At 38.9% G+C, this 255276-nt stretch overlaps 15 protein-coding genes across 18 annotated transcripts; 10 read left to right on the top strand and 5 right to left on the bottom strand.

Moving 5' to 3' along the window:
• Nucleotides 1–13203: 13203 nt before the first annotated feature.
• On the top strand, nucleotides 13204–23964 carry ttll6 (tubulin tyrosine ligase-like family, member 6; the record flags this gene model as incomplete). The annotated part of the gene is made up of 15 exons (XM_079261179.1): nucleotides 13204–13355; nucleotides 13567–13604; nucleotides 14769–14887; nucleotides 15266–15396; nucleotides 15501–15657; nucleotides 15735–15878; nucleotides 15959–16044; nucleotides 17885–18110; nucleotides 18842–19020; nucleotides 19133–19321; nucleotides 21526–21661; nucleotides 21979–22248; nucleotides 22345–22407; nucleotides 23189–23345; nucleotides 23717–23964. The coding sequence occupies 15 exons, from the start codon at nucleotides 13204–13206 to the stop codon at nucleotides 23962–23964; spliced, it is 2295 nt and encodes a 764-aa protein (XP_079117305.1).
• A 4654-nt stretch (nucleotides 23965–28618) lies between these two features.
• hoxb6b (homeobox B6b) lies at nucleotides 28619–30192 on the top strand (the record flags this gene model as incomplete). Its single annotated transcript, XM_079260519.1, has 2 exons — nucleotides 28619–29069; nucleotides 29936–30192. 2 exons carry the CDS (start codon nucleotides 28619–28621, stop codon nucleotides 30190–30192), a joined length of 708 nt encoding a protein of 235 aa, XP_079116645.1.
• A 1210-nt stretch (nucleotides 30193–31402) lies between these two features.
• hoxb5b (homeobox B5b) lies at nucleotides 31403–32828 on the top strand (the record flags this gene model as incomplete). Its single annotated transcript, XM_079260282.1, is given in 3 exon segments — nucleotides 31403–31471; nucleotides 31473–32103; nucleotides 32581–32828. Coding segments are annotated over 3 exon segments (948 nt in total).
• An 8311-nt stretch (nucleotides 32829–41139) lies between these two features.
• On the top strand, nucleotides 41140–43683 carry LOC306771856 (homeobox protein Hox-D3-like; the record flags this gene model as incomplete). Its single annotated transcript, XM_079261178.1, has 3 exons — nucleotides 41140–41154; nucleotides 41926–42265; nucleotides 43091–43683. The coding sequence occupies 3 exons, from the start codon at nucleotides 41140–41142 to the stop codon at nucleotides 43681–43683; spliced, it is 948 nt and encodes a 315-aa protein (XP_079117304.1).
• A 1176-nt stretch (nucleotides 43684–44859) lies between these two features.
• hoxb1b (homeobox B1b) lies at nucleotides 44860–47544 on the top strand (the record flags this gene model as incomplete). Its single annotated transcript, XM_079261177.1, has 3 exons — nucleotides 44860–45412; nucleotides 45661–45890; nucleotides 47413–47544. The coding sequence occupies 3 exons, from the start codon at nucleotides 44860–44862 to the stop codon at nucleotides 47542–47544; spliced, it is 915 nt and encodes a 304-aa protein (XP_079117303.1).
• A 9805-nt stretch (nucleotides 47545–57349) lies between these two features.
• skap1 (src kinase associated phosphoprotein 1) lies at nucleotides 57350–85131 on the top strand (the record flags this gene model as incomplete). Its single annotated transcript, XM_079261175.1, has 12 exons — nucleotides 57350–57389; nucleotides 58383–58488; nucleotides 58952–58977; nucleotides 59125–59232; nucleotides 70912–70992; nucleotides 71079–71162; nucleotides 71254–71378; nucleotides 72761–72824; nucleotides 74823–75026; nucleotides 77149–77199; nucleotides 77320–77417; nucleotides 85039–85131. The coding sequence occupies 12 exons, from the start codon at nucleotides 57350–57352 to the stop codon at nucleotides 85129–85131; spliced, it is 1080 nt and encodes a 359-aa protein (XP_079117301.1).
• Nucleotides 85132–86196: 1065 nt separating this feature from the next.
• snx11 (sorting nexin 11) lies at nucleotides 86197–94861 on the bottom strand. Its single transcript, XM_079260758.1, has 7 exons — nucleotides 94721–94861; nucleotides 93266–93305; nucleotides 92884–92970; nucleotides 89895–89995; nucleotides 89608–89703; nucleotides 89278–89502; nucleotides 86197–89181 (listed from the first exon to the last, which is right to left on the bottom strand). The coding sequence occupies exons 2-7, from the start codon at nucleotides 93287–93289 to the stop codon at nucleotides 87966–87968; spliced, it is 1749 nt and encodes a 582-aa protein (XP_079116884.1). The 5' UTR covers nucleotides 93290–93305; nucleotides 94721–94861; the 3' UTR covers nucleotides 86197–87965.
• Nucleotides 94862–98157: 3296 nt separating this feature from the next.
• On the top strand, nucleotides 98158–104673 carry cbx1b (chromobox homolog 1b (HP1 beta homolog Drosophila)). Its single transcript, XM_079261409.1, has 6 exons — nucleotides 98158–98306; nucleotides 100316–100397; nucleotides 100683–100848; nucleotides 100995–101148; nucleotides 104251–104345; nucleotides 104474–104673. The coding sequence occupies exons 2-6, from the start codon at nucleotides 100343–100345 to the stop codon at nucleotides 104613–104615; spliced, it is 612 nt and encodes a 203-aa protein (XP_079117535.1). The 5' UTR covers nucleotides 98158–98306; nucleotides 100316–100342; the 3' UTR covers nucleotides 104616–104673.
• Nucleotides 104674–106946: 2273 nt separating this feature from the next.
• Nucleotides 106947–115081, bottom strand: nfe2l1b (nfe2 like bZIP transcription factor 1b). 2 transcript variants are annotated; one of them, XM_079261301.1, is made up of 6 exons: nucleotides 114920–115081; nucleotides 113147–113958; nucleotides 112357–112578; nucleotides 110809–110898; nucleotides 110537–110695; nucleotides 106947–110424 (listed from the first exon to the last, which is right to left on the bottom strand). In XM_079261301.1, the coding sequence occupies exons 2-6, from the start codon at nucleotides 113702–113704 to the stop codon at nucleotides 109045–109047; spliced, it is 2409 nt and encodes an 802-aa protein (XP_079117427.1). In that variant the 5' UTR covers nucleotides 113705–113958; nucleotides 114920–115081; the 3' UTR covers nucleotides 106947–109044. The 2 variants fall into 2 exon arrangements, with proteins under 2 accessions (XP_079117427.1, XP_079117428.1); XM_079261302.1 differs by having other exon boundaries at nucleotides 110809–110859.
• Nucleotides 115082–115732: 651 nt separating this feature from the next.
• Nucleotides 115733–123974, bottom strand: cdk5rap3 (CDK5 regulatory subunit associated protein 3). The gene is made up of 14 exons (XM_079260274.1): nucleotides 123853–123974; nucleotides 123591–123636; nucleotides 123291–123422; nucleotides 122424–122524; nucleotides 122276–122324; nucleotides 121607–121785; nucleotides 121312–121448; nucleotides 119881–120025; nucleotides 119641–119748; nucleotides 119017–119098; nucleotides 118836–118924; nucleotides 117159–117364; nucleotides 116119–116290; nucleotides 115733–115865 (listed from the first exon to the last, which is right to left on the bottom strand). The coding sequence occupies exons 1-14, from the start codon at nucleotides 123856–123858 to the stop codon at nucleotides 115800–115802; spliced, it is 1518 nt and encodes a 505-aa protein (XP_079116400.1). The 5' UTR covers nucleotides 123859–123974; the 3' UTR covers nucleotides 115733–115799.
• An 8684-nt stretch (nucleotides 123975–132658) lies between these two features.
• On the top strand, nucleotides 132659–132982 carry prr15lb (proline rich 15 like b; the record flags this gene model as incomplete). The annotated part of the gene is made up of 1 exon (XM_079261174.1): nucleotides 132659–132982. The coding sequence occupies one exon, from the start codon at nucleotides 132659–132661 to the stop codon at nucleotides 132980–132982; it is 324 nt and encodes a 107-aa protein (XP_079117300.1).
• A 1656-nt stretch (nucleotides 132983–134638) lies between these two features.
• On the bottom strand, nucleotides 134639–138708 carry pnpo (pyridoxamine 5'-phosphate oxidase). Of its 3 annotated transcripts, none has more exons than XR_013771764.1 (8): nucleotides 138304–138625; nucleotides 137888–138012; nucleotides 137705–137804; nucleotides 136736–136789; nucleotides 136506–136634; nucleotides 136359–136429; nucleotides 135529–135743; nucleotides 134639–135431 (listed from the first exon to the last, which is right to left on the bottom strand). XR_013771764.1 is itself a non-coding variant. In XM_079260878.1 (8 exons), the coding sequence occupies exons 2-8, from the start codon at nucleotides 138346–138348 to the stop codon at nucleotides 135581–135583; spliced, it is 687 nt and encodes a 228-aa protein (XP_079117004.1). In that variant the 5' UTR covers nucleotides 138349–138376; nucleotides 138638–138708; the 3' UTR covers nucleotides 134639–135580. The 3 variants fall into 3 exon arrangements, 2 of the variants coding, with proteins under 2 accessions (XP_079117004.1, XP_079117003.1); XM_079260878.1 differs by adding an exon at nucleotides 138638–138708 and having other exon boundaries at nucleotides 134639–135743; nucleotides 138304–138376; XM_079260877.1 differs by having other exon boundaries at nucleotides 134639–135743.
• A 272-nt stretch (nucleotides 138709–138980) lies between these two features.
• Nucleotides 138981–146804, top strand: mrpl10 (mitochondrial ribosomal protein L10). Its single transcript, XM_079260442.1, has 5 exons — nucleotides 138981–139043; nucleotides 139546–139712; nucleotides 140872–141036; nucleotides 141323–141467; nucleotides 146271–146804. The coding sequence occupies exons 1-5, from the start codon at nucleotides 139001–139003 to the stop codon at nucleotides 146504–146506; spliced, it is 756 nt and encodes a 251-aa protein (XP_079116568.1). The 5' UTR covers nucleotides 138981–139000; the 3' UTR covers nucleotides 146507–146804.
• A 7689-nt stretch (nucleotides 146805–154493) lies between these two features.
• Nucleotides 154494–172161, top strand: osbpl7 (oxysterol binding protein-like 7; the record flags this gene model as incomplete). The annotated part of the gene is made up of 22 exons (XM_079260526.1): nucleotides 154494–154625; nucleotides 156547–156690; nucleotides 156785–156838; nucleotides 157461–157574; nucleotides 157666–157818; nucleotides 157909–158032; nucleotides 158146–158264; nucleotides 158352–158441; nucleotides 158670–158693; nucleotides 162966–163116; nucleotides 163283–163389; nucleotides 163466–163622; nucleotides 164112–164258; nucleotides 164360–164496; nucleotides 165012–165149; nucleotides 165744–165807; nucleotides 165933–166011; nucleotides 169164–169308; nucleotides 169387–169537; nucleotides 169731–169857; nucleotides 170037–170159; nucleotides 172053–172161. 22 exons carry the CDS (start codon nucleotides 154494–154496, stop codon nucleotides 172159–172161), a joined length of 2589 nt encoding a protein of 862 aa, XP_079116652.1.
• A 1565-nt stretch (nucleotides 172162–173726) lies between these two features.
• Nucleotides 173727–197398, bottom strand: tbx21 (T-box transcription factor 21). The gene is made up of 6 exons (XM_079261099.1): nucleotides 196534–197398; nucleotides 185446–185600; nucleotides 181463–181584; nucleotides 180488–180643; nucleotides 179784–179845; nucleotides 173727–179451 (listed from the first exon to the last, which is right to left on the bottom strand). The coding sequence occupies exons 1-6, from the start codon at nucleotides 197079–197081 to the stop codon at nucleotides 178635–178637; spliced, it is 1860 nt and encodes a 619-aa protein (XP_079117225.1). The 5' UTR covers nucleotides 197082–197398; the 3' UTR covers nucleotides 173727–178634.
• Between the last annotated feature and the right edge of the window lie 57878 nt (nucleotides 197399–255276).

Genomic DNA, 255276 nt, shown 5'->3' with positions numbered 1-255276 from the left:
CTTAAGCAGTGGTAGTAATGTTGGGGGTGTTCCACATGACTTCCCGCACACTCAAACCTCACAGGGTGGGGCTGCGTCAGGCAATAATTTGCTTGATATAGCCACGCAGATTGGACTCTCAATAGGTGACACCATTGCCTCCTGCATTGAGTCTCGGTTAGGCAGCAGGATGGGATTATGTTCAGCTGGGTCTGCGAGCAATGTAATGACAGATCCTTCGCAGTTAAATGTTGTGATCAGTCCTGAAATTAAAGAGCCTGTTAGTTTTAAAGGGGACGGGCGTGACATACACACGGTTCAGGAGTGGGAAGGAGTGATGGGGACTTACCTACGGAAGAAGGAGATTCAGTTAGGGGAACAGGCTGATGAAGTGCTGAGTAAGCTTTGTGGGAGGGCACGGGAAGTGGTGAGAGTGGGTTTACGTAGCAATCCCTCCCTGGCCCTGTCTGGTGGCCCAGCCCCCATTTTTGAAATACTGAAACAGCATTTCAGTGACACAGTCTCATCCAACATGCCTCTAGCTGACTTTTATGCTACCTTGCCTAAGCCAGGTGAGAAGCCCTTTGACTACTGGCTTAGGTTGAATAGAGCCATGGAAGTGACAGAAGACTGTCTGAAGAGACAGAATAAGACATTTGATCACCTGTCTCGTGACTTGACTGCTATGTTCATACGTCACTGCCCGGACCCTGAACTTTCACTGATATTCAAATGTAAACCCATGACTCAGTGGTCCGTTACTGAGGTGCATGAGAAACTAGTGGAACATAGCAGGGACCATGAACGGATGTCACAGATCGGACTGGCCCTTTCTTTAACCTCAAATCAACAGGAGGTTAACACCTGTGTACAGCATGTGACGCCACCCATTGTTTCCGTACTGGCACCAGATGTAGGAAAGGCTGGTGAGTCCACTGATCGCCTTGATCGTATCATTAGTATGTTGGAGCGCGTGCTTGAACAACAACCACAACGAAGCGGGATGCGTGATGGAGCTGAGGGTCGTTCACGCCAGAATCAGACATCAAAACTTAAATCTAATGTACCTTGTGCTGTTTGTGGGGATGGGAGCCACACAACTCATTATCACTGTAGAGCCAATCATTTGTGTTTCGTTTGCTTTTCACCTGATCACACGCGCACAGACTGCCCCGGAGCTCTAGCTACCAAGTCTAAGATCACCTCACCATCGGCGCGGCGGGGGGAAAACTAGCTGGCCTGCATTTGGAGGGGGTGGATGTTGGGCCTAAATGTGATCCCCCAGTGATTGATGTTGGTGATTTAGAATCTGTCTACCAGAGTTTATGTGAGGAGAGAGACTGTGGACGCAGACCGGTCTTCCAAAACACTCAGAGACTGAAATCTCATGATGACCTTTTCTACGAAGATGTGATACTCGGTGGCAGAACAGTAGTCAAAGCCATGATTGATAGTGAGTCAATGGCTTGCACACTGAGTTCCGCTGTTGTTCCTCAGTTACTACAACAATCTATTTTGAGAAGCCGGATTTTGGAACCTACTGATATAGTTTTAGTCGGTTGTGGTGGCTCTAAGACGACTCCGTCAGGCTTGTGTGATCTGGAAATGGAGATCTATAACTGTAAAGTGATTGTTCCAACACTAGTGGTTGATGGCCAGAGTGACGATCTTATTCTCGGCAGCAATTTGCTGAGATATTTGGTTCATCAACTTAGAATGAAGCGGGGTGTGCAAGATTGTGGTGCTCCCACACTTGTTGATGGAAGCGAGCCCAGGGATAGGTTGTTCAGCTTGATGGCTGAGGTGGAGAACTGTACGGAGAGTCTACCTGATAAAATCGGAGTCATCACTTTAAAAAAGGCTATTACACTGGAACCAATGACTGAACATCTAGTCTGGGGCAAGCTGAAGCAAACCAGTGACGTGTCATCTGGTAGTACGGTTGTGGTGGAACCAACAAGTGCCAAGTCAAGACCAAGATCAGTCATAGTAGGCAGAACAGTGGCATTGTTGAGAGATGATGGGTGGCTACCTGTTAAAATGATAAACCCATTTGACAAGCCTATCATTGTAAAGAGAAATGCTAAGCTTGCTGACGTGCATGTTTGTATGGCATTGGAAAGTTTCAGTGACGGCAAGCGCACCTTTGACCCTCAGTCCCCCGTTCAGCAAAATGTGCAAGTGTCAACCACAGGGCCAAACTGTGGCCATGATGACCACAGCTTGGTAACAGAGAGCTCTAGCCTTCCTGATTGCCATCAGTCAGGGGAGTTGGACAGTCAGGCTGACCCACTACACTCCGCACTGTATGACTTGGGGCTGTCTGACATAGATATTGATTCATGTGAAGTGTCCCTGGCTGGCAAGGAAAGCCTTGTCAACCTCATTGCTAAATTTCAGTCCATCTTCTCGAGGGATAGGTTGGATTGTGGAAAGGCTTCGGGCTGTCTCCATCGAATAAGGGTTGTTGATGAGTCTATTCCGACTGCCATGCAGATGTGTACCGCCCTCACAATATGAAAAGCTGCGACATGCCTTGGACGAAATGGAGGAGCGTGAAATCATAAGAAAATCAAGCAGTGAGTTTGCATCTCCTTTGGTGCTAGTCTGGAAGAAGTCAGGAGATTTGAGGATCTGTAATGATTTCCGCTGGCTTAATGCACGGACTGTGAAAGATGCTCACCCACTCCCACATCCATCTGACGCTCTAGCCGCGTTGGGTGGCAATGCTTTCTTTTCCACCATGGACCTCACCTCAGATTACTATAACGTAGAGATGCATGAGGAAGATAGGAAGTATACAGCTTTTACGTCGCCATTTGGACTCTACGAATATAATCGGATGCCTCAAGGGCTGTGCAATAGTCCAGCGACATTTATGAGAATGATGCTGAGTGTATTTGGAGACCAGAACTTCCTCAGCATGCTCTGTTACTTGGATGACGTCTTGGTGTTCGCCCCCACAGAGGCTTTAGCCTTAGAACGCCTGGAGCTTGTATTTCAGCGACTACAAGCTCATAATCTGAAGCTGGCACCGAAGAAATGCTATTTCTTACGGAAGTCAGTCAAGTTCTTGGGGCATATTGTGACTGCAGATGGAATCAGTTCTGACCCGGAAAAGGTCGCTGCCATTACATCATTGACAGAGTCTGACCTTATGGAAAACAATACAAATGTGCCCTCACAACGGAAGATACGCTCATTTTTGGGCATGGTAGTATTTTACCAACAGTTCATTGAAGGTTGTTCTTCAATAGCGAAACCACTGTTCGGGCTCACATCAGGCAAAAAGGGCCCCCGTGGATCAGCAAAGAATCATCGCCAGAGGAAGCTTACAGCTTGTGACTGGACAGATGAGTGTAAGGAGGCTTTTTGTCGACTGAAGCAGGCTTTGTTGGACCATGTTCTTCTGGCCCACCCAGACTTTAGTAAGCCCTTTCTGCTATCAGTGGATGCTTCCACTAATGGATTGGGTGCGGTTCTGTCGCAGGTTCCTGAAAATGGGTCGGCTGCCAGACCGATTGCCTTTGCGAGTAAGTCCCTTACCTATGCACAGTCCAAGTACCCAGCCCACAGGTTAGAATTCTTTGCGTTAAAATGGGCTGTGTGCGACAAGTTCCATCATTGGCTGAGGGGCCACCAGTTTACTGTCTGGACGGACAATAATCCCCTGACGTACGTACTGTCCAAGGCTCGCCTTGATGCTTGTGAACAAAGATGGATTGCAAAGTTGGCACCCTTTCATTCTACATCAGATATATACCGGGACCTAAAAACGTAGTGGCTGATGCTCTGAGCCGAGAGCCATTTGTGGAGCGCAGCACATCCCATCGTTTGACCAGGGTGGCTTATGTGGATCTTCTGGCAGAAGCTACTGCAGTTTGTACACATGGGGTGCAGGAGGCATTCCGCTGTTCTGCTCATTTGGGTGACACAGCTCTAGCTTCGGGACAGTCTGTGACCTCTCATTGTGCTAATGTTGTTAAAGTGGAGACTTTGACCGTGGATGAGGTCGCTGCCGTTCTTTGTGCACATGAGCAGGTTGAATCCAGGATCTGTCCTCAGGCACTTCTGCTGCTGCATTGTCCACAGACTGTACAGTCCCCTGACTGCACTGGTTTGAAGGTACTCTCACACGATGTGCTGTTGGACGAACAGCGCAGTGACGATGTTCTGAGCAGGGTCATTTTTTATGTGGAAAGAGGACGAAGGCCGTCGAGGAGGGAACGTGGGAAGGAACCGGAGGGGGTCGACAGGTTGCTAAGACACTGGTCTAAGTTGGTAATGAAGGGCAGTGTACTATACCGCGTGACACAGAATGTTGTGACCAAAAAGAAATCCTTCCTCTATGTGGTCCCATCTTCGCTGCGTGCCAAAGTACTGAAGGGGGTTCATGATGAGGCTGGTCATCAGGGACAACAGCGGACTTTGTACCTGGCTCGGCAAAGATTCCACTGGCTGGGGTTGGCTAGGGATGTAGTGGAGTATGTGAAACGCTGCCGACGGTGTGTGGTGAGCAAGTCACCAGAGCCAGAAGCCAGAGCCCCTCTGGAGAATATCAGAACGTCGGAGCCTCTTGAGCTGGTGTGTATTGACTTTTGGACCGCTGAGGATTCAGCCAATAAGTCCTTAAATGTCCTTGTGGTCACCGACCACTTTACGAAGATGGCTCACGCCTTTTTGTGCCCTAACCAATCAGCGAAGGCAGTTGCACATCAGCTCTGGCATCATTACTTCAGCATTTATGGGTTCCCCAGACGATTGCACACAGACCAAGGGGCAAATTTTGAGAGCGCTTTGATCGGTGAGTTGCTGGCTGTGGCTGGGGTTCAAAAGTCTCACACGACGCCCTATCAATGGGTCCTGTGAAAGGATGAACAGAACTCTTGGAAATATGATTCGTGCTTTGCCACCTAAGGCTAAGCACAGATGGCCTGCAGCTTTGCAGTCACTCACCTTCGCTTATAACTGTACGGTTCATGAAACAACTGGCTATGCACCGTTTCTACTTATGTTTGGACGAGTGCCAAGGTTGCCCATTGATTTCATCTTCGGATCTGTTCTGGACATCCCTGATGTCACGGACTACAGTCAGTATGTTCAGTCGTTGAGAAGGACTTTGAAAGAGGCCATTGCTGTTGCCCAAACTGTGGCGTCCAGGCAGTTGCAGCGTCACACTGATCTCTATAACAGAAAGGTGCGTGGGGCACCGGTGGAAGTGGGTGACCGGGTGTTGCTGGCCATTAAGGGGGAGCGTTGCAAGAAAAAGCTCGCTGACCGGTGGGAAAATGTCATCTATGTGGTGGTGGAGTTGAACGAAGGAAGCCACACTTTCAGGATTCGGAATGCTGCCAATGGTCAGGAGAGGGTGGTCCATCGTAACCTCATTATGCCAGTGAACTACCTTCCCTTATGGGTCCCTACCTCTGAGGATGGACTGGACAAGTTTTCCAGGTCCAGTTCTATGGCTGGTGATGCTGACAAGGTGTCAGTGGGTGTTTCTGTGGAGTCTGTGGAGTACAGGACCTTGGCTTGGGTATCGGAGCTGCCATCTGTGTCATCCAGTGATGGCAACTTGGGGATTGCTGGACAGCTAAACAGGGGAGATGTTGAAGGAATGCATGGATCCGACTGTGCCCAAGCTTCTGGCATCGTTCCATTCGCGCCACATCTTGGTCGAGGGTCTGGTGTTTCATCCCGATCCAATCCTCCAACCTCCATGGCTGGCACACCGCATGTCGGTGACTTCAATCTTGCTAGCAGCACAACTGCTGTTGATGATGGACATGTCGGTTCTGTAGGTGTGGGGGACTCAGTCTCTTCTGGGACCGCTGCGCATGATTGTGTGGCATTGGGGGATACCATGGCGGTCAGGGGCCAGGTTAGGTCCAGGGCTGGGAGACTGTTGAAGCCTGTTACAAGACTTATTGAGTTGATGCATCAGAAAACAGGGTTAGCATCATTGTCGTAAAAAAAATAAAAAAAAATTTTTAAAAAAGGAAAAGAAAGAAAAAAAAAAAATTTAGTGACACATAGGTACGATATTTTTTGTATGTGTTTGATTACATCCAGCATTACAGTTAATGCTGTTGTATACTGTTTCCGTTCTAGTTCATGCTTTTGAAACCTGATGTATTTTTTTTTTTCCGTGTATGCGTGAGCCCTGGGTTATCCTTTTTGCCACACTGAGGTGATTTACAGTGCACAGTGTTTGTGATATGTAACAGGCATATTTCGCTCTGTGCATGGGTATGGGGTCTGGCCAACCTCTTCCATGCTGACCCTTTTTGGGTAGTCTCTTGGCTGAGATTTTGTGACTATAGTGGAGAATTAATCAGTGTTGTGCAAGTAAGCAACGTGGGCTAAGATGGGACTGAACTTTGTTTTTCCTCCTTCATTGTTCATGTTGCTATTTTGTTTTTCTAGATTCTTTGCCCAATGTGGTTTGTGCCTACGGATGCTTAAGTGGCTGGTCTCTCTCTTTTTTTTTTTTTTTTTTTCTTGGCTTATCTGTCCGTGATCAAGTGGAATTCAGCAGGGGGGTATGTAACAGAATAAATAGTGTATTCCACTTGTCACGGTATTGGGCTGCATAATGCACTGTGTGGTGACTTGTGGGCGTTCCTCCTGAATACTGGCGTACTTGCGTCATCAACTACGCTTGATTGTTGCCAGTATTGGGACGGATGTGTCCGAGGTAAGTCGGTTCTAGTTAGCACTCTATGCACAGGAATATTTTTCCATGGTCTAAGTCTTTTCATTTCCTTACAGTGTCATGTAAACCAACTGCATGTTAACTGTGCCTGACCAGCACTCTGTATCCTATGCAGGTAATTGTGTATTTTGTTCATTTTGATTGTTGCCAGTATTGGGACGGATGCGTCCGAGTGTCATGTAAACCAACTGCATGTTAACTGTGCCTGACCAGCACTCTGTATCCTATGCAGTATTGTGACGGAGGCGTCCGAGAATAAATGGCCGGTGCAGGCGAGACCAGACCACTGTTTCAGCGCCTTTATTAAACACAACGCAGAGTACTTTCACCAAGAGAGAGCTGAACCAGTCAGTACCAGGACTGGCTTGGTTACATATACAGTTGTGCTCATATGTATAGTTGTGCTATATATATATATATATATATATATATATATATATACACACACATATATATATATATATATATATATATATGTGTGTGTGTGTGTGTGTGTGTGTGTGTGTGTGTGTGTGTGTCCGCACTTTTTTCCGCCTGGGTTACAGAGCGGCAAGCTGGGTGGGCGGAGTTATTTATCGGTCATCACCCGTATTACCTGGGCAGATCTGACAGCTTCAACGCCCCTTTTAAACAAATGGATGGATGGTTGTAGCCAACCATTCTGAATGGTGTTGCAGATCAACTTTGAAAAATGTTCCAACATGACAATCTGAAGCATGGCTTTTATTTAAGTTCAGAAGATAACCGGGCAATAAAATGATTCCACACACAACTTCTGCCCATATTGTGATACTGTTCAGCTGCTCCAAGAAAGATCCTCGCCTCGTGTGTTTTGGTAAACCCTCATTTCAACTGGAAGAACGCTTACCCCTTTAGTTAAGTGACAAACTCCCCCCTCCTCCCGCCCTTCCTCGCTTCTCCCCGGTTCATCACCCGGCTGGAGGAAAAGGAGCGGACCCACTGTAAACGTGAGCGTGTAGAGTTCATACATATTTACATTTGGAGGTTAGTTCTCTTTCCGTCCAGCCAACAGTGCGTCTTAAACATCTTCAACTGCTCGGACGCTCAACAGGATAGAAGAGGACATTATTCCCTAACGGTATTTTCATTTTGTTAACCTTTATAAGCGTTTTCAGCTAAGGGTTTAGAGCCGGTTGCCAACAACCGTTTGTGTAAAAGTGCTCTGGTTGGGAGAGGTCAGCATTCTGTTGCCATAGTAACAGCGCAGCGCATAGACTAAGCGGTGAGCTTATGTTTTACGTTTTCATGCTTCTTTGCGAAAGTTTCTTCGACGTTGCTTAACTTTTTAACCCCCAAACCCGTTTGTTTCTTGTAAAACAAATCATTGAAGGTCATCATGGATACAATCCATCCATTTTCAGTCGATTTCACCCTTGTTAAAAACTCCTGTAAGCTTCGTATAACCGCATACATATACAGTCTACAGCCTAAATTAACTCAACACTTGCAGATCTGAATGTAGGAGCACGTTTTTAGCTCCACATCACTCAGTTTGCACTTAATACTTTAGCTACATTTCCTGGCTACAAACTGTTGAGTTTAAATTTCACGTTAAAAGCTGTGATGTGCACACAAAGCCAGACTTATTTATTTAAAGCAAATCAGGTTTTATTCTTTTGTGTCGCCAAGGTTTGCATTAAAATATATATTAGTCATTCAAATAAATTACCAGAGTTCCATGGCCTAAGTCTGGAGAGATTGCCAATATTTATTATCATTTTAACACAATCAGAGGAAACACAAGTTCCAACACAATATGAGGCTCAAACAACCACAAGAGCGAGATTTTAGCACACAAATAAAAAACATGAGAAATAGAAAAAAAACAAATAAAAGTAAAAGTAAAGTAAGGTTTTAAAAAAAGGCCAGGGAGATTTAGAGATTAATGTCAAGAAAGATCCATTTAAATACAGGGTATCTAAAAATAACATTAATACATGAAAAATGACGACAAAATACTTTGTACAAATTACTATGTACAAATTACTATACAGGGACAGAATTACTGCAAAAGGGCTAAACAAATGAAAAGGTCCCTGAGTCTATTGCTACATGAATAGAGATGCTAAACAAAGAGAATAAATTAAGAAAAAGCTGCAGAATGATAATAAACTGATTGAACAGCAATACAAATACACCACTAAATGACAGAAACCGACTGAAGAGCTGACGTGACATGAGTAGCAAGTGACGCAAAGGCACGTGACGAACCAAAACAATAAACACAAATATATGAAAACTGAATACAGAGAACCTTAACCCAGCAAAAGAAAGGTACTAAAATACCACAAGAAAACAGAAGTGATTAAAATAGTCATGACTTTTCATTAAGACACACATGCAGCAGAGTCCAAAGCTTTTATTTAAAAAATTATTACAAAAATGCAAATAAATGCATAAACACATATCTTAAACCACACACTCTCATGGCTCTTCAGTAACGTTCACGCTGAAGCTCAGTGGATTATCCTTAAAGCATCATAACAAAGACGTGACACAGATGAGTAAGTGTAGAAGGGTGTAAGATGGCAGCTGATGATTAATTAATGTAGATCGATTGATTAATCAAGGACTCGGATCACCTAACCAGATTTTGTCCTACTCTGTCGCCTAATTGTCATTCATTCTGTTCAACCTGACTGATATCTGGTCAGCTGCCAGGACAGTGGAAGACAAAACAAACAGCATCTTGTGTGTCAACTTTCTACTCTCCTTTGTCTGCAGTTTGACCAGCATTGCCCCTTCCGCCTGTGCTCTATTTTTAATGTCTTCAGCTGAAGGATCTTTATTTCAGCTTGGCTAAGACGAAAGACGTCCAGCTCGTTCACTCACACCACTGCAGCACTTTTCAGCACAGATTTAAATTTAACAACTTGAGGTGCTGAAAAGCTCTTCTCCTATTTCACTGGACAAATATCAGGGATTATCCCTCTCTACTTACTCCCTGCTAAGGTCTCCCGCTCTTTTTCTCTCCATCATGTCATGACATATCAGGTTTTTTCTAATTGGTCACCAGATCCACTGCTTGAGTGTGTAAGTCAATCTGAACTAAGCCACCCTTGTGATGATACAAATCTGCTCTGCTTTTTCCAGACTCAAGAAGAAGACAGTGGATGGAGGCGATATGTGGCTCGTTGGTTTGTCAACGGAGGAGCATGATGGTGTCTTAAAAGGTTCCTGAAAACAAAAGTGCGAAGCGTGGTAACAGACTGACAAGTGCAGCGTCTTCCAGTATCACTGTCCTCCCTAATGTAGCAGTAACGTTAAAGGTGAGTCAGACTTTTCTACAAAGAAAATGAGACGTGACAGTGATGAAGTGACTCGGTTAATGCGGTTAAATCCAGCAGTCCTGCTTTAGTGGGAAGGTCTCGTTTTGTTTAGAGATCTGTAGATATTACTTCTCATCCCAGCAAGTGCTGACTTCATGCAAAATTTGCTTCAACAGCGACTGCAACTCTGGAAAGTTCTGCGTAATGAAATGTGTCACAACTTTTAAAGCAAATTAATCTAGTTGATTGACTTGATTAGTTAACATTTAACAGGTTATGATTGCAATTAGTTCCTGAATGTGATAACAGGATGTGAATACATGTTGACGACATCTAAATACGCACAGATTTGCTTTCTTTCTTTTTTATGTATTTAAATATATAATTTTAAACAGAATAGCTGAGTTTTTTTTGACTCCTCTGACAAATTAATCCTTTACTTGCCTGCTACTGTTTGATTGAGCAAAACATTTCAGTGACAATAATGATGCTTGGTTAACCCTTTCATGCATGATGGCCATATAGCGGACACCTATTTACAAGTTTTTTTCTTGCATATTCATTAATGAGGATGGTATTTTTTTGTAAATAAACCACTTCAATGGATGTTAGTTAGTCATTCAATACGTTTCCACTCACTGGAGAATAAATAAATATATGATGTAGTTGAACATCATGTAATAACACAAGTTGCCTCCACAATAAATAGGAAAAGAAAATTATGCGGCTATATTTTATAGAAGATTTATGTAAAATAATTAGAATTATATATTTTATAACATTTTATAAATCATAATAAATTCTAAATATTACCAATAAACAAAAAAGCATCATTGCATATGTCTGTAGAGGTGAAATACTGTATTTTTTTACTGTAATTTTTAAATGGCATTTATTATTGAAAGGAAAAGAAAAAAATACAAAGAAACAACTTCTCAGTGTCACGTATAAAAATAACAAAGGCTGACCGAAGTGATTCACATCAAATCAAAACATACTGGGCAGCAGCTTTTATAAAATAAAATAAGAAATAAACATTTAAAACAGAAGTACAAAGTGACACATTTTAACTTGAACTAAAAGACAATGAATAATAAGTAATTGTGTCCCTCTAGGGTCACCGTACTTCAGTCTGAAAACATTTCCCTGCTTTTCTGACTATAAAGAATGAGTTATGGCTTGCACAGAATTTGACAAGATGCCGTTGGGGAGATTTATTCGATGTGAATCAGGCGATCTGGAGCACACATCTACACACATCTACCTACAAGACAGAAGCCCTAAAGGACTGAAACTGGACATTCCTGTGTTAAGCAGGTGGAAGAGCTGCCTTTGGAAACTTGAACTGATCAAACTGAGCAGACACACACACACACACACACACACACACACACACACACACACAACCACACACACACACATATATATATATATATATATATATATATATATATATATATATATATATATATACATACATATGGTCATATGGTGTTTAAATGTGGGCAAATAAGCTGAACTAAGTTATTTTATTTATAATTTTCCATTAGGTTATTGCTGTATTTTACAAGTGCATCCTGTCTACACTAACGGTGTATTACAGTGTGCTGGAGATGCTGAATGTTGTGCAGTTAAAGTCATTAATCCTGGGAGCAGGCGTGTCGTGAGGACAACTAATACAAAGGTGTAACTTATGTAGCTGTTGTTGTTGCTCACTGAGGGTGCCGTCTCGGAGAAATCGATTGCAGGGCCGTAACTGTATCTGGCCTGAGGTCAGTGGGGCGTCTCGGCCCGGTGTAAAGCTCACAGTTCAAGGCCAGGATTATCCAGATCATTGGATCAGAATACTGTCACCCTGCACCACAACCTCCCACTGTGTACCTGGGATGTCCCTCTTTACCTCCACCAGCAAACCCAGTCTCCTACCATAACCATTGCCAGGGATGAACTCGACCTCAGACGTACCTTATAAGACACCGGAGAGGACATGGAGGCAAACAGCTGAGCTGCAGCAGTTACTACCCAGTGCACTTAAATCAGAGTACAGATATTTACTAAAACACTGGACACCATTCTTGAACATTTACATTTTCACTGTTTTTACTAGCAAAGCGTGATGTGGACCATCAGTATGGTTCATAGTCAAATACTTCAACAGTTAACTGGATAATCATCTCATTTCAATAATCAACCAACTGATCAACTAAACATATGTCCAAAACAACATCGACCAGATATTTGACAGCTGGCATGTTAGAGTATGATTTGAAACATTTTTTTGTTAGCACACCGCAGCTGAGTGGACCAGAGAAACCATCATGAGCCATGCATTCCCTCAAACACACAATAAATAGTTCGATGAGAATAATTAATTATATCTTTCTTTACAGATATATATATATATATATATATATATATATATATATATATATACAAACACACAAGAAGACGACTGTATCACTGCTTTTATTATATATTAATGAATACTGAATAGTTAGTTCCAAAATAGTTCTTTTTTTTTTTAAATGGGGGCGATAGCTAAATATAAACATTACATTTCTCAAAGCAGTCTAAAAAGCAGCCACAAACATTGTATTTGCACTGCAACATTTCAATTTCTACACTAACCTCATGGCATCATTATTATAAACTACATGAAGTCTCTGTAGACTAGAAATGATTTAATTTACCCAAGTCTAAACAAAACCAACATTCCTCCATACATTATGCAGCATTGCTTATGTCCGAGATATTTAACCTAATTGCAGATTGTTGAATAATTATTTGAGACTTCTAGTTGTGCACACAGCAAATAATGGTAAGCTAAAAGCTAATGGTAACATGTTTGAAGGAACATAAGCTGAAGGAGTTTGTTGCATATAAAACTCACTACTATCCATCAATCCATCGCTGTTGTTGTAGTATTAGCCTCTCTTTGTATGCCATCCTGCCACAATACCTCTTAAATGCCAGTGTGTGACTATGTGCTGACAGCCAGAGCACTCACCTGATGAGAGCAATGGAAACGGAAACATGATTCCAGGCCCTCTCCTACAGCATGTTCTTGGTTCTGTTTGATTGAGTTTCAATGTCAGGCTGTTCAACATGTAGCATTAGAGAAGAACCATGTAAATAAGTTCTGGAAAATGGGATGGTGTCATTACGCCGTTTGCTCACGCAGCAAGCAATGTCCTCTGTTTTGGTTTGTTCTCAGTCAGGATGGGTCTAAAGGTGGACAGTCCGGACAGAAGTGATGATGCTCATAAATATGAGCAACAAGAAGAGGGCGAGGGGAACGAAAGCCAAGCCCAGGCCTTCACTCGCACCCTGCCGCCACCCACCAGCAAGAAGAGGAGGAAAACCAAGAGGAGGTACTTTACTCCTAGAGCTCCTCTGTTTGCAGTTCTTCAGTTATAAACCACTGATGAATACAAACCTACTGGCAGCTCTCATTCTGGTCCTGGAGGCTCTCATTTTGTTCTAATCATGGTGGACAGGATGGGCAGTGTACAGAGGCACTCGTAGGACCACATAGCAAAGCAGGTTTCTGTCCCTCTCTCTCTGTTTCTTGTTTTTCAGATGACTGTGGATCAACCTCACAAACTGCAAATATGAAAGTGGTAAGCTTGATTTTTAAAAAGTCTAGTATCCTGTCTTGTAAAAATAGTGATTTAATCATTTCTTGCTCAAAAACGTGATCCAGGAAATCCTGTATATTATCTGTTTTGATTGTGTAAAGCCTTTTATTTCCATTGAAGGAAACTCCTGCTGTTATGTATGGTATCATAGATATTAGCATGTGTCATCTTGGAGGAAACGGTGGAGGTTTGGCCCTTCACTGTTGTAACATGACACTATTGCAATCACAGACACAGTTATGCTAAATGTTGTCTTATAATATCAATGTGAATTTAACTGGCTTGCAGGTAGATCCAGTTTAACCCTATTCAATACCTCTGATCATTTTAAACGGCTTCAGAGAACCACATTTAAACACCCCACTTTATTAATTTAAACAAGCTTTAGCCACAGTTCTGGATAAAAGACAATAAATCTAAACAAAAATGACCAAAAACAACCAGTAAAACATTTTGACAGTAATGTAATATTATCAACACAAAGACCAGTGGTGTAGTGGTCCCTCATGAAGTGGGTATACGCTCAATTTTTCAGTTTTTTTTTTTTTTAAGAAACAGAATAAAAGTAGCCCAAAAAAGACATTGTTTCAGAAAAAGTTAATCCAAAAATCCATTGGTGTATTTACTCATTGTCACATAATTTGGGCTTTTCAGGTTTCAGAGAAGAAGGGTGGTGAAATGACTAAACCAGTAGCATACTGGCACAAAGACCAGTGAGAGACAGGGCAATAGACATATATACATATAACTTTATTATGTCCAAAGTTAATGCAGCTAATGGCTAACTGTGCCAGTGTAGCACAGGTAACCTTAGCCCAGCTGCTGGTGCACGTAGGTAGTAGTATCTGTGTAGGGATGTTTGTAATTGTAAAAGTTGTCACAAAGGGGGTTAGAAGTGAGTATACTCAAAGCTGACTGAAAAAGAAGTGGGTATACTCCGTACACCCGCGTATTCCCTGGACTACGCCTCTGACAAAGACCAATAAAACTAAAGTTCAGAGGCAGCTATAAGTTTTAGGGTCAGCGTTTCATGTCTTCAGTATAAAGAACACTGTAGTGTGGTAAACACAGAAAACTGGCTCAACAGACTGGCTGTGAAAACCATTTGGAACATCTTGTAGATATTAAATGTCTGATTTGTGTCAGTGCGGCGAGCTGCTCGTAGATACGGCCTCAGGGAGGCGATGGAGGATGAAGATTGGACACTGTTTTGGACCGACTGCTCCGTGTCTCTGGACCGTGTTAAAGACATGAAGCGTTACCAGGTATTTGAGCCAGTTTGTTCACACTAACGCGCGTATTACTGCCATCATCGCTGAAAATGAAGCCACTTCTACAAATTAGCTGTGTAATTGTATTTGTGCAGCAGAAAATGAGCAGGAGAGAAGACCTTTTTGTTTTAATAGAGTTACTTTTTCAGGGCACGGTATTCATACCTCAACATTTCTTTCAGCTCAGGCATTTAATTTGTAATTTACTTTAATGGCGTAATTCAACTCAGTTACTGTTCAGCGGCTCGTGACCAATGCACCTAATTCCCCTCTGTGAAGATGAATACAATCTGGATACAATTCCATCTGTAAAGTATGTGGCATTAGTGGCGACAGTCTTCTCACGCCGCGTAAACACACTTGTCTTTGCAGAAAATAAACCATTTCCCAGGGATGAGTGAGATCTGCCGCAAAGATCTACTGGCAAGAAACCTAAACCGGATGCTGAAACTCTTTCCTAAAGACTACAATATCTTCCCCAGAACATGGTGCCTTCCTGCAGAGTCAGTTTGCACTTAATTTGACTATTTTAATCTGTGTTTTGCAGTTAATCTGTTTATTTTCCCTGTTTAAGTGTGTTCACTCCTTATCTGATGGTGCTTTGCAGCTACAGTGACTTCCAAGCTTATACCAGGGCCAAAAAAAGCAAGACGTACATCTGTAAGCCAGATACGGGTTGCCAAGGTAAAGGCATCTTCATCACTAAGTCCAGTAAAGACATCCCACCTGGAGAACACATGATCTGCCAGGTTTACATCTCCAGGGTGAGTCTGTGATAAAAAAGTAAACCAAAACAAAAACACAAAAAGCAGTTTAGTTATCTCATTTACTGCCTCATCAGCCTTTTATAATCGACGGATACAAGTTCGACTTGCGGATCTACGTGCTGGTGACGTCATGTGACCCGTTCAGCATATTCATGTTTAAGGAGGGACTTGCTCGCTTCTGCACAGCGAAGTACAACGAGCCCACACACCATAATGTGGTGAGAACAGTCAACAGAAATAACCAGCTGTGGTCACTTTAATGTGAAATAAACTAAGCTTTTTTTTTCTCTAATGTTAGGAAGAAGTGTGCATGCACCTCACCAACTATTCCATTAACAAGAACAGCGAGAACTTTCTGCGCGATGAAGACGTTGGCAGCAAGCGGTGACTAAATGTTGCATATGATGTGTATTGTGTTATTAAAGACATATTAGCAAACTAAAAAGAATAAAACTGGATGACAGTGACATCATCCAAAGATAAACATATAGCTTCTAATAAATGAAATCATGTTTTTAGATTAATTGTTTTAAATCATCTTTGGTTTAACAGAACCTCTGTGCTGAAAAGATTACTTATTTAGTGAATAAAGTTATGGAAATAATTAAAATCTAAATAAAATGCTTCAATTTGGAGTGAAGGAATTATGTTGACGGAATGAAGTGGTGAGTTTATTGAGATTGGGTCTTGTTAGTTACCTAATACGGTTTAGTCCAACTAGATTTGTAGCATATGAATTAAGGATGTGACTTGCACCATTTACACTTGTATGATAAGAGAACTTGATTTCGTAGCGCAGTTACAACTACCTTTTAAAATAGTACAAATACATAAATTATTTGTACTGATCAGATTAAATTTTCTCCCGGTTTGTGTCAAGTTTGAAAAAAAAAAAACTGTATTTGTTGGAACAAAAATGTAAATTAAAAAAAAAAAAAAAAAGAATAAAACAGTTAAACTTTGTAAACAAATAAAATCAGAAAATAATGGTAACACAATATTAATAATATATTACAATAATTTCCTTTTAATTATTATATGTACATATATAAATATATATATATATATATATATATATATATATATATATATATATATATATATATATATATTTATTATATGTTATTATATTATTAAACATTTTATATATACTTATATAATAATTTACTTTAAATGTTTTATTTCAGCTTTTTAAAGGTTCCATGTTATACATCTTTTCAAGAATTTCATCAGGGTGTCAGAGGTCCAACAACATTGTTTTCAAAGTGTTTTACCCCTAATTTCGACTTTCCAAAAGAGTCTCTGGTGAGTTTTACTGAGAACAGGCCGTTTTTGTGTCCACGCCCACTCTACGGTCCTTTCAGGGAGAAGATGACGCTTCTGGTGGCTTCCACTTAGTGATTTTAGAGGGCAGGCTCAGCTTGCCGGGGGGCAGGGCAGAGTCAATGGCACTATCCACTACTGGAGGGAGTGGTTATTTCCCTTGGTGAGGTGACAAAGGTAAAGATCTCAGACTCACCCGTTTAAGCACTCATTTGCTAAAAAGTAGAGAAAATGAGAGAGCTACAAGAATTTCTATTGTTTATGCCTCATACAGAAGATATGGAGACACATATGACTTTAAAAACACCTTTAGAAAGTGAATAATGTATAATATGGGATCTTTAATGTCTAGTGGATGACGACAGATGCTTTTAGTGGTACTTTCAACTTACATTAAACATTCTACCTCAGTTGATTTATCTGTGTTCTTATTATCATGGTTTTCACATTTTAGCATCATCAGGCCAGAACGACATTAACTTAAGCATCGTATTCATGATATAACATCAGTGAAACATAAACTTTTCACATTTTCTGTGAATGTAAACAGTAAGTTAAATATCCTTGACTTTTAGTGAGATGCCTGAAAAGCTTAGTGTGGAAGGCATCCAGCATCCATATGGGAGATCCAAGGTTGAATCTGCAATAAGGGACTGGATCTGCTGGTTCTTACAGAAGACCCAGACCTCCTCTAGTCAGATCCTTGGTTAATGTTTATTTACCCTTACAAATGTTGTGGGACTGAACCAGCGTATTTACATTTACTTCAGTCAGCACAACTTTTTTTTTTTTTTTTAATACAAAATGTAAGTTTTGGATTGAGGTGGAAATTATTTACAGAGTTTTGTTTTGTCATTTGTTATCCAACAAAGTTTTTTTTGTTGTGAATTCTTTCCCCCAGGAAGTTGTCCAGCCTCAACAAGCTCCTGGAGTCCATCAACTGCAACACAGAGAAGATGTGGAATGACATTGAGGACATCATTGTAAAGACTCTGATCTCTGCTCACCCCATCCTTAAGCATAACTACCACACGTGTTTCCCCAACCACACCTCCGCCAGCGCCTGCTTTGAGATCCTGGGCTTTGATGTGCTGCTGGATCACCGGCTGAAACCCTGGGTGCTGGAGGTGAAATATCATCATGCCACATTTAGAAGCCAAACACAAACATGCAGTTTCAGGTTTTCACGCTGATTCGACAGCTTTCTCTCTTACCCAGCAGATTACAGTCATTTGCAAAAATCTCCATCTTGAATTTTGTCAATTCTTCTAAAATGGGTCAGGTGCAAGAACTGAACTGGAAATGAGTGATAAAAGATGCAAATGTCTCATGTTTAACACTGAAAGACTTAAAAAAAACCTGAACAAAAAACAAAACAACAGCAACAAATAAATGACAAGACAGTTCAGCTCAGTGGGAAAAACAAGCTGAAGACTTTTGAACAAAACTTTTCTTGAATCCTGTGACGTTTTAAATGTTTTTTTAAGACCTGGATTTTATAAACTTTGACAAATATAATCACTTCATTTAATCTAAATATTATTTATGTAATGTGAAACTTTTTTTTGATCCCATAATGAAAGTGCTGAATGCTGTTGGAGCATTTTGGTTCTCTGTAATCTTGGGTTCTAGTTTTTTTGGTGTTCCATGTCTTTGGTTTGATTCTCCATGCTGTGAATTCGGGGGGAAGATGAGAACACGGTAAAGTGTTGGCATCTTTAAATGCACAAGTCATCATGATGCAAGTTTGGAGGCTTTGAATGAGTCAGTAATCAGGCTCAAGGAGTTAAAATCTTATTTACATTTTTAAAATCTTGTTTTTAACTGTAATAAAATCAGTGTATCTGTTTTTGTGCAGGTGAATCACTCCCCGAGTTTTACTACTGACTCCCAGTTGGACCGCGAGGTGAAGGATGCATTGCTGTACGACACCCTGGTCCTCATTAACCTGGGCGCCTGTGACCGTCGCAAGATTACCAAAGAGGAGAGGCGCAGGGTGAAGGACAGGCTGCAGCAAAACCGCTCCAAAGAGGCCAGGTAGGCAAATGATGTGTGACACTTCTGCCCCAAGGTCACAGCGAAAAGCTTTCCTGGATGGCTTGCAGTTTGCAGATTAGTGTGGCTGTATGTGTTTGTGTTTCACCACCAGGTCAGAGGAGCTGCGGCAGAGCCAGGCTGCCACAGTGGAGCAGATGGAGAAGTACGAGGCCAAACACCTGGGGGGCTTCAAGAGGATCTATCCCAGAGAGGGAGGGGAGAAATACGACAAGTACTTCAAACACAGCAGTTCACTCTTCCAGGAGACTGCAGCATCTAAGGCCAGAGAGGAGTGTGCCAGGTGAACGCATCACACTGCCAACACACCTGCTCTGAAGAGGCCTGAGGCGATGCTGACAAAGATCTTTTTCTACACAAGGTCGCTCACTAACACCGAGAAAAGTCTTTAAAAGAAGATGGTCAGAAGAAAAAGAGAAAATAGTTGGTGCAAGATAAAAGTACTGCGTTATCGCTGTGTGTCTGAGCTGAAACAGAGGAGAGCAGTTGTCGTTTTCTGTTCTCGTTCGGTTCCAGACGCAGTGCCACATGCAGAATGTGGTTTTTCTTAAAGCCTTCAAGTCAAGTGATTTTATTCCAAAAGGGTAATTTATTGGTCGCTCACTCATATCTATATCACAGATAAATAATCAGCCGTCAGAACAAGAAACAAGAGTTTTTTCAGCACCAGCAGCGCAACGCACAAAATGATCTAAAGTCCTGAATAAGAAAAAAAAAAAAACTAAATCAGCTAAACTGAAATAATAAAATACATACAAGAAAAATGAATAAAAGTGAATTCAAATAAAAGTTTAAATATAAAATAGTAAAAAGACGACTCAGTATTCAGTAACCTGATGGATAAACGAATAAAAGGTCTGCAGAAACTGTTTTTACATTACACAACTTTTCTTAAACTGGAGCATTAATATGAAAAACAGGCTAATATTAAATTTGACAAACTAAGAGCACAGCAATCATTCAGTTTTAAACAACTTGTATATACGGTACGACACCATCTCACGGAAAAGGAACAGTACAGAGAGACCGTCATGCCAAATCTGTTGGGAATATTCTAAAACTTTCGCCAATCAGCTGAATAATGGAGCTCTGATGAACATCAGTGTAAGAAAATACATATTTTAGGTTGAATAAGTAAATAAACATAGCGCCACAAGCTTATTAGATTTCATTTGTTTCTTGATGGTTTTTCATGAATAATTTCTTTTTTTGTTGTTGATTAATTTTTTATTTATTTGTGTACTTTTATCTAATATTTCACAAAACTAATCCCTTATATGACACAACATTAAAAGCTATGGTCAATTTTAATTATAAAGCAAGATTAGTGGAGGACAAGCCAGCTGTGATCCATTTCAGGATTCATCAAAGTGACTTTTTATTTTAGGTTTTGCTGTTGAAATTGTTCTTTTCCAGGAAAAAGATGATAATTAATGAAACATTATAGCATTCCCCCCACAGGGAAGCATAATTCTATCTGGGATTAATAAAGAATTTCCATTCATTGGTTTTATATAAGTCACGTTCCTTTTTTCTTTTTTTTTTTTTTTTCCACAGAAATCTGGAGGGGATCATTTAATAGCTGAAACTACTTTCTTTTGCTTGAACTAAAACTCTACTAGACATGCAGAAGGTTTCTTAAATTTAGCTAAAACATGTTCATGTTCTTGAAAAATTTAGCTAAAACATGTTCATGTTCTTGAACAAATTAAGTGATTTAATTAAAAGCTGAAACATCAGTCAGTGGTGTGTAATGTTGCCGTACAGTTTGGGGCCAAATTAAATCCAGCCGTGGAATTAATTTCCACTGAGTTATAGCCCTGAGTTGGATGGGCATGTATCTCAAATTATTAGATTAGAAACATGGATGTCAACTGTGTGGAAAACTGATCCACAACTTAATTCAATAAAACTGAGCTGATGGCTGTTAAACAGCTTTAAACACCCATTCCCCTCCATTTTCTTTGGTGTTTTTGTAAGCTGCAGATCATATTTAGAGCATTTAATACATTTTAAGAACATTTTTAATGTTTATTAGGAGGTTTTGTTGTTCAGACATAGCTTTATAAGAGCAGTATTAAACGGTTCATGTGTTGTCACATGCAAGGCCAGATTATCCAATGGGCATTATGGGCACAGGCCCAGGGGCCCACGCTCACTTGGGGCCCATGTGGGGCAAACACCAGCATTTTGGACATGAAACAAAATGTACATAACAGCCAGATAGTTACACCACAGTGTCTAGTGTATTGCTACTGGTACCATTGGCTGAGAGACGTTAGAAATTAAGTTTCACAGTGTATCATTCCCACTTTTCACAATTTTGCAGTGGGGAAGGGGGCCCCGGGAACATTCTAGGCCCAGGGGCCTGTGCACTTTTAATCCGGCCCTGGTCACATGTAGGATTTTCTACTTGTGTTGAAGATGTTTATTCAGGTGTAAATGATGTAATATCCGCTAAGTGCTAAAGTTTTCTTTTGTTTTCAGGCAGCAGCTGCAGAAACTGCGTCTGAAGCAGGAGCAGGAGCGGGGCCAGATGGGAGGCCGGAGGAGAGACTTGCAGGGGGAGACAGCAGGAGAGCAAGCTAAACCACAGAGACAGGCGCCTCCTGAGCTGCAGCCGGTGAGGCTGTCCTTCACTGTTGCTGCTCAGGTGCAGTGTCCACATGAATCCACAGGAGGGAGTCGCACAGCTTCATCCTGAGATGAATGCTTCATCTTCTGGCTGACCCCTTAGAGTCCATTTACCCACTTTCAAATACATAGAGTAATTTTCCTGCAGATATTTGTTATTAGATATCCCTCATTTCATATTAAAATATCTGTTACTGTCAAGGCAGGATAAAAAGGTTATTGGATGACACTAACTGCTGAAACAAACGCTACAAACAGAGCGAGGCAATAAAAAAAATTGAATCAAATGTTTCTGCGTCTCTGCAGTCCCCTCTGTCTGGACTCTTAGTGGATCCAGAATCTGCAGAAGTTCAAGAGGAGGAGGAGCAACAGGAGAGGGAGGAGGAGGAGGAGGAGAAGGAGGCTGACATGGAGGAGCAGGAGCGGATCAACTCAATGCTCCAGAGGAAGAAACTGCTGGAGGAACTGGGGGTTGTGGACCAGATCCAGCAGCTGCTGCAGGGCCGGACAGAAGGAGGTGGAGTCCTGCAGAAAACCTGCAGCCATAAGCAGAGTCAGAAACAAGAGCAGACAAAGGTCGGGACATGACCACAGGTCCACAAGACCCTGCTCAGAGTAAACTCAGCAAAACTGCTCTTGTTTTATTGTGTTTTTTTCATTTATTTATCACAGCTGGAGTCGCTGTTTTCAGAACGGACAAAGCAGCAGCAGTCCTGCCACCAGAACCCACGGCAGGTAAGCAGGAATAAGACGGGCAAAACTCAGCTGAAAAAATGCACTATTCTGTTTTTATAAAAGTAAAGTATACAAACCTCTGATGTTTTACAAAATACTTAGTTTGCTCAGATATATCCGGTTATTACTGCCTTAATTTTTATTATTAAACTGTATTTTTTCAGCCATTTTGAGAGAAATCTGCTCACATTTTACAATTGTAATAAAGTAAATCAAAACTATCTTGCACAAAAATTATTACATTATTATTTGATTAAATATTTTTAAAAATTAAAAGAATTATTTAAAAGTAAAAAGGAAAAAAAAAATCATAATTTCTGAAATATTCCATGGCTTCTCTATATATTATTAAAAAAAACAAAAAAAAACAAACACAAAAAAGCAGCATTAACCAGTTTGTTTTTATTTATTTGTTTTTGTTTTGTTTTAATTTGTTTTTCTTTTTTTTTTATTTTGCTTGAACAAAAAATTATTTGGATTAACTTCCTGATTATGACTTCATATCTTATTAATATAAATTTATTGGACAAACATTTGACTGTGCAGGACATAAAAGGCCTGTTCAGTTGGTTCTGAACAGAAAATGTTATGCTTTTAGTTGTTTAGATGTAAAAAATAAATAATAAATACATAACTTTCCCTGGATCTTTAAATGTTGAAAAAGAAATGAAAATCAACACAAAATTTTTCTCCTAACCTGCTGGCACTTCAATGATAATTTGGACTGAATAATAAATATAACAGTAAATTAAAATGACATGATTTTATTTCCATGTTGCAGCAGCTCCACTCTCACATGACTCAGCAGTGTTTGCTCAGGCCCCCAGTCAACCAGAAGCGCCTGACTGAGTTCGCTTGTTTGCATCTGGATTCAGAGAGGCTTAGCAGGCAGGAAGAAATCTGCAGGACCATCAGCGCCCAGCGGATGCCCTGGCCAGGTAAGCACATCTGCTTTACAGTACGAACTGCAACACATCGAGATGATACATGTTTATGTTGCATTCCCTTTGGGTTTTTTTTGCCTTAATAATCAGCAAACTGTGGCGTTTCCTGTTTTTTTATTTCCAGAATTTCCTCCATGTTTGTTTCTGTTCTGCTGTTTTAAAAATAAAAATAACACCAAGAAAATATGTTTAAAATAAGATTTGAGTTGTTTATTATTTAAATTGTTTGCTGCATTCATTGTCATTATTCACATGGTTCCTGAGACCCACAATAATAAAAAAATATTGTTAAGATAACAAACTGTTTATTTTGTTTGTTTATTGCTAATGAGACTTCTCTCTCTTCTATTTTCTCCTCTTTTTAGCAACTAGCTCTCATATTGTGAGGCAGGACAGTCGGAGCAGCTCCTACATGGAGACCAGATCCCGTCCCAGCATCCCCATCATAAACCAGGTCCATAAAGGGGGCTGCCCCTACTTGCCCCACGACCCTGCAGACCTGAAGAGCCTGCTTGTCATCTCCACATGCGCCCCACTGGTCAGGAAGCCTGGCTTCTCTCACATCGTGCGCAACTCCTCCCGCAGAGCCCCCCAGCACGGCAAAGGCTACTGAGGAACCGGAAAGACCTCCTGAAGTCGGTCTAACAGGAGCTGAGGGCCCAAAACCTGCCGTAGATCTCTCAGCTGGATATTTTGTTTTATTTTATATTTTCTTTTTAGACAAACAGCATCTGTGGAGAGATGGAGCTTGAAGTGAACTGTGAAAATGTAGTAAAAGACACTGTGCCTGTAGAGAAAATCTGGTGTTTGTAAAAGATTTTATATGTTTACACCTGCTGTGTTCGCTGTGTGCCACTGAAGCTGCAGAAATAACTTTTCTACTGTGTGCAGATAAGTCTGACAGGGGAGTTAAAGTGCCAAAATGATAAAACATCTGCAAATCACCTTTGAAAATAAATCTGAAACTCAGAAATTTGCTGATATTTGTACTTTTACATGAACATAAAAAGTCTAAAATGGTGAATCTCATCATGTTTTAGGACTGTTAAATTAATAATTACCTCATTTAGAGTAAGTTTTAAATTAATCCTTTTACATAGACAATAAAAACTTGCTGCTTCTTATCTCATTAAAAAAATGGTTCCATAGTAGAAAATAACTTTATTTGCTATGAAAATGAATAAAATGTGTAATGTTCATTATCTTGACTGAATTCTCCCATTTCACACAAATATTTAAAAAATAGTGTTTTTCACCCTTTGTGGTTATGTGTTAGATATACACGTGATTTTTTTTATTTATTTATTCTATCTTCAGTGTTTGCGTGGTTTCATCGATGCTTTTCAGTCCGAACTCTGAGGCCATAAAATTTTACAACTGCTTCCGGTTTCTTTGTTTGGGTGAACAACTGAAGGCGAAAGAAAAAAAAAGAAAAGGTTTTTAAGAAGGGAAAAAAGTAAACAGTTTGAAATGAAATTCTCTGACTTCTTTCGTTTTGTAAAAATACATCGAGAAAAATGATTTAATCAACCAGGAGTTGTTTGTAAATAGTTAAAAATGTAAAGAAACACAACTAAACAATTATTATACTGCTATTCTGTGGAAATCTGTTTTTTCTTTCACTAAAACGAACGAAAACATAATTACATTATAATCTCTATTCATTCGTTTTAAACATATAAAACTTAAACAACACCAGTAGTTTGTGGGAAAATGCTGCATCTTATTTAACTAAAACTAGATACATTTAAATATTTGTCATATAAGTCTACCGATAATTTTAATTATAATTTGCTAATAAATCAGAAAATATAGGCCTATGTGTGACAAAATGTGCTAATTTAATCTTTTATTTGTTAGCTTTTAATCGACCCTAATTGTTAAAATATATTTATTTATCTTTAACTTTTTGTTGGGTTTAGGAAACGACATTAGCTGCTGAGTTTTGGTCTCTGAAGAGGAAAAATCAAAGCGGTCATTGGTGTGTTTATCTGGAATTTATGGTTTTATTGCGTCTATAAATGTCGGAAATCCTCCCTGGTAAGGGGAAATACCATCAGAAAAACAGAACAGATCAATTTTAATTAAGATAATGGATAAAAGACCTAAATGAAATAATAAGAGGAAGGAGGAATACGGTTTAAAATAATTAATTTCAGTATGAGGGAATGTGAAATTGTTGTTTAATCTTAAAATCTCCTTCAGGAGTTTAATCAGTCATTTTTGGTTGAAATTTGATCTACAATGGCTGAAGGAATTTGTTCATTTAGAGAGATTAAAACGTGATTTAATACAAAAATATTTACTTTTTTTTTTTTAACTGAATTATTTTCAAGAAAAACACCTCCGTCATCAGCGTTTGAGTTTCTTGATTATTATGTTAAATTTGTGAGAAAATCTATGAAAAGCGGGGTTTTATGAGCTCTGGAGGCCTATTGAAATACTCATTAAATGAAGTGAGGTTTTAAATAAACAAATAAGGCTTCAATTGGGATTACAGAGCAATAAGAAGGTGGACGAACCAATAACAAACCAGCGGCTGCACCACAACCAAGAGCGCATCCTGTGTCACGTCTGCATCACAGAAATACCTTCACACTTCCACCTGCGCACACTTCCTTCTTCATCCAATATGAATTTCACACATTTCAGGCTTTGTTGAAAATAAAAATGGCGTAGAGAAAGCCCCTCTAAAGCACAAAAACCTCTGCGGTTTTATGAAAATTTACAACTTTGCCACGGAAGTTTACGACTCGCCGAGCTCTGCGATTGGCTGCTGGCGGTCACGTGAGCAGCAGCAATGGGACCTTATTTCCCATGAGGTTATATTGCAGCTGCTGTTTTCCACTGCTCATTCACTTAACAGAAGTAACACAACCTTTTTCTTTGGCTTTCGTATTGGCAACATGCGCGTGGAGTGTTGTTTGGACAAACTGGGCTGCTGTGTGTTGATTTCCCCCCCTGAAAGTGGAAGATGGAGCCTCTGCACGACTCCTCGGCGTGTGCGCCATGTTCATGTGCTTGTGTACTTGTGTGGCTTTATGTTCGTGAAAATGAGGGATCATCACTCTCACAGGATGAAGGGACTATACTTTCAGAATATCACTTAAACAAAGTGGGAATTTTGGGGCGACAGGGACTGTCAGGAAGCGGGATTAGCTCCAGCGGAGTGATACCAACACATGGAAATGATGGATTATCAACAAAGGTAAGGGCACCATGTTTCTAATATGCCAGCAATTAACTCAGCACCAGCGTTCTGCTGATGCTGCTGTGTTGTTGTGGCTGAACTGTCACTGTATGGGCCTGGTGTTTATATAACTGGAAAAGAGGAAATCTGTCTTTAGGAAGCGGTGATTACAAGTCCAAAGTGGCGTGCGTCTTTTTCCTTGCACTGTTTGTCTTGTTCTCAGCCAGCTGCTGTCTGGTTAACCCATGAGATGCTGCAGCAAAGAGAAAAAAAAATAGATGAAAAATTATCTGCTATTAAAAAGCACCTGAAATGGGCGCATTTTTGTTTGAGGGCCTTTGGTAAAAAGGGACGTCATGGCGGCTGCAGGCCAGACAAGCTTGACTTTGATGATGACTACATTGGCGACGATGAGGGTCACACGAGGCCTGCGCCATCAATGAGGCATGTTTTTCTTTAAAAAAAAAAAAAAAATTACAAAAAAGCTTCAACTGCCCACAATTTCTCCCCTGCAGATTTGATCATATAATTTTTTATGTTATTTCATGTGATTTGTTGTTTTTGGAAGCTGGAATAAAACATTCCAGATGTCATTTTATGGATATTGCGCAGCGCTTTTCTTTGATTGCGCCTTTTCGTCTGTTTTTTAACACATTTCTTTCCCAATTCTGCACAAACGTTTGGACTGATGCTTCTTTTTTCTGATTCTCGGGGAAATGCGGAGTCAATATTCTCCGTTTTGTGTCGTTTTGTTTATTTATTTTGTTTTTATGGCCACTCTGCGGCTATTTTCGCTTTTATTTGTTCTTGTCCCCTTTTAGAGCCTTAATCTGGCATAAAATGTTGGGATTGTCACTTCCTGCTGTTTTATAAAGTTTTTTTTTAATCCAAACCCTTTAAATGAAGGTGCTTTCATGAAGTTCTGATATTTTTATTATTAGTTTGTTTGTGGATTTTTCAAGAAAAATTACTATTTGCCATGTTTGAACATTTTATTTCTAAGTGGATAAATGTGAAATATTGCCTCAAACTGAATAAATGTTAGATTTTTTTTGCGCGGAAATCCTGGAATATCATTTCATGATGTATAGAGAATGAATTTAAGTGCAGAAGCAAACTTAATTTGAGTTAATCAATTGTAAAAATCGATAACTAAATCTATAAGTGTACAAATATTACTGAACGACTATAGTAATACTAGGCTAATAATTTACCTGCTTAATATGAATAAAATCAGTGAAATAAAACTAAAAGGAAAGATGACTTTTGTGTGTATTTCACTTTTACTTTACTTACCTGCTTATCTGCAAGTGAAACGATCATACTAAGGTGATGAGGATGATAATTATGGGTGTTTGTGCACGCGTGCGTCCCGTCTGCCACTTCCCTCCACGTCTGCGTGGGCTTGATCAGGACTCAGGATGAGCTCACACCTTTGAAGAGTGAAAATTTTGTCGTTATTTGCGCAGCGTTTATGCTTCCAGTTAACCTTTTCTTCTCCAGTTTCCCGTCAACTTTAGTGTGAGACTGCATTTATTTGTTTGTGATCTGGCATTTATGAATTAAGGCTTAATTAAGGATGGAAGTGAGAACATGGAGGCACAGGGAAGCTGAGAAGGTGACGCACTTCGGTTCTGCTATTTTCGTCCCGAAGTGCGTGTCTGTGTTTTGGAGGGCGAGTTTGTGCGTGTTTGTTTGATTGTACCATATTTGCATCCAGCAAAGGCACGCACAGTATTTTAGTTTATCAGGATGTATTTCTCTGAGTCGTAGCATCTCTGTGAGAGAGAGCGCGTGAGCGTGCGTAAAGACCGACAGGCTCTAGGCTCATTTCGATTCACCGGGGACTCCTGCGCGCAACAAGAGCCCCCCATGGGTGCAATAGTGGAAGCACAGAAGGCGGTGATTGGCCAGAGGTTGATCAGATGGTACACTTCCCCTCTGTATTCAGTGGCACCTCACAACCCCCCCTTTCAGCAAAAACCAAATCTCCGATAAAGTAATGGCAAAACCACTTGGACTATAAAAGACAACAAATCATATTCCTCCGGAGTATATACACCCCGTTGTCCACCCAATGAGTTCCTATTTCGTTAACTCAACTTTTCCTGTGTCTCTGCCGGGAGGACAGGACTCTCTCCTGGGTCAGATACCGCTATATTCCTCAGGATACACCGATCCGTTAAGACACTACTCCAACGCGGCCACATATGGAGCGGCCAACATGCAGGAGAAGGTTTACCCGGCGTCCTACTACCAGCAGACGGGCGCAGCGGCCGCAGCCATTTACGGCCGAGCCAGCAGCGCCGCGTCCTGCGACTACAACCCGGTCGGGACTTTCTACAAGGACGCGGAGGGCTCGTGCGCTTTCTCGAGCCGCGAGGACCAGCCGCTGTTTGTCAGTCAGGAGCATCAGCAGCGCAAAGCGGAGTGCGCGGAGCAAACTGTCAGCATGAGCAGCAGCATCGACGACAAGTCGTCCACGCTGATCTATCCGTGGATGCAGAGGATGAACGCCTGCTCCGCCGGTGAGTACAAACCATTCCCCCCCCCTTTTTATCTTTTTTTTCCCCACTCAAAACTGTCGTTGTCACGCGTGAAGAGAGCCTCCTCGACACGAGACGTTCTGTCAGATCCACGCACACACACATAAACCACTCATTAAATAATTAGATGGTCGCAGAGTTGAAACTTGTGGTGATTGCGCGCGGATCTTCGTGCGCCTTCAGGGCTTTGGATGCCACATCCTCGTCACATACAGGGGTTACACAAACCGCACGCGCGCACTCAGCGGCGCACGCACAGATACGGGCCTTCATCACCCGAGCTTTTTACTGAGAGCTCGCGCCACAACGGCCATTTTAAAAGGATTTAGTTGATCAAACATTGAAAAGATACCAAATAAAATAGCTGAATTGAGGATGTCAACAACAGACATGTTCACCACGGTAGCGTGGGTAGTGGCCACAGGAGATGATGGACACGCCATACAGTGGGACCATTTAGCCGTTTTAGCGCAATTTAATAAATAACATGCATGTAAACTCTGTAAGATGCGTCATTTGCATAATAAATAGGTGTAATTTTAAGTTTTAGTTGTATGTTTTCATGACCTCTTTAAAAAAATGTGTAAAAGCTTCAAACTGACACATTGAAATACCAATAAGAGGGTTGTTAAATGAATAGTATTGGACACAATCTTCAAATTAAGCATAAATATAATATTAAAGTCAATTATTTGCAACTTTTCGCTCAAAAAGTGCATTTTTTATGCTAAAAACGAGGCAGATTATACTTACAGTGTATTGCATGTAAAACAAACCTCAAAGCAGTTTACAAATTCATTTAAATGCAACTTTTTAATCATTGACTGACGACTTCGTTTTTATTGCAGGCCCATTTGGCAGCAGTGGCCGTAGGGGCCGCCAGACCTACACCCGCTACCAGACCCTGGAGCTGGAGAAGGAGTTCCACTTTAACCGCTACCTGACCAGGAGGCGCCGGATAGAAATCTCCCACGCCCTGTGCCTCACGGAGAGACAGATCAAAATCTGGTTTCAGAACCGCAGGATGAAGTGGAAAAAGGAGAACAAACTCCTGAATCCCTCAAAAACACCCGAGGAGGAGGAACAGGCGGAGAAAAAGAGCTAAAGGGACATTTGAAACATGGAAAAAAAAGCATGTGTGCGCGTGTGTGTGTTGATTTGCACACTCTCCAACCCCCCCTAAATAAAACCCCCCCTCCCCCTCCTAAATAAAATGATGTATAATTTCTTTGTAGATATGAAGTGCTGCAAAAATCCAACGTTAGAGACGTGTAGAGTGACTTAATTCAGTATCTGCACGGTAACTCTGTCCGCATTAATCACGTCCTGTCACGTCCACTGTTTGTCCTCGTGCTCGTCTGTTTATCCAGGGGACTATGCAAAAAAAAAAAAAAAAAAAAAAAAAAAATTAGAAAAAGAGAAAAAATTTGCCAAATGTAAATAAATTTCTGTGTTCCAGTTTTGACAATGTTGTTACCTCATTCCTGCAGCCCTGTTGTTTTTTTTGTTTTTTTTTTTTAAATATGATCATTATTTTAATTTAATCCTTGAGGTTTAAGGAGGTTTTTTTTTGTCTTTCATTGTGTAGTTGCTCTGTGACTGTGGTAGTCTATAGGCTTGTTGTTTACAGCTACGCCTTCAACACTTACATTTGTACAGATAAGAAATGCTACATGTTATTTATTGTTGTTCATGTGATTAATGCACATGTGGATTATTGTGTGCAATATTTTGTTTAGGAAATTGTACATAAAATAAAGGCTTTTTGATGTACATTGGAAATGTCTGTTTTTATTTCTCTCTTTTTTACATTATTATTATTATTATTATTATTAAAACTGCCCCTGCTACACCACCTTTAGTCACAATGCGGTTATAAATTGATATAAAACAGGTGTAAAGACTAAAATAATTTCCAGTTTGACATGATGTAGCACAACATGACAACATTGCTCCTGATAAGTCTCTGTTATGTGTTACCTGAGCCTTTTGTGGCCTGTATTATCAGCGTGTTACATAAATGATGGATGGACTGTGGCGGCCTGACAGCGCGTCCCAGCGGCGCAGTACCGCCTCTGTCCGGAAGATGGCGCTCTCTGCCTGCGCGGCCGTCGGGGCGCAGCGGGGAGGCACCATTGACTGGAGCCTAACGACCATTATTTCGTCATCATTTGTAACCATGGAGCATGAATTACCTCTTGAAGTCATCAGTGAGGATTTACGACTGGTCAACAAAGGCACGTGATTCCCGAACGCTCTCCCATATTTGGCCGCATACCTGGCAAAGTACAGTAGGGCTTCATTGCTTATAATTCATGATTGCATCCATAAATCGTGCAAGCACACAGGATTATAGCGACAAAGATCTACAAATCGAGGCTTTAAAAATCCAAGCAAATGAGCTCGTACTTTGTAAACTCGTTCTCAGGGCGCTATCCAAATGGCTCCGACTATCAGTTACTAAATTATGGGACTAACGGCGCTGTGAGCGGTTCCTTCAGAGACCCTGGCACCATGCACTCCGGGTCTTTCGGCTACAACTACAATGGCATGGACCTAACCGTGAACCGCACCAACACCGGCGGCCACTTCGGGGCTGTGAGAGAGGATGCCCGGGGATTCGGGCCGGACGCCCGCTACAGACAGACGCCCAACTGCTCTCTCTCCTCTCCGGATCCGGTGCCGCCGTCGTGCGCCACAGCCAGCCGGGAGCCACTGGAGCTAAAGAGCCCCTCTCCTCCCTCAGACCGGAGCGCCACCTCAGTCGGCAACAATCTCAACAAAAGCAACAGCGCTCATTTCACGGAGATAGAGGACGCCACCGTGGCCACTGAGGGCGAGGAAGGCGCACACAGCAGCGGCGGCTCCAGCTCGGCGTCTCGGGCGCAGCAGCAGCAGCAGCAGCAGCAGCAGCAGCACCACCAGGAACCCAACGCCACCTCATCTACTCCCACACCAAATGATTGCCAAACGCCACAAATATTCCCCTGGATGCGGAAACTGCACATAAGCCATGGTATATTTACACATCTAATAATATTTTGTTTGGAAGGATGTCACGCAGCCGCTCGTGCCATTAATCTGTCAAGTGTTGCATGAGTGAGCAGGCTGGTGTGGATGGAGAAAAAAAAAAAAAAAGGCAGCATTTGTAAAGTCTTTATGGGCTTTGTTGATGTTGGAAAGGTCCGGCGTTTAATTGGCGCTGGAGAGTTTGTGACATGCAGATTTTGAGCATTTAAATGTGCGCAAAATGCGCAGACAGGCTGTCGGCGAGGCTTGCTGATAAGAAAGGCAATAATAACCGTGGCGTCTGAGTGTTATGTGTCGTGTTGATTGCATGCTTCCCCCTTTGCATCAGCTCATTTCATGCTGTGACCCCTCAGTCCATTACACACACTCCTCATGTTGAAGCCAGAAAAGTAACAGAAAAGAAAAAAAAACCCTGTTGTTACAGTGCGGTTGTTAATTGTTTGGGTTTTCTGTAAAATTGTAGATATGACTGGACCTGATGGGAAAAGGGCCCGAACTGCGTACACCCGCTACCAGACGCTAGAGCTGGAGAAAGAGTTTCACTTCAATAGGTACCTAACCAGACGGCGGAGGATAGAGATAGCCCACGCCTTGTGTCTTTCCGAAAGACAGATCAAAATCTGGTTTCAGAACCGCAGGATGAAGTGGAAGAAGGACAATAAACTGAAAAGCATGAGTCTTGTAACAGGAGGCAGCGCCTTCCACAACTGATTCACTTTTTGGTGGAGAGTAAAAATGACAATAAAACTTAAAAAAAAAAAAAAAAAAAGAAAGAAAGAAAGTGAGGAAAAAAGCAACCATGAGTACTGTAAAGCTATTGAAAGCGCAGCACCTTCCAGCATGCCATTGTGATAGAAAAACAAGTATGATGTGGTCTTAAAATGCCATTTTTAGTTTACTGTTGTACTATAGCTTAGATGTCCTGTTTGGAAAAGATAAAAAAAAAAGAAAAAAAAAGTGTAAATATCATTGGGGTATTTGTCCATTTTCTCTCTATCTCTGTCCTTTTTCTCTCTTGAAGGTGTTTCAACTTGAGCTCTTTATCGTAACTTGACGGTCTAACAGGAGTAAATTCATTGTACAGTTCAGATTAAAAAAAAAAAAGAAAAAAGTTTCCCAAACCATATGCTGCTCTTCATTGAATGTAATGTATAATGTAAGATTTTGGGGCCATTCAAAAGCGCTTTAGTGTAACTTTCACGGCTATTTTTGATGGTTAACTTGTGTCCAGGATCCATAAACTTTCATAAACAAGCCAGTGTGTAGCTCTAGGATATTTTGTGCATTGTGCATCTACTATTATTATTATAATAATTATTATTATTGTTTAGAACTAATTATGAGCAATGCAAGTGTATTCAACCTGTCAATGTGATAAATTTTTAGTGCAAAGGGTGACTCTGTGGATAGGCAGTGATGTAAGCTTTTTTCGCCAATAAGCTTTTTGTATTTGTAAGTGAACTCATAGCGCTTGAAAAATAAAGTTTCCCTCGATTGCTTTGAACGCGTCTCGACTGAATTATCAATTAAAATAAACACAAATAAAACGGAAAGTTACTTTTTAAAGTGTTTTTTACGCATCAAGCTGGAACTGCAGAACAACTGGGATCTTTTTTTTGGGGGGGAAAACCTAAATTAATGATTAACCCCTAAGAGTTTTTGAAACGACAAACCTTTAAGATGATGATGATGATGCTTTTTTTTGGCTTGCAGACAGAGTGAAAGAGAAGACTTTTGCAGACTTACCTCTTCTGACCTCCTAGCAGCAAGATTTGCATTTTCCATGTGAGAAATTATTTTAAAAAATCACCCCCAAAAAGAGTTGCTTTGGCTTTACAGGTATATGCAAGGCTGAGGTTGGTTAAAAAATACTCCCTTACCAAAGATTGTATAGGCCTATATTACTTACAGACTGTGAAAAGTCACGTGAGGTCCATAAAGTTGGTTTTATGGTTTTGGGGAGTAGACAATGTACTATATAATTCACAACCTTGAATGAAAGTGACGGCTTAACTGCATAGATGGGACTAGAAAAGGCTGGACAGGAGCAGGAAGCGGTGTCCAGTCATGTTTAGTTAGTTTAAGAAGGTGCAGAACTTGGAATAGTTGTAAATATTACATTACATTTTAATATTAATTTGCAGTCTAAACAGGCTTTAAGTTTTAGTACTTTTGTATGGATTTAAAAAAAAAAAAAAAAGTTGTTTACACTCCTAAAATTTCATATCAAAATCACATTTATTGGCTATTTTAGACACACAGTATTTATCACGTTATTATCGGGTTTAAACTTTTTGCAGATTAAAAATGACTTCAAGTGTAAATATTTCTGATCAATAGGAGTAAATACGGTTAAACTCTAGTATTTTTAAAATAGTTTTCTTTTATAATTTTTTTTTCTTCTTAGCATGCAGTGATTTGGAGGAAAAACTAAATCTCTGTGAGGCCAATCTGAGGCTTTCTGCCACGGAGCGAACTTGAGCGAGGTCCTGCTGTGATTTATCCCGATGTGTCGAGTCACCGAGCGGCCAAAGGTGAAGTCTCGGACAACCCGCGCTGGACACTGGCTTCACTGGTTTTCCATAAAGAGATCCCAGCCTCCACGGCCTATGGCGCTTTGTCCACCGGCCACTAATAAAACATAATGATGTTACGTGCAGGAAAGACTTCTGCAATGTTATCAAAGTCCTTCCAAGCTCATTACAGGTAGAAAAAAAAAAAAAAGTTAAAAGCAGTGGTGTGTTATATGGGTCCCAGACATTTCCCACAAATTCATAACTATTAAGTGGCAATTTAAAGAGCGTAATGAGTATTGCATATTGATAGGGGTAATCTGTACCCGGATCTCATGCATAATTCATGGCGGCGGGGGATCATCGCTGGGTCAGGAGACAGAGACTGCAGCCGCAGATGCGTCAGGGCCAAGACTTTGCACTGTCACCGCCGGCCTGAGCAACACGAGCCTGCATTTGCACGGGAAAAATACTTAAAATTTTTAAAAAAAAAATTCATATCTGCACATGTATAACCCTTTCATTTGGATTAAAATCATAACAAGCAGCGTTAATTTGCTCCAAATGCAACTATAGTTCTGCACAATAGAAAAACCTCTCAAACATTAAGATTTTAAACCCTCTTCTTTAATTCAGGCTAATTATAGAAACAACTAATATCGATATTAAAAACGTTAAATCATTATAAATATAATAAACAATGCGCGCGACAGTAGTTTTCCCTCTTAAATGTAGAGAATTGTCAGTAAGCATTTCTTTCTACATCTTTCACGTGAGATTTGGGGAAGTCTCTTTTATTTCGTGATAATAATAAAGTAGACGAGACAAGCGTCACCCTGAGTGGATTTTGACCTAGGTGAGGTTGGTTTTTATGCTCTCATGGAGGCTGAACATCTGTATGAGCTCGCTGCTGCTTCTTGTAATGCAGCGGCTCTGCCAGCAGAGGGCGCCTCAGACCGGTCCGGTGGATGATGGATGACTCCCCCCCCCCCCCCCCCCCCCCCCCCCCTTCAGCGCGAGCTCTTATCATTGAGGGCATGTAGGTTACTGAGTTGAACACAGAAAAAACACGAGCTTGTTTTGTTGGTTATCTCTAAGGCTGAGTGTGGGAAATGATGCTGTAATCTCAGACTGAGTGGAGAATGAACCAGATGTGAAGCTGCTTCTTTTAAAACCTGGTTTTGTTTTATAAGGCAGTTTAAGACAAAATAATAAGAAAAAAATGCTTCTCCCCACTTTACTTATTTATTTTATTGTATGCACAATCCTCCTGATGTTAAGACTTTTTTAAAAATTATTATTATTGAAATATGTTGTTTTGCAATCTGAAAATAATTAATTATACAATATTTCATGAAAAATAATCCCAAACGCAGGATGATCTCTCTCCACTTCACATCTGTTGTGACCCCCTTGGAGTGAGAACTTTGCCTGTCATGTTTTATTTATTTATTAGTATTTTGCTTGAAAACAAACCTGAAGCCCTGAAACTGGCTTACTGAATATATTCTCCAGCTGATGACAGTGACATAAACAGCCACATCAATTCTCTAAGTACTCATAATATGCTACTATTATGTTAATGGATTTTTAGATAAGCTGGTACAAATGAAAATCAGAACATGGACTCCTCCCTCCGACATAAAGCAACTCCTCAAACACTTCTGATGTGCCCAGTTCATGCTTACTTTGGACCTGCTTGTACTTGCAATAATTTCAGTACACAACATTTTTACCAATTTATCTTACATAAAAGCATTATTTCTTTCATTCAACTTTTGCAGAACCAAGTAAATCATAACTGTTTTACATAAGTGTTGTGTTAGCACTTTTTATAGCACAACACACACACACACACACACACACTGGCTAAAAATATCAAGTGAGGTCATTATCTGTGGCTGTGGTTCAAATCAGAGCTGTAGCTGTTGTATTTAGAGTCACATGTTTCTTTGAATTTGTTAAATGAAACCAACACACTCATTCCTGCAGGATATTTTAACACCCTTTTTTCTTTTATTCAGGCTTTAAAGATGTAAGGATGGTTACAGTTTAAATGTTTCACTTTTAAGCTGGATCCAAATCTCTGCTGAACAGCTGAGTCGTAACATGATGACTTATTGCATGATCATGTTTCATACATGTTTTATATGTGACTCTGTAAGCTGTAGAGCACTGAGACTGCTGATGCGTTTTGTGGTTAGTCATAAGATCTGGGAAATTTGTAGAAAAAAGGACTAGATAATAAATCCATAATAAAAAATGTCTGTATGTATATATGCATATTGCAATCTACTAATGCTTTATAAACAACTGCTAAACAAATTATTAAACTAACTGAGCAGAGAGGAAATAAGAAAAAAGCTCAAGTTCACAACATTGTTGTGAATCTCAATTTAATTACTTATTAATATGAATAAATACCACTTTTTGAGCTGATATACACACTTTAATTACTGACTTACTAACATTTATTACTGTTTCAATAAGTATAAGACGCCTTATTAATGCCTAAGTAGCATTTCTAAACAGATATTTAGGGATTATAGCTGATTTTTATTTATAACAGAAGATTCTGAGTGAAAGCATTTTATTATTATTTTTCTCTTTATCTCGTTTATATGACTTTACTAACATGCAAATCACTTATTAACAGAAAGTAATAAAGGTTTTTGTGATTAAGCCACTTTATTAACCATTACTCACATTTTTACCTGCAGATTTTATGTATTAAACATTTATTGGACATTTTATGAACATTTTAAGATAGAAAAGCTTATTTGACACGTTTAACCATAAAGTTGATGTATTAAATTTTTTAAAGGACTGAATTGTTAATATTTGTGTATTAGACACCTAATCAATGAGTTTGAAGATTTATAGCAGCATGTAGTAAGTTATTTGTAAATGCTTAATTAACATTAACTTATTTAATATTTTTTACCTTAAAACTTTATTAAACTTTAGCATCTCAAACTGCATATGTCCTGTATTATTAGACACATTTATGTCATTTATGTTCGTATGTTTTGTTGAAATTGGATTAAAAGCCAGAAATACACAAGCAAGAGAATTTTATTGCATTTTCTTTGTTTTATAAATTAATTATGCGGATCTAAATAATAATAATTAAAAAAAAGAATTTCACTTATGAATGTATCATAAATCAGCATCAGGCTTTTTTATTTCATTACAAAAAGCTGTTTTATTCTCTCTGAACATCTGAAACAACCAGCGTGAATGTCAAAAGGAACCAGAAGTCATGTCAGTTTGTACACAAGATACTTATTTTGGACTCAGCTGATTAGATGATTTAAATCTTCCAGGATTTTTTTCAGGAACCCTGCTGAGACGGGTTACATGTCACCTATATATACCCTGTAGATCCGAATTTGTGTAAATACAACAGCAGCCACAAATTTGCATCTTGGGGAGTATGTAGGCGATGACACTTCGACTCCAGCAGAAGAAAAACAAGCTGCTCTCCATATGTCCGGCTGAGAGTTAGCAGCTTTTCTGGTGTGGTGTGTTGACAGAAATCTGTGTGGAGTTTTTACTCACTGAGCTGCAGGCCTTCAGCAGACTTTCAGTGTCCCCCCCCCCCTTTTCCCTTCTCTCCCCCTCTTTGCGCCACATTGTTGGAGAATATGACATCTGGGAGAGTTTCGGGACGAGCCGTGAATGTGAGCATTGTTTGGCCCGTCATTTGTCACGTCTTCTTTTCACAGCCACTGTCTGTGGTCGAGGAGGAGTTTTAGTTTGCCAGGGAAATGTGAGGAGGAACTCAACAAACAGCTATGACACACTGGACTGGAAGGAGAATCCGTCTTGAGGAGAAGATGGGATTTGCAAAGAGAAAAGTGAGTTTGCTAAAGTTTTATTTTATTAAGAGAAGATGCAAAGTCCGAGGGTGAGTTTGAGGAGGAGAAGCATATATTCAGCATAAAGAACCAGTAAAGGCTGCCATACAATGCAGGTATAAGTACATTTTAGGTGTTTATTAATGTCAAAAGAGAACATATTTTCTCTCATTTGTGCTTAGGGATTGTCAACAATTACTCAAACACTTACATCTGTTGTTTATCTGCCTATCTACTGATTATAAATGCTTTGAACATGCTATACTTATCAATCTATGTTGTTTGCTTATTAGTGCATTCGTTTATTTATGGCCTTGGTTATGTTGTCAGTGGGAAATCAAGTTGCTGCCACTGTTGATTCCACTGTCCCTGAATTAATTCGGAGCAATAAATTGCCTCTGCCTGCGGACACGTGGTTCCTGCAGCTAATTGACAGGAGAGGTTGCAGAGAGCTGCATTTGTCAGCAGGCCTGCACACTGAATGGAGGGTGGTGGAGGGGAGAAGCGTGTGTGTGTGTGTGTGTGTGTGTGTGTGTGTGTGTGGGAGGGGTGGGGGGTGCATGTCCATCACACATCAGACAGGCAGCCTGAAGACACCCCAGTGATGAGAGTGCAGCTCAGGCACGTTGTCATATATATGAGTGATATCTACAGTCCACAAAGATCAAATCTGTATTTATATTTACAGTGTATGTCTTTATTCAGTACTTGTACACCTCCACCCTCACCCATCCAACCTCCACCTCCTCTCTCATACATCAGAGGATGGGTTATTTCACAAACAGAGCACTTATTGCTGATTTTCTTTGTGTTTTTATGGCACTTTTTATAGGCTATAACCAAGATTTATGGCTTATTGACCACCTTATGCTGTAGGTACACCTGTATCATAGAGTGCTGTTCTTGAATACAATGAAGAGGAACTACATTTTCATTTTACACTCCTCCCTCCCCCTTTACATTTCCAAAGGCAAATATGATGTTTGATTGAAATTAGTCAACAGATTAATGTTATTGGACATGATCAACCCATTCATTTTAAGGCTTATTACATCTTAAACTACAACACAATGGACCCTGCTGATCTAATGAATGAAAACATGAATAGTTGTCTGGAGGAATAACAGCTTTAAATTTCTATGGCAAACATTTTTGTGTCATTTTATTGTTAAAGAAATTACATAAAAGTGGTAATATGAGCAGAAATTACATTAAAGTGGCTTTTTATACACATTGCAATGAGCAAGCTCAGCAAGTAATTAGTATCACACACAAGAAGCCAAATTTATTCAGTGTGCAAGCATTTAAATGTTGCTAATAGGATTAATAGGCTGCTCATAACCCTTTATTTTTTCTTTAAAGTGAGACATTCTGCAAAATAAGGGTTTTTGGTGCGTTTAGTCTTAAGAGCAAGAATTTTTCTTGTTACAACATATTTTTATTTTCTAGATCAGGCCAATATTAATCCTTTACTTTAAAATATCGCAGTATAATTCCCTTTGAGTTGAAATGTCCTAAATGTTGTCGTATAATTAATCAGAAAAGCTCCGGTATCAGCTGTCTGTTTTCACGTGGGACACCTCAGAAGGTGTGCCATTTCTTCACATGACAGATCAAAGGTATCAGTTTGCATGAATGAGTTAAATATTACCTTTAAGATCCAATCAAATCGACGGAGCTAAACGTGAAGATGAGAGATCAAAGCCCCGCCAATCGATCTGCTGCGGCATCTGATCGTCACCATGCAGAGCCACATCAGCAACCTCATTACAGCATCCATTCCTGCGTGCAGACTTTCTAATGGACGCTGCTGTGCTGACCGCTGTCTGTCTCCACTTTAGTGCCTTGAAATGAGTCAGTCCGATCGCTTATTTAAATTAGGGAGAAAGAAAAGAAAGAACTCATTACATAAAGGCGACTTAATGCATGGCTGTGTGGAAACTCAACACTCAGTTTTCTCTCTCTGAGGGATTTATGGCCTCTTTGGCATCGCCTCATCAATAGTTTCGCTTTGTTTTGGTTTTTCGTTGCAGCATTTGGATGAGTTCCAGGGCTTGTTTAAAAAAAAAAAAAAAAGATGTGAACGATTGTATTTTCACATAAGTGCCCTGAACGCATAATGGTAACGCTTAAAATTACGTTTTGTGTTATTCTAACACATATGGGTGATTATATCAGGCTGTTTCCTTTGTTGAATATTTAAAATAGAGATAGGAGCTAAAAATATTGAAGCGCTTCCTTTTCTCGTTTTTTAAAATTTCCATTCATTTCTAATTGCCATAAAGATGTTAAAGGAAGTCAATTTCCCTGACATAAAAGCATTTAAAAAAAAAAAAACCTTCCTTAATTTTATCGCAGGGCCATTACCATATGTGAAACTGGGCTTGCACGATCAGCAGAAAAGGCTTCTTTTTGCACACACACACACACATACACACACTTGCACACTAAGAGTGCAGAAATGCAACGCATGCAGGGCGGTGTGAGCTGCAGAAACACTGTCCAGTCCGCTTCACCTCAAAGCTCACATCACATCACCTCAAAGCCACACACCATTTCTCTGCGCGGATTATCCTAATCTGGGGGATTTTTTTTTCCTGAAGAGGAAAGGTGAGAGGAGCGTGGTGTGTTTGTTTCAGCGCGGAATGAATGTGGGTCGCGAAGGTAAGGCAGCGCGAGCGGTTGCGCCGCGCGCGGACTGGGTTATGTGTCTTTATGATTTACGAGCCTGACTCCAGCTTCGGTTCAACCAGAGTTCATAAAGCTGCATGCCTCCAGACTTTTTCTTTTCTCTGACTCTGTTTATCTCCCTGTCTGTTTTTTAATTGTTTATTTTCAGGATAATTTTATTTAACTGAAATACATGTTTGGAAAAAACAACAACAACAACAACAATGCAGCTGAATGAACAATAGACTTTTTGTCTAATTCTGCTTTTGATTGATGGGTTTTTCAGTATGTTGTGATGAAACATTTCATTCTTTAGCTGAATAAAGGCTGTTATGTATAAACTGAAAAAGACCTAATGTAATTTCAGGAAACACCACAACGACACTCTGTTTCTTTTTGTATTTGGTCGGATTTATTAATTTATTTATCTTGCTCAGCTTGTAGCTCTCATTTTATCATTTTGCTTAATTTTTAATCGTTTTAAAGCAAACAAAAGACTGCTCTCAGCTCCATTTTTCAGAAAATAAAATGTTCGTGTGTAGCCTAAAAAAAAAAAAAAGTCAAAACAAGTACAATAAAAATATTTTCTGTAGATTTTCTGGATTATTTTATGTGGATTTTCCTCACTAATTCCCTCATTTTGCCTCTCAAGCCCAGAGAGGCTTGCTATTCATGTCAGGATACTATTGAGTTGATAAGATGGATCATTTAGTCTCCTCCCTGATTCTGTCTCCGTCTCTTTTCTTTTTCCCTTTTTCCTCTCAGGCCAGAAGCCTTCAGCTCTCTGGAAACCTGCCATGTGACATTTGGCTGCCAGCGCTTTGCCAGAAGGTCAAAAGGGGCCCCGGTGCACATTTCCAAATGCAGAAAAGCAGCGCCACTCATAGCATGCACCAACCCCACCGCCACGGCTTCCTCAGCCAGTCCGTGGATGCTGTCTCTGGGTTTGGATGCACTAATCCAGCACCGACACAGCAGCTGCGCGTGGAGACGTTTCCCCGGAGGTCAAAACCGCAAAGCACCAAGTTTACAATGAGCAGAAACATTTTTCCCTGGATGAAAGAGTCCAGACATTCACATCAGAAACCTGACAGGAGAATCACAGGTCTGTATGACATTTAGAAAAAAGGAAACATTTGGCTAAAAATGGATTTCTTTCATTTAGTTTGTCTTTGATGAGCTTAGAGATCATTTCAGTTCTTAAATTTACTCCAAAGTTCAAAAGGTCAGCTGGTTTTTAACAAGCGGCAAAGGCATGAAGGAGAAAGCCTCCAGGTTTTAACATAAACGGGATTCTGTGTCATTTAAAATAATATCATACATGAATTAATTTAAAAATAAAAAACAGGAAGTAAATATTCAGTTTAATGCATAAATGCAGCGATAAACAGCTAATAAAACAGGAATATTTGGAAGCTCGTAATTCCTCCCTCTCTAAAACAATCAGTCTATTTACTTTAAGTTTATCTACAACTGCAACTGCGTTTGTTTAAGATGGGTTAACATGTGCAAAGATTAAGCTAAAACATGATTTATGGTATGAAAAAAATTAAATCGTGATTAAATAATAAAATAATGAGCAGTGATGGACTTTATTTATCAAACCACTCCGACATAACTATAATAATCACATAGACAGGCTTCTCTTTAGACTAATAAACCCATAAGAGAAATCTCTCGTCACCTCCTGTTTCTTATTGGTTTGTTTTTCTTTGCTTTGCCATTTTCCCTTTTTCTTTTAGTTTTTTAAGTAAGTTTTACGTAAAAAAAAAAAAATTCTGCTTATTTGTTGTTTTTTATGTTCCTTTGTCAGTCAGCGTCCTGTGAAACGACACGAACAGATGCAACCAATAAAACGCAGCGGAGACTCACTGGGAGAAAATGTCATGTATCTCTTCGACACCTCATTTCCCCACATTTGTCTCCCCAGACTGCACCATCAACGAGAAGTGCCCAAGCGCGACTTCGGCCTCCAAGCGCACGCGCACCGCCTACACGAGCGCGCAACTGGTGGAGCTGGAGAAGGAGTTCCACTTCAGCCGCTACCTGTGCAGGCCGCGGCGGGTGGAGATGGCCAGCCTGCTCAACCTCAACGAGAGGCAGATTAAGATCTGGTTCCAGAACCGCAGGATGAAGCAAAAGAAGGACCAAAAGGTGCAGGGCCTCTCAGCTCCAACCACCTCCTCCTGCTCACCCCCGTCCTCCCCCTCCGCTCCGGGCAGCCCCACTCTCGCCAGCCTGGGTTATGTCCATCTGGGTGGTGACTACCAGCCAGCCTCTCCTCCCCTTAAGTCCCAGCAGCAGCAGCAGCATTCCCAGCCGGTGTACCCGGCAGAATACTCCAAATATCCAGCTCCGGGTTTCACGCAGGGCCCGCAGTTTGACGTGCAATTCCACGCGCACAACCCCGCGCACACAACAAACCCAAACCTGAGAGGCGACGACCTGAGTGGGTCATACTTCTCATCGAGCTGCACTCCTCAGGACAGAATCATGCAAGCTCCAAAACTTACACATCTGTAGCACCCGAGACGCAGAGGAGGAGAAGCACACTTTGTTTTAGTTATTTATCAGATCAATCCAGATTTGAACCCGAAAGTTTATTTATTGGTATCTGACATATTTATACTGTTTTTGTGGTTACATTTAGGCATGGACCCAGCTCTAAGTTTAATTTAAAACAGCTGTAATTCAGTGAAATAGCATGTTAACTGGATGAGATTTCCAGATTCAAACCTAATTTTTGAGCCAAAAACGCTGCTGAAAATAGCAAAATCTCCATTTCCTTTAGTTTCAGTAAAAACTGAATTATCACTTGAGGATTATGGCAACACATTAACTCTCACTTAGCGTGTTACGTTGAGGGTTTGGAGGATTTTTACATGGCAGGCCTTTCTGTTGTTAATTCACAAGTGGGAAGAAAAAGAAGCCTATTTGGCTCTTAAAGGTGTCTTTGTTCTTTTATGGGCAAAATGGGTCAAACTTGCTGTCAGTCTCTAAAAAAAGAGGCATGATGGATCACTGAATTCACTGCGCTGACTTTTTCTGCAACACTGTCTGAATCAGAGTCTCTTTGCAGCATGTTGTCCAAAAGCTGAGGGAATATTCTGGCAATAAGCCCAACGCAGCTTTGGACCGAAGTTTTATTTAATATGCAGTTTGAATGTAACTTAATATTTTATCTATTTTAGAAAAGCAGAATTAATGCACAACAAACAAATAATGACAAAACCTCAAGAGCAGACAGGACATAAATTAGATCAATTAATGAAGACTATTATGACATTAAAACAACAATAGTGACATTCTATTATTATTATTATTATTATTATTATTATTGTTTTGTTGTTATTATCAATATTATTATTGTTGTTATCATTTTTTGGCTTCTCTGACACTGCAGTCTGCCTGTTTGTCCTGATATTTCTCTTCTTATCAGATGGATGAGCGAGTTTGATTGAAGCATTTGTCATGTAAATGCGACCCGTTTGATGGACGAGCCTGCAGACTTGACAGAGTGCTGTAGGTCTTTTGCCATTGGCGTTTAGCAGGTCACATGGTGTGTCAGGAAGGTGATATGAGGGTGGAAGGCAGTTTTACAGCTTTGACATACTTACCTAAGGTTAGGGCAAAGCGAGCACCGATTAATGACTGCTCGGTTTTGATCAGTTCTGAACCAGTCCAAGGCCTAGATTCAGGATGAACTCCTACTTAGATTATCCTGTGTACAACCGGGGAGCAAACATTTTCAGCACCAAAGCCGGATACCCAAATATAAACCATGGATACGTGTCGTCCACCTCTTGCGCAACAAGTGATAGTTACGCACCGGACGGTCGTTTAGTGGCTGCAGCTTCTGCGCCCCACCAGACTCCTGGCCTCCCTCTACACCACCAGACCCACGTCAACTTGGATCTGCAGTTTTCAGCGCCGGGGAACCCCATGTATGGGTCACCTCTGGAGTACGGACAGTACGGCCTCGCCCCGGACCAGGACCGGAGCTTTATTCACGCACAGGCTTCACCCATCGGCACAAACATGGCTCCTTACGCAGGAGACAGCTGCGGGCCTGGGGTTGCCTCCAGTAGCCACTATCTGCATTTTAGCAACGGGGATCAGAGGCAGCAGGAATATCCAGAAAGTATTTACGCGAGGTTACCCCCTCAGTGCCAGGAGAAGGATTTGGAGCACGTTGAAGAAACTTCTAAAACTTTCGACTGGATGAAAGTGAAGAGGAATCCTCCTAAAACAGGTTTGTAGGGCGAAATGTTCCGATTAGAGGAGCCACAGATGTGCGTAAACATTGCCTGAACCTCAATGTTGCTGACAAAGAGGCCCAATTATTCTCAACTGTTCACCAAATAACTCTTCTACTAATGTTTCTCTGTTCGTTCTCACATTTCCCCCCTCATATTTGTCATTCTTCAGCTTCATGAGTGCCATTTTTCTTTCTTTTATTTTTTTTCCCTCCACCATCTATTCACCCATTTGTCCCCACAGCGGTCCAGTCGGAGTTCGGCGTTCCCGGCCAGCACAACGTGATCCGCACCAACTTCACCACCAAACAACTGACTGAACTGGAGAAAGAGTTCCACTTCAACAAATACCTGACCCGGGCCCGACGGGTGGAGGTCGCGGCCAGTCTGGAACTGAACGAGACGCAGGTGAAAATCTGGTTTCAGAACCGCAGGATGAAGCAGAAGAAACGGGAGAAGCTCGGCTGCGCTTTGGTCAGCTCCCCGTCACCTGTGGACAAACTTTCCAGCTCTGACACCCCCTCCAAAACAAGCAAAGGGGGGAAAACTGTGAACGCTGACTTATAAAAATGACTGTGGAGGCCTGAGCAGTTTTCCACAGCAGAGTTGCACCATTCCAGAAAACAGATAAGCTGTGAAGATTGCTTGTGGTCTTGTGAAGTATGCAGGGTTTGACTGTCTGCTAATGTGCATTGACTTCTGAACTGAATGTGAGGAACCATTTAAAAAAAGTGTTTTCATCCATTCTTGTACTTCAATCTTTTAATCATAAGCCTATGTTGTGTTTTTGTGTTGGAGTACCTCACTGTGACTGTTTGCACTATTTATTTACAGGGTATTTCCCAACAATTGTTCAGATGATTTAGCTTAATAAAGTCTATAAAACCAAAAGGTTTTGTGGTTGTGCATGGAAAAAAAAAGTGATGATCTGTGTTCAGGCACATATTGAAATGTAAAGACTAAACCTCCTGCCTCTGATGAGAAAATGATTCTTTTTGTGTGTGTGTGTGTGTTTAATTAAAAACTTATTTTTTCTATATTCGCTTGCATCGTCCCACCACGTCCCCTTGCATAATGTGACAAGTGGAATCTTTCACAGCACATGGGGTGGTTCAGAGTGACCTTTTCACCTCAAAATACCTCCAGGGGCTCTAAACATGACAACAAACTCCAGGAAGCAAAGTCTCACCACTTGATTTGTTAGAAGAATTCTGCTTAGATACAGCTGACACAGGTTGTCACAGAGATCCACGTGTAGATTGAAAAAAAATCATTAAGTTGGATATTTTGGTGCCTATTTTGGCTTCATCTTTTGCTTAACAGGACCTGACCACCTTGTTTCCTCTGGTGGCGAGGGGGCAGCAGTTTCAATATTTGCTCTGGGTGTTGGGTTTGCACACACAGTTTCTGCCCCAACAGCTCTGGCCTGTTGATGCCCCTCTTTGGAAAGCTGAGGTTCACGCAGAGTTCAGGCACAAATGAATGCAGAGTCAATCTGTCAAGACACCAGATTGGCTCAGGGAGGTAAACTCTTGGGCTCCTGTGCTTTAGATTTTTGCAGGTATTACTTTTAATATTGAGATTAATCAGAATGTGGGACATTTATGCTATGCTGACGATGGCGTGAAACCTCATCTCTATAAAGCCTCTGAAAATCACGTTTTTAGGAAATGAAAATCAGCAGTCATTTAAAATACATCCAGAAGTATGCAATTCTTTCACAACTATATTAAAAATTAATACAGCTCCCTGAATAGAAGTTAGAGCTGAAATACCATACGTCCCATTACTTTAAATTAGAAAGAAGGTGTCGGAGATTTGATGTCACGCATTTCCTTACAAGCCCAAATCCTCCTCAGATGAGTCACAAGGCCTTAGCTTGGGAAGCGACAGTGAACACGGTGAATAGTGGCAGATTCAACAACAGAAAAGGGGACGGTGTGGAAAACAAGCGTGGGACTTCATTCCAGGGGTGTGATCCCTGCCATCTCTGTAGGTAATACCTCAGCGCTTCCCAGCAGGCTCTCCATCTGGAGGTGTCAGAGTCGGTGCTGCAGCCAACACCGCGGAGACAGATGTTCAGCTGGGGGAGAGGAGGAGGATGTTTTTCACCTTTCGATCAGCGTAGCCCTACATTTTCCAGCAGAAGGCAAGGAGAGGAACACAGGATAGTTTATGAGCACAAAGGCATGAAAAGAAAATCCCTAGCCGCATCTAAAACCGCAAACACTTGACTGTGCAAGAATGACAATTAAGAAATCCAGCAAAACCAATTAATTTCACTTTGGCTATCTTGCACATCTTTAGCCCCCCCTTTTTCACTTTGTTTGAGGTCAGCCTGGTGCTGTTTGTACCACATGCTGCTTGCAGTTGTTGCAGGCTCTTTTACAAGTCTATTGCCAGGCTCACTTCCTTGGTTTTTTTACCAGTTTCTCTTTTACATGTCACTCTGTGGGGTCCCCAGGCTTCAAAGGGAAAACTAGATACAGTATTCATGACATAACAGGGGGTTGGTCATCTAAGAGACACCACAAAGGAGTTAATTTTATTGCCAAGTATCAAACATGTCTTTTTTTTTTTTTTTGTTGCATGAAAGCATTTGTTTCTCTGGATATGATAGAAACATTTCCAAAAAAGCAGTGTTAAATAATGATTCATGATGGCAGCCTAAAGTATTTATAAAAACCTAGCAGTATAATTGATAAAATAATTAATTCTGGTGGTTATTTCCATGTTGTTTTTTTTTTTAATTTTCTATTGGTGCATTCAGTGGACAAAGGAAAAGAAGAATTAAAAATAGGTGAATTGAATCAGGAGAAGAAGTTGAAACAATGAATCGATCTGCATAAAAATTATTGGAGACATTGAAAAAAAAAAAAAAAAATCCAAGCTATATTCAGGGTTTCATATTAATGCCTTTCTTTGTGAGTCCTGAGATTAAAGTGAGTGTCTTGTGTTTCTTGCTGGTTGGACAAAGCGAGGCATCTGATGACATCATCTTATGTGGGAAACGATAAAGCTTTCTCTGCGATTATGACATCTCCTGCAGGAAGGGTCTACCTTCTCTCGCACTCTCAGAGAGCTTTTCTATCTTTTTTTTTTTTTTTACATTAAAAGCATTTCTGGTAAAGTTTTTTCTTATTTCATTTAGACTTTTTTTTTTTTTTATTAACCTTTTTTAAATAAAGAGAAACGTACCAACATATTAATTGAGAGTAAAATATATGTTTACGGATATTTAAAAGTAAAAATAAATTTAAAACAAGACTGCATCAAACACATCTTAATTCAGTAAATTAACATTATTCAAATAAAAAACAAATGTTGAGGTCACTAGACAGTTAGATGCCTGTATGCTTTATAATAATAGTAAGAAGAAAATAACTTAATGACAGAGTTATAATATGTTCAAACATAAATAAATAATAAAAAGTACACGTTGATTTTCTTTCTGTGGATGTTTATGAACATTAAACATATTTCTATGACTGCTGCTCTGTGAGGCTTTCTGAAGAGATGCTGTCTTTGTATAAATGGCACACTTTCATCTTCCTTTGTTTTGGCACTGAGCCTCTTTATAGCCATGCCTGGGAGGCTCTTGACAACCATCCCCCATCTGAGTCAGGCTCTATTGGATCTGGAAGCGCCAGCTGACCTGAAGCTCCTGTCTCAAGGGTCCCCCTTGCGACTGGATCCGTTCTCCACTCCATCAGCATAGTAACTGAGAGAGACAAGTGACTTGGCCAGGGTTAACGTCTTAATACTCCCTGGGATTGCTTCCAGGATCCAAATGGCTACCCCTAATAGTTTTCCTCCTCTGTGTGCCTGTCAGACCGCCACGACTATATGCCGTAAGAAAAACAAGACTAGCTGAGAGGCAGAGTAACGAAGCAGCGCGATGAAATAATGAGGGGTGGTGAGGAAGAATAGAACCCCCATGAAAGGTTTGGAAGTAGGATACGTGGATTTGAAGTGATGTCTGCTGCTCAGACACTGGCTGATACTTTGCATGGAGAGCCTGCACTCCTGAAATTAAACCTTCTTCTTCCTTTAGAGGCCAGTTGGGGAAAACCAGAACTCAATCAGTGTCACGTCACATGGTTCAAAGCGGCCAATTCGATGCTGCCAGGATGTTGAGAAATGCAAGGTGACAGTTCATTTTACCAGTGACAGTGTGTCGGTCTCGCTTGCTGGTTCCCCAGTCAATTCCCAGCCAGCAGTGAAGGTTGCTGGAGACAGACAGCAGCTACCACCCTCCCTCCACCTCATCCTCACCCACCGCCGCTCTCTCATCGACCCTGCTCTGCTTTGTATTCCAATTAACTGGACAGGGGGAGAGGCGGCAGCGTGCAGGATCACAAGCAAAGGCAGACACATTCTTCTGGCATCTTCCCACTCTCTCAATCCCAATAGTGCTGTTCCTCTCTTTTCCCTTCTTTTCCCTCTCTTTTCGGCTTATGACAAGGGCCAGTTGTTTCAGGCGGATAATTTATAGATTCTTCTTTAACAACTCCCTCTAGGGACAGTGTCTCGGTAATGAAAAATAGGTCCCTCTCACACATTCATATATCACATGTAATAGAGGTGTGTAATCACTCAGTCGAGTCAACGCACTGCGAGCTGTAACAGCTATCCTTAACAGACACCTCAAATAATGCTGAATTAATATTTTGAAATGGCTCATATATTCTAACATAATACAATTTGAATGATTTTCCATTCAATGCTTTCAGGGCTAACATTGATTTCAGTACAAGCTGAGGTAACTCTCTGAGTCAGTCAATGTAAGGCTGACTGAAGGCTGTGGATTTAGCGCGACACATTTGCTCTTCTGTCTTCTGTGTCCTCAATCTATCATCACTTTTTTTTTACCTTGCTGCCACCAAAAGCCCCCCTACACTGACACATGTTTGAGCAATGGGTGGGTTGGGAATACAATGATTGTGAGGAAATCCAAAAGGTAAACTGAACTCTTTTTATCTCCTGGAGCAACACAAACATTTACGACAAACCCTTAAGAATCAAGCCAAACATCTTTCTTTTTTTTAAATCAAAGACTTGATTATGCTGTGACATGTTTAAATCAGGGTCAGATTTTTGCGGTCCTTTATGTTTCACACTGATTTATGTGAATAGTTTTACACATTTTGTATGAGTATAATACCTGTCTTGAGTTATCAGGCCATTTTTTAAAATAAATTTAAAACAATTTCACTGAATTTCAGCCACAAATTCCTGCAGTTCCTTTTCTTATAATAAAGACAAACAGAGCTTGAAAGACAGGCATAGGCGCTTTATTATTTGTCCCTCTGGACTGCAAAAGGGTCCCTGCCTATCTTGAGAATGCAGTCTGGTGTGTGTGTGTTTGCAGGACAGGATGCACACACATTCAAACACACAGCCTTCATGGCCTGAGGATCCTTCTGACTCTCTCTCCTGGTGCTATCAGATCAGAGAGACCCGCTGTCCCTCCCCACACTGCAATGCAAATGAAAAGGAATGCGCTGATAAAAAGCCAGATCCAAGAGATGAGAGGCCAGAAGGAGGACAGAGGCAGCAAATGCTAAAGGGGGAGAGGCTCTTGTGGAGATGAGGAGTCAGTGTTGGTAGTAGAGGGAGATCATAGCCATGCTCCCCCTCAGCGGCGTTTGATACAGGGCTTTTGTCGCTCTTTCAGTGGTGCATTGTTGGGTGGTGTAATCCCCGTCAGATTACAAAGGGCTTCTCTTTTCATATGGGGCTGACCCAGCAGGCAGGTGGTTGGGGCTCTGTGGACCTGTCAAGGGGAGGGAACCTTTTTCCAGGGGAGGGGACCCCAGTTCCTCTTACCTTCACAGGAGTTTTTTTTTTCTTTTTTTGCTTGGAGGCCAGTCAGGCGCAGGTCAACGTGGGGACAATCCTGACATGGGGCTCAACTTAACCTGACCCCATGGCTTCCTTTAGGGGAAGTAACAAGGAAGGACACCACCATGAAGCATCATTAAGTTCTGAAAATACGTAGAATACCTAAAATATTGCTTAAGTAAGGGTTATGTTTCTGCTACTCCTGTAATAGTGTCATAAAACACAGCATACAGGTTATTATCTATGCTAACATAAGAAGTTATTATGGAATTATTATCAGTTGTACATGTGTATCAAATTAGCAAATGATCAAGTAAAAAAAAAATCTAAATGTTAAAATTAGACACATTTCTATTGGAATATCTAAGTTTACAGTTGTGCTCATATGTATTCATCCACTTTCATTAAAGAAAATGCTGAGTTTACAACAGTCACTCAAATAACTGGAGACTTAAAAAAGGAACAATAACTAAAAATGAGCAAAAATATAATTTAGTAATATAAGACACTGTTTTTTTTTTATTTAATTGAGTTTAAGAAAGAAAAAAAACCAAAACCAACAAATTGGTCCTGGACAAATTAGAGCACTTTTCTGTTGAACAGTGGGACAAAATATCTGTTAACAAGTGCAGAAGTCTGACTGAGAGGAGCAGCAAACACCTGACTGTAGCAGAAACATTAAAGGATTGTATATATATATATATATATATATATATATATATATATATATATATTATAAGACACTGTTTTTTCATTTAATTGAGTTGAAGAAAGAAAAATAAACAAATTGGTCCTGGACAAATTTTTCAACAAAATATTAGTTTATGAGTGATGTAATATGTAATAAATTATCTGATTTGTTTGCTTTAAAAAATATTTCTATTGAACCAGAGTTAGAAAATAATGTAATGATTTTCATAAAATTTTTATTTGTTACGTTAGTCAAATTCAGCTTATTTTACAGGCAGCTGTTTTTTTTCCTTCTTTAATGAAAGGGTAGGAATAAGTATGAGCATAACTGTATGTGATGCTGCCAAAAATAAAACACTTTATTTTCAAAAATAAAAGAATTAGCCAACCCAACCTGGCTTCACTGCATGCTCAGCAATGTCAGATTGAGCATGTTACTCGATTACTTTCTTTGTGGTGTTTTAATAAAACAGGATCAATAAGACAATAGTGAGGCCCACCACTATATCTATTAGTACCACCACTGCCCCTGCTTCTTCTGAACATATCAGCTGTGTGGATAAAACCCAGTCCAGTTTTTCCTGCTGCCGTTTCCCCTCTACTGGTAATCTAAAGCATTCATCCGTGCCCTGTCAGATATGGTGAAAGAGCAGCTCCATGGCGCTGAATTTGTGTGTCGTCTGAAACATCCTTGTTAGTTTTTAAAGCATGAATCCTAAATCCATGGATGAGGAAGCTTTAAACTGTGAGACAGGATATCAGATTATACGATTACCATTGCTTGCGTTCAACTTTCAGATTTATCAGTTTTACTTTAAATAATCTTAAAATGAATGCCTGAGCAAAAATGTTAATTTCATCTATGGTCATTGTGTATTTTTATTTATAGATACACGTTGATCATCTGAAATACCACTATAATAAAGCATTAAATGTTGTTTTTAATTATTTGCAGCGCTTTGGTTGGGTTACTTTGAAATTTAGTCATATGCAGAATGGCAGTTTTTGCATTATTAATATTATCCACTGATACAACAGCTATAATATAATCAGAATATTTATTGAATACTTCTAATGAGTAACATCTAATAGCATATTGTATATTTAAAAAGGTATTAAAAGCATTGCATGCTTGCATCTCCATACCAGACTTTCTTTAATTTACAACTGCTTGGAGTAAATAGTATTTATCATGTTGGAAAATCTTAATCATATTAATTTTAAATCCAAATTATGCTATATAGAAAAATACACCATACTAATGTTTTACATCGCAGTAACTTTTTTGTTTTTATTCTGACTGTGTAATCCTGATTGTATAATACTTTAACCCAATAATAATGCGCCAAATAGTTAATTTACAATTTCATGCTCTTAAGATCTGATATACTTGAAGGCAACATATTATCAAAAACAAAATGGCATAAACTAAAAAACTACATTTTACTACCTTAGGTGTCAACAAAGGGTGAATATATATGTAGCAAAATAAATCAGTTAAAAATTTTTAGAAAAGTTTGTTTGATAACAATTTTGTGACTTAATTAGTTACCGAGGTTCAAGGTACCTGTATGCAGCACACCATTAACATGTGAAACACAGGTCCTGTAAATTTAAACAAAACACTTTTAAAGGTAGTTCACATCTTCAGTATATTTTGAGATGGGAAACATTTTATTTTACAGAAATTTTTATAAGATCTCAAAAGTTGCCTAGAGTCACATTACAGTTCGCTAACTTTGAAGAAGCAAAAAGGTAGCTAACAGATAAAGAAGCTAAAGTTAGCTAACTTTAAAGTGAAGTGGCTAAAGTTAACTAACTTCAAAGCAAGCAGCAACCTCTAGCGGTTAAAAGTGAATGCAGAAGTGCATAACCTGCAGTTCCCCCTTCATCCGCTAGGGGCTGGCTCCAAAACAGAGCAAATACCCATAGACTCCGATGTTAAAAAGGCCAACTTCACAGCAGAAATAAACATGTTTATATCCTGGTTCAAAAGTCCATTTTCGGTTTATAGGTCAGGTTTACCTTCATGACAACTGTGGAGGGAGTGAATTTTTTTCTAACTCGCCCATTTAAAAGTAATTTAATCTCAAAGTTTGGCATATTTGGGGGCGTGTCCTTTTGATTGACATGTACCAATCTCCGGCTTCAAGTAAGAAGAACGTAGAACAACCGCAGTTTTAAGACGGTTAACAACATGACTTAGCTTTAGCCCGCTTACCTCCGTTAGCTGGTTAGCTCCTGTTATCTCCGGGTTAGCTCGGTTAGCTTTTAGCTACAGAAAGCTCGGAGTTCGCTCGATGTCAATCATCCACCATGACGTTCACAGACCCCCTCTCAGCTCCACCTCTTTGCCCATATTTGTATTTTCCGGGCAGGACAACACGCTTGACGCTGCCAAGATGGCGATGGTAGGAACTGCCCACCAAGCTTCAATTCAGCTCTTCAGAAACCTATGGGTGACATCATGGAGGCTCCGTCCATCTCTTTATATTCAGTCTATGCTTTAAAGTGAAGTGGCTAAAGTTGGGTAACTTCAAAATGAAAAAGCTAAAGTTAGTTAACTTTAAAGTGAAGAGGCTAATGTTAGATAACTTTAAAGTGAAGTAACTAAAGTTAGCTAACTTTAAAGTAAAGACTAAAGATAGCTAATTTTAAGGTGAAAAAGCTGAAGTTAGCTCATTTTAAAGTGTAAAAGCTAAAGTTAGCTAATTTTAAAGTTAAAAAGCTGAAGTTAGCTCATTTTAAAGTGAAAAAGCTAAAGTTAGCTAACTTTGAAGTGAAAAGGCTAAAGTTAGCTAACTTTAAAGTTGTTTTTGTTTTTAAGTTACTTTTAAAGTGAAAAGGCTTTTTTCCCCTGTCTGTAAAGCGTCTTGAGATGGTATTTCCATGATTTGACGCTATATAAATAAAGTTGAATTGAATTGAATTAGCTAACTTTAAAGAGAAGAGGCTAAAGTTAGCTAACTTTAAAGTTATTTTTTTAAAAAGCTAACTTTAAAGTGAAGAGGCTTTTTTCCCCTGTCTGTAAAGTGCCTTGAGATGGTATTGCAGTGATTTGACGCTATATAAATAAAGTTGAATTGAATTAGCTAACTTTAAAGAGAAGAGGCTAAAGTTAGCTAACTTTGAATTAGCTAAAATTAGCTAACTGTCGTCTTCCTCTTCATTGATAAGAGCAGCCTACTAAACACTGAAATGCAAAGTGCAGACATTTGCGTGTTGTCTTAGCTGTAAAACTAATTAATTGGTCATTAAACCGACTGAAATATAAGTATACCAAGTTGGATCTTAATCAGCCATTTCCGGTATAACTATAATAGCAGGTAAGCATTTTTTGAGCAGTTAAATGTGTAGTAGCCTAGCCATGCTAGCTAGGTTAGGATTAAAATCATAGACTGTATATAAAGAAAGATTAAAATAGAAAAACTTTAACCTACATTTGGCTCATATGTATTCATATCCTTTCATTAAAGAAGGGAAATACCAGCTAAGTGTAAAATAAGCTGAAATTGACTAAAGTAATAAAAAAAAAAATCAAAATTTTATGAAAATCATTCCATTATTTTCTAATTCTGGTTCAATATATATTTTTTTGTTTGTTTAAAAACAAACAAATAAGATAATTTATTTCATATTCCATTACTCATAAACTAATATTTTGTTGAACAATTTGTCCAGGACCAATTTGTTTTTTTTCTTTCTTCAACTCAATTAAATGAAAAAACAGTGTCTTATATTACTAGATTATATTTTTGCACATTTTTAGTTATTGTTCCTTTTTTAGGTCTCCAGTTATTTGAGTGACTGTTGTAAATTCAGCCTTTTTTTTTTTAATGAAAGGAGATGAATACATTTGAGCACAACTGTATTTCTAAAATATTTGCGCCAATAATTGTGAAAGTATCGTTGTTATTTGATAACTGTTTTGACCATACATCGAAATTGAGATAATTAATCAAATATTGAAACGAATACTCTATGAAATGTATTGGCTTCTTGTTGAGTTTATTTAAAAAAGTAAAGAATAAAAGCTGAAAAACCAATAGTGTAGAACTAATCACTGATGTGATAAAAAGGCAACAGGGCAGTAACATGATAGTTTAAAAAAATAAACCTCTGTGAAGCCATGTTTGGCAGATAATTTAACAATTTAATTATCACTAGTTGCCTTTATAATGTTGAAGGATGACATGCTGTGCTGAAATCTCTGTACGCAAGCGACAGAGACAAAAACCAATATTAACAGATAATTGTGATGTTCAGGCTTTCTTGTTCCACCTGATTAAAGCAGGGACAATTCTGTATTGGGAAAACATAATGGACTTGGAAACACTCCTGAATATCCTTTAAGTAAAATGTATTAAAAAAGAGTTTGTAAATCTCATGGAACTATGGAGTCTGTACATGTCATCAATTAACAAATAAAACAAAATTAGCCTAAAATTCAGCCTGAATATTAGGCTTATTCAGCCATAAGCCTAAAATTCAGACTCATTAAATATTCATATTATGCAAGGATGTGAAAACATTTTTATCCCCCACAATCCAGTTGTTTTTATGTTTCCACTGGAGACGTGTCTGTATGCAGGGAGATCAGGCTACAGAGGAACACTGACTTGGTAAAGTATAAGAAGCTGATTGGAATTCTATATGTTGTTAAAAGACTCAAGAGCCCCGATGCTGGAGGTCATTGGTTGGAGCTATGATGGTATAATTAATTTAGCATGACTTACATAATATTTAATGTTAAACAAACATTGAAAAGTAGATCACTGTAAAATCACTATTTTAATTTATACCTCTTTAATTAGTGAATATAAAGCTTTGTAAAAAAAAAAAAAAAGAGATGAAAACTTTCTATTTTCTCTTAGAGAAAAAAAGAAAATTGAGATTATAAAAGAGACTTTTTCGAGTGTCTCAAATTATTCATTGTGTCTTTCATTAAACCTAAACATATAAGAGATTATGATTAGGTATAAACATGTAAATCACATGTTTTGTTGGACTTTGGCAGCTTTTATCATGGCACACTCAGGCTAGCTTTGCATAAGTCAGAGATGTTTTTTCATTATCAGTCAAGTCTTCATCACCCACAACTCACAGAGTAGACTGCAAAGGAAGTTGTTTGTGCATCTGCTCCACCCCATTCTGTGCAAATCTAGATGCATGCACGGAAGTACAGTTTCAGTGCAAAAGGATACAGGGGGCTACTAGCTGTGCTGGTTGATCTGTGAGTGAGTGTAGGTGGTTACCAAGCTTCTTTTGTAGTGTTATGGAGTAGCCTGATAAAAGCTGTATGTGGATAAACTTCAGTTTGGGGTAAAAATTAAGTGTGGTAGGGCGGGAAGAAGACAAGTCAATTAGAGTATTTTGTGTTGGGCAGGTGAGATCCACATATGGGGACAATCCCGCACGACGTCAGGAGACTCTTGGATGGTAATATCACTAGCTTTTGCTTTTAAAATGTTATTTTCAAATTGCAAAGCATGTTTTTTAATTCCGGTTTTATTTTTATGTTTTTCAGAAGATCAGAATGACTTTGACCTTGTGTCAGGAGACAAACTTCATTTAGTGAAATGTTTAAAAATCACTAGATGTACCGTTATTATTTGATAGTTTGTTTACAAAATATTTCTGAGGCACTTTAACAAGAACAAACACATAAAGTTTTATATGTGACCTCCTCATTTATGTTGTCATAAACAAGAAACGGGTTCCAACCTGGTGGAAGGACATTTGCATGGATAACCATACCAGCAAACATAGCCGTTGGAACAACATTTGCATGTGTTAGTTTTTTACATAATATGGTATTGAGGTCATAAAGAAATTGAATCAGATAAGTGATGTTGGCCAACCTGTTTTGTCTTCAACCTGTTGTGTCTTTATTATCACAAAGATCAAGCTCTGTGGTTTTACCGTAACTTGAAATTAGGTTTCCACTAAAATTCATCACTGATCAAGATACATGAATAAATAGCTTTATATATTCATGGCAACATGGTAAATAAGACAAGAGTAGAGATAAGACACCAGACAACATCATAAGGGAGCAAATTATTTGAAGCTGGGAACTTTTGAACTTTGCTGTCGTTTGAATTTTTTTTTATTGAATTATGTATAAAGTACAGATGCTTGAACACTAAAGCAAACTCTGAAAAGGATAAATCTTTTTCTAAAACCTGTGGCAGGTGGACCAGATTCAAATGTACATCCAAGTTGTGTTGGGGGTGGTTTCATCTTGTCATTTGGCATAGATATGTGTGTGTCTTCAAACACTACACAGTAGTGTCTAGCTACTTTTCTTTGCGCTGTCATTTTGGGATGGTGTCTGTGTTTGCGTCCTGCAATGTTAAACTAAAATGTGAATGACCCGAGAAAGTCATCAAGTCATTAACATAGTGCTTATTATGTTCTTGTACTCACCAGATTGTGAGTTGTTTGTAGCAGAAATCCTTCAAGATGAGAACCTGAGTGAGAATGCAGAAGAAACAAGGCAGGTTCTGCTGAATAACTTCAGATTCGTCCATTCAAGGTCAGTTTTTACTTAAACGACGTGTAAAAATGTAGCTTCAAGACACCATTATCAAACGTTTGCTCTGCACCTGCAGTTTGCTAACTTAACCTTGGAAAAAGCTTATGGTCTTATATTTTGCCTTTATTAACTTTTAACTCATGGAATAATCTTTTGTTGATGCAAATAATTTAATGTCAATGTGATTTGATTACTAAATATGGGGAAGAGTTAATAAAAAAGTAAAGCAAACCCTTGCATAGAGAGTGTTAGTTGACTCCGGAAGCTGTTGTTGCTAGCAGTGCATGATGAAACACTTGAAATCCATCACAGATAACTAGTGGTTTTGTGGTCTTTTGCACAGGAAGCAGGTGCTGTTTTTTCAGAAACAAAGCTGGAGCTGAGTTGTCTGAAAAATGAAAGTTTAGGTAATGACGCAGTTCAGTGCAAAAGATTTTGATCTCTGCTAATTGTGATTTTACAGGAATCCTCAGGAATTCCCCTTAAAATGTAAGTAAAATGTCTGTATCTATTTGAAAGTATCATGTTGTATCTGCACTGTGTTGTTTAGTCTGTGATGGGTTCATCAAAGGATTGTGTTTTTCAGCTGCTGACTTTTGGTGTTTCTCTGTCACATACTTTCACGCACTTTCCCAGTGGACTTAAAGGAAGAAGATGGTTCTGATGACAATCGCAGTTCCAGTCTGGGTCGCTCGGATGACGCCTCAGTAGCCTCTGATTACCAGGATGAAGGAGGCCTTGAGTGTAAGTTCACAAGAGTTGTGATTCAGTGTGTCTCTTTATTCAATTGTGTATGCTTTAATGTGGTCATTTGCAAAGTGCAGGGATCTGAGGTGAACGATCTGTCTTAGTATCAACACATATTTCTACTGAATAGTTTAATTCTGCATTGCCATCAAAGAAAATGCCGCCAACACAGCGTCCTTATTGATGAGCGTACACCTCACCACAGGAAGTGCAGGTGGGATATTAGCTGTGTGTTGTTGCAGACCTTCTTTTTATAAAAAATGGGCTCTTTTGCTGGTGACATCAGAGGCTCCTCCTCCCTTTCCTCTCCCTCCTGGCCAGTGTGCAGGTGTCATGATTCTGGAGAGATAAGGCTGCCTGAATCGTGACCTAGAGCTCCCTCCAGTGGCAGCTTCAACCTGATCTTTCTGTTTGAGTTGCCTGCACGTGGACAGAGGGAGACGAGGAGGCAGCCCACACAGAGAGGAGGCTTTGTAGCTGCAGGCTAACGCAGTGATTTATTGACCCAGAGCCCCTCTATTCTTTCACAACCGGGTTTGAAATACAACACTGTACCTGAGGGGCCATGTGTGTTCCGTCCCTCTCTACCTTTATCAATCTTTCTTTCTATCTTCCTTTCTCCCTCTTGCCTCCCTCCCATTCAGAGTTTTTAGTATTTTCTGACTCTATGTGCCAGCTAATAGTCCTTGACATGACATGCCGCAGGTGGGCATTAAGACTCTGCTACCTCAGGTTCCCATCTCTGCTGCTTTTCCAGCCCCAGAATGCATGTTGAATTTCTCATTAAGAAAACTGAGTGTTTTTACTGGTTTTAAGAAGCCACTGGTTAAACACCAGCTGGATGGAATCAAGCTTGATCCCTTATTTGAAATGACTTAATGAGCTCCTCTGCTCCGAGACGAGAAACTTCTGCAAGTTTGGAAAAATAAATAAACAAATCATGGCAGATGGTGTGAAGACAGACTACAGTCAGACAAGATGGTTATAACCAATATATATTTTTAATTTCAGTGTAAATAAGAGGAAATTTCCTTTGGGAAACAAACAAAATGATTACATGAAATGCTTAAAAAATTTCCCTTAAGGCTATGTTGATAACACTCAACTACAAATTACACCGTCTGCTGTGGTAAGCGCTACTTGTTTAAGCTCACACACGTTGTCATGCTATTGTCTGTGCTAAATGTGAGAAATGACCAATTAGGAAGCACTACCTTCTGCTTGTAATTTCCTTTGAATATCAAGAGCTAATCCTCTTTGAAACTAAATAACTACGCTTTAAAAAGCAGCACGCATTTCACTGTCGGATCAATAATCGTAACATTTTAAGAAAAATGTAAAGCCCGCAGCCCTACATCTGTTATTGCTTCAGGATTGCAAGCGCGTTAGCATAGTGAATGGTTTGTGTCCTCAGTGAAAAGGGCACACGGAGTTCATAGTTCATTCTCTGTTCACTGCCAGTTGAAAGAAATGGCTCACACTTTTTCTACTGGGCGGTCTGTTTCTGGGGAAGAGTGAGTGTTGGTGGAAAAAAATGGCATGAGCGCTTAATGAAATCACTGACATTTTTGGAGGAATAGTTTCCATGATGGCAGTGTATATTTCATTTTATTAAATCCCTACAATGGGGAAAAAAATAGCTGATTTTTAAAAAAAATGAAGGATATGATGAATGGAGTGAGTGAGGGGTGATTTTGTGATTACAAAAATCTAGGGTTTGGGTAAGAAGAAGGTGGAAAAGTGACTATTTTCAGTTTAATTGTGTGGCTTTATTTGATCCTACTGTACACAATAGAGACTTTGTGACTTGGAGAATGTATGACCCATGGTAATGGACTGCCTGCCTTCGCCGCTCTGTGTTCCCTAACCAGAGAGTGAGTGAGTGTGAAGTCGATGGCTGCTTTTACACGCAGGAGGAGCCTACGCCGTTTGATTAGATGCGGTGGCCTGTTGTCTTCAGCGGACTGGGTGACACCAGATTTGTAATCGCTGACAGGAACAGATGGAGCCTCCATTGTTAACCCGGGTGTCTGCATGGTAATGTGAACTGAGTTTCACCCGTCGACCGCACCGGTGACCTGAAGCCTCGCCCTAGCTTCGTCTGCCCCCTGTAGCACCCTCCACCTCTCACTCTCCGTGCTATTTGAGGCTGGCGCACATTTTTAGGAATTTTCCTCCCCTCCCATCATCCCATGATGATGCCATTCCAGCACATTATGCATACATAAACAAATATAGTTGTAAATTTCTCCCTCTGGCGTGCAAAACCTCTTTAACACACACACACACATGCCCCTCACACAGATACAAATAGACCCCAGGAGACAGCTGGAAATGTGGGGCATTTAGCCCTGTCATGCTGTTTGCAGGTCAAGTTTACGAAGTCAAAATGGCCTGTTTGTTTTTCTTTGATTGGGGAGCTCTGTTGGGCGCTCGGGGATGTTTGCTGGGAAGCCACAGCGATGACAGAGCACTGCAGGAAGAGCTTTGTTTCAGGAGGCGTGCAAAAAAAGATGGCGCCTTCGATAAGTCTCCTTTTTCTTCCTTGTGATGGAAATGACTCCAGCATGACCGTACATCCTGTATTTACTCAGGTGTGGCTGTAGACGTTATGAAAATGATTTTCAAGCTTGTCTAAGCCATAGATGATCAGATTTTTATTTATTTTCTATTCATTTAACAAATGTTATTCTATTGAGCGTTTTAATAATTAAATTTATTAAAATCGAGATGTATGCATGAAAGACTGGAGCATTTTTGCTTAATTTTGAAAATTGTTATGATGTTTTACTCCAAGGTTTATGGAAAATGGGGAAAAAATAGTTGTAAATCAGAAGAGCTCAGGCTCAACAAAAATGTCACGGTTAGTGTTTCATTAGAAAAAAACAACAGATCCATTAACAAAAACAAAAAAGTTTGTAACTTTGACTTAAAAATATTTGAGATTTATTTCCTTTTTAATTAACTAATACTTTTAGCTCTAAAGGGAGGTTTGTTTTTATGTGTAGGCCAGTAATGTGACTCCTGTCAGGGCTCACTTCGTCGGCCCAATTTCTTAAAGCAATTACTGGCACCCGAACGCAGTAGGACAACCAATTTGAAGTAATGTCACGCTGTTGCCTATTTCTCATCTGAATATGAGGAGCCAATGCACAGTAACAACATTATTACACAGTGCTTGTAAATAGAATATTAAATCTGAATTTTGTCATTTTGGCTGAAGCTTGAAAAAGTCATTTAAAGTGAATGTTTTTTTTTGGGGGGGGGTGCATACTTGGGTCTCTTGGCTGGTGACTGGAAAAAAACCACTGATGCCAGCTGACAGATTGAAACTCCATTACAGGGTTAATCAGCAGTGTTTAATGTGCCAACTGGCCTTTTTGTGTGTGTTGACGTCTCGGTTATAGAGAAAGAGGAGGCTGAAGCAGACCGCTTTAGAGCAATTTTCCCAATTTTTCGTTCCTGCTCCTGGGTCGTTTTCTTCTTCTATGGTTTTGCTGCAGCTTTTCTTGTTCACGGTGTCTGCTCACTTACTGAACTTTTGACCTTCGGCCTTTTGCTTGGCCAACCCGCGACCTGTCTGCAGTCAGTCCTGTGAACGATTGGCTGTCACAGAACACCCATCAGTCTTGAAGTTTCTTTGGACTTGCCGAGAGCCGCCTACTGTATCTGTTCGTCAGAATATCTGCCTGGAGATTCATTTTTCACCGCGTTCGCCGCTGTATGGATTTTGTGACATTTGGATTGCGGCTGCTCGTTTGCAAGCAAGCGAGGAATATGCTAATGATCTCCCCTCTTCCTCTTTCTCCTTCGCTCTCCTTCACTTTCCTACTCCGGTTGCTATCAGTGAGCTTTTTTAGAAAGATGCTCATGCATTACGAGGCAGGAGCAGGATCTGTAGATTGCTGCGACTGCTCGCCATCAGGGTTCAAAAGTTCACCCTATTCCCTTAGGGCTACTGTGCTGCTGCAGATGCTGATAGTCTTTTCTTTCTCCCTCTCTCCTGGCTGCCTTTCTTTTCCTCTCTCCCTCGCTGTTTACACTATTAATCTTGTACACTCTCTCTCACACACTCACTCACGCGGCCTGGCAAGAAGAGAGCGGCTTGAAGGGGGGATTTGGACGTATTTAACCGAAGGGCATCCATCACTCTCATCTCCGGCTTCACCCCCACCGAAAAGCCACACCATGTAGTTTTTGCGCCCTCCTTGTTTGTTAGCCCTCTGATGCAGCTTTCCCCTCATTTGCTTTGTTTTATTGTTGCACTGCATAATTACATCCCTCTGTTGCCTCTGGTGCAGCGCCGCGTTGAAACTCGGGGAAAAACAGACGAAGGTAAATGTGCAGCCGTCCATCTGTAAGCAGGCACATAGGCAGAATGCAAAGTGGGAAGCTGGGGCAGGGTGGCTCCTAATCTCCCCCAGAGCTGTCAATGTCACAGACAAATAGCAAAACTATCAGATGCGGCGGGTTCACCCAGAGGTTAGCGTTCCCAGGTACCTCCTGCATTCACTCCCTCTCTTTCTCCCCCTGCCTTGCAAATGAGAATTTGATTTTGCCCTCCACTGGAATCCATTTCTGGAGATGAATGAAGTTTCAATGCCAAGCCCAGGTGGCCCTGCTGATTTCTTAGGGAAATAAATGAAGATAGGAGAGATGTGTGAGCTTGTTCACAGACAGTGACATGGCGGCTTCCAGTGCCTCTGGGATGCCTGTGTTTAATTGTTGCTGTAATGTTGCACTTTAAGGTCATTAACATACCCTTGTGGAGTTATTCCAGGATGTCCAGGATGTTCAGGATGCATCCCTCTTTTCACTGGGATCTCCACACAAGGAGTCACCACTCTGTGTGTGCTAAGTGGGACAGGGCTTCTTGGGGTTTGTATGCTGCTGGAAGATTGCTTATCTACAATGGTAATTTTTACCATTGATTTATTACGGCCTTTGCTGCAAGTTAGCTTATGTGAAAGAAATCAGAAGCCGGCCAACTGGGAACACATTTTTATTTTAAAGCAAGTTTGTCCTATTTGTCAGAAGAAAAAGTGTAGTTTCATTGAAAAAAAATGCATTTAGATCATTAATTTTTGTCTATAAATTCCTCACAGTCCTAATAACAATTGAATTAACTGTGTTTTTTTTTAATGAAATATCAGGCTTAAATTAAGATAACTTAATCGTTTGTATTTTTTCAGAATGAAATATATTTATGCATGCCATGCTATTTAGCTTAATTTAATGACTTTATTGCTTGTAATTTTAGTTTTCTTCTCATAAAGTAGTGAAAAAATTAAATAAAGATATCGTTATTAAATTTTGACAAATTTTGAGGAAGACATTAAATGAACAAATATTATTTAATTAATATAATTATTAATTTGTATTATGAGGGAAAAATGGAGTGAACAATTTCTTTGACAATAACTGTCATCGAGGTTGATTTGCAAAACCAAATGCCCGTAAAATGGACACGATTCAATTTTTAAAATGCCTCATTTACTTTTTAATTCAAATTCAAACAAAATTTTAAATAAAAAGCAAATTAATTAAAATGTGTATTTTTTCAACAAATGCTGAAACCTGTTTTAGTTCTTTTTTTTTTTTTTTTTTCAATTCTTTAAGATTATATACCAAAGTTTATTTTATTTCTAAATTTGCTGGCTTGATAGTTAAAATGATTTATTTTGTTGCATCTACTTCAGAATTAGGCTTATTTTTGTTGATTAAAAAACAATGAAAAGAAAACAAAGAATATAAAAAAAGGCCTTTTCTTTTGAAATTTAATCAGGAATTTCCAAGAGAAAAGCCATGTAATTACTAGCTGAGTCACGCTTGCAGATTGGACATGCTCGTGAATGTTTTAAAAACATAAAAGTAATAATTATCTTTACATTTTTGTACAAATTTTATTGAAAATTGAAGATGGATAAAAAGTGCTTTAGGCTTTTAATTGGACATATTAATGATAATTTTGAAAAGATTCATTAATCAAAAAATACTTATATAAATACAAAAAATGCTTATATAAATCCAGTGAAATAAAAGAAATCTATAAATTTCACCATTAAATTAATCAAATAATAAAAGAAACAAAAGACTATTAAAAAAAACTAAAATCTGTTTTCAGTGAACAACTGACCTTAATTTTCTTGACTGATAGCCTTTTCTTTTTGGCGACACCTGTTGCCTGTGGACTTGCAGGTGATTTACTGTGGAGGTCAAAGAAAGATACCATCTTACAATTATTTATTAGCATAATATGTAACAGCACTGGCAATAAAATAAGAGCAATTTGTATGTAGTTATCGATGTGAGATATTGCTCGACGGCTTAGCAGAACACAGTGGTCCTTATTTAGATGATATTTAAAGCATTTAAGTGGAAATAAAAGGAGCATTTTAAAGGTGCAGTAACTGTATTTCAGAAGGCAAGTGTGATTTTTTTGGTGAGTGTTTTCCCCTCCAGGCTCTGTCTGCGACTGCGTTATATCGCATTTTCATCACAGATATGTAGACTCCTCTGTGGGCCTGAACTCCTCCATTTGCTGGTATTTATATTCTTACTACGGTGTTTTCTTTTCTTTTTTTTCTGTCTTTGTCAGTGAAGCAGCTGAAAACCATCCCCAGCGATTAGAGGATCATTGTATCTGCAGTTAAGCATTTGAATAGTGGTAGTAAATCTAGAAAAAGGAAATTCAGGGTCGCTGTAGACGCTGCTTATGGCTGCCCAGGGGGAAGCCGATGTCACATTGTAAATTTAGCCCCTTAGTGTCTTTACAGTGGCCGGCCGGTGACGCTTGAATGTAGGAATAGAGGAAAACAGCGGATAGAATTATTTGGTGTTTGGTATTATTTTTTTTGAGAAAAAAAAAAAAAAATGTGTCCTTTTTTTCATATTGCCATATATATAATATAATAATAAAACAACTGTAAATCCCACTCTGTAAAAGCAACACTAAATATTTGTTAAAGATGCATCTCACTGAAACTTGTAAATCCAAGAAGACCAAAGAAGTGTGATCAAATTTTTATTTAAAGTTTTTTATTTTGCCTCCATCTCCGTTCTGATTGTCATTTAATCAGGTTGACAGTCTTGATCTTAAAAGCAAGAAAAGAATCACAATCACTTCTGCATAAATCCCTTCTCCCACTAAGTATTATTAGACGGTGACACAGTCATCATGCAGCCTGATATAATGCACTGCATGTTTTTTTTGCTTCAAACACATGCATTAGGAGGTTCTAAACATGGTTTATGTATCGATGACTGAAGTCCTAATCAAATTAGGGGAAGGGAAGGAGGGCTGAGAAGACATTCTGCCCTTAACCTCAGTGCCTCTCAGTCTCTCTCCTCCTTTCTGACGGCCGCCTCGCTGGAGGGACACGTAGCAAAGGCCTCCCACTGTAATGAGGAAAAATGTATCAATTTAGCTTGGCCTGTGCACAGATTGAGCGCCGGGTGGGTGAAGGTGCACTGAGTGAATCCTTTTTCCTAATCAAGGACAGTATCGAAGAAGATTGCGGTCTCTAGAATCAGCAACATTCCTCCCTGCAGCCCCCTCAGGGCCGGGGAGCCTCTCTCTGCCTTCTGTTTCACCTCATCAGCAGAGTTCACACGGGGGTCAGGTCCTGCCCCCTGATGCTGCATTCAATGCAATACCTCCTGCATCGAAAGGCACTGTGAAAGCCCCTGACTCAAGGACTAAGCAAAGGAGAAAGAAAACATATGATAACTTTCAGATCATACTTATAGCGTGTGCTTTGTGGGGTCAGTACCAGACACAAATGTATTGATCGCAGTTATAGTTTTGTCTGATATTTCACTTCATAGCAACAGCTGAATACTTTACAAAAGATATATATTTTTTTGCTGTATTATGGTATTCATGTTATTTCATTTGTTTGGGAAATAATATATTAAATGACATCAGTTTAATTTTTATTCTGAGGCTGTCAACATTTTGTTGTTTAGAATGAAAAGAAACAGATAAACAAGCGAGGAAAAAAAAACAGACGTCCATTTCTTTAATGTCATTTTTTTATTGTAGAAATGCCAGCTGGTTTTTCAAGTCTTCTATAATAGAAAAATTGAATATCCTCCGAGTCTCGGTCGGGGAAAATAAGCACTCTGAATCTGTCAACGATGCGGTTGGAATTTCATTCTGGTTTTGCCATTTTGTGACATGTTATATAGGCCAAGGGAAGGATTTATGACTACATTAATTGATAATAACAGTAGTCATGAAATTAAAGAAACATAAGAGCTTAACCAGTTAATTAGAGTAAAATCTAATGAATAAAAGAGGTCTGATAAGCTGTTATTTACCTGGGAAAAGCTCCAATCCTGCACAGGAGAAAGCATGCATGGGAAATGAATTAACTCATGTCTCTCCAAACTTTTGACCATCACAGACAACATTACAGATCCTGCTTCCATGTGAAATCAAGACATCAAGATCGCTTTAGTGATTTAGGCCACTAATGTTTATGTATTGAGTTTTTAGCTTAAAACAGGAACTTAAAATAACATTTTCCTTGCATCTGACCGTGAGTCTCCACATGTGTCTGGCCGATGGAAATGTTTTTTCCTCGTTCATGCCATAGTTTTTAACACCCCTTGTTTCCCTGCTGTGACTGAATCCCGCCTGCACTTTCACCCCTCTCCAGCTCAAAGACAAGATGCTAACAGGGACCACTCATTTCCGTAGCAACATCATCCTACTGCGTTTTTGTGTTTTCATACCATCTTTGTTGGGTTATGACCACCGTTAGATCTAATGTAACATATCAGTCCTCCCACCCGACCATTTCCCTTCATTTTGATTCACTCTCTATCCAGCCTTTGATTGACTTTCAGCCTAACTAAAGTGGATTTTAATGAGAGAATACATTAACTCCCTCTGGTCATGCGAACATAAATCAGCCTTTTCTTGTGGGATCAACTGCTGAGCTCATAACACCATGCTGAGGGAGTGTGAACAACCAAATGAGAGATTGCGGCTGCGGCAAACCGCTGGCAGCTCAGATGCATCGTTGTGTTTCCCTTCCGAGTTTTACACAAGTTCAGGTCGGCAAAAGAACGGCGTGCTCGCCGTCACACAGGTTAGCTTGCTGACGGAAACACTCTTCTGTCAGAATCGATTCAACACAAATTTCTGGTCAGTTTCTATATTGATCACTTCTTTCATTTGGAAATGGCAAGACTGCAATTCAGTTAGCTGACGAGCACGTCGAAGCCGTTAGATTCAGTTAGCTGGGCCTGTAGCAACTCCTCACCTTGATTTACGAAACACTGGATGCGACTCCAACATGGCATCTATCTGCTTCTCTTTGCTGGTAATTGCACTCAGCTAAATAGGTTATGCTGAAATATCAATAAATTGCCATCAAATTAATGTCAATACCAAAGCTGTGGATGGTGCTAATTAAAACGCAAAAGAGATGAAAATGAAGTCATGGCATTGCCCTGAATAATTGATAATGCAATTTATGATTTTTATGAAAGAGTGCCGTCTGTCTGCGATTTTGATGAGGCCTTAATTAGATGCATTAATGTGTCTCTCTGTGCCTGTACTCAAACTCAAAACTCAAACACCATGATGGTTTTGGGTTTTTTTAACACTAAATTACACATTTTCAAATAACATTACCTCTAAATATCCACTTAAGACTGCATTGGTCCCAAGGAGGTGTTAGTGAGTGATTTTCATCAAAGGGGGCATTGTTAACTCAGGACCAATTGGATTCTGCTTTTGTTTAGGGTTGGATCAAGAACTTGTAAAAGCAGCATTAACCAGCGAGGTGCTTTTAGCCTGTGCTGCTACCGTGTGGAAGAATCCAGAACTATTATGTGCATTTTAGCCCTACAGTCAGTGTTTGCACCCACTCTGTTTAAGATTCATACAAAGGACAGTCAAGTGAGGTCAGGTCACCTCGCGATAAAGCGTTAAGCACACATGAATGTGTAATGTTTATTGACTCAAGCAGATCTGAGTGATCCTGTGTTGATTTTGTACCTCCTCATCTATTATCCGAGCTCGACCTTTGAGATAAATGAAGAGCGAGGGAAGCAGACAGATGAAGGGATTAGAAGTGGGCCGCAACAAGGAAGCAGGCCCCAGAAGAAGAAAAAAACTTGACAGACTGCTGGCGGATAAATGAGGTGGAGGAGCATAATGACTGCTGTTTGTTATGATGTACTGAATCAGGTGCTCTTTGACAAAACAGTCCTTAGCACCTCTGTATTTATAGTGTCACCGCTCAGTCCATCCACAAAGGCAGGCTGATGATATGTGAGTGTGTTAGTGCTGTGAGGTGTCTGAGGCTCTGCTCTGGGATGACCCGCTCATCTGTCAGGACAGCAAAGCTAAGCGTGCGGGGTTATCGGATCACACGCCAGTTTGTTGTAAACTTAAATCTCTGGGATGTTAGCCAAGCGGAAAACCAATATCAGCCCTACTATTTTATGAATCAGACACAAGTTCCTCTTACTCCAGTGTCGAGGAGGGGGGGGGGGGGGGGGGGGGGGGGGGGGGGGGGTTGCCCTTTGTTTAAGCCAGAGGAGCCAGTTGTGGGATGACATGTTTGGTTTTTCCCAGCAGTTAAACAGATCTTTTCTGAGAAGGATGGACTCCAGGCATTCCCGCTGTCATCTGTGGCCTGAATGGGGGGGTGTCACACTGACTTATGTAAATGGCTTTTGAAGTGTTCCTGTGTTTCAGACTAAAAAGGGAACCACTATTTGTAGGTGTTTCTCACCCCCTGTCGGACCAAAACCTGTTGACTAATGAATTCAGAGGAAGTTAAGCTTTGTTTTTTACACTTAGAAAATCCAGGTGGTCCTGTTAAAACACAGACGGACCTTGAGCCAACCAGGTTCGAGTTACCTTGTAATGTTTCTTATTTTGTTCAGATTGTAACATTCATTCATTTGTTCATTCATTCATTATCCTAACCGCTTAGTCCGGTGAAGGGTCGCAGGGAAGCTGGAGCCTATCCCAGCAGTCTTTGGCTGAAAGGCGGGGTAAACCCTGGACAGCTTGCCAGTCTATCGCAGCAGATTGTAACATAGAATATGGATATGTTGCAACAGCGCAGTGCAAAGCAAAATGCATCTCATGTGATTACAACATCTCATACATAAGCAGAGAATTATAAGTGCTATTGCAAAGTAAGACGGTGCATTATGCATCATCTGACTACAAAAGTAATCAACTTAAGAGTTTCAAGTTGGCCTATCATGTTTAAAATTTGACTTTGCAGAATGAAGAGTTGTTGGACTCCCGCAGGAAGGTTGTTGTCATTAAATTGTTATGTGAGCAGATGAATGGACTGCAGTGCTCAGCAGCACTGTAGATGTATTGATCCAAGTTTCTTGAAGCCTGGTAGGAATGCATTTGATCCACAAGGCTGGAGAATTTATATTCACACGTGTGTTTATGTGTGTGTGTATGCCGCGTTGGGAATACAGAAAGTTGAAGTGCAGCTTATTAGGCGTCAACCATGAAACAAATTATTGATTAAAGAATTAGATGACTGGTAGGAGGAGTCCTGCTTACAAAATAATGGTTTTGACATTTATTAAGAAAAATTTAGTGCTTCTTTGCTCTCTTTCTTTGTTCTGGTTATGATTTTAATATTTCTAGATTTTAAGTCTGAATAATTTATTTTGTACTCACAGATTTTGGTGACATCCCACCAGTAGCAGCTCAGGATCTCAGTAACATCTTAAAGCAAGGCTACCTGGAAAAGAAACGAAAAGGTATTACAACATGTTTATCCCGTATCATTGAAATTGGATTTTTGATTTTCCCCACTTGCATACTGTATTTTATTTATTTTTTTTAGATCACAGCTTCTTTGGCTCAGAGTGGCAAAAGAGATGGTGCGTCCTGAACAACTCAATATTTTACTACTTCGGTAGTGAAAAAGGTTTGTAAATAATGCTGCAATACAAAAACCATTCGAGCTAGAGAAAGCTGAGCCAGATAAATGTGTTCGTCTCATGTGTTCATCTCTACAGATAAACAGCAGAAAGGGTCATTTTACATTGCTGAGTACAGCGTGCAGCTGGTCACCAACCTGAGGAAAGACTCCAAAAAAAATGCCTGTTTCGAGCTCATTGCTCCTGGACGACGGGTCTTCCAGGTCTGTATTACCTCAACAGATTGCTGATCATAAATGTGAATCAGAGTCCATAAGATGAAATCAGATTATGTCCTGCAGCTTGATAGATGCCGTTTGAGTCATATTTGAAAATGAAACACTTTTATCTAAATTAAAACAAGAAAACAGCATGTTTTTGCTGCAAATATCAGAGTAATTGCTGGACTAAAATAAACAAAAGTTACTTTAAAAAGCATGCAGGTTTGCTTTTGTCATGTGACAGATTTAATTTCATATCTATTGATATGAATACATAAAACAGCCTGACAAATTTAATAGAAATAATGTATGTTCTGCTATGTTCCAATTTTCATTAGACAGAGATTAACTGATGAGGCTGCAGCACTTTTGTTATTTTGGTTTCACCTCTTTCTTGTTTGACGTGATGGTGCATCTGCACATGTGGAGTTTTTGTTAAGAAAGCCTAAAACCTTTTTTTTTTTGTTTGTTTTTAAATTTAGCCGTTGTTTTTTTTTTTGTTTTTTTTTCATTGGTTTTGTGTTATCAGGTCTATATAAGTGTGATCAAAAAGACAAAGAAAGAGGAAAATTAGTAATTAAAATTATCTATGTGATTAAAATGTCCTCTCGCTACTTGTAGAGGTTGAAAACAATCACAAAGACAAGCAAAAAATGAATAAATAAAAAAACATTTAGAATATTTTGTCAATTGATTAATTAATCTCAATTCATGAAAATATTAATTAACAGTTCTTTTAAACTGTCATGTGATTGCTTAAACCACTCTAATAGCTTTTTTTAAATTTTAAATTATTTTAATGGATAATAATAATAATAATAATTAAAAAAAAAAAAAAAATTATATTATTATTATTATTTATTTATTTTTTTTAAATTTTAAACCTCTCTAATAGAATTAAGTAGACTTTGGTAAAATAAAGACATTTGAGTGTATCAGCTAGTTTTTTTTTATTTTTATATGCCAAAAGTTAAATTATTTTATCAATCAAGACATTCAATTAAAATAAGAATAAGTAGAAAAAATTTACATTTTATTATTGCATATGATTTAAATATATGTATCTATATACCTTTTTTTTTTCTTCTTTAAATACTGTCACAAGTTTATCAGCATGTATCTACAGAGCTCCAGTATCAGTCAAGGTTTCATCAAATCCGGTCGACAACATTTTATTAAATTTTCTAAATGACTCATGGGCATACATGGTCACCCTGCTACGATATGTCCTTATAAAATATTCAAAAGCCAGATACTTATACTTATAATAAAAAGATGACAATTTCTTTTCTCTTAATATGTAGGGATTTGATCAAAAGCTGGAAATACAAAAGTAATCCTTAACTGTGATGATAATGAAAGTATTATTGCCACTTTCCCTGCAGTTTGCTGCCAGCAGTGCACAAGAGGCCAAAGAATGGGTGGACCAAATCAATTTTGTTCTCAGAGGTGAGCCACTTTGTCTCTGCGCTTTTCTTTCATGCTATTATTTCAAGTGAAGTGTTTTGGGAAAGCATCCCTGCTCTGTTTCTTCTCACTTCTTTTTAAAGTTTGTTCTTTCATACAGTATTTCTTTTAGCTTGTTAGATCCTGTAAAGATATAAGTATAAATAAGTATCAATATTTTTGTCATGTTGGCTTGACAACATTTAGCTGTTTTATGTATCTCTTTTTTATTTTATTCTTTTTTTCTTATTTGCGCTGTTTTTATTCATTTGTTGTTATTGCACAGCACTTTGGTCAGCAGTTTGTTGTTTTTAAAGTGCTTTAGAATTAAAAAAGCATGACATGGCATGGCATGGCGGGGTATGGTTTGGTATGGTATAAAATAAGAATAACATGATTAAAAAAATAAATAATACTAACAATAACTACTATATATAAGCAATATGGACTTGAATGGAGTTTTTGAAAGCTACCCAGACTTGTCAGAAGAGACATTTAAAGTCATATAAACCTCTTTTTTTTTCTTTTCTGTTTTCCACTTTTTTCTGTGTGTGTGTTTTTTGTGGTGCAGAAAGGTCAGAAGTGCAGGGGAGCTCTTTATCACATCTGACTCATATAAAACCCCCCCGATCCATCACTAACTACACAACCAAGCACCAGAGTCCCGAATCTCCTCATTTGATGTGTCACCCACCATGTCATGTGCACCATCATGTAGCCCTAGTTTCCTTCCTCCCCCTCCATCTATCCCTCCTGTAACCCTCCTACCAAATTCCAACTTACAGGAAATTGATTGCTAGATGTTCTGGTTATCCTCCAGCAGCATTGATCTCTGCTTGGTACGGCAGAGGACCTGATACCCCATGTTGCAGCGGCCAGTCGCTTGCAATGAAACAGCTCCTCCATCTGAGCGAGCGCTCGTGCAGCGTCTTCTCTAAAATGGGCTCAGGCTGGGCCACCGGTTGGCGGGAAGTAACGGACACTCTGCAGTTTGTCTTACACCCTCCAAGCACAGCTTTGCTCCAAAAAGTCTGACACAACATGTGGATGATAGGTTATTCTTTTCGTCTTTCATAGTATTTGTAAAAATTTTTTTTTTTTTTTTTTCTTTTGCCAGTTCACTTGGACTTTTAGGTCTGTTATAAGTCCTGCATTTAAATAATTATGCTGATAAACTTACATTACTGTCATATTTAACTGAAGATGTGGAGGAAACAGGGGAGATGTGAGACGATAGCTGATCCAAAAAATAAGAACGTGAACAGGGGTTAAAAATTTACCAACAGGAAGTAAATATTCAAGTAAAATTAATGAAGGTAATGAGTTTATGTAGCACTGTTTTTCATCACATACTAATGACAGAGTAAATAAAAACACAGGACAAAATAAGCCAAAATAAAAATGCAGAATAACTAAAAAATAACCAGAAAAAAAAAAATTATCAGAAAAACAAGTTGGGAATAATAGCAGAATATTTAGAAAAAAAAATTAAAACCAATTTAGAGTTACATTTAGTTAAGATTATAAATATGTTCTGTTGCAGATGTAAGTTTTAAGCATTGTCTCAAAGAGCTAGACTAGTAGCTGGTTCCACGGGAATGAAATCTCTGCCTTGCCTTCTGGACCTGGACATCCTAGTAACAAGAAGTAAACTGGAAGAAAAGCTCTCATGGGATTGTAATGAACCAGAAGATCTTTAATATAAAAGAGACTAATGCCATTTAGGGCTTAATATGTAATACAGAAGAGTTAAAACTACATTTTATCTCTTCTCTTCTGACGCTTTCAGGCTTTATTTAATTGTAAATAACACTTTGTGTAGATTTAAAGTACACAAATGAAAAAATGGTCTTTATTTTATTTTTTCAGTATTTCTCGCTCCTCGTCTCTACTGATATTTGACTCGTCTCTGAAATTTCTCTTATTTTACCCTTTTGTGCCACGCTGTGCTCCATCCTGACGCTAACCCGCATAATCGCATTGTCTCTCCTTCCCTCATAGATCTCAGCTCCAACATCATCCCTGTCGATGAGGATGAAGATGAGGAAGAGGAGGAGACCTATGATGACATTGAAGGGTTGATCAACACTCCCCCGCCGCGGCTGGCGCAGGCCTCCCATAGCAGCCAGAGCAGCAAACAGGGAGGAGGACAGAAGGTGGAGGAGGACGAGGATGAGGACGAGGATATCTATGAGAGCCTGCCAGGTATGAGGATGTGGGAACCACACATGCTGAGACGCACCGCTCTAAAGGGATAGACAATAAGGTTCTGCCCTCAAATTCTCATGATTCTCAGTCAGACCAAACAGTTGCTGTGACACATACTCACACCCTGAGGGAACTTTGTAACAAGAAATATCTGTGAGTCTCCTGGCTGGGAAATTTGTGTTGCCAGGTGCGTCCTCATCACCGCAGCACACAGGACCATAACTCATTTTAAATCAAGCAACACTAATAAGCTTGTCAGTGCCGGTGTGGCTGCTGCACAGAGCAAGAAGGGAAGATTCACTTACAATGGCTCAAAATATGCCTCCTCTGCTCCCCCCTCCTTATCTCTCTGAGCAGCTATGTTGTTGAAATCAGTGAGAGCTGGGCAGTTTTGAAATGCTCTGTCATAGAACGTCCAATTAGCTAATGTTGCCAGGCAACAAATAGCCTACAATTCAATCCACTAAGCAGAGTTTTGGCTAAAATTGCCTAGCAACAGCAATTTAGCTGAAAGGAAGTCAAAACTGCATCTCTCAGAGCTTAAAATAGTTCTGAGCTCTTAATGTCTCATCTTTAATAGAAATTAGAGTTTGACTGACGAGACTTCAGAAAAGTGCGTGCGAGTTCCTGCTGGGGTGGGGGGGGTAGGAGGGGGGGCAGTCCTGTGTGTCAGGGCGGCTACAAGATCCCAAGAAGGACAAAAGAGGTGATCTGATCTTCTCAGGGCCGTCGTCCATCACTGTTTCTATTAAATAAGATACATCAAGATTCAGTTTCACTCACTGAGTACATTACCTTTGCCAAAATCACTGGTGAAAGGCAAATCAGTCTTCAGACTGTCACACCGCCGCTCAAAGCCATCTGGGAAGAGGTACAGACCCTGACCACAGATGGCATATCGAATGACGGGCTCTTTCGTTCACTTTCTCACCCCTTCCCTTATCAATCACCGTGCATCTCTCTGTGCCCACTAACCGCTTTTACACAGCGATTATTGACTTTTAAATTATTACATTATCTCAGTCATTTCCACCGATAGAGTTTTGAAAAGAAAGAAAATAAAAGGTGCTGTTATGACAATCTTTATATTTGTGGTACTTTTTTAACATATGAGAATTTTCCTGGTTCATTCCTTTTAGGATTTTATGCTTTTTTTTTTAAATTTGGAGCTGCCTTTATTGTTCATAGAAATGTACAGAATTAGTAAATTTGCATCCCTATCTGCAGCGTCGTATTTTAGATGATGAGACCACTTTGTCAACGGAACATGGCTCAGTTGCAGCCACATTGCGGAGCAATGGTGGCATTGGCTCTGCTGCTGATGACTGATTTTATTGACTGGAAAATTAAATCACTTTGATACAGAAACCATCAGGCCATAGCAGTGGCCCCTTGATGAAATGATGTTCCTCTCTACGGCAGTCGACGAGAACTGAACAAATGTTTAGACCCGCTGCAAACAAAATTAAAATCAGACAAGGTAACAGGGCGCGTCAGCTTCACGTTCTCTTTAGAGAAGTTATTATCTGAGTTTTCGGAGTGGACAAAGACACGTCGTCACTTTTTACATTCAAACTCAAACCATATGCACCCCCATAAATATGCATGTGGACATGTAATTTGTGTGTATTTGTGTGTGTGCGCTGTCCTTCCTGCTCTTCCTGGAAGGAGAGGTGCAGGTTGTGCTGGAAGGTGGATAGTGTTGCTGAGTTGTGGCATTGCTGTCAGCCTGCTTCTGCTCAGGATGGATGTGGGACACAGAGGAAGGCATATCACTGTGTCACCCGACAGACCACCGGGTGCCACGCCCCGCTGTCAATGACACGTCCTAAAGACGGCTTCTGCTTCTTGAACTTTTCCCGGCGGGTACTCTGGTTTATGTGAACTTACTGATCCTCATCGAGGACTGCAGCCTAGTTAAAAAAAAAAAAAAAAAAAAAGCACAAAACACATTTTAATAGTTTTTTTTCTTTGTTCTGTGTGTTGTGATCATTTTCTTTTAAAACACTTACTTGTTCTTACATGTTTTCATCCTCATAAATAAAGCTTCCCTTCATTAATTTGCAGAAAAACATTCATTTTTAACATTTTTTGGTGGTAAAACATTTGTCTGTTGTAGATGAGGATTTTCCAGAAGCACCAGATGAAAGTGTTGAGAACAACAAATCAGGTCAGAACCTAAGTTCTAATGATGCACATTTTTCCACTTTAACATAAAGAGAAAAACCTTGTCGAGTTTTTTTTTTTCCTTATATTTGATTTTTTTCTTTATTTTCTGCTTGCTCATCAGATTTTTCCAACTACTACCAGTGTTTATGGGATTGCCAGGCCGATGAACCAGATGAGCTGGGCTTTCAAAGAGGAGACGTCATTTACATCGTTAGCAAGGTCAGCATCCACAATCAGCAAAAAAACATCATCTAAGAGGTTATTTAAACGTCTCCCTGAATTTTGTGGTTTCTGGACCCACTTCTACTAGTCTGTTAGATGGAAATAACAGTTTATTTCTAATGGAAACCCATTCCTGACTGCACCCTTGACTCGCTGATATAATTACAGAAGCAGTTAGGGTAATTTCAGATCAGTAAAATGAGATAGAGACATGTACAATGTGTAATTATTTAAGGGTTAAACAACATCAGCTCCAGTAATTGTGCCATCCTCATTTGATTTCTGAACATGCTGATATCCCCAACATCTAAATTCCTCCGTCAGAGAGCGCTTGTGTCTCGCTGCAGTGGAGAAGCGCCAACAGTGGCATTGTCTATTCCAGGGCCACTAGGGTGAAGTGCCATTTGAGTGCTGCGTAATGGTGCTGTTGTTCATTATGGAGCCTCTATCGCAGGGGTTAATTGAGTAGGCAGCCATGTGAAGCTCTTAGTTTCTGTTTGACGTAAACTGCAGGTGAAGCCATCCTGCATCTCAGCTCTTTTCTCTCGATCTATTTCCTTGTGTTTTATGGCCATCTTGTAGTTACATGCAGAGTATCTACCAGTGAAAAGACACCCTACTGGAAATCAATGGCTTGTAATTTGGGCACTTCTACTCTGCTGCGCATAGGGACTTGTTCCTAGACTGTTGCTGCTGGTCGATTTCAAATTGAATCATCATGTTCTGTGTTTGGTCCAAATCATGAGAGGAGAAGAGGCAGGGAAGAAGGAAGAAGGAAGCTTATTTGTTGTGTTAGGAGATTTAATCCTCAGAAAAATTTTATATCCAGCTGAAGCCACTGGACTATAAATATTTGGGGCATTTTCAGAACAGAAACAACAACGTTCACACCTCCATTTTGAATTTTAAAGTCAGGTTTTAAGGTTTAGACAGATAAACGGCATCGGTTTTGTTTAGAACAGATAAAGGACAGGTGAAGTATGCGCTTCACAGAAGATGGACTTTTAATTGAGGTTTTCTTGGCAGTGCCAGATTAATGAGAGGCCAGCCATCTCCATCTGTGGGTACTGGTTGATAGGGGAAAATGTCAAAACAGCCACCTCCATTTTTCACTCAACGATGACAAAAGCATTGTGAGTGTTGGAGAAACAAAGGGGAGACCTGGCTCTGTGCTACAGATGCACCTCTTACAGCGTCAGTTCTGCTTGGCAGGTTACTTTTCACTGTATAGATCAGATTACTACTTCACTGAAGAGCTTGAAAGCGAGCTACATCCAAGTTGGAAGCAAGAGCTGGTTGCTGTATCTCAGAATCTTAATGACACAGATTACTCTTGTTTTGTCAGGCCGTACGTTGAAGTCATAACATAGTGACAGACTACGAGAGCAGTCTAACTATCTTCTAATGGATTTAAAGTGAGGACCAGGTTGTAAATTATTTAGCGGTGATCTCAGAACCGCCGAATGTTTGGTTTTCTATGACGACAAGACTCAACCCGTGGCCTACTTTGTGTCCTAACAGCTTTACATTTCCCCCGTGAATGGCATTATTTGGATTATAGCCTGTAATCGGCTATTTGTTTTAATGAGCCCTTGGGGAGGGCTTCCCCGTGCCTTCTGTGTATACACGCAGGCCTGGGTGCTGTTCAGTTTTACGGGGGATTCCTGAGAACCCTGACCTCGATGAGTGAAATACGGGCCCTTGGCTAGAACTCAAGTCTGTCGCTTAGCTGGGGACCCAGACACATGAAATGGCCATAATAAAACCAGGGCCCATAAATTCTCTTAGAGGGTGGGAGGCCTAGTTGTCTGTACTGTTATGTCAACACTGACCATAATTACAAGGTAATAAGGACACGCTCTAAGTGCTAAATCAATGGTGCTAACAAACTGTTATTTTTAAAGCTAGCATGTGATTGACTGCTGAAGTGCAGAATGGGATAGCCACAGGCGTGGTGTCATATGGCTGTGAACTGAGGAGAACATGCCGATTGTATAAAAGGCCCTCATCCATCATTATTGATCCCTCACTTACTGTAAAGTGGGGGCATTTTTACTGTATTTGTGTTCTTTCTCCCTTGTGTGTTGCCGTGTGTGCGCCCATATCAGTGCAACATCGGCAAAGTAAATAAATTAGGAACCTCGCAACTCATATGAATGCCATTAGTTCAAGAGAATTAATCTGACAGGTTGGCTGCGCAGCTGCTTGCAGCGATGCTTAACTTGCCTTCGATGGCAGCGCTCAGCTCACTGATACATGAGGTAGAAACACATCCTGAAATCCATCTTTTTTACCCTGTTTTACTTTGCTGTAGCGTTTCATTTTCAAAGCATTTGCAGTTTTCTAATGTACAAAATGGCTTTAGGCTCAGATTTTAGGTCTGAGGTTCGCTCTGACTTTAAATTGAGATGTTTCTTTCGTATTTGCAGTGCAAATTTCCAGAGTAGCTAAAATGCATCCTAGCCTGGGGATGCAAGGGGATTTACAACGTGTATCAGATTCATTCATCGCAGCAGCTAAAATCTATTGTTCCACTTATCCCGGACATGTGTTAATGCCTGTGTGCTCTGTCGGCCCTGTCCCACACTAAACCATAAGGTTGTCCCGCATTCTTGCTTCCTAATTTATGTATCCACAATCAAAAGACACGGGCTCTACAGGTCAGCTGTCACATTCCTGTATTCCCACAGGCACTCATGGAGAACGGCAGGATGGAGTGGGAAGAGATTTATGGCACAAACCCATCCAGGGTCCTTAAAACTCTGGCAAGTGCTGCTGCCACCTCTCCCTCTTTCTTTCCACCGCCCTGCTCACTTCCTTTCCTCCATCTGCCATCCAACCAAAACCCAGAGAGAGGGAGCCAGGCCAGCCAATCCAATGCATCTCCCAAAGCAGGGCATCAGCCCACATTTGTCCAAAGTTGTTTGATGACACGCATGAGAACATGGACACCACTGACACCTTGTGGTGATTCTTGGTAGAGTTTAGTTGTATATAAAAGCTGCTTTAGAGTCTTGGAGATTTACTAGTTAGGATCTATAATCTCCAAAAGATTAAAAGTCCTGAAATTAAAGGTTAAAAGAAGAAATTTAGGGTATTTAGTGAAAGAAAATGACTCAGATTCAGTTTGTGCTGCCAGGACGGGCTTCCTTGGGAATCATAACAGGCCTCTTTTCTGTTTTACAAGCCAGTTTGGCCTACTGCCCATAGGTCACTCCATCTGAAACCAGAAGAAGAAAAGGAAAAGTGGGCAAACAATCAGTTGGGAAAAGTCAAGCAAGAGAGACAAAGAATGGGGATCCCTTTATTCTTTCGAGTGAACCCTGTCCCCCTCTCTTTCTCCTTTTCTCTGTCACACACCAATTTAAAGACCCCTAGCTGCTATTGTGGCCATAGACACCAAGACACTATAGACAGGCAAGACATCCTATTTACCACCCAAAGTAGCAGGGGGTGAGTCTGGGGTTTGGGGTCAGGCAGGAGGCAGCGGTCATCCCTCGGTCAACTACAGTAGGTCATTATTCAGCCCAAGCCAATCGCCCAGAACTGCGTCCGAGCGACCCACCCCCAATCCATTCCGCTTAATTATTATAAATGAGGGGCGGCATAAACAGCCATCATTACAGACACTCAGTGGCATACACAAATCCACTTTAAATTGCTATTAAGTTAAGGAGCTATCTGTAATCCCAGGCGTGCATTAGAAACTACCAAGTAGGTTTTCTTTTTATTAAATCTCATCGTCCCTGAGATATTTGCAAACGTTCTCATGCTCTGTCATGTTTCCAATTTGAAGCCAATTCACTGATTTAATTAAAAGCCCACTTGGAAAAGAATGGACACTAAGTAGCCATTTTGATCTCCAGTTATGCAGAAATATACTCCATATTTTTAGATGGATTTCAACACGATTGTTTTGGCACAAAATCTGTAGAATCCTCCCAAAGAACTAATTTCATCCCCACTCTTTCTGGTTCTATCACTCATGAAATGTACCTGTGTGAGCAGTGAGGAGGACTCGCTAACCTGATAGCAGGTTACAGATCATGGGCTTGTGCCATATTTCTTTATTAGGCTGACCAGTGATGGAGGAACTGCAGGGAGCTGCAGTGCATCTGATGACTCTGCGCAGGAAAGAAACAGGAATAAAAACAGAGGGGACGCAAGCGGAAAGGCTGCAACGGGAGAGATGGGAAGAGAGGAATGGCAGGAAAATATGGAGGGGGTTGGAAATGTGGAAGGAGGGAGGGAGAGATTGTAACAACCAGGCGGTGGGTTCAGCGGCAGGGCAATGAGAGACTTCCTGCGCTCCATCACGCCCAAGGCCTGCCTCAGTCAGCTGGTGGCCGAGGAGAGATGCCTCATGTGTCAGGCTTATTAGCGCTCCCCCTAGTTTGTATGCATTTGGGATTGTGTGTGAGCGTGTGTTTGTGTTTTATCAGGAAAAGTGTGTGTGAAAGGAAAAAGAGGAAAAGGAAGAGGATACGTAGTCGGGATCTGTTCATGACTTCAACCTTTAAAAAAAAGGTTAAATTTCACAAAAAAAAAACAAAACAGTAAAGATGCATTTTGTTTAGATGCACAATGGCAGCGTGACGCGACACCTGCTTCACTCATCTCCTTCCACCGCGCCCAACCATCCTCGACTCACCTTCTCCCCGCTTCAGGCTCGGGTAGCTGTCAGTCTGTCCTCCGGTCGTGCAACATGAGCGATGGGCCTATCAGAACGCGACCATTAGCCAGCCCCCTGAGTGGTAAATAAACGATCGCGCCGGTACACTGCAGGTGTTGTCATAGCAACCCAGTCTCAGTGCCAGCCCCACCCACACTCATTCCAAGCTCTCTCGGTGGAGGAGTCACCGGGAGGTCAACGTACCGCAGTCGCCACGACACGGCGCTGCCTCCCCCCCCTCCCTTCAATCTGATCTGTTACCAGGTTGCAGCAAACTGGCCTGACATGTATCACCGCTCACACTCTTCACACCCAGCCTGTCCTCCTGCATCCTCTTATTGTCAGACACAGGGCAGGATTAAAAGTACAGAGGCCCATGGGCCTAGAGTGTTCCAGGGACCCCTTCCCCACCGCAACATTGTGAAAATTACGAATGATACACTGTGAAACGACATTTCTAACATCTCTCAGCCAATGGTACCAATAGGAACACACTAGACACTGTGGTGTAACTGTCTGTCTTTTCAGACATCTTCTTTTCTCCCACTCAACAGCACCTTCTGTTTTACCCCAAAACGCTCTTCTGTGAACCCAAACTGGTTGAAGTCAAACGTTTCAGAACTTTAGCAGCAGGAAAAAACCAAAACAAACCCACATATGTGCAGCAGGAAGAGAAGTTAACATAGTTTTTGTCATTTGGATAATTTACTCTTCACGCCTCTTGGAATGTCCCTATTACAGCAGGTGTACTCTGGATGAACCCATTTCAAGTATGAGGAAGATGGACTCTGCACGCCTGACAGACTTCCACCGCCATTGGCACCCTCTCTGTGATGTAGCAGTTGTATTAAAATGGCGGCGCTGATAATCCAAAAGACCTTTCTCAGGGAGAATTTGAGACCGACTGCACAGATGGGCCGCGGAGATAAATAAAACTCTCTGTCACTACGGTTGGTGGAATAGTGCTGCGACGCCCCCGAGGGAGAGGAGAAGTGTTTTGCTCCCTCTCTCCCCCCCTCATCCGTATGCTTCTCCTCTCCAGTTCCTCTGTTTCAAATGGAAAGCAGAGCCAGCTTTCCGCAGCCGGGCTTTTCCCTCTCTCCAGTCATACGGGGAGCATAAAAACACCATTTCAGATCCGACTTTCCCCCTTCCTTATCAGACGCACGGTGAATTGTCGGTTTGTAAGCCAGACATGCTGGAACAAGCCAGTCAGAGCTGACAGTGATGCTGGGATACGATGACGTCCGGCTGCTTGTCTGTTTGTGCTGCAAAGACTCCTGAGTTTTGTGGTTTATGGCCGCGTAAGCGATTCATTTGTCCTCGCTGTCCAAAAAGCGCTCATTAGCTGCAGGCCTCATTCCTCTGGCTGCAGAGAGGTGTCAGGTGTGGCGGATCGGCTGAACCTTTGACACCACATTTCATCATGTTGGAGTGTGTGAGTGTGCTTTTAAAACTTCAAGCAGGATCACCAAATGTTCACACACATGTGCTTGGACGCATGTAATATGTTTCATCTTCTCCTGAGTGGCGAGATGAACTGTTCACGCAGCCATTTTCAATCTGCTGGGGAACAGAGGGGAGATGAGGGGGCCACGCTCCATCAGGGCAGGGAAACGACGGCCGGCTGGTGCCTCTGGTCTCTGGCCAAATATTGATCCAAGCAGAGCCTAACTGCTGTGATCAGATAATCATGTGGTTGTTGATATGACGCAACTTCACGCAGTGTGAAAGATTTTGGTTTAATATGAAAACACTGAAACAGGTAAAAGCACATTAAACAAGCAAAACTGATTTTTTTTTAGATGTGAAAAGTGATGGAAACTGTGTTTTACCTTTCTTACCTTTTTTTTTTTTAAGGAGTGCAGCACTGGAATATTCTCATCTCTGGATAATATTTTGACCTATTTTATAAATTAAATCTGATTGATAATGGATATTTTTATTTTGACATCATTTTAGTTGATTCTTAAAACAGTAAAAGGTAAACTAAAATCAATGAGATTAGTTTTCAAAAGTTTTAAAATTGCTTTACATATTGTAAAATATTTAAATCCATCATTAAGTTTCTGTTTAAATAATAAAAAAAATCTTTAAACCACAGAACTAAAGATAAAAACTGCTTCTAAATGTTATTATTCAGTGAATCAAAACATTTTGTGTCTTCATAAAGTCAGACATTATACCCCTTGATTTGATTCTTATTTATTGGCTTTATTTTATCATTCAATTTTTTAAAAACCTATTTTGTACTTTGATGAGTAACTGCATATAAAAGCTTTATTAAAAGATTTCTTAAAAATACTTATTGTGTTTTACAAAAAACAAGACAAAACCCAAAACAAACAAAAAAATACACAGAAACAAATCCCCTTAAATTATTCGGTTCATACAAGATTTTGATTTTTATCACACATACAAAAAGTTGTTTTTTTTTTTTTTTTTTTAAACTTTTCGGTCTTTTCAGCCACCGTACAAAACAAAGAAGTCTTAATTAGACTGAGGGAAAAAGGCCAGCTGTGCTGATGGCTCGTGAGCGGTTAAAAAAAGCTGTTTTATTTTAGACGCTCGCCGTCTTGATTGCCTTGTTTACCGGTTTCCACATTTTTAATGAAAACCCTTGAGGCTAATGAGCCCAAATGTCTATTAGAATATTGTAAATGGCTGTTTTTTTTGGGATCGGATCTAAACTCTCCTGAATGTCCTTTTCTAAAATAGCCTTCACTCAGAGTACAAGAACATTTTTCAAAGTTTTCAGTTCAGTATTGTTTTGGGCGTGAAAGCAACCGAGGCCTGATGCCAGCAGTTGTTTTTATGTTAATGATATAGGATAAACAGTACTCTAAAATCAAATAAAAATGCTAGATTGGTGCTTGATTCTGTTTCGTTTACTTGTTCTTTGCCCCCTGAGAGACTTAGTTCTGTATTTGTTAATTTTGGGTGCAGGAGTACAACATTCACGGCTGGTGGGTCGGTGAGCTGAACGGCACCTTGGGTATTGTCCCCAAGGACTTCCTGCAACCTGCCTATATCCTCTGAGCTTGAACAGGTACTGAGGCACTCTCTTATCATGAGCATTATGAACCATTACTGTGGCCTAATACACAGAAGCAGTCCCCCTGGTACTCATCCAGATTACCACTGTGGTACATTCAGTTGTTGACCTGCCGTTTATGGCATCTGCTGGCTGAAAGAAGTACTACATAAAGCTATCAGTGGTACAACGGCTAAGATGATATACATACTACATACTACAAACACTTGATTACAGCATCATTTGTATGATTAAAGAAAACAAATCTGTAATACTGTAATAGGCACAGTTTGAAATGAACTCTGAATTATTGATGAATGTTCCTCTAATAAGTTTTTTTTTTTTTGCAGGTTTGCTGCCGCTGACACATCCGGATATAATTTCACTGAAGTACGTCAGATAATCTTTAGTGATCTGAAAAGCTACCTGCAGTTATTTCTGTATATCATCAACCACTTATTAATGTGTTTTCTTCTCTAGGAAATGCAAACTAGAGCTGGAAAAGTTAGCTGATCAACCTTTTGGGAAAAATATTTGTCTATTAATTAGTTAAAGCTTAAAAATTGTAGGAAGATTTATTTGGAGAATTTAATCTGCAGGTTTTTTTTTTTTTTTTTTTAATAGATGTTTTTAATCAGTAAAAATGTCTGTATTCATAATAATTTAAGCATCCATTAACCAATCATACGTTAGTGCTTTAAAGATGACAATTTGCTTATTTAAATGTAATAAAACTTTTTTTTTTTTCAGTTGTAAGCTTTAACCCCTTAACATCTGAACTGATTCACAATTGCATAAAAATAAAAAATAAAGGGAAAGGACTGGAATAAAATAAATTGAACATATTAGTAGTTAATAAGAAAAATAAAAATATAGACGTGAGTCAATAATGGCAAATAAATGGGAAAAAGAAAAAAAAAAAGAACAAAATGAACAAAAGCCAGAAGTGCTTTGTTACAAATGTACAACAGGCATCAAGGGGTTAAATAGTCATTTTGTACATATATTTTAGGCTGTAGGTGGCAGGATTGCTCTGATATGGTAAATAAATGGGACATCACTGTGGAAGAAAACTGTTTATTTCAAAATGTGATTATTATTAACAAACGTACACGGATTTAGCCACTGATGTTAACATCACCCTTGTACATCCAAGTTCCAAACATTTATTTTTCACGTCATTTTAAAAAGAAACTATATATGTATGTGTGTGTGTGTGTACATAGAAAAAAAAATTGTAAAGTAGCATCATATTCTTGGGGTCCCTTTGAAATGCATCTAAATCAGTAGAAGGAGTAGCACACAGCACGTTTCAATAGGATTGACTCACTCAAAAAGATTTTTTTTAAAGCAAATTATACTTATCATGAAGAAAAGAGGCAGCGCCGTTATAAAAACTATAGTGTATGTAAACCAACGTGTCGCAGTACAGGTGTGGTCATTCAAGTGTTTCTCTGGGAAGCTGCGATCAAGCCCAAAATGTATTTTTAGAAAATTCTGTCAAGAAATAAACGGTTTGATCAGATTTAATGATAAGATGTCAACATCTATTGCACGTGTTTTCCTGGTAATATATAATATCTAGTTATGTTCAGAGCTGCTATGCAAAGAGGTGAGCTTCACGTTCTCACGGCCTCAATCTGGATATTTTGCAGGTTTAATTTAATTCACATTATCTTGTAAAAGCTTGCCGGTCTGTCAACAACAGTAAACAACATTAAAAACTATCATGAAGTCAGATCAAAGTTTCATTTGGATGTAGATGCTGACAGAAATGACGGCGATTCACACAAACAAGAAGAGCACTGTGGGAGATTTTAAAGCTTTTTTTCCTTGAAACAAACATGTCCTAACATACTCTGTATTTGTTATTGGTCCTCCTGTCCATTTTAAACATTCAGAAATCTGTTCTTGAAGTAAAAATAAAATTAATCTGAAGGTTATTATTTTAGTAGTTGTCCTATGTGTCAGATTTGATCCACTGCAGCTCAGTTAAAATAAACAGAAGATATTAATATGTCCTCCTAATGTGACATCTACCAGAGATTCATTGTAGCTTCAGCCCTTCTTCAGAAATTATGTGCATGTAAATTTTTTTTATCATCTAAATCACTTCAGGGAGGTTGTTTAAGTCATCAGATTTGCTGTAAACAAAGGAATTTCTTTTTAAGTGGAGTGTATGTCTGAATAATTTCTTCCTCCAGTGTTTTAATTGTGAAATCACTCTGCAAACTGCAATCTTGTGTGAACTTGAGCACCATCTGCTGGTCCAACAAAGCCAATCAGGCTGGTGGGAAGGAAAGCAATGCAAGCGCTTAATTTTCTAATGTTAATAACAAAACATGTTAAAAAAAATTGTGTTTCACAGCTGAATTATGGTAGGAATCCACAATCCTGGTCCGCGAGGACCGGCGATCTGCAGGTTTTCCCAAGTGTCCCTGCTGGAACACGCCTGACTCAGACAAGCTCTGCAAACCTCTGAATCAGGTGTAGCAGGGACACTTGGAAAACCTGTAGGACACCCTGGCTCTCAAACTCCAGGACTGAGGATCCCCAACTTACGGTTTGAGATAGATATTAAATATGCTTTTCTTAAACTGGTAATTTCCCTTGATCGTTGGCTGACTGGAACAATGCTGATCGTGCATGTTGTGAAAACATTAACTCTTAAGTTTTAGTTGGAACAGAACACAGCTCCTTTTATGTAGCTTCCTAATGTGCATGGGACTTCATGTGTCTTTGGCAGAGGACAGCTCTCAAGACTCACTGCTCTGCCTCAGTGAGGATGCAACAACCCTTATGAATGCAAATTAAGTTTAGATGCAGCTCACTGGTTTCACTAATGCATCTCCTCTTCCCGAATCTCCTCTGATCCGTCCAAAGACAGCGAGGACAGGACTTCCTGCTCTGCGCATTCGTTACCGGCTAATCCAGGCACACAGCTGGTCTCCAAGATGCTGAAGTCGCTGTTTTCATTCAGATCTCCATCAGCTATAGTCAGGTTAACATCTGTAGATTTACTCGCATCACTAATATATTGCACGTCGTCATCTGCTGTGGTAGACGTTTCCCCGTTCCCCAGAAGACATCCATTCATATGCAGGTCTAAAATACTTCCATTGGGAGTCTCTTTTGTCCAGTGAGTGACATCCTCAGGAGATTTCTTCAGGTAAACGTCAGCAGTTTGCTCCTCGCAAAGGCTTTCCTCCTCGCTGCACTTGATGATGCTCTCGTTGGAATATGAAAGCGAGTTCAGGCTGAGCCCAATACTCTTGTCTTTGGTCCCAACCAGCACTTCTTCCTGTTTGACTTCCTCTACGTGCGCTTCATCAGCTGAATCTACCACATCGGCGTCCACCTGTAGCGCACCATTCACACAGCCAGAAACCCCAACGATTTGAACATCTATGCCTGATTTACTGCTTTTTCTGTCGTCTGGCTCCGTTTCTTTATCCGAGTTGCTATCGGTAACGTAGCCTTCATGATGCCCGTTGGTCAAAACCTGTTTTTCACAGCAGGCATCGTCCAGAACTTCCTCCTCCCGAGATCCAGCTTCACTCTCCATAATTTGTTGGTTATTCTTGTCATCCTTCAGGATTAAAACTGCTTCTGAATGTGCATTTTCTCCAGGTTCAGAATTGAATATTTCTATTTTTCTGTCTTCAGAGTCTGCACAAGCATCAGGTGTTTCTGTTGTATCTGTAGTAAGAACATTCTCACAGTCTTTCTCACAATCCACCACCATGGGCGAGTGCACCTCCACCGGTGTTTGTATAAGGCAGCCCCCCCGCTCTGGTGGGCTGAGGCTTTCTGTGTCATCCTGTGTCTCACCCAGATAAAACGTGGCCTCTCTGAAACCACACTCATCAACAACAGCTTCTAGATGGTTACTGGTCTGCGAGATTCTTATTGAGGGTTTGTCCTTGTCTCGCATGTCCTCTGAGCTCTGCTCACTGAGCTCCAGTATATCTTCCAGAGGGTCGGAGTCTGCACATGGGAGGAAGCCAGAGTTGAAGGTGGCAGGAGTTTGTAGGCAAGGTTGATGAGGAGCTGGACTGTGGAGAGGGAAATAAAAAAACATTTGCTTTAAATAGCAAAATATATTTACATACCGGTGTGAAAACAGAATTCTACACATCCATGCTTCTTACCTCTCCATGGACTCGTAAGAAATGTTCAAACTCGGCTCGTTGACGGACTCTTCCTCCTGAGCCTGAACTAGTCCCCGATTGGACGAGGCGTAGGTAAGTATGGCGTCAGTCACGGAGAACGGTGTGAGGCCCTGAACGCAGTCCTGGATGTGGCCGACAGGCAGCTGGGTCTGCACGAAGAGGTGGAGCTGGCTGTCTGACAGACATACCGTTGTGTGGACAACTCTGAGGGGAAAATAAGCAAACATATTTGTTTACCGACATGCAGACGAGATTACAAAACAGAAACTGTCCATCAGATATGGTTTGTGTAGATAGGCGTGAGCTGACTTGTCTAAGAAGGACTGAAGTCCTTTCCTTCGGTTCTCCAGAAAGTCATCGTTGCTGAAGGAGAAGAAGGATTTCCCTGGAAGGTCTGGGACTGGCCTGGAATGAAAACAATGACAATAATGTCTTCATTTTCCATGTTTGTTACACTAATATGATATAATATAGAGCAGATATAGCAAGCATCTTAGCAAGGCATCATCTGACAAACCCAGTAAATCTGAAGCCATGATGATTTAAATAGCAAGTAAACAGACTTGTTTTGGAGAATGTTTTACCAGCTGACTTACACCAAGCCTGCATTCTTCTGCAGCTTCTTCTTGAGCCACACAAACTCGCTGTAGCGCCGCCGCACACAGGACGTCTTAGCTGTGAAGGCTTTACTGTTGGTCTGAGGATGGAAAAAAGCGTATTATGACATGGAGCTAATTACTGATACTCTGTAAAATCACATAATACTGGAGACATTTTTTTTTCCATGTCTTGTTCAGCATTTAAGCAAGCAGAATAATGGTCTGGATGCTGTGTTCTGTCAAGGGAAGCTTTAGAGATATAATGATTGCTTTGACTTTCTGAATTCTTATTTTATTTCTCCATTCATTTTGCACTATAGTTTGTATTACAGAGTTTGCACTACTGGATCAGAACGGAGAGGATAGAAGAGACACAGAAAGAGAAAGGGAAAGAAGAGAAAACACCTCATAGAGAAAGTGAAAGAGAGAGAGAGAGAGAGAGAAACAAACCATACATATGCATATATATATATATATATATTATATATATATATATATATATATATATATATATATATATACACACACGCACTACTGGTAACATTTAATGTTTAATGCAATTACCAATAAAGCTAACTGACCCTAAAACACGAAGGTTGGGCAATTTTCACTCATGATACTTTAATATAGGATGACTAGCCATTCAAAATCAGTGTTCTAGGGTAAAAAAAAAAAAGAAAAAAAAGAAAGACTGTGCTCCAACCTTGAGGTACTCCTCTTTCAAAAAAATGCTAACAAATAAAGAAATTGCTATGAAGCATCTGCATTATTCATCACAGTTTTGAGTCCTCTTAGAATCTCGTAGAGGGATCCTTCTCCAGGCTTCTTTCAGAGCTCTTCTTCTGATGTTGACTGCGTTTTGATCTATTCTGTCAGGATGATCCCACACTGCTTCACTGATGTTCATGTCCAGGTTCTCGGGAGGATTTGTAGCCTCTGTTTTTCAGCCCAATTCTTGTGTCATTTGGCAAACTTCAGCCTTTTTTCCCCCCATTTCCGTCATCTGCCATGGAGACTGGTTCTGATCAGGCTTCAGCCAAAAGTATGTGGATCAACTGAAGGTTCAGATGCATCCATCAGGTCTCGTGTCAGGTCTTTGCTGGATTTGTTTTTCCTTTTTCCAAAAGACCTCACTTTCAGATTCTGCTCATTATTTGCTGTAGATACTTTTCTTTTAGGCCTGCCACTTCTTCTTTTGTTTGCCACTTCCTTCTTTTTTTGATGATACACTGCACATTATTCTCTCTCTGGGTACTCTGGCTTCCGCAAAGAGCCCAGAAACATGCATGTTACATTACTGGTGAGTGCAAGTGTGCATGTTGTTTGTTCAGTTTGTCTCTGTGCTGCCCTTTTAATGAACTGGTGACTCATCCAGGGTGAATGTACTCTTCCTTAATGGTACCCCCGACCCCCATGGATGGATGCAGGACATGCTTAAATGTGCCAAAATTGAGTGGCTTGTCACCTTATTGGCTCAAAAATTGTTTTCTGTCTGTCAAAGTCTTTGACTTGGGAACAGATTATACATCTCTGCAACAGCAGAGGAAAAAAGCATTCCTCTGAAATGATCAGGTACTGAAGCTGAATGAGTGAAAAACCAGCCAATGTCTAAAGACAACCTCTGAAAAACTTTCATAAAGCTGGAAAAACTGTAGATTTTATAGATTTTAGGAAAGTCTGGCTGAAGAAATGATGGATGTCGTGAAGGATTTTGTACAATACTGCAAGAAACAGCAACAACTTGGTAGTACAAAAGCAAGGAAGCAAATAAAGTATAAAGTAACGTAATTTTCCTCCTTGACATTTCCAGCTTGTGACTGGAACGACACACATTCACGCTTCCCAAACTGTAGCTGAACTTCTAGCGGAACAGAAGCATGATCACATGTCAGATTTGTTCCAGTAACGTGTGATACACACACAGACCATCAATACATGCATCACAAGCTAACCTCTGACAGGCCATAATCAATTCAAACCATGTCGTCCAACCATTTCAAAAGAAAGCTCCTCAGTGGGACAATTTCTTCATTATTCTTCCTTATCCTTAATTTGACACATCCAGCTACAATTATCAGATAGTTGACCTAGAGAAGACATGTGTCATAATTTTTAGGCATTCCATGACATTGCCTGCTTATTTTTTTCTTTTGAATCTGATACTTTTTTGTTGTGAACTGAACTTATCTTGATTCTGAACTGTTGTTTGGATAAAAAAAAAAAACCCTCAAACCCTTTTTACTCTGGGTACCGAGCAGATAAAATAAAACATTTTTCACAAACTAATGCTAGCTGCAGTGACACCAGCTGGTCTGTGAACATACGGAGAACTACGTCACCAGAAGGTCTCTGTGGAGGGGAGCTGAAATAAATACAAAACCTGCAAGTTCAGAACAGATGGATCAAACATTGTGTGCGTTTGAACAAACAAACTGATGTAAGATCATGTGAAGTCACATGGCCTGAGTCAATTTCATGAGTCAACACCCACACAACACATCCATCTGGGCATGGAGCCGTAGTGCTGACAAAGCATTACTCTACAACAGCCAATGGCTTGACAACTTCATCAACTCCTGTCAAAACAAAGGAAATCCGTCTGCTTCTGGTCTGCCATGCGGAAGCTGGTTGAGAGAAAACGTCATCAAATTGCTGAGATACATGGCAAAAACTGGAAAAAGATATTCATCCATTATCTGAACCACTTAATCCGATCAATGGTCGCGGGGGGAGCTGTAGCCTATCCCAGCAGCCTTCAGGCGAGAGGCGGCGCACACCCTGGACAGGTCGCCAGTCCATCGCAGGGTCGAAAAAGATAGACTTCAAATCTTTTTTTTTTTTTTTGGTCTCATCACAACTCTAAAACTTTCTGATAAAACTAATCTAGCAGCCATTCTGTTTCAAAAAACATGGTCAAGGGAGCTTCATCTTAAACTTTAAGTACTTAACACCCCTTATTAGATGCGGTTTTAGTGCAAGTACTCACATGCAGAAATATCTTATAATCGACATATGAATTCCAAGAACCCTCGTTCTGAATGCGGGGATCTTGGACCCGCACTGCAACAAACTCCTGGAAGAAAAACAGAAAAGACCACTGTGACATTTGCATGTCTGTTTCCCCGAATCCAAGACAAAACCAAGAGATTTAATCTTGAAAGAGCACATGCCTCTAACATCAAAAATAAAATTCCCCTAATTCTTCAAACCATTTTAGCACATGAGGACTTTTGTTCTTTGGTGTGCAAGCAGAGGTTTACTTAGCAAGGGTGGTGTATCGCTGCAGAAATGTCACCAAAAGCAGAACTTTGTGGTAAAATTAATTTAGTTACAAAGTGTTTTACAAGACAGAATAGGAAGTTACTCACATCTTCTTCGTGATTCCTGATCATCCTATCGAGAACAACACTGCAAAGAGAGGAACAATTCATTTTGACAGTTTCAATAATTAAATAGCCTGGATGAAAAGAGGTTGCAAGTTGGGTAACTTTTCTATTTGATCGGAAAAGCTGATGAATCATCTCCAAAAGAGAAGCTCCTCAGCTATACTTAGTCATTCTTATGGGTACTTGTCTTAATTATTCACATGCTTATTTATAATCAGTCTGCAATTCTGGGTTGAAGCTTTATTTTTCTTTTTTAAATGAAGTATGTTTACTGCATCCCTTGCAGATTATGTACACAAACTGTGCAGCTGATAACCAATATCTCCTTAACCACTGTCAGTCACTGACCGTTCTCTTTTTTATTTTTTTTTTTATTAGAGAAGAATACATTAAATTATTTTTGTTATTTCTGAGACATTCTCACAGCAAACAAGTGTGAATTTTATGGTGATAAACAGCAGTGGACAAACAAAAATGTGTACTTCAGATGGACTTAAGCGACAAAAATTGACTTTTAACACTTTCTAATGCAATAGCTCATACATGTATACTCAAAATGGACACAAAGGTGTATGAATTTTTCAACTATTTAAAGTCACAGGAGCTTGATATCAAAAGGGGACTTATAAATTAATTTGATGCTAACTGTGGCCATTATATCATACATTTGGTGATCCTTTCATTTGAATGTTCTTGGGTCTAAATAACTTTAATACTAAATATAAAGTTATTTCATGCACGTAAATGTGCATCCTGTTGATATATTTCTGTTTTGGTATTGCTGATATAAATAGACCTCTGGAGCCCTCATACAAATACAATAAGCAAAACTTCATCCACTCTTGCATGATACATTTGACTGTGGCTTGACTTCTTATTTCCTAAATAAAGCAGCTTTAAAACGATTATAATGACAAAAGACAATGGAAGGAATTAAAAGACGTGAGAATGAAATCTTCCCTGAAATGTCAAATGATAAATTATATGGGAACACAGTAATTGCATATTCATTTTACTTTTTAGATGTGGCTGACAACCCCAAAAGCTAACTGAATTACATTTTAGTCTAATTCAATCGGAAAAACTACCCACAATTATCAATCAGTTCTAATTTCCACTATCTCTGATTATTTAAACATATTTTCCTCTACTTTTAAAGACTAAAATAGCCATGTTTAGACATCGTTTGCTGGAATAAAGTTTTCAATTAACTACAATTGTGAATAGTGTGTTTGTATTTGACTTCCCCTGTGTTGTACAGCAATATTAAACAAAAAGAGCTTCCATGTAGTTTATTAAGAGATGTTTAAAGACGAACTGAATGCTAAAGACTTTATGAAAGCCAGTTCAATGTTCTGGCCTCAATGGTTAGACTTGTAAACAAGCTGGCTGGAGGAAAAATAAGCTAAAAGCTAATCCCAACCGAGAGCTACTTACTTTCATGAAACGTGCGCCGGGTTCTGTTTTAGTGACCAGTTGGCTGTTGTCAAAGTTCACAGCTTGTCGACTTTCTCACGCGACAGACCAACAAAATCTCGAAAATCATCTGTAAAGGCTTGTTTTCGAGGACAGGTCCTATCCCCATTTTGCAAGTCACAGGAACGTCTTTACGTCACGTCTGTGCGTCACACCGTGGTGGAGCTTGCGGAAGTACGTACCTAAAAAAGCATGTGCGTCGAAAGCACTTTATGCTGCTTTCGTGAACAAGCAAGAACTCGGAATTTCTTAACTTTATACCGAAAAATCTAATTACATACCAAGATAAGTGAGTTCAGTTTTCTTTTTGGCAACTCGGATAAGATTCATTAGTGTATATAAGGATATATTCCTTAGTGTATATATGAAAATGAATGAATGAATGATTTTTGTGTAATTTTGTTGTCAGCGCATTTAACTATAGAAAGAACAAAGTATTTAATAAAAAAATTTCATTCATTCAGATATACAACGTGTTACTTTGGTGTTCGCTTTATTTTTGTTTTTATTTTGTGTGTGTGTGTGTGTGTGTGTGTGTGTGTATATATATATATATATATATATATATATATATATATATATATATATATACTCTTACTTTCACAAAGTTGGCCATTGCAAAAAGTAACCTTAGCAAACTTCATAAGTTTGCCAAGTTTGTCAATTTTGGGAAATGGCATTTAACAAATTAACTGAGGAACAGGCGTGTCAACCCCTATCACATTGTGGGAATTGGAGATGTTTTCCACTGTTAATGGATAATTATTTCCAAATAACTGGGCAAAATTATAAGAATTTTCCTAAGATGAGAAAAGCAACCTCTTTCATACTGAGACATAATAGTCTCCAATTCTTTAAAATCAGAGGAATTATTTAATATTTGCTTTCATCCAGACATCACTTATTCAGTACCAACATGAATACTAGGCAGATAGCATCGCATTGTTAGAAAATACGTGTTTTAAAACCAATCTTCATACATTAGGTTAAACTGTGATATTTTTAATTGATAAACCAATCAAACACTTCAGTACAACATAATTTTTTTTTTTATTCTTGCAGAGACTTCGTAGTCCACTAGATGGCAGTGTGGCCACGTGACAAAGAAAAATGAGTTAGGGAAATTAAATATCAGCATATGTTATGTTGTATATGGACTTTCTATAAAGTGCTGAATCCGAGTTTTATACATCTCATATTATACAGGCGTGTCATTCAGATTAAAGTCAGCATTATGTTGGGGAAACCCTTGTTTTCATTTCAATCTGTTACCATAGCGAGTAAGAAAGAGCAATGAGAAGGTGAATAGGTGTGTGTATACTTTGTTTTGACTGTTATACTGTTTATATATACTGATATAGCATGAATGAATGCAAAAAATATAATTTATATTTTAACTCCCCTTTTCCTCTTCATGTAATCAATATGATCCAGAAAAATCAGCCGCCAGCCTGCATGTTATTTAAATATAGTACCAAGTAAAGAATCCTGTCTGAGTTTCAGATGTGTGGTTTTTATCTTTTCAGTGTTTATTTTTACAATTTGACATAAGTTAAATGGCACAGTATAAGTGAAGTGCCACTCACACTGTGCATTCTCTGTCTTTTATTCAGGAAACAAGCACAAAGGAAAAAAGAAATTATTTAAAAACAAAGAACTTTTGCTCAGCTTAAAGCTGCATTTAGTATCGACGACAAAGTCTTGTCTTGAAGTATGTACAAATAAGGTTGCAACCATAGACTGTATATAAAGAGAGGTTGAAACTCAGCAAATATTTTGGATAAGCTGTAGTCATACCCTGACTAACAGACGAGAACATATTTTACTCCCATTTGACTGCACAATACAGTTATAACTGACAGCAGGAGAAATCCTCATATTGTGTGGTAATTCAGTAAAATAAAAGGATTTTGGGTGTACTCTTCACAAAAGTTCACAAAAAGAATCTTACATCTGGATTTTTGACAGCTAAAAGATTTGTGGCAACGGACTGGTGGGATAGATCAACTGAAAGACAGACTGTGGTTGCATTCTTAGAAATGATGTCCATGGAAGGGACTAAATCCCATGTAACTAAACATTATAATAAGGAACAACAGGTGTGGAAAACTATCATGTCTATTTTTTTTCAGAATTTTGAAACTGAAATCTGTGGCAATGTAAACTGGTCAATGTCTTTATTTTTCTATTTCTTTGGCCAAGCAGGAGGAATAAGCTCCCAGTTAGTGTTAGGGAAGCAGACACCCTCCCCACCTTTAAGACTAGGCTGAAGACTTATCTTTTTGATAAGTCCTATAGCTAGGGATGGTTAGCATCCCTTAGTAATGCTGCTATAGGTTTAGACTGCTGAGGGACATTTCCTGATACGCTCAGCTTCTTTCTCTTTATCTCTTTCTTTTATCCCCCCCAATAATAGTGTTGCATCATTAACATGTATGTCTCCTGTCTCAGCAGGTCTCCCTGGCCAGGATTAGCAGTTCCTGTTGTCTATTGTCTTTCTGTCCTCTTCCCCCCACACAGCAGAGGCAGATGGCTGCCTGTCCTTAAGCTGGGTTCTACCGGAGGTTTCCTTCCTGTTAAAAAGGAGTTTTTTCCTTCCCACTGTTGCCAGTGTGCTTGCTCAGGATAGGAGATTGAGTTGGACCCTCCAACTCAATCTGTTGGTTTCCTTATATAGGCTATTATGAATTGGCTTCCATTATGTTTTCTTCTCTGTCTGTGAAGCATCATGAGATGGCATTGCCGTGATTTGACGCTATATAAATAAAGTTGAATTGAATTGAATTGGCTCCAGATATTCATATTTACATTATACATGCAGATTTTTGTCATCACATTTAGCTCATCCTCTGAACTGTCATCTCACCCCTATTTTTTATTTTTTAACTTTCCTTTTCTAAAGCCTCTAAATAAATCAAAGTCCTGTATTTTAAATTTCCGGAATTTAATTAAATGCAAAGTATAACATTCTGTTTTACGTAAATAAATGCAGAAATAATTTGTAAGAAAACAAAGGGACAACATAAACACTTAACCTTCAGTAGGCGACCTCTGTGTGGATTTTTTAGAATTTTTTTTATTTAATACATTATGCTGGATCTTGGCCCCTGAGTGTTTAGCCCCTACCCATCTTTGCCCTTTGTTTACCCAACCGTGAGCCATACCCATGAGGATTTCTCAAGTAGTCGTTGCAGAGAAAACCGCTCCGTTGATCCAGTCCGCCGCTTGCGCTTACGCTGCGCTAATAGATCTATAGATCATCTACATAGAAGAGAGAAATGGTTGTTAGCCCAGCGTGTACATCCATACGCTTTATAGTCTGTGAAAATGAAACGGCGTTGCGCGCGACCGGACGCTTTTTCTTCTTCTCTCATAGCTAGACGAAGGGGCGGAAACGACACATTTCGACGTAGTCAAGCTAGCGGCTGTGCATTTCGACAACAAATAAACAAACCGCGACGTTATTACTGTATTATTGTGACAGTCGAGTGGTTTGATTTTGGTGTGTGTGGAACTTTAAAATAACCATTTAGAATTTATATAATCGGTGAGTTTTTTTTCCCACTCTTTCTTCCAAACGTGTTTCATTTTTTTGTGCACGAGCTGCTTAGATTAATGCATATTTAGATTACTGATATAACCTCATGCATTTAACCACTGGTTGAGTAACACGTTTCACTGTATGTATAACCACAAATAAGCGTTAAAATCGACAGAAATCAGTGATGAATGTCACTGTAGTTGATTCCGCCGAAGCAATATGGAGGAGCTGTAAAGTGTGGGTCCCTTCTTCGGGCTTTGTCGTGCGATTCCTCTGATTAGCTGATTAATGTCAGGAACACACCAGCTGCACTCTGAAATTTAGTATATATTTCTTGGTTAAGAGTTAATGCAGAGTAAGAACAGTTAAATGCTTGGCTTGTTTTACTTGTGGTCCATTGTGTCCACTGTAGCGTGACATGCTGCTAAGTCGCTGCCGCCAGGTGTGAAAAACCTCCTGGTGTTGGCAGTAACCATAAGGTGGTCTCATCTGCCTGTGGGTCATTTTTAATTACCCAGAATTAATAACAACTAGTTATCTTTTATACAGTTGAGCTCATATGTATCCATCCCCTTTCATTAAAGAAAAGGCTGAATTTACAACAGTCACTGAAATAACTGGAGACTTAAAAAAGGAACAATAACTAAAAATTTGCAAAAATATAATTTAGTAATATAAGACACTTTTTCCCCCCATTTAATTGAGTTGAAGAAAGAAAAACAAATAAATTGGTCCTGAACAAATTAGAGCACTTTTCAGTTGAACAGTGGGACAAAATACCTGTCAACAGGTGCAGAAGTCTGACTGAGAGGAATAGAAAACATCTGACTGGAGCGGAAACATTAAAAGATTGTTCAACAAAATATTAGTTTATGAGTGATGTAATATTTAATAAATTATCTTATTTGTTTGCTTTTAAAAAAATATTTCTATTGAACCAGAATTAGAAAATAATGTAATGATTTTCATAAAATTTTTATTTATTATTACCTTCGTCAATTTCAGCTTATTTTACAGGCAGCTGTTTTTTTCCTTCTTTAATGAAAGGGTATGAATAAGTATGAGCACAACTGTAGTTAACCAAATATGGATTAATGTGAGACACTACAGGGGTAGCAGTTTCTGACTATCCGTATGAAACAGCTTCAACAGGTTACTGATACTAAGATACTTTTCACTACTGGAATACAGAGTCTCTGAAATCCCTAAAAATTTTTTGTAAATGGTCTTTACAAAGGAGAATTTAGTATTTCTGTCTTATCCACAGTAAATGATATAAAGGTCAACAACAAGAAAAAAACGATTAAACTTGATTTGTGTCAAGAAAAACTTCCATCCTAAAATGATATGAACAATCCTCTATGTTTTACATTACGTAGGATAAAACTGAAATGTTTTGTGTGTTGTGTTTTGGCACAGAATATGAGAATTTTGATAAATGAAACATTTTTACATGTAGAAATGTCCATGTAGATAAAAAAATGACATTGCATCACCATCAAATGTTTTTAATTGTCTTTAACCAATATTTTAAAATAAATATGCACTGTTTTGCACAATTAATAGGAAGTTATGGAAGTTAATTAAAAAATAATTTTAAAAAAAGACTTTCATATTTCACACCCTCGAAGAAAGTTATGCCTGGTTATAGTTGCTGACAACAGATCACACTAAATGTTAAACACTGGATCTTTAAGGCTATATTTTTGCACACAAACTTGGATCTGCATCCCACTCTCTTGAAAAATTCAGTGAGTTTATGTGATGAGATAAATAGTACATGCGTAACAAAAGGCAATGCAGACAAACTCATCTGGTTTTGAATTTGATAATCCAAATGTGAGACATAATTTGTACACCGTTTTTAAAATATCACATAGTAAACCAATTATACATGGATATCCATCTGCAGTGCCTTACACTGTAACCCATGTACATCTTTGTTAAATCCTACTTTTCAATTCTGTTTTCTCCTCTCCACCTCATTGAATCCAACACGCAACACTCTCGGCCAGGAACCTGCTGGTCCACAGGTCTACCTGATGAGCATGAGCCAGACTACAGAACCCACTAACGATGGTCCCACTGTTACAGAAGGTTTTATGCATCCTTACTTTCTAATATCAGTTTTTTATTTATTCCCTTGTCATTGTGTGGAAAGGTGTGTCAAGGAGTGATTAATATATGTGGACACTGTAAATGTTTGTGATCTGTGTGAATGAACCTGAACTGAATCACTGTGACTATCTTAAACTCTGCTTATCAGTCTGAATGCTTGCAGGAATCAAGAGTTTCAGGTTTTCATGGCTGCAAAGCTGTTGAAAGGTGTGCTTTCAGGAACCGTAACCATGCTGTCAATGGCCTTTATTTGTAACCCGGCAGAGACCAAAATGACCACAGTTGAGAAGAAGGAGAAGAAGCCAGATGATGTGGTGGCGGCGGCGGAGGAGGAGGAGGAAGAGGAAGAGTATGTGGTGGAAAAGGTCCTGAATCGGCGGGTGGTGAAAGGAAGGGTAGAGTATCTTCTCAAATGGAAAGGCTTCTCTGAGTAAGTATTTTTGGACATTATTTTGTACTCATTTGTGCACTTTATTTGCACTTAAATTCCATTAGCAGGATACAATCGAGGGATGGCTTTATCATGTGACAAATTACTTAATTAAATTTGAGTTCTTTATGTGCTTAAATCTGCAGTGAAGACAACACATGGGAGCCAGAAGACAACCTAGACTGTCCAGATTTGATTGCTGAATTTTTGCAGTCCCAGAAGTTAGCGCATGACGGAAAGAGGAAGGCGGCTGGAGATGCTGAAGGAGATGAAAGTAAATCAAAGAAGAAAAAGGATGATGTAAGTCTTTTACAAGGATGCTAGTTTGGTGATTGAAAACATGAATGTGAAAATAATTTTGGGTAGAGGTGTCCAAAGTCTGTCCTCGAAAGCCACTGTCCTGCAGGTTTTTGATGTATTCCTGCTTCAACTCAACTCAAACTTAACTTTATTTATATAGCACTTTCACACAATGCCAGCAGCAACAAAGTGCTGAACAGTAAAGAGTGAGATTATAACAATACAAGTTAAGGGAATAAAAGATAAAACAATAAAAGCAATCAATAGTAAAAGAAATTAAAACCTTAAAACAAAAACAATAAAGCAGTACATAAGAGAGAATAAAAAAGCAGAGTCTCAAACTGGATAAAGTGCCAGATCATAAAAATAGGTCTTTTAGGTGTGTTTTAAAAGTTGGCAGCGATATGGCTTCTCTAATTTTTAGCGGCAGAGAATTCCACAGTTTTGGAGCAGCAACTGCAAACGCTCTGTTCCTTCTGAGCTTCTGCCGAGATCTCGGTACCTCCAGGAGGAGCTGATCAGCTGATCTGAGGCACCAGGCTGGCAAGTATGGGGTGAACAGCTCCGAGAGGTACGGAGGGGCCAGACCATGTAGGGACTTAAAAACAAATAAAAGAACTTTAAAATTAACTCTAAAATGTACGGGGAGCCAGTAAAGTGATGCTAAAATAGGTGTAATGTGTTTCCTCTTACGTGCTCCAACCAAGAGTCGAGTAGCGGCATTTTGGACCAGTTGGAGACGAGAGAGAGATGACTGGCTGACCCCCAGATAAAGTGCATTACAGTAATCCAGCCGCAAAGTGATGAAGGCATGAATTTCTGTCTCAAAATGTGGAGCGGTTATAAATGACTTTATTTTTGCACGTTGTTGAAGGTTAAAAAAGCTTGACTTTACCACTGATTTAATTTGCCTATCCAGTTTAAAATCGCTGTCCAATTTAAAACCCAGGTCAGTGATGGCAAGTTTTAAAAAGCTGGACAAGGGACCCAGATCAACTGGGAAGGGGCCACTAGAGCCATTTGGCCCAAACACCACGACTTCTGTCTTATTCTCATTAAAACTTAAGAAGCTCAAAGCCATCCACTCCTTGATGTCATGGAGGCATGAAAGTAGTGGTATGAGAGAGAAAACATCCTTCTTTTTAAGGGTAAATATATCTGGCTGTCATCAGCATATAGGTGGAAAGAGATGCCATGTTGTCGCAGGATGGACCCTAATGGTAACAAATACAGCGAAAACAGGAGAGACCCTAAAACTGATCCTTGTGGAACCCCGTAGGACACCGGAGCAGATTCAAAGCCACAGATGCTCACACACATGGTTCTACCTGCCAAGTTTACCTGAACCAGTCTAATGCCGTACCCTGAATCGCTACCAGGTTCTGGAGCCGATGCAAGAGGATCCCGTGGTCAACACACTTCAACACAACACACTTGACTCAAAAGAAATAGATCTAACAGCCTGTAAGCTTCAGCACAAGGACTCAGCAACTCGAGTCAGGTGTGTTTTAGCAGAGATACATTGAAAACCTGCAGAATTGTGGCCCTTAAGGACCGGAGCTGGACACCCCTGATTTAGAGGAAGAGTGACACCAACATTTTTCCTTTCAGTACGATAACAGTAGTTTCTCATACTTTTTGCACCCTAAAGGAAAATTTCATGAAGGGTCACATAAATTATGAATAAATCTCATAAATACCCAAAAGAAAGGTTTATTAAATGTATCATTATGTAAATGAAATAAAAAGTAGGATTAAAATAAATCTTTTAAATAATAAAAATAATTAGACCAGAGTAATATAAAATGAATCAAATTTCTGAAACGAAAAGAACACAATGATGAAGAACCTGCATTAAACCAGTGAAATATTAAACACGCAATCGTTATTAATACCAGCATCATCCTGAAATCTGATAGGCTACCATAATCATGTGACACCAAATACACCAGAGCAGGTTTTTGTTCATAACTTTTTGTCTAAAATTTGCAGAAATTAAAACGAAATTGCATGTTTTATATTCACACAGTGGTATCCTGATATTTAAAAAGTATCATATCAAATACTGTGACTGCCAGATGATGAGAATATCTGGAACATGTACATAAAGAACATCAATATGACAATCCCTATCATTTCCAGGCTGTTCATGTTGGTCTTGCATTTTGCATATTCTTCAACATGCATGATTTTCGCTGGATACCTGCAAGTTGTTTGTGTTTAAATCAGGGGTTACCAGCTCTGGTCCTTGAAGGCCGCGTGTCCTACAGGAAGGGAATGTTTCCCTGCAGCAACACACCTGAGTCAAATGGCCGAGGTCATTAAGAGACTTGTGCAGAACTTGACAAGAAGCTGTTGAAGATCCATTTTATTAGAATCAGGTGTGTTGCAGTAGGAAAACATTCAGTACTGTCAAGAGTTGTTGTTGAAGCTAAATTCACCCAGTTTTCACTGTGACAAAGTTCTGCTTTGTTTTTGCTTTTAATCTATAAATACAGCCAAATACACACATTTAAAGCATCAAAGCTGGGGTATGTAATGTAGGGAGCTAGCATTATGTGAAAGTGGCGCCCTGTTTTGGCTCCTCCCCCTCTGCTTTTACTCCTTGGGTGATCCAAGGCTTTTTTATAAGAAATGAACAACTCCATTTGGGTCCGAACGTTTTGTTTGGGCAGAGTTTTTACAGATTTACAGTAAACTGAGGGGTCTAACTATATTTCTTATTGTTCATGATTACAAAATGTATATTCTACTATCAGGACGAGGAACCACTCCACCCAGAGTTAAAGAAAAAAAAAAAGTTTCCCAGCTTTAAGAATATATTTAAAGTTGCAACTCATCACAAAGCTGCAAATTCCCAGCTGACCAATAACTTGTGCACGTGTTTTACTCCTGCATGAGAATACAACTGATTACTGGTAAAAAAAAAAATGACAACAAAACCAAACCAGCTTTGTTGAGTTGGTAATATAAAGACTCATAACAGGCAGGTGTTGATTGTAGTCATGCTGGAAAAAAAACCCTGTTACTTCCTGTTAGTGATTTTTAAACTGGAAATGTGTGGAGATAACATTTTGTCCATGACTGATGTTTGATCCTCAGACTGAGAAGCTCCGTGGCTTCGCTCGAGGTCTTGAGCCAGAAAGAATTATCGGAGCTACAGATTCCACAGGAGAACTCATGTTCCTCATGAAATGGTTTGTCTGCACCGTTAAGTCAAACTTGGACTTTAAACAAGAATAAAAAACAAAAAATTCTCCCATTTGTTTGGGAACGAAGGTTTCACTAAAGGCAGGTTGATGAGGTTTATTTGTCGTTTGTGCAGGAAAAATTCTGACGAAGCTGACCTGGTTCCTGCAAAGGAGGCCAATGTGAAGTGTCCGCAGGTGGTCATCTCCTTCTACGAAGAGAGGCTCACTTGGCACTCGTATCCGTCTGAAGACGAGAAAAAGGATGACAAAAACTAACACAGGGTGAGGCAAAGGGTCAGGGGAAGACAGAGAAACTAGTTTCAAGCTTCACTGTACGCTCCAAGGCGGGTGGGGTGGGGGGGTTAGGAGAGGTGGGCAGGCAGCGACCAGCAAGATATCATCCGACTCATTTGTCTTTTGGTTTAGTTTCACTCATTGGATTTGACATTTCTGTGGATATAATCTAAATATATCTATATATGTATATATGCTTCTGATTTGCTCAGCAAAAAACAGTTGAAATGAAAGAAAGCGTTCACGCAGCGTTTATATTCAGCAACCATTACAATCACTTCACTTTCAGTGTTACATCCAGTCCATCATACGATCCTTTCCCTGTGCTCGTTGACAGTGAGTTACGCTGATGGCCTGACTTGGTGTTTTTGTTATAATTAATCAACAGTATTAAACCATTGTTTAATGCTGGAGGAGTTTCTGTGGCAGGAATAGAAACACTTCAGAACTTGACAATGTCGAGTTTTTAAGATTTGTTTTTCCTAACGCTCAAAGAAATACGGTTGTTGGCACATTCATTAGACTGCAGAAAACAAGGAACCGATGCTAAATAATTTGGTTAATTATGCTTTACATAATGTATGCAGATACAAAATGGGGCTGCCTCCTCTATAATTCACTGTTTCCGCGGCCAAAAGAATGACTGATACATTTTCTGAAGTACACGTCAGCCAAAGTCAGATTAAAGCTATCAACTATGATTAGTTGTTCTTTATTTTTATTAAGTTTTTTTTTTTAATTGAGCATAAAATAAAAATATGAAAATAGACCCAAAACATCTTTTTTTTTAAATTTAAATTTAAGCCCAAAATGTTTAAATTTTGGTTCTAAAATGAAAATATGCTGATGATTATGCTGATTGCTTATCAGTGAGGTCTTCTCACTGCTTTGGTGTGCCATTTGTTTTAAAAACTCAGTTTATTGGTGCTTTTGGGAGCGAAACTGAGTTCATCTTAGCTGTTTCCAACTTGTTTGGTGTACGCTTACAAACCAGACTGTGATTAATTTAGTCATTGTAGTGTCTTGTTTTTTTTTTTGCCTTGCTCGATGCTTTTGGAGAATAAACCACTTTTTTGTTACAATATTGTCTTAAAGTCATTTTTAACAGGGTTATGAGTCAAAATATATTGTTTAGTTTCATTATGGATTAATCTTAAATGTAGACTCTGTGTGCCAGTATGAAAAGCGTCAAGTTGTCGCATATAGAAATGACAAGTTGCATCCGTTGCCTGACACTTTGAAGACTAGAGGACTAAAAAAAAACGTAATGGCTTTATCAGTCCTGTAAATGTATGGCTGCTTGAAGCCCATGCTGTTCTGGTCCAGTCTTATTGTAACATAAACAGTCAGCTTAGCATACTAAATCAATGGGAAGTTAATTTTATTGATCACTCAGAGGTAGTGCTTTTTGTCTGTAAATCCAGAAATAAAATCTTGACACCTGTTGACAGCATAGTTCCCATGGTAATGACTCACACACACACTATCTATCCATCTATCTTTTTTTGCTCCAGTGTCATTGGTGGTAAAAATATTACTTAACATACACGTTGACACAAATTATTATACAAATATAGAAGATTCATTCATAAATAACCAAGTTATAGTCCGAAGGATTGACTTTAAGTTCAGGTTTAATTTAATGAACACTGATGGTTAAATTTATCATTTTAAATGACTGAAGATCCTTTTTTGTGCACTAATTGGTGATTTTAGTTTCATTTGAATATGTTTGCTGCATGTAGAGATTTGTAGCACCAGTTGCATTTAGCAGCGTTATTCTGTCCGGTGAAGGCCGATCCATTAGCAGCATCCAGAGGGAAAGATGGTGCTCTTCTGCAGAATGTGTTCTCTACACATGAATGAGGAAGAACGGGGTAATTTTGACCCAACTGAAGGACAGAATGAGGAAAAACAACCCTGGATAAGGAGTTTATTTTCAGACATTCCCAGCAGCAGCACACACTACCTCACCCAAGGACAAAGCACAGAGAAAATCGTGCTTTCATTTCAACAGGGACAATAAAACACTTCCAACTCGATTCAGCTATTTGGAATCTTTTCAGAAAAACAAAAGAATGGAATATTTTATGTTTTATGAATCTTATACTGCTCCAGAGATTGTGTGTTCTTTAGTTGGTTACCATGGTGATCTCAACATGTTAAAAGACAACCATCTGTATTAAACAGAAAACTTTCAACATACTCTACTTTGCTAAGGTATTAATCTTTCTTTGCAGCACAACCCGCCGATTTTCTGTTACATCCTAACAGGGGAGCCCTCTCATAAAGCACAGACAACCAACACAAGAGTCACAGGTGAAAATAAAAACACTTTATTGATCAATAAAAACGATTCTTGATTGCCAGCAAATACCTCAAAACAGGAAACTACATCCAAACTCAAAGCAGAGGGTGAGATTCTTATGGAGACATTTGACAAACTACATAAATCGTAAACACAAACGTAAAAATATTTACATAACCAGACAGACAAAAAAAGTGCACTAAGTAGTAGCAGTGCTTAATAACTGGTGTCGCACTGGGTTACATTGAAGTGAATGTTAACCAGTTTCATGCCTGAATATATTTAATGAGGACATTTCTTCTTTCAAAACAGTCTCTTTTTTTTTTGGACATTGTCTAATGTTGCGTGTTCTGTTTAGCCTCTTGTATTTATTCTAGCCTAACTTCTATCTCAGCTGCAACAACAGACCTATTTTTATTTATTTTTCTTTTAAATAGGGTGATACAACACACGCAGGGACGTACTTCATTCAAATCGACGAGTAATAGCACTTCTACTTCGAGAACACTCCTCCTCGGTTCTCAAAACCCTTGAAAGTGAAGATAATGAGATTTTACATAAAGGCAATTAAGTTAAAGTGGCCACTACACACACTGCCATTTCACATTCGCAAACTTTTGACTCATAACAACGTGGCTCACTTTGCCAACACAAACACTTAGGAAAAAAAAAAAAAAAAAATAGGATTTTTTAACATTTAAGCCAACAGCTCAGCTTTACAGCAGTTTAAAAATTACTTCAAGTGGCTTCGTGCCCAGTAAAGTTGGCAAGGTTATTTAAAAAAGGGATACCGTTGCCATCACCGTAGCATCAACTGAACCTGCTTTGCGTTAATGCTTAAAGTAGGGTATCCGAGAGGAAAAACAAACTCAAAATAACCCATAAACGTGATGTGTGATAGCTGGACTTAGTTTAAATAATACAGTACTCTCTGGAGCTTCTGGCACATCACAGTATGTTCAATTCCTCTGGTAATTACAGGCTCCGTGCAAAGTTTTTATATCAACAAAGAAAGGCGAAGACTTTTACATAAAGATGATGTGGCTAGACCTATAACCTTGCTTATACTACAGATTATGAACAGTTAACAAGAGCTCGCCTAAACGCAGCCCCTGCATTTAAACCTGCAGCGAAGGAATAGCGACAGACACGGCAAAATGCAAAACAGCCAAGCCTTTAAAGACAAATTACAGAGCTATGTATAATTTATAAGGAAGTTGATACATTTTGCAATGCAGTGCGCCTCCTCCCAATAAAAAAATCCTGCTGCTTTTCCTGTTGGACTTCATCTCCACGCCTCTTAGCGACGGCCAGCCCGTGTCCACTCAGCCTCTCACTCCTTACATCCCAGCCTATCCGCACAGGGCCTTCGAAACAAACTGACTCAAAAACATGACAAACCTACAGAACAAGATTGCAGTGTTTGAGCATTTTGGATGTACACAGATCATGTAACGTGCACCATACAACCTTTGGTTAGTATAGGCGTTAATGGCATCCTAAAACGACGGACTTCCTTTAGCCTTTGGTATCTAAACTCTCACAACCATAGATGCTTTTCTTTGCCTGAAGATTTTTTTTTTTTATAACTTAAAAGCCTCAGCGACCAATAAGAATTAATAAAAATCACTTAAGTCTCCAGGTCGGGGTGTTAAGCTTGATAGTCCTTTAAAACCTTCGGTGCATAGGTATTCCAGCCCATCCTTGTCGCCAACGTTTGTTTACCTCATCTTCTTGACACCAGTCTCTGCTTTTGCTCTAAAAATCTCCATCCTTAGTGGTTTGGTGCAAAAGGATCAAGAGCGGCTAATTTTTTTTCTCCCAATAGCTCATTTTTTTTAATGTCCTTTTAAATCCCCTTTCTTGTCGTCTAAATAATGAAACACCGATACTCAAAGGATGAGCTACTTCTGCTTCAGAGTTGTTTCAAGGGAAAAAGAAGAACGAAAAGGGAGAAAACTAATGCAGAAGAAGAAGTCAATGCCAGTTTTCTACTCACCAGAATCTTCTTAAAGGAAAAAAAAAGGACATCTCTTTTGCATCTGCAGAAATCTTTCTTATAGATTTAGCAAAGTAATAGAATAAACTGCAGTTTGTCCACCCTCATTTCTTTTTGTCTTTTTGTTTTTTTTCTGGCTTACGGTTCTGCTCAGCGGTGGTCATGCTGCGGGGCATGATCAGCACGCTGCCGTCAGCGCCGTACTGCAGCGAGTACTCGCTGGGAGCGTAGGGCCGGCCCTCCTCGTCCCGTAGCTGAGTGAACACCTCCTGGTACAGACTTTGCATCTTCTGCTTCATCTGCCGGATGGAGCGTATGAACTCCATCTTCTCTTTCAGCAGACGGGCCTTGTCGCGCCTCAGGTCTTGGACGCCCTGCTCCAGGTTTATGATAGCGTCCAGCTTGCGCTTGCGGCAGTTTTGAGCTGCCATCTTGTTTTTGCCACGCCTGCGGATGTCGCGGATGAGGGCTAGCTGGGCTTCGCTCAGGTGGTGCTTGGCAAGGAGCTCGTTGAACTCCTCAACTGGCAGGTTGATGATCTTTTCGTTGGAGAAGGGGATTTTCATGGCCCTGGCTCGGCGCTCGTCGCGACTCGAGTGCTTGTCGAGCAAGTCCTGAGCAGGCTGGAGCTTTGAGCTGTGTTTGTCGCGAATGCTCTTCTTCCCCGCTGGAATGGGGAGCTCTGAAGGCTCAGAGAAGGCAGAGGAGAGCGGCAGGTTGTAAGTATGATTGTGGCTGATGCTGTCAAGCTGAGGGAGGTTGTGGAATTGAGAGGGGTCCTGATAGCTCATCCGGCAGAGCTTACTATATTCAGGCTGATAACCCCCAACAGCACCCTCTTCAGGCTCCACAGTGGCCACCTCAGAGTCGGTGCTGTAGCCCACAGCTCCTTCCTCTGAGAAGGTGGCAGAAGTTGAGGAGGAAGAAGCTGCAGATGAGCAGGATGTCTCGGAGCTGCTTGGAGAGGCTGGGCTGTGGCTGGAGTCTAGTGACAGACCAGAATCCGAATCAAGCTCATCCTCCAACTGGGAAGCTTGGGCTTGGCTGAAGCCCTCCTCCATGGCGAGGTCCAGCAGGCTGATTTCATCAAGCATGGACTCCTCCAGGAGAGTGGCGAATGGATCTGGCAGGACAAGCGTGTTCGTAACGTTGTTACTGGAACTGTTTATTTGTGGTGGGAGAAAGATCCCCGTCAAGTTAGTGGCTCCAAATGTGGAGTTGATGTTGGTGGAGTTGCTGGAGGAAAGGGTGAGCACGCTGGTTCTTGGGGTGGTTCTTACAGAGTCCAGCTGTGGGTTGAAAATCTGGGGGAAGTCTTGGCTGCAGCTGGGGAGGGAGGCCTGGTGAAGGCTGACATCCTGGTTTATTGGAGTTGTTGGTGTGGAAAGTCCAAAGTTTCCCACTGTGTTAGACTCAACTGTCCCATTTGTGGCACGCGCACTGCTGGAGTTAGTGGGAAGTGCTGTGGTGTTTACTTCCATAGCCTGTGAACAGAGTTCATTGGAAAATTACATAATTATAATTATTGTTTTAGCTGTTTGTGTTATTTATGGGGGATCTATATATTCCCAAACCTAAAGGACAAATATATCTTACCTGTAGCTCCATGATGGCCATAATATCTTGCCACTGCTGCTCCAGGTCTAACTGAGGCTCTGCTGCAGGCAGCGGTGGAGCCAGAGGAAGACCCTGAGATGTGGAAGGAACTTCTTCATTGGCAATTTGTATTTCCGGCGTAACAATAGGGGCTGGAAACTAAATGAAAACATGTAAAAATGTCACCAAAAACTTGAACTTCATAGTGCTTCTCCTGCACTTCTCCTGCAGAAAGCACTATTAAACAGTTCCATGTTTTTTTTTATTCTTACCTCAGCCTCTTCTCCAAAGGGGAATGTGGCCTCCAACAGCCTCAAGCATTCCTGTAGTGACAGTGAAGTCTGTGAGCCAAGAGTTTGCAGCTGGTAAAAAAAACAAAACAAAAAACAGATAAATAAGGGGCCTACATCTTCAACTAAAATAAATAAAAATAAATCTTGCTTTTGCATGGGTAAGACACCCATATTAGATATTAATTTACACATTATTCAGGGATGTTGGGCAAAACGAATGGCTAGATCACCTCGATGTCTTGATCCGTCCCTGCATAATGAAGTTGTAGGGAAAACAATTGGGATTGAGCCTAAACTGTGTCTGTGTTGATAATCATTCATCTTTTTAATGATTTGGTACAAATTCATTATAAGCATTTTTAAAAACATACCAAATTAAGCATTTTCTAGCACCCTATTTCAGCTCATTTACATTATTTTACAAAATAGAGTGCTGTGGTGCACAGCTCAGCGTTTCTGGTTTGATTCTTATCCTAACTTCATCAATGATAAAATAAAGCAGCAATCCAAAATGAAGTGCCGAAATACAGGATAGACGTTGCAAATGCAGATTAAGATATTAATTACTCTTTGAACAGTGCATGACCAGATGCCTACTCATGTTGTTTTACACAAATCAAACTCTGTTTGGAACAAGACTGAAATCCGCCCAGAGTCTCTAGCTAGCCTGTTGTTTAGTGGCTGTATGCCTTTAGTCTCACCCAAATCAACTCCTTTGAGAGAATGTCATAGTCCATTTTAACTCGGTAGGAAAAATTTAGCCTTGACAGTCCCTTTTGCCGAGTACAACTCCCTTTCATTTAGTTTGTGACTGGGTTGAAAACTACTTTGTCTTAGAGCATTAAAAAGAGACGTGACTAATATTTCTCACTGTATTGGGGATCTCTCTGAAGGACAGATTTCTTTCAACAAGTCCAACTAGCTGTCTTTTCTGCAGTAAAAGCACCAAAATGAAGGTGGTACTGGTTTACCTTTGTAATATGTGATTTAAAAGAACATAGAAAACTACTCCAGTTCTGTTAGATACAATACAAACAAGATCTAGTGAAAATCAGCTTTTCTCACCAAGCATTTGATTTTAGAGAGATTATCCTTCTTTCTCTTCACCTGCAAGTGGTTTAGACAAGCCTAAAGTGATGCTGATCCACTGGACAATTCTTATAGTTTTGAAGCCATGGGAATGTGATGCAACAGTGTGATTTGTAACAGTGAGCTCATGTCCACATGTGACTACACACGTTGAACTGAATTCAACAACTGCTGTGACTCAACACCCAGATGACATTGTTATAAAAAGAGAGTAATTTTAAAGATGAGCACAAATTTTCCTCTCGCAACTGTTATAAAAGAAACTACAAATGTCTCCACACTTATAAAAACAGATATTCAGCAGACAAAAAGGTTCTCATCGACCGTGTGCAGCTTCCAAGTTTTAATGTCTTTTTGAGGAGATATAAAGCAGTTAAATGTACCATCTTCTTCTAGACAAAAGAATAGCACCTTATGGACCACTTAGTCTGAACAAACCTGCTCTGGAATGCTCTCTCCAGTCTCCCCATCCACTGGCTGAGCCACTTGCAAGTTTACGCCATTTCTCCAGCTCTCTTGTTCTTCGTTCCCATCTTTGTTCTCCTGGGGGTTGGGCTTCTCTTCCTCACTTTCCTTCTGACGATTACTGTAGTTGAACACTTCTCTTCCAGCACCAAGGTCGATGTCCTGTCGCCACAGGATGTCAATCAGGTCAATGTCCTGGAAAAAACATACAGCAACCACTGAAAAATGGCCCCATAAATGAATAAGTTAGTTAAAATCCAGGTACAGTACGGTAACAGGGTACTCAACAAATTTGGGTGTTACATGAATAAAAGTATTAATGTTTAATAATGAATTGAGATTTGATCTACAGCTTTGGACTTTTTATGCAAGCAGTTTTCTTTCATTGCAATGAATCTTCAAAGGGCAGATCATGTAACACAAATCAGATGATACAACCATGGCATAAACACTTTGATATGGTGGTTATCATGTGATCAGGAAAAAAAAAGCTAAGTCTATCACTTTACGTGATCCCCAACTCAACTGGATCAATTTGTGTGGGTCTCAAATATGATTGACAATAAAACAACCAACCAACCAACAAAAATAAAGAAAAAAACATTATTACCATTTTCTTTAAACAATTTTAAGGGGTTAAATAAAAGGACACTTTATTTCTTAATGGCTGGATCTATTATGACAACAAGCATCTGTCAAGTTGCTTCTTATGCTGTGGATGTGTTCAGTGATTTTGCTGAGAAAGACAGACATGCTGTGGTACCTCTTTGGTGAGGTCATCATTGCCATTTCTGGTGTCCTGCTCCTGGTTGCCCTCTGAGGCTACAGCTCCCAGGCTGCTATCCGCTGCATTCAAGCTGTATGTGGATTCAGGTGCTCCACCTCCTCCCCTCATGGCCGGGGTAGCGTCAATGTTGTTAGCGTCCTCTAAGCTGGCCCCATTGTCCAGGGTTATGCTGGGGCTGGACTGGCTGCTGGCAGATACCACAGTCTCAGAGTCACGATGCACTAGCCAGGTGTTAAGCTCGGTACTGGGCACGAAGAGGCGATCCAGCTGGCGCACCTGATTTAGTAGCCGCCGAGTGGTGAAAAAATGGTCGAGGTCCACACTCTTTGGATGGATTCCATAGCCGTCCAGCGTGTTGCGGAGATTGTGAAACTGTGTCTGGGTGTAGGCTGAGCTAGGCCCCAGGATGATCTCTCTTAATGGGGGCAACTGATTGCTTAAATAGGTGTCAACGTCCACCCGCACCCCAATGAGACTCAGAAGGATGGTGAACTGAATCAGGCCCTCTGTGAAGTACTTTTTCAGGTAAAGCATTTCTTTACAAAAGGAACAAAAAGTAAAAGTAAAAGATAAAAACAAAAATGGGGCCAATTTTCTTTGATCACTAATTCTGAGCTAGCACTAAAAGACAGAAACAAATACATAAACATAAAAGTGGTTAAAGAGGGGAAGGGTTCTCAACAGGATAAGGTATGTTTAAAAGGTGTATAAGATCCAAGCTGAGGTTTCCACTTCTCAGAGTCCAGTCTGTAGGGTTTGTTCTTCATAAGGTTTTCATCTTCCCATTCCTGACAAAATAAGGAATAACACTCAGTTTAACTGTTGCAAACTGCATCACTTCACATAGTCACAATGCTTTCAGCCTATGACTCCCAAGTCTTACCTACCAGCATTAATATTAAACACATTTTAAAGAAAAAAGATGGACTTGCTAACCCCCTGCAACCACTTCATCCTCCCAAGACTGAAGAAGTGATGTCGGTTCACACCGCGCTGTGCCTTTTCATTCTTGGATTTTCAGCAAAGCAGAGAGGATGGACACACAAAGCTTTGGACATCACCCCACCCTTGAGAGGACAACTACTTCTGGTGGGTGCCGCTGAAGGTGAATGAGAGTCGAGAAAACTGGCTGGACTGGCTCGGTACTGGCTCCTGGAGGTCCCTCCCTCCTCCAGCACAGCTGCACCTATCTTTGTCCTTATAACGATAGCTGTAAGCTACTTTGGGCTTTGCGAACCAACTACTACAATTATACATGTATAATCACCTTACCACACATAATAAAGCCACTATTACAGGACATTTCTCAACATTAAGAGGTTAAATAGCGTCTCTATTTACGCCCCAAAAATGACAGGTGCTAGTATTTACTTCCGCTGTAGCTAGCATCAAACAATCTCCCTAGCAACAAGTGGTGAAAAGATGAGTGACGGACTGTACAGCCAATCACGGGTCTAAACAGTAGTGACGACACATGAGTCCAGCAACTACTAACCAATAGGAAAAGAGAATAGGCGGTGTTAAAAAGAAGTCAAGCCCTACACTGTTAGCTTTAAAAGCTAGTTTGCTGCTAACTACCTTACCCGTTTAACTACTTTAAAAAGTAACTTATACATTAAACAAGATGCATAACTGTGTTCAATCATTCACTCAAAATAATATTTTATTAATCTGTTGACGCTTATCCGTACCAAAATAAGACTGCAATTCATATCTCGACGCACTGAAACGTGTTAATTTAATACTTACGCATGAAGATATTTCAACCGTGTCTTCATGCCCACAAGTCCACTTTCATCTAAGACCAGAAGCTTAGTCCGGTTTCATTAAAAGTTTCGAAGTATTACTCGATATAACAATCTCCAGTCTAGTCTCACTGAATGGCCCACCATGACTTGCAGAATTGCTAGCTGGCTCGGCTAGCCTAGCACCAAAACATGCGTACACACGGAGCATGCGTAGAACATTCTAGTGGTAAGCTTTCATCAGCCGACGGAAAATCCCCCCACTGTTTGGTGATGATTTAAATATCTAAAATATAACCTGATAAATGTCTTTAAAATATATATATTTTTAAAAATCATACATATTTTTCTTTGCTTTAAGTTTGTATTAATTATATAAAGTTAAAACTTAATGCAAATCTCATTTTCTGACAATGGCCACTATTTATTCAATAAAAAAAACAAAAATCATGAAAATATAAGATTCCCCATCTCTTTTAAATTGTTAGATATTTTGGATGAAAATGATAATGTATCTATTGACAAAAAAGAACTCATAACAGAATTATTCTACACAGTATGAAGTGGAAAAACTTTGCAATTTAATGGCACCCAAATCTATTTTTCCATATTGTCTTATACCAGTTTTTTCACCCTCCGCAACTTTGCTTTTTTAAACATACCAAATTAAGTTTTTCTGTTTTGTAAACATTTTTAGTCATTTATTGGCTAAAAGGATTCTGCAAGATATGTTTTAATAATTAATAACACAGCAAAACATTCTCATTTATGCTTGCTTTCAATAATTCTTCAAAGAACAAACACCTCCACAAAAGTTTGAATTAAATACCAATTTATTTTTCATTCTTCCATCATGAAGAAATATTTTGAAAAAGATCTGTTAACTAAATATTAACTCCCATCAGGTTGACAGGTCTGTTGTGGTATCTCTTTGAAATGTCTGCTTCAATCTGTGAAAACAAATAACAATTAGCAGTCATGAAAAATGGAAAAAACACTTTTTATTGCTGAAAAGCTCCAAACACTTGATAATGTCCTTCTCTTACACTGATAGTATGTCACTTTCTTTTTAACCCTGTAATTTATTTCAACACAGATCTTTTGACAGGGGTTTAGGTTTTCAGTATTTGATGCTTTTTGCTGCCTCCTCATTCGGAAAGTACCAACCCATGAACAGAAATAAATGGAAAAGTAATCCAATACCAGTTTCTGGAGTTCCCGGGTGCGTCCTGCCAGCAGGTCAACAAGAGGCTCCAGCCTGGACTGCTCCTGTAAAGCTTCCTGCCGCTTCTCAGCCATCGTCGCGGCTTTCAACACCAGAATGTCTGCCTGCTTCAGCTTCTGTCTCAACATCTCTGACACTCGCTCAACATACCTAAACACATGCAGATTTAACATAAAAATGATTTGGCATTGTGCAAGAATCTAAGAGGTGAAAAGGTTTTCTTTTTACTTTCACAGCAGGTGCTGCACTTAGAAAAGATTATTTGCATCACAAGTGTGCATGTCAACAAGATTATTTATGATTAATTAAATTAATTGCTCAAAGAGAGTGCACAGTATTTCATATCCTAGAAACTTCAATGGAAAGCACAAAGAACGGTTTATTATTAGTGAAAAATAACATGCGTTAAATGAATAATTATAAACAGCTGTTTAAAAGGACGAACAATAAATATGTAAATCAATCCCAATGTTGACTAAATCTTAAAAAAGCAAAGCATAAGAGTGGGGCCTAACATGGAATTTGTTGCAAATTTGCTGATGCAAAAATACTGAAATAAATTTAAGTGACCAGCTGTGCTAGCACACTAATAAAAAGACAAACAAATGTGTGGAAAACATATTTCATTCTTGCATTTTGCAAAGCCTGGATTTCATTTGTCAAGCTCAAACAGTCAATACAGAAGATTTGAGTTAAAAATTACCTTTAAATTATTTTATAAATGAGGGATGGAACTAAGCTAACAACAAAATGATATTATGTGAATTATTTTAATGTTTTAAACTGCAATCCAAATAGTGTAAGTGGGAGTCAGAGGATTTCCCCTTCATTTCCAATATATACTGTGAAAACCAACATGCGAATATTATAATTATTTCTTGCAGAAAATCTGCATTTTAAGATTTGCAGTCAGTAAAACAGTCCTTTGTAAAATGTTTCAAATGCTACATCTTCTGGTTTCTTAACATTATCTGTCATGTCCTGCAGACGTCAAAGTGATTTATGGTGGTCGGCATACCGTGGTGAGGCCTGGATCATGAACAGATGCTGCATCCTCAGAGAGGTGAGTCGGCCCAGGAGGTCCTGCACCTCAGAGAGCATCTTCCGGATATGTTCACACGTTTGCTTCTGGATGATGGAGGGTGCTAGCTGGAACTGGCTCATGGCCACCACATCAGCCTCTTCTCCCATCTCAGTGATGCGCTGAGTTAAGAACACCTCCAGCTGCACCAACAGCAAAAAAAAAAATCCCAAAACAAACCATTTCACGATCAATTCAAACTGTCCATCAAATATTATTAAAATAGGCTGAATGCCACAGAAAACATTTTAATTGCTGCACGCTCAGCCCTACATATCAGTTATCAATAGTATATAAAGGTGGAGCCTGGTGATCCACACTGTCTGCTTTCCTTTCAGTTAAAAAGAGAGCTGGATTATGGAAAGCTTTCTTAACCTCAGCCACAATTTAAAAAAAAAAAAAAAAAAAAGTGAGCTTCTAATTTGTAAACATTTTGTAAAAAGAAAAATGGCAAAAACCCATTCAATCATCTTAAAACCCAGCGTGAACATCAACTTCTTCCGTCTTAGATTGGCATTTGGATGCTTTTCTTTCCTCTCCCTTCCATACAGTCTGCTTCATCTCTCCTGCAGCTGGTTTAAATGCTTGCAGGGGTCCAATTCTTTCAACCCATACGTTATATCAACTGATTAAAATTAGAAAACTATTCTGTTTGATATCAGGGAATCTAAATTAAGCTGCATGAGGAGTCTCTCTTAACTGGTTACCAGTGAAATACCAGGACTTTCTGAAGTGACGTTCTTTCAAACTGCAATGAGTTGAACAATTCTCATTAAGTTGTTTGAGTTAATGTCTCAGGTTTAAGAAGACCATCTCCAGCTCTAACCTGAGATGTAAATTTGGATACCAAGCAGGACTCGTAAGCCATTCTTTGTTACCTTGTCGATGGAGCAGTAAGACTCAGTTCTCAACCCTCCAGAGCACTTTGATAAATCTGATTTTGCTGCATCCTGAACAGATTCAAACCTGGACTGATTGTGTTTTAAGTTACACAAGAGCGTTATTTTCACAAATTCCATTTAAAACTCAGAGGAAAAGATTCTGTTTTTTGTTTTTATGCAGGTTTTATTATTATTTTTGCTTTTAAGCACTTTTGATCCTCTTGTGTTTGAAAGGTACTGTATAAATAAAGCTGATTTGATGTGAAAAAGTAAAACTCAGTCATGGAAAGCGCAGAAAGTGGTGCATCTGGACACTGTTGTGTTAATGTTTTTGTGAGGTATTCTTATATTTGCTGGGAACCTTTTAAACTACTCTGCCATCGTTTAAGAAGTCCATGTGTTCAGTCTCATGTCGGCGTTCCTCTCTCGATCTTTAACTTCTGTCTGGAGAGTTTGGCTGAATATTCATTCTATCCGGAGATGAAATCACAGCAACATCAGGATGCTTGTAGCCTTTATATCGACCACATCTGCCATCTATGACCTTCATTGCAGCGTTTAGTTTATATAATTGTGAATTATAATTATTATAAATTAGAAGGTTTTGCTTTGTACAACATTTTTAAGTGTGTGTTTCACAGAAAGGATCTCAGACAACTTTAAACTCTATGAAACAGAAATCCTGAATAGATTTATGGCCATAACCACGGTACACTGGATGATCAGTCTTTACCTCCATTAGCTCATCAATGAACTGGTTGCGTGAATGTGAGTTTTCCAGTATACTTAGAGCATCTTCACCCTTTGCGACACCCTCAGGACCTACAAGATGATGTTTGTTGTCAGTGTAAAGAAATGTCACATGCAGTGCACTTGCCTGGATGTGTCATTCTTATTCTTTCAAAATGACTTACAATCTGTGCCTGCGTTCACAATTTCAATTTCAATGGGAGCTGTCTCGCTGTCACCCCAGTCGATACCGCCTGCATCCGTGTCCTGACCAGAAAAAAAAAAAAGAAAAAGAAAATGGTTAATTTCATCTTTAAGAGATACTGACAGGCCCTCACAGATGGACTAAACCACGCATCAGGAGCTAAATGAATTCAATTGAATTTATCAATGTGGATAAAGCCAATGACTGCAAATATGTAACTAAACTGTCAGTGCTAATGCCTATTTGTAGCTGTAGAAGTCACATGCCAAAACATAGGAAAGATTCTTCATCACTGCAACTACATTTCTTTAGATAAGATGTATTTCGTTACCTCTCTCCCATCTGACTTTTTGCCATGAAATGTACCCGTTTTGACTAACTTTACAGCCAAACAGAAAGCATTGCGCCTTCCAAGAAGTCATTCATCAATCCAAAAATCTGCAAAGCTGCGTCTCACATCACATTCTTTACTAGGAAGGGATGAAATGCAGCATGTCTGACCAATCTAAGTAATTGTTCTTCAATTCTTTGAACATCAGGATGGTCAAATAAAGTAGCATAATTGACCAAAAGCCCCACATGTAGGGATGTTCAGGTGTTTTACCTCAGACGTGGGCTCTAGACTGATACCCCAGTCTATGCCATCCTCAACTGTGATGCCTGCATTTACAGCAACAGTGTCTGTTTCTTTGCCAAAGTCCCCCCAGTTGATCTAAAGAGGATTCCGAAACACAAATAATTCAAAATTTTGTGAATTAACAAAGATGTGCAAATTCATTAATTTGTAGTAAAATAATTAACTATTTGACCATGATCAGTCTAGGCAGGAGATAGGAATACCGACCGTGTCCTCTGCAACTTCTTCGGGAAGGGCTTCTTCCACGATTGGCCTCTCGACAACAGATGGGATTTTTCCCGTTTTCCACTCATAAAATGTTGCGTTCCCTCTCTTCTGAGCAAACGTCAACATGGGCAGGACTGGTTCAGACCTACAAATAACATCTAAGCTCATGAGAACAAACCCATAAAATTCTGCATGGCTTATGAATTGCAATAGAACAGATACAATTACGAAGTTTTACTGCAAGACTCGAGGACAAAGAGCTGTCGACCAATGAAAAAATTTGTGGTTTAAGCTGGGCAATGTTATGGCAAGGCAAGTTTATTTTCACATCACATTTCATGCCCAAGACAGCTCAAAGCGCTCTACATAAAACATTAAAAGCAAGGTAGAAAAGAACTCCACATTGCTCCTGATGTGCAATTTGGTTTTGAGGAGTGTATATAACACATACATGTGTTTAATGTAAAGGCCAAACAGCGCAGCATGAAAGTGGAAAGGGTTTTTAGTAGGAGAAAACACATTTTTCTATATCAGGACATAAGTTAAAAAAAAACAAACAAAAAAACCAAAAAACAAATCTGCTCCCTGCCTGTTCTTGGAGCAATACTGACATTAGTTTCTGATCTGCCAGGGGGTCACCATCTCTGGTCCTACAGAGCTTCCATCCTGCAGGTTTTAGTGTTTCCCTGCTACAACACACTCGATTCAAATGAAAAGGTTCTCCAACAACTTTGCTGTCATCTTCTGCACCTGCCTGGTAATGAGTCATCGATCTGGGTCAGGTGTGTTGCATCAGGGAAACTCTAAAACCGGCAGGATGGCAGCTCTTGCAGACCAGAGTTGGTGATGCCTTGTCCTGACGCTGAGAAACCACGCTTCAGAACTTTTTCTTTCCTCTTTAGGTTGGGGCATCACGTAACAACTGAGTTTTGCTTTACGCACTGCGTCGCACACCAACAAGTAGATAAAAACACACTGCCTGTTTTGACTGGCACTGTTGCTGATTCAGCAGAACTTATGGAGGACATTGTCTGAGGAAGCGAGGAAGAAAAACGGAAGCAAGAAAAAACAAGTCAGCACTCGACTGACTTTTACTGGCTGGAATGAGCTAAAAGAAAAGACAGGATGCACATGGATTATCCCATGTTGGCGCTAAAGTGAGAAAATCTGTTCAAGTTCAGAACGGCCACTTCAAAATTACAAATCTTTTTTTTTTTTTTTTTTTTTTAAATATAAATGTGTTTAGTTGAATCAATACTGTCACACTACTGAACATAAGGCGTCATTGTTTATTTACTCAATTCTAACGCTTGGTGAAGATTAGATTGAATCTTTTTATAGTGCTCCGATATGTAAAACTATAGAAATGATTGACAGTTTTTATGACACTGACAGTGAAGTAGAAAGACGGTATCTTCATGACATACTCACCAATTACATACAAAGTCTGTGAAAGCAGCATAAAGCTGAATTTGCTCCTCTAGCTTTGCTGCATCCTTCCCAACTTCCTCAAGGACTGCTGGTAAATCTTTCACCAGAGCTTGAAGCTCTCGTGGCACATTTTCACCCTGTCATGAAAAACAGAATGAAATAGTAGGAAAGTATTTTGCCTGTGTGTAAAAAAAAAAAAAAAAAAAAAAGAAAAGAAAAAGAGGGCATAATTTTTTAAACTGCAGGTACAATTTATGACTAATTACCCCCTCTATGTGTGTGCTTTTGCACTCACCTTGATGCCGTACTGTTTGCAGGCAGAATAATAGCGTTCCCTTAGTTCTGCTGCTGAGCTCTGGCACTCCACCTCCCGCCTGCTGAGTTCCTGCTGCAGCTGCTGAGCTTTGGCAAGCTGCTTCCTCAGAGCTGGTCCTTCATAGCTGACATTACGACTCAGCAAGCTGGCCACCTCCACTGGGACACAAACGCAGTTTTTTTATTAAGTAATTCTACATGTGCAATCGTTTTCTTCTACGGAATAATGTATCCTGAGCTAATGATGCAGGACAACAAATCAGCAGCAACAAATTCTGCTTTTGTCCTCAGTGTAAAAACAACAACCCGACTTTCACAACCACAACAATGACAACGACCAAAATTACAACTGATTCTGACAGAGGTGGCAATTCTTGGTCCAGAAAGTAAAAGTCCTGCCATGTTTTTGGATCTACCTGTACATTTAGAACAGATGTTTTAACTAACAGGCTTGTTTACCTGGCAAATAAACTCTGCTCATTGAATTCAGCTTGTTTGGTGACTGGTTGGAACAAACAGGACTTTTACTTTCTGGACCAGGAATTGCCACCTCTGGATTCTGATCAGCGTAACCTTGCTCATGCATGTGGTCCGACCAGGATGAATACGTAGCAATATGGGCTCTCCCTGGTTGATCTGTAAAACTTACCCAAATAGACATTATCTACTTCATAAAGGGACACAATCTCTTGCCAGTCCTGCGAAAACAAGAACAGAAATGGCTCAAGAAAACTCCTTGCAGCCTTGTCCTTTGAAGAAACAGAACACAAAACAGCAGCTTCTTTGAATCCACTCACCTTCATCCTCTGAGATGAATATCTGCCAAAGATGTTCTTTGATGAAGCTTCAGTTCCCTTCAGTATCTCCACTATTCTCAAGCAGTGAAAGTAGTGAATGTCTGTCAGTTAAAACACAACATAGGAATGCTAAGTAATAAGTATACACAAAGAGAAAACTTATACATGAACCCTTTATGGGGCAAGTGACTATTTTTGATCACTCTGTTTTCTTTCATATTAAGCATGAAACTATTTTGTTTGTTAATGTAACAACAGAATGGAGGTCTTGGTACATACCAGAAGGACTCAGGTTAAAATTTCTAAATTCAAGGTATTTCATTGAGTGCCCTATAAATGATTAAATAATAACACACTGAATAATCCTTTAAATCCACTGACCAACCAAATACACAACGGATCCACTGCAAGAGAAACATTTCTAAACAGTTTTCTCATCAACTAAAAATGGAAAACTGGAAGTAACACACCTTCTTTCCTCTTTATTTTCACATAAGATAGCACAAAACGCATAATTTATAATCTAAATTCAATCCTTCTTTCAGAAAAGAGTCAGCTATCAAAACAGAATACAATGATTTGCACGTTGAAGAAGCAAATTTGAACATCGAAAAGCTTCTTTGTTCTGTGAAAAGAAATATTCCCCTTTGAATGTCAGTGAGAAAAAAAAAAGTTAGAAAAGGGGCAACAAAAAGATAGTTTGTGCAGTGCAGAAAAATATGCCGCGGAGCAAATTACAACTAGTTAAATGAACAATAACAAGGCAGTAAATGTCTGATCTGCAGAAGATCCTGCTTGGTTATATGTAAAAGTAGCTGCTTGAGTTTTACACTTGGAGGGACATGGACGGTGCCATGAAGGACCTACAGGAGCCGGAAAGGAGCTGCTTGATCTCGTTGTTTTCTGGCATGTCCTGGATGGCAGCATTGATCTTCTCTCTGATTACCTTCACTGCACTTTGCCATTTCACATTACAGTGACGTCGATCCAGAAGCCAATCTGCAGTCACACAGAATAATATCAATAATATCTGTGCATCAGGCAACATCTGAGCCAGCTGTTGCAGACAGAACATCAGACTTAGACAGGATAAAAACAAGTGGTAATATTTCTGCTAGAGGATACATACTAATTATTAACAATTTTAACATTTGCATTTCGTCTTACCTAATAGTTTGCTTGTCTGGATATCGATGGGAATATTCTGAATATTCTGTTAACGGAAGACAATAGTCAAATCATGCGTAATTTTCACTTTTACCTTGAGTTTAGTAGAAAAGAAAACACTCACAAAACTTTCCGAAACCAAACAAATAAATTTAAACTCAGTGGTTACACTATATGATGCCATTTCCTCACTAATATGGACTTTGACTGTGTCACAGCAAGCTAAATTAGCTCATAGACTTAGTAGTGTGTTTCAGCTCACCTCCATTGTTTCTTCACCTTTACAAACCAAGATTTAACTGTTTCATTTGTGTAAAGTGTCAATGTCCACGATTTTTTAATGTCACCATCCGGATTTCGGTGTTTATGACACGTTGAAAGAAACAGAACCAATGAAAGTAGGCGGTGTTTCTTCTACCAAAGCCGTTGACCAATGACATTAGTCTATACTCAATTCAGGATCTGATTGGTGAATGCGTTGACTCGATTTGTTGCAGTGAATAAAATATACCGCTAGAGGGAGACATTTAACAGTCAAGCTGTGAATGAAAGCCTTTGGAAAGACGTAAATAATTTTCTCATTGACCTGTTTATCAAACTAGATATCAATCAAAACTCTGTCCGGTGATATTGATATATCTGATAGGAACAAATAATAATATATAGTATTGATTGTGTCTTATCACAAAAAGAAGCCCCCTTTAGTTTATAAATATTACAATTGTTTCTTCTCCAAATATATTTTTCTTTGTCAATTATGCTTAATATATATTATTCTTTAAAGTTTTAAAATGTATGTCTGTAAACTCCATAAGGAAAAAAAAAAACAGAAAATAAATACTTGATGACAAATAAAGTCAAATGCAGCAAGTGAAATGAGACATGTAAAAAGAGGCAACTGGCCTAATTATATTTTGAAACCTTTTCTAACCATCAGTCTTTCTAGTTGTATCCTCTTCTAAAGCCAATGGTATCACAATGACTTTTTTCCTGTGTGTGGTTTTTTTTATTTTTATTTTACTTCATGGCTAACGTAAGTGATCAACCATGATAAGATGACCACCTTAATAAGAAGTACGTGTTCCTTTGTCCACTAGAAGCACAAATCAGTCAGGATGTGGACTGAAAACATCAGAGGGTGTTCTGAAGTATGCCAGGATGCTACCAATGCATCTTCTTAAGATTTATATCTGAGCCTTTAGATTTCTTCTAAGTTTTTTGCTCAGCCCACTGCTGTCCTGCTGCAAAACATTACATTCTAACTAGATACCTGCTGATTCTCACTTTACCTGACCTGGTTTCAGTCCAGAGGCTGTGCATCAAACAAATTCTATTTTAAATTATGCAGCCACACTTGTAGTCCAAAAATAGACAAATAAATACAAACTGTTGTGTGCAAACTGTTTTGTTCTTGTCCTCTGAACTTTTTATGAAAATGCTTTTATTATATATCTAAACATATGACACTTTAAATTTTCATATTTCAACACAGGATCTGTTAATAACTATATAGCCTCATCTTAGACATGTTTCTGAGAAGAGGAGATATTATTTCAGTTGTGTTTAGTTAAGATAGTAAAAATAACAGTTTGGTTATACAGTTCTGGGTTTTTTCATATATATTTAGGGGCTTTAAGGCCTTTAAGTCTGATAAAAACACTAATTAACATCTAATTGAAACACTGTGAGTCTTTTTCTCAAAATAAAGCAAGACAGCTCTTTGTAGCATCTTATGAAGTCCAGGCCAGACAGAAATGAAAAAAAAAATGACTGAATTGCTGCAACAGGAGCATGTTCTCTCAGCCAGATGGCCTAATTTTAGGTCATTTGAATAGTGACCAAAACTTACAAAGTAAGCATCCATTCACTGTCTGTGATTTTTACACAGCTTCATGCAAAACAGTTGCATGAAGCTCTTCAGCTTAAAGTCATAGTGTAAGCCATGTCAAATTCAGACCCAAAGGGACTTTATTCTGCATCCAAGTTTCACATTTGAAAGCGATTAAAATGATTTATATGCAGTCATCAATGCTCACCTCTCAAAGCCCGAGGAGAGATCACATTTAACCACACAGTTGCAACGTTTTGTGCACTCAGCTGGGCGGGCTTTAGGTGTGTGTGTGTGTGTGTGTGTGTGTGTGTGTGTGTTTTGGGGAGGGTGTGTTCTAAAGTGCAATACAGTGAGACAATGCAGGAGGGAGAGGCAGAGGGAGAGAGATGCTGCACCTGTGAACAATCACCTGAGTAGAGGAAGCAGAACTTTTAAAGAACAACACAACGAGGAGGGAAAGAGCTGGCATGGGGGGACATTTTCATATCTGAGAGAATCTCCTCCAGGCAGCTCGTTGTCAACAAGGTAAGAGAAAAAATGCATGATTTAATCTCTAATTTAACACATTTTTAATTAAGGTTTATGAGCTTGGAAAGAAAATGGCCATTCATCTGTTTTCAAAGCAACATATCAGTCCATCAGTTTTATCCTACATGGGCAAGTGGTATTTTGTCAGAAGAAGCAATAAATTAACAAAAATACCAAAAAACTTGATCATGTTAGCCTCTAAGAATGGACTTAACTCATTTTGTAACAAAGTGAATTGAATATTTGACATTAGCTTTGACAACTTGTTGCATAATAACATATTTCAGCAAATTCAATGTAAACTGGATGGTCTTAGTGTCTCAAACATGACTGCGGCATTTCGGTCTTTAAATGTAGTAAAATTCTCAATTAAGCTGGAAGCAATATTTATAGATATTACAGTAAGTATTCAAACAATCATCTTACAGTCATATTGTGGCCTTTTATTCCCTTTTCTCCCCATTTTATACAAATAAGTTTTTGAATCAGAATATAAAACATCAGTTTAAGTGCAGAGGACAGCACACAATACGAAACACATGCTGTAAAAATGTTTTATGTTTTTGTATTTTTTACTTCAGGACGAAACGGAGTGAGAATAATTCTCATTTAATTCAAGCTCAGTCATATAAGTCACAACATGCCATTGCTGGACTTTGTTGCGATTCAAAACAACAACCTCCTGTGACTAATGCCAGAAATGACAATCACTAAGAGTTACTGATAATTCTGCTCATGCAGTTAGCATTAACATACAGTGAACAGCAGATAAAGGTGAGTCTGACTCGATGGACGAAACCTGAGAATCTCCTGAACCTCCGGCTTCATTATGAAGGCACCAAAAGCCTCGGTGCCCTTGGAGCCTCCTCTCTTTCTCTGCCTCTGCAGCTCAGACATCGAGCAGCTGGTTAGTAATTTCCAAACGTGGCCACGACATTTCCCTTCGCCTCAGATCTTGTGAGACTTTGCTTAGCGGCTCACCCCCCCCTGCATAACAGAATACATGGTAACTTATTAAAAAGCGCTATGGAGGGGCCTCCTTTGTGTCAACAGGAGTTTTTGTCTCAAAGGTCACATCCAAGTCAAACATTCTTCACTAAAAGAAATATGTGCATATTGTACTTCTATCATTTGTTACTTAAAAAGGTGTAAAAATCCTACTACTTACTACTTACTTTGTTCTACAGAGGCAAGTTTGATGGACTGTCAACAAAAATGATGCAAATGCTCTTCAGATGTTTGCAATACATTCCCGCTTTGAATCACAATTCATGGAAAAATAATCTGAAGATGGGTTTTTATATGGATATAACAATGTGGTTATGAGTTAATACTTGTGAGATGGTCGCTGCAGTTGCTCATAAAAGCTCTTACTGGTCAGCAACTATCTGTTACCTGAGTGTCTGTACACAATCAGGTCAAAAATACCTGCAATTATGCAACAGGTCTTGCTGTAACGTTAAACTAAGAGCACAAAAACACAAGAACTGTTAAGTAAAAAATGTGTTTTATGTCTTTAAATAGCAAGTTTCAAACTGCAATGCAACATTAAATCAAAACCTTTTTGGTCCTGAACTTTTGCATTGTATTTGGCAGGTGCCAAATATCACGTGGTTCAGATAAGAGTCTGATGAGAGTTTCTGTGAAGAGCACAGACTCAGTATTTGCATAGGTGCCGCGTGATAAAAAATGGCCACACCAAAGGGACATTTGTATGCCTCTCTGCCTTCCTGTCAGGCCTCATAAAAGCGACATTGGAGTGTTTATGAAACTCATAAAGTTCAGTTTATAAGCTACAATTTATTCAAATATTTATTTAGATGTCAAGCTTTGAGTTAGTTTTCAGACACGAGATATTAAGAACATAAAGAGGATTATAATAATATGAGTATAATACTGTATAATAATTCTGATCTACTTTGCACAATGAAGCTGTTTTTGTTTGATCACTTAGAGTCAGAAAGGAAGTTTTCTTCTGCAGTTTTAATTGCAAACAATAAATTTCTGTTAAATGAGTCTGATTAAATGTAAACACACAAACTTTACAAACATTTTTATCCTCTCTTTTTAAACAATGAGGCAAAAACTGCTTTACAAAGTACGACCTTCCATCCAAAACTTGTCTTTTAATGTCTCTGTTATACCAAAGAAAAAGCCTTTTAGGGAATGAACAAATGAAATTTCACCGTAACAGAGCATGAAAGGGAAGTGTTCATATTTTTGGACTTATTTTAGATTTAAATTAATTTATTCAACAGTAAGCAAAGTTAGTAGATAATGCGGTTACCATGTTAGGTATTAATGTTTTAGTGTTCTCAGAATTTCGTAAAACGGTCAAACACGTCCTTTATGAAAAACGTAAAGCCGAAAACAGAAAAGCAATAAATGTTCAAAGTTAACTTCATCTAATTGTATTTATGTATTTTTAAATAAACTGAGAAAATTGTGAGACAATTATTTCTTTATAAAAGTATTGTTATTATCACTTATCAACAAACCATTTGCAACTCACTTTTGTACATTTATCTCTAAGTCCAAGGGTTTTTAATTTTATTTCCTCTGTAGAAGTTCCTCAGATTGAGTCATTAATTATGAGCATCATAACTGCAATAACTCCCCCGTGACTTCAGGCTTATCTCTAAATTATCTCTTAACCAAAGTTCTCAAGAATCTTGTCAATGAACAACTCAAACAGTTTATAAAGGCTAATGGTTCTTCTTGTTTACGTTGGTCTGTATTTAGAAAACAGCACAATAACTGCTGTTAAGGTTGTAAATGATTTTATTGAGGTACTGGACTGCAGGAAATATTTCTATTGATTTGGTTAAAGTCACAGGAGAGCATGAAGGACTGAAATACTGGTGTATCTGAACATGGGCAGGCCTGGTTTTGAAACGACACTTCCCCTACCGTCCTCCCTGTGAGCGGGAGGGATTCCCCAAGGCACTCGTTTAAGGCCACTGTTGTTTCCAATGTAAATACACAATCTTTGTCTATCCAATGCAATCTATAGTCTTTATGCAGATGATACAGTCACTTTTCTTTTTTTCCCCACAAATTTCAAAACAATGAAATATCTCCAGTTTGCATTTGAGGTTATTTAGATCTATTTAGACTGGTGCAAAATGCAGCAAAATCCCAAAATATGTTGTGTTCCAAATCGCAAAAGGAGACCATCTTAACTTACGCTTTCAATAGTTCAGGGGTTGAACTTGAACTAGCTACATCTTACAAGTGTTGAGATCAAGATTTTTCATTTAAGAAGCACACTGGAAATCTTATCTAAGCTAAAAGTCAACCTTAATTCCTTTTTTAAGAACACAATTGTGTGTAGCCGTTCTCATGGGCTTATTTTCATATTATACAAATGGCGATCCCAAGAGTGAGAACAGCTTGGAGGAGAAAATAAAACTCTTATAGATGTGCTGCACCTTGGAATGTATACACACAAATAATTAAGGCTTTTCACAAAGAAATCTGTAAAATATTCTATTTCTGAGACCAAATGGGATGTAGAGGAAATGAAGAAAAACAATGCTACGATATTTTTTCTGAACATGCAATCGACCACATAATAATAATAATAATAATAAACATAGGCATCCACAAGAAAAACACTTTAAGTTAACAAAAATGCAATTCACAGTACACAAATGAGAAATGAATCTCTAAAAAGAGAAAAAAATACAAAGAAAAGAAACAAAGTGAGGCTTTTCTGTATGTTCTGAGTGGGTGGATGTATCTGGGTCATTTTCTAAACAATGTATCACAAACCTGTTTATGATCCATGTGGTCAGATTACTAAGTTAATAATTGTTTCATAAGGAAGTTATTTGCTTTAGCAGAATGGTTGCCAGGCAACCGAGGTTTACAGACACTATTGTTGTTTTCTTTATGTATCCATACAATAGAATAATAGAAGCAGCTGAAATCCTCCTAAAAGACAAACTAGCAGCTTTCTGTAATGTTCCAGCATTAACTTTGTGGTTACATAATGAGTTTCTGGGTTCCAGGTTTACCACAAAGACAACAGCTTGCTTCCTGATCAGTGAGAAGCCGTTCCATATCACATCGCACGGGAATGACAAAGGATCCAGTTCAGATAATCATTAATTCAACAGCTTTGAGCAGAGAGTCAGGTGTTATTCCCCGTTTGGTTACGTCTCTTAATCATGTAGATGTGCCACAAGTGAACGAAGGGTTTCAAAGAACGAATCTGCACAAACTGTGTAGGTGCTGAAGTACATTTTATTTGCACTTTTCAACAATTAGAGTGACAGAAAAATCCCATGTGGAAGCAGAGATGCAATTAAGTATTATTAAAAAAAAAAAAGCTACATACAGGCATTTTTATTAAAAATAACATTTTCTCCACACATGAAGTCATCTCTGTTAAAGTTTAAAACCTTCAAAAAGTCTTAAATGTTTTATAAAACATATGTTGAGTATAGATTTATAAGCAATTAATATGATTTCAGCTTTGAATTTTAAACTGATGGTGTAGAAAAGGAAGGTTGGAAAGAAGATGACTTGATGGAGCTGATAACATAAAATGCAGGCAGACTAGGAAGGATTAACTGAAAACTGAGACTTGGACTTGGATCCAGGCTGGGGAGTCAAGTGGAAAAGCTACTAACAAACTTATTCTATTTCACTAGCTTGTTATTTTGACAGGGCTAGCTTAGCATATCAACACATCCCCATTTTGTAAATGAGGAAAATGCATAAAATGAAGCGTCTCAACACACTTTTGGTAAAACATACCTTTTACATTGAGGCAAATACTCATCTACATAACATGTTTTGCTGCCACAAATGTAAATATATGGAGCTATCTGAGCTAGCTGTGGGTGTTGCTGCTTTTTTTTTCAAGAATGGAGGTGGAGGTGTGGACCCAAATGCAGGAGAAGGGAGCCAGAGATGCAGAACTTAGAGGTTTTAATCACAGAATAAACTGAAGGCAGAACTCACCAGGGAAACATGGTCTAACACACACAATGATTCAGCAACGAAAAAAACAGAAACCAAGCCGTATATACATGCACAAACAGAACGAGACACAGGTGGAATGACTCAACTAATGAGTCCAGGTGAGCTAATGAACAGAAAAGCAAACTGGATACTAAACATCAGGGAACTAAACCAGGAAACCAGGAACTAAAGAGAACACGAAACATCACATCTTGACAGCTTTAGCTTTACTCTGTTGTGAAAAGTACAGTTCAACATGAACAAAGATCTGCTTTGTGGTGGACAGAAACTACAGTAATGGGCGAAGGAAGATTGTTTGATGCAGCTTTTGTTTGAGCTTTTCATCTAAGCTCGTTTGTAGCTTTTGACATTTTGTCAAAGCGTGCTAGCTTTCAGCTAGTGAGCTCATTACATTTTACACAGAGTTATAAGGAAGTTTATATGGTGAAATTTCAACAAACTAAGAACAATGACATAATAATCTATAAATAAGTCCAGAAAAATGCAACAAAACATTTAAAAAGAAAAGATAGATGAGCACAGTGGTTCTCAAACTCTTGGGCAGATGGATCCAAACATCGATACTACCGATTGCAAGACGAGTATCGGAAATAATATTGATATTTTTTTTGCAGAGGACTCTGGGGTTAAAGACAGTGAACGAGAGCCACCTGACAGCAGACTTTGCTTTTGTTAAGCTAATTTGCACTGTTACCTTTTACCTTTTATTATTATCAAACAATTGTGTGTGTGTGTGTGTGGAAAAAAAAAGGGAAAAAGTTATTTTGTTACATTGTTTACAAACAAAAAATGTAAATTTTCATGTCTCTCCCTCAAATTGGTAATAAAAAATGTTTTATTTGACAAATCTGTATAATAATAATAATAATAATGCCGATAATAATTAATAAAAGAAAATAATTATTAAATGACAGTTAAATTTAAAGCAGAAGATATTTGTATCAGCAGTGCTGACCCTGGATTTACTTGGTAACCCCCCCCCCCCCCCCACAGTCTGAGACTGTACTACAATAAATCACATTTGAGAAAACCAGTGATATCAAGCTTCAAATCAAATGACAATGAAAAAACATATATTAACTCAGTTATTTGTCAATACTTCTTTTAATTTTATCAAAATGTTTTATGAATATATTAGCTTGAGAAAAAAAAGGAACTTTGATGAAATTTTTATCATGCCATTTGACATAATGACCCAAGCAGGTGCTTAGCATTTGTCCACTCACATCTATTTGCTCAATCTCTTGTTTTGGACTTTTTCATTTGAGTGATCATGTAAGTTTCTTATGTTTTGGGCTTTTTCTCTGGTAAACACTGTTTCTGGTGACCATTACTAGTTTGTTGTCCAGAATGCCAGACGTTACGTATTTTCGTGTTTGTCCTTTTCTCAATAGCTTCTATATAGATCTTCACAGCTCATTAAGTAAAACTAAGCATCTTATGTTCGGTTATTCATTACACTGGACTTCCACTGCACTCGTCCTCGTTGGATCAACATTTTCATCCCTCCTGTGTTTTTAAACATTGAATGGAAGATTTTACAATGCACTCAGAAACAGAGTTAACTACTTTCATTTCATGAGTTGTTTTTTTATTTTTTTATTTTTGCAGTATTAGTTATGTTTCTCAGTTGGTTTTTCCTCTGCAGTTCTAACTGGTGTGCTCTGGTACCTGCAGGTCAGTCCTCCCAGCACCCCACCCAGTCTGTCTTGGTGCCATGGCTGACCCCAGCTGGTGGAAGCTGACCTTCTTGCGCAAGAAGAAGTCTGAATCTAAGGTTCTGTATGAGATTCCAGCAGAGCATGGCAGCAACAACGGGAAGAAGGAGCACTCGAGCACCCCTCCTGAACACATGGACAGCCAGTTCAATGCCAGACTGGAGAAGATTGTAGATAAATCTGCCACCAAGGGCCGCCACGTCAAGGTCTCCCACTCCGGTCGCTTCAAGGAGAAGAAGAAAGTCCGAGCCACGCTGGCCGAGAACCCAACTCTATTTGCGGAGCACAGTGACGAGAATCATAAAAAGAAGACTGACATTTAACAAAGTGATCATGAATGTGTCATAAATCAGGGTCTCACTTAGAAAAGCTTGGCAAAGGGGTTCAGAAACACACAAATGCCACAACCAAGCAGATCCTGTGACCAATGGACTCACTCCTAAACAAACAACTCATTCCAGAAAACAAACCTTTAGATGTTCACTGGGACCAGTTTTGACAGCGATGCTTTCTGATTTAAAAGATTTTAATCCAGTATCGACGTCATATCAGATGAAAAGTCAAACTCAACCTCATTCATCTGCATAATTTTACAGTAACATTGTTGTAATTTTGTATTTGTGTTATTATTAATATATAAGCGGCATTTGTGATTTTTATGCTTTGCAAAATCAAGTGAATGTGCCTTAAACTCAACAAAGGTCAGTTTTTATTCAAACTTCATGACCAAAGGAAATAAAAGCTTGATTATAAAGTCTGTGTGAGACATTGTGGTGGAATCTCCACATGAAGTGGCCCCAGGAAGTATTAAGTTTTGTGGTTTCACAAGAAAAAAATCATTTTATAACAAAAGAAAACTGCATACTTAAAAAATAAAAAAATACATGAAAACAAAGAGTAAGCATTTGCATCACATTCATGAGGAAGCAGCGCACATTTTTGCTGCCACTCTTACGGTGCATTGATGCGTTCTCAAATTACATCTTAGTTTTCGTACAATTTAAAAAAAAAAAAAAAAAGAAAAAAAAAAAACTAGACTGAATTATTTAATCTCGTTAATCAAACATTTTATGAATGAACACTTTACATTTTTGATAGTTAAGTTACCCATTAGGTTTCTGTGGCCATGTTATATATAAGAAAAAAATCAAGCTCATAAAATGCTGTTTATAAAGTTTTTGTGGAATTCTGTTTTAAATAAATTTAATATATTAATAAAAAGGTCTATGTGTATGCAGGAACTGCTTGTTGGATCATTTAAGGTAATTCTGGGTAAAACCTCTTAATGATCAAGCTGTTTGTTTCACCTGAACTGTTGTTGTCAGGTTTTGTTGACATGGTGACGGTAAACCGATACTGATATGTGAAACCCAGCAGAGCTTTTACATGCTGAGACGCACACTTTCTGTTGTTCACATACTATTAACAGATATCATAAAAAACATAGAAAAAAAAAAAAGAACCATTTTCAGCTGTAAGTACAAAAAAGTACCTTTCTTCTGAGTTTTCTTGCCGTTGAGCTGTGATTATTATGGGCTGTTAATGACACCTGTTGATCACATACCTTTGTTAATTATTAACTTTATTTTGTTATAAAAAAAACAAACAGGTAATTCAAGTAAAAAACATAGCTACATACACAATAGCTTTTTTTTTTATTTTACAATACACATATTAGTTGGCACAATGGAGAAAATCAGCTCTTTTAATCTCATTGTTAAAAGGCAGGTTGGGTTCACCGTAACGAATTAAAGGTGCATCGATAATCAGCTTGTATTGAATTTCACTCACTGAATTACTTTACAGGTCACACGCTTTAATTTAATTTCCTGATTTTAAAAAAAAAACAAAAACAAAAAACATAAAAAAATATATAAATTCACAGGAATATTCCTGGAAACTGCAGCAGCATCACATAATTCAATTTAAAAAAAAAAAAAAAAAAAAAAAAAAAAAAAAAAAAAAAGAGTTTAGCTGTTCAAAACATTTCAGACTCATTCATTATATAGTATAGTTATGTTATATTATAGTTTCCAGTAAAAAATAATAATCAAGAACTTCTGGCTACTTTTAGATGTAGTTCAATATTCTGTAATCATTGAAATTTTAGGATTTTGTTGACACAGTTGGAAACTGATTGCTTTGCCCCCCAGTTTATACACACAACTGTTACAACAGTACAGTAAAACACCTTTAACTATGAACTGGGTGCTAAAACGTGTCTGAACATTTAAGAACATTTAAGCATTTTAAAGACAGCCCAAAGCAGGTAAAAGAATGATTTTTTTTTTTTTTTTACCTACTACCTTATTTAGAATATATTTGGAGTTGAATGGATCCCTGTTACAACAGAAATCTATTGAAAATAAACAAAAAAAAAACGGTATTTTCTGTAAATTTAGCAAATCCTTGCTTTAGAATAATAAAACAGACAAGATGAAGCTACAGAGAGAAGCCGCAAGTCTGCTTCTCAGTACAGATTGTGCTTCTTTTTTGCCTTTTTGGTGAGAAATAAGACGCAGTCTGTCCTTATGGTCCACCAAGATACAATTAAACAACCACACTGTCAATCATTATCCGGTGGGAGCGGGTGGAGTTTACCTTCCTGTGTGGGTCAGTGGACTCTCCTTGTTTCCTGTCATAATATACTGAGACGATAAAGCTGCACGGCACAGTCAGGTTGTGTTACACTGCTTCACTCACACACATGGTTTGCTTGAAAGACATGACAGCGACGTCTGGCATGTTGATAAGTCCTACACACTCTTCCACCTATTACACAAACACCAAATGGATTCCAGCAGGATATTCAGATAGTGGTTATTTTAAATGAGGTAAAGATGGCGATGTTTCTAGATCGAATGATAACCTGGTTAAAACGAACATCCTCTTCCTCACATGACAGCCTGTGGAGGTAGCTCTCAGGGGGACAGCCGCTGGTACACCCAGCCTCCCTCTGCTTCGTGCTGAAACTCCCCCAGCTTCTCTCCGGCTTTCATCTTGGTGAAAACGATGCGGTCGTGAAGCCTGTTGGTCTGACCCTGCCAGAACTCGATCAGATAAGGCTTGACGATGTAGCCGCCCCTGTTGGCACAACGTGGACGGCAGCACAGACGGAAGAATTTTTAAATCACATGCACATGGCTGAGCTGAAGGAGAAGATGCAAATACAGCTGTGGTCCAGCTGGAAAACTGCTTAGCCTTCAATCTACAAATGGTAAACATGGCTAGTTGCTATAGCAACCACGGGAATTAAAGGTGGCGACTGTTATCAGAGCTACTCTGAGTTCATTTCACATTTCTTTTAGGTTTGACTTTTAAAAACAACTTGAGTTTTGAATTAGATTTTATAATTACGTGCCATCACTGTCACTGGTTGTGTCATTAAAAAAATAAAAACTGATACTGATAATTTCCGATATAACATTTTAATGCTGATAATAACAACATCTCTGCTTGTCATTCTAATAAATTTTGAGATACAACATTAAATTAGATCTCTTTCACTGAGTTTTGCAGGCAGGTGTCGTTACCTTTGAACATGGTCTTCATCCTCATTTTTCTAAGCTGCGCTAACGTGTCATAGCTATCAGTGTTAAATTAATCTTCTCATCTAACTCTGTACAAGACATGAAATTCTGGACTAAAGATATTCAGCATCATTTGAAGGTGTGTATGAAGAAACAACGCGATGCTTACCAGTAGTCCGGCATGGGAACCTCTGTGTTCTCGTACTTCTCCAGCAGTTCTGCATTTTTTTGCCTTAAATACTGAAAGAATTTGACAAAGTCAAGTCTTCATTGTTACATTAAATGACCTAAAACACAGCTATGTTTTTGTTCTTACGTCTCTATTGGGAACAGGAGTGCTTTGTCGGCTCACAACAGCCCCGATCTGGCTGCTCTTTGGTCGCGAGTGGAAATAATCACAAGAGCTCTGATAGGGGATCCGCTCCACCGAGCCTTCAATACGAATCTACAGATCAAAAAGATCATATACGGACCTTTATTATGGGAAAGAATGTTTAAATATTATCATTAAAAGAGAAATGTAGAGTTGTACTGAAATTGCTTTACCTGTCTGTTAATAGGTTCCCAGTAGAAGACCAGGCATGCGTATGGATTACTCTCCTGTGGACATGAAACCGATCAGAGGAGCCGACATCAAAATACAACAACAGAATACAAGGTAGTAAACTTGCACATTAAGTCAACATGATGTGTAGAGGAAAAATAATTAATCATTCATGAGAATTAATATCAAAATTTATACATTTATAACTGATTAGCATGTTGCAGGAGATACGTGAAGGGATTGCATCACCCAGTGCATTCCATTTGCTAAAGAAAAAAATCAAAAACTATGTAAAAATGAAATAATTAATAAGGAACAACATAAGTAACCTACATAAGTAACCTGACATCCAATAATATTCTTCCACTGAGTGAATTACAGAAAAACCTTGAGAAATACATCCCACAAGTTTTTTCTGAACCAATGCTGACACCTTCAGATTGGTTCTTTGGTCTGAATATTTGACTCAAATTAATGCGTTTTAAATTAAGTAATTAAATGATCATTAGCTGAGAAGCAGTTCGTCCAATCTCCTCTGACATCAATGAGGCATTTCGGTTCAGACAACTGCTGCTTCCTGGATATTTTCTCTTCCTCAGACCCTTCTTGTAAACTTCAGAGATGGTTGTGTGTGAAAATACCAGCAGATCAGCAGTTTATGAAATACTCAGACCAACCAGTCAGATACAAACCACCACGCCACCTTTAAAGTCACAATAAATCTCCTTTCTTTCTCATTCTGACTCTCAGGTTGAACTTTACCAGATTGTCTTGACCAATGTAAACATGACTAAATGAACTGAAATTATGCCATCAGATTGGCTGTTTGGATATCTGCATTGACAAGCCATCACACACACACACCTTATTAAGCGGTCTGTAAGGGTATTTTTTGTTTAGAAGGGGGAACTCCTTTGGGATTAAATGCAAATCTTATAAAATCCAATTTTATAAAATAATTCAATACTTACGATCTCACAACCTTTTCTGCTCTCATAGTTGGTGAAAAAACGAAAACCTTCGTTGCTGTACCCCTTCAAGAGAACCATACGAGCTGAAGGACGCCCCTCCCTGAACACACAGTAAGGCCAGTTAAGAGAAAATGTGACAGTAAATCTCAAAGCTTTTTGACCTCAGGTGGAGGCATTACTTACTTGGTGGCAGTTGCAATGCACATAGCATTGGCCTCTCCAATTTCAGGACACTTTGTGGCTTCATCGAACCAGTTCCCAAATTGCTTGATGGGGTCCAGAGACACAAGCTGACTCTCCTCGAAGCACTGTGATAACAAAACAAACACACAAAAGACATATTTCTGCATAAACTGCATGCAGACCTAATTAGTAATTTTCCTTTGAGCCAATGAATGAAGGATACAAGCAACAAACTGCACTTTAAATACACAATTAAGGTGTTATTAATCATTTCAGGCTGTATTGAACAGGTATCAAGGTCAAGGCACATGCAATGCAACAAAGGCTGCAGGTTTAATATGCTTGACCTTGCAGGTAAATAGTATGTTTAAATCATTCAGTAAATTGTGCTTCCACACAGTTCTGATGATACTCACGTCTTCATCTCCTTTGTACTTTTTCCTCATGTTACTCAGGTCCATGCTGGTGGTGCTGTCTGTCGACGATTTCCTGCAGAAAGCCAAAGAAAAAAACCTGTGTTCCCCCACTGCTAGGGAGACCGGAGAGGGGAGATTTCTACCAAGTAGGCTCAAATGCCTTAATAAATTCGTACTGAGTATGCGCCACATGCTTGTCAAAATGTCTCTGACGTAACCATGCCTTGCGTAAACGATGATGAAAACGTGAGGCTTTTGTAAGCAAATGGAACTTACATGGATGTTTAATCCTCAATCAGACATTTTTTTTTAAAAATGATATATTTACACTTACCGTTAGAAGACGACAAAAATAGGGTTATATGTGCAGCAAATCTGATTTAAATACATACAGCGGCAACTTTACATAAATACATAAAAACACGTTGATCAGTGACGTAGTTGCGTCGCGATGCGTTCAATAATGTCTGTAACAATTTATTCAGACTTTCAATGTATATCTCATAGGTTGTTCATCTTACTTCACACCACGTTTTTGTCTATATAAATAGTTTAGTGTTTTATCTTTGTGTGTATATGTTTTATACATCAAATAAGCCAAAGGCACAATCCAGGACTGAGTTTTATACTGGGATGTCATATTTCAGGTACGTACGTGAATGCAGCATTGTTCCAACGTCACGTTTCCCCGTAAAAGATGGCGGCGGCGACCTTGTGTGGAAACTTGTTACCCAAACCGGGTAATATACTCTGAATACTGTGTTTCTTAAGACTACTTTCCCCCATATTAAGCTTATTATTAATATAATGTATACATATGTAGAGCCGGCTGTCATGCTGTGTTTGCAGCGCTTCTGTTAAACTGCGTTTCTTTTCGCTGGTGTTAGCCATACAGTCTATGGTGTTAGCCCAGCCAGGGCCGGAATAAAAGTTCACAGGCCCCTGAGCCCAGAGTGTTCCAGGGGCCCCCCTTCCCCACCACAACATTTTGAACGATACACTGAAATGACATTTTTAACATCTCTCAGCCAATGGTACCAGTAGCAAAACACTAGACACTGTAGTGTAACTATATGGCTTTTATGTACATTTTCTTTCATGTCCAAACTGCTGGTGTTTGCCCCAAGGGGCTGTGGGCCCCTGGGCATGTGCCCATAATGTCCATTGGATAATCCAGCCTTGAGCCCAGCAGTCAGCCATTCAAAGCGAGCGGTGCAACTAACAAGACTTTGTGGCTTTCAGGATGGCTGCCTCTGATACAAAGTGTGCGGCACGGGTCCAAGGCTGTGACCCGACACAGGAAACCCCTTCACATCCTGAAACAGAAGCTCCTGGCTGTCACTCAGTACGTTCCTCCACCACGGGGGCCTCCTCCAGGCGCCTACCCCTCTCAAAGACAAGCCCTGAAGGTAACCAGCTGATGTCTATCCTTATCCTGTAATTGGAAATACACTAGTTTCAACGTTTAAACAGATATTTGCACGATAAACATAAAAATGTTTATTGTTCCCTGCAGAGGCGCCATATGGGAGGGGGTGGGGGGTTAGGAAGATTCTTCATGGGGCCCAAAAAGATGTACAAACTATCTAAGAAAATCATTAAACCTTCATTAAAAATGGTAAATATTTTTATAAATATATATATATATATATATATATATATATATATATATATATATATATATATATATATATATATATAAATAAAATATAAACTGAAACCATTTTAGTTAGATGTATGCACTGTGATTTAACTCTTTATAGGGTACTCAAAGAAATACCTTCAAATTAGAAATTTTAACCTAAAATAGTCCTTTTGTTATGAACTAAGACCTCCATTCTGTTGTTACATTAACAACAACAAAAAATGGTTTCATACTGAATATGAAAGGAAACAAAGTGATCAAAAATAGTCACTTGCCCCATAAAAGGTTAAACACAGCCCTAGATTGTTATTATTCCCATGAAAACCTTTTTTATTTTTTAAATTTTTTTTATCAGCTTGAGGCAATTGAAGCAAAAACAAAAATCTAGAATTTGCGAAGTGGTAGGGTCTATGCCATTGTCGTTCAAAGGACCCAAAATTCCTGGTGACGCCCCTGGTTCCCAGGTTAGATCTCTACATCATGTAACAATAACTTGTAACCCAACACTATTTTCAAACACAATATGGGTTCCTATATATCATGTACCTTTTTAATCCTGAATCCATAATTGGAATTACTTGTTTCCGTATGTACGTTTACCTGGGACGTAATATGAATATGATATGAATATGCAATTATTCTCATGTAAACTATTTACAGAACTGTAATGAAAAATAATATAATTTTGTTCTCCATTGAGAAAAGTCTGATCCATGGAAAACTCTTACATTTTCAATGTTTTTTTTTTTTTTTTAAGTTATCCTTGTGTATTTCCGCTCACATGTGACGTAATTACTATATTTGCTTGGATAAGGAATGTGAGTGGCCTTTGATTATGTAATTGTGTGCAAAATAAACATGGAAGTTTCTGATTTGCAAGACGGGGTTAGTGTAACACTATTTTTTTTTTTTCCCTCCACCAGGAGAGTGAGTTTGTGTTACTCCTGAAAAAGGATTTGATTAAGGTTTTCCAGGACTATAAAATGATTGCTGTTGTCCAGAATAGCAGCAGCAGTGCAGAGGACATGATGATTCTCAAGCATAGGCTTCATAAACACGGCATCAGTGTCAAGTTCTTCCCCAACCAGGTAAAACTGATATAACTGAACATGAATTTGTTTATTTAGCAGCTCAGCCCAGAAGGCATTTCATTTAAATCCAAAAGTACATGCAGTTTTTCCTGCTTACATTATTATTCTTTTATATAATTCACTAATGGTAAAAGGAATATTTAGCCCTATTTGAAAATTCTGTGGCAGTCATTTAGATATGTATTATTATTTGAAACTTTTTTCCACTCTTGCAAAATGCACATTGTCTCTCCTTTTTTTATAAATTGAAATTTTAATCTGCTGTTAATATTTTTATTTTCAGGTGATGCGGTCGTTCCTGAGTGACTCTGTTTACTCCAACATGACCCCTCTGCTCATCGGTCCAACCGTTCTGTTTGTCAGTAAAGAGCCGAAGGTGAAGGAGATGCTGTCCACTCTGAGAGCCAGCCCACAGATGACTCTGCTAGGTATGTTTGCAAAGGGGAACTCTCTAATACTGTATTATTTGATGAATGCGATGATGCTTCAAAAACAATGAACCGTGTAGAAAACTGGCTGATGTTGCAGCTATTGAGCAACTTTACCAGCAGTGGGGCTGAATGTGTGATGTGACTCTGGAACAGACGAATACCAAGCCAGTGAATATATTCTGTGAGTTGGAATAACTTAAAAATTTGTGAAAATGGCTCATGACATCAGGCTGTGGTCAGTTTGACACGTTTACAATGGGGTACAACATTTTTAAAGCCAGTAGGCAGAAAAACCAGTCAAACATTAGCAGGTTTCTTATGATCAGTTAACGGGTTGATTTGTTTTGACCCTAATCCATAGTTAAGACAAAACTTTAGGGCCTACTTTTACATCCTGCTGAAATCATGTGGTCTAAGACCCTGTTTACATGGCGATGCCGAGACAAGTTTTTTTTTTAGATGCACTCACACACTCAGGCCCTGTTGACACTTGTGGACAGCACAACAATGCGCAGACCTGTGTGTTCTGTTTGTGCTTCTGAAGCTTTAACGTTCGATCTCTTAAAGTAAAACCTGCTTATACGTATGTATTAGAGCAAGGGTGTCAGAATCCAGTCCTCGAGGGCCGGACTCCGGCAGGTTTTTGTTGTTTCCCTCCACCAACACACCGCTGATTCAAATCAAATGGATCCAGCAGCTTCTTGTCAACCTGTTTTGTTGTCGGTCAGGTGTGTGTTGGAGCATGGAGACAATAAAAACCTGCAGGATACCGGCCCTCCAGGACTGCAGTTTGACACCCCTGTATTAGAGCAATCAACATCACTCTGAACAGGTGGAGGGTTAGTAACAGATAAAACCTGGAAGAACAGTGTTGTCTTCAGAGGGCTGTACTACAAAGCTGGATTTTATCTCATTGAGGTATCTGCCGGGTTAACCCTGGGTTTGTCGTATTACAACTAGGGCTGGGCAATATGGCCAAAAAAATAAAATCTCCGATTTTTTTAAACCAAATCCGATTTTAATAGATTTTTTCCCTTTACTGTAAAGAAAAAGAAAAAAAATGATAAATGTCAAAAATTATTCTTTTTCAAAAATGCTTTTATTGCAATCAGCCTAAAAGTTTACCTAAATTTAAAGTGCAACTAAACAAGCCGTTAAACAAGATTGTAAAAAGAGATGGCAGGCGCTGCCACTGTAAACATTATAAGAAACAACATGTTTGTACTTAGTGTGTTTCCACTGTGGGATAGTTTTTAAGTTTTGATCATACATTTAAGAATAGGCCTCACTTCACTTGTGTAATTTTATTCAAAAATAAAAAACTGATAAATAAAAATGCCTCCTCTTGGAAGAAAAATAGTGATTCCTTTTAGAGTATTTTGACATTAAATAACCAAAACAATTTCCCACATTGGTAATGAGGTAAGAAAAATTAATGTTTCTTTACACTTAACATGTGTTTCGAGAAAATTGACCTCTTTGATACAAAATACTATTTTAAAAAAATTCCTGAATGTTAATTAAAGCTATATTTCTAACATACATGTATTATTACCTTCTTGCTGTTTTTTGTTTAATTTACACATTTTTGGCAAGAAAGACGAGCCTGTCAGCTGCATCTGGCTTCAGACCCCTGAGGCATGTAACAATGCCCCCTCCCACTCTGAAAACCCTGTGTTTCCATGACACCTAGAAACTTTGCAAAAACTAAATGTCGCCATAAAAACTGCTGCTATAAAAGTTTTTACGATCTCAAGAGGAGATTTTTCAGACATTTCAATACTGAACTATATTGCAAAAGTGTAATGGAAACACTTTCATTGCGTTTACATGTCCCCAGACATGACGTGGGGGTCGTGACCAGGTAATTCCCGGTAAAGATGGCGCGGTGTGGAATAAACAACAGCGAATTTCAGAGTTTTAGAAGGAAAGTGAGGGAGAAAAGCTTTGAAAATCCGAAGCAAATTCTCCACAGCAAGTAGAAAAGCATAAAATAACGCTACGTGCCCACTTTGCATTAACCGCAATTACAAAACGTGATGCTAATGTGCTCAACATTTTTCAATGGAAACACCCGCAAATCACAACTGTTGTTTGTCGAAATGTACAAATATTGTTTTTAGTTTGCAACAAAATGTAATGGAAACACAGAGAGGGCACTTCTTGTACGTTTCTAGCTGCCATGTTGTGTTTATGCGTTTCTGTGGGAAACCTCCACTATAAGGTACGGAAGCCCAAAAGGTGATGGCGGGGCAAAAAAAAAAAAAAAAAAAAAGAGATTTTCATAAAAATAAATCGTCATAAACAGCAAATTCTAATTAATCGATTAAATCGATTAATCGCCCAGCCCTAACTACAACGCCGGTTCACTTCTGACTGGGGTAAATCACCATTGTAACAGATGCTGAATATAACCTGCTCCAGAGTAGGTTAACCCAGGTGACAGAAATAACTGAGGTTTGTTAATCACGATTCGTAGAACAGAGGTCTGGTCTGATGAGGATGTAGAGCAAACATGAGGTGTGTTGTTGTAAAGTCTCACCATCCCATACAGACCTGGCATGCACACTACATTGTTTCCAGTCCTACTTGTGTTTTTTCTGTCTGGACTTAAATGGCTTTTATTCTACTGCAAAACTTTATTTTTTTTCTAATAGCAAAAGATTTGGGATGAGTCTGGAAATGGTGTGTAAACAGGGCTTCAAAACATAGCTTCAATGCTTGGTATTCATATCCAAATCATAAGAGGTGAGAAGCTGGAATTAGTCACAGACTTTCCCTACCATGGTATCACTTAGACTCTTCCAGTACCATAAACACACACACACACACACACACACACACACACACACACACACACACACACACACACACACACACACACACACACACACACACACACACACACACACACACACACACACACACAAATCTCATCACCTGCCAGAATGTTTTTGTGTATTGTGATTTTCTCTCATATTGATGATTGTTTCACAAACTGGTCACTTGCGGCTATAACTGCTGTAAAGCATGTCAAATCATTATGTAAAAAGGAAAAATCTGACAGGATAAGTTATTTGTAGCACTGCTGTCATATGACTTTTTATCTTTTGACAGCTGTAAAACTTGTTATCTGCTTGTTCCATATTTAAAATATGGGAAAAACTCGCAGCGCTGCCAAAAAAAAAAATATGTTAAACTAAAATCACTAACTGGAAGAGCCACAAAAGGAAACTGTGAGGTCCTCTGAAGGATTGTAACAAATGATAACATGATATCACCTGTAATAAGAGAACACACCACATACACCATCATTCCCATCCTAAAAACAGGCTTATAACCAAACAACTTGCTCTTGCATGCAGATATGTCTGTATGCATCGCTGCACATTTATGCATACTTTGCTTTTGTGTTGTGTTTTAGTCTTGCTATATTTGTAATATACAGTACATGTTTACATATATGCTAGAGGGGGATCAATTCACGATTCAATCGTTTCATGTCGATGTAACGTGCCGATTCAGTTACAATTTGCAAATGTTCAAAAGTGATTATTTCTCATAGTAAATTAATGACAGAAATGCAGCTGTAAAGTCTGGAAGCTAAAAGTTACACTGTGGCCTGGAGACTATAGGGAGACAAATTGGTCTGTTCCCCAAAAGCAGAGGTTTCAAACTTCGGCCTGCCGGCCAATTTAGGCCCACAGTGTAATTATATTTGGCCCACGAAGCAATACCAAATAACTACTAGAGCTATTACAGACCCCAGAATGCTCTGGTGGTGGTTTAGTGCTTCAATTAGGAGAGGACCTTCTCCTTTTTTGACAGTAGTCATAGCAACTTATGGCAAAATAAGCCAAGTGGCTTCAATGAGAGCGTGTTTGTGAAAAAGTCCACAATGAAAGTTTGAGCTCATGTGCCCAGAAAAAAAACAATCTTTTTCTAACTGTACAGTAGCTAAATGTGTGATTTTTGGCACCAATCTATAAGGTTCATTGTCATATGTAGAAGGTTTTTTTTTTTAAAAATATCAACGTTGGCCACGAGTTGTCAAGTTTAAAAGTTTGGTCCACTATATATTTGAGTTTGATACCCCTGCTCTAAAATGTGCAGGCGGGACACAGTAAATAACATAGATTGCAGGAAGCTAGCAGCTAGCCTTGTAGCTACTGTTGCTAAGTGTGAAATTTACTCATCTAGTTTAAAGACAACAGGAAAAATATGTTTGAAATTTGTTGAATTTATTTATGATTCCACATTAAGAAAATATTGTGAGACAGTTTTGTTTGGTTACTTTATTTAATGGATTGTGAATGGAGTATAAAGTAGGATAAAGGATCCACAGATTGAGGACAAAAACTTTATTGTGAAAAAAGAAGATAAATTCGAAGCATCCTGCATTGAAATCTAATTGATTTATTAACTAAATATTGCACTTCTGTAATACATGCATGTACATGTGCCATACTGTCACACTGTGAGAGTGAAGGGTTGTCGTTTTTGTGTTTTACTTTTTATTAACTACACTCCAACTCCATGCACATAAAACATGCACTTTACTGCATTTTAAAGTCTCCACTTTCTGCTATATTTACTACCGCTGGTTCACACTTTACTTTTTATTGTCCGTGCCGTTCTGTAATAAATATGTGTTGTAGTTTGTCTGTGACCTGCTCAGGGACCACCGATGCAAAACATCTGCTAGGCTAACTGTTCATGTTCAACAATGTGCAATATTTACTTATTCAAATAAAGAAACAAAACCCCTTTAACTGTAGCGCGATGCTCGTCTCTCCACAGGAGCCTGCATAGACAACACATTGCTGAGCACACAGGGCATTGTGAACTACTCCAAACTGCCATCAGTGAGCGTGATGCAGGGCGAGTTGGTCAGCGGGCTGACGATGATGACCTCCCGCACAGCCTCCATGCTGCAGCATCACCCGGCCCACCTGTCCGCCCTGCTCCAGCAGTACATCAAACAGCAGAGTCCAGACGATGCCACACGGGCAGCACCAGAGGGAGAGACCACGTAAACAGTCGGGGGAGCATACTGGGACTGTCATGTGGCAGATGGGACTACAGAAGAGCTGAAAGCACCGTTTGATATGCGTTTTACATTGATGTCAAACAGGTTTTAGACTGGAAATTCGTCCTGTGAGTGAAGCAGTAAATTTGCTGCTGAATCGCAGTGTGGATCTTCCATCCGTGCACTTCATCCTAATGGTGGAACTGGGGGACAATGCAACAGAAATGTCCATTCCACTTGTTAATTAAAGATACTGTTGTATACTAATAAATTACATCAAGTCTGTCTGTTCATGCTGCTATAACTGTCCATTAAAAGCATTTGTTTGTATATATATTATTAATTTTCTTTTGGTTATGGTTTGCGGAACAGTAATATATCTTTTAGCACAATGTTAAACCTGCATTAAAGTTCTGATCTGCAGGTCTATAAAAATGTTAAGTGGCTTCATAAAAAAAACAGCTTCAACCAAAATAAACATGTGGTCACAGATCTAGTTAGCTAATCTGCAGATTACAGCATGGTAATCTGGGTCAATTAGACTATTATGGCCTGCTTTTTTGGAGAAAGAGACAGCGGGGCATTACTCAGGGACTCATTATACTGCATCACACCTTTGGTGGAATTACAGGATTTACACCAGAATAACCTGCACTGCAGACCAGTAGGGGTCCCCTGCATCCTTTACAAGCTATTTATAATGTCAGATTAGGAGTCAATTATAATCCACAGGGAGTTCTATGTAATGAGACGTCATTGTGAGCAGATTATTTCTTGATAAAGAGTATTTTAAACTCATTTCTGTATGATTCATGTTGAAGTAACTGGGTGTGCCGAGTGAGAGGAGCCAAGCTAGATTTACCCTCCACTACATCCCTGCTAGACTGTCGGTATAATTCCAGCTAATGCGGATAATGCTCAGGACACATTGCGCAGCGTGTGCGCGCCACGCGCAGCCCTCCTTGGATTTGGAGGGAGCTCACAGCCGGCAGAGAGGGCACGGCCTGTCAGATTATGTGGTCAGAATTAGTGATTGTCTGTGGATATAACATGTATTCTGACTACTTTATTTGAGTGTGTGTGGACAGGAGAGATTTGTGTTGTGTTGAAGCGATGGTTTAGGACATTTTCCTGATTGGCACATGAAACTTCTGTTGGACTGATCTGACACGGAGGACGGTGGCGGATGATGAGAGTCGCAGGTGAAATTCAGGTGAGAGATTTTCCACAATGCATTTAAAACAAGTCCAGAACAGGAATGAAAATATCAGATGAAATAATGTTTTAGCTTCTATATGTGAATATGTCATGGAAACATGTTTATAGTGTTAAAATGCCACCAAAGTTGGACTGAAATGTCCAAAACTCACACCCCTCCCTACGCTTACAGCCCATAAAACCTCCCGGACAACGGTAACTTTCATCATTTATGCATCCTAAAGGTCTAGATCAATATTTAAGAATATTACTACAACATAAATCTATCAGGATAAGTCCTAAACTGTTCTTAGCTTCTTCAGACTTGTCAGGATTTAGACTATTTATAATGTTTATAATGCAAAATCAGCAAGTTTGAATGTTCTTAAACATAGAAAAACTGTCTCATTAAGCGTTCTTTGTTGCTTGAGTTTTTATTCCAAAGAAGAGATTATAACCGTCATAATCGGTGCATCTTCAACCCTCCCTCCTGCACCATGTCGTCTTCACCTTGTCTTATTTGTTAACAACAATAATGAAAGAAGCTAATTATGTGAGTCATCTGCATAAGTGCTCATCTGCTCCGTGGTTTTAGTAAAGTTATTACTCAAGATCTTAAATTCTACGAAAGAAGCGAAACCAAACAAAAATGTTTTTGTTTATTAAAGCTTTGGATCTGAAGGGAGAGTTTTGCAAACTTCGTTAAGAAATGCTGAAAACATTGCAATAATTGCTGCCATTAGATGACAGTCAGCTCTTACAGGTGTGTTTTTGTGCTCCATCTTCAGCGAGCAAGCTCAGGATCCTTCAAATCCTTTCATCCTGTTTCCACCACATCATGCTTTCATTACTGAGGTCAGTTACTCTCATCATCCTCTGCCCTTACGTAACACCAAGGCAAGCTGAGCTGGCTTATACTACCCATTTCACATATTGGGGGGGAAAAGCTGGAAATGAAATGCTGTATTCTGAGATTTCTGCTGTGACAAACAAACAATGAACTCTGAAGAACTGAACACAGTAGCTTCCCTCTTGTAAAGTTTAAACAGTCAAATTAAATGCAAATCCACAAATAAACTCTTTCTATTTTTACTGAAAAATAGCTATTTTTTATATAATATTTAAGTCTTTAACTTACAAAAACTGTAGTTCCTTTTACAAATGTTAATGAATTATACATTGCAGAGTTTCTGCGTATTTTGGTAAAAAAAATTGCTGAAACTGTTTTTCTAGGAGTCAAGCAGTTACGACACCTTCCTAACGTTGTCAGTGCTCTCTGCATTGAGATCGTGTAACTTCTCATCCAAACCGCTCCTGGAAGCTAAAAATATCTCATGAAAAACCAATTAAGCAGAGGTTAATCCTCTCCACGCAGGCAGTCTTGGCCGTGGTGTTGCATTCAAGGCTGGATTACCAACCAGCCAACCAACCGGGTGGGGTCCGAAAGCCACGCTTTATCTATTCAAATTGGTTTTTAATTCAATAACAAGGTTTATAAATCATAGCACAGGAGAGCCTAAATGACTTATTGTATTAGCAGATTTTGGACTGGAATGTAAAGCAGCATTTACTGCAGAACAAACAGCAGAGAGCCAACAGGAAACTTTTACCCAGAGGCCTTTAAACGGTTTGATCCGGCCATGAAAGTTAGGATTATTCAAAATAATTAATCAAAATCAAATTTATGTAACTATGAATTAGACATAAATGATGCTGTTATCAATTTAAATCTTTAAACAGGATTTTTTTTTTTCCTTTCAGGTTGTTTAAAGTTTTATGTAAAAAAATAAAGATTTAAATGATTTGTAGCTATTTAGCCTGTTTCTGCAGAACTGATATTCAGGTAAAATCTGACAGACAGGTCCCACTTTAAGCAGAGTCATTCAGCGTACCTGTACCTCGGTAAACCTCAGCTGTCCAAGTGCAAGTGAACGCAGCATGTAATGAATTTCTTTATGTTGTTCTAAACAACGCTGTTCTTGATCGTAATGCAACATTTATACATGTTGTCCCACCAGCTGTCAATGCAGGTGATGATGATATTATTAATGTTATATGTTATACAATGATATAATGTTATACTATTGGTGTTTTATGATGAGGATGTAGAAGTCACAAGTCTTCCACATGTAAAAACTGTAAAGTTGAACAGCCAGAAATGCAGAAACGGTGACAAAACGGGTCTAAAAGCAAGTTTTTTGGACTGGGATCCAAGCCGTGCAAAGCAGAAACATTTTCAGTGAGAAATTATTGATTTTTACTTTTTTTTTTTTTTTTTTTTTACATCAGATGACCACTTTGATTGTAATGATCTGTTTATTATTTCCTAGTTTCCTTTCTTCTTTTGTTATATTTTTATTTCATTTATCTATTTATCTAAAAAAAAAAAAAAGAAAGCCACATTTAAATGCACCACCTTTTTCCCCCACTGTGTACCCCTGCTCCTCCCTCCATCAAGATGTTCCAGACTCACCCCAATATCAAGATAAACAAGTTGTTTATCATAGAAATAAACATACCTATTGTGCTTATTCTAATGCAACATTATTGTTTCCATATTAACTACACACATGCTGTATTATTGTAAAGATGTTGTAAGATCCACAGTTATACATACATTTATGTCCATTAAAAGTAATTTAAACTATCTATTTAGTCATCAAGAAGTAATTTACAAACAACTCAACAAGAAAAAGTACAAATACCATTTCGTTCATCACCATCTTTTTGTTAATAGAATTTAATTTAATTTTCAAAATTAATCAAATTTTTTACACAAAAAAATCCTATTTTAAACTCATTTATTTGTAAATGTGGTAGAAACATTGCTTTTAGTTTAATTGTATTTCTACTAAAAGTTATCAAGCAGTAAATAAAAACCACAAAGAACAACAAAAACACCCCTAACCATAAAAGTGGTAGAAATAGACCCAAAACAGCCGCTTCATGACATGTGCTTATCTTGACAACTCTTCTCGTATAATCCTTAAGGAGAAACTTAATGGTCCAAATTATGTACAATCATTCTTCACATGCAGTGCTTTTTTCCGCTACAGTTGCAATGAGCATTTCGGAGGGAGCTTGAACATATAGAGGGGCAGGAGACTGAACCGCTGATGTTCTGACTGTGTCTCCATCTGAGTCATGGCCACCCCACAATAAAAGAAAAAGTCACAGTGAGAGTACTTGTGGCAGGGCTGCAGCTTCCTAAAGTGTGTTAATGTTGTAACCATCTCCGCTCTGAAGCTTTAAGATTAACAGATTATTTACATGGCACAGAAACCGCAGGGATGACTCCACATCTTTGTAAGCTGGTGTTGCTCTAATATATTCAAAGAAAAGCTGAGCAGCTGTACTTTAATGCACTTAAAAATTCTCATTAATATAGACAGTTTGGAGGCTAGAATTTAAGGAGAAAATGCAAACAAAGTTGAGTTGCTGATGTGATGAACTGGAAAACACATTAAGTCACAAAATGTTTGAATTTAGCTGAGAGAAGACTGTAATCAGCAAAAGCTCTGAGTGTTTCTTTAAAACTCAGAATGATCTGAGGATGCAGGATCTACTGTGCCCAGGTGGTACTGATGATATTACTGAAGGCTCAGCTCTCACCTGTGTTAGGTAACTGGATTACACAGAGCCCTATCTCGTATCCTACACTGCCAAGTCCATTTAACACTTTCTTAGGAGTGTTGGTCATAAAGGACACATTTTAATTAACCGTTTAAGGTCCTTGTCTACCATTTGGTAGAGGTAATTGCAGTGATTTTGATTAATTTAGTGAAAATAAACCTACCTGAGCATCTCTACCAGGTGGTTTTTTTTGAGATGTAAAACCCAAACTATGTGTTTTGTTATAAAACTACTGTTTCAAATCTCAACCATTTCTCTGTTGTTACTTTATTATAAACCTTTTAAGATTTCAAGCATTTGATAAAACATATTTATTCTGTTTATTCTTGTCCAAAACAAACGAAAAAACACAAACATTTTTCTCTGGTCTTTTTGTTGTGTGAAAGTTAAACTTTCATTCAATATAACAAGATGCCTTTGTTCATAAAACAACTCCTTTGACATTTTGATTGCGTTAATCAAACACAAAATTAAAAAGATTAAGAGAGGAAATAGCACACAATATATGTCTAAGCAGTAAACTACTTTGGTAAATTGTTAATAATATTTCAAATTTGATCTTCTGTTTCTCACAAATTGTTTAGAAACGTTTTTTTTTAAATTAACAAATCATTGACATGAAACATTTTTTTTTTTTTTTTTTTTTTTTAGCAAGAATTACCTTAATGCGGATATTTAAGAGCAAAAGAAGCATCAAAGGTGTATATCCATTGCTGTTCTTTATGCTTAACTGTAATTTCAACATATGAGCTGCGATAAGCTTTAAAATGTCTGAAATGCTTTTCTAATTTTTTGTAAACTTGGTTCTTTGAGACCCTAGATAGTTTCTTGAAACCAAAAGTATTAAAAAATCTCAAGATTTAATTTTCAAATCTGTTAAATTAAATTTCTGTACATCTGCTGTACATCATAGCGCCACAGAAATACTTTTTGGTGTAACATTTTAGTTACTCCTTTTTTTTTTTTACTTCTATCTAATGAAAATTTCACAGTGAAAAATAGATGAATAATAATTCAGTTTCGTGATCAAAAACCTTTGAAAATTGTACTGATTTGCATGTGCCTGCACGTGCTTCAGGCTGTCAGAAGTAGTTTTCCAGCAGAGGGCGCTCTGATCTCAACATGCATTTCCTGGTAACCGCTCAGTAAAATAAGCTAATGCTGTGTTTGCTGTGCTGCTATGAAAACTGAAGAAACTAGCAAGCATTCAGAGCATTCTTGGAAAGTTGAGGCTGGTATAAACAAACAAACAAAAAGACATAAAAACCTTCCCACTTCATCCTCTCACTTGAGTATTCTCCTTTCAGTGCACCATCCTACAGGGACATTTTTTTTTTTTCTTTTACAAGCAGACGGCATTTCTGTCAAACCGCCTATGACAGATTTTCTGAGTGTTTTTAGCCTATAAGAGAGAATTTTGCTATGAAAAGGAGAAATATGCAGTGGTAAGGTTGTAAAACTCTCAGAATCTTCATAACTGAGGAGGATAAAGTGGTTTTTTGGTGCATTCGGTACACCTCTGTGAAAAAGCACCTACATGCCCAAAATCCTCTTCTCTTACCAAAATAATGCCAAATTCAGACTTTTAATCTGGCTCGTGTACTAGCTTAGTTGTTGATGCTTTTTGTTTTAAAATACTTAACAAGTTTTTCTCTGAATTAATGGTTTAATTTTGACATCAGTAATAAAAATTCCAAATTTATTTGATAAACGCAGGCTATCAATTTTTTTTTAACAATCTGGTGACTCCCTAACCTCATTTTGTGAACTCCGTAGGGGCCCCCAGTTTGAGAACCACTGATAAGCTACAAGGTGGACAGCTTAAATTAACTCAGTGTGAAAACCAGTCCCTCTTACTGGTTTAACGCAACAGTGCATAAGACATGTAAAATGTTGGCTAAGCTTTGTCAGTAGTATTTTTTATGGTACACTGCCAATTTGGACACACTTCCCCATTAAAATCAACAGCAAAGTGTGTCCAAACCTTTGACTGGTAGTGTACCTAATGTTGACCAGTTCTAATGACACACAATTCCTAAACCTAACCAAAAGCTTTAAATATCTAATGAGGGTGTTTCTTATTGTAAATGAGCAAAGCAAACAATAATAAGGGCTTGAAGAAAAAGATAAAGACAAAAACAGGATGAAAAAAATCCAGATTATGTTTCTTATTCTTAAACGAGAACTTTAATCAGTAAAAAAGAATTTTCATATAAAGAGAAAAAAGAAAGACCAAACAGCACTCAACGTACTTGAACATAGGTTTGGTGTTTGAAGTGCCTACCCTTCAAACTTCATGTGTTGGTTGTGTGATTAGTTGATAACTCAGCACCCCGAAAGCCTTTTTCTTATTATGACTATTAGCGCAACTCCAAATCACTTCCTGCTGCAGAATAATAAATGATAATGTAAAGTTGCTGAACAGTTCCGTGTGCATCAGATATTGACTCTAAAGGGGATGAAAACTGATGCAACATGTTTCCTGATGTTAGAGATCAGATGTGACATGGCTGAGAAACAAACTGCTGGGAATATTTAACTAATTTTCAATTGCAAAGCCTCTGATAAAATTAAGGGTGGATTGAAGAAAGGACCCTCCAAAACATCTTAGACATGCAGCTGATGGCAGCTGCTGAAATGTGTTGTGCCCTGCTCATCTAAAAGTTACTCTGAAGAGGGACCCTGTGTCTTTAAATGCAACGTTACGGCTCTTAAGCAAGTGTCAATCTGGATTTAGTGCAACTACTATGCAACATCGATGTACTTGCATCAGAAGAGCCACAGTGGCCAAGTTTTGGATCAGTTTTCTTCTCTGTTGTGCTTAAATGTTTTCCATTATTATCTGTCAGCTTCAAAATTGTGAGGAATTAAAGTTGATTTTTGGAGTGGAATAAAAACAAACAAACAAAAACACCAGGGTTTACCAACTGATCTGAAATTTCAGTAGAAAACCTAAATAATCTTACACTGCTGACATCTCAGAAGCCTAAAGATGTTTATTCTATTAATAAAAATCCACCCAGAAAGCTGATTTATTGTTGATTCATCATCTAATTGACCAACCTGCTGATTTTAATAACCTCTGTCGACTTTTGACAGATTGGATCTTCTTTAAGAAACAGCTAATCACTTCAGCGAGAGGACTCTGAGGTCTGCGTTGTGACATGGACTCAAATGGGTCTTTACTCAATCGCAGCCAATCCCTGGCGAGTGGTCTGGAGAAGACTTCTCCAGCGTGGAACAAGCCAGCTCTCTCTCAGAGCAGCAGCACTCTCTCATCTCGCCACTCCAGACAGGTGAGTCGCAGGTCAGTCCGTTGCTGATGCAATCTTACTCCACAAGGAGATTATCCCACTTCATGAATTATTGTATTAAAAGGGAAGTTTAAAATCCAGCTCTTATCAGATAAAGTTTCCTCTTGCTATCAGGCCGCTGTGTTTCCTAATCAAAATAACTGTCAACAACTTGTCTTAATCTGAGGCATAAACATAAAAAGTCTGGCGTCAGTGTCATTTTTGAGGTTTACTTCAAGAGGTTATGCTTTCTGATGGAAAGATGAAGAGCATTTGCAAACATTTAAATGTGAAACTACATAAAATACTGTAAAAAATGTAAAATATTTAAGAGGACGTTTCACAAAGACAGTAGAAACACTTGAGGTCCCCTATGAATGATCATAAATCTGATCTATGAGATAAATAAACAGAATGTAAGAGTGATCAGGCCTTTGTAAATGAGACAAAACTGTAATTTTGACAGACAGAAGGCTTGTGCTACAAGCATTAAAGTTGAACATACAACAGAACATTTTCAGAAGCACATCTGAATAATTTTATTGCTTTTTAAAAACACATTTACTTCTTTGTTTCTCCTTGAAGGCAAATCATCGGCACATATTTAATAAATTGCATGGGCCTAATAATAAAAAACATTTTTGTGCAACCAGGACAGAAGTTATAAAGGAGATTTGCCAATTTTCATTGTTTTTCCTTTTTTTTTTAAATTACAAATTTGCAATAAAATGCACTGTAAAATTAATCATGTATTGTCCAACTATAACCACATGCAATATAAAATCACTTTACCAAGATTAATTTATACTGTTCACATGTTGCAAATGTACATAATAGTCTATCATCTTGTATTTTGTACGTTTCCATTCTCCTGCTGTTTTTTATCTATACATCACAACACTGGAATTTCCCCACTGTGGGAAAATAAAAGCTTATCTTATCTTGTCCTTAAAATACAAACATATTTAGAATAAAACCAGGCATGTTGAACAAAAGGCAAACTTATATCCTGCAGGCCAAATAGGGACTGCTGTCGGTCTGCTGTAAGAAGAAACCAAATAAAAACTTAAATAGAACATACAAATTTAAAAGCGATTTAAAATATATTTCTCATGTTTGATAAAATTCAGCCAAACTTTCTATAACAAAGAGGACAAGGACATTTCTTCAAAGCTTCTCTCCTTCAGATCAGTGCTTAGTTTATCTATTTATCAGATTATTAAGACTTAAATTCAGCTCTGCTCCAGCTTTTCATTAAGTTTTATGAAAATTATGTAAAGTAGTCAATCCATTATTTCTGTATTACTGGTGATTAAACCCAATAAATGTTGAATAAATATTTAAAGTTGAACCATCTCATGTTAATAACCGTTCAGTGTTCATGTTTATCATGAATAATTATTTTAGGAGGGCTGAAGCTGTTATTTTATTATCTGCTAATAATGATGTTGGTAATTTTTCTAAATGTATTTAGCTGATATTCACTTATTTCTCTTTACATCTAAGAAAACCAAACAAACAAAAAAACCCACCTCAGTCATCACAGATAAACCTTTTAATTTTAAATCAATCTTTAACATATATATTAATACAAAATTAATATAAAACAGGAAAAATGTTTATTTTTTTATTAACATCAACCTTAATCATCTCCAGAAGTATTTAAGGGAATAATTACTTTCAGAGGAGATTACATGACCGCTAAAGCTTCATATGAGAATCAAACCTCCCTTTTGCAAAGACTGGCACCAACTTAACTCCTGCAGAAGGGTTTTATTTATTTATTTAGAAACGGTTGAATAGATAGTTTGAGAAAAAGCTTAACCATAGAAACAACTGGGTTTCTGTGAGCATGTCCCACAAAAGGATAAAAACCTGAATAAAACGCCAGCTCAGCTGTTGCTCTGGTTCGTCCTCTCCACAGATTATCAAAGACTGGGAAGTGATTGATGACCTTCACACAGAAATGCAAACAGGAAATGAGATTTCTAAAGATATGACCGCTCCAGGAATCTGTGAAGGATATCTTCTGAAGAGGAGAAAGTGGCCACTTAAAGGATGGCACAAGGTGAGATTTGTCTGCATTCATCCATTATTTGTCCAGAAAGTTACACTGAATATTCAAAAAGGAGTCTGAAGAAGGCAGCAAATCTCTTTTTCAGCGATACTTCATCCTGGAAACGGGAGTCCTACGTTACTCCAAAAATCAACAAGATGTAAGTTAAGATTAAATCTTTAAATATGCTTTTCTACATACTGTTAGCTGGCAAGACAAACGCTAGAATTCTTTAATCTTAATCATTAACTTTAAATGATCATATATTAAACCTTTTTTTAAAAATTTAAATAACTTACGATGATGAAAAAATTTATAAACTTTATTCGTATTTTTATACTAAACTCTAAAATCCAAATCAATTTGAATTGTTTATGCAGTGAAAATTCATAAACATACAAACTGGGTATAAATATTTATTTTTGAAAGAAGGGTAACATGATTCTGAGATAATATATATGAACATTTGTCTTATATTCAGGCAGAAAGTGTAAAATGTGGAAATCAGCTTTTTCTTTGGAAAACTGCTGCATGCATCATTTTCAACAATGAAATGTGGTTATGTGTGCAAATTAAGTCTGCAGTTTTCATGCTTTCTTACATAATATATGCTTTCATAGATAATATATTTATTGACAGTTCTCAGATAATGTTAATATCTGAAACTAAATATATAATGTATGATTTCATATATATATATATATATATATATATATATATATATATATATATATATATATATATATATATATATATATAAACACTTAAATCTCTCACTTAAGGTCTCCAAAGGACGAGTCCAAGGCTCTCTGGACGTTAGCCTTGCTGTTATGTCAATAAACAAAAAATCCAACCGAATTGATTTGGATGCAGGTGACATCCTCTATCACATGAAGGTAAATAGGCGTAACATTCTGTTGATTTGCTCAATAAATACAGTGTGGCATCAAATGAAAGAGCTGAATATGAACATTTTTCCTCACTAAGGCAAAGAGCCATGATCTCTTCTACATTTGGGTGACCAAGCTGCAAGCGCACCGCCTGTATAAGAAGAATGAGGCAGCTCATGTTCATGGTGGCCTCCAGCAGACGCTGCCCCACACCACTGCAGCCGGACAAGCTCAGAGAAATGGAGATTTGGTGAATACAAAGAACAAAAGTCAAATCTTACAACACACGACAACTTAAAAGGTGATTTATTATGAAAAACTGCTTGCTTCTGTTTTCAAGGGCTCTGCAGGAGCGGCAGATTCAGCTGGAGCATCAGGGGTGCTACCCTCAGTCAACACTGCTGTGAACACTAAGGTGTCTGCATGGCTGCAGCAGAGCCACTACCCGGACACATGTGTTCAAGGTATTTATCATGCTAACAGCTGCAAGAACAAAGAATGCATTGATTCATTCATTTCTGTTATTTCACTTCAAATGCAGTAAAATATGGAACAAACCTTACATGCTTTTCTCCAGAGTTGAACCGCTGTAATTTGGATCTTTCTGAGCTAAACCGCTTAATCCAGAGTCTTCAGGCACTGGAGGTGGGCCAGAGTTTCACTAACGGAGACCTGCAGCGCATCATCAGTGTACAGGTACGCACAGCCTAATAACTTGTTACACAGTCCATGTAACAGAGTTTTACTCTAAAATGAAATCAAGTAAATCTTATTTTGGACTAGAACCTCTCACTCGAGAAGCCAAAGAAGTCAAAGTCAGGAAAAATATGGGGTCACTCTCGCACACTGTCCAGAGTGGAGGCACTTGGAATGGTAAGAGTGGTCTGGAACATGTTTTCTCTACGAAAGATGTCACTGTTTTACAAGAATCTGATGTTTCATGATGTTTTAAGTAGCTTAGCTTTGATTAAATCCGTAGATGGACTCTTTTCTTTTTAGTGTTTACTGTTATTGGTTACGACTAGAACATGTTGGGTTAATGTATATGACATCCCGACTATCCAGTAACATTTTGGGGCCTTTCTCTAATCTAATCCAAAGCCTATTCGTGGGATTGCCAAATCGGTGAGTTGCCTATAGGCAGAACATGAAGTAAGCTGATGCATAAAATCTCCACCCTGCAGCAAACTGGTGTTTTGAAATCTCTGCCTGTACTGAAAAAGGGGAAAAAAAAGCAATTAATTTCTTTGTTTCAAATGAGGCTGTTCTGAGTGCATGGTGTTCATAGATGATAAACTTACTGTGATGATTTCATGTTCCAAAAAGTGCAAATCTATTATTTTTATGCCAAAAATCAGTTTGAATGGATTAATGGATCAGTCAAGTAAACCTGCTTGTACTGTGGATGTTAAACCCTTTCAGCTCTGTTCCCTTCCCGTAGTCTTGTGGGACAATGACGATAGATGGCTGATTGTCTCTTGCTTTAAGAAGCCAAATTCTACAGCAGGCCTATTCAGTTTGGTCGCACAAGAGCTGCAGTCCTACAGGTTTTCACTGTTTCCCTGCTTCAGCTCAAATTAAATCTAACAAACTATGAAGTTCTGCCCCATGACTCATCAATTTGGGTCAGGTGTGTGCTGGAGCAGGGAAACATTGAAAACCTGGGCAGCTGCGGCCATTGTACGACTGAATCAAATAGTTCAACAGTTCTGATGGTTTTCTTTCTTTCTTAGCCAGAAAACTAGATTTGATTGAATGAAAAGAACAACAAGTTTAGCTAACAGGACAGACATCTTGAAAGTCGTAAATTTTGGATAAGAAGACATTTATTCTGGGAATTTAGTGACATCACTTCCACTCAATTTCGATTGGCAGGGAAGGTACAGGTGTAGCTTAAAAAGCACCAATCATGGCGCTTTTAGCAACTGAATTTCTAAGTAAAAAAAACAAAACACAGAAAAAAGAAATAAAGAACAAATACAAGTTTATATTTAATGAAAAATTCTCTAAAATGAGAGATCCAATAGAAATGTGAAGTTGTTGTCACACATTAGTTCTTATTTCTGCTTCCACTGCGGACGTCTTTTGTATGCATAGACACTGGCTATCCAACTTCAGGATAGTGTGTTTCTACAATCAGAATATGCTATTAAAGTCATATCCAAGACTATATATGCATCAGTGGCATTATTTAGGCCCTGTTTACACCACAAAGACAGTAAAACGGAAAAATTTGTTGTCTTGTTTACATGGTAACAGAGTTTTGGTTGGACAAAACTGCAAACGTGGCAATATCCTCCAGAGGGAAATCTTTCTGCAATGCAAGACGAATCTTTTAAACTTGAATAGGAATCTTTGGGCATTCAGACCCTGCAAAAAAAACAAAAACAATTGCGGATCTATTGTATGTGTCATACTTGTGCTGCTGCATCTTTTTAATTTAATTGGTCTGTTGAAGCAAAACCTAGTTTTTGTCAAACATTTATGCCGTTAGTGAGGATGCAGAGCTTACATGCACCAGATAATTAGTGGTTAGCAAGCAACACTTCTGTTGTGTTTATGAGGATAAGGCACACACTTGTGTGCGTCGCTAGAGTTTTACTGCCTACTAGAGGCCTGGTCTGTTTTGTACATGGTATTTGGTACAATTTACATTTTTTTCTGCACAGAGATAGTTGTAATTCTGCTTGTGTGAAATTTTTTTTTTTCAAAAATTTTTTTTCTTCAAATACGCAATTTTTTTTTTTTCAAATACGCAAAAGAAAAAGTTTTGCAAGGAAACTTGGTGGTGTAAACGGAGCCTTAATTTGTCCTAATTTGTCCAGCTTAAGTTTTTTTTTTTTTTTTAGAGAAAACAACTAACCAAAGAGAAATTATACCAAGAAAAGGTAAATGGAAAACCACATATTCCAGTGCCAACATGCAACATGGTGTGACTCACCTTCATGTTTTCTATTAGCCATATGAAGGTACTACCTAAGCTACATTCACATTGCAGGTCCTAATGTTTAAGTTACATTTTTTCTGATATCTGACTGTTTTGTTTTGTTTTTCTTCTACATAGTTGTTCACATTATAATTTAAATAGGAATGGTCTGTGTCCCTTGCTTGCATATAAGAACATGCAACCTACATAGCATGCTATCTTCATGTCATGTAACAGTGTTTCTCCTACCACTTAATATGTCACATCAACCACCTGTAAAGCAGACAATATTTACATATTTTTAATGATCGTACAGTGGTAAAAGATGGCAACTTTGCTGTCATGTGAGTAGCAACTTGTATACTGTTCCAGGTCCATTTCCAGAAAAAGAGCCCAAATGCCAGGTCCACAACAAACAGAAGTGTTCAGATTGAATTTGCTTTGAAATCATCATCAACATATTCCAGTGGCCTGGATCTGATTTGAAAAAATTTTAAATTTGACCTTTCGGTTCCCTTTTCCTGCAGTGTGAATTTGGCCTGAGTTACAGTTCAGTTTTTCAATTAATTTTTAAAAGACATGCCTCGCTTCTTGTCCAGTAGCTCCATGTGCTTTGTGTTAAAGGAATAGTTTGTGGACAATTTTTTAATTTATTTTGTGACTGAAAAATGAGAAGAGTATTCAAACAGGAACCTAACCTAGCTTATTTCAGCATATAACACCTGCTAACAACAGTTGTTTCAACAAATAACAAAAGCAGGTCCATCAACATGCTTTATATACAATGGCAATTGTGAAACCTAAAATTTGTGGTTTGAGTCCAGGACATATATCAACAAGCGTAGAAAGTTCCCCATGAACTCTGAAGTGGATGTTATCTTGCTAATATGATGCTAGCATGTCAATGTTAGCATTTAGCTTAAAATTCTAATTTCAATGCTGCGCCATCAAACTGCGGCTAGAGTAGTCTGGACAGTCTGCCTGTTTCTAGTATTTTTGCTACCAGATTTTCACTGAACCGGTCTACTTCGGGTAGATGTGGAAGGCATTCTACACTAGAAGACAAAGTACGTTCAGAAAAGCATCTAGTTGTATCAGATGTAGATGTATTTAGTAAACTCAGTAAGACAATCTTGGAAATAGGTTTCTTGCTGTTTCAATGATCATTGCCAGTTGTGGATTATAACTAAATAGGCCACTGTTTACTTCTTCTCCAGGAAAAATCCCTATATAATGCCAGGAAAATGCTATTTTTGTATAAGCACTAAAAAAGAAGTTGGTTTTTAAAGCACAGTATCTGAGTAATTCTACTTTACGGACACAAATTTTTCATCTGTTTTTGGACATCAAAGCACATAAATGATGCATGCAATGGAAAGACAAACTATTCTTTTAACATTTCTTGTTTTTCATTCTGTGGTCCATGCGACAATTTGCAATTGAGGTCTTCACCTGTTAAAACATATAACCAGTTAATGGTTTCTGTGTCTACTAGTTTGCAAAGCTGTGTGGCATTAATTTAATAATCTGTACCAGTCTGCTAATCCCTTCCGATGCAGTCTGTGTGTAATTTAAGAATGTTATATTATCCATGTCATCTGCAAGCTTGCTGCTTAGCCATGCGTCTAGATCAGCCTCCAATAAAACAAGGTGGTGCACACAGAAGATGAGCCTTAGCAGAACATCATGGATGCTTGTTTTGAGATGAGACCCTTTATGGAAGAAAGCCTCATGCATGTCCACAAAGGTTTGCATGTAGGGATGTTGAAACTATCCTTTATTGTTCAATAACTATTTGTAACAGTCAGACTTGTTCCAAATAGTTTGCAAAGATAATCAGACCTGCTGTGTGGTCCAAATAAAAAAAACGACCATTGGGTACCACACTGCAACAGTAATTCCTTACTAGCAGCTTCAGTGGAAGTAATAATAACAATAACAATAACAATAATAATAGCCCTGTGATGGACTGGCGAGCTGTCCAGGGTGTACCCTGCCTTTCGCCCTAAGACAGCTGGGATAGGTTCCAGCTTCCCCGTGACCCTGAATTGAATTAAGTGGTTAGGGTAATAATAATAATAATAATAATAATAATAATAATAATAAATTAATTGTACATGAAAAAGTCATCTGTCTTATATCTAATACCATACAATCCAACACATGTCACTGAATATACAGTTATAATACATCCGTTAGACAAGTAGCATTTGATCTGGTGTGCCTCAGGCAAGCAATTTGTGAAGACCTCTATATGCTGGATGTTTCTTGCATTTACAGCAAGAAACATTCTTTGTGAACTACAAAAAACTGCTGCTTCCTTCCAGAGTGCTTGTGAGCAGGTTGACACCTTCTGTGCTGGACAACATATCACAACAATAACACCTGCACTCAGACTGACAGATAACAAGGGGGATGTTAAATTAACCAGTGGATCAAGCTTCCTTCTTCCTCTCCTGTTCACCTCACAGCTGTCTTCCAGTCACCTGAGCAGCTCGTCCCACCTCGGAGCATCAGTGCCCTCTATTCCCGACTATGTCTACTCTCAGCTGTCCCCTGCCACTGTTGTTTCACCCGAGGGCAAGAAAATCCAGCAAGACATCTGCGCCATGTCACTTCGAGGTCAGATAAACAAAACACATATCCATTACCATTAAGAGATAAATAACCAAACTGTGATTGACAAAATGAACTGGAACATGAGCTCAGAGAGGAGCTGGATGTAAATATTGGTATCAGCTCCAAAACAGCTCAAAATGAAACGTCTTTGTATTGTGTGTTGTATTAGTGCTTGCCTCTTTGAAGTCGGTGCACGAAACTCTGTCTCTGGAGAGGCAGAAGCTGCAGGAAGTGTGGGAAACCAACAACATCCACCAGTCTAACACATTAGCTGTGGTAAGATGAATTTTATGGGACTTTTTTCCTTATGTTTTTTCAATGTTCCTCAACGTTTTGTTTCCTTCATCAACAGCCTGCAACTTCCCACGGGCCGCCTTCAGTGGCAGATTCAGCAGCAGAGTATTTCGACGCAAGCGACGACGTCCTTTGCGGTAGCTCCTCTGAGGTGTCTGATGAATCTGGACTTAGTGATGGAAGCACCACCAACTCAGAGCCAGAGGAAGGACATGGTGGGTTCAACTTTGGGCATTCTTTGCCAACTTATAAGGTGCTGCTTTAAACATACTGAGGCATTAAATTACAGTTATTCTAATACCTTTACATTTTTTTTTTACCACTAGTTATGTGACTTTCCAGTTTCAAGCTGAAATTTAAAGATACTATGAACATAAAAGTTATTTGAATTTTGTCAAAAGATCTGTAACTCGGTCCAGCTCCATTTGGTTTCAGAACAGCTCTTAAGTAATTCTGTCTGTGCCATTTAAGGAAAATTTTAGGCAAATCTTCCCAGAATAGAAACTGGTAATGTTTTCTTTTATTGTCATGTTTCTGAGAATGTCAGCTTATTGATGTCAGGATTTAACTTTAAGCTATGCAGTGCTAAAATTCTGCTTCGAGCCACCAACATGGCTACAGATTCATCTTTTTTATTGATTTACAGATTTATTTCCAGCCTTTATTACCTACATGATTTAAATTTTACTTTACCAACACTGCAGCATCAGCAACCCGGAAATATCGTGCAAGCATTTCAAGGGCTCCCAACAGTGTTGTTCCCAAGAGCACCGGCCGTCGAACAACCCTGCCTGCTCACTGTCCTGACAACAGCCACGTGGGCCTCATGGCTATCCTCTACAACAACATAGGCAAAGACATTACATTGACATTCACAAAGCGAGACAAGTCTTTTTTTTCCTTTAAAAAAAACGTCGTAATGGCAGATTTGCTGCGTGCCGTTTCTCCTCAGGTAAAGACTTGGCTCGGGTGTCCATGCCAGCTGCTCTAAATGAACCCATTAACCTGCTGCAAAGGTTGTGTGAAGAGCTGGAGTACAGTGAGCTGCTGGATACAGCCAACAACACAACAGACCCCTACCAGAGGATGGTAAGACTGCCCCAAAATTAGAGGTGTTTAATCCAGGTGCCATGAAGTGAAAGTCCTGCCATGTTTTTGGATCTACCTGTGCATTTAGAACAGGTGTTTTCACTAACAGGCTCATCTACCTGCAGTGGAGCTGAGCTAAATAAGTTCAGAGGGTTTAGTGACTGGTTGGAACAGCTGCTGGAGAGAACTTTTACTTTATGGCACCTGGATTATACTCCTCTGCCCAACATACAGGATGTTTGTCATAGAGATTCAGAACATTTCTGTTGATGGTGATCAGTAAAAATGATGCTAAACCTAAATTATTTCTGTCCCATATCAATAATGAGACGAATGCTTTGACTTTAACTTAACAAAAATTAAGATATTTAAAGTTTTAAAAAAATTTTTTTTTAGCAAAATAAACAAAGAATAGCTTCAGCTTTCTTAGTTTTTATTAAATAAACTGAACTGATAAGACTGTTAGTGTATTTACAAAAAGAATAAAGTGAGCTTTTATGTTTTGTATTTCTCAGGTTTACATTGCTGCCTTTGCCATTTCTGGATATTCAACTGCAACATTTAGAAACCGCTACAAGCCCTTCAATCCTGTGCTGGGGGAAACATTCGAGTGTATCAGAGATGACCGGGGTTTCCGCTTCATCAGCGAGCAGGTATCTCATTCAGAAGCTTCAAATCAATGTGAAACAGTTTTTGAGGGCACTGTTTAGCTGTTTTACCAGACCTAAAACAGTTAAACTGGGATATTTTTTAAAGGTGGGAAGAAACAGGTGACCATTATCTCCTCTTGTTAATTTTAGATTAATTAACTCCTTCTCAGTTGAGTTAAAATGTGTTTAGTAACTCTGAGCTGCATGAGTCACTGCTAAGTGATTTATTGCTTTGATAAAGTCATGTGCGCTGATCAACTTATCAAAATTAGCAATAATGTTTCAGTCATTTATTGTGAGGTGAAAAGGAGATATGTCAATTAGTCCCATGAAAAGAGCGAATGATACAAGAGTGCTGCAAATAGAAACTGTAAGAGGATGCACAAAGATTTATCATGTATTGACTTCATAAAATGTAGTTACGATTAATTTTTAAAGTATCCAAGCTTTGTTGATATGCTGTTTAGCATAAAAACTGGAAGTAAAATTCCGCTCTTATCCTAATCAGTTCCATAAATCACAATAATAACTTTTTTTTTTAATGTATGTGCTGGATGTACATATTATTTTGAAATATTTTTTTAAATATTTTACCAGGTCTGCCACCATCCACCCATCTCAGCCTGCCATGCACAGTCAGAAAACTTCTCCTTTTGGCAAGGTGAAACTTGTTATCCAACTAAAATGTGTTTTTGTGCACGATCGTGATCATTGTTTATGTCTCCTGACTATAAAAGATTTATAAATTACTTGGCATCATCAACACCTACTAACGTCTCTTAACAGACCAACGATGGAAGAATAAGTTCTGGGGGAAGTCACTGGAGATTGTGCCAACAGGGATGGTCAATGTGACTCTGCCGAGGTAAATAATGTGGTGTGTGTTTGTAAATTCACTGTGGCTCTATCAGGTCACACATTACACAAAGCAATAAGTGCAACTAAAAATCATGTTTTAAATTAGAAAATGAAGTCTGTCTTAATTTTAATCCAGCTATAATTTGAATATAGATCCTATATAGCAAGAAATAGCTTGAAATTGATTTTTTATGGCATTATTAACAGATTTCATGTTGCTCCAATGTCTATTCCCCAAGTTAGTGTGATGCAGATCAATGCGGGATGCTTGTATGGTCCCAGATGTGTTCCCTATTTGTTCATTAACCCTTTAACACCCAACCTTAGAACCACGGGGCAGAAAAGATCAATTTTCAAAATCTGAAGTCTTTATTTGGCTCTTTTAACAGAATAAGAAATTTTTTAACAATATATTTTTTGGTATTTTAAACATTTATTACAATGTGGTAGGTCAATAGGATTGTAGTGTAATCTTCTGCTTTCTGATGTCCATCATTGGGCAGGAGACCAGTATCATATGGTGTGCAATGGGGTTTTGATTAAAGTTTCTACCATAAAATGATGCAAAATGTCTTAGAAACTGCATGTATCAAATATGACACAGTTGGCTTTATAGAGTGAAACCCAAATGGACCTTTTCATGTTGCTCATTGCTGGCACATGTAAACATTTCCCATTAGCAATCCAAGTGTAACCCATGTTGGGAGTTTATCTAGGTGTGGTTAAACCAAGACAGTTCCAGATCAGATGTTTAATTTGAGTTATTTGCTAATATGGAACCAGTAAAAGTCCCATATCAGGTATTTACTTCCCACAATGACACCAGTTTTAGGCAGTTGATTGCCAAGTTAAGCCATCAGTTGAAAGAACTTCTGAACTTGTAAAGCTAATGATCTCATTTGTTAGAGGTCACATTATACTTTTCTTATACTACAGGTTTCCCTTTTTTAGCCTGTGTTTACCCTCAACATCCAGACATTAACTGTGGAAAACACTGAAATAATAGTTAGGAACTAATTCTAATTATATAAATAAGAAGAACAAAAAAGACTTATAGTAAATAGTACAGTAAATAGGAATTAGGTGAGTTAGGTGTTAGAGGTGTTAAAGAGGTGTTCTTGGAAGAGATGAGTCTTAAAGAGGTTTTTGGAGGTAGACATGGATTCTCCTGCTCTGGCATTTAATTCCACCAGGTCACAATGGAATCACAAATGAGAACAGCCTGGACAGAGATTGGCCTGTGTTTTTTGCAGTGGTAGATAGAGGACATGAGCCCTAATGTTTCAGTTTAAAATGCTATTAGCAGACCTACAGCATACATTTGATCTGTGCAGCCTTCAGTGTTGGAGTTTATATATATATATATATATATATATATATATATATATATATATATATATATATATATATATATATATATATATATATATATATATATCTTTTTGTTTGACCAAATGCGTAATTATTTTAAAATCCACTAAACTGGGAGCTACATCAAATCGCAGTCAATGAGGAAGAGTAATATGCACAAAATATCATAAAAATAAATAAAATCTTACAGAGGAGCTCTTCATGTGTAGATTAATTATGGGAGGTGTCACTGAAGAGCATTGCAGAAGTTAAAGTGAGAGATAAGCAAACTTGTTCTAGGATTTCGGTGGCATTTTTAATAACATAAGGCTGGTCTTTATTTTGTTGCATCATGCAAAGTGAGATAAAAAAAAAAACATGGTCGAAGAAAGATAACCGCTCCTCACTCGGGAAACTGGCTCACGTTTCAAAGAAAACAAACTTTAATCTTTGTGTTGGATGTCACAAAAATTCTTCATGCTCATCTTCTCAATACTACAATTTACATATTTGCTAATTTGATTATCACCCATGAGACTGGTCTGATATATCATGAGACTGGACACAACCACATTTTAAAATCACAAATACTGTCCGAACTGCAACATTGGGGTCTTTCACATCATGATTACACTCCAACCTATCAAGGTTCGGAGGAAGTTCGGACCCAAATGCAGGGACGGGAGGCAGGAATGCAGAATGAAGACGTTTTAATGTCCAAGAACAAACTGAAGGCAGACCTATCACAGAGAAGCAAAGAAAATGAACCAGCAAACAGAACTCAACCCAAGGGCTATAAATACTGGGGAACAGAACAAGACACAGGTGAAATGGATGAACTAATTGAGTCCAGGTGTACTTAACAAACAGGAAACAAGACACAAAAAGAACTAAACAGGGAAAAGTACAAAATACGACAGGAAGCCAAAACCAAGAAAACGTCACATCATGACACAACCTGTCTGGAGTTGTGATGAAAGCCTTTCTTTGGTCTTTTTAGCATTGCCTAGTAACATTTAAGATGTTTTAAATCTTTGTATCATCTGCATAAAACATGCTCATAAAGGAAAATATTTAAAGAGAATAAAAACGAAGTCCAAGTATAGATCCCAGTGGAACCCCGTAGGCCAGCTTGCTGAGACAGTAAAACCCTCTTTGGTTTCAATAACAGAACTTTTTGAGACTTCAGTATTTAGATATCCTGACCCATTTTCTACATGATCAAGGAGACTAATATGATCAAAACAAATCTAAGAGAACTGAAACAGAATATTCAGCATGTGACAATCAGTATGAGGACAGCTGTCTCTTTTCATTTGTGGTAAAAAACACGTTTGAAACTTGATCATTTTGAATCTGATTTGTTTGCATTTTATCCATGTACATTCAATGGTTTCTCATTGAATACCTTAAATATGATACTACTCCCTTTGTTCTGGAGGGCTATGCCGTCGAGAGCAGATGGAAGTGTTCTCTGCACTGTTTGGACACAATATGACGAAACCTTTTCAGTTTAGTGTCTAGTATCCCACAGATCAAAATGAGGGCTTTAGCTTGAGTGAATATATTGGATATATGGCCATGATGGTAGATAATCCTTAAGATTAATTTTGAAATGTGACAAATTTTCTTAAGTTTTGTAATTTTGTCATAATTAGTGACAAATGGCACCACAATTTTTTCCAAACTGTATTTTAGGTGCAGTTTTTGCAACTGAAAAGCTAAAACTATAAAGGTGCATGCTTTATGCTTGGTGTTAATATTGTTCCATTGCAAACATACCATTAAGAAATTCTGTGTTCTGTGCAGGTACGGAGATCATTATGAGTGGAATAAAGTTGTGACCTGCATCCACAATGTGCTAAGCCAGCAGCGGTACCTGGAGCATTACGGAGAGGTCATCATCCAAAACCTAAACAACAACGTCTGCACTTGCAAGATTACTTTTGTCAAGGTAAATTAAACACCTTCCTCTGCTACACTCAATAAATTTTACTGCTTATATCAATGACTGTGTTTTATTCTCGCGTAGTCTCGTTATTGGGGTTCGGAGACGAACAAGAACGAGGTGCAGGGCACCGTGCTTGACCAAAGTGGAAATGTTATTCACCGGTTTGGAGGTCTTTGGCATGAAGGAATCTTCTGCGACACTCTGCCGACCCCAAAATGTATCTGGAAGCCAAGTGAGTCTCTTCATTTAATGATAGAATTTCTGTTTTAAGTCTTTATGTCACATGTTGTGATGTTCTTCACTCAAGGTTTAAATGGAGGTAAAATAATTGGCTTCTATTCTCACGGTAGAAACCACTAATCACCATAAATCCAAGTGTCACGTTTGTGCGGCAGCTCACCTGTGAGGTCTCTGTCATCCCACAGATCCCCAGCCGAAGGATTACTTGCTGTACTATGGCTTCTCCACATTTGCCATGGAGCTAAATGAACTCACCCCAGACCTGACGCCTTTCCTGCCACCTACCGACAGCCGCCTGCGCCCAGACCAAAGGTTGGAAATGTTTTAAGCTGAGAACTTTTACTTTAAATTACTGTGAAAATGCAAGTAGAGTTTAACCTTTAATGGCCACTTTTAAGTACAATTGTGATGCAAATGATAATAACAGCCGGTGATGAAATGTCAATGCATGTTCCCATTCATTGACTTAATGTTTCTTGACTTCCCTGCAGGATGTTGGAGGAGGGAAAAGTAGCTGAAGCCGACAAAAGGAAAGATGAGGTGGAGGAACTTCAGAGGGAGCGGAGAAAAGAGCTCGCCAAAAAGGGGCAAGAGCACATTCCACGTTTTTTCAAGTAAGTTAATTCCTCTTCAGGTTGGTAAAAATCTGTTGTTATCCCCAAAAAACACTCCATAAACACCCCTCCTTTATATGTATACGGCCCTATAGGCCAGTCACTTTGGTCCTGTGGTGGTGTTTCCTTACTGGACTTCTCTGTGCTCAGCAACATATTACTGCGTGTGTGTGTGAAGATTAAGCTGGGATGTGAAATAGGTTGTGCATGTGTGTGTGTGTGTGCATTTGAGTGTATGGGTTATTTCCTTTTAGTGCTTTTAAAATCTGTAAAGCACTTTGTTCTACATTATATTGTATGAAAAGTGCTTTATCAATAAAGTTGTATTTGATTTTTATATTTTTTATTGAATTATCTTTATTTAAGCAGGAAGTCCCAGTGAGATCAGAAATCTCTTTTACAAGGGAGACATGGCCAAAGTAGCAGCCATACAGAGTTCTAACAAACAGAATTAATTACAAAGTTAAAAACAAAAAAGCCACTTCATAAGAAAATATTCACACTCCTCCTTCACTGTATTCCTCAGGATAATCTTAAAATTGTTACTGGAAATAAATGTTTTTAATTTAGTATAATATGCCATTTTAATATTAAATAGCATTGTTTCCTTATTGGTGTGTTTAAAAAAAAAAAAAGTTGTTTCCTGCTCATTAGCCCACCTGGATTGATTTTTCTGATTCACTTCACCTGCACCTTATTAGTCCCACAGTCTTGGTTGCTCTTGTTATTTGCCATTTCATTGAGTTGTCACGTTAGTCGTCTTCTTTGTATCTTCATATCTGCTATTGACATTAAACATCATTCCTGCATCTTGTTTACTCCAACCTGTATTTGTGTCCACACCTCCACTGCTCTGTGACAGCCTGTGCCATGTTCTTTTGTTTTTAACATTACAGTTCTTGTGATAGTTTTGCTTCCTGGATCTTTGTCAAAAACTTTTTTTAAAATGGTACTTTTAAGTACACAATACTTCACTCATTTTTAAAATTCTAATTTCTAACGAGGATGCTAACTTATTGGCTGTGATGACCGCTTTATTGTGTGGGAGCAATCTTTGGTGATGCCACTAATCTGACATAATCATGACTACTGAAGTCACATGGCTGTGTAAAGTAACGCAGTACTGTACTTACTGTGCAGCAAGTGTTGAATTATTTGCTGCACTTTCTTTAAGAAAGTGTTCAAATCTTCCCGTAAAGCCTCCAGCAGTCTTCAAATATGTAATAACTTTAATCTTGGAAGAAAAAAAACCAAACCCCAAAACAGTTTAATGTAAATTTTTACACCATTTTTATACAAAGTTAAACTTGTCTGAATATTTTCCAATTTCATTTCCAAAAACATTTCAATCCTTTCAGTATTTTTTTTTTTTTTTTTTTTGGGGAAAACATGGTAAAACATTTGTTATGTTGCTGGGTTTTTCTATACGGTACATAACTAGATAAATAAAAACCAAATCAGTAGATTATATTTAGATTAAGGTGATGGAAATAAAGCATAACTGTTCCCACATGTATGAACCTGGAAGAGCAGCTTTTTGGATTTAAAGCGCCACTTGAAATTTACAATATTCCTTATTTTCTAATTTGTCTCTTGCTGGATTTACATATTAACGCTGGACCTGACAAGGGGTGAGGGAAAAAATAGAAAATAAACAGAACAGGAAAAATAGAGCAGAGAGAAGAGAGAACAAAAGAGACAAAGATACGATGAACAGCTGTTCTAACCAGACAACCAGCTGCCACACTTGGTGTCTAACCTTTAACCTTTTTGCACAGTTAAGTTATTAATAACTTTCAGTTGATTTTCTTTTCCAAATAAATGAATCATATAAATGTCAGACTTTGGAAATGAATGTCTGTCTCCCCTTTTTGTTGTTGTTGCTCCCTTCAGGAAAGCCAAAGACTCCTGTGGACGGGATGTGTGGTTGACAAATGGGACTTACTGGGAGCTTCGACAGAATCCAGGTTTTGCTCACCTTGATCATGTCATTTTATGGTGACTGGATGAAATCGCAGCACCTTCTGGACGACGCCACGTGAAAGAGGAAGATGTAGGAGTATTGATGTCTGATACGTAAGACAGCATGCATGACCTGCTCTGGAAGAGCGGAGACGATGCCACTCATCTTACTTTTTCTGCACACTCATGACTGGCTCATGGGAAAACCTCCATCTTTATCACACTTAACCACCAGACATGACTGGTGAAGAAATCTAGACAGAAGTATAATTTTCTAATTTGCTGTTATTAATTTAGATTCCTTCAGGTACTCAAGCTGTGAAACTGAAGCTGTCTGGTTAGTAAATGGCTGATTATATTAGTGCATTATGTGTAAACTTTCCATCAAATCTCACCTTCTTCTCAACCAGCTTTCGGGTTTCTTCTGACTGACAGTACAACTATATCTCAAACAAACTTGAGTCCATTTTACAGTCAGGCCTGGATTGTTAAGGAGCAAATGATAAATGATACTTTCCTCATGTGTTTGGCAGAAAGTTGCCAGAATCACTTTAAAAGGGATGATATGTTCCCACGGGAGTTAAAATCTGTTTCCCTTGCTTTTAAGTGGCCAAATTATTGCAGTTTTTAGCAAACCCTGCTGTAAACAAACTGCATGTTCCATATGGTTTAATATACTGAATGTTTTAAACATTTTAAGAAACTTAGAAAACCAGAATACAGGATTTAGCATCCTGCAAAAAAGGTGCATTATCACTGATCTTCATAGTTTTCCCATTATAAGAACCAAAACAGATGCAAGGATGATTGTAGTTATAAATCTAAGAGTGTTTTCTTAACACTGTTCAATGGAAACATGAAAATCTTTAAGCACTGTGAAAAATGATTTATTGAAACAATATATTGATTGGTTATTTGCATTACCTGATATTTACATGTTACATTGAGATGAGAAGATGAACAGCCCGGTTGTGTTACCTAAATGTCACAAAGCTCTTTTTCAAATGCAGCGTTGCCATGTTTAATATTCAGGTTTTTTTTTGTTTTTAAAAAAAAAATAAAAAAAAAATAAAGCACTATTTGAGGCTGCATGGTGGCATAGTGATTACCTCAAAGCAAGAAGGTTGCTGGTTCGAGCCTTGACTTGGGGGAGGTTCGAATGGTGGCCTTTCCGTGTGGAGTTTGTATGTTCTCTCCGTGTATGTGTGGGTTCTCTCCAGGTACTCTGGCTTCCTCCCACCATCCACAGACATGCATGTTAGGTTAACTGGCCACTCTAAATGGTCACTAGGAGTGAGCGTGAATGGGATGTCGACTTGTCCAGGGTGCAGCCTTCCCCCCCGCCCAGTGATTGCTGGGATGGGCTCCAGCTTCCCCATGACCCTTAATTGGACTGAGTGGACGAGAAAATGAATAAAAATGTTAATTCTTTAGAATTTTTTTCTCTCCCTAAAACTTGGTATCGTTGTCATTCCAAAATATTCAGCGTGTTTCAAGCTTTATTTGATGCTAAAAAAGGACCAATGTTCAGAATAGGTACATATTTATAAAAGCAGAGAAAGTTTTTATTCTGTATATGCCATTAATAGTATTCAGCTGTTTGGAAATATGTACATGCTGTATATGCATATTTATACAGTACATTAAAATGGTCACATAACAATTGTCATTTTTTTTATTGAAAGTTAATTCATGAAATCTAAACATTTTCAGTTTCTCTTCATCAGCTCTGAGCATAAACGTTTTCATGTTTTCACTGAATTAAATGAACACGTCAGAGATTTAATATGTGGAAACTTTAATTTTATCAATAAAAAAACAAACAAATACAGTTATGCTGACTTTAATAAATAACAGTTTAGATTTTCTCTGTCAGTAATGGTCACTTTTATTTGTTTCGGCATCAGCTCTTAAAGAGTAAAACGACCATTACTGCTCCCTTGACACAAACAGTGCACATGGTTCTCACACACAAAAAATAACATGCTTGTTGCTTCACTTGTGTGGTCTCCTTTTCTTTACAGTTCTGTTTTTTAAATCACAAAGTCAGCAAAACAAATTAGTCTTATCTTCTCATCAAGGAAAAATGTGGGCCGAGGGGAAACCGACTCATGAGGTCTAACATCAGGGACTTAAGTTCACAGGTGGAGGCTTCTTGTATTAGCATGACGTATCCAACAGGGGTCCTTCCTGAGGCATCTGAAAACATTTTCATGCTGCTCTTTGTTGGGGGAAATTGCACTCATCGAGGTGCAGGGCCAGTCAGTGTACCACAAAAACCACAGCACAGAAAATAAATAACTGACATTGTCCACAGGCAGTATTCACATAAAGCTTTTGCTCTCACTGTTTCTGCAATGGCACCATTAATTCTACACTAATTTCCATTTTATTAATTGCACTTAAAACATGAATTGCCCATTTATACAGCTTCATTAAGGTCTTTTAAGAATCTCTTTAAAAAAAATCAACATGAATGTTAAACAGGAGACATCTTTTGGAAATATCACATTGGTAATATACACAATCCATATCTCATATCCAGCACTTCATCATATTCCGTTTTATCTTTTAATTCTTTGCAAATAGGAGGAAGATGTCAGAGTTTGCTCTTTTTGCATCAATATTAATGTTAAGACTGTTGCAAGAGAACAAGTACAAAAAACCAGGGGCTAAAGGTATGATTTTAGACATATTCAGTAACGTGGACAAGGGTCAACTGTGTTTTTATAACCAAAACAACACAAACAGATGCAACAAAAAGCTGATAGATTCTGGTTAAAATTCCTGCCCGCTTTTTTGCATGTTTTTCTTTAGTATATCTGTCTTTGCTCAGTTCTAACACCAGAAATGAGAAGAACGGGGTGTTATTTCAGTGCCCACAAACTTTCACTGTGCAAAAAGGAGCACATCTAATGTTTTGCACTTTATTGCCAAACTATTCTATAAATTGTAAACTTATCTTGAAATTAGAATGAAAGTTGAATTGCACTTTGTTTTTTTTTTTGTTTTTTTTAGCTGATGCAGCGGTAAATACGACGTTGGCTGTGATAAGAGGTCAGAAACTGAATTTTAAGGAAAGTGCTGAATGTTTCAGGACTAGTAGTCTTATCAATCACTAATAATTACTGTTGATATAAAGTCTTTGAGAACTTTGAGACTTTTTTGTTGAAAGGCAGTGTTCTTGTTGATTAAAACTAATTTAATAATTAATTTACTAATGAGTAAAGACTACGGTCACTCTGCAAACCACCAACACGTTTGCTCAAAGCTAATTTAGCTTTTGCTAGCCCTAGCTAGCGCTAGCTTGTTTGTTGTTGCTTTATTCCAACATAAAATCCAGCTGCAATGTTTGAGCAAATAAACATTACGGTTGGAAACATGAAGAATTCAGTGAACTGACATCAGATAAATTTATCTGACTGGTAAATTATAGGGAACCTGTGTATTTACTGGCTGCCAGATTTGGTTAAACTGAATTTGGATTGAATATGACCTCAGTTAATAGTCTGGAGTCAAAGAACATGTCCTTATGCTGGGATTTTATTCATACATAAAAAAAATAACTCATTTACTTCTTGTAACCTACAGATTTAGGCCTTTGGGGACCAAATTACTTTAGTTTGTTTTAACGTGGGTTTGAATATGTCCATTATCCATTTATTCAACATTACCAGTGAATGACATCATAATGTCGCGACAGGAGAGTGAAATATCAAGCAAGACCCAGATCTCAGTCGGCTTTTTGCGTTTCAGCTTGATACAGCTGTGTAGATAAATTCTATCACTTTTTTATCGGGTCATTTTAAGCATTTCAAGAGTGAATTCACATTTAAAAATTCAGCGTAATTTAAATTCTTTGTCTCTCTTTCTCTCTGAGGTAGTCCTGCTTGACTAAGTGCCTGCCGTCCCCCCAAGCGTGGTCTGAGGCCGTTAGCACACCTGGTGAGGAATGAGGAGCAGATCTCTGATCAGCTCCGACTGTTGCCTCACTCTTTATTTCTGTCACCGGGCTGGGAGCCGGGCCTCTGTCAACCAGTGTCACCACATGATAGGCCCGGAGACTAGAGGGGGGAAATACGGAGTGTCTGTCTGGTCACTTTGTGCTTCCTGTTTATTGTGGTCCGCAGGTGACAGCGCCTTGTCCGTTTACCTACAAGTATGTTGGCATCCTCATTGACCCACTTTCCACTGTGGAGTACCACAGCAAACTATATTAGGAGGTCTAGCTAAGCTTATCGATTTTCACAAAATAATGGTTTAAACAAGGAGGGTTACAGTGATTTTACAGTAATAGTGAGAAAATAAGTTGTTAGAATATTAAAATGAATGCTGCTTTCCTCTCCATTATTACCTGTAATCTTTTCCACATTGACCCACTGTTGCAGGGACAAAGTTTTGGCAAAATGTAAGAGTTATTTTAAACAATAACAAGAATATGGTTTAACCATTAGATGGGTTGAACACATTCTGGTCATATGTTTTCATCAAACTTTCACACCTTTCTGCAAAACCACCCTTAACAGAAACGAGCTGGTTTTTAAGAGAGGAATATCAGTCGTTTGCCATATTCTGCCTCCCACCTTTTGATATTTCACATCTGAAGACACGTGAACCCAGCGAGGGGCTTTTCAGAATGATGAAGGCTTGTCACATCAAATGTGTTGCGATGCAAAGACTATATTCTTGCTTTTAAGCAGCTATGCTTCTTCAGACCTGCTAAATTGTTGGTTTGGGAATCTCCCTCCTCCTACGCAGCTTTCTGACCCCAGCTCAAGAGGTATGCTGTGTCCAGCCATATATGTTAATATCTGAATCTGGTCTTAATTATATCTGTGCACTATAACTGTCCAGCTTTAGAAGGTTTAGAGGAGCCTTTAAAAAAATCAAATGAACACCTGTACATGGTGTAGATAAACATCTTAACACTCGCCAGATGTCTGTCAGGGGAATAGTTTTTGGAAAGTTTGACCCACTTTGGTCAGCTTTAGCTGGTTTGTTTTTCTTTTGTTTTTTTTGTTTTTTTTTAAATGCACCATATAAATAAAATGTATTTCATCTTATCTATGAGAATTCTAGCAACAAACAAGTGCCTTAAAGCTTTTTGTGGAAAATAATCTCCTAAAATGACCTGGGAGCTATTTTTTGTCGGTGTTCTGTTAGAGCATCAAACCATCCGTCGTATCAGAATTTCATGACAAAATTATTACAACCAGAAGTTTTCCTTATGACATTATATTACTATGATTATCCAAAATTAATTCATTTTTAAGTATTTTGTCTTGTTTTTAGGCAGTCAACATGTTTAAAGTAGTCCTTAAAGCAACTAATCTCTATGAGTTGTACATTAAATCCCCATTTACAATCAATAATGTTGGTATTGTTGTAATGCTTATAATTCGCACGATCAGAACTTTTACATCCCTGGATGATTTACATGTGACTTCATAACCACCAGAAATGGAAAATGTAAATGTTAGGACATTTTTTCTTGGTAGCTTTCATATTATAATTCCTTTTATCATCACTTCATCTGCTGATTATTGTCTAAATTAAGTCTCCAATTAGAGTAACCTTTCCAAAGCCAGACATACAGCTTTAAATATGTATGTCTGAGAAGTCAGTCAGCAAATATGAATAATTTCTGGGTCAAATGCCGGTGTTGGCCTTCAACAACTGGAGAAATGAACCAGTATTTCTGTCATCTGTCTTTGTGTTACCAACACTGAACTGTAGAATTAAATCCCAGTGTTTGAGTCCAGTTGAGCAGTTTGCTGCCGTTTGCTGTGGCTGTTTAATTACTCAAAACACATCTATACATACAAAAGGTTTGTTAACCTTACCTCAGCATGCGCTTGTCTTAACTCACTCAAACGCTTTGGCTTCTGGTCTGAAAGCCTGCAGTTCTCCTCTGCTGCCACCAGTGGGCGCTGCTCTCTCTATCGCTTCTCGGGGCTAATTGAGGAGAGTAGAGCGTGTGGAAATGCAATTTCTGCTCACAATCGGCATGGGAAATGAACATGAGCATATTGTGAGTAGACGTGTGAATGGTTGAGGGTGAGAAGGAAGACTTAAACAAGACATGGCAAAAGAGGCAGAGAGAGTGTTTGATGCAGAAAGAACAGACAATCCCCGCAGGTGTCTGTCAACAAGCAGATATGCAGATCTTTTTTTTCCCCCCTTCAAATCTCCTGATGTTTCAGAGACTTAAGTCACACATCTGTTTGGTGGCTGTGTGACTGCAGGCCAGTGTCCCCGTCACATCCACTTCTGTTCATCCTCGAAGGTTCTTTCTGTAATTATGATGCTTTTGAGATAGGACTTTATGAAGCGGATGGTCTGTGTGGATTGGTGATGTGGCCTTAGATTAGATTGCATCCTCAGTAATGTGGTTCTGCTACTTAAAAAAACAGACTGTTCCAGTGCTTTACCATGACCTGACTGGACAGAACCATATGTGTCCCTGAGGGTGGCGTGGGAAGGTGTTGGGAGAGACTTTGATGTGTGAAGCCTTCAGTGGGTGTAATAACCATAGTAGTCTGCGTCACTGTTGCTATCTTTCTCGCAGATGTCTCCACTGCGTGGAGGTGGGGAGTTTTCAGTGCTGGATGTATAGGGTGACACCCTCCTCTTCTTGTTGTCCCCCATGCCGCCCTCAAACAAGCCCGAGTCGGCCGAGTCTGCTGATTTCACAGAGGGGGGCTCAAGCCAGGGATCTTCTGCAACCACTCCCACAGTGTCTTTAGGCTTGTCCTGCAGCAAAGGCGGCTGCAGAGACTCAAGGATGGAGGGAGGATGCAGCCTGGGGTTGCCAGGTGACATGGAAGATGATGAGGAAGAGGAAGACGATGATATGGGTCTAAACCAGCCCAGACTAGGGCCGGGTTTACTGGGGTGGCTGAGATACTGAGGGGTGGGTCTACTGGTGCTCCAGCCTGCTGAGGTGGCACCTGATACTGACACGCTTGTGGACGCAAAAGGATGGTCTGGGTAGTAGCTGAGGGCATGGTGAGCGGATGTCTGCAAAGGGAAAGGCTTGTAGAAACCATTTCCGGAGAAGTCCCCTTCATAGGAGGAAGCAAAGTCAAGACGATTTGGGGCAACGCCCTGCTGTGGTTGCAGGTACCAGTGGCTGTGTGGTCCTGGGCTGGAGGAAAGGTCTTTGTGCTGCTGACCCATACTGATCGCCTCACGGCTATAGAAGCGGCTTTGGGGTAGGGGGCTCATATACTGTTCAGAGAGGTAGCCCTGGGGGTAGCAGCCTCCAGGCAGCATCTGGTTCTCTGTGGGAGAAGGGGTGAGGCGATCAGAGTCAGGAGGAGCATACAGCCTAGGCAGAAGGGGGAGGAGGAAAGCAAGAGAAGAGAGTGAGAAGAAGAGGAAAAAGAAGAAGGTGTTATTTCCTGCTCAAACCTCAAACAACTATCAAACATTTCACAGCCCCTCACACCATTTCGCTGCAGCATGCTCAGCAAAAGCGCAGTAATTGCATCTGTTCTAATATTAAAAGGGTGATATGAGCACTGAGGGCATTTAAGTGCCAGCAGTGATCCTGTCTCATTATTTATGCAAAGTTCACACAATGTTCTGAATCCAGTCTAAAAGGAGAGGATTTACTGTTGTTTTCTCTTTACAATAACGCAGAAGCTCCAAATTACTTACGTGTCATAATTGTCGCGGAAGCCTTTAGCGAAGGGGTTGTGGTCTATTTTCAGCTGAGTAATCTGTGTAGGGAATAGGAGGAGGCCAACGAGAGAATGTAGGCAGAGGAAAAGAGGAGTGATTAACCACGAAGAAACGAGAGAACAGTTAGAGATGAGGTCAGTGACGAATAATTAATGAGGCAGGCATGGTATTTCTTCCCATGCTGGAAAGAGTTGATCTTCAGTGGTGAACACCCTCATACAGAACCGCGCCGGCGTATCCCGACTTTATAGAGAGAAACTTTTATACTTTTCATCTGAGCAGCTGCTAGAGACATAGCGAACACAGCACGAGGACAAATGAGCCACAGTCCTCCGGTCAGATGAGGTGAGGTGACTTTTAGCTGAACTTGTGGTGTACTAATGCTGACACGTACTGTACAGTAGGTTGTAAATGTGTGCATATGCATTTTTGATGCGTGCAGATAAAAATCAAGCCTATATTTAGGAAAGCATACCTCTGACAATAACCATCACACTGAAGCATTCTTTAAGATAAGTTCATTAACTTATAATAGTCATGTTGGGAATCCGCTCAGTTTAAAAGCTATTCTTTTACTCTGAACAACTAAGAAAATAGCAGCAATGTAAACGGTTTCAACTTGCAAGCCCATAATGTGAAAATGAGATGAGAAAATGAGAAATATAAATGTTGTGACTTACATCTGCATTCTGATAAGCAGTGACAGCAATGAACTGAGTCTCTGGGAAGACGAAAGTCTGGGCTTTTGACAAGAAGGGATCCTCTGAACCATCTTCCTTTACCTCGACAATGTGCAGGCGAGGCTGGTACTTATGGAGCGACTGGAGGACTATCATCTGGAAGCAACGACAGTATATTGAAAAAAATCTGCATATATTTACCATAGGGCTGTGACGATATGTTTTTGGTTTCGATTCCGATTTTTTTGGGTGCCGATTCGATTTAAATTGCGATTCCCAAAGTTCTTTGATATTAATGATTTTTGTAGATTAAAAACTAAATAAATGTACAAAACTTTTTTTTTTACTCGTCATTTTCCTTGATTTCATTGAGGAAAAAGCAACACAGTAGCCAGACCATCATTCTGCTGCTATAAAGCCCAATAAGACCGTTTAAAGATCAATAAAAACAATAAAAATGACAAAAATTTCATAATGGATTATTTTTATTTATTTGAAAAACAAATCGATTTTTTTAACAAAAAATCGATTTTTAAAATTGTACAGCAAACAAAATCCAGATTTTTCGATTTGATTTTCCCACCCCTAATTTATCATATATGCAGATATACTATACAATATATAAAAATAAGAAAAGAAATGGATATATCACTAGACTTTTAGTCATTTGAATCCCCACCCTTCTAAAGGAGAAATGATAAGAACAAAAAGAACTTGAGTCGCCACAATGCAGCTAATCTCAACACATATCAGGTATATGATAGAGGAACTTAAAACTGCATGCAATATCAGCTTATTTGCATAAATTTCAGAAAATAAACACTAATAAGCAGTGGTTTCATACTGCCTTAATATGGAGCATGAATTTTTATTTGAACCTGTTTCAGCCACTAAACGCTGACATGAGCACAGACAGACCGACTTCCGGCTGCATCAGAGGAGAGACGAGCGGCGAGAAGGCTGATAACGGGGTACCTGAGCCACGTTGTTGGTGCTGCCCTTGTTGTTGGTCAGCTTGAGCTTGCTGAACGACACTTCTTGCCTCATCCAATGAGCTCCCGTGTTGGGCGAGTCGGGGTGCATGTACATCCTGTTTCCTAAAATTGACAAAATAGATCACAAGTCGTGTTTTATTTATGAGGCATTTAAGGAGCTGAAATATTCAACAAACTAAAACATAACGTTTTTTTTTTTTTTTTTAGCCATTGAAAAAAGTAATTGTATCATTAATCATGTGAAACTTGTAAATTTAAATTTTAGCAATGGGTTAAAACTTTTTCTGTTTTTAACCATTTATGGGGCAAGTGACTATTTTTGATCACTTTTTTTTTCATATTAAGCATGAAACTATTTTTTTCGTTAATGTAACAGAATGGAGGTCTTGGTACCAGAAGGACAGTTTTAGGTTAAAATTTCTAATTTCAAGGTATTTCATTGATTGCCCTATAAAGGGTTAAGTCAGTTGTGAATAATAATTAGTCAAATATTGAATTAGATGCAGCAAGAACACATTTTAAGTTTCATGGTTTGCTCATATATAAAATAGACAGAAAAACTGGGAGCTGTCATTTGGTACCGGGCCGCAAAGAAAGAAAAAATAATTTCCATTATTTTATTTTATTTTTACGCAGATTATGTTTTATTTTGAAAAGTGACCGGTTTTTCTCTGTTGCATCCGTCTCACTCTATGCACGTCACAGCGAGCGAAATCATGAAGTTTGTTTTTGTGTTGTCTTATTTTGCAGGTATGTTGAAACATTATCATAGCGACCAGAGTGCGTTGCATTGTGTCGGGTAGAAACGATGTTGCTCATGTGATGTTTTGTTGTTGGTGTGACATTACGAGGACACCGCTAATAAAGTTGCACATGATACCAGTGGATTTACGTTCATTATTATTGCTACAGAGAAAATACAACAGTTTTTAATGCCGATCTTGTCATTTTATTTAGTTTTTATAAGCTTCACCTTTAGATTGGGCTGTGAAAATATTGTCAGACATTAAACCGGTCAGCGGTACAGAAAAGGGTGGGGACCACTGATCTATATGATGCTGATTGGCTGAAACGGGAGGAAACATGAAAATGCTGCCCAGTTTAAACACATTTCCATCGTGTGTCACATTTCCTGCAGCCAAGGATGTTATGTTTTCTTGCTCCTTTGATATTTACTGAACTCTCATAGCAGGATACAATCTCAGAGCCAAGAATTTTCAGCGTTACCACAATGACCTGCTAACCTTTATATGTGCACACCACACAAGTTCTCTATTAACTCTAATTGAGAGGTGTTGTTTCACCACAGTTTCCACAACTGCATATCAGTACACACCTTTCCACAACACCTATCAGAAGTGTTACACATTTGTTTGTCTCATTTATATAATTGCGGTTTATATTTTAGTTATCACACCCTGAAGGCATATTTCACAGATTTGCTGTTTGCTTTTTTTTTCACATTTTTCTGGAGTGTAAAAAGTAATAAATTAAAGAAGGAAGAAGGAGCGAGAAGAAAGAGATACAAAAACAGAAAATTGGAAATCAGGACTGATGCATTCAGAAGGTGTTTATTTTTTAAGTGAAAACGTAATGGCTCGTTACTGCACAGATGAGAGATCTGAAGCAGGACCGAACCAACTCAGATTCTGCAGAACCTTGTGGTCACATCCAAACTTGTGCAGCGACTGGTAATCCCTGTGTTTTAACACCCGCATATTTCCACATTTTAGTTAATCCTCAGAGTCATGCCAACTCCAAAATGTCAACTTTTCAGGTACTTCAAAAAAATAAATGATGAAACTACGTGTGTGAAACGACATATAAAAAAGGGATGGGTAGAAGTATAAACTTATTTTTACACCTTTTCATCATAAACAGAATTGACAACAAACTAAGCCAATTAGCTTCCTGCTTCTTCGCCTGAGTTTAACCATAACATCAATCCAAGATAATGTGGATAATATACATAAGTATTCTATACATACACATTCTTAATGCATTTTCTTTCTATTTGTCTTTAAACTGTTTTCATGGTTGTAGTTTTTACTTAAACTCCACATTCAAATCGTTCCACGGTTTAGTTTGACAAAGTGAAGCCAGAAAATGAAGATTTTTAAACACATGCTAGAAATCCGTTATGTCTTTCTAAGCCTAACTGATTGCATTACGTGCCTAAACTCTGCAGGAATTGAAAATGCAATAAAACCAAGAAGATGGAAGAATTAGAAGAGTAGAAAGGACCAGACTGCATGTTAGACTCATGCATTTCACCCATGTGTCATTGATTTAACTCTTAAATATTTACACTAAGAAAAAGATCAAATGATCAAATGTTTCTCTGCATTTTTCTGTTCGTTTTGGACAAAAATAATCTGAATAAATGTTTTTAGCAAGTGATGAGATTGAATTTAATAATATTACAACAATGATTGAAATTGTGGTGTTATAACAAACACTCAGTTTGGGTTTTACAAACCAAAACCGTTGGTAGAGATGGCTCAGGCAGGTTTATTTAAACAATCACGGCACATTTTCCTCTACCAAATGGTAAACCAGGAACCTGAAGGATTAAGTCGTGTGTTTTTGGTTTTTTAACTAGATCGAAGAATTTTTTTTTATTATTTTTAATTAAAAAAAAGAGAAAGATGTGATGCAATAAAGTATGACTAATATTCACAGTTTAAGTTTAAAGGCTCTTTGTGCAGGATGTAGAGACATCTCGAGACTCAAACAGCAAATCTCAAACAGAACATCATCCGTTTCCCTTCAAACATTACTAAAATGAAAGGCAGCTGTGAACATTTGATTAAATTTCTCCCTGTCGAGCCTCTGAATGTAGAACGGCGACTAAAACTAATACCTTTTACATTTATAGTAGGATTAAAGCTGCCTTTGCTGTAACTTATGTACCTCAGACACAGATTAACATTAGAAGACATGAGAGTTCTTTAATCTAAAGTATAATTTCTGTTTTTATTTTTCATATAAAATCTTGCAGCAGTTGCAGTGAAGAAGGTAACTTGAACAACAGCGAACAATTTAACATCATAATGCCCACAAAAACCTCTAAACCTGCAGGTGTCTCATGATGTACGACTTATTTGTACCATCTGTAGGTCTGTAGCTGTGCTACATATTGCCAGATAAACCACTTCCTCCAGATCACCCATCTTGTACTCAGAGATGAAGACCTGCTCGTCTTTACAGATTGACCAGAGTTTGGGTGCATCAGCCGTTTGTTGCTTTTTATTTTTCATTTTTAGCTCCATATGGGTTTGTTTTGAGCATTTCTTCACAAATACAATGAGCACACCTTAAATTAAGTTTGGAATATTTGTTTAAAGACTCAAAAACAATCAGAGCGATGTGGTGAAATGGAAATTGACCTCTGAAAATTGAAATCAGTGAAACATAAACTGTCTGATACAGATATTGTCAAAAGAAATTAATAGACAAGAATAAATAAATGCTTTTATTGTGTAGGGTGCACAAGCACCAAAAATGAAGTACTTCTAATGCAGGGCAGCTTGTTTAAACATGCAGCAGAAGTACATTATATAGAAGAGATGTTGAATTATTGCATCATATTAAACTGCATCCTAAAAACGTGGAACTAAATGCATCGACTTTTACCAGTAAGTTCTGTTTACTATAAAATCCTATAACTTATTCATTAGATAAGTTATTCCTAAAGCTATCAAATAAGTGTGAAGTGCAATATTTTCCTCTGGTATGTTGTAAAGTAGAGGTTTAAAGTGGTATAAAATGTATATATCTGAGAATAAACACTTCTGGTTTGCTTTAATAAATGCCCCTTCACCCATTTCTTTGTTTTTAGCCACTTTTTGGATAAAATGTCACAATTTTTAATCCTATTTTAGTACTTTTTAAATGTAAAATGTCTGAAGTGATGAAGAAAAATCTGCATTTGTCACAAAGACAACAGGAGCAGGTATTTACCTGGCATGTTGCCCTCTGCTTTCCCACACTGGACCCACTTGCCACCCTGGTATCTCCAGTGGTGCTGATCAGCCAAAACCACGTCCACATAGACGTTATAGTGGGCAGATGGATCTAGAACACTGATGTTAAAGCTCAGAAAGGGGAACATCCTCCTGGAGAAACACAAAACATAATAAATGATTAAGTTTCAGTATTGGTCGCGTGTATTTATTACAGCTGAATTTACACATTTAAGTCAAATCAAATCCATTTTTTCTGTCTTAATCATTCATAAATGTTAATATTTTAGTTATGTTAAGGGCCACACTCAGAACAACAGAAGAATAAAAAATACCCAAACTTTTTTGCATCTTTGAAGGAACAAAATGCAGGAAATTGGAAACAGGAAATTGTGCGCACCTTAAATTACAAAACATTTTTAAGAGTTGTGATTCTACACTTTATTTCCTTTAACATGTTTAGAAACTGTACGATCCAGGTTCGGCTACGGCTCATAATTTCAAGCTGGTTCAATTTAAAAGTGAAAGTTCTGGCTTAAAATTAAACTTCAGAAGAAGAGTCGTGAATTATTGCTACACTTCTGAAAATGTAAAATCTGCCTTATTAACTAAAACTTTTAAATCACATTAGTTACGCTTCACAGGTTAATCAGGGAGACCTGTCTAGTCATGGTGACGGATGCTGCAAACACTTTTTTCCATTTGCATTTATCCATTTCAGAGCGTCGCATCTGAAGCCGCTCGGCGACAATAACCAGCCAACGGAGGAAGTGACTGATATTACTCATCGCCATCCTAGTTGTTGACATTATTTCATCACCAAGAGGAGAAACAAGCCTGACAACAGCAGTAAATTCCTCTAGAACATGTTTAGAAAATGTAAAGAGGTTGTTAAATTAATACCCAATATTCGTTAGGATTACTAAATTTAATTGAACTTTTGCATAATTTTCTTTACATCTAAGGTACATATATATTTTATTAATTCACTAAAATTATACTACAGTGTTGTTAACTATTATGGACAATATAGGCTAAATTTAAATATTTGTTATATAATTAGTTTGTGCTTTGCCACCAGCACAGTGAAAAACGGGCAAATGTGGCTTTTTCCTTCCTTCACACAAACACTTTTTCTTATAAAAAAAAAAAAGTTAAAAAAAAAAAAAAAAAAAAAAAAAATCAAAAGCAGAACTGATGACCATTATTAATTCTGGTTTCAGTTTTTAACTCAAAGAGAAGAAACTTCCCGTATTATTGAAATTATTCATTTTTTGTTCACATTCCCCCCGGGGACGCTGTAACGTGATAACCAGAAAGAAAAGAATATGATTTTGTGAATGGAGGGATGACACCGGCTCTTTAGGGTAAGCAGGTGATTCCCATTTGGACCTGAGTGCTACAAGATACTTTCTGTTTCTCTGCCATCGAAAGAATCAGAGTGGGAGTGACGAATGAGAGGTGGAGGGGAAGGCTGACACTGTAGGTGAATATTTAATACTGCTGTTAATAAAAGATGCCCCAGAAGATGCTCTTGATTGCTGGAGCTTTACATGTTGAACTCCTTTTGACCACGGAGGGCTGCAGTGAGACAAGGTAACAGCGAGGTCAGGGTGTCCACGGGTTCACTGCCAGGCAAAGAGCAGGCGAAGGTAAAGGAAAGTCACACACGGCTGGAAGACATGGATCCCCATCTGTTAACAGTATAAACCCACCCTGCTGACATACATGTGTGGAATTAACATTATGAGTGAAAGGAACTATAAAAATTGTGTTGGGGAGTTTACAAAGCAGAAGAAACATTTGTAGCCTTGCTTCGCCATGAAATGAAAAAAAAAACCCCAACAACTTCCAGTTATGCTGCTGGATTTTGACGTAAATGTAAAGAATGTCAAATGTTTGTTGAATGAAAATGTATGGGAGGTAGACGAGATGCCTATAGAGTTTAATTCTACTGAAGCAACTGGGTTTTTTATACTTGAAGCTCGGACTAACAATTTTTTAGACTAATAAACACTTCAGGAATATAATTACAACCACAGACAGTGTGTGTGAGTGGTTTTCTTGATACAAAACTCACGAGGAAATACAGATAAACACCAAAACTGCACAACTTTTCAAACTTTATGCACAAAGTGGGTATAATGGATTTTTCCAGCTTTCCAGTATCAATTTCCTTCAAGCAGCTGAGAGATTTTCACTTCTCCGTTTGGAAAAATGCAGCATTACAAACCAACGACTTGCCACTTCTATGTTCACAGTTATGTAGATAAAATACCTAAAAAATATATTTACATTTTTGGTGTAAAAATAGTTCCTTATCGAGCCAAGCTAGCGGCTTGGCTAGGCATTTATGCTAGGCTAAGCTAACTAGCACACAGTCTGGCACAGAAACTATTGATGTCAGCAGCTTTGAGTATCGACAATTCATTTTCCATATTGCTACTAACGTAGTTAATTATTCAATTCAGTTTAAAAGTAGGCCACAATGTCTGCATGGGCTTTCACAGCAGGCCGTGATGCAATCATGGGCCCATATGAGGTCAGAGTGAAGAGGCTGCATGTATAAATTGGGAAAAACATTTGAGCCTTGTTCTTGGACGAGCACCTCCTGAGGCTGCAGTGCATATGAAGCTAACGATGGCTAACTCAGTATGCTTCATCCATTACTATGCATTCAATAGGAGAAGAGAATGAGCCATGAGTTAGCTGCATTGTCGCCTGACTGTACCGAATGGGGGGATTTGCTAACGTTCTCTATCTGCTCACCACCAGGAGCATACATTAAGAATATAGATATTATGAAATGATAACTCTGTTCTTGAAAGTTCATGGGTTGGATTAGTCATTGCGGGTCAGAAGCGCACATGCAAGAACTAGCTCTTTGAGAAACACGCCTTTGTTTCTTTTCTACAACACTTTGGTGTGGGTGGAACACATGGATAAGATCTACTGTGTACTCGGTTGCCTACTGCTTTATGGTAAAACAGTCCGCCCTACTGGTTGAGGAAAAATGGAGGGTAAAGTATTTATATGAGTGGAACTATACGGCATCAGCAGTGGTGGCAGATTCCCATCAATCACTATGAACCAGCTGTTGGATTCAGTGCAACTGGGCCCATGTGCGATCCAGTCTAGAGCTACAAAGATGCTGTGAAGACCAGATCTCAAAAGCTTTAAAAACCAAAATGTGTTGTTGTTTAGTTAATTAAATTAGATAGTTCTCAATTCAAATCAGATTTAGCACTGCAATATTGTTTTCTTTATACTTCCTGGCTACAAAGATAGTCTTTTAAAGCCTAGATTAATTCATTTTCTGTGTTCTCGCATGTTTAAAGACCAGCACCCCCCTACCTTACCTGCTTTAAAATAACCATACCAACAAACAAATAAAAAAAACAAAACACAACCTTCATTGTGGTCCAAAAACCATTAAAACTTATCGACGCACCTCATTGTTGCTGCTGGGGAAAAACAAACTTGAAACACACATGAGGGTCTTCTAGATTTTTTTTTTTCATGCGTACATTTAATACATCCATGTATAGGCTAGTTTCTTCTTCTTTGGTGTTAAACTGTTGGGACATGTATGTAAAAGATTTTGGGTTTACCTTTATCAATCAACAAACAAGGCCTTGTTTGGAGGATAGTTGTGATAGAGACAGAGATATGTTTGACTTTGTCAGAAAGGTCTTTTTCAATTTTTTATCAGTGATATCAGACAAAAACACAATAAATATCTGTTTTTATTTCTTCTTATGTTTACAAAACTGGCCTACAAAGCTACAAACATAATGGGTGTGGGAACTGGTGAAGAATAACTCTTCTAGTTTTATTTCCAGTTGGTGCAGACTTGCATTTCAACCACAGCTGAGGGAACGCAGACTTGTGGGTACAACCGGCAGCTAACTCCCTCCATATTATAAAGGAAACTGTTAAGTAAAATAATACAAAATTTACCCGTTAAGGAATATGGATAGAAATAAATGCTTTTTTTTCTGCGCAAACTTTCTGAAGAACCTCCATGAAGCATGTACATTTTAACTGTGTTTTTGAGTGACGCTTGAGCAGAAATCCCACTTCTTCTGCCGTTCCCTGATAAGATAAGACCCCTCCGTGAATGGTCCCAGTTGGGTCTTTCTGGCTGCAATGGTGAGTCCAGTTTAACAATCAATCATATGAAACACAATCACGGCAAGAGCTCTTTAGTGGCTTGCAAAGAACAGGTGAAAGAGCTCTTCTTCCACCGCAGGGTTTAATATGAGCGAAAACAGAGACTTTTATGAGCGGATCAACCTACCAACACCTCGCGAAAGTAATCTGGAAAGTAGATAAAAAGTTATCATCTTCCCCCTGCTGAAATTGTCGATTTACTTATAGTGAAGCCTTTTATAGGAAATCAGAACTCGAAAGAGGGGGAAACCATAGAAAACACAACAGAGAGGGGTATTTGCATGCGGGGGCGGCTCTTAGGCTTTTTTGCACGGAGTAGCTCAGAAAAGCTGAAAAACACCAACACTGTTAAGGTGTTGCTATTTTCAGGGTGGCGGTGTAGTAAAAAAGGGTACAGTTGATACTCTGCCCTCAGACTACAGTGTGACACATTATCATATCTGGAAGTTACAACTGCAAAGAAAATAGTTGCGTTCAGTTTGTAGGAAATGTTTACGAGCAGGTGGATAAATAAACACATAACCTGGCTTCAGCAGCCGCAGGATCAAACCTGCAGCCATGCAGCAAGCAGACAGACCCCCCTAACCAACCTGCCAGCATGCCGCTCTGATATATAAACACTTGACAGCAAATGTCTGCTTCTCCTTCAGTTTGCTCCAGGTGTGTGTGTGTGAGTGTGTGTGCTCATGAAGACTCTGAATACTCTAGTTTTTCGTCAGCAGACAAAATAACAGACAGAGGAGTGTGGTGAACCAGCAAGTAACACAGAGACGGTGACATTTAAAAAATCAAAATAAGCTGTGTGGATGTCGGAGGGAGAGGTGAGGCTGCGCGCAGACAGAGGACGCGGGAGGGGAAACCGCGGGGGGAAGTGGAGGTTAGAGAGAGGGAAAAGGAAAGAGCAGAGGGTGGGAGGGGTGGAGGGTTTGTCCTGGGGATGGAAGGCAGGAGGAGAGAGAAACCGGCTATTCACCAGGGAGAGGACTTTTCTACATGAGCGCACGCGCTGATTCATCCGGACAGGAGCTCAGGTCCAGTTTTTGTCACCGTGTGTGCGCTTGATCATCTGTGACGAAAACATGCCAGTCTACAGCTGCTGCCGGACACAAGCACTCTTTTAACACGTAGGCTCTCTTGTTTCTGTATTGACTTATTTCTGATGAGAGGTGAAACATTTTCCAGACACTCAACCAAACCCAGTTTGCCTTCGTTTAACACGACGGTAAACTGCGACCAGGAAGACGGAGGATATTCACCAACCTTCTGCAGAGCAGTTAGTTGCATATGTTTTGGTTTCGGGGGTGCAGCCTGGCGTTATGTAAGATGGCGTTTTTATTCTGCATTTTTACTAGTCAGACTGAGTCCAACTAGACCAACCTGCTTCTGAACACCTACGATCACTCAAGACCAGAAGAATAATCAGTAAGAGTAAAAATGTTTCCTTCAGTCCTACAGAATCAAAAACTGCTTTGTCAAAGCTGGTAGAGTGTTTGGCTGATATACAAGAGTCTTTTGGTGGTCCTGCTGCAATCTGGTGAACACTGCTGGGTTGACTGATGGTAAGATGGCGCTGCTGTTGGAATAACTTCTAATTTCTTTGACTTTCCTCTCAACAACGACTCCACAAATAGTTCATTCATGCATAATAAACAGCCTTAATGAAACTGAAAGAATAAGCTGACTCCATTGGTGAAAGTGACTGAAAAATGCATGTCGGCAATGCTGCATGCATTTAGCTTTAACCAAACTGTTTTATGTATATAAGTTATAACCTAAAACCAAACCTAGAAGCCAGAAAAGTGTTAAAGTTCTGCTGTGATTTTGATTAAATGAAAGTCAGAACTAATAAAAACAGCAGTAAATTCTGGGTTTCAAGCTTGTGTCCTGTTGTAGAGAGGGCTGCGTGTACTTGCACCCTCCTCTTTCCTGATTTCCAGGCCTCTTAAAGGAAAAACTTAATGACATTTGGACGTATTTGAGAAAACTTGTATATTAAAAAAGACTGGAGTGACTCCTTCAATGCAGATTCTCTTTAAACCTGAAAACTACTTAATAAGTTGATGTCTTTTTAAATTCTTACTGATGCATAAAATGCACATTGCTTTCTCAACATATACTGTATGCATCAGAAAAGATTAATGGATTTTTGAAGTTTGTCAAAGTTTTTTTTTTTTTATCCTCTCTTCAGGTTTTTTGATTTATTATGTATTTATCATGCACTTAAGGAAAATGGAATTTCCAATTGCAAACAGAATTCAGTCACTGACCGATTACACCATTAAAGCCTCACCAGTTTAGTTTTTAATAGATAAATGACGCTAATACATCTAATTGGAAGAATTAATCACAAAACAGTCATCTCAGAAAACAATTTTCTCAGTTTTTTTCATCGTATGAGCATCATATCTGGATGTTTGTATCCAGGTACTAGTTGTTATGACAACCCTGTATAAACTCTACACTCCCATCCTCTGAAGATGCTGCATCAGCCTTGTTTCTTCTGCACCTGTTGAAAACCTGGTTGATGTCAAGACTAAAAAAGGATAAACTGACTATAAATGTGCGTGTCAATATTAACGGGGAATTTACTGTCAAAAGCTCCTGACAAATCAGCAGCGTGTGCCATGCATGAGGCTTAACCTCCCTCAAACAGCTGGACATTGATCATTGAATTCTAAATCACTTTTTGGCTGTAATTAGCTTTACAAACAAATATGCATCACATGCTTCTTCCTGCACAGCCAGCTTTCTTCATAAACCTTTCTCTTTTGGAAGCCAAATCCAGATGCACCTCCAAACAGCACTAATGTTGCAGTAACAATGTGCATGTGGCTCAACTGTGCTGGACTTCAACACTCGTTTATTAGAGGAGGTTATTTGCATGACAGGAAGAAGTGCTTGTTTAGCTCTGTGAAATTGTTGGTAATGTTTCTGCGAAATGCTGCAAAGGCACTCGTAGACAGCTGAACAGGAAGTGACAGGTCATACTGCCAAAATCTTGAAATAGTCCCACTTCTGCTTTCATGAAACAAGAGAATAAATGAATAAACATGACTTCCAAACATTCCCCAAATCAGGCATCACATGATGAAATATTGTACTTATTGGTTCACGTTTTCACTGATATGCAGCACCTGCATTTCTTCAGTATATATGTGTATATATTCAGTGTATATGTGTATATATATATGTGTATATATATATATATATATATATGTGTATATATATGTATATATATGTATATATATATATATATGTATATATATGTATATATGTGTATGAATATATGTATATGTATATATATATATATGTGTGTGTGTATATGTATATATATATATATATATGTATATATATATATATATGTGTGTGTGTATATATATATATATATATATATATATATATATGTGTGTGTGTGTGTGTGTGTGTGTGTGTATAAAATGTGTGTGTGTATGTTTGTATATAATATATTAAAACCCACAGTGAGCTTCAGCAACTGAAACAACTACACACCATCTGAATACTTGTCGATGCACATTTTCAAAGAACTGAGAGGGTTTTGGGTTTATACACTAGTTAGTCATTTCAGCACCTACTATTATTTGGAACAAAACAAATCAAAGGATAATTTCCACTTTGACAAACTAACTGATGCCTGTTACCATTTGCAGTCAGTGGAGCAGAGAGAGCAGATAAGCATGATTCCTCTGAGCGTGAAGTTTAACATTATTTCCCCAAAAGGTGTTTGTATGTTACAATCTTAGTCAGTCCTCCCTCCTTCCTAGAACATGTACTGCATGAGGACAGGCAGAATTGTACATGATTTATTATGTACTCAGTTATTTATTTTTATTAAAAGTTTCTGAAATATTTTTTGTATGTGTTCACCTAGTTACAGACTGCTTTCAGGATAATATTCCAACAAATTAATTGCAGTTTTATGTTCACATAAAATTAACATCCAGTTGCAATATCCAAATAAGAGAAATCAGATGTGTTTCTTGGAAACCACTGCAGGGAATAATGTGCTTTTTTTTTTTTTTTTTTTGTTTTTTTTTTTTTTTGTTTTTACTCATATCTAAACCTAAAACACCCCAGGTGCAGGATCAGCACAGTGGCCAGAAAAAAGAAAGAAGGAAAAAACTTATTTCTTATTTCACATTTAGTCACTTCATTTTCTTTTCAACATAACAAAAAAAATCCCAATATTTTGAATAAAAATGTCCCTTTTTTTTTTTGGCATTTTTCTTTCTGAATCTATTTGACATCTTGAGCATCATCAAATGATGCTCTGGTGATATCGACCTCGACGCCCCGGTTGTGTGTGCAGCCTCCATGAACTCTGCCATAGTCAGACGCTGGCCGCGGTGCGCTTGAAATGGCAACAACTTGTGAGGTGAACTGAATTTAGCCCCTGAGAGGTGAAGCTGAATTCCTCCTACTTTGCCATAGGTCATAAAAATGTGTCAAGATTTCAAAGCCAAAGTGTGGTACATGGGCAAAAACTTCTGAGAGATCTGTCAGGCTGTTCTCTTAACGTCTAGTGGAGGCTGAGGAACAGAGAGAAAAAAAAACCCAGAATATAGTTTTTTACTTCCTGAGCTTCAAAGGTACCTCACTTCCTCAGTGTGGCCATCTAAAGCCTCAGCTGTGTTTGACCTCCTCTCCACGCTTCTTCACCCTTTCTCTGTCTCCCAGATTCCTGTGTTTTGATTAACATTGCACACTCCTAGACTTCTCTCTAAAAAAATCACAGCAAAATTACCTTGGAAGCTGAATCTTAGATAAAAAATGAAGGAGCTTATTTCTTATGATATTTAATAAATAACTTTTTCCCACCTTGTCTTTGCTCAACTTCCCCAAATTCTTTGAGGACTTTTTGTTTTCATCAAAAATGCTTTCATGTACCATGTAAGGGAGAGGGTTTAAGGTAAAAAAAAAAACCCAAAAACCCAACAACAATAATAAAAAAAAAAAAAGCAAATAACATTGTCAACAACAGGCGGTGAAATTTTTGCAATATGAAGTCTGTGGTTTTTTTTCCCGTTTTGCAGAATGTGAAAATTAGCTTTCTCACATGTGAGGATCACACCTCCACACCCAGTTCACCGACCCTGTTAATATTGCGGGTGATGCTCGTTCATTGACTTTTCTCAAGTATTCGAATGTGACTCTTTCCTACTTTGCTCTGAGGGCCTCTGAAATTAGCTGCTTTAAAATAAAACTTGTTTTAATTACTTGACCTTATAGATAATAGCTACTGACCAGAGTGAGTGTCTCTGGAGAGAAAACTGTCAAGGCTGGTTAATGTCAAGCGACATTAACCAGCACATTAAAGTGCACAAACACATGCATGCACATATTGGATAAAAATAACAAGAAACAACCCCCCCCCCCCCCAAAAAGACATGCAAACTAGACTTAAATATTTGCCTGTATCCATTAAAAACAAACACAAACCCTGAACATTTGTATTAATGCACCATTATAAACACGTTTACAGAGAAATCTGAAATATTGTTGCTCATACTGGGTGAATAAATCAAGAAACTGCTTTAAAGAAACACATCTGACTTCAAAAGCAGCAACTGAACTCTGCTCCACTTCTCTCTGTAGTCAACCAGAAAGTAAAGACCTCATGCAGGTCAAAGGGGGATATTTAGCAAGAATGCGACTTGAAGACATGTTCATCCTTTTGGCTTCAACTCTGACAAACATAAATAAGTAAATGGTATAAAAATAGATAAAAGCAATATTTAAAAATTCAACATCTTTTTAAAAAATTTTTTTATTATTAATTTATTATTTTTTATGACTTTGGGGCTTTAGCAGACAAGCTGAGTTAAGTCACTGGAAATATCACTGTCCTATTATGTGACAACGCACTGGTTTTCCGTGCACAGACCCGAGCCATGAGAAACTTATGGCCTGAAACCTTCTGTCAAACACAAGTGTCGCATATTAGTGAATTAATCCTCATCGACATGACTGCATCTTAATGCTCGGTGACCTATCGGAGGAGCCCGGTGGCGTCGTCTCGTTCCCTTCATGTAGGTCGGGAGATCTCAGCTCTGCCTTGACTCAGACCTGCTCCTGTTACACCTCTTTTTATTTCCATCCCTTTCTCCTAAAACGCAACTTTGCCATAATTGATCACCTCCAAAGCTGCCTACATAAGTTTCATGATTAAAGTTTTTTCCTCCTCTAGATGTCATCCTCTCAGTATGAGCAAGAACGATGCTATTAGATTTTAAGCCTGCATGTTAGAAGATTATTGGGGAGGAAGCTGAAAAGGTAAGTAATAGAAATAATTCTAATGCTATATTTTCAGGATTTTTTTTTTTTTTTTTTGGGGCTTGCCACCTGCTGTGAGGAAGCGCAGGCGCCGCGGTGACTCTGAAGGTCAAACAAGCTGATTTTCTTCTCTTATGGCAATTTCTCTTTTGTTTAAACTAAAATTCAGTCAAAAATCAACCTAAATCAACCATAAAAAGCCAGAGGTGAGATTCAGGTCATATTTAACTTTAAATAATCCTCCATCCACATGAAATGCTGAGGATTAATAAACTAAACTTTGCGCAAAAAGTGCAATGCTGCTTCTGAGTCTGAGGTCATTCTAACCAAACTAAAATCTATGCTGCACCTCTGTCTCCTGCAGCGATGATGTTCTGCATGAATAAGTTGGCTTACAGTCACCACACCGCAACATTCTTCTAAAAGAAATACATATATAAATGTACGGTCCAGTGGAAGGTGAATGTGTCACAGAAACAGCAGCTCAGTCTGAATAAATGACTTTAAAATGAAGAAAAACCTAGAAAACAGAAATATGCACATTCTCACAGGAGCCTTTTATTCACTGATGTAAAATTAGACAAAAAGAAGTTTTTTTTTTCTTTTTGTTTTACAGTCTTACCTCCCCTGTTTGGTGATTATCATCTCGGTTTGGAACTTATGGAACTTGGCCCATAGCGGATAGTTATTGAGCAGTGCCTGAGTCTTCCCGCACACCTGTAGGCCAGGTAAAGGGTAAAGAGGCGGCCGCTGGTAACTGTGCTGAAAGCTCGCGGGGTAGTTCTCCGCAGAAGGAGAGTAAATATCTTTACTTCCCGTGGGAAAGCCGTCTCCTGCCGTGGGGATGTAGCCTTGGCCAGCGCCGCTTCTTGGCGGAGACCTCACGGTGCCGTAGGGGCAGCTGCCGAGGCTCTGTGCGTAAAACCTGCTGCTCTGCGCCGCGTAGCCTCCCACCGCCTGCTCCGAGTGGAACGGCAGAGCCAGGGCGTCCTGCCCGCCTGGAACAGAGTCCGGATAAAAAAACCTGGCGTCCTGAATCCCCATTTTAAAGTCTGCTAGATCCTTGCCGCCGCGGTGGAGGTGGCTGCTGATGTCGGTGCTCTTTCCGAAAGTTTGCGTTTCAGTCCCATTCAACATGCTGAGGAAAAGGTTGCCACCTATGCCGCCCATTTGCAGCCTCGCTCCAGAACTGTGTCAAATGTCATAAGTTTAGTTCAGGCTTCAACTTAAGCAGGCGCAAGTGCAAATAAATAAATAAATAAATAAAGAGAAAAGGGTGAAAATTTCACAGAAAAAAAAAAGAAACGCCAAACTTCACGTCAGCTATGAGTCAAAGCGCACTGACATGCTGGGCATTTTAAACTCGGTGTCTCCGCCGCTTGCAGGCTAAAAACATCCCTAACACGCTCTCTTCAGACTATTTTCTGCATCCCCAAACTTTTTTCTCTTTCTTTTCTTTTTTTAAACCAAGGCGGGTGACTGTCTGGTCTTTTATTCGGCGCGTGGAGACACCAGCAGTGAGTCAAACATGCTCTACTTTCTAACCTGTGATATACATATAGTAAGTGGTCATATTCTGGAGGTGTGTCTGATGCAGTGGGAGGACCTGATAGGCTCCAGATATGAAAGACCCGTCCCCTCATGCGAGTGAACAATATTATCCACACACACACACGCACACAAACACAAACACACACACACGGGCGCGCGCACACAGCGCTGTAACAGTAACTGCTCTATTTCTAAGGGATTTATTTAACACAGAGTGTTTTTAAGTGACAAGAAAAAATTGATTCTGCCATATTTGGCATTTTAATTATGTGTAAAATCTGCTCACATAAATGATTGAAATTGGGGGGATTTTTTGTTGGCGAGCACATGATTGTGTATTTAAATAAAGTTGTTGAACTTATTAGGAGAATGCAAGAAATACAATAAAACATTTAAATTGATTAGGCCAGAAATTGAACAATAACTAATATTCTAAATATTACTTGTGCATTTAAAAACATTAAATCAAATGTTTAAGTTTGGTTTAATAAAAGATGATGGTGGATATGAGGGATATGAATGAGGCCATCAATGTTCTGTTTACTTTTTGCGCAATGGCCGTTTGTTTAGGACGCAAAACTATTTCGTTAAAACCTGCGATTTATTGTAATTTGACTTCTTCAGTCTAAGAGTAAAACCAAAAAGCAGTCGCCCACTCTCTCTGCGGCAGAACGAGTCACCTTTTCAGTTTTTCCTCACCATAAACTAGTTGGCAGATTGAATCATCAGCCCGATTTTATTTTCATTTTCCATCTGACTCGTCCTACATCTTAAAATACATTTTCCATTTTTCTTCTCTTTCTAAACCTTCTAAAGCAGCAAACCGGCTACAAACACCCCCCAGTAGTTTAATAATATTTATTACTGGTGTGGGGATGAATAGTATACTAAATAAATCTGAGGAATCCCCTTTATAACATCACTTTATATTCGTTTGGGGGGACGTGAAGTGAATTGCAACACTAAGATAAATTAAAAATGATGAAAAAAAAAGTTATGCTTTCTTCAACCTTATTTATAAAAAAAAAAGTGGTTATTGTTTACAAAACTGCAACACATAACAGAATATGTAATTAAGTCACAATCAAGATGAAAGAAGATAAGAGGTCAAGACCTTTGCCTAAACTCTGCTTTTTTGAATATATGGAAGAAAGCCAAGATGCAAAATGAGGCCTGGATGAAGCCTAAAATAATGACATGATTAATTACTTTAATGTTAATGAAGACAAATTCATATGAATTCAAACAGAAGATGTCAAACTTTTCTAAATTTCTTGGTTTTAAACAACGTGACATTTGTGGTAGAAACACCTCAGACAGTATCAGGTAAAGTTTCAGTCTCCCCCAACATGCAAAATAAACTTTCACAAATGTTTCTTCCATCTGTCAAAGTGTCACGCAGCTTCTCACCAATCACATCAGATTTGGATGAAACAGGAAGTGGTTTGTCACTTGGTACAGTTGCAATCTGCACTCTTCAAGTCCTACTCGTGACTTGTTTGTGGTCATCCAGTGCAGCCTGGATGGAGAATCTGCCTCATAAACACAGATGAAAGAGATAACCCTGAGGTATTAGCAGCTGCATGTGTGTGACCACACGCATGGACACACATTAATAGATGAAAACCCCCCTCCAGTGCAGGTATGACACAGTTATTCCCCTCGACACTGTCACCGCTCTAATCCCACTTCCTGCATCTCTCCTAGCAAGGTGAGCTCACAAGGGCGCGCGCTGAAGTCATCAGTGTTGACATGGGTGGCGAGAGGGCCACAGTGTGACCGACACCACGGCCGCCAAGGCAAGCCAGGCGTGTCCACCCCCTCTGGCTGGAGTTACCACTTCCTCTGCTCTGCTCTCCCTGCTTCCAGTTAGCGCCTCAGGCCAACACCTTGTGCAACACAATCAGCTTTCATTTTGTGTGAGGAGCAGGTCAGGTGGTGCACGCACGAAGCATAATTCAGACTCTCAGCTGTGTCTTTAATCTTGGTGGAGCACCTGAAATCATTGTCTTTTGACTGAAATCCTTCCGCTGCTGGGTGATTTGTAATAAAGCCAAGATGTGGTGAGCCTTTCTGGGTGTGCAGGAGTTATAAATAGCAGGTCATATCCTTCATCCTTCGAGCTGCGCTGCAACTGGACACTGATGTAGAAGCTTATTGGCTGTAAAGGAATGTTGTAAAGGAAAGTGTGGTTCTCTGGGTTGGCAGATCAGCATCAGATGTCTTTACGTCTTTATTAACAGTATTACCCAACTCTTCATTTAAAACCAGAGGAGAAGTGTTGACAATTATCAGATCGTGGCACTTTTAACCTCAAATGAGTTTTTGAGTTTAAAGTGGAACTATTATGTGCATTTCAGGCTAAATTACTTTTATGTCTGAGACCAGAAGGGCTGGGATTGATCGAGTTATTGTCACAAATCCCTTTATTTACTTCAGACCGACCCTCTCCGTAGGCTGTCAGATCAGCCTGTGGGCAAAACGAGTGGATTGAGACTCTTCCGCATTAAGCCCCGCCTCCCGCCACCGCGCTACATCGGGAGCGCGCACCGCACCTGCTTTCACCGTCATTGTAACATCTCATAAACAGAAGGATTAGGCTCATATGAACTCAATAAAAAAACAAAATACAATGTCAACACATAGCATACAGCCCTCCATGTTGGAACCTGAATCAGAGCCTGAAAACGAAGTGGAAAACAGCAACCCACAGCAACGAATGCAGCAGGATGTCTCTCTTTGGTAAACTCACCAGCCATCGTTGGAAATAACTTTATCCCACGTTTTTCCACCCGCCTGATGTATTTGTACATGCCCTTGTTAACCAGTAGAAGGTAACCAAACACCGAACCTTATCCCCCGGGACGTCACAAGGATTTCCAAGTAGAAAAAACTCTCTAAAACGACGCGTTTTTCGTCGCCATGGAAACTGAACGGAGAGAGTGCTGGAACTCAAACTCAAACATGCGTTTAGGTGATAAAAAACGGTGCCGTTCACATGTCTGATGAGGATTCAACACTGTAACACTGTAGAAAGCTCAGAAAACTCCAAACACCATCATAGGACCCCTTTAAACACTTCAAACACTTTTATTTGTTTTGTTATTTAAGTTATGTTTTGGGAATTTAAGAATAAAATATCTGACAAAACACCAAGTTTAGGGGAGTAGTAGCTTAGGCATGCAGGAATCAAACAAAACCAGACTTTTAAACTTTTCTTTCAAAGCTGTTCGCAGTTATAAGGTGAGAGCCTGAGAGAGCATGTTGGTGAATATGCCTCGCTGTGCACGTGGAATGGAAAAATGACAATTCACATGACACTGATGAATCAGCTGCTTCTTATCTTTTTTTCTTTGGGCTTTAAAATTTCTTTATAGCCATGAAAATGAAAAGAACAACAAACAAATAAATAAACGTACTTCAGCGAACGGTAGATGATCCTTTAAAGAACCGTGAAGTGAGTTGTTCAGTTCTGTTCTCACCCATACGGCACCACATGCTGCTGATGCATCAGGATCTCTTGGAATCACAAGTTAAATCAGAAGATAAACCTTCATTAAAATAGTTGATAATTTGGGAAGCTGCTGGAAATTCCTCCTGGTCTCAGTCAGGAGTCTTATTTTCATCCCTTTACGCTGCTGTGCAGCAGCAACGATCTGACGGCTACTTTTTACTCTTGAACTTTGTTGTATGATTTCATCGGTGCAAAAAGATTCATTAAATCTTAGAATAAAAATAAATTATTTGTAAATAAGAAATATTTAATAAGATTAATCCCCCAAAAAACTACAAACGTTTGGATTAATTGATGTAATAAAGTATAAAATATGGAGCGGTTTTGGGTGTAACAACACTCAACAGTAATCTGACAGGTTGAACTTTTCCCAAAAATAGCTAAAATGATCTCAAATCACTTATTCTAAACTAAGTAATTTAATTTATACATGTCCTATCTAAGGCTGTTTCTAAGTAAAGTTTGTGTCATTTTCTGACTGAAATGCTGCAGACAGCATATCTAAGTACTGACAAGGACACTTTGTTCTTATCTTAGAGAAAATGGAAGAACTTTAAGACATGAGAACAGGAGCAAATTGTGATTCTCCACAGCTGGTCCTGACTACAACGGTGGTAAAGCATTATGGAGCACCAAGCAACCTGGTAAAGCCTCAGAGCGCATTCATGTTGATCCTGTTTGATCTGTTTTAAACCGTTGGTACCAGATGTCCCGTGGGCAAGATGTGACAAATTAACATGTATTTTACTCTGCATACTCTGCAAGTAGCTACACATCATACACTTCTGGAAAGTTAAGATTCTTTAGATTTAAATGACAGACAACCCAGACTAGAATCATAACTGTAGCTTCAGTAAACACTTATATCTGACCAGTCACCGGTGTGATTTATCTTTGAAGCCACACTGTACAACAGCAGCTGATGATACCGTGGTGCAACCTGCTGCATCTCTGCTGCCTCTGAAAGCTGCATCAGGTTTGAAGACCAAAATTAAAACCGAAACCTCAAAACTGCAAATATTTAAAGTGACTCTGTTTTACTTGCACTGGATGAGCTATTTTCAGTCATGGCCAATCGATGAACTAGAATTTCTTCTTCTTTCTTCTTGCTGGGTGGTTTTTTTTATGGCCGACAGTCCCTAGTGAGCAGTTATTGGAACTGCGTGGTGTTCTCCCTGGGATTTGCTTTGCTTGAGTAAATGAAACAAAGAAAAGGTGCAAAACCTTTTGAAATTCCCACCCTTCCACATTAATTTGTTCCTTTTCCTCCATCAGAGTATAAAACTAAGGGAAATTTCTCCTTTAGATACTCTCCAATGAGGCTCTAATCAGCTCAGCAAACTGAACTCTCAGCATAGGTATAATGTTTTCAAGTTGACACTACTTAGTTTACAACTTGTTCTTGCTGAATCTGCACTGGAAAGGCCCACCAACCCCCACTGGAAACCTGAGGAGGCTACATGTTGCTCTAACTCATGACCAAAATGTTCACTATGTCAAACTCATAGATACTTGTCATTATTGTCCACTTCCTTTATAATATATTTCAACCACAAGTGTCTTAAATTGAGCTGCTTAAAAACTCTACAATCATAAAAACTGTTGAGTTACCGTGTTATTGTTTTTAATCATCCTCTTTAATCATGTTTTGAGTCATATGCCTGTTGAGTGCTTAACCCGTCAGCCTTAAATATCCGGTCCTGACATCGCGACGATGTGGGTGGGCATGGCGGGCCTGACACAGAGCTCGCAAATCAAACCCAGTACAGGCTGAGCAGCGGCATTCATTTCACTGCAACACCAGTTTGGCGCTTGCCTCAATCAGACAAATTATAAAAATACGATGTTATCATCACATGGAGCCATACCTGACAGATTTATCACAATGAAGGACTTTGCTGTAATCCTAGTCTCATATAAAAATCAGTTTCCAACCATGATGAAGGTTTAAAGGCTGGAAAAGTCACACTGCAGCTGCTCATAATCTTTGGGCCTTGCAGTGGCTGGGTATAGTTTCTTTTTGGCTATATGTTTATGAAAAAGGAATCCAGATTTCATTCTGAAATCATAGTATATGGTACAATACAATATGAAAATATACATAGTCAGAACATTTAGTGATTGTGCCGCAGAGCAAAACTAGAAAACAACGGAAATGTACAGTTCCTGGCTCAAATCGGCTGGAAGTTTGTGACCCAGAGAGCATTGGCTCAATATTTTCAGAGGAATGTGCTTTAATACATATGAATAATTTAAGTAAAAAAAGTGACCATAAGGTATGACGTGAACCAGCGCAGTGTTGACACATAACAGACAACTCAGTGAAGAAACAACCTCACATTGTTTCTTTGTGCACTCTGTTTCTACCAGCCTGTTGCAAAGGCAATTCCCATTTTCTTACTTGCATGAGGTAAAAACGCCAACGTTAACACATTTTTACAGGCATGAAATAGCATTTTTTACACCAACAAAATGATTCACAAATAACTAAAAAACTCAAAGCCATTGTAAAAACAATTTGCAGCCCAAACCAAAGCCAAAGGTCTTTGATCAGTTCTGTCCACACCACTCTGTGCATAACTGACGGTGTACATAATTACGGTGTACAATGTTCAAGACTGGATTTGAACCATTGCCTTGTATACTAATGCATACCTGTGTACCAGTGCAGAAAATGGACCACTCACTGAGCTGCATCTTCTGTTTTGTCTGTTTATTTGAAGCATTTTAACAATTTCAAATTGAGCTGTCTCTTCTGCACATTTTATTTCTTACTTAATATAAATACTTTGTATTAAGTGTTCAACTTTTCAAGACCGACATTGCACAGACATTATCTCACATGTGCAGACTGCTCATACTTTAACAACACAGTTTGCAATTGAAGCAGAAACTTTTTGATAGACGAGTACATTACACTCTGTGTGCAACAACTGACATACCGTACATTGTATAATATGGGACTTGAACCGTTGCCTTGTGTACCAATACGTACCTGTGTACTGGTGCAGAAAATGGACCAATCGCTGAATCCCGTTTCATTTAATCACAGGAACGAATTTGAATACATTGACAAAAACTTGAGTAACTTGAAAAGTTGAAATGTTACAAAGACCAAAAGTCGTAGCACACATCTCCCAGCTGCAGGGTTTGAGATGTGAATGATTGAAGTGACCTGAACGGCGCAGGAGGAGTAGCGCGGCAAAGTTTGGCGGAATAATTATAAAAATGGCCGAGCAGGATCTCAATAATGTGAATGCCTCGATGGGCATTCACATTAATCAGTTTGTCCATTTCACACATGTCCTGGAAATTTAATCAAAATACATCCATAACTTCCAGAGCTGTGTTACTAATAGAGTGCAGCTGCGTTTCCATTAAAGTTTTTAGTAAATTAAAAGAAATACTTGTAAAATTTTGACAAACTACAAATGCGATTTGCAGGTGTTTGCATTGAACAGTGTTTGGTGCATAAGCCACGGTAAAATCCTGTCAGAGTTATTTTGGGGTTAAGCAGAGGATTTTCCACAGCTTTTCAAAGTCCCCCCTCCCTCATTTCCCTTTCTAGTTCATTGTAAAACTCTGCATTTTGCTGTTGTGTGCTCTGTAGCACGCCATCTTTACCGGAAATAAACTCGTCACATGACCCAGATGTGGAAAGTGTAAAAGCAGAAAAGTGTTTGCATTACACTTTTACAAAAAATGTCTATATCGAAACATCTAAAACTTCAATGACTTTGAAGGGTTTTTCAAAATTCAGGTGTTTTTATTATCACCTTTTATATGGTGATGTTTAGGCTTTGCACAAATCTATTCGTAATGGAAGACAAAGCAACTCTGCAAACATAACCTGCCTCGGTGGAGTATGAGCTGAAAACTCGGCATATATCACCACAATGTTCACTTTCCCCTAAAATCTGTGAGGAAATTTGACAAGTGGAGGATAAAAGATGATACGCCAGGCTATCTGGAGCAGATCAACAGTATTTGAAAGTGATGTTTTTAAGAAATTGTAACAAATAAAGACCTGACATAGGACCTAAAAGATGCATCTGCACCTTCAGCTCATTCAGATTTTGCTGAAATGTACAGCCAAGCTGGGATTCTGCTTGCCTAGTGATTGCTGGGATAGACTCTCTGACCCTTTATTGGATTAAGCAGCTAAGAAAATTACTAAGTGTACAGCCAAGGTGTCATAAACTTAAAATTTCAAGAGTTTTAAGTCTTTTGAAAACGCTGATTAGTGTAGATGAGGTAGATTATCAGACACGAAGATGTGTAAAGTTGAACTGGACAAATGCAGACAAGAAAACGGGTTCATATGAGTGGTTTATTATAGATTCAATAATGTTAAAATGAGACTAATTTGTTTATTTAATAATGGGATTTTAAGTACCAGGAACCAGTTATGGGCCTTTAATTCACTTAGCTGGTTGATTCGATGGCTCTGGTTCGAATCGTGAACCAGGACATTTTTATGCATGTCACTTCTCTTCTCTCTGACCCTCTTTTCTGTTTCTACATCTGTATAATAAAGGCCTCTATGACTACAAAATAATAATAAAAGAAAACAAACAGTGATTATTTCATGTGTACCTATCCATAAAAGAAAAATATTTTGTATTTTAAATTTTCCAGTGTTATTTGACTGATATTTCTTAAAGAATGTGAAGAAAAAAAAACAAAAATGTGATGAAGCTTGCCTTAGATGCTGTGTTTGCAGGGAGCAGGTGTGACAGAGCTGTGAGAAGCAGAACGAAGGACGTCCCTCTCAATCCCCATGCAAATGTTTCTCATTAGATCAACTTGGCTGGAGCTCAGACTCAGAAAAGGCTGAAAAGCGTCTTCCTGTTTGAGCCACCACAGCACTGGCTCATAATTAACGCAACATATGTTTATTCAAATCTCTGAATGGGGTGTGAAAGAGGGCTTCAGGAGGCACCACCCACAGAGGCTGTGAAAACAGAGGGTGGTGGAATTAAGTGAGAAAAGAGTGAATGGAGAGATCTTGTGAGCTCCAGACAGACAAAGTGAGATAGAAAAGATAGCACTTAGTGCTCAGCGGAATTCGCACCCGATAGCTCATGAACTATTGGTGAAGTGCAAATCTATTCCTCAGCAACCCAGAAACAAACAAGCTGCCACTTCCTTGTCTATAATTAACTGGTAATCAATGCTGGGTGGGTTTCTGTCCTGCCAGACATCCCCAGCCATCGTGGGGCAACATTAGACTTGCAGCTGTACTCTGAGGTCTCAGATGACAATCCAGCATAAAGAGCATTAAGCCATGTTTCAGCTCTTTCAGATCAAGGCTGCCTGATGGAAACAGGAAGCACATTCAATAATCAGAATGAAAGTTTGTGTAAGGTTATCATGGTACAATGTCTTCTGTGACATTTTAAAGATATTTTGGAAAAAAAAAACATATCCCTTTTAATATAACATCATATCCTCAGCGGAGTACATGAACACCTCCATTGGCACATGTTGTGGTGTGACTTCCTCAGACACTTACCACTTTCTCCAAGTGCTTGTTTGAGAGGAGGGGAGGGGGTGTGTGGAGGGAGAGTAATGGGACAGTTGGCACTCCGTGCTTGACCTCTCAACTTTCGCTAACCCCTATGAACACAGAGGAGGTATGTAAACCTAAACAGTCATGTCTCAGTCATGGCTTTACACTCCACTGCTGAACTTAGATTCTTTTAATTAGCAAAGTTTTCACCATCCAGACATCATTCCTTGTCATTATGAGCGGCAAGTATGAAATTCTAACAATGTCTGACGTTAGTTCTTACAAATTTTATTTCCGTAAAGGGTGGAAAGTTTTGTTAAAACCTATCTAAAACCTCAGTCTGGCTTTGGCTTGGTTTTAACCTATTTTATTGTCTTTTTGTTTTACAGACAAAAAAAGATAATCTCACTATCTGCAAACTTCATTGTATTATTGTATTGATGTACTGATATATTGATATCAGATTATTATTATAAAACAGATTCAGAACAGTTGGGAGAAAGGCAAAGACATAGTAAAGTTTATTTAGTATACAGTGTCATCGCTCTAGCAGATTAATTGACAGGTGAGGGTGTCATGATTGGATAAAAAGAAAAATTCACCCAAATATTTAGTCTTTCAAAGCAATGATGCAAAATTATTTTACAGAATCAAATAAGTTGAAAAAGGAAGAAATCAAAGCAAGATTGCAATGTGATGTAAAACCTCTCAGGGAGTCTGGGAAGATCTCAGAGGACAGAAACTGTGTGAGACCTCTGACCCCTCATGCAGCATTGGATGACAGACCAGCATGTTACCACGATTTGTAAAGTCCCAGGGTTACATGGGTACCCTGAAAAAACATTTTTTGCTCAACAGTCTACCACCACATTAGTAAATCTAATCTGAAACTGGATTAAACAAGGAGGGAGACATGTACATATTCTGGCCAGAAAACCCCCAAATGTTCTGAACATGAGCAGAAAAGCAGTCCACGTGTATTCTGCAGTCAGTTGAGTTGACATTTCAGCTGGTTCTACTAATCCAAAAATGAGAAAAGCCATTATGTTATCGAGGAAAGGTGTAATTCAGAGTCTGTGATGGTATTATGGGGGGTTGGAGAGGGGGCGGGGGCATCATCGTCCATTGCACATATGTGTGAACATACAAAAGGTGTAAATTGAAAGTTTGGAGAAACATTTTGTTAATATTGAAGGAGCTATACCTGTGTCTGTACAGTTATGAATCATAAGCGAGAAGAACCGTTTAGTCTGAACAGTAAGCCCCGCCCCTAACTTTTTCCTTGGAAGAAACACGCCTACTATGGCAAGCCTTTTTAACATTTAATAGCTTAATGGGATATGCGTTTCAGATATCTGTAATTAATGTTTTCCTAGTCACAATAATCATTTTAGATATCTGTTTTTTCAATTATTCCTAGTCAAAATGAACATTTCAGATGTTTAAAATAACATTCTTACTGGGACAAATGACGTCACATTCCCCATTCATGTGTATTGGGTTTTTACTTCCGGATATCCAAAAGGACATTTGTCCTAAAATAAACTTTCTGGATATCTGAAATAGAATTTTTACTAGGACAAACTAGAATTTTTTATATCCAGATTTTAATTGTTTCTTGTCATAATTTTCATATCAGATGTCAAAAATGAAAAATACATTATAGATATCTACAAAATATTTTCTAACCATCTATAATATATTTTTACTAGTAAAGATGCCATTATAGATGTCAACTACTGGTAATGTGGCTTGTTATAATTACATTTTAGAAATCTAAAATTCTGATAATATCTAGGAATAATGCATTTGCAGATACCTACAAGCATATTTTGGTCATCTTGAGGCAGAATGGTAAGGCACCATTTCAATATAAAAAAGAGTAATTGACTTTCCACATTTCTATTTTAGTTAGCATGAAAGCATTTTTCTCAGTCAGAATAATTTTCTTGCTTGTCTTAACTGTTTTTTGCTGTTCAGAATTACAATATTCCCATCGAGAATTGTGATTAACGACATTCAAGAGTTAGAACAATTCTCTACACATTTTTAAACATTATCAGTGGCCACTTTTAACATATATTAGCTTGGTTAGATGTGAATTTTGGATGTCTTTAATTCAATTATTCCTAGTCAAAATGAACATTTCAGATATTTAAAATGACATTCTTACTAGGACAGATGACGTCACATTCCCCACTCATGTGTTTTGGGTTTTTACCTCCGGATGTCCAAAATAACATTTGTCCTATCTAGAATACACATTCTGGATACTGGAAATAGAAATCTTACTAGGACAAACTAGAATTTATTATATTCAGAATATAATTGGTTCTAGTGATAACTTTTATTTCAGATTACTAAAATGATTACTAAAATAAACTAATGTAATTCTTACTAGCCTAGTATGAACCCATAATGCTTAGCGGGTCCCATTTTCTATTCAACAAGTTCGGTTTCATTGAGTTTATTTTATGCCATTTTTATCTTTGTCATATTACGACTATTTTATTTGTTTAGATCATATCGATTCCATATATGTTCCATCTGAAGTTTATTGTGTGCACTGTCAGGTAAATCTGCCACGTTTGACAATGTTTTTGTTTGAAAACAAAAAGGTTCAGATGCATTGATTCATCCCCTCTGTGGCCGTGCTGCTTGGAAGTTGTCATGGCGTTAGCAGTAATTGACAGAATTACAAGAAAAGTTCATGAAGTTGAACAACAGCTTGGCCACCTAAACGTCATAACGTCATAGCCAAGATTGAAATTACGATCATGTCATAATTAAGATATACTAAATAGGAATATCTATAATCCAGATGTTGAAATCTGCAATAATATCTTTAATGCCAATCACAGTACACATAAACAGGAAAAACTATTTTATTCGTTCTAGTAATAATGAAATTTTGGATATCTGAAATGTTATTTTTGAATAGGAGGAACTGAATAGCGGATATCTTAAGTACAAATCCAGTTTTGCTATTAAATGTTAAAAACAGACTTGCTATGACAGATAGGAAGAAAGAAAATTATGGATATCCACAACCTAATTGCTCCTGGTAAAAATCCATTTGTGGATATGTGTAATAAAACATTTACTCGTAAAATTATACGATAGAGGTTAGAGATTATTTTGTAGATATCTACAGTGATATTTTATTTCTGATGTCTGAAATGAAAATTATGACTAGAAATAATTAAAATCTGGATATCATGAATTGAAGTTTGTCCTACTAAGAATTTTATTTCAGATATCCAGAATGTGTATTCTAGATAGGACAAATTTCATTTTGTATATCCGGAAGGAAAAACCCAAAACACATGAATGGGGGAATGTGACGTCATTTGTCCTAGTAAGAATGTCATTTTAGATATTTGAAATGTTCATTTCAACTAGGAATAATTGAGTTAAAGATAATCTGAAATACATATCCATCTAATATATGTTAAAAGTTACCATTTAAAAATTGTAAAGGTTTGTAGATACCTGAAACTTGGTTCTTACTAGTACAATTCTATTCTTAGATATCCTGAAATTTAGGTTTTGCAAGCAATGATGTTATTGAGGATATTTTTAATTACAATTCGGACTAGTAAGAATGTAATTTTAACCAGGAAAAATCTAATGTGGGAGTCTACCTGAAGGTACTACGAGAGGAGTGTGCTTTGAATGAATGTCAAATTGGCTTGTCATACGCCGACTCTCCCTTTTGCTCTCCTCCCCTCGACTAGCATGTGGTAACGTCTCACATCTCATACTCATACTTGATTCTCTCGAGGGAACTTGCATCTTCCGGTGAGTTTACAGTTTTAGATGCAGTACATGGCTGCATCTCAGGTAAATGACTTTTTTTTTTTTTTTTTTTGTTTACTCTAATAGTCAAACTACAAAAATTATGATGTTATAGGCTACATTAAAAAAATGACGTTCCAGGCTAATAAAGTATCTAATCGTCCACTGCGATTGAAAGTAATGTTGTGATATAAAGCGGTTTGTTTTTGTTGCTTTTATTTGAAGTTTGACTGCGTGCTAAATGCTATGCTAACAGGACTGAGTCATGTTGCGGAGTAAATATCATCATACGGTTTAAAGATGTAGAGATTGATGCAATCAAGCCATCAGAGGTAGAGCCAAGGATTTACACAAGCTTTATTCCTTCATCGGTCACTCTTACGCTTCAAGTCTCCCTTCTCTTCCTCCATTTTGGTCCTTTTAGGCTGTTTTGCCATGCATGCAGTGACAGTGGAGATATTCCAGCTTTCCCCTCGGTGGCCATGTGGTTCTGTTTCCAAGATCTGTCATGGATACGAGGAAACACAGTGGACACGTTTACATGAGAGTTTAAATTCTTCTTTAACTCTGAATAAAAGTTAAATTAGCTTCAACCTGATGAAAAATAACCATGTAAACACTTAATTCTGAATAAAAAAGACAACTTGTAATTAAACTTAATTCTGAAGTAAGCGGCTGGTTAATTTGCATTTTAACTCAACTCAATTCAATTCAACTTTGTTTCAACTCTGGTTGTTTTAAAGGGCTTTATAAATAAAGTGCTGTACACAATCGACCAAAATAAAAACAGAATAAAACAGTTCAAATGCAAATAAATAACACTATAAAATTTTAAATCCGAAGTGAATAATTCCTCCATGTAAATGTTAATTCCACTCTAAGTTAATTCTGATCGTTATGTGGATGCTCGTTACTTGTCCAGTCCTAATGACACACATATTCCACGCGCTGTTTTGCTTCCCATCTTCGGTAGTCTACCTTCCTTCTCCTTCGCAGCTGCTGAAAAAAGTGACGTTTTATGCTCGTGTCGAGCTGGTAACTAAAAATCATAATAAAAACTAATGGTGCAACTGGTACATATAATGTAGTTTTTCATGTTTTGATCGAAAAGATGAGAAGCAGAAAGAGGATTTTGTTTATTTCTCGTAGACATCCACACGTTATGTCCGTTCAGTCAGAACCCTTCCCAACCCGCCGATCTAAAGAGGAATTAAGTAACGACGTGAAAACTTCAATTCAGAATGACTATTTCCATGTAAACCCTCAAGAGAATACTGTTTATTGGCATTATATAATTCCAAATTATAAATGTAACCATAGCCAATGTTGTTGCTAGTGCAACGACACAGAAAGTTTAGTGGCTAGTTAGCATTAGCATTAACTTTTGCCAACTAAAAAAGCCTGGACTCGTACACATGCACAATCAGTGAGTAATTAATTTTTGTTTTTATAAAATGACCTCTTTTATCACAAACCACAACATAAACATGGATGAACACTAAATAAAAGACAGTTTTATTTTATTTTAAGATGGCTTGTGTTGTATAAAAATATATAATTCAACATTAATACACAAGGTAACAACAGTTAATGTTAATAAGGAGTAAAATGCCAGCAAAACAAGGAGGTGTGTTATGGAATAGTTTCTGAAAGTAAACAGTTTATGTACTCTGATAGTGTAATGGAAACACTTTTTTCATTTAGGGTCCCCAGACATGAAACGAGGGGTTCCTTTCTGGTTGAGATGGCGCAGTATGGAACAAATAGCAAATTTCAGAGTTTTTTTAAAAAAAATGAAGAAGTAAAGCTTTGAAAAAGTTGTAGAAAATTCTCTGCAGCAAGTTAAAAACCCCCCAAAAACGTTACTTGGCTATCTTGCATAGCATTCAATTCTTGTTAAATCTGGTCAACCCGATGAGACTTAAGCGCCAAACAATGTCCAATGGAAACCTGCAAATTGACATAGTTGTTTGTCAAAACTTACAAATATCGCTTATTTTTTTTTTTTTTTTTTTTTTTTTTTTGCAAAAAACTGTAAGGAAAGGCTGTGTTGCTTTCAAGCACAGTCTCAGCTGTACAGATTGGTGCCTGTGTAGGTTCATTCATGCTGGGTTGTACATGTGAGGCCTCCAGATCTATGGGAGGTCCTGCACACGAACACAACCCACTGTCAGCTTTATGTTACAGAGACAGACAGCACATCGAACAGCTATGATAAAACAGGGCAGCTGTGCATTTCCTCACATTCCACTGGCCTGCTTCTCGATCGCACATTGACCCCCAGCTCTCCTTGCCACTGCTATGCTTCTCTTGGACGCCCTTCTCTCATCCCCGCCTTGACTCTGCACCTCAGCCACCGTTCGCTTGCTTGTGACCACATTAAGAAATCATCACCCTTGTCAAGTCCAAGCTGACCCTGCTGCACTGAGCGGTCCTGCACAGGTTAGCACGTTCAGGGTCAACAACATGTCTGCAGCTACAGTAAAAATGTACTATTCTGCTTCGAAGCCAATTAAAAGTTACCCCACTTTGACATTTCTTTGGAACCTGTTACTAAAATTATGAATGAGTGTCTGTGGTTGGTCAGTTGTGTCTCTAACGGCATGTGGCCCATGGTATGTACTAGGCATGCTGCCAAATTCTGATAGTATGTTTTAACAGGAGCAACCGTAAGTATTGCAGTGAGACTAAATGCTTCCAAGATTTTGTGCTGAGTTTTAGTAAACAGCTGCTACTGGAATACACAATGTGGAACCTGGATTAGTTTGGAGAATTAAAGGATGACAGAAAACATCATTGTCAGGGGATGTATTTGTAGACTCTTCGGTTTATAACTGTGTGAGAAACCAGGCTGCCAAGATGACAGATCACCAAACTAAAAGCATTTGGTAAGCTTTTCTTTTTTAAGTGATGATTATGGTTAATGACTTTTTGTTTTTTTACACTTGTTCTCTTTCAGTAATTAAATAGGATTATTTTTTTTTATCTGTTCTATATCAGATCACCACTTGCTTTGCTTCTTGTCTTCAGTTGTAACTCATCTCACCTGCTCCTCGTTCCCAGTTTGCACACCTGTCTCCACTCTGGTCACATGACCACCCTCAGTAGTATAAAAAAAAACAAAACAGATGTTCTCTTTTGTTCCTGCAAGCTCTGTGCTTGTTTCTAAATTACTTTCATTGCCAGCTTAATATTACTGGGTCCCTTTAGTTTCAAAATTCTTTAAATTTACCCTCTCCCTCTCCCAATTATTTGCCCAAAACCCAGTATTAAAACAAATTTGCTTGTTTTTACCATAAAGTATTTACATTTACAAATGTTTTTTCCACTTGTATCTTCACATAGTGCATTAAAGTAAAAAAAAAAAAAAAAAAAAAAAAATTACTTAAAAACAACAAAAACATAAAACACATTTTGAGCTTGGAAAAAGTAAAACACTTGGGTGAATTAAAAAAACAAAAAAAAAACAAAACAAAAAAAACGAGGCAAATTGCAATCCTGACAGACTTTTGTTGTATTATGTACAGAAATAATACAATACACTCCATGAAAATTTGCCCGTATCTCATAAATTCATGCCAACAGATTGGATAGGGGAGGGGGCAACCCTTTCTCCCTCCCAAATCACACCATCTAGGACACCTTTTTCTTTCATTCCACCATCCCTCCTGCTCATCCAGATTTCTCCATATGTCCTTCCCTGTTCATGCACTACCTGAGCGGAAAGGTTGTCCCTTTTTAACCCCGGTTATCACAACATAGTTTAATCAAAGTGTCACATTATCAGCCATGTTACAATGAAATAACATCTCTACCTGGGAGCCATTTTTCTCAGGAAAGATAGAATGATCTAACATTTTAGATCCCCTTCTGAAAAACAGTTTTTCAGAAGGGGACGGAGTTGTATAAAGTAGAAGTAATTTCCAGCAGCTCTTTCCATCCAGTGACTAAACCAGGTGAATTTAATTAGCTCAGCTCCACTGCAGGTAGATGAACCTGTTAGTGAAAACACCTGTTATAAATACACAGGTAGATCCAAGAACATGGCAGGACTTATACTTTATTTTTACTTCTACTTTTACTTAATACACTTTTGGAATGGGACTGGTGTGGAGTTAGTTATTTTGAGCTTTACAACTAAAATGCACACTGGTTGACTTGCCCTATGGTTGACTTGCATGAATGTAGTAGTCAGAAGACAAAGTTAATTCAAGGTGTTGCTTTCATTCCATGCAGAGCAAAAATATTGGAATATGTCACATACGTAGACAAGCCTGTGTCAAAATTTATGTAAAGCTAACAGTTCGTAATGCTTGAAAAAGAAGCCGCTCCACCATATTTTCATTTCCAACATGTGTTAAATGACGTGATTGTCTTCCACTTCCCAACATTCATTTGTCCTTGTATGCTTGTTAGTTGCTTAGTTGGGCTTATAAGGTGCCTGGTTAGGGTCTGGAAAACATTGCAGTTAAAAGCTGATTTAGAGTCTGGCTTGTGTATTGTCTGTGTAGCTGTTGGCACCCATAGACTTGGAAATTTTTAAACTTAGACTTTCAGTCTTCCAAACAACTTGCAGCCCAAATTGTTGATTGAATGTTAGGATGAACCAGAAAAGCCCAAGTCTGACCCAATGGTGTTTATTTTACCTGGCACAGTGGCCATCTCTTTAAGCGAGGCCTCAGCCTCTTTATCATAGACTGTATATAAAAAATGGATGTAGCCTACATGACATCAGTAGGTTTCTAAAAAGCTAAAGTGAAGCTTTTTGAGTGGTTTCCACTGTCACCATCTTGGCAGTGTGGCATGTACCTTCGCTCCCAGAAAATGCAAAGATGTGCAAAGGTAGAGCTAGGGGGGGAGGCCTCGAAGTCTAAGGTCGACCGGGAAACACCTGTTAATGGTCCCACAAACCCATTTTAAAACCCGGGAAGACCGTTCTTTGAAAGCTGTCACTTCCTGTCTGAAGAATGAGCTTCCCCAGGATCTGCGCTCTCTGGATTCAGTAGATGCTTTGAAAAAAAAAAAAGCTCTTAAAACCATATTTGTTCAGGCAAGCATTTTAGCTCCAAAAGACTCGGTGACATTGCTGTGTATTTATACTGTTTTATTTATTTTTTTCCATACGTTGCAGTTTTTAATGTTTTATTGTTGTGAAGCACTTTGTGACCGTGTCTATGAAAAGCGCCATATAAATAAACTTTATCTTATCGAATGGGAACTAATCAGCAGGTTAAAGTTAAGGCTGCTAAAAAATCGCATTTGTGCTACATTCTGCCATCTTGCAGTGGGATATTGTGTATCTGTCAATCAAAAGGACACACCACCCAACTATGCCTAACTTTGAGAATAAATGACTTCTAAATGGATGAGTTGCTTAAAAATTCCCTCCTCCTACAGTTGTCATGAAGGTAAACCTGACCTAATCAATCTAAAATGGTTTATGTACCAGGCTGTAAACATGTTTATTTCTGCTGTGAAGTTGGTCTTTTTAACATGGGATTCTGGAGATTTGCATTGTTTTGGAGCCCCTAGTGGATGAAGGGGGAACTGCAGTTTTTAGCACCGCACAGGCTTTACTTTTAACCGCTGGAGTCTGTCGCTTCCTATTGATGCAACCAGCCCAACTTCAATCCCTGCATCTCTGACCCACTTTCTTATTTACATATTGTACAAGAACACTTTAGTCTACAGAATATAAATACATTTAAACAATGCATGTTGTGTACAAACATACATGATACAAATAGAACTATTCATGTGGGAGATATATTTTTTTCCCTTACAGGAAAAGTATTTATCCATACTGATCACAATGATGTCATGACGAATCAACGAAATAATTTTAACTGACTAGACAAGAATCGCCATCACTAAATATAATTAAACTACTCCATATGCTGAGCACCGTGTCAGTGTAAAAGCTAAAACAGGTAGTCGTGGGAGCTGTTTAGAATACAAAACCTTGCAAGTCTGTATGCTTTGCATGTCTGAGGGAAATGTTAGGAGGTAGCCTGTGTGCAGCAAGCACAGGATGTGACAAGTTCAGGATAAAAAAGGTTGGGTTGGGTAAATGTTTATGGCAATATAATTAGCTTGACTACTACAACAGACTTTATTGCAAATACAAGCAAATGCCTACATGTAACAGCAATATGCAGTCTGTGAAATCGAGCAAGGCACCAACGCAGATGTGACACACAACCATACCAATAACACTACAGAATATTCATTCATTTTCTTAACTGCTTAGTCCAATAAGAGGTCCCAGCAATAATACAGCACATTCTGACCATTTTTTTTAAACTTATTCTTTCCAGTTTTATTTGTATTTGAAAAACTTCCGGCACAGGCTGAAACTGACTGTAAATTGGAAATCCACTTGTTAGCAGCTCAAATGATCTGGTTGCATTAACACAATATTTTTGCATGATTTTTGACATTCTGATTTAATTTGCAGTTGATGTGATGCAAAGAAAATCCTTATATTTTGAAGATGTGTAAATAAATAAACCAGATGTCATCAATGTTGACTGAAAGGCACAAGACAAATAGTTTCATATCTTCCACCTCATTTTTTAAAATGCTCATGTAAAGTTATTGAGGACATGAAGCAATACAGTATGTTTCCCTTCTGCTTATTTCCGTCCATCCAAAGTAGCAGCTGTACATCAGCTGCTACTTCCAGTGCCTAATTGTAAGGCCATAAATCCTTCTGAACTAGGTGTCAGGTGCTATCAATTCAGCCGAGGATTTCCATTGGTTTGTGTCGCCTCTTCAGTCAAAGGCATGGCGTGTTAATTTAATAATTGATCAACCCGTGGGATCAACACAGACGGACACACAACGTGGCTTCTGTGCATCTCTGTTCCTGCCTTGCTTTCTTAATCCCACGCTAACACTTGAGTGATTGTATCATTATCCGACATGTTCATTACAAACCTGCATCTGGTAGAAAAAGGCATTTCAGAGTTGCCTTTTTTGTTGTTTCTGCTGACTTTGCTCAGTTTCCACATATCTGGCAACCTCTCACTCAAACACATCAGCTGTACTTAGGCTCACATTGACCCACTTGTCCATCTCTACTGGTCTTAGCCAATCTTCCAACTGTCTACCTCTACCTGACACCTTTGCCGGATGCCAGCTATATTTGGACACTGCAGTGAGGAAGCACAACTGGTACAGATTCCTTTACTGTTGCCCATCAAAGGAACAGTGACCATGGTTTTCTTCCCTATCTTTGCAGCAGCTTTACTTCACTTACACACATTAGAGTGAGCCTAAAAGAAGGTCCGACTGGCCGGGGTCATAGTGGTCCAGACCTGCTGACAGGGCTGACAGTGATCTGACAGGGGTGAGAGGACTTGAGGGAGTGGGTTTCATTGGTCTGGTCTCTACTTAAGTGGTCCTATGAGCCAAAATTACAAAACATAACAAGATAAACATGAAATTAAAATTGCAACATGTATGTTGATGATTTTATTTTATTTTTAGAAAGTATGAGTACACCTCGTGCAGATATACTCATTTCAGTTCAGGTTTGTAGTTCATGAGCAAAGGCCAAAAAACGGGCACATGATTCAAATAGTTAAACCTTTAATCCACCTCAGAGCTTCCACCAAACACAATGAGAGATTCATCATCATTTCTGTCCACTTGATTGTCTGGTAGCAATGTCACATCAACTCTTCGCTTTGCTCTCAACTGTCCCCATAATCAGACCCTTACTTAAATCCTTAATTCATTTTATTCGTTGAAATAAACAACTCAAGCTCTCAAATAGTTATGAATCAAATGCATCTAAGAAAATTTAATCAGAAGAATCTTCACAGCTCACAAACGATAAACTCCTCCATGATCCGCTGCCATTGTCCAACTTTATCATGTCCCAGTCTGTTGAAAACTTTTGATGCAGTCTTTGGAAAAACACCGCCTGAAAAGGTGAAGCAGAAAATCACTTTTGAAGGAAATGAGATCTGAACGCTGTTTTTAAAATAAGCCTGCCCTCTTGCTCCTTAACATCGTGCAATCTTGATGCTAGCGGCTTTGATTTGACCATCACTGTAATGAAGCTGCGATTGATTGAATGATTGGCAGCTGGAGACATGTGTGACGAACGACCTGGGCTGCAGAGTTAATGCACAAACACAGTGATGGACGCAGTGTTCTGCGTGATGTAAAGCCATGGAAAGTGCAGCCGGGTTAAAGCACAAGTGGCTAAGTGTGTGTGTAGATGATGGTACTCTGGTAGCCCCTGTTTGTGCCTTCTGCTCCTGGGCAAGCGCTGGCATTTGTGTGCAATGTGTGTAATGTGAGTGTGTGTATTTGTGTCTGTGGCTTGAGTGGCAGGAGGCAGAGGGGCACTGCTCGGGGTGGTCAAACACAACAAGTGAAGGAGGGGGAGGTAGGGGAGGTGGGATGTGTATTGGCATTGAGGTGGTGCATGCTTGTGTGTGTGTGTGTGTGTGTGTGTGTGTGTGTGTGTGTTGGGACATTTTAGCTGGACGCGGTGGCTTTAAGCGGCGTTTCAGCTGACAACAGCTTGCCAACCAGAGGTCTTGCCTTCCACTGCCGCCACCTAAGCCCTCTGATTCATCTGGCCCTATCAGTCCACTGCTATCTGTATCAATCATTAGAAATCATTTATTTTTAGTGGGATGTGGCCTCTCGCCCTCCTCCCTGCCCTCTTGCCCCCCTGCGGGTTCCCTCTGCCTTGGAGCCCCTCATTAATGAGTGTCAATCTGGAGGGCTGTGGCACTTTTACTGCAGACACCTCCTCTGACAAACGCAGGGCTTCAGTCAACATGAATCATGCAAATGGATGCCAGCAAAAGTGACAACCATGCAATCCACCACATCGCTCGTTTCCTCCCATGAAACTGAACCCTATCTCAGACCTTGTTTTATAGTTTTATGAAGTCTTTACGAAGACGAACCAGGTCTGATGTGAATGTCTTGCTTCTGGTATTTGATCTAAAGGAAAAAAAAAAAGTATAAAAACCTTAAAAAAAAAAAAAAAAAAAAAATCAGCAAGGTTCAGCTTTGCAAACCATCACACTCAATTTTATAGCTATTTAAGTATTTTTTTTCTCTACTGGAGTTGAAAAAACATGCTGGTCCATTTATGTAAAAAGTCGGCGGGGGGTTGCCAAACTCACTAGAAATCATCCTCCTGGAAAACATGAATGTGTGCAATCTTGATAGTTTTCCAGATGTTTCAGTTTGACCCAAAGGGGGGTGAGGGGGGTTAAAAACACACACATTAAGGGTGTGTTAACCTAAATAAAGATTTGAATGTTCTTGCCTCATTTAATATGGTGTATTTACATCAGGTGTCAAAAAAAATCTCATCAACAGCCTTGGATGACCTTGACTATAATAGTTAAACTTTTACAGAGTTGTTATTTGTATTGATGGTATTGATATGCACAATTAGTGTATGGGGTCAATGTCGGGTCACTATTTAGGCCACAACCTCTCCCTTCCCCCCCAGCATGCTCTCTTGATATCTATTTGAAGGCACCCGTTCTGTGTAATGTTGTCATCATGGTTTGAATATTCTCAACCCTGATCTGCTACGAGAGCATTGTGTAGTTTCTGTCTGATGTGGCTATAAATTAACTTACTTGTGTTTTCCATCGCACCCTGTGTGTGTGTGTGTGTGTGTGTGTGTGCGTGCTTGGTGTTCCTTTGATTCTCAGGACACTGGCATATTCTAGTAACCAGGCGGACGTCACAGATCTATTCTGGATGGCCACTGCAACAGCCGGCCAGCAACAGCAGCAGCAGCAGGGGAAGGAATGCTCTCTGTTCGCAGGCCTGAGCAGAGTAAACGCTGATCCAGTCCGAGGAAGCGGAGGTGCTCTCCTGTTTCAGGGGTTTTGAGAGACAGAGAGGGAAGAGGGGAGAAGGGGGTAGAGAGACGGAGAAGAAGGAGAGGGAGAAGTGGTGCTGAAGTTGGGAGGGAGTGCTGAAGGTATTTGGTTTGGTGCCAGTCGAGCCAGCTCTCTGGCATGCTGCATTCCAGGAGATCAACACCGCGGTGTTTCCTTTCGCCCCCCCCCCCCCCCCCCCCCTCCCAACCTACATCCACTACCCTGCTCCTCATCTCAGTTCATGCATCATTTTTGCAATGAAAAACAACAACAAAAAAAAGTCAAACACTTTAAGCTGTCTAGCGCTACAGCAGTGAAATGATGCTGTACATCTTGTGTGTTTAACGTCTGAGGACTAAACTTCACCAATTCAACTCACTATACTTCATTTGGAGACAGAAGATAGCCTTTTGAAATGAGCAGTGAAAACCTCTTCATCATTCAGGTCTTCTGGTCTTACAGCTGAATCTGGTCACTCAAATGTTTATGCAAATATCTTCCGTTACCTTTTTAAATACATTATAATCAACGTAACTTGACTTTTGCAGTGATAACCTTCATTTTAACATTTTTATTCAGCTGAACTACACTGCAAAAACTCAGCCTTAAAAACAAGAAAAAAAATATACAAAAATGAGGTAAATGTTGCTTAAAATAAGAAATTATCTGCCACCAGAACAAGAACATTTGGCTTGTCAAGACTTCCAAAAACAACTTAAAAATACTCTTAAAACAGGAGGAATTCCCTGGAATAAAAACTAAGAATTATCTTGCCTTTTAAAAAAAAAAAAAGAAAGAAAAAAAAAGTATATTTGTACTCAAATCTAAGATTAAAAATCTTCAATTCAGTTTTTGCAGTGTGTTAGTTGTAACAGCTTCAGGTTGTCATGGCTGCCCTCATGTTTCCTTTTTTGTCACTAAGCTGATATAGGTCAGTCAATACATTGCTGTAAGAGATGCTACCTCTCTGTGAACCCTCCTAAATCACCAAGCAGCTCTTTATTTATGTGTGCTAGAAATTCTGGCTTGGACCAGCAGAGCTGGCTGCTGGCAGAGTGACGATAAGTAAGAGTTCCTTGACAGAGGATGATTTGATATCGATACATCAGCAGATCCAAGCCCATGTCATGGAAACCTCGTTACACAGACATAATTAATGTTATTAGTTTAGGAAGGAACTGGAAAACTTTCCAGGCTTGCATCTTCACCCTCTGTCCTGTTATAGCTTTATTAGGTCATAATGTTAAAATGTATTTCTCATTTAATGTACAAGAAAATTGAAAGTGCTGCACATAAAACACTAAAAGCATTACAGTGAGGTGTAGAAGAAGCATTAAAAAGTACAATAAAGAATATAAAGAAACTAAATGAAGGAAGGTCAAAGGTCAATGGTGGCCTTTTGATCTAATGCTTTTCCTTTAGTGACCTACTGTTTTTTCCGTTAATGTTGTATATTCCACTATTTAAAATAAACTACTACTGACAAAAAGCATTGCTTAAAACAATTTTTTTTTTTCTATTTTGCTTGCATGTCTTTTTCGGGGTATTGGCTGGATTTTCTCTCCTTTTTCAGTCTAGTATTTGCACCTACCATTTTCAGAAAAAGTATTTTTTTTTGTTTCAGCCACTTAAAACTCATTTAAACATGCAAATTTCAAGGGATCATGTTGAATTTATACATGATAAAAACTCTGCAAGGATTCCTGTCAGCTTACGAAGAATGAGGGCATGACAACTGCACTATACTGACTCCATCGTATCAGTATTCAATGGCACAAATAATGGTGTTTAATGTGAAAACATTATTTGTTTTAAAGCTTTTGATTTTGACAGATTGTTCTGAATGACCAGCCTCTGTCTGTTGGGAAAAATGTTCACTGTAAATCCTTTTCTAAGATTTTTTTTAATTAAGGTTTTTTTTTTTTAATTTATTTATTTTTTTTTTTAGATTATCTACTCAAAATGAAGTTCTGTGGCAATTATTCATGTTTTAATTAATGCTTTTATATTTTCACCTAAACTCAGTCATTGATAGCAGCAATATCCTCAAAATCTAAATGATAAATTTAAGTTTTTAAAAAAAAATTAAAATACAAGTATCAGACTGATACTCAATAATACCTAAAGCCCAGGTACTGGAATCCATACTGAACAGAAAAATTGGCACTGGAACATCCGTAGCCTGAACTTAAGATGTGCTGATGTGTTAGAAAAATTTTCCATGGTTCTGTTCAGCCAACTCATACAATATAAGCTTTTACAGTTCTGTCTTGTCAAATGTTGCCAGTCTGCTAATCCTGGTCAAAACCAGTACATTTTCAGCACACATGAAAGTTCACAAAAAGCTCAGTTTGAGCTGAACAGCAGATATGTTGGCTGTTTTCTGAGCAGCGCTGGTTTAAAAGGCGGAAGTGTCACCACTTCTTTCACACAACAATCTTTTCATTGGCAGAATGATGCCTGCTATCAGACATGACATTTCTAAGGGTCGTTATGAATTTAGGGAACATTATGCTTCATAAACACAGTGTTAAGATATAAATCTCACCTTCTCTGCCTGTAAGTGTTCTCTGAACGTAACCTGCGGCTGTGTAGTGACATTTACAAGGAGTTGACAAAAACAGGGATTCCTGTGTTTGATTTGACATGGTTATAATTTAAAATTGATAAAAAGAACAGAACGACAACAGATCTGAAGTGAAACATTCCCTGTAAACTGCAGGCAATGGTGGAGAGATTTACTCTCTGAGAAGGTCTCGCATGAAGAAACGATGCACTCTGACAGAGTTTCTTCTCTAAATCAGTACCTGCCATTTTTTCTTACTTGGTTTCTAACCACATAATCTTCGTATCTAGGTGTCTGGTGAGAAAACCATCACATCCCCTCTGACCTTTTACCTGATTTTTACTTCTGGTTTCATGAATGTGTAATTAAGTTCACAGATGTAGAAAATGACAATATTTTAATCAATGAAAAAATATTAATTTTATTTGTGTTATTGCTCAATCCGTCCATTTGGTTCTGAATGAAACATAAATGCTTTTAGAAGAAGAAATTTTATTTATATAGCACCTTTCACAGAAATAAAATCACAAAGTGCTTCACAGAGTGCAAAGGGGAACAGCAACAACACAAAATAAACAAATGTACATTTGAAAAATCTGTATCAGAAGACAGTCAACTATGTTGATGTTTTTACGTAAAGCACTTTGGACTGTCTTCTATGGCTCGGGTGGTAGGGCAGCTTGTCTTGTGACAGGACAGTCGGCGGTTTGAGTCCTGCTCCCCCATGTTGCTGCAGTCCCACATGTATGTTCTGAGGGCCAAGCCCAAATAAATGCAGAGTTGTCCGGAAGGTCTGGTGTAAAAGCATCTGTCAATTCACCTGTGTGATGATTCGCTGTGGCTAAAAGGGAAACAACAAGAACTTTGAACCGTCTTTTTTTTACATGAAATGTGCTGTACAAATAAATGGCCATATTTTGCCTTGCCTACACTTACTGTACATACAAACATGTACTGTTTAAACCAGTAGTGTCCAGCTCTGGTCCTGCAGGGTTTCCTTGTATCCCTGCTCCAACACACTGGACGTGCAGAACTTTATCGGTCGTTCATTTGTTTATAGGTTGTTTAATCGTTGTTTAATCCATTTAATTGTTCATTTTGATCCATTCAATTTGAACCAGCTATATTGACAGCGGCCCCTGAGGACCAACTTTGGACACCCCTGCAACAACTAAACCGATCAATGCATACTGATACCAAATGCAAGTTTTCAAAGTTAAGCCAGTAAGATTCAGTATGATGGGGTGGGGGGCATAGTTCCATTAAGCTGGAGGTAGCAACATTCAGTCAGTTCAAGTTTGCTTTCACATTGCAGAAAGAAGTGAACTAATCTCCTTCCTCCTCCCCTAAGATGGCACTGCATCAACAAATGAGAGAAGTAGACGAGACAGACACCAAAAAACAAGAAAAGCTACTCGTCTATCAGTAAATGCAGGGAAACTTCTGCCTCTGTTGCATAAGTTACAGCTTCCTGTGCCTGAAATGAACTGAGACTGACACTGTCAAACGGATCAGAATTAGCCTGAGCAGCCCTTAAATGCTTCAGTGGATGTGAGGTCTTCACCAAAAGGAGTTGTTTTCTCTCCAACGCTGCTACTAAACTGCCCTAACTAACCTGCCTTTACTTCTTAGACTTAATGATCTCACAAGGAAAAAACATTTGCAAACCGCCTGATCAGTGGTCTGTTAGGATGCTTCAAACTACCAGTAAGCAGCTGCTTCGAATCACTCCATGCTTGACTAATCAGCTGACCAATCAGAGCAGAATGAACATTTCAGGAGGGAAGCCTTGAATAAAGAGACAGGAGCAACAACGGAGCATTTCAGACTGAAAAATACAATGTACAGTATAACAATAATGTAGTTTGTGAATATTAAAGTATATCAACCTATTTTGCTGGACTGTTGAGGCAGACTTTTCCACCTGAATGTAAGCATACGATAAGACACATTAAAGGGAAAAAATGGACATTTTTGGTTTGAAAGCTTTAATTGTTTACTTGAAAGTGTTTGTGTCAAAGTGTGTGTGGATGCAATGAAGAAATGTGCACACACAGGTAAAAACGGAAACCGATTCTCACCTAAGATGAACAGGTAAATAATTAGTAGTCATGAAACATGTATACCTGCATCAAACTGATACCTGTTGCTTATCGTTGTAAGTATTTGATGCTTGTAGACGTTTTAATTCATGAGGATGTTTTAATGAACAAAAATAATGCATTTAAAAAATGTTATACAAAAAATGTTCAACTGCCGTTTTAGTCCAGCATGTAACTGGAAATAATCCAGGATTTGATGTTAGTTGGTGTGATTCCAGCTTGTTTTCTATAGTTAACCATGAGCTCCTGTCATCTGGCTTCCTTCTGCATGTGACAGTTTTTTAAAGTTTAAGCTTTCCCTTGTTCAGAAGCAAATTCAAGATACGCAAACAATAAATAGAGGTCATCAGTGTCTCTTTAAAGTAATTTTAACCTGCAGCTTGAAATGCATAATTTTTGTTCATTAATAGGCATGAATATTACCAGTAGATTTCTTATTATAGCATTACTTTGCAGATTTTGCTTTTTTACTTTATATCATTTTGCTTCATACTTGTGCTTTTGCTTATGAAGAAAGGGAGATTTTTATTTTTTTGTTACTGTGGGTATTTTTATGAATTTGTGCATGTGAGCTCATGTGCATCTGTGTATGTGTGTGTCTATGAACTGGTCCATGTGTCAGGGCATGCACGCCTGTGTGAGTGCAGCTTGGTGGACAATCTGTCAGCTCAGGTTAACCTGATGCTGAGTGGCCACACCTCGGGGGTGTGTAGGCCTGCAAGGCGAGCTCTTTCTCATCAGCAGCATTAGGCCGCCGTGCATGATGGCTGCTGACCCCCGGCAGAGTGTTGGCTTTGTCGGTCGGCCCATGTTGGCCACCAGTCATACCAGGTTTTGGGCTCACTTCATGCCAGGAGCAGCCCTCACTCTCCTGCTGTCAAATAGTAAGTGGCGAAGGCAAAGATGGCACTTCGCTTAATTTGCACTGGGCATCATCAAGGACACCTTGTAATAATGCCCCGTGTCTCTGAGTCATAAACCACGGAGGAGATGGATGAAAGGGCGGGAGCAAAACTTTACTAACTTTCTCAAGAAGATATAACAAGGTTTTTGTCATTTATCAGCATTTTTAAAAAAATCTTCCATCAATGTTATCAATATCATAAAACACCACCTGATATTGCTCAAATATTCTAGGATCTGTATTGATATGTGACCAGATTCCAGAGGTGGTTTTTCTTTTTCTTTACCTGATTGATCGGTCAAATATCTTTTTTTTTTTTTTTTTTCTTTTTTTTCTTCTCGTAAATCTATGATGCTTCCCTTGGCAAAGTAAATTTGCCCAGCAGAACACAGCATCCAGCATCCTGCTTAAATGCTGGACAAGACCAAAAAAAAAATGTTTGAAAAATGTGTGTTTTTCTGATTTTCTTAAGCGTCAACAATTCCTTATCAAATCAGAGATCAGATCTTTAATTGTAATATGACAAAAACCAGCATGAGGGTTCGGATGGATCGAACTCAAAGATGTCTCATCTGTGGACGGAAGCATTTGGCTCCCTGCTGTGTGACGGTCAACAACGGCAGCAGGTGCACCGTAGGGAGGAACAACAGGGAGGCAGGGCCACCACCAGGAAATGACCCCTGCCACAGAAACGACAATGAAAAATCCAGGGTTTTGGAGCTTTGAAAATATGAAGTGACAAAGGGTGCCCTTTGTGTGGGAATTGACGTGGTACAAGGCTGACACCGTGCACCCTCTAGGGGTTGATCTTACAGTCAAGATCAAATGCCAAAACTAGGTCAGGGGGAAAAAGGAAAGGGAGACGCATGGTGGGGGGGGGATCCTTAATAATAAGAAATACTGTGAAAGTGTTCAACATCTTAACCAGAACACAGTTTACAGTGCACTGTTATGTTCCACCCATCTACCACCTTTAAATATCTCTGTCAAAGAAAAAGCTGAGAATTTTATCAGAAAAACATCAGTGGCCAGTACACAGCGTCAGGGTTGTGGTTTCATTGTCAGTGTTGGTTTGGTCCGTAGTGTTCAGTAGACACCTGTGGTTGTTACCGCAGGTTCTCCACACTCCTGCAAACAAAGAGCAACTGCTGCTGATGGAAACAGCAAATGAACATTTCTTTCTTTGACATGAAAGATAGAAATATGAAAAACTAAAACTGTCATGATGTGGAGCAGCTGTACACACAAGGTCTGAAATCTCATGTATATTTTGGTACCCATGGGAATATTTTCATTCTGAGGGGGAAAAAAAAAAAAAGGATTGCAGCAAATATCTGACACAGTATCTCATCAAAATAGTCATTAGAAATATTATCTGAATCCAGCTTGTTTTGGAATGAATGATATGAGTTCAAAACTTTCTCGCATGAGAGTCCAGTCCTTACTTCCTGTTTGTTGGTGACTTTAGGCGAGCAAAACACTTTAGTTCAGGTTGATGAGAGAAACTGGTTTCAGCTGAATGTTAATAAACCAAACATGTCCTCTCATATATCAGACCTTTTCTCCAATAAACTAAGAATGTTTCCCAAGCATTGACCAATTGATGAGTGCCTCAAGAAATTAAAAATATTTCTCTGAAAGGGTTACTTGTACTGGAAAAGTAAAGTAATCAGCTGCACATTTTCCATGATCTGCATGCTTTTCTTGCAATCCTGGTCCTGCTAATTTCTCATGTTTCCTGTTTCTATTTTCTCATCAGATTCCCAGTTCTTCTGCACGTTTCTCTTCCCATCTCCCTCTGCACACCAGGCTCAACTGAAAATATTAGTTATGTGCGTTTGTGAAAAATAAAGCAACTTAACTTCACTTATAAAGCCCTTTTAAAACAACCAAAGTTGGGACAAAGGGTTGTACATCAGCCAAAACAACCAAAGTAAAACAATTACGTGATAAATGACACAATAAAACAATAGATCATACAAAGAATAAAAAGATAAAATAATAAAACAAATAAATAAATAGTAAATAAAACCTAAATTAAAACCAAAATATAGCACACTAACCAGAAGCAGACTCTGGGTTAAAAGTCAAGGAATAAAAATGGGTCTTAAGTTTTAAAAATGGACAGTGGGGAAGCTTGTCTGATGTGGAGGGGAAGCTCATCCCACAGTTTAGGACCGGCAACAGAAAAAGCGGTGTCAAAATCCATGATTTTACATTCTGAGAGGATTTCCATAACTTTTTGAGTTATCTTGAACACACAGACTAACGCTGCTAAAAACATGGAAAAAGTCCATGGATCACGCAAAACTGGAGTGGGAGGAGCCAAGACAAGGTGCCACTTTCCTATTTTGCCAGCTCCCCAACATCACCTACCCCAGCTTTGCCGACGACCATCATTCAGGGTTTTTTTTTTTTTTTTTTTTGACCGCGTCTTCTTGGAAGATGATGGTTCCCCACGATACTTAACCCAGTTTCAGTAGTTTTTGCATGTTTTGTCTGCTTGATGGAAGACAGTAGCTGTGTTTCCATGACATTTTTTCACAAAATAAAAGCGATATTTGTAAGTTTTGACAAACATTTGCAATCTGCAGAGGTTTCCATTGAACAGTGTGTAGCAGATTAGAGTCAAGTCTCGTAAAATCTCATTGTTTCCATAAGATTTTATGAGAATTGCGGCTTATGCAAGTTAGCAATGTTGCGTTATTTTGAGGTTTTCTATTTCCTGTGGAAGATTTGCAATGAATTTCAAAGCTTTTCTCCCTTGTTTGTTTTTTCTTTTTTTGGTAAAACTCCATCTTTACCGGAAACGAACTGGCAGCGACATGGAGACTTTATTCAAAATTAGTTGTTTCCACTAGTGGGTTTTTATTGCGATATTTAGTTTTTGCACAATTTTAGGTGTAATGGAAATGCAGTGAGGGATTTTACCCTCCTTAAACAGACTTTAAACATCTTTCCCATGATCACAAGATGTTTCTTCACATGGATGTTTAAGAAATGAGAAGCTGTTTGTTGCATCAGTAGAGGTTAAATAACTTGTTGCCTGCAGAAAGATCATTGCCTATTATCCAATAGGAAGCTTGTATCTTTTTTCACAGTTAAATCCAGGTGGTGACATTTTTTCTTTGTTTAGGAAATTTATATAGGTGTTCTGTAAGGATTAAAGTGGAACTATTATGTGCATTTCAGGCTAATTTATTTTTATTTCTGAGACCAGAAGGGCTGGGATTGATCGAGTTATTGTCACAAATCGCTTTATTTACTTCAGACCGACCCTCTCCATAGGCTGTCAGATCAGCCTGTGGGCAAAACGAGTGGATTGAGACTCTTCCGCATTAAGCCCCGCCTCCTGCCACTGCACTACATCGGGAGCGCGCACTGCAACTGCTTTCACCGTCATTGTAACATCTCATAAGCAGAAGGCTAATATTCATTCATTCACTCATTTTCTGAACTGCTTAATCCAATTCAGGGTCGCGGGGAAGCTGGAGCCTATCCCAGCTGGCTTTGGCTGACAGGCAGGGTACACCCTGGACAGCTCGCCAGTCCATCGCAGGGCCACACACAGAGAGATGAACAACCACTCACACTCACACTCATTCCTAGGGGCAATTTTAGAGTAACCAATTAACCTAACATGCATGTCTTTGGATGGTGGGAGGAACCCGGAGAGAACCCACGCATACACGGGGAGAACATGCAGACTCCACACAGAAAGGCCACTGATCAAACCCCTCCCAAGCCAAGGATCAAACCAGTGACCCTCTTGCTGTGAGGCCACAGTGCTAACCACTGTGCCACCATGCAGCCCCAGAAGGCTAATATGAACTCAATAAAAAAAAAAAACAAAATACAATATCAACACATAGCATACAGCCCTACATGTTGGAACCTGAATCAGAGCCTGAAAACGAAGTGGAAAACAGCAACCCACAGCAACGAATGCAGCAGGATGTCTCTCTTTGGTAAACTCACCAGCCATCGTTGGAAATAACTTTATCCCACGTTTTCCACCCGCCTGATGTATTTGTACATGCCCTTGTTAACCAGTAGAAGGTAACCAATCACTGAACCTTATCCCCCGGGACGTCACAAGGATTTCCAAGTAGAAAAAACTCTCTAAAACGACGCGTTTTTCGTCGCCATGGAAACCGAACGGAGAGAGTGCTGGAACTCAACACTCAAACGCATGTTTGAGTTTGAGTGTTTAGGTGATAAAAAAACAGTGCCATTCACATGTCTGATGAGGATTCAAAACTGTAACACTGTAGAAAGCTCAGAACTTGAAATACCATAATAGCACCCCTATAAACTAGGATCTGTGCATTAGATGGTTATAATGCACAATGCGACGTCTAGGACACAATGACATGCAGCGGGTGCATTTTAAGCATTCTAATGCATGGATCCCTGTTTAATCTACTTATGCCATCGCCAAACATAGTAAACATAACAAATTTTTTTTTTTTTTTTTTTTTTAAACAACACTTGCTAAATATGCTAAAGGATAGGAACTATTTTATGTTGGCCTTGATGTACTTTTTATGGTAAACAGCCACTGTCAAGCCACAGCGCATTTCTGTCATTTATCTATCAAAAGCCAGATAATCTGAGCCAGCTGATTAATGCGTTGCTATGGTAACGTCCCATAACAGTGATATATCAGTGTATGTATGTGTGTGTGTGTATATGTGTGTATGTATGTGTGTGTGTGTATATATGTATGTATATATATATATGTATGTATGTGTATATATATATGTATATATATATATATGTATGTATGTGTATATATATATATATATATATATATATATATATATATATATATATATATATATATATATATATATATATATATATATATATATATATATATATATATATATATATATATACGTACGTACATATATGTATGTATGCATATATGTATGTATGTGTGTATATATGTGTATATATATGTGTGTATATATACAAAAATAATGTAGCTCATTGGCATTAAAATGATCACAGTTAACAGGATACAATACCACTTTCTGGTCCCCTCTAATCAATGTCTGCCCACTAATCATGACTTGCCAGCAAAGTTCTCATCTGGAACGTCGGGTGAACACATTGTGATATGAACAACAGCAGCAATAACAACAACAAGGCTGATCTTTGCCTCCAGAGCAACATTGGTCTGGCTGGTCCAAGCACACCGACCCTCCCTCTGGCCCATGTTTGTCATGAGCTGACCCTTCCATTTAATTAATTAAAATTAGCATCTGTCCCCTTGGCATTGACTTGTTACGTCGGATAGAATCAGCTTTTTGTATCTGTGGGCCCCTGGGGCTGCTGGCCCTAACGAGGCCCAAGACCCTAATTAGTCGATGTAAGAGGGGAGATTGGAGCGGGGGCTTAGAAGGAGCTGGACAAGGAGGATAAAAGACAGAAAGGGTGGGGTAGAGAGGGTCCTGCTGGGCTGAGCTTGCCCTGGAGGAAAACAGGGTATTTATACACCTTCACATGATGGAGGGGGGTGAAGCAGGGGAGATGAGCAGCCCTGAATCCTTCCCTGTGTCTGTGTATCCTCTCTCTTTCTCTGTTTACCTTCCTCTGCCTTTGTCTGATATGTCTCACCATTTGTCTCTTTCCACCTCTTCACCCCCATCGTCACAGTCAAACAGATTGTACATGATCAGACAAGGCTCTGCAATCACACACTTTAGAACAGACCAGTTGTTTTTAAATGTGATAAAACACTTCTGATAAATATTTTAATGTGTGAAAAGAGCAGAATGTGATTGTTTCTTCTTCCTGAAAAAGATTATAGTTACTATTTTGAGATGCGTAATTCACCTGCAGAACCCCGGCTGTCGCGTGTTTTGCTTCAGTTCTATCCTGCAGGACCTTATGGGTGGGTGGGTGGGTGGGGGGGGGGGTGTGACATTTTGGGGTCAAAGGAGATCCTACATATGGGACCCTTCACTACTCATGTATGTATTTATTTATTGTAGCAAATTCACTCTAACTCAAACAAAAGTTCAGGCTGCAGGTGGTGTGATGCTGGAAGGGTAATTTTCTTGGTGCACTTTGGGCCCATTCATACCAACGTGAGAATGGCTGCTAACCATGTCCATCTTTTTATGAACAAATCATCTCCAACTGCTTTATTCAACATGACGATGAGTTCACTGTACTCAAGGGCCTCCACAGTCTCCAGATCTACATCCAGCAGAGCAGCTTTGGGACGTGGTGGAACTGGAGATTATCATGAATGAGCAGCAACTGTGTGATGCTTCACGTCAATATGAAATTAAATCTCTGAGGAATGTTTCCAACACCTTATTGATGCCATGAGACCAAGAAATAAGGCAGTTCTGAAGGGAACAGGAGGCCCAACAGTAGTAAGTTGGACCTCAAGTGTTGTGTAGTTATCTAAGAATGACAACATTTTATAGGAGCCTTTGGTAGTTTGAGGCCTGAGGCACTTAGCAACCTTTGTGTAATGGTAAAATGTGTTTCTGAGGCTTAACACTGTAAAGTCTGGAAAGCAGCTGACAATCCTGTAATTACCAAGAGTCAATACAGTTTAGCAAACATCTCTAAATAAAACCTAAAAACTTGGTTTGGGGGGTTTTCGCACATTCAAGTTTTCATTTCCTTTTGCAGTGACGAAAACAGTGAAGTCACTTAAAGAACAAAACACTGAGAGCATATTGGACTCGATGTCTTTATGTACCTCAGAACTTTCTGTGTTGTTCAAAAGCAAATCATACAAGAGTCAAATGCAATGCAGCCTGACACTGAGAAAATATGATTCATATCTATAAAAATCTGTGTAGAAATAGGTCCACATGGTTATGAATCTGACAAGACTTTCAGTCGCCTTGTAAAACTGGAGTGTTTCAAACTTGGTGATCTGGCTGCTACTTGTTGCTTTGACTGCTTCTCTATGTCAAAAACCACAGCCGCATCTCTGCCTGGGTTCAGGCTGGTGTCATATCCTGATCCTCTCACGGTCCGGGGAGGGGGGGGGGTCGGTGGAGACACATGCTGGTGCTTGGTGGACCCTGCTGATGAGAGACCAGGCAACGAGAGCAGACAGGATGTGGGCAGCCACTCGTCCCAGATAGACATGTGTCAGTGAAACAGTGGGTGACACAGGAGGATGCCCATGTGGTGGAAGATCAGAAAGTATTAGAAAGAAATGGTGTGCATGTGAAAAAGAGACAGAAAGTGAGACCTAATGTATGTCTGCCTTAACCTACAGCAAATTTTCAAAAGCCCCAAGAGAAGAAGAAACCCCCACACACACACACACACACACAACCAGTCTCACTTTTAAATCAAGGACACTGCATGTCTGTCTATGAGTTCATTGCCAAATATTCTTCCAATTTTGATCAGTATTAGTGTGTGTGTAATATAGAGAAATGCAATGTTGTCTTTGAAGATGTTGTCGTGTTTGTACTAAAATGTGTGACGTCAGCTGAAGCCAGAATGATGAAAAAGGCTGGGTTGTGCTCCTGATTGACCTTAAAGATCTTGTTCTAGCTGTGTCACCATTACACAGGCATTTTTTTTTTAACGTTTAGGCTGAGAAGTGAGTAACTCAAGGATGATCTTGATCTAGATATGTATACAAGGTTTTATGAATTATCAGTTAAGTGCAAAGTAAAAGCAGAATAATTTACCAAATTCAACTGCAGCAACTTTCAGTCACCATTATTCTGGGTTGTCAGAGTGCACAAAGCACTGCTTTCCATTATTATCTCGAATATTTACATAGTTAATGTCTGTGAACAACTGTGCTTTCCACTCCCACGTTGAACCATTATAGCTGTCCTCTTTTAGAAACCATAATATTTTGTGTGCGTGCGTGTGTGTGTGTGTGTGTGTGTGTGTGTGTGCACGGCGGCAAACTGCCTTAGATAGGAGTATGCTGAACTGGCAGTGCCCTGGTGTACTTAAATTTAGATTACCCCGATGTTTATCTGAGTCTTATCACACTGTCCATATTCATATTTCTGCTCACTTTACTGTTCTTCCTCTTCCTGCTTTATGCACCACTTCTAACTTCTTTTACAATAAGATGAAACATCATCCTTCAAACTCTTCAAATGAGCCTGCACGCCACTACACAAAGAAAAATCTAAGACTTTTCCACACTGAACACTCTTCACTTGATCAAAGAAGAGACTGAACTGGAAAATGACGGATGCCATGACCACCCAGCTTAGTAAAACATGGCTGTGAAAAGCACAAATACACGACAACCACCTCAAGTGTCACTCCAATCCAGAGCAATTTAGAAGAAAGTGGCAAGGGCTCAGAGGTGGTGGTTGAGGCCATGATCACCCTGCAGGAAAATCCTTTGTTTGATGAACTATGAAAGTCTTCAGGGATGACAAAAGAAGGATCTGTACCCTCCTTTAACCCTTTTTAGAACTAATGAGTCTTTTGCCAAGGAGATTTAAAAGCAGATCCTGAATGCAAGTCATGCATTTAAATTTCATAAAAAGCTGGTAAATACTCTAGAAAAAGCAAATGACTTCTTTCTACAACCAATGGTGCAATAGATGGCAGACATGCATTAAAGTCACACTATGAAAGTTTCTGATCCTAACACTCTGGACTTATTGGACGACACAGTGACATCTGTCATGTACATTTCTAAGGTCAGTGTCCAGTAGCATCCTGAGGCTGAGAAACTGCACTACACAACTGTTTCTTATGGGATGCTATAGCTGAGTTTCACTGCAGCACGTTCTGGCAAGCAAATATAAACACACTAGCGGTCTGAATGTGCACCACGGCCAATTTAGCACAAGAAGACATTATAGGAGGAAAAGAGGAAAAAGAGAGAAAGGATGGTAAAAAGACATAAACAAGATAAGATTATTTTCCTGACCTGAGAGATCTTATAGTATAATGAAAGTTCTTGTCACGGTTGGTGGTGGGGAGGACCCAAGTGCAGAGATGAGCGGAGGACGAGGATGCTCCAGAATATAAGTTTCTTTAATTCAAAAGGCAGAGAACTAAACTCAGGCTCGAAGACAGCTCAAACAATGAACCGGCACAGGAAACAGAAACCAAGGAGTATAAATACACAGGATCAAGACAAGACACAGGTGAGGTGAATGAACTCACGCAACCAGATGAATCAAATGAACAGGAATAAAAGCTAAGAAGGGAACTAAACAGAAAAAACGGCAAAATTAGACTGAAAGTAAGACACAAAAAGTCCAAACCATGACAGTCTTGTATTACATACAAACCATCCTCACTGGATCCGTTCCTTCCTCTGTAATAGTGTAACTAGAAATGTCTAAGTCACCTGCAACACTTGTGAAAGATTAAAACCACTTTGCGCTCTACAAACACATTTCTGTCTAGAATCTGCTGGAGATTTTTGTCAACAACTGAGATACAGCTTCAGAACATATTTAGGAAGCTTGGTAAGAAGATATTTATGAAGGTAAAATCAGCATTATTTACATGGCATTTTGTTACCTTTTTATTACCTTCACCATTGAGTTTCATCAATAAGCTGGAGAAAGTTTCTATGATTAATTGTGCCTGCTTATTTCTGTCAGAAAAACTTACCAAACATCTGTTAAAAGTTATCATTAAGGATTAATCGTAATGCACATGCATACATATTCTTGTGTGTGTTTGAGCATGGATGGGTGGAAATGATGATGGATGTGATGAGGTAGGTCAGTCATCATCTATTTTGTGAGTGAGAGAACTGGGACCACATTTCCCTCTTAACTGTGTCAGACTGAGGTTACTTCTCCACCTCGTGTCCCTGTCAAACATGCTTCACCAGGCTCACTGCATCACGGTAGGCCCTATAGCACCTCTTGTGGTCATGCAGGCTTTCCTGAACTAATGACGTAACTGTTCCAGGAAGGTGCGTTGTCTTGGCAATCATAAAAAATAACAGCCATGCTCTTGGTTGGTTGACTGCACTGCTCTGATGGGGTGGGGATGAATCACACATCTGCTAAATATGATAGAGCCAATGCATTGAAAACTTTTAAAATAAGCAATAAAGCATTAAAATATATTTGTAAATGAACAAGGAGCCAATACTGTAGTTGTGCATTGGTGCTTTTTTTTTTTTTATACCTGTCATATTCTGAAAAATTTGTAAATGGAACAAACTAGTATACAATGCAGTCCAGTTGAGAATTGACAAAAGCACCAACTTTCTCCATATGTTAGAGGGCAAGGTATGGCTTCATCTTTCAATCTAGGGGTAATTCATGCTCAACATTAAATATGCATCTGCAAACCGGACCTTCAGCGCAAACCAAGCGGCAACCTCCTGCGGTTAAAAGTGAAGCCTATGTGGAAGTGCATAAAACTGCAGTTCCCCCTTCATCCAATAGGGGCTGGCTGAAAAAACGGAGTGATACCCCATAGACTCCCATGTTGAAAAGACCAACTTCACGGCAGAGATAAACATGTTTACAGCCTGGTACAAAAATCAATTTTAGGTTTAATAGGTCAGGTTTACCTTCATGACAACTGTGGGGGGAGTGAATTTTTTAAAACTCGCCCGTTTAAAAGTAATTTAATCTTGAAATTCTGCATATTTAGGGGCGTGTCCTTTTGATTGACACGTACCTGATCTCAAGTGAGAAGAACGTAGAACAACCGTGGTATTTTGCCAGTTAACAGCGTGACTTAGCTTTAGCCTGCTTACCTCTGTTAGCTGGTTAGCTCCTGTTATCTCGGGGTTAGCTCAGTTAGCTCTTAGCTACAGAAAGCTCGGAGTTCGCTTGATGTCAATCATCCACCATGACGCTCACAGCCCCCCTCTCAGCTCCACCTCTTTGCCCATATTTGTATTTTCTGGACCAGACTTCATTTTAGCTCTTCAGAAACCTACAGGTGATGTCACGGAGGCTCCGTCCATCTCTTTTTATACAGTCAATGGCGCAAACGCAGTAAATGGGGGGGGGGGGGGAGCGTTGTGCAGTATAGCTTGCATGTGACCAGCAAAAGCAACTAAGTAGAAGACAGAAATGGCATAACCTTGAAGGGACGCTTTGTGAACATAAACAGATCTACAAACACGTCTCTATTACCTCACCTGGGCATAGTGAGAGAGAACTGTCGCCATGTTTGCTTTTGTCCAACACTGATACCGGAGTTCTAAAGTGAAGACAACACTGCCCTTTCATGACCCAATAAGCAGACCAACGTTAAGCTTGTATTAGGTGTGCAGAGACATTTCACAACATTTGACAGAAATATAAGTATTTATGTACTTAAAAGGAGAGTAAATAAGCCATACGCTAGAAAAATCAAACATGAGTCCCATGCTTTGGATCTGGATGTCCCCCTCCCCAACCTCTCTCTGAAGTTGACATTTCTCGTTGATAACCCGGCGATGTGGACTGATGTTTTCCTGTTGGCATTTACCGATGTGTCATTTACTTAGTCATTTATAACAAGATATTTGGCATTATGTTGCCATTCCCTGTGCATTGGAAAGTCACTGTAAGGAGTGACCTGTACGTTGGACGGTGAAAGTGACGCCGTCCCAGATGTGACGACCTGTCTTTGTTTCTTCACTTTTTGGCTTCTTTTTTTTTTTTTTAGTACATTTTTTTTGTGAGGAAGTTCTCCCTTTTTTTTTTTTTTTTTTAAATTTTTGTAGAAAATGTAGAAAACTGTTCTTAGTTGACGACATGATGTCAGAAAAACTGTGTGTGTGTGTGTGTGTTTGTGTTCAGTGTCGCTGTGAGGAACTCCTTTAGCCAATCTCCGTGTTTGTCATCTGGCAAGCATTCTCAATATAAGCACTCTAATTGCTCAGAAAATTACAGCTAACGATGATTGCACTTGACACGGGCTGACATTACGGTGACACCACAACGCCTCGTGCTCTCCAGCCCCCTCCCCCCTATCATCCTCACCCTCCTCCCCTCTCTGCCTGACCCAACACCCTCCTCAGGATGTTGTGGCGGCCCCCATTGACCGGAGCCCTACCCCCGGTGACCGCCGCATGCCCTCTGCTTGTTGAAGCTGTCCAAAACAGAGATGTCCCAAAGTTCAATCTGCTTTGGAATCGCTTTCTGCCACCCCTCATCTGTCAGTTAAACCATTTGTAAAGTATGATGTATTCAGCTGTACTTCAAGTGTATACCAAGTGCCGGCTTGAATTTACCTTTGTGCTACTTTGAGAGTGTTCTTTGACTAACTTTTCAACTCAGTTTTAATAAAATACAGAAAATTCATGACACAGACCAATTTTAAGGCAAATTTACAACTGGTCAAAAAAAAAAAAAAAAAAACATTCGGAAAGAAAACCCAATCATCAATCTGACGGAAGCTAAAAAAACAAACTTTAACGGGGCGAAGTCACGACAAGAAGCTCATTCTGTATGTTAAGCTGAAAGAATAATGAGGTATGTTGTAAAGCACACAACTAGTTCCTGTATTTTGATTTAAAAACAAAAAAATATATCATTTGGCATCAAAGTTTTCTCGTTCATGCCGCTGCACACCAACATACAGTGTAAACGCTTGTGCGCACATGTGAACCTGAGTAAATGCCCGCATGTGCATGTGCTTGAACGTGTCCATATAGCCTGGCCCCTGCAGGCCGAGATGTGTCACCTCTTTGTCTTGTCAGTGTTAATGTGAGCATGGGCAGCCAGGCGTGGAGCTGTGACAGATCAGCAGACAAACCCCTGCTACACCCTTCCCCACCCGCCTTTCTCCCTTCAGCGCCGTGATTAAATATCCTTTACTGTCCAGGCGTCACCTCTGGCACGTGGGACTTTTATTTAATTTCAAGTCAGAACCTGTCGCTCTCTGTTTGCTCGGGCTCCAACGCATCACAGCGCCAGAAGATGGCCACTGGGCGCTGCCGGGGTGGCACATAGGATCAGCGGTGATAGCAGGCACCTCATAGGCATCGTACTTTAGGCTAAAAGCCATGGTGTCACAGCGGCGCTCTGCTGCGTTAACCTGTGGCGTTAACTTTTACAGGATTACATACATGTTGGGTATAGAGGCGGAGCAGGCACTTACAGCTGTGGCAGGCAGGATGGATGCACTAATTCTGTCACACTGTGTAGCTAACTCCTCCATTAAGTTGACCTTTTCGTTTCACAGATGTGTGCGATGCACCATGCACACAGTAAACATTGTGGCTTTGTGGCCGAGGCTGTGAAGTGCTCCTGAAATGTGAAAATGTTTTAAAGACCTCAGATTTGGCAACAATAAAAGGTTTCATGGACAGTATTACATGGAGTCATGAACGCCAGCGCGCTTCGTCTCACCTCGCTGTTGGGCTTCAGACCTGTTTGAGCCATCGCATCTGTAAAAAGAATAAAACTGTTTGTTTTTGGGTGATTGCTTTGCTAACTCTTTGTGGTAAAATATCCCATCAAGGTTGCATGATATTGAGTTTTTAGTCTCATATCTGCATTGCCAGACACACACGCACACACAGCCTGATCTGGTGCAGGCGATCAAAAAGCTCTTTATAAAGCTCTTATTCCAACTTTATGAAAATGTTTGTACAAAACATAACCCATGTTGAAATGTTATGAACAAGCGCTTACAATAAACTGATCTACACAGACACAAAAACAGACACTGTGGGTGGATCCCAACCAACCAAAACTAAGTCAGTGGAAGCATGATGACTCAGAAGTGACACTATGTCTGCTGACTGAGAGGTGCAGGCCACTCATTATCAGATCTAGATCCAGGCAGCAGTCAGTGACTCTGCCTCTGCTCTCCGTGTCACAGTCAGACTGTCATCACTACAGAATGGAAACTATTACATGTGTCATTAGCATTATTAGCCATTTTAATAGTGTTGTTTCCAGAACTGCCTTTTTTTTTGTATGGTCTCTTTTTCATTAATCCCATTAAGAAGCTAATTTATCTTATCAACATATCTTTGAGGCATTTTGGTTTTTGTTTGATCTTCAGATGAAATTATTTCGAGGAAAAGACCAAAGTTTAGACTTTCTTATCTTTTGTGAATACTGGCTAAATAAAAACACAAATTTCAGATTTTTATTCAGTTATTTATATTTTTTCTGTCTTGTGATCTCTGAACTTTTTTTTATTTTAATTTCACCAATGTGTTTTTTTTTTTTATATTCCCAAATATCAGAAGTATTTTCATAGAAAATAAACCAGATTAGATGCAGCTGAATACATTTTTACCATACATGTTTCTTTTACGTTGCTTCTATTGACAGGTTTTTCATTAAAATACCAAACATCAACTAGAGCTGTCATTCAGCAACAGATCTGAAACTCTGGTCCCTGAGGGCCACTGTCCTGCAAGATTTAGATGCTTTTCTGTTCCAACACACTTGAGTCAAACGCAATGGATCCAATAGCTTGCTGTGAAGTTCTGCACAATGACGCGTTCATTTGGCTCAAGGTGAATGGTTAAACATTTGCACCCTGCAGGGTAGTCATCCCTGCTCTCATGTTTTCCTCTATTCTAGCATAAAACAAAGTCACTTTTGCTCTTGACACATTTGAAATGATCCACTTTTAAACTTCAGCTTAGCAGTTTAAATAAAATAAAATAAGATAAAATATTAGTTCAGTAGTCATTATTGTCAAATCATGTTTTCTCCACATCAGCTCCTCTTCTGTCTCTTTCAGGTTCTATCTTTTAGATACCTACGATACATTTTCTGATGTGGGATGACTCTTTAATTTGAAAGTCACCTGAAATGAATCAGCATCTGCCTTTGTATCCTCCTCCCGAAGCCATTTTTAAATAAAATTTTCTATTGTTACTTTCAAGACTACTCTTGTGGTTACTTTTGTTTCCATGAGCAGTAATTAAGTTTGCATGTGCATCCTTCTAAAATTTAGGCCAAAACATAAGTTGTGGTTAAATGATAGACATCCAAGGTGACTGTACACTCTCAAAAATAGAGGTACAAGATAAGGACATTTCTGTACCTATAGGTACATTTTAAAGAAATGTTCTCTCAAAAGTACAATACTGGTCTTTAAGAGACCAGAAGCACACCTTCAGAGTACGAAAAAGGGTTCAAAGTGACAAAGTACAAATTTGTACCATTTCGACCATAAGGGTACCTGCAGCATTGAAAAATGTTATGTTTATGGCTGTAATGTTACAAACTAGAGCAGAGTTGAGTGATGACAGTAGTACTACTTAACAGTCATTTACTACACCAGACAATGAAGGTCAGATGCTGCAAACTAAGTGTACGGCTGGTCAGTATTTTGAGTTTTTGAAGATTATTTCTAGATTAAAGATAAGATAATATTGCTAAGTTGCATGGACCAGGCCTAATCCTGTGAAAACATAAAAAAACATGACTTGAAAAGGTGAGGTTGAACTTGATAAGGTACAAAAATAGACCAGAACTGAAGGGTACAGAAATGTCTCTCAAAAGAGTACACCCCCAGCGACAAGCATTTGTACCTTTTTAGGTACAAGCTGGTACCTCTATTTTTGAGTGTGTATAGTCACAGGGTATATCCTAATACAAAATTCTTATATATTATACTTTCAATCTATGAAATCTTTACATATTTTTCAGCCAAACACTGTGGAAGAAGAGGAGGAATGCACAGAACAAACTCTTCCGGGTGAACACAGAGGAATTCTCAAGCCAGCCAGGAGACAAAAATCCCTCCAGTATGTACTTGTTCTGCCTCAGGATCTCCTCCCCATGGGAAGTGACAGGAATGCCTTGTCTGGAAGGCATCCAGGAGCATATTTAACAGATGCTTGAACCACCACAAATGGCTTTTTTTTTTTCTTTTTCTTTTTTGGATGCAGAATAGCTGTGACTTTTTTATTTTTAGCTCCTCTCCAGAGACCATCCTCCCTTGTAACCTGAGTCTGGACACCCATTCTACTCATCTCTGCTTGTAGTCTTATGCTTTCCATCATACTGCATAGACACTCCATATACAGTATGCTGCGCTTTTTTCCTTTACAATTATGAGCATGACACTCTGACACATGAAGAGGCTGCCGTTCCATCATTCTTTCCACTGAAAGGCAGCAGCTCCACCAGCTGAACCACATCCGCCCCCAGGTAGGTGCAGGGTTAGCAGCTTAGATCAACCAGTAAATCACCAGCCTCGCCTTTTGCCCCCCACTCATCACAACAGATCAGTACAGTGTCTGAATCACTGCAGATGCTGCACCAGCCCACCTGTCAGCCTCATCCTCCGTTCCTCCCTTACTTGTCCAAATGAATTTGAAGTTCTCAAATGAAACTTGCTGGCTGCAACAAGAAAGCAAAGAGCCAACAATTGGCAAAGATCGTGTTGGAATTTGAAGCTGAGGGGGAGAAACTTGACCTTGCTTTTAAGTGTTAAGTGCTTTTGAACTCCCAGCAGCAAAGATGTAGATGCAGAAATTTTGGACTTTTGTCCACGCACATGCATATGTTTTAATTTAGCTTCTTTCTTTCCGTGTTTTCCTCCACATATGATTACTATGTAGGCTAAAACTCCAAAGTTCCCATTGTTCTTGCAGACTGTTTTTTTCCAGTCAACATATTTTGTTTGTGCTTTTAGGATTTTCTCTTTGTTTTGTTTTTGTTTCTTTTGTTGGAGTTATCACAATGGAATAAAAACCTTTTGTTTTTATCCCATTGTGTGTGTTTGTGTGTGTGGGTCCTGGAGATTCATTGCGGCTTCACAAACCCTTCAATGGTTGTTACTGATGACTGCCACTGTTTTGATCCTGACCCCCCCCCATTGCTTTTTAATTTATTGAATTTTTTGGGGGGGAAAATGCTTGAGAGGAACCATGTATATAGCCACAGAGTACCACCATTTTGTTCCCTGTCTCTCACTGTTTCAACCTTTACTGTGTATCTACTGGAAGCTTCCAAAAGAGAGGAAAAAAAACACAGATAATTATTAAAGTATTAAACATTTGACTTAGTTTTATACTTTTATTTGACCGCTTTCGAAGCTAAAACAAGACAAAAAGTTAAAAGTTAAACAACTGATTTACTGCAGGCATTCCTCTTGGTGGCTCACTTTGGCTTCTTATTTAAACAAACATGCACACCCGGATGCGTGCGTAAAAAGTCTTTCACAAATAAGTCATTTGAACATGTAGTCTGTTATTTCCTGCCAGCTAACAAAAGCATTAATGTGCTATGAGGAAAATAACGTTACGTATACTTGGACCCAAATAATCCGAAAGGAAGATAAGGAGGATATTCTTGTGATCTCACCTGCAGGCCTTAGTCTAAGTTACATGTGATCTAAACTCTAAAATGTTCATCATAATTAAGATAATAGTCCACTTGAGCTGCCCCCCCACTCTTTAAAAGTTTTTTGTTGTCAATCCACCCAGACGACCCCCGGCTCTTCCTGTTAGGCGCTCCTGTCACTCATCCAGCCACAGTGATGGAGGTGTGGTGGAGGAAGAGGTGCTGGCGGTGGTTGCTGGGGGAGCATGATGTGTTGTGACAGCGGGAGCCAGGGCTGGCGGGCGGTTACCATGCGGCACCATATTGCCGGGCTCCCCGGGGATGAAGGATCAGCATGCCAGCCTTGCCAAGAAGTGCTAATAGGCGCAACACGTCTTGCTTTCACACATTAAGGCAAGCGAAGGGTGACAGATCAGAGCTGTGATACTGCCGCCTGTAAGGGGGGAAAGAAAAGGGGGCTGCACCACCCGTTTGCCATGCGTTGCCGCCTAATGATGAAAAGTCCCCAAGTCGAGCAATTTGCCCACCAATCACAGAGCTGATATCTCTGCAGATAGACACATCTCAATCTCTCTCATGTCACGGAGTATACAGACCAGTGGAGCTTCACTCCCCACCAGTGTTGCTAAACTCCATATTGTAACTGACAATAAAGCTACAAGTGTTGAAATGCGATCAACACTTTTCAAAGAAGACATCTACTTTCTCACCCAAAGCAGCCGGGGTCAAGCGGGCTGCTACCGGCTACGACACCTTTTGTCACATTTGTTACCAAAACCCACCGCTCGACTGTGGTCTGCTCAGCTGAATGTTTCAGCGTGGAGTGGAAACCAGAGCTTCTGTGCACCCACTCTTTGTTACTCCCACCTGAGGGGCCATATGGACGATTTGGCAGACTCTTAAGCACCTGTCTCCGCTTGTTTGCCTCAGAGATTATTTGGAACGGTTTGTCAGACTTGTTTAAAAAGCAGGAGGAGGGATCAGAGTCCAACTCACAGCTCAAGCCACTTTCTAATTAATAACAATTTGTTGCTTTGCATAATTCAACACAGAAAGGATGAAAACTAAATTATTCCTACATTGTATGTACCTATTTTTCTGCAGTTATGGTAGCCAATCTTATCTAGATTGGGTCTCCTGCTCAGTTTCATTGGTCGTCTCTAGTTTTGCTTATATTAAAACTGCACAATTACATTTCAGAACAAAAGATTGATTTTCTAACTTAGCAGAGTTTCACGAATCATCTGATCCTTCTGTAATAAACATAGTGATAAACTCAGAATCAGGGTCCAGCTGGAGCTTGTCCTAGATGTCTCAGGGTGAGAGCTGGGGTTACAACCTGGACAGGTTTATGGCCTGATCCAGGACTGACAAGGAGGTGGTTTAAAAACAAAGCCATGCATGCTTGCACACACAGAAACTGTGACAACCTAGAAAGCCCAGGTAGGTATGAGGAAACATGCAAACCCGACACATAAATGCATCAGGGTTTCTAAACATTTTATTTATTTTCTAACGCTGTTGAGGTTCTGCGCAGCATCTGATGGGTTTTTTGTTTACCTGTGCACTCAACCGGCTGCTCAGAGCTCCGTGTTGTATGTATACATGCAGCATATAAAAAGTAAGGACTGCCTATCCTGCTCAATCACACACCAGTGAATGTATCAGAGGGTTATGCAGGGTTCAGTGTCTTGTCCAAGGACACTGTGACACGTGGACACCTGGGGATTGAACCACCGACCTTTCAGCTGAATGACAATCGTTTTACCTGCCGAACCGGGGTTAGTTTAAAACTCTAACAAGCTCCTTTCATTTCTTTTATACTATTTCTTTATTCATATGACTCCCACCCTATGAAAACAAGATGAATGGACGCTCATCGGCCACTTTATTTGGTACACCTGTTTAATTGCTTGTTAACACAAATAGCCAATCACATGTCAGCAACTCAGTTCATTCAGGCAAGTGTTGAGACAACTTGCTGAAGGTCAAACTGAGCATTAGAATGGAGAGAGAAGCACCTTTAAGTGACTAAATGTGACATTTTAGTTGGTGCCAGACTGGTCTGACTGTTTTGGAAACTGTTGATCTACTGGGACTTTCACACACAATCATCTCTAGTATTTACTGAGAATTCTCCCAAAAAGAGAAAAACATCAAAACGCCTTGTTGATGTCAGACAACAGAGGAGAATGGGCAAACTGGTTGGAGATGCTAGAGAGGCAACAGGAAGTCCAATAAGCACTGGTTGCGGCCAACACATGCAGCATAGCATCTCTGAACACACATCGTGTCCAGCCTGGAAGCAGATGGTCTCCAGCAGCAGAAGACCCCACCGGGTTCCCTCCTGTCAGTAAGAACAGGAAACTGAAGCTACAATTCACACAGACTCACCAGAACTGGACAATAGAAGATGGAGAAACGTTGCTGGTCTGATGAGTCTCCAGTTCAGCTCCACATTCACATGGAAGGTGAAGAATTTGCTGGAAACATCATGACAACATGACAGCATTCAGATTGCAGGGCTCGCTGCTCATATCTGATGTTTTTGGGAAATCCGAATTTTTTGAAAGTCCGTTCACATTTCCGATCAAATGTGACTTGTATGTGATCTCCTGTATGAACCTCATGCGCACCAGAAGCGTTCCGCATGCGTAGAAGACACAGCGATGTGCAGTGAGCGTGCGTGTGACGTCTTTGTGTTTGCAGGAGTAAATATGGATGGCAGCAGAGCATTTGATATTTTAAAAGTTTTGTCCAACCGTAAAAGTTAAATAAAAGTTCAAAGTTTTGTCCAACTGTGGCCACAATATTGTGAATGTGTTCGTTTTAAGGAGACGTTTACGGAAGAGGAAAGTAAAGGTTTTGGTCGAGGCCTTTTATGGAGCTGTGGCAGCAACAACTGTAGAGAGAAACGTTTGGGTACGGAGTCGCAGTCAGGATTGGTGGGAGAGTGATGTGAGAGCATTTACCGATAAAGAGTTCATAAACAACAAACGCAGAATAATGACGTTTCTCGTGTGTCAATGATGCGTCGGTCGGATTAATGCGACCTGACTGTTCAGACTGAAGTCTAAAGACCAGATACATATCGGATTTAGGACCACATATCCAAGCGGCCTGGGTCGCATTCGAAAATATCAGATCTGTGTCGTTCAGACTGTTAAGAAAAGATCGGTTCCAGGTCGCATAGGGGCAAAAACATCGGATTTAAGTCACTTCAGCCTGTAGTGTGAACATAGCCATGGATCCATCCTGCTGTCAGGATCAACGCTTCCAGCTGCTGGAGGTGGAATGGTCTGATGGATGTTTTCATGGCATATTTTAGCCTCTTTATACCAACTGAGCATAATTTAAGCACCACAGCTTACTATCTTCTGGTAGGTATATGACCAGCAGGATAATGCAGGGTTTCAAACTGGTTTCACAATAATGAGTGCAGTGTACTCCAGTTGTCTCCACGGCCACCAGATCTCTTGTGTTGTGTAGTTTTCTGTTGTGGTGAGATTTCTGCAAAGTGAAGAGATCTGAAGCATCATTTGTTGCAAGTGCTACTTCTGGCCAGAAGGTCTCTCCTTCATGTAAAAAGCTTGTCTCTCCTGGCCAGGAAGAAACCTTTAAATGCAACTGGAATATAAGCAAAATATTGGAGGGAAAGACCCCCTTGCAAAGATAATTCAGATAATTGTGTGGTGCTCCACATCTTTCTTTTTGCAAAATTCTCACCACACTTGGTACAAAGTTGGTTTTGTGAAGACTTGCTTGCATTGTGGAAAAGTGGTGTTTTACTGTAAATATACACTGATTGTCCGCGCATTTACTTCTGCTCAAGCTGACTCCAGCTAAACTTGTGCTTCAATGCTTTAACACCTGCTCTGCTCTGTGAAAGAAATGACTGTTTGTTTGCAGGATTAATCAAATAAGTTATGAACACATTTGAATGTTTTACCAGAAGTAAAAAATGTGATTTCCTTTCATCTGGTGTCAGTCTGGATCCAGAAGTTCCTTTTCAGCCGTGGCAAAGATATTGACAGACATCACAACATGACATTTTGAAACTGGAAAAGCTGGAAATAAAAAAAAGAATTTTGTATCAAAGTGTGGAAACTGTCTGTAGGTTTTCTTCTTCTTCTCATTGCTGAAATCTCACTTTAAAGTACAGAGTCAAAGCTTTAAAGGTGGAGTATGTAAGAGTTTCAATATTTTCAAAATAAATTAACTAATAAAATAACAACAATCATAATTAGATTAGTTTTTTTTTAAACATGTAGGTTCCAGTCTGTCCATATTTGATGTGTTATGAAATTAAAAGTTTAATTAATGACAAATGACAAAAAGCACTTTTTTTTTTTTTTTTTTTTACTGGTAGGCAAACATTTAAGAAGGGTCTTTGTCATTAATTACACTTGTAATTTAATAACACATCAAATATGGACAGACTGGAACCTAGATGTTTAAAAAAACTATCTAATTATGATTGTAGTTATTTTTTTAGTTAATTTATTTTGAAAATATTGAAAATCTTACATACTCCACCTTTAAAGCAACGCATTGTAAATGAGAAATATTTTAAAAATCACAAGGGTGCACTTTTCAAGCATCTTACTTGGAAACCTTTTGCTAACCTTTACAACCTTTTGTGTTGGAGTGATCGAAGCAGGTATCATACATGCTCCTGCTCCCTCCAAAAGGTCATATTTTCCATGTCAGTGGGCCAAAGATGAACTCCCTGTTACTGTGTGTTTGGCATCTGGGAAGACACTCGAGTGAAGACCCTTGTAATATGTCAGTGGCTGTCTGCTCTTAATCAAATATTAAAGTAGAAGGCAGTGTTGACAGTAAGAGCTGGAACTTCATAAAATAGCCTCCTTCTAATACAGACTGTTACCTTCTAACATCCAATATTGATAATGTGTTATGAATAAAAACATGCTAACACCAATATGTGCACTGTATTTAGATGCTGCGAGAAGCTAAATGATTGATACGGGATTCAGTGGGACGTCTGAGGTTTAACAGTAAAATGTTAATGCCAAATTATGAAAATGAGGTGAATGATTCATGGCGATAGTGGCTCACCTCCATGTAACCCCTAATGCTTGTGGCAGGGCCAATCTGTGGTCCAAGAAAGGTCACATGACTGCTGATTTAAAAAAAAAAAAAAAAAAAAAGAAAGAAAAAAAGAAGCATGTTCCCTCCCCGTGTTCACAGTAAACCTTTAAAGCAATATGAGGAGAGCTGTTTTGTGGCAGTGTTTTCATCATAACCGAGTAAATTGCCTCATGTATTCATGCTAGAGACACTCTTATCCTTATGAGGGATTCGCCTTAAGTTCTACACCTGTTCAAAAGGACATTGTACACCCCTCCTACCACCACCACACACACACACACACACACACACACACACACACACACACACACACACACACACACACACCTTTTTATGTTTTTAAGGGATCCCAAGGGGCAGATTTCCCTTGGCATGGATCCAGCTTGGAGTCATCTGTTTTCTGGGATGTTGTATAATTTATAAATCCAATTCCAAAAAAGTTGGGACCCTGCATAAATATGTATAAACAGTAAACACTGTGACTTGCAAATATCACAAACCCAATAGAAGCTAAAGTCCACATCAGACGTTGAAACTGAGGCTTTTTAACATTTCATGGAAAAAGTTGTTTCACTTTAAATTTGATTGCAGCAACACACCTCAAAACTATAGTTCCTGCTGCCATTGCAGAGTTTTTCCACTTCTTTAAACAACAGTCTGTAGACGTCTGGCAAGTGAGGAGACCAGTTTGCTGGAGTTTTTGGAGAGGAACGTTGTCCCATTCTGGTCCGATGCAGGATTCTAGCTGCTCAACAGTCCTCGATCTTATTTGCTGGGTTTTTGGTTTTATGATGATCCAAATGTTTTCTGTTCTGCTTAACTAGTCTCAGTCTGAAAGCTACGATTACCTTCAATACTCAAAGAATAATTTCTTCTGAGAAGACTTCTTCTCTAACAGCAGCAGACATGTTTTGCTCTTTAAATGCACTTAAACATCCACTCGTCCTTTTTCCGCTCTGCTTAGAAGCTGGTAAGGGAAAGATGTCCCAGTGATCAGCAGGAAGGAGGCAGAGTACATCCTGGACAGGTCGCAAGTCCAGCACAGAGAGACAAACAGGCATTCACACTCACCACCAGTACTGTTCACCCAACAGGCATGTCTTTGGACTGTGGGAAGAAGTCAGAGTACCCAGAGAGAACCCACACACACTCAGGCAGAACATGCAAACTCCACACAGAAAGGTCCATGTTACTATTTCTTATAGTTTCTATTAATACACTCAGAGTTTAAGCAGAACTAAACAGAGGTTTCTCATCTGTCTTACGTTTCCCACAGGACTGGATTAACTCTGGAGTAGTTTGCACATGAGCGCAGATGTTTGTGATGATGAGGAACACTAATGAAAATCAGTGCTTGGCTTTTGTAATCTTAAAGACTAAAGACTTGTTCCACTTAAAGCTGACACTGACAGGTTTTTATAGCAGAGAATTATTGGCATTCAGACGTCTGAATAATTTTGGTCAGAGAATTTAATGTGAAAATGTGGGAGACTTAACAGATCTGTCTCCTCAGATGATAAAGTGCAAAATGATCAAGGCCAAACTAGCGTGTTACCTCTTTAGCACTATTTAGTAAACCTATCTGCCGGGCTTAACGTCTTCTCTCTTCAGTCTGTCTCTTTGTGATTTCACCATAACACCTTTACAAATAAACTTGACTGGCAATATTTTTCCATCCATCTATCCCATCCTCCACCCTCCCCACACTGATGCCTGCAGCCCCTGGGGCAATGCTATGCTTGCTGAACCGCTGTGTTGTGAACGAGTGCGCTGGCTGCCATCAATATGGGTGAGTTACAGAGGTCAGCGGTTCAAACGCAGTTCACCGCCTCATGCCGACACTAGCTGTGCCTCTACTCGTGCAGATTGGTGAAGTGTTAGAGCGTGTAAGTGTGTGTTTGGGTGCATCTGTGTGCAGACGCATGGATGTCTGGCTGTGTGGATGTGACTTTGTCCCCATGCATGAATGTACAACACTGCATGTGTGTTTTGTGTGTGTGCGATTTTTTTTTTTTTTTTGGTTTTTAAGCTTTTTCCTTCTCTCTTTCAGCTACAGCACCGAGGCTTTCGATCTCTGCCCTGCTTTCTGCCTGCCAACATAATGAACATGTTGTCGGAGGGGCATGTGGGACGCCAGCACTGATTCCTACTTGAACAGCAGGTGGTGAATCTGTCTGATCAGCTGGATCACTGCTTACAGGACTGTCACAACAATCACCTACTGCTGCACTGTGTAACATTTTTTTCTTTTTATGCATATACAAGACTTATTCATTCATCTAAAGTAAAGAAAAACTGGTCAAAATTGCAATTTGTATTTTTTTCATTCATGTGTCTTTTCTAGATCTCGTATACAGGCGGCTGAAATGGGGGTAGGAGACCCCGGGGAAGACCCAGGACACGCTGGAGGGATTATATCCCTCGGCTGCACTGGGAACGCCTTGGGATCCCCCCCGCAGAGATGGTAAATGTGTTTGGGGAGAGGGAAGTCTGGGCTTCCCTGTTTAGGCTGCTGCCCCCACGACCTGACCCCGGATAAGCGGCAGAAGATGGAGATGGTGTCTTTTCTAAATTCACATATTTGATGTTAATACAATTAAAAAAAAAACGACCTGCTGACCCGCTGTACAAGATGCAGTGCTTAACTGAGGATATCTGAGAAATGAAAGACAGAAAGTTGTGAATTAGTGTAACTATTCAGCTACAGTACAATTAGATCAATATGACATCAGGTTGAAAACAATATATGACAGTTTCTCTGTCATAATTTGGGTTTTTTGTGTCTTTATTTCTTATTTCTTGAAGTTTTTTTTCTCAGTTTTTCCTTTTTTGCTTCCTGTTAATTTGCTCACCTGGTTTGATTTTCTCATTCACTTCACCTGTTCCCTATTAGTCCCTATTTATACATATCAGTTCTCAGTTTCCTTTGTCAGATCATTGTCATATTTCCTCTGTCCAGTGTTCTTGTTTGTTCTGTTAGGACTACGCTGCAAAAACTCCGCCTTAAAAAACAAGAAATAAATATACAAAAATGAGGTAAATGTTGCTTAATATAAGATAAATTATCTGCCAACAGAACAAGAAAATTAGGCTTGTCAAGACTTCCCAAAACAAGTAAAAATACTCTTAAAACAAGAGGAATTCTCTGGCATAAAAACTAAGAATTATCTTACCTTTAAAAAAATAAGCATATGTGTACTCAATTTAAGGTTTTTAATCTTACTTAGATTTCAGTTTTTGCAGTGTAAGCAATGTTGTTTTTCGTATTCCACCTATCTCTCTGTCCTGCATTCGGGTCCCAACATCTCCACAAACCCTCACATTCTCTTTTTCTACATAACAAGAAGTAAATCTGACTCCACATCCTCCTATTTTTGCCACAGGAAGGTGAATTCCTCTTTTAATACAGAAATTTAGAAAGCAGCAATTTGCTGCTGCTTATCACTCTGGGAAGAGTTGTGACGCCATTCCCCCACAAAATGCAGACCATCATTCTACAGCGATGGACTGAGAGATTATTTACAAGAAGAAAACATTCAGGAATGCTGACAATTTTTCATGAAAAGGATGCTCCAGTAAGTTTACCCAAATGTCGGACTGCAATGCTCAGATGAACTGGACATGAAGCCCAGAAGCTGGATCTCAAACCTCTGAAAAAAGAGCCGTGCAGCACGGGCTACATTTGTAAAGCTGCATCTGAAAAAAACCACAAGACTTCAGGAACAAACGTTCTCTTGACACCAAACTCAAGATATGTTGTGATAATTCACAGCAATCAAACCGAACATTTCCCATCAGCACAAATATATCATAACAACTCTCAAGCATGGTGGTGGAGGGATGATTATTTGGGCTGGTTTTGCAGATGCAAGATTTGGACACCTTGCAATTTGAATCAAATGAAACATGAAATCTTCTGTAAATACTAAAGTCTTTGAGACAAATGTGAGTCCATTTGTTAAACTGGATCAAAACTGGCTAAAACTGCCTTATAATGAACCCAAACACAGTAGCAGACCTACGGCAGCATGACCGAGAGAGAAAACCATCATGGTGCATTCAAATGATTGAAAAGTCCTGCAGCTGTTTGAAAAAATAATTTTGTTTAATAGGAAGGACGTTAATCTGGTGAATTATAACCTTTCTGAACAGTGAGGAAATTTCATGTTGCATGGGGATAACAGAAGCCAACTAATGTGACCTTTTCTTTAAACCAGGGGTGTCCAGCTTTGGTCCAGGAGGGCCACAATCCTGCAGGTTTTCCATGTATTCCTTTTCCATCGTACAGAAATTCATTGGCTGTTGGATTCATGTAATGTGAGCCAGCTGTGTTGGAACAGAGATACGTTGAAAACCTGGAGGACAGCGGCCCTTTGGGACCGACTTTGGGCACCCCTGCTTTAAACTGTTGTATAACGAGGAACTTTTTAAGGAAGTTTCTTTTGAAAACTTCATCATTGACTGTTTTTGCTCACTAAGAAAATCTGCAAGTCAGATAACATTTGGGGGAAAAAAAAGGAGATTTATTTCTGGAATGCACTTCACGCCCCAATCTGAAACAGTTCTCTGATATCAGTTAAACTTTGGAGCCCTGCTTTGGTAAACACAGTCCATGGTGACTCCAGTGCAGCTGCTTCTCTCTCACCTCCCTGACAACACTGTTCAGGTGATGCTTCGTTCCAGGCAGATTCTTTTTCCTCTGATTCTGGGAGTTTATGTAGAGAAGCCTCTTCCATCCAGCTGGCTGCAGCTCCTCCTGCTTCCTGGCGGGCTGAAGACGGCGGGGCGAGCAGACCCCACACAGACATGAAGACCAGCAGAGGGAGGAACTTAAGAAGATTTTAAAACGAGCTATTCAGATGCTTAATTTCAAAGTCCACTAAACACTAATAATTTGTTTTATTTTAGGAGTTTTTTTTGTCTCTTTGTGACTTAAAACACCACAGATGATTCTAAGCACTTAGAAAAGTGACTTTTGCACGCAACATCCCTTTTAAACATTGAAGACAATTTTGATCAGTAAAGACTTCTCATGTATTTTAAGCCCTGATGTGAAAATTTTCAAATGTCACTGACACAAATATAAAAGCAATGTTGCAATGTATAAAAGGACCCCTTAAACCCCATTTAAATCCAGTAGAATCCCAGATCATCATTTCTCTTCTTGCATTTATCTTTTTGCCTGAGTAACTCTTCTGCCAGAGGCTGTTATCAGTCTCTGGCTTCTTTCACTTCTCTTTGGATTCATAGACTCTGCTCTTGATCGGCATGAAAGATTTTATATAACAGGGACAAGAAGCAGAGCTGATATCTCTCTATAAAATAAGACCTTTACAAATACACCTTCTGATATGTGCAGGAGGAACAATATGCAGATATATGGTGACTCCAGGCCGCTGCTGTGTGGAGACAAGTAGGGGAAAGTTCTGTGGTTTATGTGGTTTATGTGGCCACCTAGTGGGCTGCTGAAACACTTCCCATATGGAAACAAAACACAAGTGGAAATGTGCTTTTCATTAAGTGCAAACATGCAAACACACTGCTGAGAACACACAACATCGGTGCTGATGACTTATTATTGAGCCAAATCTAATGTGAGGTCTTTTATAAACTGAATGATTTCAACTTTTTGTTGTTTTGGACAGAAAGTGAAACACGGTTTAGTAGATAAAAATGAAAGTAAGTGTGCAGCTTTGCTTTTACATTCACTGTAAATCACAAGAACGAATAGAGACGATCCTAGTTAGAAATGTGTATTAAATATAAAAGCAGAGTTTCCCCAGAATATAACTTGTAGTCTGATAAAGGCTGAGGTGTTAGCATTAGCTGCTAATGGCTCAGGAGTTTTATTTTGCAGCTGCCTTCCAGGACCTTAATGTGAAAACAACCACTGTAAGATGCTTAACTTAAATCTTGTTGTTTTGTTCCTAGAAACATCATTATTGGACATAAGCTGCATTTCTGCTGAGTTCTGTCAGTTTGCATTCATGTCATATCATCTGCAGAAGTCTTGAGCAGTGAAATGTGTTCAAAGTTTACGTCAAATATGGAATATGAGACAAAAAGCAGAGATTTGAACAATACTGCAGAGCTCAAAGCTGTCATTCCTTAACAAGGTCTCCGACTTCTTAAAAAGCTTTCTTGTAATAATCTTTAGGAATAGTTGTCTAGACTTCTTCAGGAACTTTCTGAAGCTTTTCTATGTTCTGTTGTTTGTCTGGATGAGCCTTCACTACTTCAGTAATATTGAAGTCCAGGCCCTCAGGAGTTTGTGTCACTTTATTTCCACTGATTTTCAGTTTAATTCTCATGCTTACTGTTTTGTTGTTGTTTTATTTGGACCCCATTAGCAGCAGCAAAACTGTAGCTATTCTTCCTGGGGTCTGACAGTGAAATGCAGAACATTGCAACATAAATTAAAAACATAACAATCAAGTTATGCAGCGTTTTCTACGTGTTTCCCTTCCTTATCTTTGATTGAATCTACTTTGGATCAGGCCTCAGTCAGCTGAAGGTCCTGATGGTTCTGTCAGGTCTTCGTTGGGCTTTTCTTTCTTTCTTTCTATTTCTTACTTTTAAATACAAATTTTCTATTGCAGGACGGCCGAGTACATAAAACGGAACTGAAAATAAATGAGAGAAATAGTAGACATTGTCTAAATTTAAAAAATAGGCAGCTTAACAGCTTGGAGGTAAAATATAAAGAAATGAAATAAGGTTAAATATATACTTTTGGACAGTATGGTATGAGTGAAAAGATGTGCAGAATTTTAATAGTGCATATTTTCATGCATAGTCGTGTGTGTGTATATATTTATACATGTATATATGAGCTAATGTTTTCTGCTTCATTCATCAAGTGAATACGTTGCTGCTGTCAAAATACACCAAAGGACCACTGAGCAACCACAACGTTTCCTGCTTTTCTGCTACTAAACTTCGTTCTTGTTTGCCCAGCCATTTTTTCTTTTTCTCTCTTTTGTTTCAACGCTTCCCTGGACTATGTGGCTAAAAATCCACATTGCTACATTTAAAACAAGGTTCATGTTCCACTAATAAACAGCACAATCGCTGCTGTTAGATCAGAGACTTGATTCCTCTCACGTGAAAAGCTTTTTCAAAGGTGCTGGAGAGGCTTATTATTAGTGGCTTGAAGTGTTTGTAGTGCATTTATGGTAAGGCCATGTGCGTTTTGTTTGTCAGTCTTAATCTTTTACAGGTTAAGTCACCATC

Source organism: Telmatherina bonti, assembly GCF_933228915.1.
Source record: "Telmatherina bonti genome assembly, chromosome: 21".
Lineage (NCBI taxonomy): Eukaryota > Metazoa > Chordata > Actinopteri > Atheriniformes > Telmatherinidae > Telmatherina > Telmatherina bonti.
The sequence above is the reverse complement of the archived record's forward strand: the minus strand, read 5'-3'. Positions and strand labels throughout refer to the sequence as shown.

What these genes read in the sequence shown, in the direction of transcription:
- nfe2l1b (XM_079261301.1), bottom strand. Translation starts at nt 113,704, where the DNA reads ATGCTTTACCTGAAAAAGTACTTCACAGAGGGCCTGATTCAGTTCACC. An exon ending in CCTTTGGAGAAGAGGCTGAG is followed by an intron (nt 110,696 to 110,808) that starts GTAAGAATAAAA and finishes GTTTTCATTTAG; the next exon opens with TTTCCAGCCCCTATTGTTAC. An exon ending in TGGCCATCATGGAGCTACAG is followed by an intron (nt 110,425 to 110,536) that starts GTAAGATATATT and finishes CTCTGTTCACAG; the next exon opens with GCTATGGAAGTAAACACCAC.
- mrpl10 (XM_079260442.1), top strand. Translation starts at nt 139,001, where the DNA reads ATGGCGGCGGCGACCTTGTGTGGAAACTTGTTACCCAAACCGG. An exon ending in CTCAAAGACAAGCCCTGAAG is followed by an intron (nt 139,713 to 140,871) that starts GTAACCAGCTGA and finishes TCCCTCCACCAG; the next exon opens with GAGAGTGAGTTTGTGTTACT. An exon ending in TCAAGTTCTTCCCCAACCAG is followed by an intron (nt 141,037 to 141,322) that starts GTAAAACTGATA and finishes TTTTATTTTCAG; the next exon opens with GTGATGCGGTCGTTCCTGAG.
- cbx1b (XM_079261409.1), top strand. Translation starts at nt 100,343, where the DNA reads ATGAGCATGAGCCAGACTACAGAACCCACTAACGATGGTCCCACTGTT. An exon ending in TGGTCCCACTGTTACAGAAG is followed by an intron (nt 100,398 to 100,682) that starts GTTTTATGCATC and finishes GTAACCCGGCAG; the next exon opens with AGACCAAAATGACCACAGTT. An exon ending in CAAAGAAGAAAAAGGATGAT is followed by an intron (nt 101,149 to 104,250) that starts GTAAGTCTTTTA and finishes TTTGATCCTCAG; the next exon opens with ACTGAGAAGCTCCGTGGCTT.
- pnpo (XM_079260877.1), bottom strand. Translation starts at nt 138,495, where the DNA reads ATGTGGCGCATACTCAGTACGAATTTATTAAGGCATTTGAGCCTACTT. An exon ending in GCAGAAAAGGTTGTGAGATC is followed by an intron (nt 136,790 to 137,704) that starts GTAAGTATTGAA and finishes TCATGTCCACAG; the next exon opens with GAGAGTAATCCATACGCATG. An exon ending in CTCCTGTTCCCAATAGAGAC is followed by an intron (nt 136,430 to 136,505) that starts GTAAGAACAAAA and finishes AAATTCTTTCAG; the next exon opens with TATTTAAGGCAAAAAAATGC.
- snx11 (XM_079260758.1), bottom strand. Translation starts at nt 93,289, where the DNA reads ATGATCAGGAATCACGAAGAAGAT. An exon ending in CAGAAGAATGCAGGCTTGGT is followed by an intron (nt 89,704 to 89,894) that starts GTAAGTCAGCTG and finishes TTTTCATTCCAG; the next exon opens with GCCAGTCCCAGACCTTCCAG. An exon ending in CTTCAGTCCTTCTTAGACAA is followed by an intron (nt 89,503 to 89,607) that starts GTCAGCTCACGC and finishes TTTTCCCCTCAG; the next exon opens with AGTTGTCCACACAACGGTAT.
- tbx21 (XM_079261099.1), bottom strand. Translation starts at nt 197,081, where the DNA reads ATGGGCGGCATAGGTGGCAACCTTTTCCTCAGCATGTTGAATGGGACT. An exon ending in ATAATCACCAAACAGGGGAG is followed by an intron (nt 185,601 to 196,533) that starts GTAAGACTGTAA and finishes GTGTTTCTCCAG; the next exon opens with GAGGATGTTCCCCTTTCTGA. An exon ending in GCACCAACAACGTGGCTCAG is followed by an intron (nt 180,644 to 181,462) that starts GTACCCCGTTAT and finishes CGTTGCTTCCAG; the next exon opens with ATGATAGTCCTCCAGTCGCT.
- cdk5rap3 (XM_079260274.1), bottom strand. An exon ending in TGTGAACGCAGGCACAGATT is followed by an intron (nt 118,925 to 119,016) that starts GTAAGTCATTTT and finishes ATCATCTTGTAG; the next exon opens with GTCCTGAGGGTGTCGCAAAG. An exon ending in TCATTGATGAGCTAATGGAG is followed by an intron (nt 117,365 to 118,835) that starts GTAAAGACTGAT and finishes CTGTTGGTGCAG; the next exon opens with CTGGAGGTGTTCTTAACTCA.